Source organism: Mauremys mutica, chromosome 22, assembly GCF_020497125.1.
Source record: "Mauremys mutica isolate MM-2020 ecotype Southern chromosome 22, ASM2049712v1, whole genome shotgun sequence".
Lineage (NCBI taxonomy): Eukaryota > Metazoa > Chordata > Testudines > Geoemydidae > Mauremys > Mauremys mutica.
In genome coordinates this window covers 1,370,227-1,616,930 of record NC_059093.1, presented here as the reverse complement: position 1 = coordinate 1,616,930, position 246,704 = coordinate 1,370,227, and the positions used below count along the sequence as shown (strand labels likewise).

Sequence of the window (246,704 nt, the reverse complement as noted above, 5' to 3'; positions counted from 1 at the left end):
AGCTGCACCAGTGTTAGCAAGGAGGGGAAATGTCAGGGTGACAAGGTCAGCGTAGAAGGCCTGGCCTTCACCTACAACTAGGGTGACCGGACAGCAAGTGTGAAAAATCGGGAAGGGGGTGGGGGGTAATAGGAGCCTATGTAAGAAAATGCCCCAAATATCGGGACTGTCCCTATAAAATCGGGACAGCTGGTCACCCTACCTACAGCTTAGGTCAGCCTAGCTACACCGCTCAGAGCTGTGACCAATTTCAACCTCCCCCCAGCATAGTCACAGCTCGGTCAAGGAAAGAATTCTTCAGTCGATGCAGCTACAGTGGATTTACTAGAGTGACGGAGAAACCCTTCCTTCGCTGTAGGAAGCATCTACACTCTGGCTCTGCTGTTGTAGTGTCACATACCCTGAGGATTGGCCTCTCCCCCGCCCTCCTTGGAGGAGGAGAACTCGGCTCCCGGGCGGGGGGGTGTCCAAATTTGGAAAGAGAGTGAGTTCCCAGGTCCCTAGCAGGCTGCAGGGGAGAGGAGAGGATGTTGAAGAGGTAAGTGCCCCCCCTGGTGGAATTGTGTGGCTCTGACACAGATGATAAAACCCAGTATAGCCATTTAAATGCAGCTTCCACCTATGGGGATTTTTTTTCAAAAGACAATTCAAGCCGTCCACCCTGCAGTGCAGCCTGGTGGAGGGGATGACAATAGACATCTCAGCTTCCCCAAAACCACAGCTTCCAATGCTGGCTTTGTTCGCTTGGCTCTGTCCCTCCCAGGCAGATCATAAACCAGCTTCCAGGCTCTTTAACGTGGGGGGGTCTTTGGACAAGATTTTACAGACTGTGGCAGATTCTACAGGAGAAGGGGTTTATCCCAACACCCCCTTCCATTTGCTGTTTGGCCCTGTATGAATGTTACTGGAAATGGGCAAATATCAATTCAGGTTTGCAAGAGAAGTATAAATACCAAATGAAAATACAGGCTTGCTCTGAAATCCCACATCCAGCCGCGTGCGTGAAAGTGAGACAATGAGCAAAACAGTCAAACAAGCTCCTCTTTGGAGTAGATTGGCAATTCCAGCCTTGACACTCCTGAGTCCTAGACTGTCACAGGGACCAAAGCCAGAGCTGTCGCATATGGAAGAGGAGCCTCTTTACAGTTAATAAAACAACTGATGCATGTTAAATAACCCAGTGGAATTCCCCCTTCCTGAGGCTGAACCCCTGAACCCTGCCCTAGGGACAACGTCTACTGGATGCAGCGCTCTCCTCCCCCTGTGTGAGATCATTTTATCAGCACCAGATAAATGGATGCACTTTGGGGAAGCTTCATTTAAAGCATCAGCCAGGACATTTCACTCGTAGCTGGCTCAATGCTGTTCTCCAGTCTCACTTCTTTGGGTGGGAGGACACCCTGCTTCCATGGGCAGGGTTATTGGCAGCTGGAGCGAGGAGTCACTGAGGGTCTGATCTGATTAGGGTTGCCAAGTTTGGCTGGACGTATTCCTGCAGATTTCATCACCGGACATAATCTTTAATCAAAGATTAATCTTTAACTCCTGGAGGCTCCCGGACAATCCTGGAGGGTTGGCAATCCAAGATCGGGTGCTTATCCCCTTCCCCTGCCCTGCCCCAGGCGCCACAGGGCTGTCACTAGGGGATCCAGCTGAATCATGTGCATAGACAACAGGGACTTGAGGGGGCTAAAAACCAGAACGGATTTCGGGATTGCATTAGTAACTAAGGGAAACACTGTGCTTGGAACAGAAGTTCCTTTATCTCACTTTGTTCAAAATGAACAGATGTAATCTGGTACGAAGCTGCTCATTGCAGCACTATTCAGGAGCTATTGGTATATGAATTGTTTAACGCTAGCCCCCAAATCAAAAAAGTAGCTACACTTAGGGTGACCAGATGTCCCGATTTCGGGGTCTTTTTCTTATATAGGCTCCTATTACCCCCCGCCTCCTATCCTGATTTTTGACATTTGCTGCCTGGTCACCCTATCTACACCCCTATCCTATGCATGATCAGGGCCCAAGTTTGTGGCTTTTCTGCTCCTGGCCAGGAGCTGCCGCTCTGTTAGTCACAAATTCTACCACTAGAGGGAGAAGAGCCGCCATCTCCAGCTCATGCTGAACTTTCCGGCCGTTTTCTCATTCTGTAATCAGCCAGCAGGCCAGGAGATTGGGAAATGGACCCAGAGCCCTGCCCCACCACATCACAACTCAGCATTATAACTAGCTATTTATTTACTTCTGGCACGGGCCACCATACACTGGGTTCTTTAAAGGCAGAATCCTTGCTCCCAAGAGCGTGCTGTCTAGAGACAGACCGGCCGATAGACAGGCCTTGGGAAGGCATATATATGGTTATGGTAACAAATATGTCTGTGTATTTTCGAGCAGGTGCATAAAGTATTCTCAGGTCATTCCTCCAGCTTGTCATTCCTAGCAGCACATTGTGTGGAGGGTAGTAATGGCCTCTCCAGTGTGCACAGGGAGAACATTCTACTCCCAGGGGCAGCGTGGAAGGAGCCCAGAGATGTCGGGGTGAGAAGCTGACACATGGGCCGTGAGACAAAGATGGTTCCAAACCAGGCCTGCAGTGACTGAAAACCACCACACGGCTCCTTGGTGTCTGGTGAGAAATAAAACTGGTAGGTGCAGTGCAGTCCCTAGTGGCTTCCCTAACACAAAAGCACCATCACAGCTGGCACCCAGGCTGGCAGAGGGGCCTCAAGCAGTGTAAACCCAGCACCAAAGCCACAGAATTAGTGAGTTACTCGATTTAATTTTGTTCTGGGTCTGTTGGTTCCAGGCATGTTGCTCAGCTCCCCTTTACTGAGGTTTCTCTCTCGTACCTCACTCGTCACCACAGCACTTGAACACCTGTTTCTTTGTATTACTGTCCCTATTGTTGTTGATGTTTTGTTTTACAATAGCGCCAAGGGGCAGGAATCAAAGTGCTAGGCACTGTGCAAACCCCAAGCTTTGGCAGAGGCAGTCCCTGCCCTGAAGAGCTTACAGGCTATTTCATGCTCGTTGCACAAGGTGTCTTTGTCTGCTGCTGGCTGTTGCGTTTCTTGCAGCCTGTCTAGTGGTTATGTTTGTTGCCGTCACTTTGCTAAATTAACTGTAACATTTTGAACTTAACTCAGAAAATATTGTTTAAAAACGATGGGAGATTCTGAAAGCAAATCTGCTGGGGCCAGGTTGTGTGTGCTCCTCTCGCCAGGACACTCCCTGGGCTGGCCTGAGAGTCACCGAGGTGCTTGCAGCACCAGCAGCCCCCTCGTGTTCACAGTGACGCTCGGAAATGTAGGCATCTTGAGCCTCCGCACTTCCTGGCAGGGGGTTGTTTTATCATAGACATTTGCTGTCTCTCTGAGCCGCTTGCATGTTATGCTGGAAACAGTGAGTCTCCTCCGTGCGCCACTGAACCGATTGTTAGATGCAATTCTGGGAAACAATCCCAGGCCTCGTTCTCGTAAACAGAAACTTGAAAGTGCCTGGGTTCTTTCTTTTTGCAGAGCCAGACTGGGTGATGCCAATCTGATTGGGAAGGACAGAAGAGAGAGCGAGTTGGGGGAGCGCCAGGATGAAGCTAGAGGTGGCCCTGCCTGTTTTGGGGCTCCTGCTCTGCGTGGGTGAGTACAGCTGGTTAGAGACCCCCAAGGGTTCAGGCAAGGAGGGTATTGGCGTGTGCCGATGGACATCGCGATGCACCAGCAGCCAGGTGTTCTTAAACAGCCACAAAGACTTACAGTAAAACTGAAGTTGCCGTTTGCTGATGAGAACTGTACCCCGACTAGCAGTGACATGAGGGGCAGCGGAGCAGAAATCACACCTTGCAGAATCAGAGCAGTGGAGAGAGAGGGAATTGAGGCACTTCATTCCATATTCTTTTTTAAAAGAGAAGTCAGTTGCTGAGAAGATCCTTGTTATTTATCAGCAAATTCAGTAACCTCCAAAGCCCTCACCAATGGTCTGAACAGGCTGGTGAAGGGTACGGGACGGGCAGTGCTTTGGGCAGCAGAGTACTCTGGAATCTGGACTCCCCCATCCGACTGCTTGCTGTTACCTGAAATCACCGTGTGCTTTTGGGCCCGTCGCTTCACTCTCTAGATCTCAGCTTCACAATGGGTAAAGCAGGGATAATACCATCCCCTGAATGTTGTCAGGGTTAACTGATTAGTGTGTGCAAAGGCAACCAGATGAAAGGCAAAGCATGTGTAAGTGTTATCCCTAGATCGATATGTCCATAGAAAAACGGGCAAAAGAAATTTTAAAATAAACTCTGCAGCCACTCTGCCCGTGAGCGGCAAATGCCAGTTGCTGGCTTTGATGTGAACTGAAAGAGTTTGGGTTCTCTTTGGCCAGGGTCAGTTTCTGTTACTGCACCTATATTATTCCCTCTGTCTACAACAAAGTTCTGTGCGGGGATAGAACAGCCTATCACCTTGGGGACTGTTATAGGACTGGAAATATCCCCTATCAATTCACTGGGGCTGTTTACACTGACTTGAAAAATCAGCAAAAATGAATTATCAAGTAACCATTTTTAGTGCCATCCAAGCAGGATCGGGCACCCGCAGAGACTGGAGAGGCACGTGGAGAAACGGGATTGATCAGTGGTGTATGGCCAGCTAAAATAAACGGTGCCACCCTGCTGTTCTGACACTGTGATCTGGGGTACAAAGGGAACAGTGTAGGAACCAACTGACATTAGGGGAAAGAAAGAAAGTTTCCATTTTTGTTAAAAAATCAAAGACTGAGGGGCCACAAAGGACAGAAGTTTGATAACATGGGTTTAAAACATGACTGCTGTGGTGAGTGTTTTCCAATGTCTGCACGGCCCCCAGGCGCTTGGCTTTCAAAGCAGCATTATTATTGATTAGTGTTTTGTGTTTACTCCCTAGAGGCAGATTGTTAATAATACGGGGAAAGGATATTTTTAACAGATGAACCAAGCAGAGAGAGGTAGATTTGCTGATAGCTTTTCTTGTTTTCCTTTTCCAGCTGACACCATGGCAGAGCAGAACCGTAAGTTGATTTTTACCATCAATGTTTTTAACCATTCTAAACCTTTCAGAAGTGCTGCTGCTAAGATTGATCCTGCCATTTCTAACCGCTCAGAGGGAATCTAAAAACTGGGGCGTCTTTAACCACTGAGAGCGTATGCTCGTTTGTCTGAGCGCCCGTATGAGTGTGAGCGTGCAAGTGTGTGTCTGGGCCTAACCCAGAACCCACTGAAGTCAATGGGAGTCTTTCCATTGACTCCCGTGGGTGCTGAGCCAGCCTCTACCTGCGTGTCTGTCTCTCTGTGTGTTGGGTCATAGAGAATGTCTTTACTTCTTCTTTTTAAAAGTACAGATCTAGGAAACTTTATACCTGCAGACTGTGTTCCTCCTGGTTCCTTTGCAGTCAGTCGGGGAGTCTTATTATCAACAACAGTTACTGGGTTTCCCCACCTGTAACATGGGGATACTGATTCTGATCTGGGTAAAGCACTTTGAGAGCTACTGAGGAACGAGCTAGGTATCATATTATATAATAGTGGCATTGGGGTGGCACCCAGGCCATATTTAGGAGCAGGGTCGCAATTGGTTTGTGTTACTGCACCTGTATTTATTCCCTTTCTCTAAAACAACGTTCTGTGTGGGGATAAAGCAGCCGATCAGCTTCCCCTCCAATGAAAGCCTTTGTCTGTGGGATTTCATCTCCGTAGTTTTAGTGAGTGTGAGCTCAGCAAGTGCTGTCTAAGACCATACACCAGGGCAGGGTAATCACAGATGGGAACACAGATCTTTCCTTTATTAGCGTATGCACCTTTCTTTTGTCTGGTGTCTCTGGTACAGACTGTGGGTCTGATTCTGAGCCCCTCTCTAGCACTGTTTTAACGTGGCTGTAGCTTCGGGATTTCAGTGGAGTGCCGCATGCTCACACATTGCTCTACAGAGTTAAACAAAACCATTTCTAACCCCAGGCCCCGATCCTGCAGCAGGCAAAGCCATGGAACCACGCAGAGCCCCGCAGTTCTCGTGGCAGGGTCAGGGCCCAGGCCGCAGCAGGCTCTCTCTCTGCGCTGCACGGTAGCTGTGCTATTACATTTACACCTTGCAGTGAACCAGATCACAGCAAACCCAGGCACCTCATTTCCGTTTTGCACTTTGAAAAGGACAGCCGGGGGGACGGAGCGCCATTGTATTTACACCTTGCAATGAACCAGATCACAGCAAACCCAGGCACCTCATTTCCGTTTTGCACTTTGAAAAGGACAGCCGGGGGGACGGAGCGCCATTGTATTTACACCTTGCAATGAACCAGATCGTTTCTTTTCACAGCAAACCCAGGCACCTCATTTCCGTTTTGCACTTTGAAAAGGACAGCCGGGGGGACGGAGCTTTGCTTGAAAATAACGTTCCCTCGCTAATCTGCTCTAGCCACCTCCGCATTTCTAAAGCATCCCCCAAGAGTGGTGCGGTTCAAAAGCTCTCACAAGGGAGGGCTAACCTGCAAGGAGATGCATTTCAGTTTGGTGACTGTTATAGGACTGGAAATATCCCCTTTCAGTTCACTGGGGCTGTTTACACTGACTTGAAAAATCAGCAAAAATGAATTATCAAGTAACCATTTTTAGTGCCATCCAAGCAGGATCGGGCACCTGCAGAGACTGGAGAGGCACATGGAGAAAGGGGATTGATCAGTGGTATATGGCCAGCTAAAATAAACGGTGCCACCCTGGTGTTCTGACACTGTGATCTGGGGTACAAAGGGAACAGTGTAGGAACCACCTGACATTAGGGGAAAGAGAGAAAGTTTCCATTTTTGTTACAAAATCAAAGACCGGGGGGCCACAAAGGACAGAAGGAATTACAGACCTGGAGGCAGGGGCAGAGGGATTAGAACAAGTGCCCAGTCTTCAGAGTAGCTCCTCAGGTTTTGAAGGGTTTTTAGTCTCCAACACCGTTTCCTGCCTTCGTCCCCATCCCCTCTTTGTCTATGTTTCTAGGATTGGGAAGTTTGATAACATGGGTTTAAAACATGAATGCTGTGGTGAGTGTTTTCCAATGTCTGCACGGCACCCAGGCGCTTGGCTTTCAAAGCAGCATTATTATTGATTAGTGGTTTGTGTTTACTCCCTAGAGGCAGATTGTTAATAATAGGGGAAAGGATATTTTTAACAGATGAACCAAGCAGAGAGAGGTAGATTTGCTGATAGCTTTTCTTGTTTTCTTTTTGCAGAGCACATTTTGGAGTAGGACCGTAAACTGATTTTTACCATCAATGTTTTTAGCATAATAAACATTTCAGAAGTGCTGCTGCTAAGATTGATCCTGCCATTTCTAACCGCTCAGAGGGAATCTAAAAACTGGGGCGTCTTTAACCACTGAGAGCGTATGCCCATTTGTCTGAGCGCCCGTATGAGTGTGAGCGTGCAAGTGTGTGTCTGGGCCTAACCCAGACCCCACTGAAGCCAATGGGAGTCTTTCCATTGACTCCCGTGGGTGCTGACCCAGCCCCACCTGCGTGGCGGCCTCTCTGTGTGTTGGGTCATAGAGAATGTCTTTACTTCTTCTGTTTAAAAATACAGATCCAGAAAACTTTTTACCTGCACACGGTTCCACCTGGCTCCCTTTGCAGTCAGTAAGGGAGTCTTATTACTGTATTAACAACAGTTACTGGGTTTCCCCACCTGTAACATGGGGATACTGATTCTGATCTGGGTAAAGCACTTTGAGAGCGACGGGGAACGAGCTAGGTATCATATTATATAATATATGATATTTTCTGTCTTATTATCAATCCCTTTCTTAATGATTTCCAACATTCTGTTCGTTTTTTTGACTGCCTCTGCACATTGAGTGGATCTTTTCAGAGAACTGTCCACAATGACTCCTAGATCTCTTTCTTGAGTGGTAACAGCTAATTTAGACCCCATCATTTTATGCATATAGTTGGGATTATGTTTTTCAATGTGCATTACTTTGCATATATCAACATTGAATTTCATCTGCCATTTTGTTGCCCAGTCACCCAGTTTTGAGAGATCCCCTTGTCCACATGCTTGTTGACTCCCTCAAAGAATTGTAGTAGATTAGTGAGGCATGATTTCCCTTTACAAAAACCATGTTGACTATTGCCCAACAAATTATGTTCATCTATGTGTCTGACAATTTTGTTCTTTACTATAGTTTCAGCCAGTTTGCCCAGTACTGAAGTTAGGCTTACCCACCTGTAATTGCCAGGATCATCTCTGGAGCCCTTTTTAAAAACTGGCATCATATTAGCTATCCTCCAGTCATTTGGTACAGAAGGTGATTTAAATGATAGGCTACAGATGACAGTTAGTAGTCCTGCAATTTCACCTTCGAGTTCCTTCAGAACTCTTGGGCGAATACCATCTGATCCTGGTGATTTATTACTGTTTAGTTTATCAATTTGTTCCAAAACCTCCTCTGATGACACCTCAATCTGGGACAGTTCCTCAGATTTGTCACCTAAAAATAATGGCTCAGGTTTAGGAATCTCCCTCACATCCTCAACCGTGAAGACCGATGAAAATAATTAATTTAGTTTCTCCGCAATTGCCTTATCATCCCTGAGTGCTCCTTTAGCAGCTTGATCATCCAGTGGCCCCACTGGTTGTTTAGCAGCTTCCTGCTCCAGATGTACTTTAAAAAAATGGCTATTACTTTTTGAGTCTTTGGCTATCTGTTCTTTAAATTATTTTTTGGCCTTCCTAATTATATTTTTACACTTCATTTGCCAGAGTTTATGATCCTTTCTATTGTCCTCACTAGGATTTAACTTCCACTATTTGAAGGATGCCTTTTTGCCTCTCACTGCTTCTTTTACTTTGTTTTTTAGCCACGGTGGCTCTTTTTTGGTTCTCTTACTATGTTTTGTAATTTGGGGTGTACATTTAAGTTGAGCCTCTATTATGGTGTCTTTTAAAAAAGTTTCCATGCAGCTTGCAGGGATTTTAGTTTTGGTGCTGTACCTTTTAATTTCTGTTTAACTAACCTCCTCATTTTTGTGTAGCTCACCTTTCTGAAATTCAGTGCTACAGTGTTGGGCTGCTGTGGTGTTTTCCCAGCCACAGGGATGTTAAATTTAATTATATTGTGGTCACTATCACCAAGTCATCCAGCTATATTCACCTCTTTGACCTCTTAGTCCACTTCGGACTGAATCAAGAATTGCCTCTCCCCTTTTTGGTTCCAGGACTAGCTGCTCCAAGAAGCAGCCATTTAAGGTGTCAAGAAACTTCATCTCTTCATCCCGTTCTGAGATTGTATGTACCCAGTCAATATGGGGATAGTTGAAATCATCCATTATTATTATTGAGTTTTTTATTTTAATAGCTTCTCTACTCTCCCTGAGCATTTCACAGTCACTATCACCATCCTGGTCAGGTGGTCAGTAATATATCGCTACCGTTATATTCTTATTATTCGAGCATGGAAGTACTAACCACAGAGATTCTATGGTACAGTTTGGTTATGTTCATTTATGTGTCTGACAGTTTTGTTCTTTACTATAGTTTCAACCCGTTTGCCCAGTACTGAAGTCAGGCTTACCAGCTTGTAATTGCCAGGGACACCTCTGGAGCCCTTTTTAAAAATTGGTGTCACATTAGCTGTCCTCCAGTCATTTGGTACAGAAGCTGATTCCAGCAAGGTTTATTCAGTGCTTAAAGTGGTCTGAGAAAAGATTGGGGCATCTATCCCAATCCCAGACAAAATAAGTGTTCATGCACAAGAGAGACAATTCCCAGTTCAACTTTGTGAGTTCATTGATTACGTAATAATGGTGATCAATGTTTAGCTCCTGAAGCCATTTATAGCTACTTACCATTATTGCTTGTGAATGCGGAGAGCGTTATACACCACAACTCCCCCCGAACTGATAACTAGGTTAGAGATTTTACATTTAACCGAACAACCCCATTTCCAGAGTCCCTCCGAGAGGCAAGGCAGTGCTCAAACTGAGCCCCTCTGTGACACAGCTCCATTGTTAGTTATATTTTTGCTGCATCTGGGACCCCCTTGCCATGCCCATTTTAAGCACTGGTTTTACTGAATACCTGTGTTTCCATTGTTCTTTCTTCCCATTTTGCAGCATTCCAGGTGGTGATCTCCAAGACCAAGGTGACTATCACCTGCCCCATTGAGTCAGAGTCAGAGTCAGACATACAATGGAAGAAAGAACCGGAACAGGCAAAAAATGGCAAACAAGACTATGTGATTGAGGAGTACGACAGTTCCAAGGACGGGCTCTATACGTGTACGTCTGGGGGAAACTCCGCCAGACTTTACCTGAAGGCCAAAGGTAAATGGGAGAGAGCGCGCCTTCCATGGGAATATGCAGGAACATGAGATGTCATGGGAGGCTACAGAGGCTAGCGATTAACTCTGTGACCTTATTGCCCAGAAGATTCACGTGCCATAACGTACGCAGAGGCCTGATTTTCAGGGGCACTGCTGGGACTGACTTTGACACTCAGCTGCTCTGAGGTCCGGCCGGGCCCCCATGAGCACTGAGATTCCATGGGGCACTGTTCAAAAAAGTATGTGTTTGCCACGGGATGTGTGGCTCAGTTAGCCCTCTCTGCACTGTTGTGTGGCGTGCTTTGCCGTTGCTGTGTCCTCCACCCCAGAGGTGGCTGCATTTCAAAGGCGCTTTACACACCTACCTTGGGAGCTGCTTTGGGATGGGAGAGGGTTTATAAATGTGAGACTATTATCTCTCCCTGAGGCCAGTGACCTTTCATGAGCTTCAGAGAATCACGAATCTTCAGGCTCTTGGCAGGAGACTCCAGGTCTAGAGGCTTGGAGAGGGCACAGCCCGGCTTCCCCAGTCCCCCTTGGAAACTGAATCAATTCTCCTCCATTCCGACAAAGCCCTTGGCAGCCCATGCGCTCTCTCGGGTGTCAGGGGAGCTGCTCAGGGAGCCTGAGAATCCCTGTGCTCTTTCTGGCACAGACAGAAAGGCTGGGGGGTGGGTGGGGAGTATGGAACGAGCTGTTACAACCGAGGGATGTTTGCACCCTGCTGCCAAGGGCCATGCAGAAAAACCAGGGGACATTTCAGTCACTGACCGCTCCAGCCATCCCAGCGGTGTTGGCAGAGTGAGGCGTGTGAAGGGGGGAACAGAAAGGTCTCTCTCTTCCCCCTTCACTTCTCCGCTTACTGTTCTTGTCCCCCTCATGGCATGTGCGTCTCCATCCATGCAAAGCAAGTGGGTGAGGTCTGGGCAGACCAAACATGGGGCATTTACCCAGCAGTGTCTCTGGGCTGGGACTTGTGACTCCCACCTCCAGCTGTCCCCCTTTCCCCCCCTTTCCCCTTCTCCCTCTCGCTGAGCGCCCTGTCCCTTCCCACCGCAGTGTGCAGGAACTGTGAGGAGCTGGATGTCTTGACAGTGGCTGGGGTCATCATCGCAGATCTCCTCATCACCCTCGGGGTGCTGATCCTGGTCTACTACTTCAGTAAGAACCGGAAGGGGCGAGTGGGTGGCAGCGCCGGAGTTCATCCGAGAGGTAAGAGCCGGTTCGAATCTCTCCTGGGAATAAGTGGCTGAGCGCCCGCAACTGAGGGAAACGCTGGGGTCAAGCCCACCTCAGGCTCCTCCTGCCGCTTACCACACCCCGTGCCACCCTTCATGTGGGGAAGGTGCAGCTGCCATTTTGTGCTGAAAGCGCCCCAGCCACAGGAACCCATTGCCAGGCTATGGTGAAGCAGCCATGAGAGGGCAAAGGGAGGGTGGGGCTGGCTGGAAGGGCTGTACTGCTGCCTCCCCGGCGGTATCACAGCACAGCCGCCCTCAAGCATTCACACCACGAGTCAGCCCCTAACCTCAGGGAGTTGGCTTTAAAATCACGAGATTTTATTTAAATGAGAAATGGGGGGGGTTGTCTCTGCTCTCTGAGCCCATCAGTTGGGTCACATTTTTAGGCCTTTCTCTGCAACCAGGACAGCTGGAAACTGCCTTATTTTAAAATGGACGCTGAGATTCTTGTGCAGTCTCTTGATTCCCGCAGTTGGGGCACTAAGACAGACACCGACACTCCCAAGAGCTGACAGCACTGCATTTTGCACCCCGGCCAGAGCATCATTTGGTTCAGGGGCTGGAGGCCTGTGCCTCAGAGGACAGTCCTGCGTTCTGGGTGCTGCAAAGGCCAGGTGCTCAGGGCCGAGGTGTCTCACTTGGGTCCCCAAAATTGGTGGACATTTTGTGCCCTGTTTGTTCCTGAAACGTCCACGGAGAGGAGTCCCGCCTGCGAAGCTCTGTGTCTGCACTAAGAATGGTAGTATTCCGCCTGAACGTTCTCCCTGCTTTGCCTTCCAGGGCCGAAGATGGTGCGCCCCCCGCCTGTGCCAAACCCAGACTATGAGGTAACGGGAACCATGGGGGGGCGGGTTCCTTCTCATCTCTTGGCCTTTCCAGAACTATTGGGATTGGGGTCACAGCCTTCTTGGTGGATGATGAGAGCTGAGAAATTACAGCATTGGCCCCCTTCCACCAGGTGCTTGGTTCAGCTCCAGGCTTCATCTGGGTGGAGGGGAAGGAGTGACTGAGAGCAGGGCCATGTGGCTTCCTAGGGTAGTTATTTATCCATACGACAAGGAGTCATCAACAGAAAGATCATCACAGCATGCAGGGTACAGGGTGCATACCCAGAGCTGCACGCTCCCTGTGCCCACGTCACAGCTGGTGGTGGCACTGAGGTGCCCCAGCCCTGGCACAGAGCCCGGTTGTACCAAGTGCTGTCACTGTGCTAGGTTAACACAAGAGCCTGTTGCTCACATCTGCTCCTGTTCCCACAGCCCATCCGGAAGGGTCAGCGGGATGTGTACGCCGGGCTGCAGTCCAGGGGCTTCTGAATCGCCCTGCGGATGGCAGGGTGGACGAGAGCAGCTGAGAGTCCCCCAGCTTCTGTCCCACGTGATACAGATTCTCTGCAGTCCGTGCTGGGCAGCCGCGCATTCTGTGGACCAACCCAGCAGCTGCAATGGGAGACGCTGCCCCTCCTTGGACACCTCCTTCCTGCCTTTGATTTGACCCCAGGGAACAGATACTGACTAAAGAAAGAAGAAGAAAAGGTTTTCCCCATTAAATACTTGTAGCTTTCTCCTCTTCGGGCTCCTCCTAGGACGGCTGGGCTCTCCTGATCCCCCGTTCCAAACTCCTGGGGAAACCCTTTCACTCTTCAGTTTTATTTATTTCAGTCACATGCTTTGATTTCTCTCTCCAGCACCCTGCGCCATTGATCTCGCCCTGACACTCAGATGGCCTCTTCCCTGCCCAGGGCAAGGAGAGACATTCCCCAGTGTCCTGAGCACCAGCAACACCTGAGCTGTGACCCCAGCTCTGACACTGAGTCCTTCTGTGACCATGGCTGAGTCCCTCCCCCTCAGCTTTCCCATCTGTACCACATGGACAGAGACTGACCCGCTTCCCCGAGATGCGTTAAATAGCGCTAGTAAAGGGCAGACCCTCTCGGGGCACTGAGGCTTGGCTGGCTCTCTCCTATTCCTCTGGTTTTACATTAGATCCCGTTTCCCTGCCCAGGATAGTAACAACTCTGTCACCACGTTCCCTGGGGCTCGAAAGGCAGATGCGATGGTCACTATGGGCAGTAAAGGGTAGAAGTGGCCAAGTGCACATCCACCATATTCCTCCGTCAGCCCCATCCCTGTCCAGCTTGTGCTCTGCAGTGTTCTTCTGGCCACCACTAGTGTTCAGGGTGTAAGTCCCTGTGCTGCGAGCTCCAGGCCCCGGTGCGGTGTCAGTCGTGCTCACCTGGTCCTGTCTCAGCATTGACAGAGCAGTTAATTGAAAACACAGCTCTGGCTGCCCTTTCCAGCCACGCTCAGCACGCCTGTCCTTGCTGTGCGGTCACACACAGCCCCAACACCCCTTTCCGGAGACCTGCCTAGAGGAAAATGGGCTTGAGTCCTTTCTTGCATCGCTGGGATGGATAAAGATGGCCTGGAAGGAGAGGATTTAAATATCAGCGGTGGACATCTGGAGCCACCTGGTTTTGCTGGAGGACCCGGTGGTTCTCTCAGAAAGGTACCTAAATAGAAGGCTGGGCCTGTGGAGTCTTCAGCACGTGCCCCTTCTCCCCCAGGCCTCCTCTAGACATGGTAACAAAGCGTCATCTGTAAGCCCCCCCCGTAGGGCGCTTACGTGGCTGATAGAGTCTCTAACCCTTATTATTAAATTCCAGTAGCACGTGGGAGCCCTGGTCAAGATCCAGGCCCCGTTGGGCTGGGTTCTGCTGAGGAACCTAGTCCCTCCCCAGAGACGTCACTGTCTCAGGGGGACGTGACGCGGGAGAGAGGACTGGCACCATTTTCCAGATGGGAAACTGAGCTCAGGGCTCCTGACCCTCCAGGACTTCTCTGGAGAAGTCCTATAGAATTTAAGAGCAGCAAAACCCATAGGGCTGTGTAGAAATCAGCCCAAACCCTAGAGAACTGCAGACAGAATGAGACCCTTTCCATAGGTTTTTGTTGTTACTCAGCCTGTGGAATTCTATAGGAGGGACCCCCATTCCTGCTTCAGTTCCATAGCGTGGTCCAAAACCGCACCTAGAAATAGGAGCGTTTTCTAGTAATGGTGCGAGGACTTTCCCAGAAGAGTTATACAACCCCCTTGCTCTGAGTGAGTCTCCTCTGGCTCACCTCGCTCCAACCCCCTTCCTTGCTGTCCCACTCTCTCTCCTGTTCCATCTCTGGCTCTCAGGCTGCGTCCGGGCTCCATGGGGTCTGTTACCAAGATGGTGAGTTTGTCTGTACTGAGAAAGGCCTGCTTGAACGTGTATGATGCAAGTATTTCTAAAAGTGCATTATGCAGCCAATAAAGTGGGAGGGCTCTGCCCCTGGATCCGCATTGGAGGGCGTTTCCAATTCATTCTTTCTCCACACAACCGTTGCTCAGAGGACTCTGCGCAGGAAAGACCCGGGTCTGCAAAAGCTGCGGGGGTCACTGCTGAGGTGCACTGGTAGGGGGTGAGGGGCAGACAGCAAACAGTGGAGTGCAATGGCCAGGCTAGGGGAGAGATGTCATCAGCAGAGCTGGGGGCTGGGCTGGAATAGCTGGGGGGCTGCAGGTCAGGCCTGGGACAAGATAACAAGGTTGTGGTCACTTACACTCCATTTAACAAGCCATCTTCAAAAGCCAGTGGAGTTAAAATGACCCAGTTTCATGAAGATGGCAGGGCAGTCAATGTGGGGAGTGGGATTCCGACTTGTTTCCTTTTCCCGAGAGCCACATGGGCAGCTGGGAGCAGACACCAGCGTCTGGCTTAGCCCAGGGCTGAGCAGAGTCAGTTTTCTATTACTCAGAGGGGAGACGTCGCTCCGGAGAGGAAGCAGCAGTAACTGGGGTGGGCTGTGGTTTAGCCCTGGGGTCTCAGCACAGCGAGGAGTGAGCACCCAGCCAGTTTCGAGCCTCGGCTCAGTGTGCTTGGCCTGGAGGATGTGGTTACAGAGGCAGGCACAGCTGGGTTTACCTTGCAAGCCCTACATGTCAAGAGGAGAGAGTTTGCAAGCAAGAGCCAAACAGAACCACCCCCACACAGCCATGAAACCCCCAGGGCCAGGTTCACCGCTGGTCTAAATGGGTGTCACTCTACTGAAGTCAATGCAGTAGCGAAGTTATTGACCTCAGCCCCCTGGTGCAGCTGCATTGCCATGGCTGGGCTCAGACCAGGGCTGTGATTCATTGCACAGCCCAGCCAGGAACAGCTGCTCTGGATGTACAGTGGGTCAGGCCCTGCTTCCAGCCGTACCCATGTGCTCAAACTGCCTTCCCCAGGGCTGCCAGCATGAGTAACCATCATCTTCCCCACTTGTCAGCTCACTGCAGTGTCTCCACACAGCTATCTACAAACCTACACGGCCCTGTCTCCTCGCTTGGCTGCACGTGTGCCTACAAACCTCGTCTGGCCTCCTAAGGCCAGAATTGCACAGAGAAAACCACAGTGCCATAAAGAGGCCAATAAGGGAGCTGATCCTTTCAGAGCTGCCCGGTTTCTCCATGCCCCGCAGTACCAGGCTCACTCCTGGACGGAGTTACAGACACAGAGCAGGTCTGCAGTGGGTGAGCCAAGTCTCTTCCCAAAGCATGGGATGGTCTCAAGAGCTGTGATTTTGCCTCGACCATTTTTGCTCCTTCTCTGGCACAAGCAGGGCAGCTGAATGTGGCCCCCAACTTAGGGACCAATAACATTTGAATCCTGCCACTTACTAGTAAATCGCATCCACTTACCCCACAATAATAGCACTTCACTCCTGGCATTTTGGTCTCATGTCTGTCTCCTACACTAGCTCTAATGGCTCCATATAATTACCCACCTATCACTGTGTGGTAATTACATGAGCCGCTATGTGATCCTAGAACAGCCGAATTAACATAGGGGCATTTCCTCCATGTTAATACAGCTAGCAGCTCTCTGGTGCTCACCCAAATTCTTAGAAAGCCAGGAGGAGCCCACGACTCACAGGTGCCTGCGACCCGCACAGAGAGGGTGACCTGGTTTCTGAGGTTTTTAACTGCTTGCTGCTCCCATCTGTTACTTGCACCCATTCTGCCCAGACATTGAGACCTGCAATAACGGATGGTTCTATTCAGGGGTGGGGCCTTCGGATGGAGAGGACCCCAGGGAACTGGGGCAGTCAGAGCTGTTGCTGAGCAGCAGTGTTCCAGTAACTGTAGCCAACAGGAGAGATGGAAAAGGCTTCACAGGTTACATCCAATGCATCGCATGGCGGAGGCATGTCTGTCCGTCCAGACGCTGCGTTCTACGGGCATGCAGAAAACTAATCCCTGGGCCATTAAGGAGCCCTCCCATCAGATCCTGAGACACAGGCCTCCCAGACTTTCCTAGGAGGGCCAAGGAATCTGCCTATCCCTGCTTCATACCCCATCGGGTGCTTTTGGGAAGGAGGAGAAAGGCACTTATGAACCCTTAGCATTTCCCTGACCAGGCAGCACGATTCCCTCCCCTGCTCATGTCCTTTCCCCGCTGCATGTGTGGCAAGTGGGACAGGAACTGTCTGTGCTGATGGTTAAAGAGGCCCTGCTAACATGAGGCCTGTGTGTTCCAGGCTGCTTTCCAAAGGCCAACACGTACAGTCGTCACGGGAGTGCAGGTGCTGGGACTCAGCTGCTTTCTGCTCCATCACTCGGTACCTTTTGTTCTCTAGCCTCAGGCTCTCGACCCTTTGGCCAGAAGTCTGTAATCGTGTCACAAGAGCAATGAACCTTCCCCAAGAACAGGCAACTGGGAGGTTAAACAACTGCTCCAGGCAGGCAGGCAGGCAGGCATCCCTGCTGCACCTGCTCCTGGGATCCTAGAGAAATCCCCAAGACTCCGACTGGCTCCAACCCGGCAGGAGAGCTCTGAAGGGGGCACACTGCTCAGGAACCTAACTGCCCCAGCTGGGCCCCCAGACGGTGCTGGGGGAGGAGACAAACCAGCCAGGGGGTGTATCTAACGATGTGCACACAGGACGCTGACTCTGGACTCAGGCCAGTGCTGCTCGTCTCCTGCTCTGAGGAAGCACTGCGGTGGGTTCATGCTGCACTGACCAGCCCATCAGTCACCTCCGCTCGCTGACCAGACAAACCCCAGCCCATTCCGCCCCTTCACCACAGCCCACAAAGAGCGTCGGGCCAGAATGCAGGAAACAGGCCTCTGCTCAACCAGACGGGGCCCTGGGCAGGGGTGTCCCTGTGACTGATGCAGGGGAGGCAAACCTGGCTTCTGCTCTGACACCCCAGTGGCCTTGGCGTCAGCCCTCTACCCCTCAGTTTCCCTATCAGTAGAAGGGGGCTTACAGGCCGTGCCCAACTGAAGCACTGCACTATTATTTAGGGTCACAGAGGGCAGAACTCAGCCCCACCTCAGAAGAACCCCCCCCCCGCCCATCCCAGACTGACAACTGGGCCGCCACTCGTAATCATCCCCTGAGAGGCAGGGCTGGAGGGGGGGCAGCTCCACACCCCAAGAGCTTGAGTCTGCTTTGCGGCCTGTCCCTTTGGCAGTGCCCCTCTGGTCACAGAAACAAAAGGGCCTGGCTAGGGGTTACCCTCTGTGGGCAACGGGAGGAGCAGGCTGACCAGCAGCGGCCCCAGAGCCCCCTAAGGTGGAGGGGGGCTGAGCGGACTTGGCTTGCTTTGCGCCATCTGATGGCGAGTGCTCTGCCCTGCCCCCCTCGTGCACCATCAGCTCCTCTGCAGCTTGTTTTGCTCTGAGTTCTTGCTGTTTCCATTTCCTCCTCGGTCACAGCAGAGCCGTATCTGATCTTGGGGAGAGCTTGCGTCAGCCCCCTCCAGCAGCAGCAGCACGCCCAGCTCAAAGCATCTCCAGGTTTAGTGCTGATGGTTTGCCACCAAGCGATCAGGCCGGCTCGCAGCCTGGGTGTGTGCTGGGGGAAGGGACTGGCCGTCGGGGCCTTGGCGGCTTCAGGCGGAAGCAGAAACTTGCACGTGTAAAACCAAATCTATTTTGGTACAAACAACTCCCCCAGGCCCAGTCAGATCACAGGGGGTGGAGGGGCTGTCCTGGACATTGCAGCACTCTGATGGAAGACGCTGCAGGAGGCCCAGGTGTTACTGACACTCACAAGAGCTGTGCCAGGGCACGAGCAGGCCTAGGTGTATCATTAGGGGAGCAGCGTGGAACAAGCTGCTGCTGTGTGGTGGGTGCCGGGGGAAGGGGGGGTGATGATATTCTCCCCTCTCAGAGCATTTCTCTCTCTCCCCCCCGCCCAAGGATTTATGAAGATTAAACCCCCGCAAGGTGGATCAATATCATCAGCCCCCAACGCACAGAAACAAAAGGCAAATGACTTGCCCATGTTCTCCCAGTGCTAGGAATGGGAACCTGGGCTCTGGCTTCCAGCCTTTGATGAGCCACAATGCCACCCTTCCTGCCACAGGCAGTTTATATGGGTGTCTCTGCCCTCCCTGGCCTCAGTGTTTTCCTCCCACGCAATGTTAAAAACAACCAACCGCTAGCACGGCGCAGCTAGTCTCCACACCCAGCAGGGTGGGCTCAGGGCCAGGCAGAAGCCCCCCACCAGTTCGGCTTGTTGCACTCAGGAAGGGCCCATTACTGATCACATGGGGTCATGTCAGACAGGACCCTCCATCAGCTGCAGGCCTGCCTGCAATGGCGACCCTGGAACCAGGACAGCTAGGTAGGATTCTGCTCCTCTCACCAGCCTGGGCAAAGCCTCTTTATTGCCAAAGCAAAAGCATCACAAAGAGCAGAGAGCTCTACAAGCACCCTTGGCACTGCAGGGAGCCAGAGGGATTTCAGACAAGCAGGGCCCAGAATCACCTGCGAGCAGAGATCATCCATTTCTTAGACACATTAGTGAGATGCCCATCACCATGGTTTCTGGCACCAAGCTGCAGCGTGAAGGCTTTGTGGGCTGCTTCAAAGGTGGCAGGATTCCCCAGTATTGTTGGTTCCCATGTGGAAAGCGACAGGATAAGGGCCAAGGGTCCCAGGTGCACTCTGTTGTCATTTGCGGGTCCTGGTAACTCCGAGGCGGCTGTACTGCTCATTGTCCCGCTCACCAAGGGGCTAGGAGGAAGGGAGAAGGTAAGGCTGCTTTTTAAAGTGTTTCTCTGCTATTGAGGATCATACACTGCACCCACCACTGTGGTACTTGACCTCAGGAGCTGGGAGCCTGGGTTCTGATAGGATAAATGGGCACAGACAGCACCTCCCATATCCTCTGCATTCAAAGCTTCAGTATGAAACAGCAGCCTCAAAACAGAGGAGATGTTGCCTGCACCCACATATCACAACCCACACACTGAGTTCCCAGCGAGCAGGAGCTTCCGATGAGCAGAGTCACTGATCTCAGAACCAGCGGGGAGGAGGAGGCAGCCAGTGCTTGTTTCCCACCTTACCTGGGCGGCTCACCTCTCCATATGCTAGCTCATCTTACTGTTGCTGGCCTTTCCCTGCTCTCTCCTGCAGTGCTGGGGCAGAGTAGCGGGCACCAGTTTTGGGTTTGGGGCCGTGGGGGGGAAGCAAAATAAAATTATACAGGCATGTAAGTGTGCGGACTCACCCCTGCAGCGCCTCCTGCTGGTCTGTTCCAGGAATTAGCTCTCCAGCCTGCGGAGTACCCTCCGCTGCCTCGTGGCCCCCCGTGTCCCTCCCAGGACCCCAGTGCCCCTTTACCTGCGGTGCTGCCCCCCAGAAGTAACCCCTTTCTCTCAGGGTCTGCCCTCCCTGGGAAACCCCCACCCCTATCCCCACCTCGCCTCAGTATCAGGCTACTGCCAGTCATCATCTAGCCCCACGCCCTGGGGCAGGCTGCAGTATCAGCCTTTCCTCACTGGCAAGGAGGGTTTGGACCTGCTGCCTCGGCCTACCCCTGGGCTGCCCTCTGCAACCCCCAGTATCCGTTAGCCCAATGCTAGGCCGCAGCCTGGGGCTTTCCAGGCTGGAGCTCCCCAGCCTCTCCCCAGCCCTGCTCCCCTCAGGTACCCGGTCTCTAGCTCCCTGCAGCCAGGCCCTTCTCCCTCGACAGGCAGAGGGAGACTGCCTGGGCCTCTGGCTCACAGCTTTTTATAGGGGCCAGCTGGGCCTGATTGGGGCATGGCCCCAGCTGAGCCTGCTTTCCCCCAATCAGCCCAGGCATCTTGCCCCAGCCCCCTCCTGGGCTGTTTTAAGCCCTGAAGGGCAGGAGCAGGTAACCAACCTGGTACACGGCAAATTAATCAGCCTGTGCACCCCTGGGGCTCCGTGCCCTACATATGTCTGGGGGGAGCCTGTGCCTGGGTGTGTCTGTGATGCTCCTAGACAGGTACTTGGGAGCGTACTGCTGCTGTAGCCCTTCCTCCCCTCCTGCATTCACTGCCGCAGGCGCCCTGCACAGATCAGCCTACTTCCGTGAGAAGGCAGGTATTTAATCTCCGCATGAAAGTGAGAGAGTGAGGGAGGAGCGCCTGGGGCTCAACCCTCCGGAGGTTGTCACTGTGCGTAAGCAGCCAGCTAGGCACTCCCCGGGTATCGGGGAAATCCCCACGCAGCCAGCACTCTGTGGGGTGCTGGAACTAGGGGTGCAGCAGGACCCCCGGCTTGGCGGGGTTTCCCTCACACACAGGGTTTGCAGTCTGGTTCGATGGCTCTCAGCACCCCCACTGTAAAAACTGTTCCAACGCCGCTGGCGCCCTGTTCCAGCTGCAGGGCAGGAGGTGGGAAGGGGCACATCCACAGGGCGTCCCAGCTGCAGCGTGTGCACTGGGGCCAGCTGCTCCTTACACCGGGCAAAGTGGGGGTGCAGCAAGACCAAGTCAGGCCCCACACACTTCCAGTCACCCTGGGGGCAGCGTTCTACACCTGCTCTGTACAGATCTAAATCACTAGCAACGCCCGGGGCCTCTCCAGGCCCTGAGCGATCCCTCCATGCACCAGTCCGGATTTCCGAGCACTGAGTGATGGGAAAGGCTGGCCCAGCGACCACTCGTCACTCACCTGGTAGAGCTGCTCATTGGCGATCAGGTTCTGTCGGTCAGAAGCTAAAATAAATCAAGCAAAGGTCAGTGGGAAGCTCGGCGGGAGGGCAGCATTTTCAAATAACCCCAGTGGTGATTTTCTCTCCCCCACTCTGCAGCTTGTACCACCACTTACACCTGCACAGCACAGGGTCCTAGCATTTCACACCCACTCCACACTTCCTGTGCACGGGTGGTAACAGCGACACCAGGTGCAGGGCAGCGGGCCCAGGGCCCCTCTCTGCTCTCTATAGACAGCTGGGAACACATGTTGCTTTTGCTAAGCATAGAGCTTTGTTCACACTAGGCCTGTTCTGCTAAAATTTCACTTACTGCTGCCACTGGTTCAGCCCCGCCAGTGGGGGTGCTGTTGTCAAGAAGGAACCAACATCTACTGGTGTCACTGGGTCAATAACATGGTGCTTAAAATTCTGAGAGCTACAGGAGCCCCGTCTACACTAGGGCTCCCACAGTCCCGACTATTGGAGAACTAAGCTAGCAGTAGCAAAGGTGGGAAACTATATGCACAAAAGCCAAATGGAGGCATTCCCTTGAGGTTTACCCTGATGTCTCTGCCCAAAATTTCACCTCTCCCCAACTGCAATCTGTGCTGGCTGCTGCCCTTCACTCCAGGTATGGCTCTGTTCCCACGTGCTGCCTATGCAGTTTATAAAGTTATGTGAATTTGTGAGGAAGTTAGAGAGAATCAGCCCAGAGGTGGGTGTTCTACAAAATAGTGTCTCCTGCTGCTATCCTCTTGCTCAGGCAGATACCCACACACACAGATGACAGTCTCCCATAGCAACATGCAGACACACAATCACACATGCAGACACCCTCACACTCCCTCCCTCTGGGCTGACATGCAGTCCTTGAGTCATGCATGTAGGTGTCACGTAGGGGCTCCAGGCACCAACCCAGCATCATGTGGGTGAGTGTGATGGAAAGACCCCAGGGATACTGCACAGCGAGTCCTGTCCGACCAGCCATCCTTCATCCTGGTGTTAGTGGAGATGACCAGACACTCCCTGTCCCTGCACTGGGCAGCAGAGAAACTCCTCCCCTGAGCTGCACAGAGGGGCCTCCTCCGTCTCACCTCGTAAGTGACGGCCACTCTCCTGGCTGGTGATGCAGTACACGGCGATTGCCAGGAAGACCGTGGCGATGACATCAGCTACCACGATCCCCGAGATGGTGGCTGCATCCAGCTCGATGCAATTCTGGCACACTGCAAAGCCACAGACACAACACAGAGTACTGAGAATGGGGCACAACCTTCCATACCCACCCACCTCCTACACATCCAGCTCAGTGGCACAGGCAGCAAGCCAGCAGGAGAGCCCCGGAGGATTTCTTTGTTCCCCCTACAAAACCTCTTTGCTGCCCAGTTAGAAATATAACCCCCCTAACACACACCCACACACACACCTCCGCTCTCCCACCTCCAAGGCCCCACTCAGCCAAAGGCAACTGGACAGGACCCGTGAGGGAGCCTACCAACGCAACGCTGACCAAACAGAACGGTCACTGCTCAGCAACTGCCATTCCCCGACCAAGGCAGGGCTTGGCGCACCCAGCCCAGGGTGCCTGCTCAGAGCAACCGGTGGCGGGAGTGCAAAGTTGGGATAGGGCAGGGAGCAGGGTCTCGGGTGTGTCAGGGCAGAGCACTAGCTCCTCCTGAGCCACAGGGCCAGTCCAGAATGAGCTGCAAAATGGGTGTGGAGTGAGTCAGCTCAGCAGTCATGCATGTGTGCATGGCGATCCAGGAACCACCCATGCAAACAGGCACCTGCCCAAGCACAAGTGCACATCTTGGTGCCTGCTGCCCAGGGGCCAGTTTTGAACACCGGGGCCCCCGTGCCACTGCCAGTCCCAGTCTGAGAAGTGCTGAGATTTCTGGCTGAGCACTGAAAGTTAGAGTTCAGAGGTGGAAGAGCCCAAGCAGATCATCCAGCCTCCTCCCTCCCCTACTGGGCCAATGCAGGATGGTTCCTTACAAGACACGTGGCCTGTGGGGAAAATTTGGGGACAAAGAAACACACACATCTGCCACTGCTGCAGCTTTACAGAGAGCCAATGGAGAAATGGCAGGTGTGTTTCACAGAACATTTAAAAAACTTTAATTTCCAGAACAGGGCCATTTTTCATTTATAAAAAAAAAAGTTTAGAATTAAAAATTCGAACCAGCTCTAGTTTTATAGACCAGAGGCAAACTGACTGGTGAACGTACTTCGGAAATACACCTGTACAAGATTTCCACCAGTGCAGTTATAAACTCCTCTCGGGTCATCCGCTTCTGCACCCAAATTCAACTCTGTGCTGTTTTTCAATATAAGATTTCCATCTTTCCACCAGTCTGCGGCAGTTGTGTCGCACTTCAGGACCGCATCATGGCCACGGTTTCCCACAGTGAAAACTGCTGCAAAACAAAAATGAAGGCTGGGAGGTGACAGATACAAAGAAGCCCAGAGGCTGAGTTGTCATCAGTAACCGAGGTTCAGAACTCAGGTTTCTTACACAGGCACTTAGAAAGGAGCCATTTCCCAGTGAGACAGAGATAGAAACCCCTGAATAAAGGTGTTCCCACTGAGAAAATATCCGTGATAATACAGTGATAGGTATAATATTCAGGAATACAATTCAGTTTATAGCTAGCTAGATATAGATATCTATAACCGTTGATTATATTAATAATTAATCATGTTGTTATATTGTGTCAATTATTAGCAATAAATAACTCTGGGCCCGATTCTGCCAGCACAACTCCTGGGACAGTGCCTATTGCTGGGAGCAGTCCTATTCGCCCCTATGGAGCTAGTGATGGTCGGAATAAGCTGTACATCCATAAGAAGTGTTTGTAAGATCAGGTCCTTAATTAGCAGCATCTAATATAATTATATATTATATTAATATAATACTGCAACTGACATTTTATCAGGGAGATTTTCACTCTGGCACAGAATAATTGGGCCCAGAATCCTTTAACCTGCAGTAAATTCTGGCTGTGGATGTGAGGCCCTGATCCTGCACACTATACACAGGCTGAATGGTAAGTGAAAGGGTTTGCAGATTCCGGGCTATTAATAATTAGTGATGGCGGCTGGAATTTTGTAACAAGTTTTTTAAATAAAAATGGTGGGGAGATCAGCCAAATCAGTTAGCGAAAGATAGTTCTGTGGTCAGCTCTGTAACTGGTGAGCAAATTTAACTGAAAACTGATTACAATGAAAACTGTGTAAAATTCACAAAATGAGTTTCCCATGGGGGCAGGGTCGAGCCCATGGGGGTCACTCCCCAGCCTTCAGAACACAAAATAAAGATTGTTGTTGTTTGAGCACTGACAATGAGAGCAGTGCAGCTCATACTGCAAAGCCTCGGCAACACAGACACAGCTGAGAATTTGGATTACACCCCCCCTCAACTCACACACATCCCGTTTTTCAGTCACCTCCAGTCTAGGTGTCTAATTCCTGTACCTGTTTGGGTTTATAAATCAGGTAGTTCCGTGTCCGCTAGTTGCACACTCAATTGTCACCAGTTCAAAAACGCAGCCATAATTATTTGGAGGTGCAAAATCTTGACTGCACAAAGATAGGCTGGCTTGAGGTCTGTCCCTATATTTATATATGTATCATTAACCGCTTATATTAAGGTTGCAATTATATTCTAAATTATTATGAGAGAAATACATTTTATGCTAAAATAATTATTAATCAATAGCTGAATGGATATTAAACTGCCTGGGGTGGGGACTCTGTTCCCTTGTCTGTGCCCAGAAATCCATGCTTAAAGAAAATAATGATAATTCCATGTTTAAAAGAACTCAGAAAGAGGCTTTGAGGAACTACATGAACAATTAAAGCAAATATTGAATAACAACAATAAATTAACAAATAATTGCTACTAACAAAGCAATATCAAAAGGTAACTGCAAACTAGACATGCAGTTAAAGGGACAGCTTCAACTCAAGAATCTCACTTCTCTGTGGAGCTTTATTCACCTCAGTGACTGCAGCTGAAGAGAAAAGATATTTTCTCTCTCTGATTTTGAGTTTACAGTGTTTGAAGTCAATGAGGTCCTGTGTGAACGTAGCGGCTCATCGCAAGGTCGGATCCTTAATGGTCTGTTTTGCCTCTTCATGAGTCTTTCACGTGGCAACAGGGGCAGAACTGGCCCAAACAGCTTCATTCTGCAGTCCAGTGCTTTTCCCGTTAATTGCACTGATTACCACAATGTTGGGCCTGGTTCTGATTTCACCTGCATCAGTTTTGCCCTGGAGGAACTTTGCTGACTTCAGTGGTGCTATTACTGATCCGCACTGGGGCGATCAGGGATCAGAAGCGAGACCTTTACATTTGTCGTTGGACCAGTCTGGCCAATTGTCAGTTCTTGGTTTCCCCACTGGAGAGAACTGAGAGCGATTTGTCCATCAGCCTCATGGTGACACTTCACACGCTGGACTGGATTCCGAGGCCTCCTATCCTGTGAGTGAGGAACTGGCTCTTTTCCGTTATCTGCTTTTCCTGCTCTAAGCTGCTGCCTAGTATTGCCCCGCACCCACCTTCAGGGAGGCAGTTCTGAGAGTCATGGGCCCAATCCTGCTTCCAGCAAAGCCAACAAAAGTGATGCCATCAACGTCACTGGGGGCAGGATAGGGCCTAATGTGAATCGAGGTGCAGTCAGTCCTACTGCAAGGCAGGCTGGTCTTGTAACAGGCACTACACAGGCCAGTAAGTCACCGTAACGGGCTGACCTCATTGTACGTGTCTCTTATAATGAGCTTTCTTTCCCTGGGACATGAATCCATCCCCCACTATTCAAAACGATTACTACAGAAGTGAGCGTGCTGCACGGGTGGAAGGTACAATAGTGACCGTCCTAGAGACTGAAGCCTTGTGTTTCTCCCCAGAGCAAGCGGGGCATAAACAGTGACAACCTGTGCTCCCTCCAAGTCCCCCTCCCTCCCCAGTGACCTCTAATACAAACGCGGGATGCAGAGTCCTGGCTGCCACGGTTATCTGTGAAACAGCCACCCTCTGTGACCTTCAAGAGCAAAACGTCTCCTCCATCCAACCCTGACCAAAAAGGGCTTTAAATGAGCTCTGTAGGCGTTTTTACCTTTATCTGCAGAGACTTGTATGACCACACCTGAGGGGAAAAAGAAAAAATGTAATTTAGAAGTGCCACAAACCCTCCTGCTTCAAGGAATAACGACAGGACACAGGAAGAAACCGGCCAGTCTGAGAGAGAGGATACAGGGCGATCTGGGCCCCTGCTCAGACCAGGCCTGGCAAGTCCTATGTTCCTGATTCCGTTTAGTTATAAAGGCCAACATTTTCAAAAGTAGCCACAGATTTTCAGTGTCTGATTTGAGCTCCCTGGGGCCTGATTTGTAGCAGTGCTGAGTACCCACACTTCCAACTGAAATTAATGGGAGCTGTGGATACTAAATCAGGCTTAGGTTGGCTGAAACTGGGCACCCAAAAATTGAGTCACCCAAATGCATTGGCCGTGTTTTAAAATGTAGGCTTTAATGATTCTAGAACTCGCTACCCAATCGGTGCAATGGAGTTCAACTCCTTCATCATTGCGGCTAAAGGCTCAGCAATCCACTCAAACTTTTTTCCAGGGCTGGGTTTACTGGAAGGAGCATGCCAAGGTTTTTTGGAGTAGGGGAAATCTATTTATATGGTAATAAGGAACTATTTGTTTTTAATCTTTGTATGTGCACTTAGAGCTGGTCAAACATATCTATTCTATAAGTCAGATGAAATAAAATGCAGATGTCTCTTCAAACTCAAACATATAAACACACTGCACAAATCAAAGATACAAATATTAATTAATCTAATTAATTTGAAATCACCTTTAATCTTTACCTGCACTCAGCAGAGGTGCTAAATCTTAAAATTTCACCATCCTTTGGGATGCGTTCAGCAATCATGTCCCACGTTTAGAGCCATGAACAAGAACGGATAACACAAAAGGGCAAAACATACCCAACGCACACTCTGTGCAATTCCTCTGACTGGAATAGTGTGTCATTTAGGGCACAATGTGGCCCAGAGTTCCATTAACACCAACAAAACACATCACATACCTACTGAATACGTCTGAAGAGAAGTGAGGCTGCATTAGGCAAAAAACACATGGGGGAAAAGGATTGCTTCCCTTTGCTATATGTACGCACTGTCCAGTGAGCTCTACACACTATATAATATTAACACAGATTAAAACATTGTATGGCGTATTTGCCTAAAATGATCCAACGCAGTATGGTACAAGGCTGCTACGAACAATTATTCTTGGTCACAGTATTTGAGTTTGTCTCACAGAGTATTTAAAGCAATCACGTTTTAGTTACTTGCCAGACTGAACTATATCACCACATGGTCTTTCCCCCCCTTAAACTTTGTAAGTGAGCTTAATGTTCATGGAAAGTACAAACAGTAGAAATGGAAAAGACCCATTAGGTCTTCTTGAGTCCATCTCCCAGCCAAAAAACAACCTTCAAAACCAAATCTATATAAACCAGATAAGAATGTACCGGTATTTCTTAATAAGGAGCCAACAAGATGTGTGCCAGCCCTAACTCTCACAGCTTTGCCTGCCTGTCTGTCTATCTGGCTATACACTTTCCCCCTCCATTTATTTGTCTGTGTTTAGTCTAAACAGATTCTTAGCGCCTTATGGCAGGGACTGTCTTTACAGCACTGAACACATTTGGGGCATTATGGTAATAAAATAGTAATTAATTATTAATAATGCAGGATTGAATATCTTACCTTTGATGATAAATCCAACCATTATTAAACTGACCAGAATCCCATGTCTCCCCATGGTCCTTTTCCTTAACACTAAAATGCAACTGCAGTTATTTCCTCACTAGTGTAGGAAAAATTACGGTACTTCACCCAGTTAAAAAAATATATATATATAATATTAAAGCTCTCTTTTCTAAACAGCAGAGAGATGTGAAACCAGTATCAAGAGCCTTTTCAGATGTTGGCAACAGGAAGCCTAGGGGTGGAAGCCTCTGTCTTCTTTCCCCTAAGAACGTCAGCTTAAAGACGTCAGGGTTGGTTGTTTCGCGGTCACCAAAGTTGCTGCCAACACAGATCAGAATACAGTATTCAGTTGCATATAAAAGATTCTCCCACTAAAAACAAAGAAGGAAAATTAGCCATACTGCAGCTAACTTCTTTAGGTCCAAATCACACCCAACGGGCATTTTCTCAAGCATAGGATAAGCTGAATTACACAAGAGTACTGTAAAAAAACTGTGGCCAACTCGGACTTCAGGGTTAATACCCAGCCCAGCCACTCCAACTTTCTCATCTGTAGTAGGGATAGAGTTCAGGTCCTACTGCTCCAGAAGCACAGACTAGAAGGGAGCTAAAGGAGAACTGCTGTTAGAAGCAGGGGTATAACTTATGACAAGCAGGAGCAGTTGCTACTCTATCCAGCACCTGGGAATGGTGCAGATGCACACTAGCTAGCTCATACAATGTTTTGGTGGTATCTACACATGCACAGGATTAACTTGGTCCTTTGGCTTTAGGATTAATGTAGCCATTTCCCACCAAACGTGTTTGCTTTAATGTTATCATTGCCCACTTGTGTGTTCAGCAGTGATTCCCAAGAAAGCCCTTTGCAGGAATATCCATAGATTCATAGGCTAAATAGGATCACTGTGATCATCTACTCTGACCTCCTGTGTAACAGGCCAGAGAACTTCCCCCCCAAATAATGACTGTTTGAACTAGAATATATTTCAGAAAAACATCCAGTCTCAATTTTAAAATGGCCAGTGATGGAGAATCCACCACGATCCTTGGTAAGTTGCTCAAATAGTTAATTACCCTCACTATTCAAAATGTACATCTTATTTCCAGTCTGAATTTGTCTGGCTTCAACTTCCACTTGCTGGATCTTGTTATAACTTCGTCTCCTAGACTGAGCAGCCCATTATAAATATTTGCTCCCCGTGTGGGTACTTCCAGTCTGTGAGCAAGTCACCCCTTAATCTTCTCTTTGTTGAAATGAATAAACTGAGCTCTTTTACTCCATTAATATAAGGCAGGTTTTCTAATCTTTTAATCATTCCCGTGGTTTGTCTCTGACCCCTCTCCAATTCATCAACATCCTTCTTGAATTGTTGACACCAGAACTGGACACAGTACTCCAGCAGTGTCACACCAGTGCCAAATACAGAGGAAATAGTGTTTGTGACCAGCTTACCAAGAGATCCCAATTACTATGTATCTGTGACCTGTTCTCTTCATTATTTACCACTCCCCCATCGTTGTCTCATCTGAAAACTTTATCGGTGATTTTATGTTTTCGTTCAGGTCACTGATAAGAAACGATCCCTGCAGGACTCCAGTAGAAACATACAATATTGAAGGCCAGGTTCTTCTCACTGCTCCTGTGATTCCCAGGCGTCATGTCTGTGTCTCCAAATGAACAGAATACCTACTTCTTTGCAAACCACGCCAGTGTTTTATTAGAAATGATTTATGTTGAAACAGTTCCACCTCGTGGGGAATCATTTTTAAACCAGAGAGTGAGAACTCAGGGAAAGTCCCGTACAGTGCTTTCACACTGTCCTTTTCAGCTGCTACACAATTATTAAAAAAAAGAATCAGTTTGTGCAGGTGATCTCAGCTTTGACAAGCTAAAACAATCTGTGTGAGGTCAGTACTTTGAAGCAAGTCTGTTAAAGGAAAACCCATGTACTATAGAAAATCGGATTTGTGATTAGTTCTGTATGTGGTCTCTGAGACCTAAATACTTAAGAGAACCCACTGATCCAGCATAGTACTAGGAGATGCTGGGCTGAGTTTCTAAAACGAAGGACCAGATTTGCAAAGCTATTTAGGCACCTAAAAATGCAGCTAGTGAATCCTAGTGGGATTTTCAAAAGTGCCTAAGCACCTAATTTCCAATGGCTGCCTAAATACCTTTAAAAATCTAGCCCTAAGTGACAGGGACCTTACCACATGAGATTATTAGCGATACCTTGCCACACTGTAATGGTAACTGCTGTCCTTGTTGAAGTACAACTCAGGGTGCCTAGCGGTGTGTATAAGGGATCCATAACCAGACAGCTATACAGAGTTCACAAAGCCCTTTGGATGAAAAGTGATTTATAACTCGGGCCCTACCAAATTCACAGCCATGAAAAACACAAGCTTTCGGGATACACTGAACCTTTCTTCGGGAATGTTTCTGTCGCCACCTCCCCCAACATTCGCTATGCTGACACAGAGCAGGGTTTTGTCAGCAGGGGTGCGTTTTCCCACACCCGACTCTGGTAGCTAAGCCGAGGTACTGAGCGCAGCCCAAGCCCTGGAGAATGGGGCAGTGCTGCTCCGCGGAGGAAAACCCCGCCCTGGCCTCGGCTCTGCTCTGGCGTGCCCAGAAGCCTGGGGTGGCAAAGGCCTGTGACAGCTTTGGCGCCCACCCATGGCCGAGCTGGGGAGAGTGTCTCCCGGGGAAGGAGCGCCCGCCCCGGGACTGAGCGCCATCCGCTGCTTCGCCTGCCCAGGGGGCCTTCGGGACCTGCCCCTCCCGCACGCAGAGGCGGCAACCGAGCCCGTCAGCCGGAGCCGGGGCGCGCGTTACGGAGCGGAGGAGGGATGAGAAACTAGCGCCCGGCCCCCTCCGCCCCACACGTGGTGCCTACCCACGTGCTCCAGGCCTCCGGGCGCTTCCGGCGCTGGCCGGTGACGCGCGGCGCGGGGCAGTGACGTCTGCGGTTGCCCGCCTGAGGCTGAGCGAGAAGTGGAAGCGTCCGGGCCCCGGTAAGAAGGGGCCGCTCCGCCCCTCCCCCTCTGGCGGGCGGCCCGTGCGGCGCGGGCCTGGGGGGCGGGGGGACCCTGAGGCGGGGCTCCCAAGGGGCGGGCCTGGGGGCGGCCAGGCCAGGCCAGGCCGAGCCGGGGCTCGGCTCAGGGTCCCTCTCCGGCCCCGCAGCTGTGCGAGCCTGCGGAACTACCGGCCACGGGCTGCCCGGGGCCCGCCGGATACCGGGATCTAACAGGCCATTGGCCAGGCTGGGCGGGGATGCGCCCCTGGGCTGAGTGACCCCAGCTCCCCCTGGGTCAGACGGGCTGGGTCGCTTCACAATTGCCCGGGTCTGTTCGCTTCCCCGAGGCATCCGGCCCTGCCCCGTTGGAAGCCAGGATCCGGGGCTGGAAGGCTGGTTGGGCTGCCCCCGTGCGCCTGTCCTGACGGGCGGGAGCCCTGTCAGGGGTCACCGGAGAGGACCGGCCGGCTGTACTGCCACTCTGTGTGTGAGCGCACTTGCTTAGAGCGAAAGTTTGGGGGAACTAAAGTTTTCACCCAGTAACACTTGTCTCTTGGATAGAGATTTTCATCAGAGCTCAGAGGGCTTTCCAAAGGATATCAGTTGCTCATCGCATTCAAATACTGAATGACTGGACTGGAAGTGCTGGTGTTACGGTTTTTGGGAGCATGATGGGAATAGTTTACCCTGCACAAATGTCCCATCCTCAGGTTCTTTGAATTGGGGGGGGGGGCGTGAGGAAGAGAAGAACAGTGCAGGTGGAGAAAGTTACATGAGCCTCACCAAATCAGATGTGTGTTTGTGGATGTGGGTAAAGCCGTGATAGAGCCTTGAATTTCACCTGTTTTGTGTCCCTGCTGTCACAGGGGCCCTGCCGAACAAAGCTGACCACAGGAGCAGCTCTCAAAGACACTTAACTCAAATTTCCTTCCTGTGCTCCTATGGCACTCTGCTAAACTGCAGAAGTATATGTCATCCAACACTCTGGAGCCAGTACCAATGGCTATGCTAATCTGGAGGAAATAAGGAGGAGGGAGCCACAGAATAAGAACAAAACCAAGAAAGCCCAACAGTTAGAAGCAAAGAGGAGAAGGACAGAGAGTGCTGAGGTAGATATGGGCAGGAGAGAGAGAGAGGTCAGAAGGAAGATGCAGCTACCTGTGATGCATGGCATGGGGAGGGCATGCCAATCTCTTTCAAGGGAATTTACACCAGAAGAATGTTGGGTGTCACTTCTCTACAATATTGTGCTTCTGGGGTTTTCTTGGTTTTGCTCCATCTGCAAGTTGTGGCACTGGAGCTACTTTTTGGTTTGAATTAGAGCTGTTAGTCCCTCACCCCCGGTGTTGCTCTATCTGTTAGAGCAGTCATTTGAATGACATTTCACTATATAATAAATAAAACATTAGCATCTACTTTCATACATATAAACCTAAATGCTCAAATGTTTTCACTAGCTTGAATAATGTGATTTGATGCAGAACTCTGACTCCATTGAGGGGAAAGAAGGAACGCACTTAGTGCTATTGTGACTTTGAGTCCTTGAATTTTGCTGCAGGTATCAGCTGTGTAAACAGGCTGAGTAAGTTTGTCCTTTGGCTTTGCACTACATTGACTTGTGCACAGCTGCATTCCACAAGCTGATTCATGGTCTCTTGAAATGTCTAGAAGGGGATCAATATAAATTGCCCTTTCAGTCTGACGGATGTTGTAGTCCAGTATAGGAACAACCAAGGCTAGTTTCTTGGCTGTTCCTGATAAATGAAATACTGCCTCAGTTAAAAACCAAATCTGGCTTGCATGTGTTACAAATTAGGAAGTTATTCCATGGCAAACCAGCAAAACTCTAGGCTAAAAGTTAAGTTATTTTGCTTTCTATACTGCCTGTATTTCTGTAGGGAATGACAGGTGGAGTGGTTTGCCAAGTGTTGCATCTGATTATTTTAATGCTCTGATGCAGAATAAATAACTTTTAGAAGAAATAGTAAGGATCAACAAATGGACTGGGCTTCCTTTCCACCATTAGCTGGCCTCTTTGGGTATTCCTGCCCCGAGTTTCCTCTACAGAATCTCTCTCCATGGTACAGCTCCCATAGTGCTGACATGGTAGGAGTGCTAGCAGACACCAGCTCCCAGCATTCTTACCAGTGATAGCAGATCTAGACAACATTGCTGTAAAAACATGTGTGTCCTGTCTCCATTAGTGTTTCCATCATGGATGTGGTTTCCCAATTAATGCTAGTGTAGGCATGGCCTTTGTCTGCAGGACTGTTTCCATGTAAGGTCACTCACTGTAATAGGTGCCTTAAGTTACCTTAACAAGATATGAATTTTGTTAGGTACAGCTAATCATCCGTAACTGAATTCCCTTATTCTTTTCAGTTCAATGCTTAATTGTAATGTTAAAAGGTATCATTAAACACTGAAAAAATATATCAAGGTAGAGTGCTTGTGTACTCCTTCAATTTTAATAGCTGTGAAAGCAGGCATACTATTTTTAGTGATGGGTTCTTGGATGTGTAGTTAAATTGTCTTTAAATCTTGGATTCCTAGTTGAAAAAATCCTCCCCACCAAGACACGTCTGGTTTTATTTTTAAACTGTAAGAATTGTAGCTGCTGCTGCTGCTGTTAACCATTGCTTTGTGATTGTCGTACCTGTTCCTTCTTCAGCCCCTCTGCCCATGTCTGGATGGAGCACACTTTAAAGTGAAATGACAGACCAAGAGAATAACAACAGCATCTCAAGTAACCCTTTTGCAGCCCTCTTCAGCTCCCTAGCTGACGCCAAGCAGTTTGCAGCGATCCAAAAACAGCAGCTGAGGCAGCTCACTGGTAAGAGGAGGAGACCAAACAATGCAGCGCTAGTTGCAGAGGGTCTTCCCTAACAACATGTCTGTATGGTTATCATACTCTGGTATGTGTTCAGTTCAGTTCAGGTTCAGTATCATGGGCAGCTTTGGGACCATCCATAAACATGAATATTTTTCAAGCCTGGACACTTGTAGTATAGGAGCCAGGAGTCAGAATTGTCGGGTGGCCACGGTATTATTTGTGCATCTTACTTTGTGCACTTGAGGCCTGATCCAAAGCCCATTGAATTCACTGGGAGTCTTGCAGTTTATTTCAGTGAGCTTTGGATCAGGCCCTAAATTGTTGAGCCAACTTTTTTGTAGTCCACTAGAAAATCTTCTTAGGGGAGAAGTCTGATCTGAATTCAGGACTGGGAGCCAGAAACACCCGAGTTCTGATCCCAGACTGAACACTGACTCTTGCTTTGACCAGGTCACTTGTGCCTTGGTTTTTGGTTTCCCCCCCACCTCCCCTCGCAGATGTGCTGAGCACAGGGAGCTGTGGGTGCTTGGCATCAATCTTGTGCCTCCATTTGGGAATAACGATATCAACTATGTCACAGGCAGTCGTTACGAATTAATGTTCTAAAGATGGACATTAGTGTATAAGGACTAAATACTATTATTTAAAGCAATACTCTTGTCTTACCACATCCATATGGGAGTCTTTTGGGAGACAAGGAGAGAGAATGGGAACTGGTCTGTACACCACTGCAGAGGGCAAGGTGTAGAAGTGGCGAGAATGCTTGGGGAAGGGTGTGGATGTCTCCTTGGCCATTCACCAACCAGTCTGAATGGGCAGGGTGACTTGTTTCTTACCCAGAGAGTGTAGTACTCTATTTTATTGTGTTCTGACAGTAGGTCTACTTTGCTTTTCAGTAGCAATTTATCTGACGTGAAAGGTTTACGTTTTTTGTTCTAAGACTTGCGCTGTTTGACAGGTGCCTATGTTCACACAGAGTCTTTTCACAGATAAATATTTTTAAATGGCATTTTGTATTCTACAAAACAAAATGCCATTGCTTCCTTAATTCTTCAGCATGGCGTGCAGACAGTGTATGGGCCTGTAACTCTTCTCCATGGCAATGGCAGTGATGCTGGCAATCGATGAATATAGTGTGTAGACAGGATACAGGGTTCTTTATCAACTTGTTGTCCAACCCTCGTCTGAGCAGGGTGTTACAAAATGGTGTACATCACAGCCTACATCATCACTACCTTCAGCAGAACTGCACTATAGCCATAGTGATACAAGAACTAGGGGTCACCAGATGAAATTAATAGACAGCATGTTTAAAACAAATAAAAGGAAGTTCTTCTTCACGCAGCGCACAGTCAACTTGTGGAACTCCTTACCTGAGGAGGTTGTGAAGGCTAGGACTATAACAATGTTTAAAAGGGGACTGGATAAATTCATGGTGGCTACGTCCATAAATGGCTATTAGCCAGGATGGGTAAGAATGGTGTCCCTAGCCTTTGTTCGTCAGAGGATGGAGATGGATGGCAGGAGAGAGATCACTTGATCATTGCCTGTTAGGTTCACTCCCTCAGGGGCACCTGGCATTGGCCACTGTCGGTAGACAGATACTGGGCTGGATGGACCTTTGGTCTGACCCGGTACGGCCATTTTTATGTTCTTATGTTCTTATGTGCTTACTGCTGTGCTTGCCAGATAATGAATAATTCATGGTTTTGCATGTAGAAACCTAAGTGTAGGTGTTTGAAATCAGTGGTGGCACAAAGATGGGAAGGACTTGTGCATGTCACTGATAGTGCTCCCTTGGGTTAGTTCAGCCCTTTTTGTTCCCAGAGACACACTGCTTAGCAATGTTAATTTCTTCCTGGGCCAGGGACATGTTTATTTACTATCTTCTCTTTTCCAGCAGATGAAACCTCAGCCAGCCAAGATGACTCAGATAACAGTGTATCAGAGAGTCTGGATGACTGCGACTATTCTGTGGCTGAGATCAGCCGCTCTTTCCGCTCCCAGCAGGAGCTGTGTGAACAGCTCAACATCAATCACATGATCCAGAGGATCTTCCTCATCACCCTCGACAACAGTGAGTGGGCATGCAGTGAAGACTTGTGTTACCCACCAGACTCTGAGGGTTACAAGATTTACTTAGCAAGCACAGTAGCTCAGCCATGGGAGTAGTTATGATTGTGAGTTAGAGTCTAGGGCAATCTTGGGTCCTGAGGGTTGAGATTAAGTCTGAAGGCTAGTGTCAGATGTGTGTGACTGCAGTCATTATTATTTATTATTTGTATTACAGTAGCATCCAGACACTAATCAGGACCAGGGTTCCATTTTGCTAGTCTCTATACAAACACACAGGCAGACACGGTCTCTGCCCTGAACAGTTTAGAATCTAATGTTAATTTCTGTTGTTTGTTTGCAGTGTTGTGAAAAAATCTGAATAAAACTGTGTGAATGAAAATCAATATTTTTTTAAAATAAATAATCTTTTTAAAAAGTAATTATAAGTTTTCCTTTAAAATCAAATCTGAAATCTGAATGAAAATGAAATCTGAATTTAATACAAATATGTTAAGGCCTACATTTATTGTAAGCTCTTAAAAAAATTAAATAAACAATAAATATCTGAATCCATGAGCCTCTATCAAAAACCTTGAGTTAAAGGCTGCTTTTCCATATAAAGATAGATCCTCCTCCACCCGCCATTCTAACTTTGGATGTCAAGCTTTATAAATATGGCAAAGTAGGTCATATACTGTATTAAGGGCTTGATCCTGTGGGGGACTCGGTGATTGTGCTACTGGGCGTAAGACTGGCAAAGTTGTCACAGGCTTTGGGACCCGGCCCCTGACTTTAGCAGACACCATCATGTATCTCATCAGGATCATCCACTGAGCCCACCTCAGTGGTCTCGTACGTGTGTTGTAATGCTTCTCTCTACCTGAGAGCTGATTGAATGTGCTCAAATTATGAATTTTATGATTCTTCCCATCATTCTTCATTTTCTGACATACTTAAAATGTTAAATTAATAAGAACCTGAAAATATTAAGCTATATAGTTGCTTAAATATATGCTTATAGTTATAGTGTACCCTCCTAGGTAGCAAAAAGATGTAAAAAATGTAGTGTAAAGGCTCTATTTAGTTGTAAATCAACATGTTTTAATGGTTATATAAGCCAATGAGAATGCACCTTTCTTTAGAAAATAACTGAACTACACATGGAAAAGTTTGATTAAAATTGATAATTTAAATTGAGATTTTCCACTCGGTGATTTAAATCAATCCAGCCTGGAATAAATGTAAAGTGCTAAAATGGAGTTTGTATTATCCCCACTTGGCATGACCATGCAGCTAGGATATGGTTCACATCTTGCTTTCCTAAAGCCCAGTCGGTGTTGATGTGTTTGCCTCTTATTTGTAAAGTTCAGTTGTAGGGATTGGATGGGAAGTGATTTACTTGTTCATCAGGGTGATTTATTCAATGTTTCATAGAAATGTAAGACTGGAAAGGACCTTGAGAAGTAAAGTCCAGCCCCCTGTACTGTGGCAGGACCAAATAAATCTAGACCATCCCTCACAGGTGATTGTCCATCCTATTCTTAACCTGCTAGTTCCTTAAGTACTCTAGGAGGAATTTCATCAGGACCTGCTGACTTGAGTACATCTAACTTAGGTATATATTCTTTAACCTGTAATTTCCCTAGGTTGTTAACATTGCATTGAGTGACTGATCACCATTAACCTTTTCAGTGAAGTCTGAAGCAAAATAGGAATTCAACACCTCAGCCTTTTTGATGTCATTAATTATTAGCTCTCCTTCCCCATTAAGATGAGGACCTACAGTTTCCCTTCGTCTCTCTCTCACTCTTTATGTATTTAAATAATTTCTTATTGCTTTCTATGTCCCTTGCTATGTGCAACTCATTTTGTGCCTTAGCCTTTCTGATTTTTTGTCTCTATGTGCTTGTCCTATTCTTTTGTATGCCTCCTTAGCAATTTGTCCATGTTTCCATTTTGTGTAGGATTCTTTTTTGATTTTCAGCCCATTAAAGAGCTCCTGATGGAGCCATATTCTTTCCTATCTTTCCTTTGCATTGGAATAGTTGCAATTGTGCCTTTTAATATTGTCTCCTTGAGAAACTGCAAACTCTCCTAAACTCCTTTATCCCTTAGATTTTCTTCCAATGGGACCTTGTCTACCAGTTCTCTGAGTTTGTTAAAGATTGTTTTTTTGACGTCCTTATTCTGCTTCTCTCACTTCTTCCTTTCCTTAGAATCATGACATCTGTCATATCATGATCACTTTCACCCAAATGACCTTCCACCTTCAGATTTGCCGCGAGTTCTTCCCTGTTGGTCAGAATCAAGTCTAAAATGGCTGTTCCTCTGCTTACTACTTCTACTTTCTGAAACAAAAAGTTCTTCCCGAAGGCAGGAAAGAATTTTGCTTCTTTCTTGGTGTCATTTGGCTATGGGTGAAGAATGTGATAATTCCAGTGGAAACCAATTATAAATTGATTGACTGGCCTGGCATTAAAATACTTACTAGAGCACACTTTGTTCTTCCAAAGTGAGCTTCTGTATGTATGTGTAAATTGGGAAGTTCGCTGTCATGGGGCTTGCTTTAGTGAACATTGGGATATTACAATTAAAACAGATTTTTCCCAAGCTGATTCTTAAATAGGATTCTGGTGTGTACCTGTGTGTTGTGCAGTGGATGTTGTATTGTCGTTTGTGTACCTTTTAAAAGATAATTGGTATATCATGTTCTAGAGTCAAACCTGTTTTTACTTGCTCAGAAGAGAGAGCTTTTAACTAAAGGTTCAACAGAATTCTACAGGAAACCTTGTGGCGGGAGGATGGGAATATTTGCTAGTTGTTTACAGCAGTTAGCTCCCTATAGCAGGCAAGTTCCACAGTGCTGAACGTGCTGTCGGTAGGCACACATTTGTGGTGGTTTGTTTTAAGTGGATTTGATTTTCCCCAGGTGATCCCAGTATGAAGAGCGGCAATGGAATTCCTGCTCGCTGTGTGTACCTGGAGGAAATGGCTGCAGAACTGGATGAACAAGACTGGCTTGACATGGAAAACATTGAACAGGTATCACCACTTCTCTGTCAACTTGACTCTTTTTCAGGTTGGTGTCTGGCAGTGCTGAGCTGAAGAAGGTGCAGTAATTAATAAGTAGAGTATCTCCTCCAAAAGTCCAGTCCCAAATGGGTATTTAATGACTCCTATTTGAAGATCAGGTCTGCATAAAACATTAATGATCTGGGAGGAGAGCTTAACTCGTGCACATGTTACTGAGAAACCAGCGTGCTCAGCTGTTTTTTTGTTGTTTTTAGATGAGGCTAACAATAGATCTTTTGGTAGTCTGCTTTGGGAAGCAGCAGCCGTGGAGAGCCAAACTGGCTGCATTCTGGGTAGTGGGAAGGCACTGTGGGTTAGTGTATAGGTGGTTATTCCTCGCCAAATCGAGAAGGTGTCGTTCATTTCTGTTCACGGCTTTTGATAGCTGAAATTGAGATTTACTGGTGGGGATGGTTTAGTTCTTACAGTGCACAAAAAATCTGGCTCTCAGCTACTAAGAGTAACTTGAACTCTGCTCCTTCCCTGCGCAGCATATTAGGGTTTACCCTCAAGTGCAGACTTGTTCACTAATGGTCAAATGTGCTGCTGCCAGTGACAACTGGGCTGGAAGTGACTTCAGGCTTAGTGGCTGGGGGCTTTGGAGTGCTTATAGGGTGCTAATACTAGCTCCTCCTAGTGGCTGCAGAGATCTGCTGCCAATGTGGGAGACTGAATGGGAAGATACAGATTAGGAGTGTGGTGATGGAATGGATAAAATCCCAAGGCCTCTCCCACTCCTCCAGTTTAATTTGCTGTGTCCAGCTTCTGGAAGGTAAGAACGCCTTTGCTTATAACAAAGAACAGTGGGAGTTGGTGCTCCAGTACTCAGCTCTGCCACCACCCACCTCATCAAAACATTGTGAAGAGATCTGCTCCTCTAACAGGACTGTCATGCTAATGCTTGTCAGGTTTGTTTTCAAAGGCCAGGGTTACAGACGCCTATTAGTAAAACTGCTGTACGTTTTGCAGGTGAATGGAGAAGCTGTTGGCCTAGCAGACTGGGAAAAATCTGAGAACCCCTGGTCTAGCACTGAACGCTCTACGTTTCTCAGTGGGGAAGGAAAGCCTAATGGGCAAAAAGGAGCTGTGTTAGGATGACTTGGTGTGGGGTGTGTTTTGTGGGGGGGGAGGGTTGTGACTTTAGACACTTGGGATTGTGTGTTTATTTTCAGTGTATTTTTATTTTGTGTCTAGGCACTCTTCACCCGCTTGTTGCTCCAGGAACCAGGAAATCACCTGATTTACATGACCTGTGTCAGCACACAGAATCTTTCAGCAGACAGAGACGCAGGAGAGAAACAGATTCTTCGCTACTTATATGCCTGTTTCCAGAGAGCAAAGGAAGAGGTAGGTAGGCAGCCTTAAGAAGGGGAAGTAGCAGCATATGCGATCTGATTACTGACCTGAAATGAGCAAGTTGGCAGACTATCCACATATACCAGCACACTTCCGGGCACATCATTCCTTCTGTCTCAATTCCTCTTTCCATGCAGATAACCAAAGTGCCAGAGAACCTGTTGCCATTTGCAGTTCGCTGCAGGGATCTGACTGTGTCGAACACTCGCACTGTTCTTCTCACCTCAGAGATCTATGTCAACCAGAATGTCTATGAGCAGCTGGTGGACCTGCTGCTGGAGGCACTGAGAGGAGCACGTAGGTTTATAACTACGTCTCTTTCTCCTGGTGGGTTAGTAGTTATCCTCAGATGACCAAATATTGTTGCTTTTTCTTTCCACTTTATAACAAGAACATCAAACCCAACTCCTCTGCTACTTAAGGTCCAAGCTTGACATTCAGAATCAAGTGAGCCATGTAAGCAGTAGATAGTCTTAAAGAAATGCCTAAAGTAATAGGACAAGTTTGGTGGTCTTAGGACAACTCGAGGTCTTGTGTAAAACCAGTGAAAGTAAAACCAGTTGACGCTAACAAGACAAACTAACCCCACTAATAGAAAACTGTGATGAGTGCAATGCTGACTGAACCGTATTTTACCCTTTGAGGGTCTGGACATTTTGTTAACTCTTTGTCTTGTATATTCTCATAAACATATAATGGGTAAAATCCTGGTGCCCTTGAAATCAAAGGGAGTTTAGCTATTGACTTGAATGGGGCCAGGATTTCACCCCTGTATATAACAGATCTGATATAATGTACAAATTCAAATCCAAACTTATAAGTTACCCAAGGAGGGGCAAGGAATAAGAATAAGTTATTTAGACATCTTGGATCAGGAGCATCTGACCATGTCAGGAACCTTAACTAATAGGTCAATTCCTAGAGTTTAAAATAACCTTTGAACAGGAGTGAATAGATCCAGAAATGGGATGGAGCCTGTGAACAGCTCAGTTCTTTTCAACACAAAGTGTAGGGGAAATTGCCGTCTGCTTTCTTGGTTTTCTGTGTCACTAGAGAAGTTAACACTTCGGGCTAAAGGGCAGTCCATGGATATCAGTCACCCAAGGGCCCATCCTGGGGTCCACTGAATGTTTATGGGATTGGTGTTGGGAGGAGAACTGGTCTATGAGAGTCAGAGTCTCTCTCTCTCTCCCTCTCCAACAAAGTATTCTGCAGAATAAAATACTGAGACCCCCACCCCCCGTTTTTGTAAGGGATTTAAAATTGGAGGGGAAGTTCAAGTACGTTTAGTTAGTCCTTATCCCATCTGAAAATGCAACTATGTCCACTTGGCAGGAGGAAAATGTGTCTAGTGATAAGAATGTTTCTAATGTCCTTGTCAAGCACAATTGGTTCTGCTTAAAATGTGTTGGAAATTTTTCTCTTTATTTAATTTATCCCTAAGTAGTGAATATCTCAGGAGTCTCTAGATATGGACTTGGTAAAGCATGAGCTAACCCATGCAGACCCCCCAGAACTTGCTGTATGCGTGACCTGCTGTCCTGCTTTGGCTGGTATTTGACAATATGGTGTTACCTAATTGGCTGATGGTGAAGGATTATAACGAGATGAGCCTGAAGTGTTAATGGGCTGAAGTCACTAAAAAATACTTTGAATATTTCTGTTAAATGTTTTTCTACACCCGCCCTTTACTTCTTTTTATTAGACTTTGAAGATGTGACTGAGTTTCTTGAGGAGGTCATAGAAGCCTTGACGATGGATGAGGAAGTACGGACATTTGGGGAGGTCATGGTTCCTGTGTTTGATATTCTGTTGGGTAGAATCAAAGACCTGGATCTTTGTCAGATCCTGCTGTACACATATCTGGATATGCTCCTCTATTTCACCAGACAGAAAGATATAGCACAGGTAAGTGTGTGTTAGTGCTGGTGAGAAGTGCCAGCTGTCCACTGGAAAAGTGCTACATAGGTGGCAGCAGAGCAAATTCCCTCTACACTGTCCCACTAGTATGCCTCTGCCATTACCCAGGAAGACTACCTCTGCATAAGAAAGTAATTCACTTTCTGTGGCCCTTTGACACTTAGCCTTGCTGGTGAGCTTGCCAACAAGGAGAGAAACTGAGTAAGTCTACAGGCTGGTGGTCTGATGTAGATGTACCTTCCTGTGCAGTGGCTAATGGCTTTTGCTTTGGCTTTGTTACTAAATGACAGGTTGGATATGTGCAGGGCCCACATTCTGCTCTGGTGAATGTGCACTCTCAGTAAAGTGTGTTGCTGTGACCCATGTATTCCAGCTGTAGTAAAGGGATTGTGTATTGGCTGCATGCAGCATCCTACGTGATTCACAAATTATGTATTTATCTTCATCCTCTATGAGAGATGAAATAATGAGAAAGAGAATGAAATAATTTGTTCCCACATTCCTTCTCTAACAAGTTACTCCTACTGCTCTCTGACCACTCCCAAATCAACAGGTTCCCTTCATACTTTTATGAACAATAGCATGCACATCTTCTGTCTCTTTAGGTTTTTGTAGACTACATTCAACCAAAGGACCCCACCAATGGGCAGATGTATCAGAAGACCCTGCTAGGAGTCATCTTGAGCATCTCCTGCTTGCTAAAGACCCCAGGCGTAGTGGAGAACCATGGATACTTTCTGAATCCATCCCGATCCAGTCCACAAGAGATCAAAGTGCAGGAGTCCAACATTCATCAGGTTGAGCTGAAGTGCATCAGTGCCACTTTCTAATACTGAACCACAGTGTGTGTTCCTAAGGAAAGGAAGCCTTGTAATGGGGTTACAGCAAACAACTTGGGCTCAGAAGATCTGGGTTCTGTTCCAGGCTCTGCCACAGGGTGGCTGTATGACCTTGACAAGTCACTCCACCTCTGTGTGCTGTGATGCTGTTTTCCCCACCTGTACAGTGAGGATAGCACAGACCTCACAGGGTGGTGGGAGAATAACTCCATGGATGTGGGTAAAATGCTTTGGATTGCTCAGATGGAAGGTGCTGCAGAAGTGCAAAATCTTAAAGAACTTTTTAGACATTAATGAATGAAGCATCACAAACCTGGAAGATAGCTGTAATCCCTGTTCTTCAGGTGAGAAGACTCAAGCACAAAGGTTCCCCATAGAGAGCCTGGCAGATCCAGGAGCAGAACCCAGATCACCTGGCTCCCAGTCATGTGCCCTACCACAAGACCCTCTTTCCACCCAGTGACCTATAAAGAAGTTCAGTTTTACTTTCCATTGAAACAATTCATTATATCTCTTAAAGTGTCCTCCTTGCTTTTTGCTGTTCATCACATGTTGTCTCTGACAAGAGAGACTGGTAAGGGGGCGTGGGAGCTACACCTAAACACCTATGGGTATGTCTGCACTCCAGCTGGGAGCATGCTTCCCAGTATGGGGTCGACAGACTCGCACTAACTCCCCTTGAAGTAGCGCACTAAAAACAGTCACGTGAACTCTCAACTCAGGCTAGCCAACTGAGCTCGGACCCAGGGGCAGGCAGGTTTGGACTTGGGCTGCTAGCCCAAGTCACTGCCCAGGCAGCAATGTCCACACTGCTATTTTTAGCATGCTAGCTGGAGCAGAGCTCCCATGCGTCTGTCTAGCCAGGCTGGAAGGCAAGCTCCCAGAGGCAGGGTAGGCAGGCCCTAAGGGACTTTCCAGAAGACTAGGATGACTTGTGTACTCTCAGACCAACTTTGAAAAGTGCAGGTGAAATGAGTCTTTTTCAAAAATGCCTTCAATGATGGATTGGGTTTTTTATTTTATTTTTTGTAACAGTTTATGGCCCAGTTCCATGAGAAAATCTACCAGATGCTGAAGAACCTGTTACAGCTGTCTCCAGAGACCAAACACAGGATTCTGTCCTGGCTTGGAAACTGTCTCCATGCCAATGCAGGCCGTACCAAAATCTGGGCTAACCAGATGCCAGAGATCTTCTTCCAGATGTATGCCTCGGATGCCTTCTTTCTGAATCTAGGAGCTGCCCTCCTGAAACTGTGCCAGCCATTCTGTAAACCCAGATCTCCTAGGCTTCTCACCTTCGATCCCACCTACTGTGCCCTGAAAGAGCTGAATGAAGAGGAGAGGAGAAGTAAGAACGTGCATATGAAAGGTAGGTATGCTAGACATGTTATGCTTGCCTTGTGTTGCATTTGCTTCCATCTGGGCTCACAAGCACTTTGTCTCCCCTACAACACTATACCTCATGCCTCTCCAGGAGGAAAAGGAGGCAACAGATTAGATGGGTAGTGGGGAAGGAGTAAAGAAGCTGAAAAAAGTTAAAATATCACCCACACCAAGTCAGGTCTTTCTGACTGTGCTGAAGACCCCTTCCCAGACCCAGCGGGGCAGTGTTAACTCACTGGTGCTTTTAATTTATTTAAGGCTTGGAAAAAGAAACATGTTTGATTCCAGCTGTGACTGAGAAGGAGCCAGAGTTTGCCCACAGCTACAATCTGGTGACTGAGAATTTAGTCCTGACACAATACACCCTCCATTTAGGATTTCACAGGTAACTCCTCTGCTAGCCTTGTAAGCCCAGGAAGCGGTGGTTATAAACAGCATTGGTAACAGGGACGTGCCACACAAACCTTTATTTCTTATGGATGTATCTTAAACCAGGGTGTGTGCAGGCTTGTGGGAGAGATTTTTGCCTAGGCTCAGGTAACATCTGGTGTTCTCAAATAACAGAAGAATGCTAAAATCATAAGGGAAATGTGTGTTTTTAGTACCACTCTGTATTCATTCAATATTTAAAAAAAAAATAAAAAAATCACCAGCCAGAAATACTCTTGAACAGGGAGTATCCTCACAATATCTCAGAGGTCCAGTACTGTTATGCCTGTTTTTCTGACTGTGCTGATGACACCTGAGCTCCAGGCTATTGATAAAAATTCACCCTGGGGTTTATTTCACCTGTGCTCAAATAAAAGCTAACAAGCCCATGAACCAGGCGTTATCTTTGGGCCTACTGAAGAGTTGAACCCCTGGTTTGACTTTGATAATGTCTGATTCATGGGCTTGTTAGCTTTCATTATCATTTTCATTTAGCTGCTGATCTTTCCCCAGAAAAGAAAAGGCCCATGTCTCCTGTCCGTACTGGAGAGTGTCACTGTCTCAGGATACTTGTACTCTGTAGAATATTTGAACTGCTATTGAGTGGGTTTCATTTTAAGCAGGTTAGGAAGATAACTGGCTGCTCTTCTCAGGAAATGGTCTGCTGGACACTAAAATGTACTGTTCCCTTAGCCTTCCACTGTGGATTGTTGCCGGGATACTGTGAGGTCACCAATGATCCAAGCATACTCGCCTTCCGTGTGGTTTATTATCTAAATATAGAAATAGCCAAAAATTATGCAAATGGCTTTGTTGCTGGGAAACTGAAAATGTGTGCAAGGAAACATCACCACATTACCTAGAAAATCTCTGACTTTGGTAATCTGAGGATTTACAACTGCATAGGCCAAGCTAGCCATCTGGTGCAGTTAGCACTGGTGGATCACCAGATTTTGCATTCTGCAGACCAGTTTGTAAGAGAGCTCCTTTTCTGGAACTGCACCCTCCCAATCTCTCACTGTCTGATTCTGATAGTATTCGGCAGACCACCAGACAGTATTATTCATGGGGGATAATTTGAGGACGGTGGATTAAAATATCGCTCACTCAGTTACATCCTTCTTTCTGCTTATTCAGATGGAATGGAGCAGTTTCTACAGCTGGTACTGTGCCCTGCTTTTTGTGCCCTCTCAGCTGCTTCAGCCAGCTGCACAACACCACTCAGTATTACACAGGCAGGGTAAAAGTGGGTGCACATTTATGAGCTACGTGGGAAATCTGTACCAAATCTATTTTCATCTAGTCTCTGGTATTCTCATTTTTGTTTTATGGGCAGGTTGCATGATCAGATGGTAAAGATAAACCAAAGCCTTCACCGGCTGCAAGTAGCCTGGCGAGAGGCTCAACAAAGTTCCAGCCCTGCAACAGACAGTCTGCGGGAGCAGTTTGAACGCCTGATGACTGTCTATCTCTCCACCAAAACATCAGTGACTGAGCCACAGATGCTACAGAACTGCTTGAATTTGCAGGTGTCCATGGCAGTTCTCCTGGTCCAGCTGGCTATAGGAAACCAAGGGACTGAGCCTATAGACCTGACATTCCCTTTGCCCGAGGTGGAGCACAGTGCACTGGCTTACGTACCAGGTGAATGAGATGACTCAGGATCACTGCTTTTCATTAAGACAAACACACCTTTAAAGGGAGAGGGCCAAGCGACTTCTCACCTTAAAATTACTTTAGGATCCTTTTCAGTTTGCATTATGTATACAGTATATGGCCTGACTCTTTTGGAGGTGCTGAGCACCTGCATTTTGCAGGAACTCGACACCTTGCAAAATCAGGGCTGTAGGACCTGTCCAGAAACAATGTGAAGTTCTGCTCCAAAATTTCAAGAGTGAAGAGGACAAAGTGATGAGCATCATAGAAATGACTGAGAGCGTCAACTTGTGATTCTAAACAGATTGTGCAGGCCAAGCCAGGTTTGGGCTGGATGTGTGCTGGCATGGGAATTGTCCATGGAAATTCTGAATTTTCCCGGAAGTGATGTTATGTTGGTGATCCCGTAGATAGCGCTGTTCTTTGTCAGCTCAACCAACACCCCTCTTTGTTGACAAGGGTCACTGTACTGGTGGAAGTCCTGTCTTTCAGAGGAGACAAACTAAGGTCCTGGCCCCTTTTAAAAGTATCAGGCACTTTCTGTAGGAGCTGAAGTGCCCAATCCCAATGTCCTGCCAAATTCCGATTTAGGCAGAATGTAATTACTCATCTAACATTTCCCCTGCAGTTTCAATTGGATATGGATCCTTCAGCTGTGGTTTACTATTATGTACTGCTAAACAGCTACCAAGTTTCACCCCAAAGGTGACTTGCCTCCATGGTGGGGTGAAGTGATCTCTGTGTACCGTAAATTGTATCAGTTTGGGGATCCTTAAAATTGTATTTCTTTTTTTTTGTAAATACAAGTTGTTCCTGTTAGATCTAGGGATACAGTTTTTACGGGCTGTGCTGGCATCCTCACTAATTGCTTCATTTGATCATTGGCATTAAACAACCATGTTAATTTTAATCGCCATTAGAAGCACTGGGGGGAAACGTACAGGGAAGGATAGAAAAGAGTGCCTGAAGGAACTTCCTGAGGAGACACTAATACTTGTGACTTCTGTTCACAGAATTCTTTGCTGATAATTTGGGTGATTTCTTCATTTTCCTGCGGCGTTTTGCTGATGACATCTTGGAGACTTCTGCAGACTCTCTGGAGCATGTCTTTCACTTTGTTACTGTTTTCACGGGTGATGTAGAGAGGTAGATAAGTTTCCAGCCTTTTGTCCCTTTACATTTACTGCAAAGCATCCAGAGAGAGAAACAAACAAGTAAAAATCATAAGGGGTGTCTTGAGGTTTGATGTAAACGTTAATGACTCAGCTGATCTACCGGGGTGATAGCCAAGAATTCTACCCACGAGAGGCATAATAAGCAAAGAACTTTACCCCAAAGCACTTGGGCTTCATGTAAGGCACAAATGGGAGTTTAGCATTTATTTCCTTGTTAAAGCCAAATTAACTGTAATGTTGGGAGCCTTTCTAGTTACAACTGGTTGTTAGTGAACTTTGAGTAACAATGGAATGCCTGACACTTGCATTTATGTTAAATGTTGTTCCCCAGTCTTCCCCATACGTCCCCTGAAGGAGGAAGCTGAAGTGCGTCTCCCAAAATTGTTTTCACAATCAGGTGTTTTATATTTGTGTCAAAAAAAGAAAGGGATTTTCACAGCATTTACAGTTGTAGGGAAGAGTGCTGGGGCATCAGGAGGGGTAGTATGGTTTATCACCGCTGCAGAAGCAAGTGAATGTGTGTACAACAGTGTGTTTACATGTAACAGATGATGTCAGCACATCTCAATCTGTCTGAAAAGCACCTGAAAAATACTTCCTTTTATTGTTCTTCTACTACCAGGATGCCTCAAACAAGGAAACAAATTGGTATTGTGTGTGTAGAGCGGAACTTGGTCTTGGTGAGCACCACTTGTGATTGCTTGGCTATGGATCAAAAATTACTTTCCAGAATCCATTGGTGCTAATGTGTTTGCCCCTCATTTACACTGATCACTGGGGCTTTTGATTATAAGGGTCAGACTGGAAGAAATTTCAAACCAGACTTTTATTTCCAAAGACAGGAAATAATTTTGCACCTTTTTGTTGCTGTTCAGCTGCAGGTAAAGAACATTACAACTAAGGGCTAGGCCAGTTAGAGAGAGTTATAACCTTAGGCCTGGTCTACACTACGCGTTTAAACCGGTTTTAGGAGCGTAAAACCGATTTAACGCCACACCCGTCCACACTAAGAGGCCCTTTATATCGATATAAAGGGCTCTTTAAATCGATTTCTGTACCCCTCCCTAACGAGAGGAGTAGCGCTAGTATCGGAATTACCATATCGGATTAGGGTTAGTGTGGCCGCAGATCGATGGTATTGGCCTCCGGGTGGTATCCCACAGTGCACCACTGACCGCTCTGGACAGCAATCTGAACTCGGATGCAGTGGCCAGGTAGACAGGAAAAGCCCCGCGAACTTTTGAATATTTCCTGTTTGCCCAGCGTGGAGCTCCGATCAGCACATGTGGCGATGCAGTTAAAAATAAAAATAAAAAAAGAGCTCCAGCATGGACCATGCGGATGTGATCGCTGTAAGGGCAGGCAAATCTGTTCTATCAGCGCTCCGTTACAGAAGACGAAATTCAAAATCATTTTTAAAAATTCTCCAGACAGACGCCATAGCAGGGACTCAGCGCACTGCTGCGTGACAAGCATAACGGAAAGCCAAATAATCAAATGGACGCTCATGGACTGGAGGACTCAAGCAATCCCACAGTTCCTGCAGTCTCTGAAAAGCATTTGCATTCTTGGCTGAGCTCCAAATGCTTCTGGGTCAAACACAGTGTCCGTGGTGGTTCAGGGCATAGCTCGGCAATTTACGCCCCACCCCCAGAAGTGAAAGGGAAAACAATCCTCTCTTGACTCTTTTACATGTCACCCTATATTTACTGAATGCTGCAGATAGACGCGATGCTGCAGCAGTCAACACCAACATCCTTGCTTTCCCCCCCCCCCCCGCCATGGGTGGCTGATGGTGCAATATGGCTGATATCCACCGTCATCATCAGCCTTTTGGCACATGGGGCAGTGCAAAAGGACTGCTAATCATGCTGACTAGCATCCAGTGAGGTCGACCATGGGCGCCTGTGTAAAAAACTCCTGATTTTTCCTGGTAGATGGTGCAGTATGGCTGGTAACCGTCTTCATCATAGCAACAGGGGGCTGAGCTCCATCAGCCCCCGCCCTTCACGTGTAAAGAAAAGATTCAATTGTCCCTGGACTAGCAGCGGGATGCTGGGCTCCTCTTCCCCACACTACTTAATGTCCTGTCTGGACTATCATAGCAGCTGGAGGCTGCCTGCCACTCATTTCTCACTAACAAGTCACTGTGTCTTATTCCTGCATTCTTTATTACTTCATCACACAAGTGGGGGGACATTGCTACGGTAGCCCAGGAAGGCTGGGGGAAGAATGGAATCAACAGGTGGGGTTGTTGCAGGAGCACCCCCTGTGAATAGCATACAGCTCATAATTTCTGCGGGATCTGACACAGAGCAGCTGTGCTCTCTGGTTCTATGATACACTGGTTCTCTAGTACACTTGCCCCATAGTCTAGGCAAGACTGATTCTATTTTTAGATACCAAAAAGGAGGAATTGACTCAGGGAGTCATTCCCAATTTTGGCTTTTGCGCCCCCGGCTGATCTCAGCCAGGGGCACTTATGACAGCAGCAGATGGTGCAGGGCAAAAGGACTGGTAACCATGATCATCTTATTGCCAATTTATGGCATGGTAGATGGTACAGTATGGCTAGTAACCATCTCTGCTGTCATGCAAAAGCAAATGCATGCTGCTGTGTAGCGCTGCTGAATCGCCTCTGTCAGCGGCATCTAGTACACATACGGTGACAGTCACAAAAGGCAAAACAGGCTCCATGATTGCCATGCTATGGCGTCTGCCAGGGCAATCCAGGGAAAAAAGGCGCAAAATGCTTGTCTGCCGTTGCTTTCCCAGAGGAAGGAGTGACTGACGACATTTACCCAGAACCACCCGCGACAATGATTTTTGCCCCATCAGGCACTGGGATCTCAACCCGGAAATTCCAAGGAGTGGGGGGAGGCTGCGGGAACTATGGGATAGCTACCCACAGTGCAATGATCCAGAAATCGACGCTAGCCTCGGACCGTGGACGCACACCACCGATTTAATGTGTTTAGTGTGGCCGCGCGCACTCGATTTTATACAATCTGTTTTGCTAAACCGGTTTATGTAAATTCGGAATAATCCCGTAGTGTAGACGTACCCTTAGTGACCCGCTGTGGCACTAGGGAACAGATGTTCAGAAATGAGCACTTGCAATTCCAAGTTAAGTCACTGGGAGCTGCAAGTGCTCAGCACCTTTGAAAAACAGGCCCCACTTAACCCAGTAGAACTTGTGCTTTCTTTGAAAAATGGAGATTTTGCTTCATGTTCATGACTGATTTCAGAAGTTTCCTGTTTTATGCAATTGGATGTTTTGCTAATGATGAAAATATGGGTTGTCTAGATTGGTCTATTTTAGTTGTTTCTGAGACATCTGTTGCCTTGGTGCTTGTTGCCTAAGCACTGAACAAAATTATGAGCAGACTTATTGATCCTTGTGGTAAGATATCATTGTGTGCACTGTGTTCATGCTATTCATTTGTTAAGATTTGTGTGTGCATAATTATTTTCATGGCAACAACAGGAGCAGGTAAACTCCATCTTCTCCCTGGGGTGCTATTTGCAACTGCCCAGCATGGGAGTTGGGAGACGTGGGGTCTGTTCCCACTTCTTCACTGACTCTGCCGTTTTGGACAGGTCTCTAAAGCCCTGTGCCCCACCTCTATAATGGGGACAATAATGCTTACCCACCCCTGCTGAATGCTCTCAGATATATTAGTAAGAGCACTCTGTACGTTCAAAATACTACTTCTGTCCTGTAAGTAGGAGACAGAGGCATTAGACAGGTTCAGCGCATAGCTGATATAACAGAATGTTTGCCACCAAAACACACGTAGGCTAGGGCAGAAGAGCCGCAACTGATGAGCAAGCACGAATGTGCAGTAGTATGCATCACTGAGAGAGAGTTCTAGGAGGGATGAGGCCAAAAGCTTCACTCCCTTTGTAACCCCTCTGTCTGAGGTTTAACCACTAGTGACTGAGAACGACCATGGCATGCTGTTAGGAATGCAAGTGGTAAGTCAGGTGCTTTCAGTTATGTCAGAAGTTTGGCTGCACAAGTGTAGTGGTGTTAGCCAGCCCTTCCCCATGTGGATGGCCACAATCTTTGGGATTCTCTTTGGTCAGTCAAATTCCCCTTTTGCTCTAAACTGCCCTATTATGTCGGTTTTTCTTTTCAAGGATGAAGAATCCTCACCTGCGAGCCAAGCTGGCAGAAGTGTTGGAAGCAGTGATGCCTCACTTAGATCAGGTCCAGAACCCACTTGTCTCCAGCATGTTCCATCGCGAGCGAGTGTTCTGCTCCTACCGCCACGCTGCCCATCTTGCAGAGGCACTCATCAAGGTCTTTGTGGATATTGAGTTTACAGGTAAACAGGGAAGGGGAGGGATTTGTCTCGTAGCCTGAGAAGAATCTGTGGGAGGATGTCCGCAGGCTCTGACATGCCTTGTTCTATTGACAGTGGTGCACCAAACCTACTCTATTCAGGCTTGGTCAAATCCATTAGACCATATTAGACAGATGGCACTTTGGCAAAAATGCATCTATTTTGAATTGCTGATACAAGCAAAACTGCAACATATCAGGAAAATAGATGCTCTGGAAAGCTACATTTCATGGTCTAATCAGGTCTATTAACGTACTTATCTAGCCGTGCCCACTAGGGGTTCCATCCTGCTCCCATTAAAGACAGTAAAACTCACATTGATTTAAGCATGAGCCTGCTCAGCTGAGGGGGAAACAAGCACATTTCCACACTCGCAGACCTTCCATAGGTAGCTTTTCTCAGAGGTCCCCCCAGATACATTTGTATTCTCACCTCAATCCGAGAGGGAGAATCACTGTGGAGCAAGGAGAGGTGCTCCCTCTCCTCTCACGACTAGAGTGTAAGTATGCTGCCTCCACAGCATTTCTGGCCCCTGCTTCCTGGACTTGGGACTCTGCATTCGACTGGCCCTTGCACACTAATTTTATATCCTGACATTGTGCTCTAACATAATTATCGTTTATTCAGAGTCCTCATCCCTAAGAGGTATCCAGCAGCTCAGCAGACTGAATCAGCACTGCTTGCCTTACATGCTTAGTGGTTAATCCAGCTCCCACTGAAGTCAGTGATAGCCTTGCTACTGACGTGCATAGGAACAGGATTGAGCCCTTTGTCTGGTGTCGGGGGGGTTGATGCTGAGCTCTTCAACTTGGTTGCTTCCTGTGAGCTGATAGTCAGCACTTGTGCTATTGCAAACCACTGCCAGGGAAGTGGTTTCAAGAACACAAACACAGTGAACTCCCAAGATGCTGTTATTAACTGGTATGCTTATTCCAAGGGAAAGTGGAGCAAAAGCATTTGATGTACCAGTCACTTTTTTAAAGTCTCTTACTTTCAAAGGCACTAGTGTTGGCCTCTTATCTGTTTCTTTGAGGTAAAGAGGCCTCAAAATCAGGACAGTTTATCTCCCCTGTTAACTTTAACAACTCCTTTAAAATAGTACAGGAACCTCTCGGATGTCAGAGTCCTGTCATCTTCCCCAGACTCAGCCAGACTGGTTGCCTTAGTTGGGTAAAACTCTCCAAGTGCATGTAAAGTCTGTATTAAAAAAAAGTCCCTGGGCTCTGTGAAGCTTATACAATATTGGAGCTGCATAGCAAGAAAAGATAGCATTTAATTGGCTCTTGCTTCCTGACTTTGGCTGTGTTTCAGGAACCTGCTGTGAAAGTTATTCCTTGCTGAGCAGGGTGCACTGGGAAGTCAGCTTTTGAGTTTTCTCAAGGAAGTGAGCAAGTGTTGCTCTCCCCTGGCCTGATGCTAAGTGTGACCTGTGGAGAGGTTAAAAATAGAGTGCCGATTCTTGCTGCTGAATGGACACATCCTCTCCCTTTTGCTTTTATTTAGGGGATCCACATCAGTTTGAGCAGAAATTTAACTATCGTCGACCCATGTATCCCATTCTCAGGTACATGTGGGGGACAGAGTCATACCGGCAAAGTATAAAGGTAAACCAAGATAAGCACGTCAGTAATTTGTTTGCTTTGTACAATGCTGTATTAAGTGTTGAGTTATGTGTCCTTAAGTTTGAACTGTGGTGGAGCATTAACGCATCATTTCTATGTGTGATTTTTAGGGTCTGGCTGATTATGCCTCAGAAAACCTAGAGGCAATGAACCCTCCTCTCTTCCTACGCTTCCTTAACTTGCTCATGAACGATGCCATTTTCCTGTTGGATGAAGCCATACAGGTAGGGCTTGGAAGGCACTCTAACTGTGGCACCAGAAGCAGGCACAGCTCCTGTATTTGAGATAGCTGGTTAAAATACCAGACCTATATCACAAGTGAAATTAGGCTGATCCTCGCTCCTAGCGATGTGTGTCTACATCAGATGCTTTTCAAGCAGTTTGGCAGAGTTCAGCTAGATTGATAGCCTGCTCAGGAGAACCCCGGAGATGGAGTAGTGAGAGGTGCTGGCAGGCATTGAAGGACACTGGCCGAACTGTGTTGGGACCTGGGACTAGAACCCCAGGGCTCCTGCAGAGCAATTGGTGTGGCTGGAGGGAGGGAGGAAGCCAAAACAAAAGGAGGTTTTTCAGGTCAGGACTGAAGTACGTTGGCATAGTCGTGAGGACGTCTACCTGTTGCTTATCTGAGCTATAGCTGGCTCGTGAGTCGTCGTGCAGTTTGTGATTACCAAATCCCTGTGGCCTCCTTTGCAAATTCCTTGTTATCCTAACAGATGCTGCTGTCTCAAGACAGCCTTGTCCTTTGGGCTTACAAGGCATCAGACCCAGATGAACTTCTTTGTCCCCAGCGTGTGATTATTTTCTAACCACATCTTTTGGAGCTGCTTTTTGCTACTATAAAAAGGGCCCTTTGTTTGGAGAGCTCAGCTATATGTCCTGTGGTAGAAGTGTGGGCCTGGGGACTAGCAGATGAGCCAGGCAGCATAGATGTAACCCACCTGCTTGAATGGTCGTACGTTCTTCCGAATGTTGCTTGTGGTTTAAGTGAATGTTCTGTGTTTTTGTTTGTTAAACGTATGTGGCTGTGGGAGCCTTGTGTAAACTCAGAGAGAGGAGCTCCTGTCATTGACTTACCATTACCTGGAACTCTGCTATGTGAGGTTCACTACATCACCGGGAATGCAGAGAGATCCACAGTTGCGAAGAAACTTAAGTTACTTCCGTGTTATGGCTAAATCTTACTTAACCCCAAGAAATGAAATCCTTGATTAATCTGCTTCACTCTTTACTCAATCCTTCTCCACCCACCTACCAACCAGTTTTTCTCTCCTAGTTTCCCTGATCCTTTTTGAGCCCCATGTAATTGTTGCTGATCTCTTCTTTAGCTGCAGTGAACTAAACTCTCTTTGGAATCGATCAGTCAGCGCTTCTGCTGGTAGTTGGAAGCTCGTGAGAACTTGTGCTGACATGGCAGAGGAGAGGCCCAGTCTGTAAATTGGGTTCTGTTGTGCCTGGCACCGAGAACTTCAGCTGATACTCTGGGTTAATTTATTTCCTTTCTTGGTTTTGGTTTATTTGTGTAATTGGTGCTGGTGACAAATACCCAAATGAAAGTACTTAGACTTAAATCCTCTGTTTATCTACAAGCCACATTGATCACAGGCAGCAGCAGTTAAGACTTCCCCAAAACTGCTCTGTCAAGGGGCTTCAACCTACCCTCAGGGGAAGAGAGGAGTGCCTCCGTGGTCCAGTTCAACCCAGGCCCTCTTTCCTGAAGTTGCTAATTTTGTAGTGATGTTTCTCTGATGTGCACATCTGCCTTCTGTGAGACTTCCCGAGACCTACTGAACTCCTGGAATGATTTCCCATCTGAGTGGCAATGAAAGCATTCTGAGCTTGCCAGGTTTACTAAGTAGACCATTGTCACTTCCTCTGCTTTATCTTTACAGTACCTCAGTAAAATAAAAGTTCAGCAGATAGAGAAGGACCGTGGTGAGTGGGACAACCTGTCCCAGGAGGCTCGTCGGGAGAAGGAGTCCAGTCTGCAAATGTTTGGTCAGCTGGCTCGCTTCCACAACATCATGTCCAATGAAACCATCGGAACCCTGGCCTTTCTGACCTCGGGTATGGACAGCAAATCCTGCTGGCTGGGAATTGGAGAGTGGCAGTGGTTGGGAGAGCTTTGCCTGGTTTAAGGGGTTGGTGCAGAAGGGTTGATTTATTTTGATGCTCAGAGAGCTGTTGGCTTCTGTTGCAGAGATTAAGTCCCTGTTTGTGCACCCTTTCCTTGCTGAGCGCATCATCTCCATGCTGAACTACTTCCTGCAGCACCTGGTTGGTCCTAAAATGGGAGCGTTAAAAGTCAAGGATTTCAGCGAGTTTGACTTCAAACCTCAGCAGCTCGTTTCTGACATCTGTAACATCTACTTAAACCTTGGGTATGTGAGGGTGTGAGAAGTTGCAGTGGGGCAGCAGTCCTGGAGAAATAGGACCCCGCTACACAATGGATTCATGTTGCTGGGGTGGCAAAGAAAAATTATTTCTGGTATTTATCTGGTATTATTTATCCTGGTAATTCCATTAGCAGGATGCTGCTGAGGACCAAATTCTATCCTGAGTTAACTGCAGTCAGCATAAATCCAACCAGAAATTATTTTGGGTTCTAAAACTTGTTTTTAAACAACCACCCCTCATCTGAGCAAATAAATGTTTAAGACTTTAAAGAGGGACTCCGAATAATAGAGAGTCTTATTGGCCAGATTTCCCAGAGAGAAGTCTGCTATACTTAATATACAATGTATATTAAGTATAGCAGACTTCTCTCTGGGAAATCTGGCCAGTATAATGCCATTTCATGTGATATATGATATATGTAGTTCTGTTTACACTGGGAGCTGAACTCTGCTGGCTGTGATCATTTTTAAACATGGTGGTTAGCAGAGTTCTCTCACAATCCCCTGGCCAGTGTGTCGTGTGGTGATTTTGTATGTTGTGATTTGTTTATTCATTTTGTCTCTTTTTTTTAAATCATGGTAGTCAAGCTATGCTATACACTGGCTCCTTGTCCCTGGTAGGATATAACACATTTTATAATAGTGTTTTAAAACTCACCCCCACCCCCAAACCATCCACACTAGCCAGGGAAAACACCTACAACCCTGGCAGCAGTAGCAGAGTTTTTAAATATGGTTGTAGCTAGTGTAAAGCCTATCCCAGTGTGGAGACCAGCTAGAAGAAACGACTTAGCTGTTATGGTTGTTATTCTTTCACTTTGCCATCTCCTGTATATGTTCACTGAAGCAATTCAGCTGTTATAATAATAATAATAAGAGATATACCTATCTCCTAGAACTGGAAAGGACCTTGAAAGGTCATAGAGTCCAGCCCTCTGCCTTCACTAGCAGGACCAAGTACTGATTTTTGCCCCAGATCCCTAAGTGGCCCCCTCAAGGACTGAACACTCAACCCTGGGTTTAGCAGGCCAATGCTCAAACCACTGAGCTATCCCTCCCCCCTGTTGTGTTCTGGAGCCTAGCAAATCACTCCCCTTTTCACAAATGTCAACTCTTACATTCTCTTTCTTTTTGCAATTGTGGTTCAGCGATGAAGAGAATTTCTGTGCCACGGTGCCCAAGGATGGGCGCTCCTATTCGCCGACACTGTTTGCTCAGACAGTCAGAGTCCTAAAGAAAATCAATAAGCCTGGCAACATGATAGTGGCTTTCAGTCACCTGGCTGAGCGGATCAAGGTGAGAGGAGTAAGAGGGGAGGAGGACAGTGTTGGTGATTTCATCCATTTATCGATGGTCCCTCTAAGCAGAGTTCTCTATTAATATTTTACTATGAAAGTTCTTGAATGTGCCCCTCAGCTCCTTATCTGATTTATCTCTCTCCTTCTCCCCTTGCCTTCAATTGTGATTTCCCCCCACACCCATTTACGTCCTTCAGTCTCACTCTGGCTCCCTGCCCCAGTATAGCTCCCAGGGCTCCTCAGCCAGTCACAGGGTCGTTCTGTCCCGGGACTCCAGTTTGCAGTTTCTTTGCCCTGGCAGTCCCACTTCTCCCCACTCCTGTGCATCCTGGCTTCTTGTCAGATTGATCTCCTGGTTTCCCCCCTCCATTGGTTTCCAGTCCTCTTGCTCAGCCAGTCCTAGTCTCCTCCCACACCCTGACTCCCAGCTTCCCTCTCCCCTCCAGTCTGTCTCTCCATCCTCCTTGTGTCAGTCTGCTTCCCCCACCTCTACAGGGTCTATCTCTTGTCCCCCTTTGCATTCAGACTAAGCAGCTTCCTCTTGCTCACTGCCTGGGCAGCAGCAGCAGGGTCATTGAGGCTCTGTGTACAGGGATAAAAGGCACATGTCTGGCTGGAGTCAGCTGACCTAGGCTCGCAGACTTGAAAAATCATTGTGCAGACATTTGGGCTTGGGCTGGAGCCCAGGTTCTGACGGGGCCGCCCAGAGGATTCAGGTGGCCCAGGGCAAAGCAATTTCAGGGGGCCCCTTCCATTAAAAAAAAAAAAAGTTGTAATACTATAGAATACTGTATTCTCGTGGGGGGGCCTCTGCGGGGCCTGGGGCAAATCCCCCCTCCCCCCCCGGGCGGCCCTGGGTTCTGGGACCCAGTGAGCAGGAGGATCCCAGAGCTTGGGCTCCAGCCTGAGCCTCAGCATCTACATAGCAATTTTTAGCCCCACAGCCTGAGCCAGTTGACCCGGGCCGTCCATGCTGTGGGTCTTTTATTTCTGTGCAGATGTACCCTGTGTACACAGGAGAGGGAGACTCTCTCCTCTTCCTTCCCATGCCCAAACCTTGCACAGCCCGCAGCAGCCTAGAGCCGCAGTTTTGAGCAAATTCCTGCTCAGACCCAGGCTATAGCATGCCCAGTGCAGACAGAATCTTCTGGGAATTTAGTTGCTAATATCTAAGACATCTCTAATGAGCGTATATAAACTGCAGTTTTTTCCCGAGGCCGAATGTGAGCAGATTCTCACAAGGATGGCTAAAGGCACCTCCCTGATACACAGGCCAGCCCCTTGCCAAATTTCAGGTCCCCTCTCCAAAGTTTGGTTGTGCTTGAGCTTTTAAAAGAAACGTTTGCTGGAATATTTTAACGTGGGCATAACAACTTATTTTCTTAATCATTCTTGGAGATGGCTGAGCCATTTTGGCTGAAATTCTCCAAAATACATTAAGCCTGAGGCAGACACCTGCCATGTATAATTTCAGCCCAAACCGTTCAAGATTGGCAAAGTTATAAACAATGAAAACAGGGTCTTACTATGTGAACTGTTGGGCAACTTGAACAATAGGTTAAAAATACCATCCCTGCTTGTAATATGTGTACGTAGCTTTGTAAACATGCATGGTGTTTTACAAACCAATAAAAGATGATCCCTGATGCGAAGAGGTTAGTCTACCTAGACAAGACTGTATGCTGTAACAGCTTCTGGAAACCCCCTCAGAGCTAGGCACTCTCAGCTTCAGCACAGGTGGTGATGGAAAGTTACAACCATGATGCTGCGCAGTAGTGATAGCCATGCTCTTCCAACCATGATGCGGGTCAGTAGCGATAGCTATGCTCCTCCTAAAAGCTTCCATTCCCAATTTTGCCCTAAGAGGCTTCTGTCCAGCCAAGGGAAAGCTGGCAATTCCTGTCTTCCAATAGATAGTTATATTCTTGATGCTTTTGCTGTGTCTGAAACTGAAACCAGGAACTGATTTACATTCTGATGATACTTTAACAACTGTAACTATGCAAATTAAAGAACCATTAGACTTCAGGAGTTTGCAGAAGCAAAACTGTGTGCCCAGTGTTTATTTGCATGCCATAGCTGTGATGTATTTTCTGGGTTCCTGCAGTTTCTTAGCCATGCTGATATCTGAGCTCTGGATACAAACCAAAAGGTTTGGTAGAGCATCCAGTTACGTGCATGGACACATTCTGCCAGGTACTTTGCAAGTGAGAAGAAGTGCCTGACTTTCTGCATTGTTAGGCTCAACCCCTTTGTGAATGTGCGAATTTGAGCTGCTTGACAAAGCTTCACAAAACCTAGTGTTAATAGCTGTGCATGTATCTACCAGTCTCTTGCAGACCGACAGCAGCAGGAAGAGGAGACCTATGCAGATGCATGTGATGAATTCCTTGATCCTATCATGAGCACTTTAATGTCTGACCCTGTGATGCTGCCATCTTCCCGAGTCACCGTGGATAGGTCAACTATAGCCAGGCATCTCCTCAGGTATTAATTGTGTCTGATTGAGGAGTTAGTGATTCACTAAGGGTTTGGTGGGGAGGGGTTAGTGTTTTTGTTCTCAGAGATTCAGGCAAGACAGAGTGGACATCCCTATGCATGCAGACAGTCATTCTTTCCAAATTTCCCACAGTTGCTCCAGTCTAGGATCTTAGCGTTGTTAGATTTGGAACTGACTGTAATCCATCTGTCTCTCTAAAGTGCTAACCATTTATCTAGCTGTGTGCAGTTTGTGTGCCCTGGACCCTGTGGAATTCAGCTTTCTGAAACCTGCAAGTTGCATCCATGTCCAGATTTGCACAGACCAGATTGTTTCTCACGTTTTTAATGGAATAAAGCATATGAGAGGTGCTCAGATCTACAAATTGAAGGGGGTGGGATGGGGAGATTATTAAGACTTTTTCTTTTATTTAAAGGTGATTTCAACATTGGGAAAACTGCAGGTGTTTCTTCATCCTGGTTTATTCAAAAGTCAATGAATAGGTTGGACAGTTTAGTGAGTACAGATAAAATCCAGAAATGTCTTCCCATAAAGCATGAGTATAGGAGATTGCTTTTTTTCATCCAAATAGTAGCACATTTCAGTCTGTCTCTAAGTAATCATCTTCTTTGTGTTAAGAGTCAGAGGTTTGCTAACGGATCTGGGTTGTGGCTTAAGTTCTCTCTAAAGTACTGTTGTATAATCTGGTACTCAGGCTTATTGTGAACCTGTTCTGCTTTCCTTGAAATTTTAGCCTCAAATGTACCACTGAGAATGATGTGAGTGATGGTGTCGTTTCTGAAGTGTCAGTCTTCTGGGGGATGTTTGGGTGAAGCCTAATGATTACACCTAGTCAGGGGTGGCACCAGCGCAGCAAGCGCGTGCCTGGGGCAGCAAATCACGGCGGGGGCAGCCTGCCAGTCGCTGTGAGGGCGGTAGTCAGGCCGCCTCTGGCGGTGTTTCTGAGGGAGATCTGCTGGTCCCGCGGTTTCAGTGGCGGGTACGCTGAATGCGCAGGCCCGGCAGACCTCTTGCAGAACCGCAGCCGAATCCGCTTGAGCATGGCGGACCTCCCACAGAAATGCCGCCGAATCCGCTTGAGCATGGCGGACCTCCTGCAGAAATGCGGCCAAAGGCTCCCTTACTGCCGTGCTTGGGGCGGCAAAAAACATAGAGCCGCCCCTGCACCTAGGGGCTCATTGTCCACAGGCAGGTCTGATTCACTTGATGGAACAGAGGCTGTGCCTGTCTCTGGTCCCTGTTTCTTGGCTTCATAACATTTAGTTTTTAATCAAAGGACAGTACTGTTAGAGAATTAGTCTCCCTGACTTACTCTCTCTCTCTCTCTCTTATAGTGACCAGACAGATCCTTTTAATCGGAGCCCCCTCACTATGGACCAGATCAGACCAAACATGGAACTGAAAGAGAAGATCCAGCAGTGGCTTGCAGAGAGGAAAAAGCAGAAGGAGCAGCTGGAGGACACACTGAAATGAACAAATGAAAAAACATCCTGACACAAGTGAACAATAATTTGTTTGTAAGAGAGTGAAATCCCCTTGCAGAGATGATGGCTGGTGCTCCAGAGAACCTGTGAATCAGCGCCACCATATGCTCTGTACCCGAGATTGCATTTAGTGCATTGCCACTAGACCTGGAGCCTCTTCCTTAGGCCCTTCCTTTTATCCCCTTCTATTTTTTGTTTCCATTAAGATGTCTCAATAATATCAGAAACCTCAACTGCACTACAGCTTCTCAGCCCACGAATCCTAAGTCCCTTCTTGCTCTGTTGGCCACTGGTTAATTTTCCTGTGTTGTTTGTTCTTCACAGTGTTCACTGTTTCTAATGACTGTCATGTCACACATCTCAGTGGCTGTCAGCCACCACCAAAAAACTCTTCCTTGTGACTGAAGTTTTCGCTCTCTTACTGCTGCTTTGGCTCCAGACTTGTTTAAACTATGTAATGTTCTATCATATGATGTTTAATGTGAAAAGAAATGCCTTTGTCCACAGCAGCTCTTAAATTTGAGGCTTGCGAGGATGGAAGAGGTTCTCTTATGCAATTTTGTCTGTAAATATTGGTTGTGTTACAAGGGTTCGTGTTCAGCATGGTACATTGCAATGGGGCAGCACTGAAATCAAAACATTTAGAAGATCATATAGAAGTTGGATGTGAATCTCTTAGGGATAGTTGGACGATTTAGCCATTGCTATAACAAAACTCTCACTGGGACTAGGGAGGTCATGCTGGAAAAACATGATATTGGTTTTAGAAAAGCCTCTCACTTGACTGTTGGGGACAGCTAATGATCTGTTACCTGCTGTTTTGCTTAAGGGGCAACCATACAGGAACTCGACATATCCAGACACACAGGACAAGCTGTTCTCTAATCGGGGTTTGTTGAGTCTCCACATTTAAATTAACCTTAAGTAGTAATGACCATCTGCTAGGTTTGAGAGCCTGTTGGAAACGGCACTGTGCATAGACTGTGTACATATTCATACAGGTACACTATAAATCCTGCCTACATTTATACTGTACTTTGTGCATGTTAATATGTATCCAGTGTGTATATATACTTAGACACATGCTTTATCAATAAAAATGTCAGGCTTCAAGTTTCTTTGAAGTGCATATTTGGTCTTAAGATGAGCTTGTTCTGAATGGGGGATCTGGGGCAGGTATAACTCCTCTCTCAAGTGACACTTTCTCTGTTATCGTATACAACTACTAAGCTGAGTTTTCCCCAGCTGTGGTCATAACCATACCCTTCTACTGGGGATGTGTCTGCAACAAGGAGTGCAGAAACAGCAGACATTTTTATAATGAAAACTAAGAGTGAAGCTTGGGCTTACTGTGCAGGTTACATTAAAGAATCAGTTAAGATGAGCCTACTAGATAAGGCCTTAAAACATAAGGCTCCTTCGCTGAGGGTCGTATGTATGTGCACTCATGCAAACCTAGAAATGCCAGAATTTGAGCCTAAATAAATAGTTCAATATATATTTTATTCTTGAGGGGCAGGTGTGTGTCAGTTAGTTATACTTATGCATGACAAAGGCTTACTATTCAGCTTGTGGGAAGAGGGGGTTTTGTGCTGGGAGGAAGGGAGTACTACAGGAACAACTATCCAGGGCATCAGGCACAAGGCAGAAAAATAAGGAACATGATTTTTGTGGCAGCTCTCTCCAGCCCAGCAACAGTGTTCTAGTTCAGAGGACTTCACCAAGATGGTCACTGAGACATGCTATAATTTTTCTCTCCTAAAACAAAACATGGTGTAGTGTTTACCTAGCTATGGCTGTGATATAGTTTCATTACAAATGCCTTAGAGCCATTGAGAACACAAATGGGAAGAAACGGGGGAGTCTGAGAGTGCTAAATCATTCCAGTGGTAGGACTTAATCTTAAATTATTCAAGTACCCTTGAGAGGGGGACAAGTGTTTTGGAAGCTGCCTTGGTAGGAGGATCTAATCCCAAAGCTGTAACCCAACAAACAATCTTGTAGAAGTAGCATTTTTGGCAGTGCACAAGGCAGAGGATTTTCTTCCAATAGGTTTTGGCTTTGCTGACATGCACACAAATCATATCCCATGGGCCAGGGGTAGCCAGTTATTTTTTTGTCAAGGTCCAAATTTCTTGGTCAAGGTACAGACTCATCCAGAGAAGAAAATAAAGAATAGTTAAAAGATTTTGGGGGCCCGTCAAAAGCAGCTGGCAGTCCCGATTTGGCCTGTGGGCTGCCTATTGACTAGGCACATGGGGAAAATCCATTTTTGAAAGCTAACAGCAAGCCTCCTGCCAGCCCATTCTAAGGCCACGCGTGCAGTGTCCCAGAGAAGGTGCTGAGGTGTGACCAGGAGCCACCTCCCAGCGTTAGCTCGCTGGCCTGGCCGGCAGCCCAAACCTGCCGGCTGCAGCGCGCTTCGCACGGCCAGCACGTGGGCAGCGACAGGAACCGGCCACAGGAGGCTTCTGCGCGTGCGCCGCTTTGGCTCCCTCGAAGAGACCAGCTTGGCGTCGCGCGTGAGCAGCCGTTCGTGGCCGATAGGTGGCTTCGGCAGGCGCCTGATCAAAACGTTGGCTCTGCACGGGGCAGAAAACGCCCCCGCCCCTCCTCCCCCCCCCCCGCAGGGCTGGAGTGCGCACGGGCTGGCTGGGGGTGTGGCGAGCGGCGGCGGCGGCGTTAGGCGCTCCCGGGGCAGCCCTGGCGCAGGGGGCCTTAGGGGTCCTGCTGTAGGTGACATTCAGGCTCCGGCTCCTTCCTTTTCCTCAGGCGCTGCCGCTGCCCCGCGCCGGTCCCGCCATGGCCCAGGCCGCCCAGAGGCTGGTCCAGCGCGTCGCCACCCAGGGCCCGCAGCTAGTGAGCGGTGAGAGCGGGGCTCCGGGGGGCCTGCGCGGGGCTCCGGGGGGCGGCTCTCGGGCTCCGCCCGGCCCGGCCCGGCCCGGCCCTGCCCCGGGGAGCCGGCAGCGGCGCGGCCCGGGCTAGGCGGCCCGGTGCGGCGCCTCACACTTGCTGGCGGGGCTGCGGGCCGTGCCCGCCCCGGGCCCCAGACAGGGGCCTGGCCAGCACCGTGAGCCCTCGCGCCGCCAGTTGGTCAGGGTGACTGTGCCCCCCCCACCCCAACGCTGGGGCCCGGGGGTCCGGTCCGGCCCGGCAGCGATTCCGTACGTCGCTGAAGCTCTAACTCGGGGTGGTCAGTAGCTGGCCGGGGCCACGGGCCGCCAGGCGCGTTCGAGCGGACTCTGAAATCTTACTCGCTTATTACCTGTTTTGTTGTTGTTTTATCTGGGCCTGGACCTTGGCCAGGAAATGTGGGGCCTTGACTTAGTAATTCACGACCCAGGTGTAAGTTGTCTGTGTGGGATGGTGAGTGTGTCACCATGTGTTATTTCCATGGAAGGTTTGGCTGAATGGCCTTTGTCACTGGATTGTTCCGCCTATTCCAGTTGTCTTAGGGTCTGGGCCTCTGCCTCATTTTATGTTCTCCAATTGCAAGAAATGGATTTTTGTCATTGTCCAGGTGACTCACCCTCTTACTTGTTAGCTGAGCTTCTTTCTTTTTAAGTGAATGCTAAGTAGCTAGAGGCTATATCCTACTGTTCAGTGTCAGTGAAAAGGGGAAATTAAACTACTAAGCAACTTGGCTATTGCAAGATTCTGTAGGATTTCATTGATGACAGACTCTGAGTTTGCAGTAAGTAGAGTTACAAAATGCTAAGGGGTGGGGAAGAATAACCATAGACCAATTTAAGTTTATATTTACAGTAAAGAGAAATTGCCTTGTAATGAAGGAACACCCTTTTGAAGCACAACTCCCCTTCAAATTAATACTTCTCAGAGGGCTTTATAAAGGAAGGTATTTTTCCTATTTTAGTGATGGGAAAACTGAGGTACAGATATGAAGTGACTTCCAAAGGTCATGCAGCAGGGTCCATGTATCCTTTTCCAGTTCAATACTTTATCACACTGGCAAGTAAACAAAAATGGTGGAGAGAAAGAGAGCTTCTTACAAGCCTCCTGAACGTAAGGCCCATGTCTAACAAGGCATTCCAATTGTAATGGGAAAGGGGTTAGAGGCAATTGATCAGGAAGACACTTAATAGCCATATTTCCAGAGATACTGAGCACCTGTAAATCTCACTGAAGTCTGAGAGGAGTGAGTGCTTAATACTTTCAGAAATCAGGCCTTTCCACCATGAGAGAGATCCTCAAAACATCCTCCTTCTACCCAAAAGCAACCAATCCCAAATCACCTGAAATAAACCAATCTTAACCAAAACAGTAAATTAACAAAATTGATATATATTTTTTTAATTGGAACTTCCTCCCTCAAATGGGGAGATGCCAGAGATTCCAATAAGTCTGTGATGGATTTTGCTATTACCTGTTTTACATGTAAAGTGCACAGATGCTGTGGTGATGAGCAGTAGTATAAAACCAAATCAGAACTGCTTTTCCCCTGGCCCCGTACACTTGTATCTTTGAAGACAGATTGAGATGTACAGTGTGCACTAACTTGGGCTCTGATATTTGAAGTTAGGATGTAGTGATAAGGGAAATGCTGTGTGGTGCAGGATGTGGTGGACTGTGAGTGTAATGGATGTGACAAATATCTATGAAATAGGGAATCAGGATAGTGAGTTGCTAATAGCAAATGTATAAGCTTTATTTTTGCTAACAAGCTGTATCAGCTCTTAAGAATTCTGCTTGTTCCTCCTCTGTTTTTTTTTGTTCTGTGCTAGTCTTGCAATCCACTTTAACGTGTATTCTTGGCTCTTTCCACTTGTAGATATCTCAGCCGGTGAGAGCTTTGTAATTACAATGCAGCTTTGCCTACATTAGCTGAAATTCTTTTCCATATGAAATATATGGTCTGCTCTGTAATAGGTTTTCATTTAAAAATACTGCAATCTGCCTGTCCAGCTGGGGAGAATGTCTCTAACATCAAAATGAATTGTATTGATGAAGAATCAAAAATAGAAAAGGTATGACCTACTGAGGGTCTAGAAATATTAAGGGTATTAAATATGAGGTAGTCATTAACAAAACTTCTTTTACTTCTGTGAGTTTAAAATAAGTGGGTCTGTTGGCATAGTATCAAACTACTTCACAATATCAACAACTGAAAATGACTTAACTGTTGAAGGGTAAAGGGCATAAACTATATAGTCTAGGACCTAGGTTGAACATCTTTTGAGGTTTGAAGTCCTTAGCAATACTCTAAATCGTGCCACAAAACAACTACCATGGCAGTTGAAGAAAGTGTGGGATTTGGTGGAAGGGCTTTAAGTGGCACAAAGGGCCTTGACTTTGGAATTCACTTTCTCAGTTGGTCTAATAGACTGAATTTTTGAGCTTTGGAGTGGAATGCCAGGTGTTTGTTTTCACCTAAAAACCCTTAAAAGGTTTGGGACCTGGTTACTTGTGAGACTGCCTCTCTCCTTTGTGAGGTGCTGCCACAGTTGAGATCAGAAGAGGTGCTTGAGCTGGAGCTTCCTCAATATAAATGAGGGAGCTGCTGGCAGGGTATTCTGTGAGGGGTCTTTGATATTTGAAATCACCATCCCACACCTGGTCTGCCAGAGTCCAGATCTGTTAATCTTCTGAGCATGCAGCTAAATTCTTACTGGTGGGGGGGGATTGGTTGATGTACTTAGATCAACTTACCGTGGTGTCTTCACTGCGGTGAGTTGACTGCTGCTCTGCTCCCCCATTGACTCCACCTGTGCTTATATATAGGCAGTCCTTCATGTTCATGTTGTGATGGATTTGTTGGTTTTTTTAATTTATGGAATAGGCAGCCAGAGCACTGGATGGTTGCTTAGAGCTGTATTTATAAAAATTAAATAAATATCTGCTCATTACCAAGGAGCAGCTCTGACTCTTCACCAAACATGCACCCAGTCTGAAAGCAGTAAATGAATGTGTCGCATGAATAAATATTTGTGTCCGGCCCACCCATCTGTTTCTTTTAGCCTCCAGTGGATTCATCCTGGTTTTTTTCTCTTCCAGCTGCTGTGACCTACTCCAGGCCTCGTTTGGCCACATTTTGGCACTATGCCAAGGTTGAGCTGGTTCCTCCAACCCCTGCTGAGATCCCCAAGGCCATTGACAGCATGAAAGCTATGGTCAAAAGCTTTCAGTCTGGTCACCTCGCACAGCTCACAGTCAAGGTAACTGCAGGCTAAATAAGAACGCATGTGAATAATAGAAGTGTGTTTCCCTTGGGGTTTCTCCAGCCATGCTGATTAACACATTTGTAGCTGGGCTACATCTAGCAGCATAAAAAGCAGCCCAGAAAGTGACTTGTGCTTGCTATTTGGACAGAACAGTTAATTTGGTAGACAAATTGTTGGTAAAGCCAGGCTGAACTTGTGCTCTCAGTGAGCTTATTCTGTGACAAAAAAGTTTGGACAGATATCACTTCTGCCTTATGGTGGCTTTTTCTCTAGTGAGCTTTTATATACACTTTAGTATGGCCAGATGTTGATCTTTCCACTTAGTGTCTGCAGCTGCCTTACTGTCAAAGGGACTTCTGGATGCACTGTCACCCTTCTGATAGAAATATCAACATAGCCAGCACAGCGTGTAGTGTGGTATGAAGGGATATTGGATAATTGACTAGTTTGGAATTGCTGCTTAACCTTTGCAATAACAATCAAAAGCTTAAGGCTAGTTTTAAAACACTGCTACCTTCTACAGTGCAGTGAGGAGGGGTGGGGCTGTGTTCTGTTCCTGCTAAGGCAGTGGTTCCCAAACTATTGTACTGGTGACACCTTTCACACAGCAACCCTCTGAGTGTGACATCCCTTATAAATTAAAAACACTATGAAGGCTGGCAGCAAAGCGGGGTTTTGGGTGGAGGCTGACAGCTTGCAACTCCCTATGTAATAACTTCACGACCCCCTGGGAGGTCCCGACCCCCAGTTTGAGAACCCCTGTGCTAAGGGCTGTAACTCTCTTTTGGCTTAAGCTCATAGATGCATTTTTCCCCTCAAATATTCTATCCTTAATAGGAATGTGGGCATTGACAGGCTGGCCCAGACCAGTAGTTCTTCTAGTCCAGTATCCTGTCACTGATGGTGACAAATGCTAGATACTTAAAAGGAAGGTGCAAAAAACCTAGAGTTGGGTAGCTATGTGATGATCTGTCCCAAGGGAAGTTTCCTTCTAACTCTTAATTTTTAGAGATTGCCTTATTCCCTTCCCAACTCTTGCAAATATCTGTTGTATATTTGAATATTCATGTCATCGATGTAAATAGCTCTCTGTCTCAATCAGTTTTGAACTTGCTGCTTTTCAGTTTCATTGAATGTGCACAATGGGGTTAGCCTCCAGGCACTTCTACAATATAAATAATAAAGCAAGGTCCAACAAACCAGTAACTTCTAAGCCCTTTACCCAACTAGCATACCCCCTTCCTGATCTGTGAAGAGTAATTCAGTAACAGACTTCACTCCCTTGGGAATGGGAGTGCAAAATGAAGAATAGTTCTCTGAACTTATTACCTGCAGATCTGGTTCTTTAATTGACTAGTCCGGGTCTTCTGATGGATGCCCCTTGAACTCTTCACATTTAAATCTCTCTTCCTGAAGTTTCCTCAGCATTTTGAAAACTTTGTTCATTTATATGCTGTCAGTCTTCAAAATAACTTTTTAAAATAAAAATGGGTCGTCTTTGCTTCAGAATTAGCTAAAAAGTAGAGGTCTGATCTTATGATCCTGAAGCATCGCACTTCTGCTGCATGTTTCTCTAGAGTCTAGCAGATGCAGTTTAAGAGCTGCAGGTATTTTGTGTACAGGGTAATGTTTTCCAGGAACTTATAGAACCACTGGCATCCTAGCTTAAAAAGCTTGTGCCATGAAAACCAATAGAGCTGTTGTCGTCATTAAGGAGTGAAACACTTGGAGAACTTACAGGTTAAGAGTTGAAAAGCTAGTACATTAAAAATGCTATTCATTTCTTAATCCTACCACTTCTAGTAGAGTATAGATGTGCTTTTGGCAGCAGGCTTTTCTTCAACATCCATTCACGTGAATCAAATGTCAATAGGTACCAGATCTGCCCACCAGTACTGAACAGCTATTTCATAGGTCTAGTGTATTGCTTGGCACTAAAACTTGGATGGTCTTTTCAGTATTTCTGCTTTAAAGCATTCTCTTTGAAGGGCTCTGAAAGCTAAGCTGTACTTTAAGACTTGAGTGCACATTAGTATGTACCATGATTGCTTGGGTGGGGGCGAGTAAATCGTTATAGCATTCTTGGCTTTAGCTAAAGATGCTATTCTCATTAACTTGGGTGGCTTTCTTGCCATCACAACCAAACTTTGTGTATGGCTAACAAAACAAAGGGAGACGTTACTGCAATAGCAAACCTTCTAAATTGTGGCTTTCTTTCTTTCAGGAAGCTCTGAGGAACGGTTTGGTGGCCACAGAGGTGCTGATGTGGTTTTACATCGGTGAGATCATAGGCAGAGGAAGCCTGATTGGATACAATGTTTGAAGACTAATCTTTAGTCTTATGTTTCACTTCTTTGTCCCCTAAGTCTGTAACAGTATTTGACACAATAAAACCAGGAAATGATGTGGAATTTTGGTGGTCTGTGTTAGTGGTGTTTACAGTGTGAGCTTGTCCCCATCCTGTTAGCTTTGCCAGCTGTGAAGAAAGCATCAGTTAGTATCTAGCTGCCTGGAGGCCATCCCTCTTCAAGCATTACCACACATAAGGAAATAGTTATACCCCATCCTGTTTCCATAACACTTGAAAATGTGAATCTTTTACCAGAGCAGGTTAACTTGGATTGAAACTTTTTTTTTCTGGTCATTTAGGGCTAGTGCTTGGGAATATCTACTGGCTATGAAACCTTTTTGTTTGGTCTGCTAAAGTGTTTATAGCTGGGGATTGTGAACCTCAGATCTGCATCACACAAGCTGGATTTTTTACTTTGATTCTGACAGTTTTAGCAGCAGCTGTTATGGAAACCAGTAGAAGCCAGTGCTTTAAATCATGAGACCGCAACTTGGCATCCCAGATTTATCAAATGGTATAAAGCATTCTCTTTAATTCTACCAGGCTGAGTTAAAATGTGTCAGGTTTATGTAAAGAGCTGGAAGAAAGAAGGTTATCAGAATAATAATCCTACAATAATCGATAGTCTTGCTGTGTTCATCTGAGAGGCTTTCTGAGATACAAATACAAAAACTTCCTCACTGTGTGATCTTAACCCATTGGTTAACTTTTTTTAATAAAAAAAAGTGGGGGGGGAAAGGGACTTTTAATCAGGCAGAATGCTTGATAACTTTAAGCAGAAATGGCGCTATCTGTTTGATGGGACTTATTCTTTACTAATTATATTGCCATAGAAAATAGCTTCTATTAAAACAAATCACCTGATTTTCCATCTTACTTTTAGCAAGACTAGTAGTGGCCCAACTTAAAATCACCCATTAAGCCTTCTGCAACCAGGCCTGACTGCTAGTCAGATAGGTGACAAGTGTTTTTCTACATCGGGGTCCTCAATGCAGTGCCCACGTGCGCCATGGCACCCACTGGGGCATCTAAGTGCGCCCGTGTACTGGCCAGCGGATGAGCATCCGCCGCCACGGTCCTCCATGGCTCGTTGTCTGGCACCCGCCAGACGAAAAAGGTTGGGGACCACTGCTCTACATAATAACTTAATACATGGCTTCAGTAGACAAAATCCAGTCTCCTCCAAAGTAAAGATGTTGAGCAAAGCATAGCTTCTGTTCCTTTAGCAGGATCTCTAGGCCATGAAGTTACAGCATTGATAGAAAAACATGATTCATCTTAAGTTTGCTGGCTCCTCAGCTTAGCACCTGACCTGTGCATAAATAGAAGGTATTGGCTTACACTGCTAATAACTCCATGAGCACAAAAGTTCATTAGCAAGGACAGAGGGAACAAGCACTAAATTTCCAACAAACTTCTGCTGAAATGGGCATGTAATCTCCGCTACTTCATCACTAAAGAAAACAAAGTAGGGGCTCTTTTCTCTGTGTCCAACAACACTATGCTTGCTGTGAAACTAGGTATTACGTGTATTGGAAACTAGCGGTTTCATAGCTAGTGAGTTGGAGTCAAACATCTATGCTGGCTATTTTGATAGGGAATTACAATCTGCTACAATCCTCTCTTGGCTTGTCCTGTGATCTTCTGAGTCTTGCTTTCAGCTCCTTGGTGAGCCTCCAGTACTCTGGGCTCGGCTGCCCTTTGTGACATTAGAAATCTCTTGGAATACTAGGCTAATAGTATATCGATTACTCTAGTCTCTGTAGCAATAGCATATGCCTTTGTCAAAACACGTTTTTCAGTAGGAAGTCTTGCTTTTATCATGTAACATCCCCACTATGCTTTCTGAATAAATACCTAACTTCACCTGCCCCTGAACTATAGCCAGTTAGGAGGTGTAGTTGCTGCTGTTCTATTGCATCAACGTTTTGGATAGAAGGGAGAACATCCATTTGAAACAGGAAGTGTTGGAATTAGGCCAGGATACCACTGGTAACAAGCCTAGTCTTAAGTCCTTTGATATCTTAAATGACCAGAAGTTGTTTGGGTCTTGGCAGTTCCAGGAAGCAACTTTTTTGCTATTAGTTCACTAGTGAAAGCAGAGGAGGATGGAGAATGGCACTACTGAACTGATAGCAAAATACTCTGCTGTATTCTTATACTAAAACAATGAGTCCGATGGCACCTTAAAGACTAACAGATTTATTTGGGCATAAGCTTTCGTGGGTAAAAACCCACTTCTTCAGAATCTGTTAGTTTTTAAGGTAACATCAGACTCCTTGTCGTTTTTGTGGATACAGACTAATATGGCTACCCCCTGATATTCTTACATTAGTAACCAGTTTGTATCTAATAGGTGGTCTAACATTTGCCAGTCAGTGAATGACAATCTCAGCAGATCCCCTTCACAAAGATGTAGTAGCCACTACTTACCCACCACACATTCCACTTTTGATTTGATATTTTGCATTTCCAGTAACTAACTTGCTTCAGCGATGATACCAATTCCAGGCTCCTTACCAACCCTGCTTTTATACTATTCCTGCCCCTGTTCTCTAGAGATGGGAGCATAGGGCCCAGGTGCCTTTCTGTCTGTATTACTGAGTAAGCCTCCCATCAAATACGTTCATATTAATACGAAGAATTCCTGAGCCAAAAGGTAGGATACCTCACCATCTGGTTGAGCTCAGGCTTGATGGAATAAGCTGAGACCCCAGTAAAAGAGAGAGCAATCTATTCTGCTCTGTAACATGAGCCACTTAAAGCTTTATTCATCATATGCCAGCACTGCAGAAGTGTGCCTTTCACACTTTGAAAGCGTAACACAAATAGCAGGCTCACCATATACAGCTCTGATGATGGAACAGGCAACTCTATGAAGTACTAAGCAGGAGAGATGCTGACTTTTTCTTTTATGGAGCAAAAATGTCTTGCTCATAAACCACAGGTAATGAATCTTTACTGGTGTCTGGCTGACCTTGGGCACTGCTTTCAAAACAAGAGTAGGTAAAACAATGGAGTGCTTTTGTCACAGCTTCCTTCGGCAGTCTTGGAGTAATCTTTGAAGAACTAACTCTAGCTGCATCCTGGTAGTGCTCTTCCTTCTGATGGATTACTGAATTGGGGCACAAGCATAGTCTGCCAGCTTTCAGATGACAGATACAACTATGGCCCTGATTAGCTATGGCCATTAAAAAATGTATTAGTATTGCTGTAGCAGCTAGAGGCCCAAATAGAGATTGGGCCTCTGCTAGGCATTACACAATTAAAAAGATGTGCTCCTTGGCATGTTTGTTTTTTAACCCCAGAGTCCTGCTGAAAACTCTGGGACCAATTCAGTCCCCTATTAAGTGCCCTTCATGCTGCTCTAGAGACATAGAAAAGTTGCTGCATGTGGTTTTATGCCATTCCTGCTGTGTGGATGGAGTGCCTGACCATTCATCTTTTCAGTGCCTCAGAGCAGCTGGCAACTGAGGTTCCCCAGTGTAATTTAGAGTAGCTTACAAGTTGGCCTCTCAAGATCAGGTTGAGTGGCATAAAGGTGACTTAGTCACCTTTGCCCCCATCTCCTGGTTTGTGCCTCCTGAGGGCTGCAGCATAGAATCTGGCTCTTCTGCCTACTTTTCCTTGTTTGAAGTAATTTTTTGCTTCCTGGCCCAAACTGCTGGGTGGTGCTGTGTATACCAAGCTGGCTGGATCTTGGTGACTGCAACATCTGGGTTTCAAATGCTGCAGGGGAGGCTTGTGATGTGGAAGTGGGGGGGGGGGGGGAGACTTCCCAGTGGATTTAAAAAAAAAACAAAAAACTTGTGGCAATGTTTCCATTGCTGTTTGATTTGGACTTTGACTGCTCCTCAGAACAGGGACCTTTCTTGTTGTATATGTACAGCTCCTCACACTGTGGGGGCCCTACATGCTGCCACCTTTCAAATAATCTCTGCATGGTAATAGCCTTCTGTATGGTTGCACTGGAGGGAAAAGACAAGTAGTGGCAGTAGAGAACTCCACCTGCACTAGGACCCAGGAGCGTTTCTCCTCTCTCGAAGGCTAGGCAGGATCTGTAAGACACCCCAAAAGCTGCTGAACCAATCGTTCACAGCTGGGGCCAGTGATGGCAAGACTCCTATGGGTGGAGCTTGGGCTGCAGAGAGGCTTAGAGACTCAGTTCCCAGCTGCCTGGAGAATGACAGTATTGTGGAATTACGTCACCTGCAACGTCTCTCAGTAGCTGACTCAGAGTGGCTTTCATTGCTGATAAGAGCAAGTAACCCACCCTCCCAGCAAGCAAGGAGACTGCTGTGCAGCATCTGCATAATAGACAGGCTAAGCATGGATGGGAAATCCTGAGCTGCCTCTGGTATCCTAGTCCCTGCTTCTAGGAGTGGAGAAGTTTGTTGCCATATAACCTTGGGCTAGAGAGCAGGGTCTGTGCTGTCTGGCTGGAGCCTGCGGAAAGCAGATGAGAAGCTGTAGTTACTGTAGTGTCGCACCATTTTTTGCACAGGTTTTTCCTACGCTACCTTAGATGGATCTTCATGAGAAATGTTAGCTTCTGACTTTTAAGCAAACTGATGAATGAGATGCTGCTGGCTTCTACTGCCTCCTCTGCCCTAGCATTCAGGGTTAATTCAAACACCTTAGCACAGCTTTGAACTGTTCCTTGCCTATTAAAATCCGTACTCTTTTCCCAACAGACCCTGCGTTTCTGCTGCTGCCTGATGTCCTCCCCTTCCCTGCCTCCCACAGGGACACAGCAGCCCTAGCTCAGCAGCGCTCATGGCAGCGGAGATTTATAGCTATTCCCCCGTGTCTGAAAATCTTTTTAATGGGGAGTGAAGTACAAATGCCTTCCCACGTTTTAGGGGAAAGTCCCTCCTGCAGCGTGGGACAGAAAGAGGGCATTGAGTCAGCATGAGAGCTGCACCTGAAACCAGTGTTAAGTGCACACTGACAGTAGTTAGCAGTGACATTAGACTTAAAGAAGAGCTGTGTGTGGCTGGAAAGCTTGCCTCTTTCACCAACAGAAGTTGGTCCAATAAAAGACATTGCCTCACCCACCTTGTCTCTTTAAACTATGAGGTATTTAATATGGAAAGAGAAGGCACCTTTTCTTCCACAGCGTGTCTGTACCAGCTTGTGAAATGTGACAGGGCACAACACAAGTTAAGAAGCATTAGGCTCCAGCTTTATTTGGGTGGGACACATCCAAGCTGTGCTGTGAGAAGTGGGGTAAGTGGCTCAGAAGGGGGGGCTCTTGACAGTGTTGAAGTTTTTGCTCCAGTGTGGTGTTGGCATGCTGTGCTGCTGGAAGAGCTGGCATGCAGATGAGCTATTAAGCTGAGATCTTGGCAGTTTGTGGTTATTAAAGATCCCAGTATAGCTTTTGTAAGCAGAGGGTTGTTATGCTGGCTAAATTCTATCTCATAGAATTACACACTGCCTTCCTCCAAGTTTAAGTGAATATGAGACTCTACTGGTTACACTAAAACTTGTGTGTAGAGTTGTTGGGCATTGCTAAGCAGCTGGTGGATTCCACCCCAGAGGTGGTTGCATTTCAGTGGCGGGAGGAAATGGTCTCTGTTTGTAGCTTACATTTGCAACACGCTCTCAGTGTGAGGGTACTATGAGAAATGTCTCTATTATTAATGCTATATTTTTCTCTAGAGCTTCCTAGTTGAATACCTTTGCTAATGTCACTTTCTATATGTAGGATGCTGCTATTCATCCTTCCTTTAAGAGGGGCCCTCCCAGACTTTTCCTCGCTGGTTCTGTTCAAGACTTGAGGGATCATCACCCCATGCACTATGCCATGCTCAGTTGGCTTCCTATTTCAGTTTGTATTTGATACAACTCAATTGTGAAGCATTTTCTACACAAAATAAATCCCCAGATGTTTATATATGAAACACAGACCTTTATCAAGGCCCTTGGAGATGCAGCTGTTGAAAAGGAAAATCTTGTTGGCCAAACTGCCTGGGCAATTGAAATATACATAAAAGAGAATATTTGGTCCTTGTCTGTGTTTCCTTCATAATATTAATTCAGTTGTACAAGCAGGAAGCTGAGAGTTACCACTAGAGGCCATACTTCCTACCTGCCCCTTACAGCCCTGGTGTGTTGGTCTCTTGGAGAAGATATGCTTAGAACACTTACTCTTTTGTCAGCCTTTGGTAGGTCAAGATGTGCCTCAGCAGCTTGGCTTCTCTTTCCCCTAACAAATAGGGCCCTTGCAAAAGGCAAGGCAGTTAGATTTGCCTCCATAAGAACATAAAAGGTGACTAGTCCAACTCTCACAAAGAAAGATGCACTCTTCTCAATTGCTTTCAACCTGGACGTTGTTTGAAACTAATTAGGCCTTTTTAAAAATAAATTCTCTGCACAAGATGAGCAGTAGAGCCAGCGCACAAGCACCAAATGCAGACTGGCATAAGTAAATGGAGAGAAGGGTCATCACAAGTGTCAATGTCCAGCATTTTCTAGGCAAACTCCCCCTCTGGCAACATAAAAATCCAGCTGGGTACTCTCTGCCCTTCATGAATGCCAAGTAATTGAGCCTCCTGACCCCCTTGCAAGGTAGGTCGGTCACCTCCATTTTTGCAAGGTAGGTCAGTCACCTCCATTTTTGAGCTGGGGAAACAGAGGGAAAGAGAGAGTGAATTATTTTCCCAAGTTTGTGACAAGCAGGAATAGAAGTCAGGGCCTCACCCCCAGTCTTTAATGAGAGACATTAAAGTTAGTGTGTTTTTTAAAGCCAAACATTTGCATCTAACCTAATACTAGCCCTCAATATCCTGTGCTCTGAGTTTAGCAAGCAATTGGTACCTGTTCCCCCATTCCGTCTCCAATTACTCCACAGGAAAATGCAGAGAGATTAACCTCATTATGAATGAGAGGCTGTGCGTGTACTGAGCTCCAGACTTTCTTCAGAAGTCCATAATATAGCTGTGGCCTGCACATACAGTACTTTCTGTAGAGGCAACCTCGGATCTACTAACTCTCTCTCCCCCCCGCTCCCGCTCCCGCTCTTTTCTATGAACCTTTCTCCCAGCATGTCTGGCTCGGAGTTGGCCCTTTAAGTCTGGCAATGCCAAGCAGGTGTTGGCCAAAGTAGCCATTTTATAGCTGGCACTTGCTGACTACACCTCCTTCTTCCCTTGCTGGTAAGTGCCTGTTCTGTTTTTCCCTCTACCTGCTGAGGAGATGGCTCTTTTCACAAAGGGAGTCATCTAATCTGAGACAGCACTGAAGTATGCTGCTCTGTTGAGCGGAGATCTCAGTAAGTACTCTTCTTCGCTCTCCTCAATAAAGCCTATGCAGGCTGCATAGGGTCAAGTGTAAGTTCCTGGGGTTTGGCTTCATTGGTTCAACAGCAGCAGAATACAAATCTCACCCCACACTTGGCTGTTTATGGGCTTTCCTGCAGGGTGGTCTTGTCTTTGCTGCAGTTCTATCTGACCAGAGGTCCGCACCTGCATTTCCAGTGACCTAATGGAGTTAACCATGCTTTGCCAGCAGCTTTACTCAGCACTCTAACTTCTGTTAATGGGATGGGTCAGCATCCAAGCATGTGGCTGCAGGTCCTCCCATTCTATTCTAATCCCTCCAGGTAATCCAAGAATGGGGGGTTGGAAAACTTGTCCTTCTGAATTCAAACCTGATGGGGAAACATGCAACTTCATGTGGATACAAGGATTTTTTATTATTTATTTTGCTTCTTATCCTACGCTGTTCTGTAGCATTGCTGTGTGCTGTTAAACATCCTACCAGGTAAGACTATATGTCACTTGAGAACCAAATGAATCCTGTATATGGTTGTGTAGAATGAGTTTGAAAAGTGCTTTGAGGGTACTTGGTATGAAAGGTGCTTGACTAATGTATGATACCATTATTATATTGTGGGAGGGAATTGACCCTCTTTCTCCTTTGAGTGGCAGTGAAGGTGCCCTGGAACAGGAAGATATCTCTAGCAATTACGCATCTCCCACGTTTGTAACTTGTCACACAGTACCTAGCTGTGAAGGGAAGTTGTCAGACTCCTTAATGATGGGCTGCAGCACCACTACTTAATTAGAGAAAAAAGTTCTGTTTAGGATACAATTGTGATCTGGACTTCCAAAACAAGTGCACTGGCCCTAGGGCAAAAGAGCTACTTCCTGAAGGTAAGTCACCAAAGCTCTTGTTATAATTAACTCAGGCTTCCACTGCAAATGACCTCTCTATGCTGTTAATCCCCACCTACATTTACTGCTGTGTCCATGGATGAGAAGTTACTCCGGTTCAGACAAGTTTGATACAAGAAGGGTTTGTGATGCAGATAGCACATAAATGCCATATTGCAAAGGCTGCCAAACTCACTTCACTTTTGGACAGGAGATTAGACTTGACTAGTGCAGTGGCAGAGAGGACCTGGCAGCATTCCTTCCGATTCAGGGTGCAACCTATTTTAATGGACTTTAATTAAAAAAAAAGTCTTTATAAAAGTTTTAATGAAAAAACACCCTAATAATGCTCCCAAAGGAGGACTTCTTCAACATGACAAGTGTGAAATAAACAGATGACTTACCTACAAACTCAAAATGGGCTGGGCCAGTTATGCTGTATACTCTTTGCTACTACTGCAGATATTAGTGTTTGTTTAATGACTTTTCTCCCTTCTCATCCCCCTTTTCTTTGATTTGACAATGATGCCTTAGGGAAACCCAGTACATTATGTTCAAAATGTAGGTTTTATTTTTAAAATTAAAATTAATGGTATTTCTAATGTTTTTTTAATTAATGAAAACAGCAATTTGTTGGGATTTAAACTGTCTCCTGCAGCATTCCTAAAACAAGGTGTGCTTCTCAGATCATAAGCCAAAGCTCAGAGAGGGAGCTTGTTACTGAGAATATGTTACATCAGGTGTTGTACGGTATTTTTGAGGAAACAAGTCCTGATAGGACGTCTGAATTGGATGTCAAGCCAATTCTTCCATGATTGATAAATTGGGAGTTGGCAGCAGGTGGACTGTGATTTAGGGAGTGAAATCATAGAATGACTGTTCTTCAGTCAGGTCAAAGTACTTTTGATTGGATACTTACTATTTTTTGTTAATTATTTTTCTTCCAAGAATAAAGTTCTTGCTATTTTAGCCTGACTTTCTCTGCAGAATTTGCAATCAGAGTTCTATACTAGTGCAAGAGAACAGAAAGAGAAACGGATCAGAGTCTAGGCTATTTTCATTGTTCAAGGTGAATTAAGTATAAACAGTAAACAAACAGCACAATTGATGCCAAGTGAATTAGATAGTTTAATTAATGGGTGCAGAGTGTCATAAAGGTTTATATCCAACAGAGAACACTCCCTCCAAAACTGGGAATTGAAGTGAAGCACCCTGAATCCCTACTTTTATTTGCTGTTAGCAGACAGTTATGAAATCTACTGGCAACATGTGTCTCATCACCCTTTAGTGGCTGGTCCACATGGATAACTGTACACATGCTATCCTTACTGCATTGGCGAACGTGGTGGAGGTCTGTGCTGTGGATATAAAGGTGTGAACCCCGCTGATCACCAGAGTTGGGGGTCAATATAGTTCCACTTGATAGAATTTCTTAACAGTCTTTAATTACATGATCACATTCTATTTTTCCACAGGACTCCTGCCTCGTTCAATGCACAGGTTGGTTCTGCTCTGGAGGATGAATCAGGGTTATGTAGTGAAGGAGACTGTTGTCTGTAGGACTGCTACCTTGTGTGTTGCAGAAGTTGGAAGGTATGTAGTGAATGAAGCAGGGGATTGCAAGAAGAGAAAGGATGGTCTCATGGTTAAGACTGTATCATGAGGCATACGCATAAAGGAGCTGACTTAAGGTTGTACAGGCAACCTTAGAAGTTAGGAAAAGCCAGGATTTAAGTGCTTGAATTTACAACCTTAGCAATCTTTTAACTTGGAGTTTTGGATGTAACTTGACAATTTAAAAAAACAAACTGAAAAATCATAAATTCTGTCATGTGGAACAATATTGACCCACAACTTGAGTCATCAACAGAGTTTGGACCTTTAGATCATCAGCTTGACTTTGCATCCTCAACGTTTTAATGAAGGTGTTTGTTGTAATTATCCTAATTTTACAGATGGGGAACAGACACAGAATAATGGATTTGCCCAAGGTCATCCAGGGAGTCAGTGGCAGAGCTTGGAATTGAACCTCCCCCACCCCACTCCCATGTCCTAAGTCCCATTCTAGTTCCTTAGCCACCAGATCATACTTCCTCTCTGCAGCCGCATGGTAAGGAGCAGGAGACACGGGCAATTGATTTATGTTTCAACTGCAAGCCTGTCCTGAGTGAAAGCCCCACATTGGTAATAAATATTATGGCTGAACTCCCCTACCCTGGGAGCCAGAGCTGACCCTCAGGCACACCCTTCTTCCCTCTGCCCAGCTCTGGGGGCCAGCAGCAATGTCAGACATGGTCCTTATTGCTGTTCTCCCTTTGAGCTGAAAATGCAGCATCCAGCGAGGGCTCGGGAGGTGGGGCTCTGGGACCTCGGCGCTGGGAGAGTTTGGAAGAGAGAGGAAAATGCACCAGGAGGAAAAACAGGTGCATGTGCAGCAGCAGATGGGCGGGGAGTGGCACAGCGCAGCTCGGGAAGCAGTCATCACTTGCTGCTCTCCAGAGACGTGGCTGCCTGGCAGGCCTGGCTCCCCTCACTCGAAGAGACGGGGTGGATTCCAAGTAGCATCAAAACTGTCTTGTAACCTGCTCAGGGATCTTCCCTCCAAAGATTGGGAATGTTCCCTTGATGGCCATACTGTGTTTGTAGCTATCCCTACCCTGCTTCCCTTCGCTCTGGGAGCTGGGATTTCAGCAAGAGGAGGTATACTGGGACATGGGCTTGGCCTGGCCTCAGACAGCTCACTGAGGCAGGGTGGAGGGAGTGAAGACAATGGACTCTGCTGGCAGTTGAGCCTGAGCTAAGAGGAGGGCAGCTGCTGCGGCACCTGAAGTTGGAGAGAAGAGGACTGGAAGGGGCGGGGGGCATTAAAATATACCATGGAAGCATAAGGGGACAAAACAGACTGGGGGAAATGGATTGGTAGGCACCAGCAAGCTGAACAGGCCCAGGGGTCCATGTGGGCGACAGGAGGTTACAAATCTGACTTAGGGATTTCCAGGGGATAAATCAGAACGGGGGTGGGGGGGGGGAACACAGGTAGAGCAAAATAGATGGGGTATTACTGGGTGGGAAAGGAACTCTTGGAGTGAATGCTGTGAATGGGGGCAAAGATAGATTTGGTGGGAAGCTTCCCATCAGTTTCAGGATGGTCAGGGATGCAACCCCATGCTCTGGGGGTCCCTAGACTCTGACTGCCAGGATGACAGGTGATGGATCACTCAATAATTGCCCTGTTCTGTTCATTCCCCCTGAAGCATCTGGCACTGGCCACTGTTGAAAGATAAGATATTGGGATAGAAGCAGCACAGACATAAGCAGCTGTGGAGGGCATAGAAAAGGAGGTTACTTTCCCACCTGCTGATGTCCATCTGTGGAATGCAGTGCATGACAAAAGCTCAAAATGAGAGAGAGAGAGAGAGAGAGATTATTAATTCATGAAATAGAAAATACTGCAAGATGCCTTCCTTTAGTGTGACATTTTCTATAGCTTCAGTTTCAGGATTCTTTATTTCTGATGCAAATAATTCTCAACAAGGAAAGTGAAGGGGATGCTAAATGTCTGTGAAGTACAGGCAACTTGGGGACTAAAATTAGTGATGTCCTCTAAAATAAGGGGCATTTGAGAAGTATGAGAGAGAAATAGAAGGTTTCAGCTGGTGAAGAATAGGGGAGGGATCTAAGTGTCACAGTGGTTCATCAGTACATGTTTTGGAAGTTGACATGCTCCAGAATCTCAATTTTCATAAAAAACAAACAAACAAGAAAGCGTGTGTGTGTTCATTCTGCATTTAGCTCTGGACATAGTGAGACCCATGTGGGTTCATGGGGGATTGAGTTCCATGGTCTGGGTCCAGCTCCTATGGAAGTTCTGTGTTCCTCACACACGTGATCTGTGTGGAAGACAGCCACATGCAGTAGTCAGGGCAGGGTTGTGGCGCCTCACTAATTCTTGTGCAGTTTGGTTGGGTAGAATTTTCTATAAGTAGGTTTTGGAATTCATCAGTTGCTGCAAGTTTTCAGGCTTGCTCCATGGTGATGGTTTCTTCTTGGCTTCCAATAGGAAGGAAGCCACCTGTAGGAGGAAAGTTCTGCCCATAATGAGTCTGATACTGACAGCCATCTGGAGGCTCCAATCCAGGGCGTGGCTGACTGTGTAGGTTGATCTTGAGAGATTCCCTGTGAGAACCTGAAGGGAAAAGGGCTGGGTAAGGAAGTTTGGGATTGTTGTGGTCCATGTGGACCCTGAAGTCTCTCAAGATGATCAATCTTGTGAGCTCTATTCCTATCAGATTGTATGCATCTCTCGCTGTCCCTCGGGGAAGCCTTTGTTGCCTGGGGATCTCATCAGTAGGATGCCTGTATTCATTTTCTCTGGATTAAGTGGATGCATTGAAAGAATTGTACTGAGTGAACTTTCTCTGTGTCTTTGTGTAGAAGGGAATGGAATTGTGACTGTTACCAGGCAGTTGCTCCCTAGGCCAAATAGAGCAGGCAGGGAGGGGAGACTGGGGGGTCCTTCCAGTTACAGGGCTTGGGGTGGGGACCTGCCAGTGCTTGGCAGGGATGGGACAGAGAAGTGCGGACTGTGTATGGGATATGTGATCCAGCTATGGTTAGGGGTGTCTGTGTCTGTCTGTGTGTCTTGGCAGAGGAGGATCTGGCAGTGTATGGGGAGGTTCCTGACTGTGCAGGAGCTGATGGTATTGGGGAGCTGCCCTTTTATGGGGGGAACTGCCAGTGTATTGAGGGGTCCTATGTAGGAGGAGGGGGGACTGTCACTGAAGGGTGGGTTGTCAATGTATTGTGTGTGTGGGGGGGGGGGGCTGACAGTGAAGTGAGGGTTTCTCTGGAGGAGCTGTCAGTGTATGTGGGGTCCTGACTGGGAGAGCTGGCAGTGTGTGGGGGTCTTGGCTGGGGGGCATGCCTGTATAGGGGGAGGGGGCTGGCTGTGGGGGCTGTCAGTACAGGGGGGTCCGGGCTGGCAGGGCAGGGAGGGCTCTGGCTGGGGGGGAGCTGGGCTTTTTTTGGGGGGAGGGGGGCTCTGCCTGGGAGGCTGGCAGTAGAGAGGGGTACAGCTTGGCAGGGGGGAAGACTCTCTCTGAGGGAGCTGGCCAGGTTGAGGGGGCAGGCTGGCAGAGCAGGGGGGTTCTGGCCAGGGGAGCAGGCAGGGGGTGGGGGTGGGGGTCCTGGCTGTGTTTGGGGGGGCTCTGGCAGTAGAGGGGGCTCCAGCCTGGCAGGGGAGGGGGCTCTGGTGGGGGGGCGCTGGCTGGGGAGCTGGCCAGGGTGGGGGGCAGGCTGGCAGAGCAGGGGGGGCTCTGCCTGGGGGAGCTGGGCAGATGGGGGGGGCTTTGGGTGGCAGGGCAGGCAGGGGGTCCTGGCTGTGTATAGGGGGGAGGCTGGCAGTAGAGGGGGCTCCAGCCTGGCAGGGGAGGGGGCTCTGGTGGGGGGGGGCTGGCTGGGGAGCTGGCCAGGGTGGGGGGCAGGCTGGCAGAGCAGGGGGGCTCAGGCTGGGGGAGCTGGGCCGGGGGGGGGGCCGGGCTGTGGAGGGGGGGGAGGCTGGCAGTAGAGGGGGCTCCAGCCTGGCAGGGGAGGGGGCTCTCGTGGGTTGTGCGCTCGCTCGGGAGCAGGCCAGCGTGGGGGGCAGGCTGGCAGAGCAGGGGGGCTCAGGCTGGGGGAGCTGGGCAGAGGGGGGAGGCTGGCAGTGGAGGGGGCTCCAGCCTGGCAGAGCAGGGGGGGCTCAGGCTTGGGCAGGTGGGGGGGCTCTGGGTGGCAGGTGGGGGGGTCCTGGCTGTGTATGGGGGGGAGGCTGGCCGTAGAAGGGGCTCCAGCCTGGCCTGGGAGGGGGCTCTGGTGGGGCGTTGGCTGAGGAGCTGGCCAGGGTGGGGGGCAGGCTGGCAGAGCAAGGGGGCTCTGGGTGGCAGGGCAGGTGGGGGGTCCTGGCTGTGTACCGGGGGGAGGCTGGCAGTAGAGGGGGCTTTAGTGGGGGGGGGCGCTGGCTGAGGAGCTGGCCAGGGTGGGGGGCAGGCTGGCAGAGCAGGGGGACTCAGGCTGGGGGAGCTGGGCAGGTGGGGGGTCCTGGCTGTGTATGGGGGGGAGGCTGGCAGTAGAGGGGGCTCAAGCCTGGCAGGGGAGGGGGCTCTGGTGGTGGGGGCGCTCGCTGGGGAGCTGGCCAGGGTGGGGGGCAGGCTGGCAGAGCAGGGGGGCTCAGGCTGGGGGAGCTGGGCAGAGGGGGGCAGGCTGGCAGTGGAGGGGGCTCCAGCCTGGCAGAGCAGGGGGGGCTCAGGCTCGGGGAGCTGGGCAGGTGGGGGGGCTCTGGGTGGCGGGGGGGGTCCTGGCTGTGTATGGGGGGGAGGCTGGCAGTGGAGGGGGCTCCAGCCTGGCAGTGGAGGGGGCTCTGGTGGGGGGGCGCTCGCTGGGGAGCTGGGCAGGTGGGGGGGCTCTGGGTGGCGGGGGGGGGTTCCTGGCTGTGTATGGGGGGGAGGCTGGCAGTGGAGGGGGCTCCAGCCTGGCCGGGGAGGGGGCTCTGGTGGGGGGGCGCTCGCTGGGGAGCTGGGCAGGTGGGGGGGCTCTGGATGGCGGGGGGGGTCCTGGCTGTGTATGGGGGGGAGGCTGGCAGTGGAGGGGGCTCCAGCCTGGCCGGGGAGCTGGCAGACCCCGGGGGGGGGCTCCTCTCGCAGGGAGGAGGCGCCAGCAGCGCTCCCTGAGGGCCCGGCCCGCGCGCTCGGGGGGGCAGCGGGCCTACGGTGGGGCCCCGCAGCCCGTCCGTCGGGCGGGTTCGGCAGCGGCCGCACGGACTATCCGGGGCCCGGGGCCCGGGGCCCCGCGCCGGCCGGGGCAGGCAGCGGGCTCGTGCGCGGGCTGTGCCGCAGCGCGTGCCCGGGCCGCCCTGCCCTTCGGCCCCGACCCTGTGTAACGCTCGGCGTTATGCGCCCCCCGCCGGGGGGTTATGCCGCAGGCAGGGCCCGGGGACCGCGCCGCCGGGGCCCCGCGCCGGGCACGGGGCTCGGAGTTATACAGGGCCGCTATGGCCGAGTTACGCCGCATCCAGGCCCCGGAGCCGCGCTGGGGTTTCGCCGGCGCCCTGGATGCCGGCCCGCGTTATGCTGGGTGTCTATGGGCGACGTATGAATTATCCAGCGGCCCGGGCCAGCCCATGGCGGAGCCCCGCACTCTGTATGGCCGCGGCTGCTATGCAGCGCCCCTATCGGCGCGCGAGGCGTATCCAGGCCCCGGGGCTCGGCCCGGCCCCGCTCTCTGGCTCGTCGCCTCACAGTAAAGATGGCGCACAGCGGTCGGTGGCGCTTCCCTGCCCGGCCCGGCAGCGGCGGCTGGGGCCGCCGGGGGCTGGGAGGGTCCCGCCTGCGGGTCCCGGCCGTGCGGAACCTACGGGCCCCGGAGCCGCCGCCCCAGGCCGGGGCGGGCGAGGGGGAGCTGGGGGGCCCGGGCTCCAGCGGGGCGGCGGGAAGCGGGGGAGGCGGGGCAGCGCCGGGCTCCGGCGGCTCCGGGGGCCCCGCGGCCGGGGTAGGACCCGGCTTCGATGCGGCGCTGCAGGTCTCGGCCGCCATCGGCATCAACCTGCGGCGGTTCCGGGCGGCCTGCGGGTCCGAGGCGGGCAGCGGAGAGGTAAGGACGGGCCGGGGGAGGGGACGCCCTGGGGAGCCCCGCGCGGGGCTGAGCCCGGGGCTGCTTGCCCCGGAGAGCATCTCCCGCTCCGCCCTGGGGCCGGCGGGCACACCCCTTCCGTGCGCACACCCCGCGGGCGGAGCGGCCCGGCCCCGGCCCCGGCCCCGGCCCGCGAGCCGCCTCCCCGCGGGGAGCTCCGCGCTGCTCCGCGCCGCGCCCGGGGGTCCGGCTGCTGCCCCCCGCGCGGAGCCGCCGGCTGCTCCCCGCCCCTCCCCCGTGCCGGCGGGCACACCCCCTCCGCCCGCCCGCCCGCCTGCCTGGGGAGCCGTCCAGCCTCCTCCCGCGCGTGGTGCCCGGCGCAGGTGAGCTTCCTCCGCCAGCCTCCCCAGCCTGGCACCTGCCCACCCCCCTGCGGGGTGCCGGGAGGGAGAGAGGCCCTGCTCCCCTGAGCTGGATGTGGGAGAAGGAGGGGACGTGGTAGCAGAGTTTTGTAGAGCAGGAGATGCTCCTCCCATCCCATCCCCAGACGGAGCAGACACTCCCCACCGGCCCTACTCAGGGGCGAAGAGCAGCCGCCTGCCTCCCCTTCAGAGAGAGTGCTTCCCCCACAACTCAGACATCTTGTTATTGATCCTCTTCCTCAGTTCTTTCTCCATCATCCTTCTCCAGGAGGAAGGCGCCCTAGCAACTGCCTCTCATGGGAGGAAGGCTAGGAAGGAGGGGTGAGGGTGGGTGAAGAGCATGTGCTCCCCACCATCAGTAGCCGCAGAAGGATGTGGGTAAAAAGCTTCCCCCCATCATCAGCAGGTAGGGCTGATAAATGATATTTACTCTTCCCTCTCTGTTGTGAGCAAGTGACGGTGGGTAAAGCACATTTGCTCCTTCTCTTCTCTTGATCAGGAGAGGCTGGGTAAAAGGAACTTGCCCCGTCCCCTTTTATAAACAGGAGGTGATGGGGGTCCACGTCTGACGATGGATCTTTATTCCTTTCCTTCTAAAAGGGGAGTTATTCAGATAAATGCCTCTTCTGATATGTCCCGATATTAGAGTTTCTGCATTTGTTTCTTTAGGATTGAATGGGTAAAGGGATTTAAATAGGTAGGATTGGGGAGCATGAACAACAGCTGCTGGGGGCTGAGGAGGGGGAGGGGAGGGATGCTCTGAAGTGCGCTTGACTGAAACAGAAAGGGAAAGATGTCAACAACCAGCCGCCTCCTGTGTGCCCTGCTGTTGGTGCCACAAGCGCGTGCACACAAATCCTGCTCAACCCTTCTCCCTTTAACCACCCTCAGCGGCACCTGGACTTGGAGGGAGACCCTGGGGGCAGAAAAAATGGGGGAGAAAGCACCGTAATTGCAAAAAGGGGTTGGCATTTTTGTAGAGTTGTTCATCTTCCTGCCTTAATTTTTTTCAAAGCGTTTCTAAGGCAGCCAGATCAGGAGTCTGACAACAACCCGCCTTTTGACAGTGCTGGGAAGACATGATGGGGGCGTGTTACTTACTACTAGCTGCAGCATCCCCTTTTCTTGTTTCTCGCCTTTTTGAAGTACTACGATCACAGCCTTCCAAAGATAGAATTTTTTCCGGCAACATACCAGGGACATACTTACTTTTGAAGGGCCAATTCCATATCTTGATTTAAAAGAAAACTCTCAAAATCACACTCTTAAAAACCAACAGGATTGCTTTCTTATGTTAATAATATCCAAAGTTATTAAAAATGAAATAATTATAGAAAGCTAATTACTTCTCACAATTTTTACTGTTTACTTTTTGTATTGTACTCATCAAACCAGGCTGGTCAGTTTCAAATGTTGTTTATAGTATTTTTCACTTTCTGGGGCAGTATGCTAGCTGCTAGCACAATTCTACAGTATATGAATTTCATGCATTGCAAGGGGATTTTAATTACAAACTATCATAACAATTTCATGAAAACATTTCTTTTAATGTTACCTGAAAATGTTAACAAAAAATAAATATTTGTTTTAAACCACTCAAATTACGCAGGGGAAAACATCTCTTTACTCAATAACACAAACTCCCTTTGGCTGGTTATAATGATTACAAGATTAGGTTAAATTAAAGTTACTGTATCAACTTGAAGGAAGTTAGTATCTTATAAATATGAGTTGACTGGCAAAAAATGAAACCTGAACAGTCAGCCTACTGATCATAGAATTATTATTTTGAGGCATAGGAGGCAGGGGTTATGAAGAAAAGAGGCTTTATATATGGCAGTGGATTTTTGTCCTTTCATCCCCATATGTATTTTGGAATTTAGAGACAATTCTAATATGTATTAGAAAATATTTGTGCGTTTGAATCTAAGGACATCATATAAAGAAAGCAATGAGGACAAACTTGTCCTTTACTGTTAATGAAGAAAATATTTCTTGTCTTAGAGGTAAATGCATTTACTAAATGTTCAACTAGCAAATACTTTTTTAAGATAAGCAGAAGAGCGTATTTTATGGTAATTAACAACCTCTAATTACAACTCTGTATGAGAAAGAGCTTTGTTTGCTGGTAAGAATGGTTTATCTATTGGGCTATGACAAATGACCTTTTAATTTTTATTAAGCTGCTGAAAAACTCCTGTCTTCTAGTGTTATGGGATGGGGGAAAAATGAAGTTTCCCTGATAGCTTATTGTTTGTAGCCTGTGAGGAAGCATTAGTTGAATTTCAAATGACATCACAGAGACCAGTATGGAATAATACCAGAGCTCCTTTTCACGTTTATTTAAAATTACATTGTGAATGGTATTCTGAGACTCCACAGTAGCAAGACAGATACCCATACACACCTAAAAGTGCCAGACAACTTTAATAGATTCAGTATTTTTTCTCATAACTGGTAGAAACACATTGCTCCCTCCTGTGTTTTCAGTAGGTAGTGTTTCCTTAAGATCAGACTAGCTGTTAGTCTGTTGCTTTTCAAGGACTTGGTTATTTTAACAGATGATCTCTGAATATGGAGCTCAGAAGGTTGGGAGCATGTTCATAATAAAGATTACACTAATCTGAAGAAATGCTGCATATTACTCAAAATCCAGCTCAAAAGTTTAACTCGGTTCCCTGTTGAATGAGATGGAGTAGTATTAGGTTTACTATCTGGCCAGTAGGGTTCTAGCCCCTGATTGTGACAGGAATTAGGGGGCAGAGCTTCATCATCATCCTTACCTCCAAGAATCCAGTCTCCTTTTACCTGGGACTCATTGTACTTAAGTAGTGTCTTGTGAACAATTGTATAACATCTACATTGTTCGTGATTTCCATGAAGTCAAGGATTTTTCCTGAACTAAGCTGATCAAAACCTGCTGCTTACCTGCTCTAAAATGACTCATCCTGAGTTGAAATCTTAGTGATTATGTAATATTTTATAAGTCGGAATTGAGCTAAATATAATGTCCAGGAATCCTTGGAGATCAAAATAGCATGTAAGAAATTGTTGTATTATTGTGTAAATTTGTGTTATGGTTGGTACTATTTTTTAAGCAGTTTTTACTCTGGGCTGGTCTCTTTTATGCAACTACCAAAAATGTGGTATTAACATTGAATCTAATTTAATGCAACAAAATCAGAAAAACTCAGAGTTAAGTGTTGCACTCAAACTTTCACTCACCTCATTCTGCCACGGTCCAGAACATAGTCAATCTTACTTGTTATACTGCTTGTGATGCAAATCCTGGGCACAAAAGAGTCAAAGAAAAACAGAGCAGCTCCTTCAGATATGACTACTTGTTTCTGTCCATTCAGTGAAATTTTAACATTATTAACTTAGTTTTAATTTTCTTTGTTACTCAATCATAATTTAAGGGGTGAGGAAGGCCAATGGATCTCCTCCAATCCCCAGCCAATATTGATTTTGTGCGAGTCCTTTGCTTCTAGTACAGTTAAGTTTCTTTCACTGAGCTGCATTATCTTTTTTTAATCTTTAGAATGAAATACTAAAATGTTACGCTTTGACTTAGCAATAGATGGAGGGTTTTCACATAGTAGAACCAAAACAGATTGAAAAAATCTTGTTCACATCAAATCCTTTCTACTTGATCTGAGTGGAACCATTACCTTGAGTTTAATAATCAGGAGGATTTTGGATAGCATTTGTTTACTTATTCTCTAGACTATAATATGGAATTTTTGTATAGTATAAACCAGGAAAAGTACTTATGTACAACTGCTCTTTATCCGAGTTAAATGTTGGCCAGCTATGTTGTTTCAAATAATGTTTAATTGAAGCTTTATGTTTGTTAAAACTATACTTAGTTTCAACTTGATGCAAGTTAAAACAGTTACAGATCCCTGGAAAAGGAGTTTAAAATGAAAGTCAGATCTTAACAGTAATTGTAGTGGCACCGGTAGTGTTGCTGTAATTATAAATGGATCATAATCTTCTATGAGGCAAACATCAGAGCTTTAAAGGTTCACTAATGGCTGGCTTGTTTTGAAATTGCACTAGATACATGTGTTGGGAGGAGTGGCTTTCTATTACTGCCATAGTCATGCCTGAGCTGAATAGCACAGATAATTTCTTTCCTGCACTTGTATTAAAATTTTTTGTCTTATAACTTCCTCTCCTAATTTTATGTTAAAGGGTCATTGTAAAACTGTGTATGTGTTTAATTGCTGAAGTACATACAGTTACAGAGCTCTGCCTATTAGTGGTAGCTTATTAAGTATATGTGGCTGGAGAGATTTAGACTATAATTAGATATTTATGTAAAGGAAATCCTGACTGATTAAATGCATGTTGTAACCAGAGATATTGAACATTCCTGTTTTTTCACACCTGGCTTCCTGAACTGTTCTAGGCTCCTTCATAAGAAATACTAAAATTAAAGTATAAATTATAACCATACTAAACCAGGGTCCTGTTAGGGTTCTCTCAATGTTTCCTTACTTTGCTGAATGCTGGTTATATGCAGCTCTCAGAATACAAGTATGCTGGGTTGTAGATTATGAGAAAGTTGATTCTTTCTGAAGGAATGTTTTATGTCCAACTTTTCAAAGAAGGTGATGATTTATAATGTACTGTTGGGTTAGGGATGGTGGTGGTATCTTTTACTGTGTCTTGGCATGTTAACAGTATAAGCATCAGAACTCTTTGGCATCTTGGTTCTCTCAGCTATACTACTCCCAACACAATCCTTAAAATGTTTTATTGAATTAACATTGTGTTATCCCCTCCTCCCCCGCCTAGTTTTCAAGTGTAGGAGTCAAATTATTGAACGGTGGGTATTATCATACCACATCAGATTCAGTCCAAGGAATCAGAATGGATGGGGACAGTCGAGTAACCCGTTGTCTCCTTCAGGTAGCAGTTAATCTTTCAGCCATTCTTAATTTGGGGGAGAGGGTATAAAGAAGTTCTCTCTTCATCGTTAGGTTGCCTTTCCTCCCATACTGTTGCATGTGTTCCACACAAATGCAATGTTTTGCCATGTGTGTTCCATAACCACTTGTTACAAGGTGCAAAAGCAGTGCCCTCTCTTTTCCCTTTTGAAACTGTTTGTGATGGATATACATACATACATACGTGCTCCAGCATGTACTGCCTATAGCTAATGACTTGGCATTTCAAGGACCTTTTGATATGTCTTGTTCTGCTATTCCCTCTTATTTTATGTATTGAAGTCATAACAAGATGATTTTGGGACATGGTTGAGAGGAGGAATAGGGTATGCAACAGAGTTAAGATTAGGAACCTGGGCCATTCAGTCAGCATTTAAGTCAGACAGAAGATGTTTGTCCCCACCACATAATTTTTTGAGATTTGGTTTTGAAAATTTATCTAGCAAACTTTTCTTACTAGTTTAGAGTATATTTCTAAATTGATTCTTAGCCAGACCCTTTACTTGCCCGTTTCCAACACTGTAAACATCCAGACAAATGTTGTAGTGGGTGATCATAGGCATTGCAACTTTGTGGAAGCAATAGCCTGGGAGCTTCCATCCAAGGAGACTACAGTTATGGCCCCACATTATCTCTGAAACTTTACCCAAATTCTAGCTGCATGTAAGGACGGTAGCAGAAATGCCACTGATCTTTAAATTTGTTAAAACAATTCTCATTGGCTTGGGTACATAAATGCTGAGGACAGAAGGCATTTTGCTGGAGTGTTGTTTTGGGAAAGTTCATATTCATATAAAGAGAAAAATGTTACCTGCTTTAAGGGCGGGTATTTCAGTTAGAGGAACTACATTGTATTGGTATGGAAGGGACAAGCGAAAATCCCGGTCTTTTTATTCCCTTTCAATTCATCCTATAAAAAGCTTGGCTAGAACTTAGCCTGGACTTAGTAAAGGCATTCTCTCAAATCGAGAGCCAAATGGCTTTGTTGATGGCTCATCAGTATGAGACAGACAACGGTATCATTACTGAACCCTCGCCTCTGATTCCTGCTCTCACAGCCATTAAAATACTTGTCAGGATACAAAGAGGATCTGGAGATCTCTCTTATGAGGTTATTGAAAGATGCAGTTGGCCACTTCCCCTGGACTTTCTTTACAGATTGGTACAGCATCTTTAGAGTACAATTATATTTATGTCCAGAAGTATCTGAATTGTTTCAGTATTCTGCTTTGATGTGTCTGGGCAACTTTGACTTTTAAACATAAAACGGACATGAATGATTAACAAAAAATCTACAATTTTTTTATCTATTCTCAGTTGTCTCAGTTTATCCTAAGTATTGCTTTCTAAATGTTCGGCTTAAGAAACTGACAGGAGAAGAACTAGCTTAGCAAAAGTGGTGCATTGACAGGACTGTTCAGTTGCTCAAATTCCATCTGTTTTACTTTTCACTCACTGAGTGCAAGATACTGAGGTGATGCACAGTTTCTAGGATGTTGCCATCAGAACGAAACTGTTTCAGGTATTTCACATTGCAGAAAGCATTTCCTGTTCACTCAGAGTGAAAATTGTGACTAGAGATTATTCATATAGATTAATGAGAGCATGGGCAGGGTTGATAGAACACACATAGAGGTACACCATCAACTACCTGGAAAACCTTGGACCGATGAAATACTTTGTTAGAGTGTTTGTTTTAAGTCTAAAAGTTGTCTTTGTGGCTGCTGCTTGGGGTTTAGGTCATGGGGGTGGTCTTTGCATTCATCTTAACTCTGTAATAGCACTGGATGTTTTCTGAGTTACACGTAACAAATATTATCTGGCTTTAACAGATCAGACTAAGGCCTGGTCTACACTAAGAGGGGGGGTTCGAACTAAGGTACGCAAGTTCAGCTACGCGAATAGCGTAGCTGAACTCGAACTACCTTAGTTCGAACTACTTACCCGTCCTGACGGTGCGGGATCGAAGTCCGCGGCTCCCCCGTCGACTTCGCCACCGCCGTTCGCGGTGGTGGAGTTCCGGAGTCGACGGGAGCACGTTCGGAGTCGAACTCCGAGAAGTCGATCGCTACCCGCCGACCCAGACAGGTAGTATGGACGTACCCTAAGCCATATACTACTAATGCTCCTAGAATGTGCACTGTAGTAATGTGAGAATAGGCATGATGTTCAGTTTGATTTTCTAATTCTAAAATTAGTTGTCAATGGAGACTCTAGAAGCTGGAGTTCTGATTGTGTTTATGCTGCTCTTCCTGTAACTTAGAATTGCTAAGGATACAGGGAGCCAGTTAAAAATGTAGGGTTCATTTTGAAGCAGAATTTCTTCTATTCCTGTTGTACTCCTTTAGAGGAGCAACATAGTGAATAATTCTGCTGTGCTTTCTGAGAGGTCTTACAAGCTGATTTTGCTTAGTACCTCTATTTCTAGACTAAGTGCCGACAGATGTGACATTCTCATTCTCAGTTTCTGGACAGGCATTCACTTATAAGAATGTGGAAGTCAAATGAGCCCTCACTTTGCTAGGCTGGATATAACAAGAACTCCAAATGCTCTGATGCTTGTAAATGACAATGCATCTCATAGTAGTAATTTGGAAATTCAGGGATGTGCTTATTAGGGTAGCTTAAGGATCCAGTTATTTTGATCAGAAGGTGCACATCTAGCTTGATGCTGACATGGTAATTTGTTGCTTTGTCTTCTTTTCAATATGATGGGAGCGCATTAGATGTTGTGCCAGTAACTACTGGACAGTCTGCAGGGTTAGCGATGAAGACAGACTCTCGCTTGTCTTTCCAAGGAGAATAAGATACTGTAGAACTGGTAGACTTTTGAAGAATGAACGAAAAACCAGGGTGTAGGAGGTGAAGTAAAGTAAATCATTGTTCAAATACTTGTCTTTAAATTAAATATGCCCCCTTCCCATAAGTGCTGCCTGGAAAGTTGCCTTCTTATTTCTAGTCCTTCTGCCTGTCAGTTTTGATGACAAGAATGATTCCGTTTGCCTCTAAGAATCCATATCATGCTCCAAAACTGAGACACCACTGGAATCAGTATCTTCGGGAGAACTTTCCAATCGAAACCCATTTTAATGATCAGAATTCCTTGTTCTCTCCAAAGATTTAATAACTTTGGAAAATGTTGTAATGTTGCTCCAAAGTCTTATTAAAGTGGTCTGTTAATTCATCATCATAAAGATTTAAATATGATTTTCTCTCATTGAATTACACTGGTTGTAATGAAAAGATTTTGTCCATTGAGTAAGAACTGTAACCTATGAACTATCTAGATAGTCTGTGATATTTTGATAGGAGAGTTTCAATGTATTTCTGCCCTCTAGATCTAGGGGATGCTCCCTGTCTGCGACATTGGGCTTTTCGCTTCCTTGTCATACTGGAGGGACTAGCCTGTTCTCATCCTTTTATTTATTTTCCCAAGTGACCTTTTTGTGTTGCATTATGCTTTCTCCGGTAAATGAAGTCATGTTTAAAATCATCATGTTTTTAATCACCCTGTTATGCTTTATGGTAACTTACATTAAGATAACCAGAGCAATTGTGTTTGTGCTTCAGTCTCCTAGGATGGAATGTCAATACCTGTCGCATCTTTAACTCATTCAGCATTCCAGCCTTCCACATGCATGTTGGGATTTCAACAGCTGGCTTGGTACTTTCATCTTTGATCAGTTACCAAACTACCTCGATAGATCATTATTACTTCTTTCCCATCGGTGTTGTTATTGTCATGAACAGGCCACTTACAAGCATGATTGACAGGTGTGGCTACACCTCTTTCAAGTGCAAATGAAGCAGAAAGAATAATTTGTGAAGAGAACAGCCTTTTTATTGAAGGTACTCCAGCAGGCAGTTCTAGTAACTGCCTGGTATGAAATAAGAGAGAAATAATAATCTCCAGGATATTGGGTCAAATCCAGAAGTAGTTCATCCTTTTGGAGAGCTGGGTTAACAGAGCTCTCAATTTAAAAATAGTGTGAATCCCAATTCTGAATTGACTAGGGTGCGCAATTGTAGGAATTGTTCCAGTTTATTGATTTATGACATGCAGATTACAAAATCATCATAGAATGTCCATTAACAGAATGAATAAAAACATTCTGAATAGTCAAAGTTAATTGAATTATGGAGAGACAAAGTCATTCCATAGTTAAGGTTGCAACTGAGTTTTGTCACTCCTCCTCTTCCCCTCCAGTACCCTCAGAACAGTCACATCTGCTTCAAAATGATTGGTACAAAATATGAAGTAAATTGGACGAGTTCCTGAGTTATGGCATCCTAGAAACAGAGATGTTGATCAGAGTTAAAAACAACTGTCTGTTTGTAGTAAAATGTGTATAATATTCTAAAACCTAGTATGTAGAGCACTGGACTGGGTCCCAGGAGACCTGAGTTGTATTCCTGGCTCTGTTTTGGGTCTTCTGGATGACTTTGGGAAAAATCACAGTCCCTCAGTGCCTCAGTTTCTCCATCTGTAAAACTGGATAGTGATACATATCCACCTTGTAAAATGCTTTGAGATCTTCTGATGAAAAATGCTATATAAGAACTAGATGCTATTATAATATTCCAGTGGCTCAGATCTAGAGCACAGCAATTAAACACATACACGTATTTATCGGCGTATAACACGCACAGGCGTATAACACGCACCTTCATTTTAAGGGGGAAATTTCAGGAAAAAAACTTAAATTTCAAATAAAGGACTTTGAAGCAAAATAAGGGTAGCTCAGAACTTGTTTTATTAATATTATTACCACTTATAAGGATGGTAGTAAGGGGAATGTGAGTGTTTTTTAAATTTTGAACCTTAGTGTCCGGATTTAATGTCCCCTTTGGGAGGGGGGGGCGGCGGGCGGGCCGCGCCGGTGGGGGGGGTGGGGGGCTCGGGCCGGGCCGCTCGGGAGGGGGACGGGGGCTCGGGCCGGGTCGGGCCACGCCGCTCGGGAGGGGGGCAGGGGCTAGGGCCGCTCGGGGGGGAGGGGGGACGGGATCTCGGGCCGCTCGGGAGGGGGTCGGGGACTAAGGCCGCTCGGGGGCTCGGGCCGGGCCGGGCCGCGCCGCTCGGGAGGGGGGCGGGGGCTAGGGCCAGGGCCGCTCGGGGGAGGGAGGGAGGACGGGGTCTCGGTCCGCTCTGGAGGGGCGCGGGGGCTAAGGCAGCTCGGGGGCTCGGGCCGGGCCGCGCCGCTCGGGAGGGGGGCAGGGGCTAGGGCCGCTCGGGGGGGAGGGGGGACGGGATCTCGGGCCGCTCGGGAGGGGGTCGGGGACTAAGGCCGCTCGGGGGCTCGGGCCGGGCCGCGCCGCTCGGGAGGGGGGCGGGGGCTAGGGCCAGGGCCGCTCGGGGGAGGGAGGGAGGACGGGGTCTCGGGCCGCTCTGGAGGGGCGCGGGGGCTAAGGCAGCTCGGGCCGGGCCGCTCGGGAGGGGGCTAGGGCCGGGCCGCGCCGCTCGGGAGGTGGGGGCTCGCGCAGGCCGGGGCTCGGGGCTCAGGCCCCGCCGCTGGGGGGGGGGGAGAGGGCGGGGGCTCGGGCCGCTGGGGGGGGGGGCTAGGGCCGCGCTGCTCGGGAGTGGGGCAGGGGCTAGGGCGCCGCTCCGCGCCGCTGGGCGGGGGGCGGCGCTTTTCTTTTCTGCCTGGGGCAGAAATCCTAGAGCCGGCCCTGTTAAGGTTATATCGGCGTATAACACGCACACATCATTTGCCCCCTATTTTCAGGGGAAAAAAGTGCGTGTTATACGCCGATAAATACGGTAATTAATATCCAACTTAAAAAAAATTGGAACCATCACTAGGGATCATATACTTTGGTGGTATTGGTATAACATGTCAAATGACTGCTTGAAACTTATGCTTTCGTGTAAAAAACCACTTCTACCTGCTTCCCTTGCCTAGGCAGAATTCACTTGAAATACAAATTGTAAATAATAAAGTGGAAATCTATTTATTATTATGGAAGTTTGTCAATGGGAAAAACAAGAATTTGTCCACAAAAGATTGTCAAAGAAAGCTTCATTGTCTCTTATGACTCTCAAGAGGATGGAGGGAGGAGGACCAAAAAGCCTCCTGAGGCTCATTGAGTTGGAGGTTCTTGCCACTCCTGCAGCCCTGACAATGTTCACAGGAAGGGGAAGGAATGCCCCCCAATCACCTCGCCCTTTGTCAGCTAAGTTCTCGCTTAGTTACCCCCTTTCTTGAAATAGATGCTCTGATAGTCTTCTGTAGCCCCAAGAAAGGAATACCCTTTTAAAAACCCACAGGAAATTTCTCAGATGGAGAAGGTAAAAAAATTAGTTCTTTCCTCCTGCCCTATCTTTTCTTGCTACATTCCTGAGTGCTTCCTTCTCACTGTGACAGCTCTGTTCCTAATTGTCTCCTCATTCTCTTTATCAAGTCATCTGCTCCTTTCCTTGCATCCCTCTGTTAGAAATACAAAGAGTGAGGGGGATGTGTTCAGGAAGAGAACATAGGGGGAATATTTAATGCTTCTCTCCCTTTTCCATCTGACAGACTTCATGTGGACTGCAACAGTTGGGGTCCCTTCTAATGACTGACAGGAGATTCCCTTCTGTTGCAGACCATAGGGAGCCAAATTGAGAGGGGGCGCTCTAGGAGCCATTTGCCTTCTGCTACACTCTGAATTCCTCAGCTCTGCCTCCTCATTTGAACCACTACCTTCCTCGCTTTATTCCAGTATTCTCCAGCAAGGCACCTGTTCCCTCCATCCCCTCCCAAAATCTGCTCTACCTCATGCCCTTTTGAACCAGAAGCTCAGTGATGGAGAGAGGTGTGTTAGGATCTTAAGGAAGTGGGATAAGAAGATGAGGGAAAGCACTAAACTTTCTTCCCTGTTCCACTAAGTGTGCCTTCTCTGGTTTGTTACAGGAGGATTTCCTTTTGATGAGCCCCAGGAGGTTCTCAACTCCTTTACCTAGTCCTCTCCACTTCTTGCAGACTTCACCAAAAGCCCAACCCCCCTCAAGCACCTTATGTCCCCTTTTTCCCATATACCTCTCAAGCATTTAGGTGTTATGAGATGCTGCACAAGCATAAGGTTGGGGGTGGCGGTGTCTCTTAGTATTCAGAGAAATTGTGTGGGAGCCCTTGATGAGCCTCATCAGACTTACTAGGGAGTTGATGTATTTACCCAGGTGAAGCCCAACTCTTAAAGGTTGCAGGAGATGGGCTCCCCTTCTGCAGAACTGAGGGAAGGGGTTGGGAGAAGCTTCTCCCTTTCCTGATCTTAATTCTCTGCTAAATCCTATGTTAAGACTAGTAGGGAATTAAGGAAATTTACACACACACCCCTCTCTACCTTTAAGGTGAAGCAAAGGTTGCACATGTGGGTCATGGGTCTGAATACATGTTGCCTTTCAAAAACTTTAGGGTGGGTGGAACCTTCATACGTTAGAATCCCATTAAATGAGCAGTCGTTGCATTTCTCAGATAAGTCCTTAACTCAGCCTCATAAACAATGCTCTGAAAAAAAAAATAGGAAACATATTTTATTAATCTATAAAGTTTTTATTTTTTCTTTGATTTAAAAAATACCTGTAATGCCTTAATTTTAATTTTATGGTGGTTGGATTGCTTCTGGCTTTTTTTCATCATTCATACAAAAATTTTACAGTATTTTTTGTGCAGATAGCACAGATGCTGAAGGCAATCCTTCATTAAGGACCTTGATCCTGTAAGGTGCTGAGTGCATTCATTGCTTCACAAGATTTGGTTCTGTGATTATATGTGCCAGCCAGTTATCCAAGTATCATTAGACATAGAGCTAGCATGTCTCCATATGTAAATATTATATGCCTTGATCATCCCATTAGAACTCTTAAGTGAAAAGAACAAATGTTAGTATGGGGACAAATCATCACACTTAGTATTGGAAACATGTTTCCAGTAATAAAAAAAAATAATTATAAAATCAGTTTGCTGTGGTGTATGTTTTTGATACTCTACATGCAAAGAAGGGAATATGTTAGGCTGGTTTTCTACAGAGGCAGTTAAAGTAGTTTGTGTCTCTTGTTTGAGAAGTGCAGCCTTAACTTTGCATTTGCTGAGTTTCTAACATTAGAGGTGTTTCGTTAGCTAAAATTCATGAAAGGTAATATGTACTCAAGCCACTGATATGTGTCTGCAATCGTAACTTTATCCAGAAAAAACTGGAAGGTGAATATTATTGGAAATGACTTTCAAGACTAAACAAATACACCCATAGTGTGAAAGTAAATATGCAAATTATTTTTTAATCCAGGAATTCTGCTTTTTTTTCTTGTTTGGTTTCCTTTCAAACTTTGCACGTAATGTAAAGGATTGCCTTCTGAAAACTAGTCTTTTTCTCGTGAAGATAAATTGCCTGATATTTTTATTAAACTATGTTGTGGGCCCTCTGAATCTTTGGTCTCTGGATAAACATCTTTAAACATTGATATTGACCTTCTTCTCTACCAGAAAGAAGAGAACTCAGGTGTTTTAACAGGCATTTATAGTTCCTCTCTTCTTTTCTCTGAAGCCTCACCTTCAAAGTTTTCCAATATACAGAAAATAGAAGTGATCTTGCAAAGAGCCGAGCATTGGTCTAAATGTATGAGAACGTCATAGACTACTGTAAAGCAGAAATTTGCCTGCAACTGTGATCTTTTGAGTTGCAGAATAAATTCTTCAAGGCAGAGAATTGTTGTCTTCGTATTGTGATGCACAGGATACCCATGGATGTTTCTTAATACTGTTCTTAGTAGTTCTGGCCTTTAGATCAGTATAGCATGTCTTTGTTCTTTCTGGCCTCTTTCTATTGACAGGCGACATGACATCAACTCATAAAGAACACCCGCAACAAAGAATTGAGAAACAAAAAGCAGATTTGAACGTCAGTATATTTTGATGATTTGTCCTTGCTGGGTTGTATTATTTCAACTTCTCCCTTCTTTGTTAGAGTAGTTTTCTAGCAGGAATTAAGTGATTTAAGGGTCTGGTTGGTCTTCTGAAAATATGAGTTGAAATTACTTATTTTTAATGTCCAGGCTTAGGAATTCAGCAAAAGGGTGCTAATTATGGAATTGTAGCTGGTAAAAGGACAGTTTAATAATCCAAAATTGGTCATTCCTGCTCACCCCCCCAAAAAAGTTATATTTATTAAGGATTGCAGAGTATTTATATGTGCCTAAGGACTGCTTCATCCTCAGTTGAAATATAAATATAGTAGCCACTTTATGGTGGTCATACTGCACAATAACTTTTAAAAGGGGGAGGGGAAGCGAAGAGTAATGTATCCAATTAAAACTATACTAGGGAAACTTGGATAGGCGGAGTATAAAAATGAGAGTTGAATTTGGCCAAGTAGCACGCCACACAGCATCATAGTGGGGGCACCATTACACTACTGACCCTGGGAAGAGGGCTGCATATTGAGTCACTACAGCATTTCCTGTAGCTCTTGGGTTTTTCCTTGATGTCTTCTCCCAACTGCATGTTCCTTGGTCTTTAATACAGTTTAGCTTATGCAGTCTGAAATAGCCTAAAGTCATAACCAGATGCACAAAATTCTGCCCTTCGAGGTGAGTGCTGAAAAAGTATTAAAATTCTTTGTCATCTTAGTGACTCACAATCTACATCAGAACACGGAGGTTATTGGGTTTATGGTTGGCCTGTAACATGTATGCTGGATTCTTACAAGATATGATACTTGGCCCACTTTCAAGGAAGGAGCCAGTTAAGCAAATGGCCAAATAGGTCTCTGAACCAAAATGGAGGCTGGGAAATCTGACTTTATCACCTTGAAAGTGGCTGTTTTAAGAAGGGATACATGCAAAATCTGATTCAAAGGCAGTTTTTTATGGGATTTATTATGTGAAATTGGAAATCAACAGCTCTCACCTTTTCTGAATCAGAAAATAAGAAAAGGTATGAATCATTCATATGGTTCAGCACTAGGTGGGTGAAAGCATTTACTCCAGAGCAGTGTATTGTGTTACATTACATCTTGCCCTTAGTGATTTTTATGAATTATTTCCAATCATAGGCGTGAGAGCTTTAAATAAGTTAGTATCAAGGATGTTTCCATCAAGGATGGAATTTTGCAATGACTTTTAGTGGACAGAAACACCATTGAAACAAAAGGAGCTCTTCTAAAGTTATGAGTTGTGTCCAGCAGCATTTCTTGACTGGTAGGGTCTTGTATATTTTCATGGAGGCTGGATTTGTACAGTTTTGGCTTTTTCCTTCTCAGAACATTGCAGGAGTGTTTTATATGTTTATGATTAGATTTTTAATGTTATTTAAAAACAACATACAAATCAAGAGTGTTCCAACAACACAGTATTTAATGCTATTAGGTATCTCACCCTGTTTGGGACTTGTAATAGTCTACCAACAGAGAATGACTTTACATGCCATATATGCTACAATTGCCAGGCAGTTTTGGGTATGGTATAAGGTATTATTTTAGCTTAAACTCTGAATTTATTTGTCTTTGTGGTAGGGCATAGTCTTATGTTGAATAATGTAAATAAATTTTTGTACTCGTTGCTTTTTTTCTGCAAATACTTTTGTGCATTTATGTTGTGTTTTGTATTGTGGTATGCTTCTTGCATAGTTTCGTGATGGGCAAACCACACTGGATTATATCAGAGCAAAAGTCAGTAAGACCTCTCTCTTTAGCTTTAAAATAGCTCATTGGAAGTTGAGTCCTTGAAGTATAGCTATTATCATCAGTCTTAAAATATTATGTATCTTTAGCCCTGTCCACTGTATGGTTGAAACTGTGCTAGCAAGGACTATGTCCAGTTCTACTGTTTCTATATCAACAGTTCTTGAACTGTAGGCCATCAACTATTGTGTTCATAGACCTTCAAGGTATATTGCAGAATGAAGTATTGAGAATCAGTCAGTGGGAAGGTTGAGAGACTGCCTAGTGAGCTGTTGTTTTAAGTCTTAAAAAGTGGTCCTCAGGATCAAATATTTGGAGAGCTCCACTTCCATTATACCACTGTTATCACAGGGTTCTGCGTGGCATAGAGTTCTCCATAGATTGAAACCTGTCCAGTCTCCTTTCCTCAGGGCTTTGGTCCATTGTTGTTCCAGTCTCATTCTTTTTCTTCATCCTAGCATTATAACCTGGAGTTATTGGATAAGAAATTTGTTCCCACCCAGCAACTTGCAGCTGTGCACCTTCAGTTCCAAGACACAGCCTCTGTGCCTTCAATCCACAGTTTGTTGTTGTGGTACTTTACGGAAGGAGGGGTTCTACTGTAGGTGGCTGGGGTGGAAAAAGTAGGGGCAAATAGGACACAATTTGGATTGCTGAGGTGAGTGGGAGGTCGGAAATGACATAAAATAGTACTGGATCAAAGCTGTGGGCAGGGAATGTGGGGGATGGGGGCAGCAGTGGACCACTGCTATTGGGAGTCATTGCTAAACTAGCCTCAAGGGAAAGGAAGTGAGGCAACTGGAAGGGATAATGGGGATTTTGAGGTAGAAAGTGAAACTATATTGACATAGGAAGGGAAAGAAAGAAGGGACTTGTGGAAACATTGGAGGTCTGGAGGACTAGGGCTCTTATCTGAAATTGGAAAGGAATATAGACTAGTGTTCAGAGAAAAGGTTGGGAGTCTGGACACCTGGGTTCTGTTCTTGGATCTGGCAGAAACTTATTTTCATCTTGGGCATGTCACTTACCATCATGATGCCACAGTTTGCCTATCTGTAAAATGGATACATTACTTGCCTGTTTGTCAACAAATTTGATCTAAAGGACTCTGTAAATACTTTAAGGATTTGGGAGCTCTGGTCTGTAAAGAATAAGCATCAGTGTTTTCTTGCCTGTACGTAGTACTAGGCTACAGTTTGTTTGAAAATGCTGCGTGTCTGTTCTTGGCAGCCTTAAATCAAGGAAAATGTATTTGGGGCAAATGGCTCTTTGGGCTAGGTTTTGGAATGTAAGTGATCATATGTAGCTTGTGATTTTTCTGTGCTCTCTCTTGCCCCCTCTCTCACTCTCTGTTTGGAGAGCACAAACACATGCTAAAATATTTGATGGCGTTGAATATGTAGATTTTTAACACCCACTCCTTTTGTCAGTTTTGTATAACACTCCCCCCCGCCCCGCAAGTATTAATCCTTTCTAAGTCAGTTCTGTGTAACATTGTTTACATCTTGCAGTGAGCCCCACGTGTTCAAGGGGAGTGGCAAAAGAGACATGACAAGGCTCTTGCTCATTGCAGTGCTGTGTGCAAAATATGAGCCCTTGAGTGATGCACTTCTGCAGCATTCCTTTCACCGCTCTGCTCGGATTTCAGTTTCATTCTATTAATCTAAATTCTACCTTAAATTTAGACACAACCCCTGTTTTTCTCTTTCAGTAAAACAGTAACTAGATCTTTAAATAAATATTGTCTTTATATTTTTGAAAATGTATTTGATGTGTATTTGTAGAAGCAAGTGGTTAAAATTTATGTTGGTTTTTTTTACCAGTGTTTTTCCTTTTCCCCTTCCTTCCCCTGGCATCACTGCCACAGCACTGGAAAGAGAATGTGTAGTAGTGAAAAACCTAGCAATTTCTTTTCTCTTCCTTTTCCCCCCAACGAGTGTGAGTGAGTGTGTGTGTGTGTGTGTGTGTGTGCTTTAATATAAAATACAGAGAATTGTATTTCTATGTGGCAGTCTGGTATTCCAGTGCTACTTTGAGGCCTATACAGATATCATAAATAAATTTTAATGTCAGCATAATCAGAGCTAAACATATCTTTTTAGCATTGAGTCCATGTTTAGATACAAGAGATTTTTGAAACTAAGAAATCTAAATTTTGTGTTGGGCCTTCTCTTTCTGGATACAATTTGCATTATTTACAGTACCTGTCTTTGCAGCTCTTATTAGTATTGCAGTTCATGGATTTACCAGTGTGTCCCTGTATGTTTGTTGGTAAATTCCCAGAGGTCTGTGAAATGTGTAGATTGCCACCTTATTCCATGAGAACAACACAAAAAACAGAATGCAGTGACTTTTTTTTGTATTTAATTAGAGTACTGAAAACCAGAGGTAATTTTTGCCAGGCAGGAAAGAATGTCTCTACCTTTAAATATTCACGTAAATCTTAATTTATTCTAAGAGTAGCCAGTAGTAAGAATTTATACAAATTATATTCACCTGCATAATTTTTTTTTAAAGAGACAGCTCACTGGAACACATTTTTGTTCAAAATTTTGAATGGGCTTTTGTTCAGAAAATTGCATAGTATTCTGTAAACTGTCCAGTTCTTTACTACATTCTTATTACATTTATGAGATGGCCTTTAGTTGGACTGTTATTTGTCTTGCTGAAGGATGTTTCCGCTACTGAAGGAGTTAAAACACACAGACTCCAGAAACATTTTATCGAGTTAACCCCCACATGCCTTTCATGTCCTAACTTGTGTGAAGACTTGTAGGGAGAATTTTCCCATTGCAAACTATGTAACTGGGTAATAAATGGCAACTTAAAAATGTAATTTCTCGTGACTGTAGACAGGATACAGAAATCACTTAAACTTTCATTCTGATTTAGTTTTTTACAGAAGATTTTGAGAGATTATACATCTAGGCTGACTATGTTTAGTCAGAAGAGTTTCTTAAAATACTGTCGACAGTTCCCATCAAGAGCCTATAGCATAAAGCCTCTGACCTCAGCTCCTGGAATTATGTGATGACATCAGACTCAACTTCATTTGAAGAAGAAAAAACAAAACCTCTAGCTCTTATGGTTGTAAGTAGAAGCTTGTTAACATGAACTAAGTGCAACTGATCTAGTGATGTTCACACACAGCCTGAGAGAGTAACTGAGATGTTTGTGCTGCTGCATGCATCTCAGTATGGTGTTAAGGCTCAGATGCACTTTGTGGGAGGCCAGGCCAACACCACCATGGAACTGTAGGACTTGTATATGGCAGGAGAAAAGTATAGCAGGCCCAGTCAGCCATCTCAAGCAGGTACACGCCATGTTCTGGGCTAAGTACAGGGTCATGGCTGCCAACTCTACCTCTCCAGGAGGAAGAGGGGACTCCTGCCTTTACAGAATGTATAGGGGACTCCTGATGAGAGAAGGGAGCCCTGTGCTTCTGCCTCTCTAGAAGTGGGGTCCCTGCCACCACCACTTTTAGTGGGATGTGGCAAAGCCATGGGGAGCTCTGTGTTATGTTGTGCCTAGAGCCCTGGATTGTCTTAATTTACCCTGCCCCATTTCTGTGTCAAATAGATATAATCTGTAGTCTGCCTCTTGGAGTAAAAACATGTGTGTGTTGTGCCAATTTCTGACCTCAGATATGTATGCATCTCACATTCAAGTCATTTGATGTTATATGTTTGTGTCCAAGGGCAAAATTTGGACCTAAGAATATAGAGTAGAATGTATTTGTTACATTCAGCAATCGGTTTACATAGATTTTTCTCAAACATTTCCTACTGAGAATGACAGTTAAGCAGGTTAGGAGCATATGGTAGCTGTAAACAACTGGTTTGACAGCCTTTTAACAAAAAACTCACAGACATTGATGTCCATATGTGTGGTTTAAGTTCTTAAAAACAAACTCTTGATGCTTCAGTGATTGCAACTGGGTTTGTTGCCTACTTTGCAAAAAATGGAGATGGAAGGTGTTTTTCCTTCACATATAAGACACAAACTTAAAAAGGTTTTGTATCATTTTCAGGCAAAATATTGTACCATAGATGCAAGAAAAAAGCTTTGCTATTGGTTCATCTTGACTTCCTTGTCAAGCAAATTTGAAAATTAAGAGGTGGCCCAAGCTAATTCAGTGAATGGTACTAGTGGTGTACTGTATTGGCATTGTTAGAATTTTTCTTTTCTGTGATTGATTGGAGTTGCTACCTGTTATTTTTAATCACTTATGTTCTTGTAATACCTCTTACTCAGAAGAATCTCAGAGCTCTTTACAAACTTAAACTGTTATAGAAACTGTACAATGAGGGTCACTATAGCCATCTCTGAGGTGGAATATTACACCATACAACAGTACATAGTAGTTTAAGACAGGAAGTAGAGTGTGCCACATCAGTTGAAACTGTAGAGGGACTTTAGGGAGGGAAATGTAATTGCCCAAGTTGGAATTTGGCTAGGACACCTGGATCAACATGCTGCTCTTATGAAATGTACCATGAAATCTTTAATTACCCCAAGTGAATAGGGCTTTTGTTTAATAGGTTGTCCAAAAAGTCTGCCTTAGCAGCACAGTGCTCCAAGCCATGTTGGAGTATTGTTTTTGCATTTTTCAAAAAGGAAATACCATCTACTGAATCATTGACAGCCTTCCTTTCAGCATCTAGGTGTTTCTCAGTTGTCGCCCATCCAAATATGGATTTAGCCCAGCTCTGGTTAGCTTGTGATTTAGTCAGTTGCCCCTCCCCTCTTTTTTTTTCTGCTGCAGGTATGGAAAGGCTAGGCTAAAGAAATGTCATGCATTTTATTCTGAAGGCAGTGAGAGTTGTGGTCATTCTTTTAAAAACACTTACTGTTGATTTTTCAAGAAAAATACTAAAACAAAGACATCTCTGGAAAAAAGTTCTGTAATTTTGGGCCAGTTGCTGAGAAAACTCTGTCCTTTGTTTTCAGATGTCTTCTGCTTGAGGTTGACAGTTTCTTTGAAGTGTAACTGTTGATAGGGGTCTTGGTTGCTTAGCAAGTGGTGCTTCTGTACGGAACTTTGTCTATTGCTATGGAGGACCTTAAAGATGAGGACTGCTGTCCTGTAACTCGATGCCTTACAACAGTGGTTCTCAACCTATTTACCATTGTTGGCCGTATATACAGCTCTCTGTGTGTTAAGTGGGATGTATCCACACAATATATATACTACCTGTATGGCCCTGAGGATGTTACATGGGCCTCAGCTGTGTGCTGATTGCACCGTGGGTTAAGAATCACTGCCTTACAATAAATCAATCTGAGTGGAGCACTAGAGTGATGTGCTTTTCTATGGCTGATATCACTCAGGCGGCCTGGTGTTCTGTTCTGAACAAATCAGAGCTTTATTTGAGCTGCAGCACTCATTTCTGAGTAAGTAAGTTGCAGTAATCCAGTCTGGGAGTCACAAAGAGGTGGATTGGTATAGCCAGAATTTTTTTCTGACAACAGGGTACTACTACACCTCTACCCCGATATAACGCTGTCCTTGGGAGCCAAAAAATTTACCGTTATAGGTGAAACCGCGTTATATCGAACTTGCTTTGATCCGCCAGTGTGTGCAGCCCTGCCCCCCCAGAGCGCTGCTTTGCCGCATTATATCTGAATTCGTGTTATATCGGGTCGCATTATATCGGGGTAGAGGTGTATCTTCTTGTTGAAAGATGGTTTCAGCAGCTGTAGTTATTTCAATGTCTAGAAACAAGGATGAATCCAGAAGAACTTTGAGGCTGTGGACTGAGTTGCCTATTTGTGTCCATGCTTGCTCGAGGATGGGAAGGTATATGGTAGCTAGCTCTTCAGAGTGTTTAAGTCTTCCCACTGCTGATTGTTGACTTTAGTTTCCACCATCTGCTTTTCATCCATTTGCTGATCTCAAACAGTGACAAGAATCGTTAGGTGATAGGGCTAACCATGTCAGTGAGTAAAAGACCTGGGTATCATCTATATATTGATGTTTGTCATGATTTTCCCAAAGAAGTTTAATGGAGTTGTTGAACAGATTGGGTATTAATATGCAGGTCTAAAGGACTTGTAGGTGAGCACTCTGATAAGGGAGGATAAGTTGTCCATCACCACCCTCTAAGTGTGAGTTGTAAGAAGGGATTACTTACAACTCACTGTTTTCCTGGTAACCCCTGATGCCTCTTCAGGGTGGGTTGGTAGTACACCGTGGTCTACAGTGACAAGGAATCCAAAGATCTAATAATATAAGCATAGACACCCTCTTCTGTCATTGGACAAAAGATCATCCATAGCCACTTCTGTTTCATGTCCTGGCCTGAAACATGATTGGAATGGGTCCAGGATCTTGGCAGTGGGAGGGTATATCAGAGATGGCTTTTTGCTATTTTTTTTTTTCAATTTAGTTTACTCAGTTGGATACAGCAATGTTCATAAGGATCAGTGTTTGCTTCCTTGTTCGCTTTAGGGGTAAGTTCCGTTTTCATATGGGGGGGATAGTTGTCAGGAGGAGACTTGGACAAGCCTGAGGGTCTTTTACTAACCAAGAAGTGTCTGGGTCAGATTTGCATGGCTTCAAAACATTTCTTGTTACCCAAAGAAACTTATACATGAACTTATAAATTACCTAGTTTAAGGCACTGGTAATATAAGGGAATATGAGTCTATTTATCTATGAAGCGGATAGAGCAGAAAATCTGTACTGGAAAGGTTTTACTCTGTTTGGGAGTTCAGCTTTGATCCAGTCCTCCTTTGGTCTGAAAATTTAGACCTTGACTACACAGGAAAGTTTTTATATAACTTTATTTTTTCAGTATAAACTGCCTTGTGTCCCCACACACACATTTTTTTTTCTTGTGTCTTAACCTGCGTTAAGTAATCTGCTTAGGAAGGAACATACCTCTATCCCAGAATGAGGTATTACCGGTATAACATTTGTATGAATGCAACCCTGTTTTGGATTAATTATACTGCTTCTAGCAGTCTTCCAGTTGCTGTCCCATACTACTTTGTTTCATAACTAGATTGATTTGTTTGTTTACCTGTGGACCCTCTACAGCTCTGGGGTCATCTTGACTGGATGTTACCTTTTTCTATTTAAATATTGGCATGCAGCCAGGTGTACCCCTTTGTAATTCCAGCTCGTGGCATGTTAACACATCGAGTCACATACCCATTATAGCAGCCATGCTTCTGGATGATCCTATCAGGAGGCCCTGGACTTTCTTGACTTTTGGGGAGAGGAGCACATCCACGCCCATCTGAGCAGCAATCACCAGAACACCAAGATCTATTAGAGGCTGCCAGAACAAATGCAGGAAAAAGCAGTACTACTGGGACATAGCCCAGTGCTGTGTCAAAGCAAAGAAGCCTCCGACAAAGCTACAAGAATGCAATGGACTAAAACAGGTCTGCTTGTAATGCTCCCAGTAGTTCCCTGTACTAAGAGGAGCTGGACTGGATTTTTGCAAAGGAGAACACCACTGGGGTTTTGGACAGTTTGGAGTTGATCACAGAAGGCATCCAAGCGACCAGAAGGAGATTCTCCCAGACAGCCAAGGTCTCTTTGGCACACCCAACCCTGAGCAGAGGCCCAGGAACCAAAGATGCCACCCGAATCTCAAATGGGGCCCCAGCCTGAAACTGCTGAGAAATGGAGCTGTACCAGTAAGTATTATGTCCTGTATTGCAATACAACTGTAGAGGGGGATTTAAACAACTTTGTTCCAAGTCCAGGCTGACCATCACTGTGTTGGGAGGACATTCTCTGCCTGCTCAGCTCCCCTTCTTCTCTCTCTGCTCAAAATGGCATCTGTGCTGGAGCTTTCAAGCTCAGAAGAGTTTATTTCCCTTAACTAGCAACTCACACACCCACTAGTCAAATAGGTTGCCTCTCTAAACCCTTTTCCATGCTGTTTGATTCTCCCTATTCTTCATGGTGAACCATGCCCTCTTCCTCCATTCAAGATGGAAGCACTGTCAGGGTTAAAACCTCAAATACAATAAACGTGCCTCCCATACAACGTCAGAGCAGATATAGAAAGAGAAAAAGTAATAGAATAGTTACTTTGGCTCACAGTTTAATCAAGGCCTTGTGCTGCTAGCTACCTTTACATTGTATGAGGTAAATTGCCAAAATGAGGCTACAAGGGCATTTCAAAACGAGTAGTCATTTTTATTTTTCATTCAGCATTGTTAACTCTTTGGGTTCAAACCAATTACTGCATGAGTGTTTGTTTTGCAGTGCTCTCTGTGCTCATGTGCAGTTGTTATAAAACAGAATTGAAAGCAAAGAGAGTGTGCTATTTGGTATATACATTGCAAGACAATGCATCCTCCTTGGAGCTGCTCATATAGGTAGTGTGCTTCCCATCAATTCTTGTACCAGCTATGGGGGCATCATTTTGGTAAATAAAAGTGCTGCATATCTTCCTGGTTTGCTCACTTTCTTTTTGAACATGATCCTTCTCTGCCTCTTGGGAACATATCTTTGGGTAACATCCTTCAGAGTAAGCATAGCCTCCAGAGGTGCACGTGTAATTACTAACCTGCCCCCATTTGCTGCCCCAGCCCACCCCCCCACCATTGGTACAGGGGCCCTCTACAAGGGGGAAGTAAGGTAGAAACATCTTATCTCCAGGCTCACACCAGACTGGACAGAGCAGTTGGGAATAGCGTTCTAAAATTGTGAAAAAGCAACAGTTTATCATTTTGTATTAGGACAATAACTACTTGTGCTGTTTCTCTGTTTTTCTAGTGCCTGAAATGCTGTGGCCCTCACAGACAGGGGTCTTATCAGCTGCTGAATGCCTGGCATACCTCTGAAGGAAGTGAAAGAGGGCAAGGAAGGACAGGTTCACTGACCTCATGACTGCATCCTATCAGAGGGCCATAAAAGCAGAAGAGGGGAGGGCAGACTTCCTGCAACACAACAGTCTTAGGGGCTCTGAACAGACTGCATGGACAAGGACGTTCAGGAGGAGGGGATGCTGGACCTAAAGGAGAGGCAAACAGCTCTGCTGAAGAACATTGTGTTGCTATGTTCACAGCCACCACCCCAGCTTAGCCTGGCCCTGATCACTGAGGAGAACACAGGATACTGGAGAGCCCCTTTTTGCTTCTCCAGATGACAGGGCCTTCCCACACCATTCCACCCCAGGACAGCGAACAGTTTTTACTCTTCTACCTTTGCTTTTTGGTGGGCCCTTAAGCACAAACTTGTGTGCACTCAGCACTCTGGTCATGTTCTGCCACAGTTCCATTGGTTTTAAGTTTGCAGTATAATAATGAATCAATAAAGGTTTTTAATATATAAAACTCTGCTGAAAAATTTAATTGAGGTATTGCTTCTCCCTAATAATATCTTTACACAAACACCTTTCATTCATTTTCTTGGTTACAGTACACTACTTTTCCACAAGAACACCCTGGCCTGAAAGTTGGACAAAAACACATCCCTTACCCTGTTTCCTTGACTAGTTGGAGCACCTTGTGGAAAGGCAGCCTTTTTGGCTGTTCCTTATGTACAGAAGTCTCTCCACCTCCTTCTTCCACCCACTGGTGAGGATCTCTTGCTTGCTCTCTCAGATGATGAGAAAAACAGAGCAAAATGCACTTATCCCAATAGGCAAACATTGTTCAGAAACATCCAGCCTTGCCATGAGGCACTTCTACCATCCCTTCAGTCTTTCAAATACACCTTCCACTGTCATTCAGCAGCTCCTCAGGTATAATCAACAACTTCTGTCTCCTGTCTGATTGTCAAGTATAAGGCTTCCTAAGTCAGAGAACCAGAGAGTTAGCTGGGTCTCCCAGAATGACGGGAGGAATCACAGCACCATTAATGTCTGTAGATGTGGGAGAAATTTTTCCCTTTTTCAGTGCAGAAAAGAGGGCAGAGGTTTTAAATAGCCTGGTATCATGGATCTTTCCTAACCCCATCCCACATTACTACAGTGTCAGTAAACCTTGCACAAGGATCAACCAGGGCTTGCACCATGGAGAAATACCCCTTTCTGTTGACAAATTCTGAGGCTTGGTGTGGGGGGCAAAGAACATGGGCCAGGGTGGTTAAAAATGATGATTTAAAAAAAAAATACAGCTTTTTGTATTTAAATTGGAATTTTTCTTTTTAAAAATAAACTGTTTAAAAATAAATCTGAAATTGTCAACCTATGTTAAGGCCTAAGCTTATTATAATTTATTAAAATTATTTAAGTAGTGTGTGAGCCCTCCTCAAATTTTAATGACTTAAAGGGTACAGTTATATACAGAATTAGGGGGGAAATCATCTTTAACTTTAGAAGTCAACTCATGCTTTATAAATACTTGACAATGTCATGTCTGTTATTTTCAGTCTTTCAGTGGAGCAAGTGCTGGTATTTATATTTTTCCAAATGTGTAAATATTTTCAGTTTTTGTTGTGCAGGAAAGCTTTTGCCTTAGTTACTTTTGGATTCAATTTAGCAAGCAGATTCAGAAAGAATATTTTCTTCATTTGGACTAGTTAATTCAGAAACAAGGAGTTTGAAAATGCTAGAAAGCTTGTTTTCTTCTTTAAATCTATGAATAAAAAACAGATAGAGGAGGGGATGGGATCTACTAATTGGGAAAACTTGAAGGACATAGGCAAGCGTTTCAAAGTTATTTAGGCACTTAAACATGCAAATAGGTGCCTCGTGGTGATCTTCAAAAATGCCTACACCAGTTACGTGTCAAACTCCCATTGACTTCAATCTGTCAGTTCACTAACTACAGTTATGACTTCTTTTGTTTAATAAATCTATTAGTTTTAAATGCGAAACATGTTTTGATAAACTTACTTTTTTTGCTTATGTATCCAGCACATTTAAGGAAGCTTTATTTAACTAGTAAAAAACAATTTTAAAATGTTTTTTATACATTTTAATTGAATTCTACTTTCCATCCAAATGCAATGTGACACGGTTTCCAAATTTAAAAAAAAAAAGTCATTAATCACTTTCTTGCATAAAGTAAAAATTAAGTCTCTGAATAAATGTATTTTAAGCTATATTACTGCCTAAATAAATGTAAAGCTATAGTGTTACACTCAATTTGGTACCTTTTTGTTAATGGCTATATTTGGTTGCAAATGAACATATTTTAATGTTTAGTATGAACAGCCAATGAGAATGAACCTTTCTGTAGGAAAATAAGTAAGGTAAAATGCCAAACAAAATTAAGATCAATTATTTAAGTCCAGGTTTCCTGTTTGCTGATTTAAATCATGATTAAAATTTAGTGATTTAAATCACTGTGATTGAAATGGCCCCAATATAACTTGGGAATCCCAACCGTGCCAATCCATTAATAAACTTCTGTGCACTGGCAAACCTTATGACCCTGGGGTAGCAGCACACTCTCAATAGCATGATGACTGTCCTGACAGTTGGGTCTAGCAACACCAAACTGGTAAGCTACTGAGCAGCAGCAATTGGGGGTGGCGAGCGTCCAGATGGCAGTGTACATGTGCTTCTCCATGGTGAGGTGAACTCTCATGTTGGTGTTCTTCTATTGTGCCTCTGTGCTGAGCTCTGCACAGGTCTTTAGGAAAGTAGCTGTCTGCATCCTGAATTTCTGCCACTGTTGCTGGTCATCCTGCTTCTGCAGCACTGTCCTGTCCCACAGTCAGTGTTAGTTGGCCACACCCAGAAATGGTATTGTGTCACGTGAAGCTGTTCCAGGAAAACGTCCTACCAAAGTAACAGCTCAATTTTTTTCATACTTCTCCTCGTCTAGCTGTCTCACCGTGTCTGTCTCCCAACCCATCCAAAGTCATTCAGTAGTTTGAATGATGAAACATTTGGTGGAGCAGTTTGTTTGTGTTAATGATTCTCAGGATTGCGGTATTCAGTAGTGTTTCCTCGACTGCATTTTGAAAATAGTGCTGGCTTGCAAAAAACAGTGGAAATCATGGGATGACAGGAGAGGAATCATGGGACTTTAGTTTGAGCCCATGTCCTAGAATTTCAGTAGGTTCCAGTGGACCTTCCATAGTGCAGCGTGACAAAAATCCCAGATTGTGTAGGGTCTTGCAGCAGAACATTACACCATGGGATATTTGCCCAGAATGCTGTGTGGTTATTTTTCAAAAGCCCAGAGCTGTGTGGGCACAGTGATTCCGAAGAGAAATAGTGTAAGTTGGCATAAACAAAGTGGTGTGGACACATTCTTTCACTATAGTTATACTGGTATAATTGCAGTGGAAAAACTTATACTGAAAAAAACATTTCAATGCCAACAAGCCCTTAGGGTAAACTGTGTAATTCCTACGGGTTGGGTCTTTATCTCTAGTTTGTGGAGAAGAGTGTATTGTGTTGTACAAGGTACATTCTCATCCGAATGTGCTGTTTATTCCCCTCTCAACTCTTTTGAGCATGCTGTGGCTATCCCCCATGACTAGATACTATTTCCTTTTTAGCCACGGTTTGCTGAAGGAACAAGCATTGCTATAGAATAGATTTTCTTTCCTGGAATTTTTTGATGGTAGTTAAATTTTCTAAAGTTCATGCCCATGTCTTTAACTTTGAAAATCACTTTCATTGCAGGATGAGCAGTTCCTAGGTTTTGGCTCAGATGAAGAGGTCAAAGTACGAAGTCCCACCAAATCTCCCACAGGTATGTTTAGCTCATAGGGTTGGAAGTTGAGTTACGTATTTTCACTTTGCATGGTTTAGTCATGCCTCTCCCTGTTCATATTGCAATAGCTTATTTTAACGAGAGCTTGCTGGAAAACAATTGTAGGTCTTTTTGTCCTACTCTGAGTGGACCACTTAGAGAACTACTGTTCCTGAGAGGCTGTGCTTCATCCATATCTAGCCCAGGCTCTCCTACTTTAGGATCTGCTCTTTGGCAGGGTCCAGCACTCACCGTATAAAGCGCTTTTTAGTGTTTCGTCATAGTATAACAGGAGATGTGTCAAGAATTTTTTAATAGAAATAAGGCTGTGGATTTGATGTGGATTTGGAGTCCTTCACTTTCTCTTCACTCTCCAGTGAGTGTAATTAAAGTGAGAGGAGCCTTTTAACCCACTGGTCTTTTTTTATTAATGAGAGGAGGTGGTGAGCAATGACGAAGCAAGCAAAAATTAAAACAGACCAATTAAAATTAGACCTGCTTATATTCCTATTTGTTACAAACATTGTATCTTTTCACTTTGTCTTTTGAAATATAAGAGTTGGAGTCTTATTGAAGATATTAAATGACATTGGGCAGTCTTTATTAAATTTAGTTTCACAAAAAAAACTGAATTAAAGTGAACGTGGGTAGCTTTCTCTGTTGATCTTTTATTATATGGAGATATACCTATCTCATAGAACTGGAAGGGACCTTGAAAGGTCATCAAGTCCAGTCCCCTGCCTTCACAGCAGGACCAAGTACCATCCCTGACAAATTTTTGCCCCAGATCCCTAAATGGTCCCCTCAAGGATTGAACTCGCAACCCTGGGTTTAGCAGGCCAATGCTCAAACCTGAAAAATCATGGACTCATAGGTCTGGAAGGAAGCTTGAGAGGTCATCTAGTCCAGTCCCCTGCACTCATGGCAGGACTCAGTATTATGTTAGAAAATGGCAACAATCTGTTTATTCCCAGGAATACCAAGTGAGGATGGTGGAGAGCTCCCATTCTGCCTCAATTCCAGTTCTACATGCTGGGTATGCGACAGTGAGTGGAAGTGTGGGGAAAGGCGATAGAGATCCTGTGAAATTTATGCAGATGTCTAATACAGTAGCACTCACCTATTCCAGCTGATTGTACATCATATTATCTGTCTGGCATTAGTTTTATTGTGGAAAATCTCAACAGCCAATTGATCCCGGTACTAATGATAGTATTAACCTAATATTGTGGAAACTCCTCTGCAAACTATTGCTACTCAGTTGTATGTAGCAGCAGTTGCCCTAAAAAAAAAAAAAGAAGTTATAACCTTTTTTCGTCCCGTCTCATTACATTACATTTTTTTGGAGAGAATGGCCCTGAAATCATACGATTGAGCGCACACACAGTGCTCTTTAAACTATAGTAGTAGCGTCATCAAGATGTAATTTAAAGGAGTCTACAATTGCTTTTTCCAAGTACTAGTCTGGCATACGTAGGTTTCAGTTTATTTCTAAAAAACCTTAAGGACTTTGAGGGAGTGAGCTTCCTCTTTCATTAGGAGGATGTTTTGAAGAATTTTTGAATTTTAGTTTAACAGGAGATGACACTTGGAACCAGAGAAGCCATGAAAATTGGTCAGGTTCAAGTCCACTATGAAGATGACAAATCCTGTGCATGTTTTTTGGCTGGGAGTCCCTTTCTGATGGAATGAAATAATGGATTCACTATAGTTCCTTGTACTCCCCATTTCCATGCTACTTTGATACTATGACATGCTTCCTTTTGGAGACCTAGAGACAATTCCATCTTACCTAAAAGTTGTCTGTGTTTGTGGAACAACAAAATAAAACCCACATCCAGTCTTTTGATTCAAATCGGCAACTGTTTAGAACTGACTCTATCATGGTCTGTCTATCTGATCTGTCATGGAGCAGGGAAGTTTTGTGGGAAAGAGAGAGTGAAAGTGATATTAGAAGGTGAGACTAACATTTGAAGGGAGACTAACAAATGAAACGTGAGTAAATTTATGCCTTAACTGAAGGTGTGGTGAGGTGTCTTTTGCTAATGATGGTCTAATTTCATGAGTGTGTCCAACCCTGTGGTAGGCTTAAGTAGCCAAAGGGAGAGATGGGTGAACATAACTTGCCAATGAAGATATGATGCATTTCTCTGAAATGCTGACACAAAAGTAAGTCTTAATAAGGTAACCCTTCTGACATGCAGTCAACACTGCCTAATCTGGGTTTTTAACTCCATTTTGTTTAGTGTCTCTGATCTGATTTAGTGAGCCAATGGTACATCCTTGATATGAAACTATTCAACATTTGAATTTGTGTGAAACCAAAGATGGAGGGCTTGTGAGGAAAGGTGCAATAGCTAATTATACTTACTTTCAGCACTGGAGCCCTACGTTCAGATTTTGATTTGGTTGCAAGTGAATGAGTTTGATCATCTAACCTAGACTTGAATGGATAAATGTCCCCATTACAATATTCTACACAGCTTGGCCCAGACAACAATGTCTGCTAAGGAGAGACTTTGTACTGCAATCATGTGAATGTCTGCAGTAGTGGCTGACGTGCATTGGCAGAGCTGTGTGGGGACCCAGTGTGGATTATAGGTTGAGATTAAGGTGCATTGGCAGAAGTGGATAATGAAATCTTGCACAACACGTGCCTGACACAAGTTCCGAGTGTAGTCACAAGCACTAAATTTACTCCAAAATTAAAATCTTGAATTAGTAAAATATCAGTTTTGATTCACGCTTTTCCCAAATGCTATTCTTGGTGTGGTGGCCTTTGTATTAGCAGTGGGGGGTGGATGATAACCAAGAAAAATATATATTTTTAAAACGAACTAGTTTTGAACTTTTTTCATTCTTTGTATATGATGTTTCAAGAAAGTTAATCTTGGGAGTTACTGTTCCCTTCAAAAAGTTATTTTTGGTATTTGTTTTTATAAATGTAAGAGTTCTTTTGGTGGAAAGATATTTGTACTTAAAATATGTTTTGGTAAATAAGCTCTTTATTATAAGGGAAGTGTTTTGTTTGTCTGTGGCGGAACCCTTTTATGTACAGTTCTTATTAATAAGTTGTATTCTTAGTGGGTTGGTGGATCAAAATTATGGTAGCTTGTTCTATGCATGTAATGTGATTTATGATGAATAAAGTCAAATGTGACCTGGATAGTGTTGTAACAGTGTACAGAAAAGCCTAACATGTGCTCTGCATTCTCTGCTTCCCCCTCAGTGAAGTCTAGTCCACGAAAACCTCGTAGGAGACCCAGAAGCAGTCCTGATCGAAGTTCAGCTGCACATTCAGACTCTTCATCAGTGTGTTCCCCCCTGAGCAAATCTGAAACCATGTCCATGGAAAAAGTAAAGAAGAAGGAAATTAAAAGTGGGGAAAAGAGACGAGGAAGACCTCCAGCACTTAGTAGTGTGAAGTTCAAGTTATCACAAGTAAAGGACACATCAGATATTCATAAGGGGAGCAAAGAAGCAAAAGAGAATCTGAAGAAGATAAAAAGGGCACCGTCCACTACATTTCAGCATGCTGCAAAAATCAAGAAGTTACGAACTGGTAAACTCTCCCCACTGAAGTCTAAATTCAAAACTGGGGGGAAACTTCAGATTGGGAGGAAAGCAGTTCAGATTGTGCGCAGGAGAGGAAGGCCACCGTCTTCGGAACGTTTAAAGACTGCCTCAGCACTAGTTATTAATTCACAGCTGGAGAAACACCAGCGGGTAGGCCAGGAGAAAGACGGCACACCACCACTCACAAAAGAAGAGAAGACTGCTGTCAGACAGAGCCCCCGCAGGATTAAGCCTGTTAGGATTATTCCTTCTACCAAGAGGACAGATGCAACAATTGCTAAGCAACTCTTGCAGAGGGCTAAAAAGGGGGCACAAAAGAAGATTGAGAAAGAAGCAGCTAAACTGCAGGGTAGAAAGGGAAGAACTCAGCTCAAAAACATCCGGCAGTTCATCATGCCAGTTGTGAGTGCTATCTCCTCGCGGATCATTAAAACACCCAAGCGATTCATTGAAGATGAAGACTATGATCCTCCTATTAAAATAGCTCGCCTAGAGTCCACACCAAACAGCAGGTTTAGTGCTACATCCTGTGGGTCCAGTGAAAAATCAAGTGCAGCTTCTCAGCACTCATCTCAGATGTCTTCAGATTCCTCACGATCTAGTAGTCCTAGTGTAGATACATCTACCGACTCTCAGGCATCCGAGGAGATGCAGGCACTTTCCGAAGAGCGCAGCAATACTCCAGAAGTCCATACCCCTTTGCCTATTTCTCAGTCCCCTGAAAATGATAACGGTGATAGGAGAAGCAGGAGGTTTTCAATGTCAGAAAGGAGTTTCGGGCAAAGGGCAGCTAAAAAACTGTCAACTTTGCAAAGTGTGTCCCAGCAGCAGTCCTCTTCCTCTCCTCCTCCACCTCTGCTCACTCCTCCCCCACCGTTACAGCCTGCTACTGGCATCTCAGACCACACACCATGGCTTATGCCTCCAACAATACCGTTGGCTTCACCTTTTCTGCCCACCTCTGCTGCACCCATGCAAGAGAAACGGAAATCAATTCTACGAGAACCAACATTCAGGTGGACCTCTCTGAAGCATTCTAGGTCAGAACCACAGTACTTTTCCTCAGCAAAGTATGCCAAAGAAGGTCTCATCCGTAAACCAGTATTTGATAACTTTAGACCCCCACCACTGACTCCAGAGGATGTTGGCTTTGCATCTAGTTTTTCAACATCTGGTGCTACGGCTCCAGCTCGCTTGTTTTCTGCTCTTCATTCTGGAACAAGATTTGATATGCACAAAAGAAGCCCTCTGCTTCGAGCTCCAAGATTCACTCCAAGTGAGGCCCACTCCAGAATTTTTGAATCTGTAACCTTGCCTTCATCTGTTAGTCGAACCACTGCAGGAACTTCTGTGACAGGCATATCTTCTAGGAAACGAAAGAGAAGAGTGTTTAGCCCGATCCGATCAGAACCCAGATCTCCTTCGCACTCCATGAGGACAAGAAGTGGAAGACTTAGTACCTCTGACCTGACAACTCTCACCCCTCAGTCTTCTGTCTCTTCCTCACTAACTAGCATGTCTGTTAGTTCTCTTGCCACTAGTGCCTTAAACTCAACTTTTACATTTTCTTCTCATCCCCTGACCCAGTCTGGGGAATCAGCAGAGAGAAGCCAGAGACCAAGGAAGCAGATCAGCACTCCAGCTGAGCCTTTCTCATCCACTAATCCTACTCCTCTGTTTCCCTGGTTCACACCAAGTCCCCAGACAGAGAGAGGGAGAAATAAAGACAGGGCTACTGAGGAACTGTCCAAAGATAAAGACATTGACAAAAGTATGGAAAAGGACAAGAGCAGAGAGAGAGACCGAGAGAGAGAAAAAGAGAACAAACGTGAATCAAGAAAAGAGAAAAGGAAAAAAGGGTTAGAAATTCAGAGTAGCTCTGCTTTGTTTCCTGTAGGTAAAGTGTCCAAAGAAAAAGTTGTTAATGAAGATGTTGCAGCAGCATCTTCAGCTAAAAAAGCTGCGGGGCGGAAGAAGTCTACAGCAATAGATCCTGTAGCAGATGCTTCCTCTGTGGCTCTTGTAGATATGACAGCTGGCAAAACCAAAATGCCTAAGAAAGGTAGAGGGGGCTTAGAAAAATCAGATCTAGACCTAAGCCCCACTATTCCGCCCCTGGAGAAAGACAAAGCCCTACGCCTCTCTGCTCCTTCGGCAAGCACTGTTAAACATTCCACTTCCTCCATCAGCTCTATGTTGGCTCAAGCGGACAAACTTCCAATGACTGATAAGAGGGTGGCCAGTCTCCTAAAAAAGGCTAAAGCCCAGCTGTACAAGATTGAGAAGAGCAAATCCCTCAAGCAAGCAGATCAGCCAAAAGCACAGGTATTCTTTCAGACTTATTCATGAGAGGGCTTTACGGTGCATTTTGTTTTGTACTTGGATTGAAAATAGTTAATGTCATTCAGATGCTGAAAGAGAACAAATAGCATATTAATTTGAATAACTGTGAGAGCAACAGATGGTAACTAATGTGAAAATGAGAAGCACTGGGCAGAAGTTGAGGGGGAGATAAAGCTGCTGGAGTCAGTTCAGGATGGAGTTGCACACATTTTCTGAGAACAGTGCAGTGTAATTGCTTAGTAGATTTTTCTGGCTAAGTCTGATGGAGATGTTCATCTAGTGTATGTTGAGCTAATAAAGGCAAGGCTATGGCGAATCATATAGTCATCTCTGGTCCCTTGATTTATGTTTCTGGTACCCCACTTGCTTACAAAGCTGACATCCAAAAATGACAGTGTTCCTGATCTGATTTTTGGTTAAGGTGCGTATTGCCATGATCTCGGTCTCGTGGGATGGAAGTGAGATCCCATTGGATTTTGTGTCTAAAGGAATGGGACCTCACACATCCCTCCTTCTTGGCCCCAGTGTTCTGTCAAATGCTCTCACTGTAGTCCATTTTGGCTACTAAAAAAGTAGACATCATACAGACACATTTTCAGGTAATGGTTCCTATTTTTGGTTTAAACCAGAATTTGGCCTGCTGTCAGTGGTAACATTCAGGAATTGCAGAAAATAGATTTTTCAGTAGAAAACCTCCAAAGTTTTTCTCCCTGCCATCAAGTTCTGAACCTCCCACTTGTCTGCTCTATACCACTCCATGCACTGTTGGCCAGTTTCACATTAGGGAAAAATGACTTGTCCCTAAAATTCGGCTTTATGGGAGTACATTTGTTCATCAGAAATAGCCCTGAATCTTTGGGGGCAAATCCCGGGGAAAAAAATTAAATTACTGGATTTCTTTTAACAGCATGGATTAGAGGCTGGTTGTGCTGTAATTTCTAGAACCTTATAAGGGAGAATACGACCTTATTTTCATATATCCCACACAAGGCTTTCAAACAGCCTGATTCACTTCCCTGTCAGGGTAATTAGACTGCTAGGATGCTTTAGCCTCTTTTATCCTAATTGTCCGTGCCAGCGCTGATGTTTTGGTACTGATGCATTTTACATGATTATATAGTATTAAGAAATTCAGGTCCTTGAAGTAAGAGGTTAAAATTGGTTATGGAACTCTAGTAAACATAATAAGCGTTCTGCTTTACTGTTCTTTAAAGTACGTCTTCACTGGGAAGGAGGCTATGAAAACTATAGCTGACTCAAATTCTTATGTGACCTGGAGTTTGAGCATTTGGTTTTAACCAGTGCCTTTTTCTTTAAGTGTGCTTGTTGTATTTTCCAAGTACACTCAGAATGCCTTCTTCAGAAATGCGTATGTTCTTGCACACCTGAAACTTAGGGTCAAGAGAGTGATTCATCAGAGACTTCAGTGCGAGGACCACGAATAAAACATGTCTGCAGGAGAGCGGCTGTAGCACTAGGCCGTAAGCGGGCAGTGTTTCCTGATGACATGCCTACTCTGAGTGCCTTACCATGGGAAGAACGAGAGAAGATATTGTCTTCCATGGGAAATGATGGTAAATTCAAGATTTTTATCTTGGGGGTCTGTGGATTCATACAACGTTTTGATGCTGTTGCCCATTAGTTTAGTTTCTTGTGGGGCAATACTTATATGGTTGAATATATGTTTCTGTAGAATGGACAACATGCTGCATAAGATTATACAGGGGAAGGTCTGAGTTAAACAGATTTCAGATATTTTGAATAAACTTCCAGTCTAAAAGGTAATTCACTAATCCATTGGCATCTGTTCATTTGCTATTTCATGGCACAAAAGTTGTCAGTTTTTCTCATCTGAAATCTTATACTAGTTGAGTGTTTTTTTGTTTGACTCTGCGGATGACCTTACACTTTTGATGGGACGGATGATTTCTGAGTAAACTTGAGACTTCTGAAATGGCGTTGGTGGCCGCTGAATTCACAGCAGATTTTTTGGCAGATAAGTCATCAATAGCTGGCTCAGAAGAGGCTGAACCCCTTGCTCCACCTATCAAACCAATTAAGCCAGTTACCAGAAACAAGGCACCCCAAGAGCCTCCAGTGAAGAAAGGTCGGCGCTCACGGCGCTGTGGGCAGTGCCCAGGCTGCCAGGTTCCAGAGGACTGTGGTGTCTGTACTAACTGTCTAGACAAACCGAAGTTTGGTGGGCGCAACATAAAGAAACAGTGCTGCAAGTAAGTGTATATTTGACAAGCTGTTTAGCTAACCCTTGCGTTGAGAGAGGAAGCCCTGGGATTATAGGTGGAGATTTTCTCATTCGCTGTTTAGAAGCAGAGTTGACAGGCTTTGAAGGGAATCCCTTTTGTTCAGTCTTGGCTGGTGTTGGGTAGAGGTAGGTAAAGGACAAAAGAAAATAAAATTGCTGGAGTATTTTTGCTCTGAGTTGTGGACACCCCTTATTCTCTACTGCTCCCCCAGCCCTACTCCACTCCCCTAAAAAACTTGAGAGGGTTGTAAGGTATGTGATATAGCAAAATGCACTGATACTTTATAGGTCATTTAATAATTGCAGGCAAGATCAAAAATTATTTTCTCAGATAATATGTAAAGAAGTGGATTTCTTGCAGCATATGATGTTTATCCAGTGTGTATTTAACGTTCAGTGAAGGAAACTCCGGACATTGGCTGAAAATACCACTTTATTTTCTTGATCCTTTTTATCAGTTTATCTAAACATTTTTGTGTACAAACATCCCTGCATTTGGAATTTACCTTCCTCCTTTCTACAGTAACGGACTTGTTTTACCAGCCTGGATAATCAGTTTGAGAAGGCAGCAAGTGAAGTGGCATAAATAAAGATTGTTGTGATATGAAGGCTATTTATAAAGTATAGCGGTGAGAATTGCTGCATAGCATGCATCTGTGTGAAAACAGTCTGTCTCCAAGCAGCTTTGCCCTGGCCCTGGACAAGGTTTCAAAACCTGGGGTTCTGCTGCAAGAGCTAAAGGAGAAACAAACGCTAATTCAGTAGGCAACCGATATTGTATTCTTAATTTTACATGAAATCTAGGAATTTAAGTTATGGCAAGATAACAACTTGATGGCCTTGTCTCATCCCACTCTATATACATGCAGGGGCTGTTCCCATGTGGGAAGGATTCCTTTCTCATAAACCAAGTCCAAATGGTTCCTCCCCTCCCCCCCATTAGCCTTAATCAAAATTCAGAGAATTTGCAGTTGATGGATTTGACATTGTTTTCCAGACCTTTTAAATGTATCATGAGACTTCTATGCCTCTCAAATCCTAGTATATGAGAAAGGGAACTGATAGAGATATCACCATGCTGCTGACAGAGCCATTCCATTTCTTGTGGCACTATTCACATACCTTTGCATTGGATGATTGTAGTAATTATGAGCCAAAAGGAAACTCTAGGATTCCTCAGCCTTAACACTTTTGAAGAACAAATGAATGGTTCAAAAATGGTAATGGGAATATTGACTGGTGAAAAGGCTTTTTCAGCAGAAAACCCTGCTGAAGGGTGCTGCTGTCGTATATCAGTTTCTGATTGTTTCAACTTATCCCTTTCATCTCAGGATGAGGAAATGCCAGAATCTGCAATGGATGCCTTCAAAAGCTTATCTCCAGAAGCAAGCTAAAGGTATGCAGTGTGTATAATGGACCATCTTTTTGAGAAGTGGGTACTAAATTCATATCTGAAGGTTTTGTGGCTGCATTGAGCAATAGAGCCAAAGACACAAGATGCGTCTCAGACAAAATAATGCAGGGAGCATGATCCTGTTCCTGTTGAAGTCACATAAGAATTTTACCCTTGACTTGCAATAGGAACAGAAGCAGGGCCACAACTTCTAGAATCATGGTGCTATATAGCATTTTCCTTCTCCAAATCTCTAGATTGCCTTCCTTTTTGTGATTTTGGTTGCTATATTGAAACTTTGATACATTTTCCCTCCACTACATTTTTAACTCCCTGCATGCTAAACACTGAACTCTTAAAAGTATGTGTCTTGGCCACTGTGAGCTTCTCAAGCTAAGTTGCTGAACTCTTTGAACTTGCTGTGCAAAATTTCCATTTTTTCCCTACAGTTAAGGTAAGAAGGATCCATGTCATGCTACAGAAAGATTGGTCCATAAGAATACAGAACCAACTTACTAGAACAGTGGTTGCAGCATAGGAAATTGAACATGTCAATTTGACTGCCTATGTGCATTCCTTTTAGAGCACCGAGCCACTTTTTATGCCCAGGAACTCCAGTATGAGAGTTCTGAGAACAGACTATGTTTTGTTCCTTGTTTGTATACAATTGTAAAATGAGATGGGTGGCTTGAAATCACATAATTGCATCTGACTTTTATTTTTTTGTGTCTTTTCTTCATAGGAACATAGCTGCCATATTGGGTCAGTATCTGGGCAGGATACTGCCCAGTATCCTGTCTCTGACAGTGGCCCATACCAGAGCTTCAGGGGAGGGTACAGAACAGAGCAATTATGGAGTGATCCATTCATGTCTTCTGTCAGTCAGAGGTTTAGGGTCACCCTGAGTGTGGATTTGCGCCCATGACCATCTTGGCTAATAGTCATTGATGAACCTACTCTACGTGCACTTTATCCAGTTCTTTTTTGAATCTAGTCATGCTTTTGGCCATCACAACATCCCATGGCAATAAGCTATGTGAAAAAGTACTTCCTCTTCTTTGTATTAAACCTGCTGCCTATTAATTTCTTCAGGTGACCTCTGTTTTTTGTATTGTAGGAAAGGGTGTAAATAACACCTCTCTATTCATTCTTTTTGTTCCATTAATAATTTGAGAGACCTCTATTAGATCCCTCCACCCTTTTAGTCATCTCTCTTCCAAGCTGAACAGCTCTAATCATTTTAGTCTCTCCTCATATGGAAGCTGTTACATACCCTTGATCATCTTTGTTGCTCTTCTCTGAACCTTTCCCAATCCCCTGTGTCTTTTTTTTGAGATCAGGTGACCAGAACTGGACACTGTTGGAAATGTGGGCATGCCGTGGATTTATATAGTGTCATTATAATATTTTTCTCTTACTTTCTATCCCTGTCCTAATAGTTCCTAACATAGTGTTAGCCTTTTTGATTGCTGCTGCACATTGAGCTGTTTTCAAAGAACTATCCACAATGACTCCAAGATCTGTCGTGGCTTGTAACAGCTAATTTAGAACTCATCATTGTATATGTATATTTGGGATTATTTTTTCCAATGTGCATTACTTTGCACTTATCAGTGTTGAATTTCATTTGCCAATTTGTTACCCAGTTTTGTGAGATCCCTCTGTAATTCCTCACAATCAGCTTTGGATTTAACAATCTTGAATAATTATTTATTGCCTGCAGATTTTGTCAAATCACCATTCACCCCCTTTTCCAGACCATTAATGAATATGTTGAACATGACAGGTCCCAGTACAAATTCTTCAGGGACCCTGCTGTTCACTTCTCTTCATTGTGAAAACTGATAATTTACTTCCTATCTTTGTTTCGTAGTTGTGAAAAAGAAAGAGAAGAAATCCAAGACCAATGAAAAGAAAGAGAGCCATTCTGGGAAGAACCAAGTGGATTCTGGACAGAAGCCAGCTCCTCAGACTGTTTTAGCAAAAGAAGATAATGCCTTGAAGAAGAGCAGTGAACCTGCCCGAAAGCCAAGTGAGGAGAAGAATGAAGAGGGAAATACCTCTGTCCCAGTGTTGGAATCCAAACAGGTCACTGCTTCTGGTGCCAGAAAAACTGGCAAACAGGCACCCCAGCCATTGCAAGTTCCCTTTTCTCAGCCGCCTAGCTCAGGACCACTGAAAAAAGAAGTACCTAAAACCATCCCTAGTGAGCCCAAGAAAAAACAGACACCCCAACCAGAATTAGGTAAATGAACAAATGTAATGAAAATAATCAGTCACTTCTTCAAAAACAAACTAAAAACTAGATTATTATGTAACAACTGAGAGTGTTGTATATTGAATATTAAACATCATTGAACAGTATAAAACTGGAAAATATTTTATATACTGGCGGTATCACTCTAAAATGTTTTGGGAGATGTTTGTTATTTAAATTGGATTTCTTTATATTAAACTTAATGTGTGTGTGGGAAGGTATAAGGATGTCTTATCTGTATGTTTGAGTTTTCCATTCAAACCCTGGTAACCTTAAAACAGAGTTTTATGGTGTTTACTTAAACTTTTGTTATTCTCAATAGTTGCACATCATAGTAGAGTGAAAGTGCTAAACAAAGAAGAGAATCCCTACCTGAAAAAGTGTAGTCTAACAGATAGGGACTGTTACTATATGTGCAGTTTTGGGACAGTGTGTCAGTATTGCATGTCTTGTGCCCTGGGGAATCAAGTGGGTTTTCAGGAGTGTTTTGTGGGGAGTGCATGTTTGCTGTGTTTAGGAAGCTACTTAAAGCAGAAATGGTGGTGTTTAGTCACTAAAAGAGATAAGGGAGCAGTTGGGAGTAAAGATTGGGCAGATCAGGGAGCAAGGCCTAAAATATCTTCTCAAGTGTGTTATTTCTCTCCTGTTTTCTGGAAGTGGTTATTCATTCCAGGATCTAAACATGTGATTTTTCTTTCCTTCTCTAGGCATAGAGCAAAGCAAACAGAAGAAAGTTACTCCCCGTCCAAGTTTCCCTGTGAAACAGAAACCAAAAGAAAAGGTGAGATTGTTGGTTTTTTGGTTTTTTTTAACTACATATTCAGCAAATTACAAGAATTTCAAAATTAGTTTCTATTGTCAAATACCAGTGTGCAACCCTAACTTACCTTGTTGTGGGCTTTTCATGATTAGGTAAAGTTATGACTGTGAACAGCATTTTTAGAATTAAACCCAATCAGAATTAAATTCAGTTTCTTGCCCCTGGAATGTCAATCTAAAATAGACTTCAGTTTGATTTCTATCATGTTTCCAGATCCTTTTAGACACTTTGAAAGGAAGAAGTTTCCATTACTTGTCCCAAGGGCAGAGTTTGTAGTTTCTTACCCCTCTAGACAAGCCTTACAGATGTAAAAGGCTCCTCCTACCTCCATTGTACCAAGTCCCCAAATGACACAACATGCATTTAAGACATAATTGATGCATGTCAACCTTTTTTACTAAAAAATCTAAGTAACTGCAAAAACAAGTTCCATTTTAACTAACAAAATATGAACACTTTTAATTTAAAAAACAAATGTGATGTTTCCTTTGAAAAACAAACGAAACTGACTATTTTTTAATTCCATTTTTAAAAAATGGACAATTTGTATAGACATTGATTACTCACAGAGATGGCGCAACATAGTAAGTTAAATACCAGCTTTGTCTTGGATGACAATGTTGTGATTTTAGAATGCAATACAACAAGCATAATTCTGTGCATGAAGTGCTCTAAAAAGGGTTTGCAAAACTGATCTTCTGCTTCCACTTTCTGTAAGAACCTTATACAAAGAAGAATTCTTATACAAAGAAGCTGCACTCAGCTTCTTTGTATAAGAATTATCAAAGATTTGTTTACTCTGGTCAATCCTTTCGTAAAATAGCTATTTGGGGTTGGAATAAATGCAAATGTCTTTTCTTTACTCTTTAGGAAAAACCTCCTCCAATCAACAAGCCAGAGAACAGCACACTGAATTTGCTCAGTACTCTGTCAAATGGAAGCAGTTCCAAGCAAAAGGCACCTACAGATGGAGTTCACAGGATCAGAGTGGACTTCAAGGTAAGGGGTCAAATATCTTGGAAATATTTTGTGTAATTGGCTGTACAATAAACATTTGGAGCGGTTTTTCCCCTCAGGAATGCTTTTCTTGACTTTTTAAGTAAGTGATGTACTGTGGTATGCTCTATTCTAAGATGGTATCAATAGGAACCTCGGTATCTCTCTGAAAAGTCTTTCTGCTGTTGGAAGTTCTTCCATCTTCATTACAATATCAGTGTTGGATTAAGAGACTATTAGAACTTTAAACAGTAATTCTCAATATGAGAGCGAGAACGGATGAACAGGAGTTACATTGTCAAGGAAGTAATTTCATCAAGGTGGAACTGTAAAACCATGACAGCTACTTGAGTAAAGAGAATTTGGATATTCTATTAATCCTGTGTTGTTCACAGCAGCACTGGAATATGTTTGGGAGTTAAACAGTTGAATTTTGCATCTTTTTGTCACTTAAATATATAACATAATCAGTACTTTCCTAATCCATCATGGGAGTGGTAGTCTCTCTTCTCCAGCCCCTCAAGAAAAGTTTTAAAAGCAGAGGGTGTACTGAGGTCTTGTATTACTAAGACTTCATACTTTTATAAAAAATATTACAGTAAACTGTGAAGTATGATTAGACTAATCAAAACATAGAATTGTGAATATTAATGTATAAAGTACACCTTGTGATATGTTGTCCTTCTTATATTCGCTTACTAATACACAAACCTGTCAGTTACAGTGGGTCCACTCAGCAAGAATTAGTAAGATGTGATTTCTGTTTTTAATTTATATTATATGACTGGATCTAAGGTATGAGTTTTTAAATGTTTTGAAACTGAAGCTGCTTAGGTACGCTAACTAACAGCAGTGGTGCAAATGTTGTGTTATACTTTTTTCCCTAATGCTGCATTTCTCTTTTCTGCTTGCTGTACCCTTTTGTGCTTTCAGGAGGACTGTGAAGTGGAGAACGTTTGGGAGATGGGCGGGCTAGGCATTCTGACCTCGGTGCCTATCACTCCCAGGGTGGTCTGCTTTCTCTGTGCCAGCAGCGGACATGTGGAGGTAAAGCATCTTGTTCTGCTGTTGATCTTAGAATCTTTACAAGCACCAAAGTGTCCAGCAATTGTGTATGCGTTTCCTTTGTTGTTAAATCATGTTAAATAAGAGGAAATTCAGGCTGGAAGCTGTAACTCCATCCTTTGATAACCCTATTGTGTCCCACAGTACCTAAACACATGATATACAAAATCAGCTACTGTGTAAAGAGTTCTGTAGTTCTCCAAAAGAAGCAATCTGATCTGTGTTAGGTATTAGGGTAACATTTTTAAAAACACCGTAGTCCCATTTTCAAACATGACTTAGGAACACAAATCTCATTGAAAGTCAGTGAGATGTAGATGCTTTTGAAAATTTTGCCTCACATGTATCTCAGCCTGTTAAAGGTTGCATGCAGTAGGGGATGTTTGTCCCTGAAAAAAATACCTGTAGTGCTTTGTGACCACCTAGATAGAACAGGACACCAGTTGAAACTTCTGAGTAGGGCTGTTAAACGATTATAAAAATTAATCGTGTGATAATTCGTGCTGTTAAACAACAATAATAGAATACCATTTATTTAAATATTTTTGGATGTTTTCTACATTTTCAAATGTATTGATTTCAGTTACAACACAGAACACAAAGTATACAGTGCTCACTTTATATTTATTTTTGATTACAAGTATTTTCACTATACAAAAAGAATAGTATTTTTCAGTTCACCTTATACAAGTACTGTAATGCAATCTTTTTATCATGAAAGTTGAACTTACAAATGTAGAATTAATACTGTTTTATTTTTGAATGCAGTTTTTTTCTACAATGTAAAATTTTAGAGCCTGCAAGTCCACACAGTCCTACTTCTTGTTCAGCCAATCGCTCAGACAGACAAGTTAGTTTACATTTGCAGGAGATAATGCTGCCTGCTTCTTGTTTACAATGTCATCTGAAAGTGAGAACAGGCGTTTAGATGGCACTCTTGTAGCTGGCGTCACAAGATATTTACGTGCCAGATGCGCTAAAGATTCATATGTCCCTTCATGCTTCAACCACCATTCCAGGGGACATGCATCCATGCTGATGACGGGTTCTGCTCAATAACAATCCAAAGCAGTGCGGACCGACGCATGTTCATTTTCATTATTTGAGTCAGATGCCACCAGCAGAAGGTTGATTTTCTTTTTTGGTGGTTTGGGTTCTGTAGTTACTGCATTGGAGTGTTGCTCTTTTCAGACTTCTGAAAGCATGCTCCACACCTCGTCCCTCTCAGATTTTGGAAGGCACTTCAGATTCTTAAACCTTGGGTCGAGTGCTGTAGCTATCTTCAGAAATCTCACTTTGGTACCCTTCTTTGCCTTTTGTCAAATCTGCAGTGAAAGTGTTCTTAAAATGAACATATGCTGGGTCATCATCTGAGACTGCTATAACATGAAATATATGGCAGAATGTGGGTAAAACAGAGCAGGGGGCATACAGTTCTCCCCCAAGGAGTTCAGTCACAAATTTAATTAGCGCATTATGTTTTTAACGATCATCATCAACATGGAAACATGTCCTCTGGAATGGTGGCCGAAGCATGAAGGGGCATACGAATGTTTAGCATATCTGGTACGTAAATACCTTGCAATGCCGGCTACAAAATGCCATGCAAACGCCTGTTCTCACTTTCTCGTGACACTATAAATAAGAAGAGGGCAGCATTATCGCCTGCAAATGTAAACAAACTTGTTTGTATTGGCAATTGGCTGAACAAGAAGTGGAACTGAATGGACTTGTAGGCTCTAAAGTTTTACATTGTTTTGTTCTTGACTGCAGTTCTGTAACAAAACAAATCTACATTGGTAAGTTGCAGTTTCCTGACAAAGAAATTGCACCTACAGAACTTGTATGAGGTGAATTGAAAAATACTATTTATTTTTGTTTGTTTTTACAATACAAATATTTATAATAAAAATACACACTTTGATTTCAGTTACAACACAGAATACAATATATATGAAAATATAGAAAAATGTTCAAAATATTTAATATATTTCAGTTGGTATTCTGTTTAACAGTGTGATTAAAACTGCGACATGGGTGCTTAAAGTGGTTTATGTGTGTGAATTCCAGTGTAAAATATTTGAATGCAAATACTTGTTCTATGAATTCTAAACCAGAGTTAGAAACAGAATAGAGAGCAGTTGGGTTTGGTTGAGAAGTCAACAGTGTTTGACATGCTGATGTTTTTCCCCCTTGTAGTTCGTGTATTGTCAGGTCTGTTGTGAGCCCTTCCACAAGTTCTGTTTAGAAGAGAGTGAGCGCCCTCTGGAGGACCAGTTGGAAAACTGGTGCTGTCGTCGTTGCAAGTTCTGTCATGTATGTGGGAGACAGCACCAGGCAACAAAGGTACTAAGAATAACAAATGTGACCATTTTGAGAGTGCTGTTTTCTTTGTCCATCATAGAATCATAAAATCACAGATTATCAGGGTTGGAAGGGACCTCAGGAGGTCATCTAGTCCAACCCCCTGCTCAAAGCAGGACCAATTCCCAACTAAATCATCCCAGACAGGGCTTTGTCAGGCCTGACCGTAAAAACCTCTAAGGAAGGAGATTCCACCACCTCCCTAGGTAACCCATTCCAGTGCTTCACCACCCTCCTAGTGGAAAAGTTTTTTCCAAATATCCAACCTAAACCTCCCTCACTGCAACTTGAGACCATTACTCCTTGTTCTGTCATCAGGTACCACTGAGAACAGTCTAGATCCATCCTCTTTGGAACCCCTTTCAGGTAGTTGAAAGCAGCTATCATATCCCCCCCTCATTTTTCTCTTCTGCAGACTAAACAATCCTAGTTCCCTACTTCCAGGAATTGTTTAGTTTAATTTATCTAAATCATTTAACATAGGACTGGATGTTTTGTGCACGTGACAGCATAGTATTCTCATTCCGGTGAATTCAGATTGACTAATTTACATAGTGGCACACTGAAGATTGAATCTAGCGTAAAATGGATTTTTGCATTTCTGTAGCAGTTGTTGGAGTGTAATAAGTGCCGAAACAGCTATCACCCTGAGTGCCTGGGACCAAACTACCCAACAAAACCAACCAAGAAAAAGAAAGTTTGGGTGAGTTTGCTCTGCTTGACTTATGTTCTTTAGGAGATACCAGCCAAAGCTCAAGCTAGTCAGTCTGCAGATCTTTGATACATGATGGGATTTCTTAGACTATGACACAATTACAAATTCTATGTACAGCCTATTAAAGGATGATTACTGTTTTATAAGGTAAATTTGAAAAAGTTTTATCATTAAAGACTGGCTTTTGAATGCTCTCATGGTGAATGAACTCTCTAGCATTGTGTGAATGAAGAAGGGCAGGGATACAAGAGGAGACACCTGTATTGTAGCTTTATTATGAATCCTCCTGAGCAAACTGAGTGGACAGGGGCCAGGGAATTCCCTTATATTAGTAGGTAAACCCATAAGATTCCATTCTGACATTACTGTCAGTGGACATTGTTATGGTGATGGGTGTGAATGGGATTAGTGTGCTAGACTGTTCCTTGTATTTCAGGTTGTTAGCTCTTTGGGGAAGGGACTGTCTTCCTCTGTACAGTGGCTAGCACATTTTGTATACTACTGTAATATAAATAAGTGGTTTATGCTGCTATACCTATGGCTTTGTCAACTTTCTACATTAGCCCTGATCTAAAACAAGAGGTTGTACAGAATGTCTTAGGAATGTTGTCCTTGCCAATACCTTGTTTGTTTGTTTGTTTGTTTCCAAATTAAAGAAAGGTTTGAGATTAATTGTACCACAATTTCTAATGGCAAAAGTGCTAGACTGAAGCATATTTTCTGTTGCATGGTCAGCTTTTTACCATAAGGAGGGAAGCGTCTTCTCTGCTACCGAAGTTGTCTGAAGTGAGGGAAATGCCTAGCCATCCAACATGGGCCCAAAGATGCATATATATGGGATTTTCTCTCTTCTCTCTCTCACTCACACACACACACACACACACACACACACACACACACACACACACACACACACACACACACACACACACGTTAAATAATAAAAACTGTGAAATGGATCTTTAGAACCCTCAGAAGATAGCAAAGATGCTAACTCCTGTCAAATCTCTGTCCCCTTTTACAGATCTGTACCAAATGTGTTCGCTGCAAGAGCTGTGGTTCAACAACTCCAGGCAAAGGATGGGATGCACAGTGGTCTCATGACTTCTCACTGTGTCATGATTGTGCCAAACTCTTTGCTAAAGGTACAAAACAGTTGAGGTTGCAACGTTGTTTATGGTGAATGTAGTTTGAAGCTATTCTCAAGGCGATCACAACTATTGTAAGGAAATGTTATCACAGAATGAAGTGATGGCCTATGCGGCAGTTGAGCCGTGTTGCTCATTCCAAGCTATAATGCAACTCCAGTGTCATGGCCAAGAACCAGTGAAATCATAAACTATGGAAGCTTTTGGTATGTGAAATCAGGGAAAGTAGGGTTGCTTTTTACAGCGGTTAACAAAGAAAAGTCAACACTGCCTCTTAGTGAGAAAGTTTGGGACTTCCATATAATAAGCACTATAAATTGTTGCAGGGTTTATTTCAGAACAGTTGTCTAAAGATCCTTACCAGCAGTGGAGAAGAGGGTACAAAATTTAAGACAGGATCATGGCCTGATTTAGGCCATGTCTATATGTACAGCACCGCAGTGATGCAGCTGTACCGGTGCAGCTGTGCCAGGGCAATGCATGTGGTAAAGACGCTCTATGCCGACAGGAGAGACCTCTCCCGTTGTCATAAAAAAACTACCTCCATGAGCGGCATAAGCTATGTCAGTGGGAGACGCTCGCCTGCCAACATAGCGCTATACACGTGAGTGCTTATGCTGGTGTAATTTATGTCGCTCATGGGGGTGGAATATTCACACCTCTAAGCGACATAAATTTTGCTAGCATGGGCTGTAGTGTAGACATAGCCTAAAAAACAAATACTTTGGGTTAGGTGACCTCCTCCTCCTCCTCCTCAGTCTCCCATGTCAGTTCAGGATCTGAATCTAAGGGGTATGGATGATAAGGGGAGGGGTAAATGACTAGACTGTGGTAGGAAATTGAGTTTATCCCACTTGCCAGATTAGCAGGATAGGTTTTTCTGTCTTATACTTCTACAGGCAAAATATCTTTTTCTCTTTCTCACTTTTCCCTACAAAGCTATCTGGTCAGTTTTTTATTTTGTTACAAGTCTTGCAATAAAGGTAAAAATGAAGTGCCTCCTTATAGTGGAATTGTAAGACCCACATGGACTGTAGTTTATTTTTGTAGGCATTCTTATTTTTTCTGTGTGTTGTAAGGGTAGAAGTAGGAGCAGTTTGCATTTGGGCGGGAAGGTTTCAGTGGGTTTGCTTCTCAGAAATATAGTAAGCAGCCAGCCAGCCTTTGAGATGTGCATGCAGCATCTGGAATGATGATTGAAGCTCCTGGCTTATTTTCAGGAAACTTCTGCCCACTCTGTGACAAGTGCTATGATGACGATGACTACGAGAGTAAGATGATGCAGTGTGGGAAGTGTGATCGCTGGGTCCACTCCAAATGTGAAAATCTTTCAGGTGAGGCAAATTGTCTTTACTACTCAGCAGGCTCTCCTTGGCCCCTGGACCAATGATATGGCTGCATTAAAAATTTCCATGTACGGGTGTTGCCACTAGACTAAAGGGATCAAATTTTAGACATTCGTCACTACTAGAGTGTATGTTGGGTGGTATTTTAAAAAAAATACTGATCTTCCTACAGTTGGACACAGGTTTAATATTGACAGTTTTCTGCAAATTTTTATATCCTCCTTCACAAGCTACCTAACGTAATAGCACCATAGCTGAGTTCCACAGTTACCCTCTATGCAAAGATCATAGAATCGTAGAATATCAGGGTTGGAAGAGACCTCAGGAGGTCATCTGGTCCCACCCCCTGCTCAAAGCAGGACCAATCCCCAACTAAATCATCCCAGCCAGGGCTTTGTCAAACCTGACCTTAAAAACTTCTAAAGATGGAGGTTCCACCACCTCCTAGATAACCCGTTCCAGTGCTTCACCACCCTCCTAGTGAAATAGTGTTTCCTAATATCCAACCTAAACCTCCTCCACTGCAACTTGAGACCATTGCTCCTTGTTCTGTCATCTGGTTCCACTGAGAACAGACTAGCTCCATTGATTGTTGATGGGAAAGACTGGGGTATCGCTAGACAAAGCAAGTGTGGTATGTAGAGTGGTTCCTTTTTTGCCTCTCTCTTTTACCCCTCTTCTAGTTAAGCAGCTCAGGTTATGTTTGTTACTTTTTTTTGTCTCCAGATGAGATGTATGAAATCCTCTCTAACCTTCCTGAGAGTGTGGCATACACTTGCATTAACTGCACAGAGCAGCACCCTGCCGAATGGCGGCTGGCACTGGAAAAGGAGCTGCAAGTTTCTTTGAAGCAGGTTTTAACAGCCTTGTTAAATTCCAGGACTACTAGTCACTTACTACGTTACAGACAGGTGGGTTCACCTCTGCGTTGAGCACAATTTAATGAGTTGCCCATCTCTGGATTGAGTTCTGTCTACTGTTGCTAGATGTCTTCTTTTGGGAAGTTGATTCATTGTACTTGATAAATCAGAGTATATATAATTAAGTTTTTATTTTATATGGTAATCTACATAGGTAGACATGAAGGATATATGATCTTTAAATTAGTGTGGGACAAGTGGTGTTTTAGGGAGAGGGGAAATTTGGGACTTCAACAGTAACAATGTCTCTGACTGACATTGTGGAGACTTTATGGTTGTAAGAAGTTGTCAGACTTGTGGAAGTGAATTTGTGTTCCCACAGCTGATCACTCCCCTTTGCATGTGAACAAGCTGCTACTTGCGCCCATGCTAGGAAATGTAATAAATTGTAAAAATCCTTGCAGACATGCAGGAGAATTGCCCCTGTGTAGATCACAAAGCTGTTTTTTATGAATTGGGGCTTATTGCTGCTTAAATTCAGCGGTACTGAATGTATTCATTTTAAGCTCTGCTGCCGAATGATTTTGCTTTCCTGTCCAGGCATCATTATGCATACGTGTTTTTTGCCAAAGTTCTGGGATAGCCTCCCTTTTGTGCACAGTATGGTTTAATTGTAATAATGGGATAATAAAAAAATCAAAACTTCCCACATATGCTTAGCATTTCCTGTGTGAAGTGACACTGTGGAACTACATTATAGGGCAGTGGAAGTTTAGGTCTCTTGTTTTGTATTCCCTACTCTGCCACTGTGCAACCCAGGATAAGTCCCTTCCCCACTCTGCCTCATTTTATCCTTCTGTAAAATGGAGTATGTTTACTTACCGCACAGGATGGTGATAGGCTTTATTAATGTTTATAAATCACTTTGAGGAACAGCACTGTACAAGTACAAAGTATTCTGTGAAGGCAGTGGTGTTCTGCAGGCATGTATTTGTGTGGCTCCATTTCTGAATGGTCTGAAAGTTGGTCCAGAACTTTGGCAGCTTGCCAGAAAGTTATTTTGTACAGCACAATAGGTGAGCATGTTATTTTGGATAAAAATGATAGGTTCATGCCTTAAGGAGGAGTCTAAATTAAACACTAAACAGAAAGAGATAATAAACAGGAGGACGTGAGCGAGGGGAAAGAATAAAGACTATGACCATGAAATAGCAAAGGGAATTATTATTGTAGATTGCACAACATTTTAGTTCCACAGTGAATTATTTAATAGAATTTGGTGACCATGTCTGAATGAGGAGTAAGGGTAGAAGTCAGCAGTAGGAATCAGTTTAAAAAGAGAAACATTTTTCCCGTTTATTTTTTTTGAGGAGGAGTCAGAGCTTTGTCCATTGAGCCTACTGTTCTACTAACATGTGACTTTGTTTTGTCACTCTATCTTCATTTCTGCAGGAAAAAGTTAGTGTATGTAAGTGTGACTCTCACTCAGTAGAACGCTGGGTATAGAATGTTTGTCCTTTTCCTTTGAATGTTAACAGGCAGCCAAGCCACCGGATTTAAATCCTGAGACAGAAGAGAGTATCCCATCCAGAAGTTCTCCTGAAGGCCCAGACCCTCCTGTTCTAACAGAGGTCAGCAAGCAGGAGGAGCAGCAGCCTCTGGACCTAGAAGGAGTGAAAAGAAAAATGGATCAAGGAGGTTACACTTCTGTGGTATGTCAGAGTTAGGGGTAACGTCTCATTCTTGTTACAATGGCTCCGTTATAATAAATACCTTTTCTGGAGACTATAATGCCACCTTTGTGAAATAGCTCATAGAATGCCTACGTCCTATCTTTATTGAACAAGGAAACTTTTTAAAATATTAAATAATATTAAAGGGAAGCCTTTAAAATATTAAATTTACACCATTTTGTAACATGTTCTTTTACACTGAGAAGGCATTTGGTTACAACTATTACAGTTGCTGGTGAAAAGTCTTTGTGTGTTACTTCTAACTAAATATATATAGTCCAGTGACTTCATTGATTTTGCTTTCATCTGAGTTCTCTGGAAATTAATTATTCATATTTAGAAGGAAGAGAGTCTTGGGAGCAGTGTATGTAAAAATGCTAATATAACTGAATCAGCTTGCTATGTAAGGAACCGGCACTGAATAATGTGATAATCTTACCAATTTTATTTTTTTCAGAAGCTTTTTCATTTAAAGATAATCTTGCCTTTGAATGTATATTCTGTTTCCACTGCAACCACATGCTGTGTGTCTTTAAAATAACCGCAAAACTTAACCAAGACACTGTATAAAATGGCAGCTTAGTTACCTCATAAGATCCATTTTGACTTTGGTTTTGCTTCTCTCGGTATTGGGTGAGGGAAAATCATGTAAATATTCCACATCACTTAGAAGCAACCCCACCAGTCAATTCGCAAATCAGCATGCGACTTGAGGTGTAAAGCGGGGCAAGATCTGACCTTTTGAGGAGGAGCATCCCATTCAGTGGGGGCTTACCATGCGGACTAAGGATTTGGAGACAGCGCAGGTGTGCAGAAGAGGGTAACCTGCTGATATGAACTGTGTTTTCTTGTAGTTGGAATTTAGTGACGATATTGTGAAGATTATTCAAGCAGCCATTAATTCAGATGGAGGGCAACCAGAAGTTAAAAAAGCTAATAGCATGGTCAAGTCCTTCTTTATTCGGGTGAGGAATACAGTTTATTTTTAAATGCTGCTTTCTATGTAATTACCTCTTTGTTTTAAAATAAATAAATAAAGTTTGTCCTTTGATTCCCAAACTTCTAGATTAGCTGTTTGTGCTGCCACTGGAATTCAAAGAGTTCATCACATTCTGTGTACTTAGCATCTTTCTGGTTAAGCTATTGGTTGGTTGGCTGTCCTTGTGAAATAAGTTAGTACCTTGGCACAGTTCTCAACCTTAATGAAGTCGTCTTGACTGACCTGAGATCTGCACATTTGCTGTGGATCTTGGATGAATTTCTTGGATCTTTTCATTAATATTTTCTTGTTCTAATTTAGCATTGTTTTTATTTCAGCAAATGGAGCGTGTTTTTCCATGGTTCAGTGTAAAAAAATCCAGGTTTTGGGAGCCAAATAAAGTAACAAGCAAGTAAGTAACTGTTCTGCATCCAGGAGCAGCACCCTGCAGTTTGTCACATGTCAAAGCAAAAAAGAACAAGACATGCTGTTACTTAGTAGTAAAAAAAAAAAAAAAAAAAAAAAAGTCAAATTCCCAGATGGGTTTATTGTATGCATTTTGTACTTCTGAAACTGAGAGACTAAAAGCATGATAGAGAGCCTGGTTTCGTGTGAGCTGCCCTCTGTCTAGCATCGCCTTCGTTCTGTGTTTATATCATCCCTGAAGGAAACAGACGACAGCAACACAAATGTTGAAATGTAACTGATTGGTAGTAGTGATTAGTTGGGAGCATATACAGGTTTTAAGTATTGAAAGGAACTGTAGTTGGATACAGACTATGGGTTGTTTACAGTGTCCAAGTCATTGGTAGAGCCAGGTCTGACCGTTGACTCCTTTTTACATTTTCAGCAGTGGGATGTTGCCGAATGCAGTGCTGCCTCCTTCACTTGACCATAATTATGCTCAGTGGCAGGAGCGTGAAGAGAATAACCACACTGAACAGCCCCCTTTGATGAAGAAAATCATTCCAGCTCCAAAACCCAAAGGGCCTGGAGAACCAGATTCACCAACTCCGCTGCATCCACCAACACCACCTATCTCTAGTAAGAAACCAGATCCCTGTAGAGATGACCCAAACCATGATGTGCCCATTCTTCTCCAAACTCTTGAGAGCCAAGGGGCAGACTGCATTAGCTCCACACAGGGGCTTGTACATGCTCATTCTTTGAGAGAACTCTTGGGTGCATTGGAATAATCTCTGAATGGTTTCATGATCTCTTGCTAGTTCAAACCTTATCAAGCAATGAGCATATTTGCTGTTTGACAGAGCTGATTGAGGCACATCCAGGATCCTGGTAGCTCCACTCAAATAAACTGGGCACAAGGGCCGGCTGTAGTGAGATGAGAAGCGGGCAGCAAGACATAGGCTGCTGGGGTGGGAGGCAGAGAGGAGAGTGTCGGGGACATGATACAGAAGGCAACATGAAGTTGCAGAGCAGTGCCAGGGGCAGAAGAAGAGTGGCTCCATTAAGGACACCAGGAGCTGCAAGGGTAGACACCACAAGTGAGATCAAAGGAGGCTCCAGTTGGTCATGGGAGCAGCCCTGTAGCATGGGACTATTGCCCTTGGGGTGGTGGCTGTCTTTTCTTCATCCTTTTTTCTCTCCCTGCCCATGAGGAGGGGGAGGTCAGGGGACTAGGTGTGAGACCTGACATTCTACTGGTCCCTCTACCTGTCTTCTGGGCCAGGAAGAGACAACTACATAGACGTGCCTGGCCTGAAAGGAGGCTACGAAGGAACACCTTAAAATATCTTAACCTGAACAGTTGTCTGGGATTCCTCTGCTGAGCCATAGCCAGTATCATGTTCATTTCTCCCCAGAAAGTGGCCCTGTAGCCCCTGAGGTCTGCCTTACTGACCCTGCTCTCTGGTTTAAAACACTCAGGCTAATAATGAATGCTGCATATGCTGCTATTTGACTCGTCTACATTTGTGCACTTAAAACTCTTAAACTGACATGTTTTCTAAACAAGTATTTCCCTCCCCCACTCTCTCTTTAAGAACCAGTTGCCAAGAATAAACATTCTTTCTTTTTGCTGTAAGGCTCTGATAGAAGCCGGGAGGATAGCCCTGAACTTAATCCACCTCCTGATGTGGAAGACAATAGGCAGTGTGCACTCTGTCTGAAATATGGTGATGATAGTGCTAACGTAAGTACCTGCACACCACTCTCTCTATAATAGTGACAGACTGTGACAATAGATTGTCCTTTTGAGCTGCCATTGATAACAGGATAGATGCTTACTGATTTCTCTGTTCATAGTTAATATTAAAATAGTATTGCTGCATTAGGCCAAAAAAAACTTTTTCTTTAAGCCTGGTTCTGATCAGGAAGTGTGGTTTGGTTTTAATTCCAAATTTTAATTATTATTATTATTTGTTTTTGGCATTTTAAGAGTCACTCTTTTGATACAAGTTCACCAAATAATGCATAGAGGGAAATTATGAGCTGCATTTATTTCCAATGAAATTTCTGATTCTGGGACACAGACAGAAAATTCGTAGAAACAAAAGTTTAATTTTTCAGCTTCCCATAGCACATTGAGTTCTATGGAGCATGTAACAGGTTAAAATTGGAGCTTAACTACTATTTAGGCTGTCCTTTTTTTAAACTGACATTACTGCTAATTTGCTCAACTTCCTTTTTGGGTGGATTGAAATCCAGTGCAAGTGGAAGTTTGCTAGGATCTTTATGCATTGCTGTACTTTAGGACAGTGGTTTTCAATCTTCGTTGAAATGTCTAAGATTTTGAAAGGAGTGCACACCTCCCATCAAAATTTTTAGGGGTCTGCAAATGAAAAAAGATTGAAAACCACTGTCCTAAGGCATCTTTGAAAAACGATGTATTACATGGTTTTTCTTTAGGATGCAGGACGTCTCCTGTACATTGGCCAGAATGAATGGACACATGTAAACTGTGCTTTATGGTCAGCAGAAGTTTTTGAGGATGATGATGGGTCTCTGAAAAATGTACACATGGCTGTGATCAGAGGGAAGCAGTTGGTGAGTATAAGCAAATGTGGCTTGGTTAAGGTTGAGACTGGAGGAATTCTTGTGGGGTTTTTCCCTCCTCTCCCTTCCTATTATTAATCTGATTTCTGATTTTAAGTTTTACCATTGTCTGTAACATAGAGTATGTTCCCTAACTAGTCCTTAGGCTGGCATTTGAAAACCTACTTTTCCTCCTGATGCAGTGTGAACTCCTGGTATAGAAAAATGTTGGAGACCAAAGGGTTAATTTGCTTGTAATAGGAGGGCAATGCTTTATGGACTCAGAATTTTACAGGGGAATCTCCCATGAACAAATTCTTTGTGAGTTCAGCCCCAGGCCCCAGCAAGTCTAACACCAGCCTTGGCAACCCCATTAAAATGGGTTTGCAACCCACTTTGGGGTCCTGACCCACAGTTTGAGAACTGTTGCTATATATAGTTAGGTCTTTCTGGTTCATCTCTGTCTTCATTTGCCTTGATTCTAGTGAGGCTTGGGTAAGAGAGAGACACTATTCCTAGATCAAAATTCTAGGATAACAGGGCTAAAGAGTGTTAGTTCAAAATAAGATATTGACTGAGCCAAAATGGCTGCTTGACATTTGAGGATGTTCATAAAATCCAGTATAGGTGCATGCATCCGACGAAGTGGGTATTCACCCACGAAAGCTCATGCTCCAAAACGTCTGTTAGTCTATAAGGTGCCACAAGACTCTTTGCTGCTTTTACAGTATAGGTTGGTTACTTTTTAGAGATCTCGCTTACAGAGAGAGACATCATAATAAACTCTGCAAAAGGTTTTTCTAAATTCTGACCAGACTTGGAAAATGAACTAACCTTCTTATTGTGACACAGTGGCTGCTTTCCTTCTAGAAGAAAGGAAATGGAGCTGAAGGCAATTGCACAAATCAAATTGAAGTAATCTGGCCAAATCTTGTTACTGCATCATTTCCCCCTAAACAATGGTTTTCATATTAAAACTTCAAAAATAGCGATAAATTGTGCCTGTTATTTGGCCAGCAGCCAGGAGCGGCTCTAGGATTTGCACTGCCCCAAGCAGGGTGGCACGCCACGGGGGGCGCTCTGGCGTTCGCCGGTCCCGCGGCTCCGGTGGACCTCCTGCAGACAGAGCCGCGGGACCAGCGGACCCTCCGCAGGCATGCCTGCGGGAGGTCCACTGGAGCCGCCTGCTGTCCTCCCGCGGGACGCCGCCCCAAGCACGTGCTTGGGGCGCTGGGGTCTGGAGCCGGCCCTGCCAGCAGCAAGGCCCACAGGAGGGAGTAGTTGCCGTTTCTAGGTCAGGGCTGCACATGCACAATTGTGCAGGCTTCATCCAAGAATACCTGCGTGGTTCTTGTCCTGAAGGGTCAGCAGGATAACCTCTCTGGATTTTGAGGGACCCAAAGTTTAGGTGGAAAATAGTATGGTCTTCAGGGAATTTTCTTCTTTCTCCAGTGCAAACACAACGCCCCCCCCTTCCCTCCTCCCCGCACATGTGCGCTGTCTCCTGTGGATGGGTTTTTGGGTGTGAGCCTATGCAGAATAACTCATTTGTATAATTTTTAACTTTGATTAACATAAGCTCATTCAAAGTCTAAACCCCTTTTTCAGTCTGTGAAAGAAACAAATGATAGTGACATGAAGATTTGTTCAAAAAGACGTCTTTGTAATTTTGCCATGCTTTGGCTTTGTAGAGATGCGAGTTCTGCCAAAAGTCAGGCGCCACAGTAGGCTGCTGCCTTACTTCCTGCACTAGCAACTATCACTTCATGTGCTCCCGAGCCAAGAACTGTGTCTTTCTGGATGATAAGAAAGTGTACTGCCAGCGGCATCGTGACTTGATCAAAGGAGAGGTGAGATCCCACTCATACCCCTTTTTGTCCAAGGCTTGGGAGAACTGTAGCAATAAGCATTTTTATTTCTTAAAAGGCTTAGGTGAATGTGCTCTTCATGAAAGTAAGGACCTGACACACTAGTAGGAAAGAGAGGTTAGTGATGTGACTAATAGCTCTGGATACATGTGGCAAGTGCTGTAGAAGTCTCCACACAGCCCCATCTGAGAGACCAAATCAAGTATCCATTGAGTGAGGTTGGGTGAAACATGCGTGTTTCCTTTAAAATTAATGTGTTGCTTGGGGGGTTCTTGCTCTAGGTGGTACCAGAGAATGGGTTTGAAGTTCTTAGAAGAGTTTTTGTGGACTTTGAAGGGATCAGTTTGAGAAGAAAATTTCTTAGTGGCCTGGAGCCAGAAAACATCCACATGATGATTGGTAAGGCCTGTGTCTCTTAGCGTTTGTTCTGTCTTTTGGTGCTGGAATCTGATCTCCTTTCTCTTCTAGAACTCTTCTTGTCCTCTTTCTGGTTTAGGTTCAATGACTATAGACTGCTTAGGAATTCTGAATGATCTGTCAGACTGTGAAGACAAGCTGTTCCCCATTGGTTATCAGTAAGTATAAACTGTTTCATCATTAGGTAGATCTTACTGTATTAGACTCTTATCAGTCATGGGCTCGATCGATAGGTCTTTATTCAGGGAAATTTCCATTGAAGCTGATTGTAGCTTGCTTGAGTAAAAACTGCTCAAGAACCTTGGGATTTGGCTGGGATGATTCCAGATAGTACAGGAAGCATATAGCCTCCATAGTTTTGAGAAGATGAAAACTGAAGACAGGAATGTGGAGGTCTCTCTCTACATTAGTGACACAATTTATTTTACTTTCTAAATATTTTCCAGGTGTTCCAGGGTGTACTGGAGCACAACAGATGCTCGGAAGCGCTGTGTGTATACTTGTAAGATCATGGAATGTCGACCTCCTATCATAGAGCCAGATATCAATAGCACTGTAGAGCATGATGAGAACAGGACAATTGCTCATAGTCCAGCACCCCCAACAGGCAAGTCTCTTAAGATACTTTTCTAGTGGCAAATCCTCTGTATATTTTTTTCCTCAACCATATGGCTCATGATTTTTAGTAAGCAGGTGAGAGAGATTCCAAAAAGTGAATTTTGTGTCCTGTGTGTTCTTGGACATAGAACTTGACACAAAATACCCTCTGTGCTGCAGAAGTGTGCTCCAGTATCTTATGATTTTATTTAAAAAAAATTGTTTCTAGGACTCATGGTTGCATAGGTAGTCTTGGAAACTTGAACCTAAGCTGATGCAGCATTGCCTTCCAGTCTTCAGATAGCCTGACACAATAGCTCTGAGAGTTGTGAACTGACCCATTTGTCACAGGGGTGTTAACTCTGAAACCAAAAATTATGCTTTAAATGTCAATATTGGTAAATATTTCACTGCTGTTAGTTTTAGCAAAATCCGCTAACTGCTATGCCTGTTCCATAATTCCAGACTGCTTCCTACTCTTCCACAGATGCTGACAGCCTCAGTTACCTCCTTCCAAGCTGTCAAAACCTCCAGCTTCACTTCCAGACAACTTCTACAATGCAGTTATGCGTTGTCTGTACAAAAACCTGCAGTATATTAAAAACATACACAAAAGAGTATCTGTCTTATTATTTTAGGCACCTCTGACAAAAATAAAAAACAACCTGAAACAGCTAAATGCACCAGCAATCTCCAATAAAATTCCTCTCCTCTTCAAGCCCTACATCCCCAAAAGCCTGAGTATTCAGATGAGCCTTGTATTGGCCCTTGAAGATCAGCTGAACCTAGCTGTTCTGACCTAGAGTAAGGATAGCTCCCAAAGCAATGAATCTCTCTGAAAATATTCTGTCACCTTGGGGCTCCAGTTCATCACAACTGTGGCAGTATTGCACAAGAAGAGACTGTTTCTCAGGTAGGCAGGTCCTAGGCCATTTAGATCAAAACCGAATTATTTAAATCCTCTATTTTTCATTTAACTACAGTTGCCACAAAATTTCAAGTTTGCTGCCCCACGACTGCTGCAACAGAATCCTTTGAGCCTTGCTGTAGAATTGAAATCAATCTTGCTGAAGAGTACATGAGGACTTTGACTGTAGTGCAAGTCTGTGGATAGAAGGGGAGAGTAAGGGTTTGTCTACACACTGTGGCAGTGTGCACTAGACTGGTGTAAATTGCAGAATGATCGAAAGCGTTGCTCTCTAACTGCCCCGTGTAGACACTGCCAATGCTTTCTAAGAGGTTCCTAGTGCATGTTAACATAGTAGTGTTTCAGAAAGAACTACATCAGTGGGCACTGGACACCTTTTAGAGTGTGTCAGTAGGTCTACGTGGAGCAGTTGGGGCACACCAGAATATACATCCCTCTTGTACGCATTGCTTCACTGAGTACCTAAGTAGGTAGTTATAGCCAAGGCTTGGGAATCAGGAGACTTTCTTATTACTGTAGTGGCAAAGGTGTTCATGGGGCTTTATTGACATGTAAAAAGACAAGGTCATTACCCCAGGACAAAGTGTTAGTGAAGCTGCCACATGGGTGGGTCATAAATTAGTTTTACATTGTATTTTTTGTTTAAGTGTTTCAGCTGAAAAAATTTATTTCGGAGCGAGAAATTAGACTATTACTTCCTGAGGATCTAATATAAGATGTCAGTGGTTTTATGTTTTGTTTAAAAAATGTATCTTGACTTCTCTGAGTTAAACTTGTCAGCAACAGATGGTCCAGGGTTTTAGTTTTTAATGTCTGAATTTTTATTACTCTTACTCTGCAGCAGAAACCCTATCCAAAGAGATTCAAAATACACCAGAAATGGTAAACCCTCCATCTCCAGATCGTCCTCTGCATTCTCAGACCTCCAGTTCCTGTTACTATCCTCTGATCTCAAAAGGTCCCAGGGTCAGGACACCAATCTATTCACTAACACAGCGGTCTCCTGGGTCTAGGCCTTTGCCCTCTGCAGGTATTGTGCTGCTTTTCTTTCGTTGTTTTTGTGTCTCTCTCATGCTTTGTTTCTCAGAAGTTCTGCTCACTTTAGATACTCAGTTTGCTTGTTGTGGAAATGATAGTGCAAAATGGAGCATGAGGGAAGAAGAGAGAGTCTGGGGGACATGCAGGAGAGATTATTTGTCAAGGACTGCATACTCAAAACAAAAATATGCCCAGGAAAAGGCTCTAGAATTGTCATAGCTCTCAGCAGTGGTCATAGTTTTGGCTTATTAAGGTCCCAAAAACTTTAAATGGCACTTTTTAGTGAGACTCAAAGTTTCAGTATCTTGGGTGATCTACTTCTTTTGTGTGGTGATCATGTGTTGTTTTAAAAAGCATTTGTAGGATCTTTTATAAAAAGCTTTGAAATCTTTTGGATGAAAGATATATAAAAGTTCAGTTTTAGTCAAAAAGAGGGCATACTTACTGAATTATTTCCAAAGTGTGTTGAAAACCTACATTAAGCATCAGTTCAAATTTACTTTTAAAGACAAGATAGTAATCCTCTTCAGTTATCCTGAAACTAGTATGCGCTGACATTAACATGTGTAATGTTGCCAGCAGTGAGGGGTAGCAAGTAAAATAATACTTCAGAGTTATTTTGAATTCATTTGTTTAACTTTTATGATGTCTTTGTAAATCAGAATTAGTTCTTGCATTTCAGAGACTTGAAATTGTATAGCATTGAACCCTACAGGATATAATTCAGAAATTATCAACTTTTAGCTTCAAAAGATGCAGAGCTGACAATATTGGATATTTACCAAGAGACTGATTTTTGGGGAATACGTATCTTCAGTCTTATTTCTTCATTTTTAATTTGACAGTTTTTCTAAAATATGTTTTGTTTGTGGAATTTCTTAGGTATGTGCATCGTTTGTATAATCAAATTGCATGTATGTGTTGGCTATGTGATACCCATATTGTTTCACTGTATTTTTTTTTCCTGCTTTTCCTCTTCAGGAAGTCCTACGCCAATGACCCATGAAATAGTAACAGTGGGAGATCCTTTATTATCGTCTGGACTTAGAAGCATTGGCTCTAGGAGACACAGTACCTCCTCTTTGTCACAACAGCAGTCAAAACTCCAAATGATTTTTCCCACCAGAGTTGGGAACACTTACTCCAGACACACTGTGCCTGGAGTATCTAGTATTGGATCCTCTTCAGAGCATGAATCAAGCTCAAAAAATATAGACAACTTCAAAGGGTCAGTGAATTTAAGTACTCCAAGTGCTTTAGCTCAAAATAGCCCTAACTCTTCAAGCTCTCCAAGAACGGTAGCTAAAAATGGAAGTAAAATTTGTCATTTGGGTGGATCTCAGTCTTCAGAAATAAAACACTCTACCAGTTCAGAGTTGATGACCAAAATCACATCTTCAAAGGGAGAGAAGACAAAATTGTTGAGCTCAAAGGACTCAGATTCTTCAGCTCATAGCTTTGCTTCATCTGGGAATACTAAAATGTCCACCCAAGTGCTTAGTACATCAGGCATAGAATTAAACATTAATAAAAAGGGAACTTTTCAAGAACCTTCTTCTGCAACACTTTCTTCCAAAGATACAATGCCCTTTCCATCTTTCCATCAGAGAGGCCCAAGGAAAGAGAGAGACCTACATATGGACCTCATACAACCAGAAAAAATCCCTTCTGTTGAAGACATAGATGGAAAGAACTTAAAGCCTGCTGGAATAAGTAGCAGATCTTCTGCAGCAAGTGACCATGTGGTTTCTGCTTGCAGAGACAGGCGACAGAAAGGAAAAAAGTTAACAAAAGACACTTTCAAAGAGAAACATTCTGTAAAAACTTTTACAGACTCGAGTCAATTGACAGCCTGTGATGAAGGAAGCTTAAAACCAGAATTCATCAATCAGGTTTTGGCAACTGAACAGATTAGTCAGAGGTTGTGTAGTAATGTTTCTGCTGAGAAAACGGGGGATAAGTCTCCACCTGCACAAGGGGCATCTAAAGCTCCATTGGTGCAAGTTGAAGTGGCCTCAAAGGAAGCACAGGCTCCTAGAAAACGCACAGTTAAAGTAACCCTGACTCCTCTCAAGATGGAAAGTGAAAGCCAATCTAAAAATGCACAGAAAGAAAGTGATGCCGAATCGCAGAGTAAGGGTGCAGAACCAACTGCTTTGACAGAGCTGTCTTCAACTTCTGAAAGCCAAGGAGATGGTTCTGTTGTCCAGGGAAGTCCAAGTGATACTCCTACCCAGGAATCTCAAAATAATTCTTATCCGAATCTGCCTGTTGAAGACAGAAACTTGATGCTTCAGGATGGAACTAAAGCTCAGGAAGATGGTTCCTACAAGCGGAGGTATCCCCGGCGAAGTGCTCGGGCAAGATCTAACATGTTCTTTGGATTAACTCCTTTGTATGGTGTGAGATCTTATGGAGAGGAAGACATTCCATTTTACAGCAACTCAACTGGGAAGAAGCGAGGAAAGAGGTCTGCAGAAGGACAAGTAGATGGTGCAGATGACTTAAGTACTTCGGATGAAGATGACTTGTACTACTACAATTTCACCAGGACAGTGGTTTCCTCAAGTGCAGAAGACAGGCTTGGATCCCATAATTTATTCAAGGAGGAGGAGCAGTGCAATCTTCCCAAAATCTCCCAGTTAGATGGTGTGGATGATGGAACAGAAAGTGATACAAGTGTTACAGCAACAACAAGAAAAGTAAATCAGGTAACCAAAAGAAGTGGCAAAGAAAATGGGACTGAAAACTTAAAGCTTGATCGAGCTGAAGAAGCTGGAGAGAAAGTACAGGTCACCAAGAGCTCTACTGGCCATAAGACTGACCCAAAGATTGATAACTGCCATTCTGTAAGCAGGGTTAAAACACAGGGTCAGGATTCCTTGGAAGCTCAGCTGAGTTCCTTGGACACAGGCCGTAGAGCTCATGCTAGCACACCCTCAGATAAGAACTTATTGGATACTTTTAACACAGAACTGCTAAAATCCGACTCTGACAATAACAATAGCGATGATTGTGGAAACATTCTCCCTTCGGACATCATGGACTTTGTACTAAAGAATACACCATCGATGCAGGCTTTAGGAGAGAGCCCGGAGTCCTCTTCATCTGAACTTCTAACACTGGGGGAAGGGCTAGGTCTTGATAGTAATCGTGGCAAGGACATGGGTTTGTTTGAAGTGTTTTCTCAACAGCTGCCAACTGCTGAACCAGTGGATAGTAGTGTTTCTTCCTCTATATCAGCAGAGGAGCAGTTTGAGTTGCCTTTAGAACTTCCATCAGATCTCTCCGTTCTAACTACTCGTAGTCCTACTGTGCCCAGCCAAAATCGCAACAGGCTTGCTGTAATTTCAGAGTCTTCACTCTCATCTTCAGGAGAGAGGTCTATACTGGCTTTACCTTCCACAGAATCTGGAGAGAAGAGAGTTACAGTCACAGAAAAATCTGCCTCCGGTGAAGGGGATGCAACTCTTTTAAGCCCAGGGGTAGACCCAAGCCCTGAAGGACATATGACTCCTGAGCATTTCATCCAGGGTCACATAGATGCAGAGCACATAGCCAGCCCACCTTGCGCCTCAGTAGAGCAAGGACATGGCAGCAACCAGGATTTAACTAGGAACAGTGGTACCCCTGGACTCCAAGTGCCAGTATCACCTACTGTTCCTCTTCAAAACCAAAAATATGTTCCAAACTCCACTGACAGTTCTGGTCCATCTCAGATTTCTAATGCTGCAGTACAGACAACCCCGCCCCACCTAAAACCAGCCACTGAAAAACTTCTGGTAGTCAATCAGAATATGCAGCCTCTCTATGTCCTCCAGACTCTTCCCAATGGTGTTACACAAAAAATACAGCTGACTCCTGGTAGTTCTGCACAGAGCGTAATGGAGACCAATACTTCAGTACTAGGGCCCATGGGAAGTGCACTTACTTTGACTACGGAATTGAACCCAAGCCTGCCATCATCTCAGTCTTTATTCCCCCCCACTAGCAAAGGACTGCTGCCTATGTCCCATCACCAGCATTTGCATACCTTTCCCACAGCTACTCAGAGTGGTTTCCCACCAAATATTGGCAGTCCTGCGTCAGGTCTCCTTATTGGTGTACAACCACCTCCTGATCCTCAGCTTTTAGTGTCTGAAGCAAGCCAGAGGACAGACCTTGGCACTACAGTTACCACCCCAACCTCTGGCCTTGTGAAGAAACGGCCAATATCCCGACTGCAGTCACGGAAGAATAAAAAGCTAGCTCCGTCTGCAGCTCCTTCAGATATGGTTTCTAACATGACTTTGATTAATTTTGCTCCCTCCCAACTTTCCAACAGCCCATTAGATTTGGGGACCCTTGGGAATTCGACATCCCATAGAACTGTTCCCAATATTATTAAAAGGTCTAAGTCTGGAGTCATGTATTTTGAGCAAGCGTCTTTGCTGCCCCAAGGTGTGGGAGCAGCCCCTGCTGCAGCAGTTGGCACTTCACCCAGCATTATTGGACCAGATGCCGGCCACCTCACGACAGGGCCAGTGTCAGGACTAGCATCAAATTCATCCGTGCTGAATGTAGTATCCATGCAGGCCACAGCAGCACCTAGCACTGGTGGGTCAGTACCTGGCCATGTTTTGGGACAGGGTTCTGTAACATTAACTAGCCCTGGATTGTTGGGAGACCTTGGCTCAATAAGCAATCTCTTGATCAAAGCCAGTCAGCAAAGCCTTGGTCTTCAAGAACAGCACATGACTTTGCCACCAGGTTCTGGGATGTTTTCACAACTGGGGACATCGCAAACTCCAGCTACAGCAGCAATGACAGCTGCATCAAGCGTATGTGTATTGCCTTCAGCACAGACTATGGGCATGACAGTTGCTCAATCATCCACTGACCCAGAAGGTCCTTATCAGCTTCAGCATATGACACAACTTTTAGCCATCAAAAATGCTTCTTCCCAGCTGGACCTTGCCACTGCTTCAGCACCTCAGTTGTCAAGCTTTCCTCAGCTAGTGGACATTCCTAACAACACAGGACTCGAGCAAAGCAAGGTTTCCTCAACTGTAATGCATGCCAGTTCAGCTTCGCCTGGAGGCTCCCCGTCATCTGGCCAACAGTCTGCAAGTAGCTCAGTGCTTGGTCCCACAAAAATGAAGCCAAAAATTAAACGAATTCAATCGCCTTTAGACAAAGCGAATGGAAAGAAGCATAAAACTTCTCACATGTGGACCAGTCCCCCTGAAGTACACATTCCAGACAGAGGGGCCAATGCTGTATCCCAGGTCTCAGCTGCAGGGTAAGAGAAACACATTTGCTTTTGTGTATCCCTGAGGTTTTGTAACAGTGGTAAAAATTGGCTCTTGTTGCACTTGTCCCTACATCAAATTTCCTTTTTATCTTCTCATAGTGAATCCTTTAGTAGAAAATTCTAGAGTAGCATTCACTGCCATCAGTGGACATCTGGACAGGGAAAGCAGATTTCTAAAGAAGTCAACACACAATCTTTGCCTTCATTCATGGTTGACAGCCCTGTCAGATTGTTGGTAACCATTTATTTGGGGGAGCAGAGTTGTTTGCGAACGCGGTACCTCTAGCTGTGCTATAATTTAGTTGGTGGTTAGCTATCATGTTGATAGAAACTTTGGATCTATCAATATATACTTGTTATCTTAAAATCTGGCAGCATTTGGCCTGATTAGAACTTGGATTGGAACGCTGCAAGGAAAACATGGTGGTTACAGGAAATGGTGGTGGTCTGAGGAAGTTGCACTCTTCCAAGTCATTACCAAGAGAGTGCTCTAGTATGTTCCTATGGAAGTACTATGATGCTCACAATACCAGCTTTTTAGGTAGAACTTAAAACTGAGCCTCTGACCAGTTGTCATTTGACGATCCCATGGTACTTTTTGCAAGAGGAGAGTTAGTCCTAACATCCTAGCCAAATTTCTAATTGGATTATTACACTCTGCCTTCCCAAGTAACCCTGCTATTTCAAGTGGCAATGGGATTCTGCACACCCTGATTGTTGTGTGGTGGTGCTGTGTGCTGGAAAACAAGTGTCCTCTTTCACTTTTAGAAATGTCTATATTTTAGTGGCTGGGGAAGTGGTATCCCTACTTACAGTTCATAAATTGTTTTGAATTCATTCTGCCCTATATTTTGCCCTCTCATTTCTCTTCTTTCTTGAACGACATGGTACGATTTTAAAATGTCACAGGAGTAGAATACTCTCCGTTAAATGTTGTTAATAGCATGTTAACGCTGCTGAGATTTAATTATATGGTTAATTGTGTGTAAATGCTTCTGGAGCCTTGGATAGATGTCTTTTTAGTTGTTGAATTAATGAAAGGGTTAAAGTGGTATGTCAGTAATCACACTGCATTTTCATCATGCAACAGGGTTTTCTCTTTCCTTTGGAAGGAGGACTCACATGTTATAGGGAATGTTTATGGAATTTAAAGCCAGAAGGGATAATTAGATAATTTAGTCAGATCTATATATATATTACAGGCAAAAGAATTTCACCCCATTACTCCTGTACTGAGCCCAATAGCTTGTGTTTGCTTTTCATGAAGATGTTTTAGTCAGTCTGCATTTGAAGAGAGTTTACCACTTTCCTTGGTAGCTTGTTCTGATGGTTAAATGCCCCCACTTTTTAAATGTTTGTTTTCTAACTTGAATTTGTCTGGTTTTAACTTCCAGCCAATGGTTCTTGGTCTTCGGGAACAGCACGTGACTTTGCCACCAGGTTCTGGGATGTTTTCACAACTGCCAATTAACATCAGTTTATAGAATTTAAACTATTTTAAAGAGCAGTTCAGTACTTGGTATATTCTCTCAGTGAAGTACTTATACACTGTAATCAGGTCAACTCTCAATCTTCTTGGGTCCTTTCCAGTCCTACATTTATATCATTCTTTGATTTGTTTTGATAAACTAAACAGACTGGGCTCAAGTGTCTCACTGTATGGCAATTTCTTTCCAGTCTTTGAATTGAAGTAGCATTTGTCTTGGTGATTTTACTTGAGGTGCAAATCTGTAGGAAGAAGGGAGAATAAGGACTGTGGACCTGGGTGCTGGATGTGACACTTAACGTTTTTGTTCAGAAAGTCCTCCAAATGTCCTCGCTATGTGACATTGCCAGCAGTCCATATGATAAGGGATTTGACCAAGGGCAACCCAGCAATCCACTGCGGTTCCTGCAGGGCAAGGGACCTGCCCAAAAGTACTAGGCGGGTACCTTGACCTTTTACTCTGGTTAGTTGGGTCATATGACTCAGTTCTACAGTTCCTTGATGTTTTTTAACTCAGTGCTGGTAAGTCTGTTTTGAAAAGCAATTGATCCACAATCTTTTAGACATAATTGGTCTTCTATTTTGTAAATATTCTAGGCTATTTTTTTCCCAGCATACCATCCTTTATGGATTGTCCCCGTGGCTCCATGCTTATGGTTATCCAGAAACATCCTTGTAAAGATCCTAGAGTACTCCATTCCTTTGAAGTGCAAGTCTTGAATCTGACCTAAAGCACTATCAATTTGATTTACTTTCTGTCCTCTGGCTTCACAGTAGCATTTGTTCCTAATTTTATAGTTTGCTGAAATGCTGAATCACTTACGGCAGTCCCATTAATTCTTGGTCACAGGAAATTCTTATTTGTACAGTCTTCTGAATTATCCCAAATCTTTCTGTTCCAGGACTCCCGTGGTGAAGGCAGACATTCAAGATACAAGTATAGATCAGCTACCACAAAAGCCATCTGGGCAACCTGCAGGGTAAGTATTAAAACAAACCTTCCCCGTCAGGTTTTGCAGGTTTATATTCAGTACCTTATAAACAAAATAAAACTCTGTTCTTCCTTCCTTGTATTAAAATACCCCAGTAGCTTTCAGTCTGGAATGTATGTCACTTGTCAGCCACAATATTAAATCCTTATTTAATCTAGTAGAACAAGATTCACCGTAATAACATAATCAGAGCACATGCCACAGTGGTAAATGTCTCAGAAATAAATGTTAATCTATAAGAATATTTTCATTTTCAGTTGAAACCAGCTGGTTTCAGAATATTTGATTCAGGAGTAAATGCGTGGAAATAGTTGCATACTTGTGGCTTGTTTGTAAAAAATTTTTTTTTTAGGGCTGGTAAAAGCTACCAGATTAGCAGCCCTACAGGTCAAAATCCTATATCCACAGAATGGATACAGTAGTGCAAGCTTTCCCTAGGCAGCCAGTTTTCTTCAGTTTGTTGCTTTGCTTCTTTCTAGAGATGCGTTCCAGACTGCCATCCAGGGGCCAGTTTGTGATGGATTTTGTCAGGGGGACTGTTTCCCCTGGAGATTGACTACCTCTTTTTAAAAATCTACGCTCAGTTCTTTAGTGGAAAGGTTTGATAGTTGTCAGTTTCCTGGTAGTGATTGAGTCTTAAAAGAAGACACTTAAACTGCACTATTAAAGAACAGTACTAATCTTCAAAAATAGATCTACTTAAGCGGACACTGTCAAGTTGAAAACCATATTTCTGTCTGAAAACTTTGGGGCCTGATTAACTGCTGCTATTATTCCAGATTTAAATCAGCATAAGGGGTTGTCTTCACTCGCAAGTTAGCCTGAGGGATAGCTCCAGGTGTTCGTATTACCTCAAACCCCTTATGCACACCCACAGAAACACACCCCCACCCACCTGTCACTCATGCGATCATAGAATATCAGGGTTGGAAGGGACCTCAGGAGGTCATCTGGTCCAACCCCCTGCTCAAAGCAGGACCAATCCCCAACTAAATCATCCCAGCAGGGCTTTGTCAAGCCTGACCTTAAAAATCTCTAAGGAAGGAGATTCCACCACCTCCGTAGGGAACCCGTCAGTGCTTCACCACCCTCCTAGTGAAAAAGTTTTTCCTAATATTCAACCTAAACCTCCCCCACTGCAACGTGAGACCATTACTCCTTGTTCTGTCATCTGCCACCACTGAGAACAGTCTAGATTCATCCTCTTTGGAACCCCTTTCGGGTAGTTGAAAGCAGCTATCCAATCCCTCCTCATTCTTCTTTTTTGCAGACTAAATAATCCCAGTTTCCTCCGCCTCTCGTCATACATTATGTGCTCTAGTCCCTAATCATTTTTGTTGCCCTCTGCTGGACTCTTTTTCCAGTTTCTCCACATTCTGCTTATAGTGTGGGGCCCAAAACTGGACACAGTACCCCAGGTGAGGCCTCACCAATGCAGAATAGAGGGGAACGATCATGTCCCTCGATCTGCTGGCAATGCTCCTACTAATACAGCCCAAAATGCCGTTAGCCTTCTTGGCAACAAGGGCGCACTGTAGACTCGTATCCAGCTTCTCATCCACTGTAACCCCTAGGTCCTTTTCTGCAGAACTGCTGCCTAGCCACTCGATCCTTAGTCTGTAGCAGTGCATGGGATTCTTCCGTCCTAAGTGCAGGACTTTGCGCTTGTCCTTGTTGAACCTCATCGGATTTCTTTTGGCCCAATTCTCTGATTTGTCTAGGTCCCTCTGTATCCTATCCCTACCCTCCAGCGGATCTATCACTCCTCCCAGTTTAGTGTCATCTGCAAACTTGCTGAGGGTGCAGTACACGCCATTCTCCAGATCGTTAATGAAGATGTTGAACAAAACCAGTCCCAGGACCGACCGTTGGGGCACTCCATTTGATACCGGCTGCCAACTAGACATCGAGCCATTGATGATTACCCGTTGAGCCTGACGATCTAGCCAGCTTTCTATCCACCTTATAGTCCAATCATCCAGCCCATACTACTTTAACTTGCTGGCAAGAATACTGTGGGAGACCGTATCAAAAGCTTTGCTAAAGTCAAAGAAGAACATGTCCAATGCTTTCCCCTCATCCACAGACCCAGTTATCTCCTCATAGAAGGCAATCAGGTTAGTCAGGCATGACTTGTCCTTCGTGAATCCATGCTGACTGTTCCTGGTCACTTTCCTCTCCTCGAAGTGCTTCAAAATGGATTCCTTGAGGACCTGCTCCATGATTTTTCCAGGGACTGAGGTGAGGCTGACTGGGCTGTAGTTCCCCAGATCCTCCTCCTTCCCTTTTTTAAAGATGGGAACTACAGTAGCCTTTTTCCAGTCATCCGGGACCTTGCCCGATTGCCATGAGTTTTCAAAGATAATGGCCAATGGCTCTGCAATCACATCTGCCAACTCCTTTGGCACCCTTGTATGCAGCGCATCCGGCCCCATGGACTTGTGCTCATCCAGCTTTTCTAAATAGTCCCAAACCACTTACTACTTTCTCCACAGAGGGCCGGTCACCTCCTCCCCATACTGTGCTGCGCACTGCAGCAGTCTGGGAGCTGACCTTGTTTGTGAAGACAGAGGTGAAAAAAGCATCGAGTACATTAGCTTTTTCCACATTCTCTGTCACTAGGTTGCCTCCCCCATTCAGTAAGGGGCTCACACTTTCTCTGACCACCTTCTTGTTGCTAATGTACCTGTAGAACCCCTTCTTGTTACCCTTCACATCCCTTGCTAGCAACAACTCCAAGTGTGATTTGGCCTTCCTGATTTCACTCCTGCATGCCTGGGCAATATTTTTATACTCCTCCCTGGTCATTTGTCCAATTTTCCACATCTTGTAAGCTGATTTTTTGAGTTTAAGATCAGCAAGGATTTCACTGTTACGCCAAGCTGGTCGCCTGCCATATTTACTCTTCTTCCTACACATCGGGATGGTTTGTTCCTGCTGCCTCAATAGGGATTCTTTAAAATACAGCCAGCTCTCCTGGACTCCTTTCCCCCTTTCCTCCCAGGGGATCCTGCCCATCAGCTCCCTGAGGGAGTCAAAGTCTGCTTTTCTGAAGTCCAGGGTCCGTATTCTGCTGCTCTCCTTTCTTCCTTGTGTCAGGCTCCTGAACTTGACCATCTCACGGTCACTGCCTCCCAGGTTCCCATCCACTTTTGCTTCCCCTACTAATTCATCCCTGTTTGTGAGCAGCAGGTCGAGAAGAGCTCTGCCCCTAGTTGGTTCCTCCAGCACTTGCACCGGGAAATGGTCCCCTACGCTTTAGAAAAACTTCCTGAATTGTCTGTGCACCACTGTATTGCTCTCCCAGCAGATATCGGGGTGATTGAAGTCTCCCATGAGAAGCAGGGCCTGTGATCTAGTAACTTCTGTTAGTTGCCTGAAGAAAGCCACGTCCGCCTCGTCCCCGTCGTCTGGTGGTCTGTAGCAGACTCCCACCACGACATCACCCTTGTTGCTCACACTTCTAAACTTAATCCAGAGACTCTCGGGTTCTTCTGCAGTTTCATACCGGAGCTCTGAGCAGTCATATTGCTCTCTTACATACAATGGAACTCCCCCACCTTTTCTGCCCTGCCTGTCCTTCCTGAACAGTTTATATCCATCCATGACAGTACTGCAGTCATGTGAGTTATCCCACCAAGTCTCTGTTGTTCCAATCACATCATAATTCCTTAACTGTGCCAGGACTTCCAGTTCTCTGCTTGTTTCCCAGGCATCCTGCTTTCTCAGTATGAGGCAGGAATCCTCCCGTCTTGTGCTCTCCTGCTCGTGCTTCCTCCTGGTATCCCACTTCCCCGCTTACCTCAGGGCTTTGGTCTCCTTCCCCTGGTGAACCTAGTTTAAAGCCCTCCTCACCAGATTAGCCAGCCTGCTAGAGAAGATGCTCTTCCCTCTCTTCGTTAGGTGGAGCCCATCTCTGCCTAGCACTCCTCCTTCTTGGAACACCATCCCGTGGTCAGAGAATCCAAAGCCGCCTCTCTGACACCACCTGCGTAGCCATTCATTGACTTCCACGATTCAACGGTCTCTACCTGGGCCTTTTCCTTCCACAGGGAGGATGGATGAGAACCCCACTTGAGCCTCAAAGTCCTTTATCCTTCTTCCCAGAGCCACGTAGTCTGCAGTGATCCGCTCAAGGTCATTCTTGGCAGTATCATTGGTGCTCACGTGGAGAAGCAGGAAGGGGTAGCAATCTGAGGGCTTGAAGAATCTTGTCGGTTTCTCTGTCACATCGTGAATCCTAGTTCCTGGCAAGCAGCACACTACTTGGTTTTCCCAGTCAGGACGGCAGATAGATGACTCAGTCCCACTTAGGAGGGAGTCCCCGACCACCACCACCACCACCACCCGCCTCCTTCCCTTGGGAGTGGTGGTCGTGGAACCCCCATCCTTAGGACAGTGCATCTCATGTCTTCCATGATGACCTGTGTGTGGTGTAAGCTGTAAAACAAGTTAGCTGTCATGACTTGGGGTAATGGGACAGACCTTGAGCTTCCCTCAAGAACCACTAACTCCAACTATCTATAATGTGGCCACAGGCCAGTGTCATAGCACGACAGTTGAGAGCCTAGGATTGCCAGGTGTCTGGTTTTCGACTGGAATGCCCGGTCAAAAAGGGACTCTTAACGGCCTGGTCAGCACTGCTGACCAGAGCCACCAAAGTCCTGTTGGCAGTGCAGGCAGGCTAACCGGATCTGCGTGGCTTCCGGGAAGCTGCTGGCATCTCCTCCTGAGCCCTAGGTGGAGGGACAGCCATGGGGGGTTCTGAGTGCTGCTCCCGCCCCCAGCACCAGCTCAGCAGCTCTCATTGGCCAGGAACCGCGGCCAATGGGAGCTGAGGGGGCAGCGCCTGCGGGCAATATGCAGAGCCACATGGTCGCGCTTCCACCTAGGAGCTGGAGGGAGATGTTGCTGCTTCCCAGGAACCGCCTGAGGTAAGCGCCACCCAGAGCCCACACCCCCTCCTGTGCCCCAGCCCTGAGACCCCTCCTGCACCCCAAATCCTGACCCCACTCCAGAGCCTGCACCCCCAGCCAGAGTCTTTACCCCTCTCGCACCCCCAGCCAGGAGTCCCCTCCTACACTCCAAATCCCTCATCCCTGGCTGCACCCTAGAGCCACACCCTCAGGCGGAGCCCTCACCCCGTCCTGCGCCCCACCCCGGAGCCTCTCCAGCACCCCAAACCCCTCATCTCTGTCCCCACTCCAGAACCCGCAGCTGGAGCCCTCACCCCCTCTTGCACTCCAACCCCCAGCCTGGTGAAAATGAGCGAGAGTGATGTCAGGGGGATGGAGTGAGCAGGGGGCAAGGCCTCGGAGACAATGGGGGTGGGGCAAGGGTGTATGGTTTTCTGCAACCCTGTGAGGGTCATCAGTCCTCCAATACCCACCCACAATCCTTTGTGGCTACTACCATATGGCCTTTTCTTGCTATCTATTTCCTGTTTCCTGACCAGAAGTCCCTTGCCACTACATCTAGGCTTGCTGAGCCTTCGTTCTCCACAGTCACACTCAGCTGCCAGTACCAGCAACTGCACTGATCTATCTTTGGCATAAAGCTCAATTTTTTTTTAGAATGGCCTCCAGGAAGACATTATCTCAATGTACTGCCAGTTGCTTGGATGGTGCTTCTCACACAACTCCGGGAGTGTGGCCCACTCTTAGTGGTCTCATGGCTGCTTGGTGATGTAGTCTCATCACTCAGTGCTTAAGGGCCTGATCCAGAACCGCCAATCAACTGTCTCCTATTTTCCAGCTGTGCATGTAGCTTTTTGCTCTCCTTAAGAAAGCATACCATCACTTCTGCATGGTGACAAGCTGCTGCCTCCCCCTCCCCCATGCCATATGCCCTGTTTCTTCCTCCTGCCAAAATGAGAGTTGTACTAGTGCCAACAATTGCTATAGATTGGTTTTTTTTCTGAGTTGGATCCATGCCTTGCCTCCAAGTTGGAATGAAGGTAATGGACAGAAATGTTGAGTGCTCCAAGCCGGAACTGATTTACTTTAATGAGTTGTCAGGTTCATACTATTTCTGCCCAGGATAGGTTCTCTCTCCAGACACCAAAAACATAGAGTTGCACGGTGGTGCTATGAACCATGGGATGTATCCCAGGAAGTCTTAGTGCTACACACAAGTGAGTAAAATGCCAGTGTGGATAAAGGTCACGATAGCCTTTCTGCTCCCCCAAGCTTGGCTGCTGTTCTCTAGTGAAGCCACTCTCCTTTGTGACATTCAGGCACGAGGGAAATAACTTGAGGGTGGATCACACAAGTTAATTCTGTAGTGTGAATGCATGCTAAGCGTTACAACAGCATAAAGCTGAAATTATTCAATGGTGCATCTGGCCCCTTGTACCTGTACCTACTGTAGTCACAGGTAACACTAAGATTTCTATACTGAAATAATCTAAAAACTAGTTTGTTTGTTTTTTTCCTTTTCCAGCTTGTATTCTTTGTGCATGGATTCATAGGCTATGTTTACACTGACAATTAAACGACAAAAGTTTTTTCTTTCAGAGGTGTTAACACTCCCCCCCCCTCCCCCCCAAAAAAGACAGAAATTTTGCCGTGACAAGTGCCGGTATGAACAGCACGCGGTCGGTAGGAGCGCTCTCCTGCCAACAACGCAAATGCCGCTCATTGGGGGTGGAAGTTTTTTGTCGGCAGGAGAGCTGAGAAACAGCAGCTACACTGCGAGACTTTTAGCGGCACGGCTTTTAGTGTAGACAAGCCCGTAGATTTCAAGGCCAGAAGAAACCACTGTGTGACCTCCTATATAATACAGGCCATAGAACGCCCCCAAAATAAGTCCTAGAGCAGATCTTTTTTTTTTTTTTTTTTTTTTTTTAAAAGTCCAATCTTGATTTAAAAATTCTCAATGATGGAGAATCTACCATGACCCCTGCTAAATTGTTCCACTTGTTAATTACTCTCACTGTTAAAAATGTACACCTTATTTCCAGTCTGAATTTGTCTACCTTCAGCTTCCAGACGTTGGCTTGTTAGACCTTTCTCTCCTAGATTGAAGATCCCATTATTGAGTATTTATTCCTCATGTGGATACTTATAGACTGTAATCAAGTCACTTCTTAACCTTGCCTTTGAGCTCCTTGAGTCTGTCAGTATAAGGCATTTTGAAGTTCTGGGGCGCAATCAACTTTTGTCTAGTTAGGGCTGTGTGGTTTGTGATTTATGGATTACATACATTTCACCATGATATTATTGACCAGTGAGTGATTAGTTTTCCAATATAACTTTCAAGGCATATTTTGTACAGAGATGATTACAGTAATGTGCAGGGTGTGAATACTGAGGTGCTTTTGGTCACAGGCATGCAGGTTCACTGTTCTCTTGCACAGTCAGTTTCTCCCTTTCTGAAAGGATCCTTATAAACAGCTACTGGAGAACTGAAAAACTCATATAAACATATTTGGAATAAGAGTATTATTTAAACTACGCTCTATTAGAAACTAGAAATTTTTATATTTAATCAATTTAAAAATATTCAAGTTGACATTGTCTCTGTGAAACACAAACAACCCCAACTGGTTAGATGGCTCAGCCATAGAAAAAAAACAGGAGTTGCCTTCTGTGGGGTGGTTTATTGCCAAGCATTTATATTTCATTTTTTTCCCTTTTCCCCAAGGCAAATGGCAGTTCTTACAGAGCCACAGTCAGTGCAGAACACAGCAAATGAGCAAGAAAATACAGGTATGTCACGTCTTCCAAAAATGCAGTTTCTTGGCAGTCTTTGGTGTTGAACTATGTAGTCACTTTCATGTTTGACCGCTTTAAAGAACTCTTAGTAGCCACTGTATTGTTTTCTGCTAGTTTTGGAGGGAGCTATGTTCCAGTCACAGTAATATGAATTGCATGTGTGGTTGTAGGTGTAGAAACTTGCAACTTTGATTTTTATGTTCTCATGTTGCGGTGTAATCTGGCTTTCACTTTTTAAATGAATTTAAAGTCCATGCTCAGGACCTCAGTTCTTGATTAGGAAATGAGAGCTCCAGAATAGCTCCAGACTTTAGAAAGTCCCGTTCCAGACTTTAGAATGCCCATATACAGAGAACAGAATTAAAATTGTGGTGGTAAAGCTGTTGTCCCATTAACTGCAGTTTTCTTTCTGTTCATCATCACCAGAAATTGATATTCCTGTTGTAGCTCCCCTAGAGTATGGTTCATGGAGAGACCTGTCTTTGTTTTCCCATTTTATAATTCCCGTTGCCACTGGTGATGGCAGGCGGTTCAGCAGGTAGTCCATTATTGTGGAACTTGAACAAGTCACTTAATATCATTAGCAGAATTGTTCTGGCTGAGTCCACATGCCTGCATGTGGACATGGATTCTGCTGAAACTGTACAGCTGATTACTATAGTGTATGTTGTTCTCCATGCCGAGTTAGATGTTAAATTGCCTTACAGATTCTACAGGTTGTATTAACCTCTAAAGCAACCAGGAGTTCGTTTGCATGAAAAGGATCTCAAAACTAGGGAGTAACCCAGGCACACTGATAAGGGAGGCACCTCCTACTAAGAATGATACTTAAATTTTGATGGCTTCTTAGAAATAATCATCCATTGTTCAAATCAGGGACAAATTCTTTTCACCATTAAGTATCTGTTTGTTTGGTGGTGGGAGGTACAATAAAGCTTCATTCTGCCCAGGTGTATCTTCATATTGGTCTGTCTGTCTGTCTGTCTTCCAGGATCCAAAGCTCCTGAGGAGGAGGAAGGCACTTTCAGCTCCCCACTCATGTTTTGGCTGCAGCAAGAACAGAAGAGGAAAGAAAGCCTTGGTGAGAAGAAGCCAAAGAAAGGACTAGTGTTCGAGATCTCAAGTGATGATGGGTTTCAGATCTGTGCAGAAAGTATTGAAGGTGAGGACAATGATTTCTGATTGCAACTTTCTCTGAGCTTTGTTCCCAGAGGTTAAAAACAAAAGATGCTTTTTGAGAAATTGTGCTCTCTGTATCAGGCTTCTTCAGAATAGACTTGTCTTCTCTTAGACATAAAGCTTTGGAACAAAATCCTATGCCAGAGTGCCTGGTTTGTGTTACATGTCTGCATTGCCCCACTTTGTCTTGAATGCACTGCCCAACAGTGTTGTTGGTATATAAAGGAGTGCTGGGACAAAACAGAGCATTAACACAGACCAAGCATTAGGTCATCTAAATTTTGTTTCAAATGTCATTGCTAAAGCAACTTATTTGCCTGTGCACCAATAAGTTTTTTTGGAGAGGGTGAAAACTGTATAACTACAGGAGAAGTGATGAGTTTATGGCCACTGATTGCACTTCTCTTTATATTTGCCACATGGCTTAGTCGCACTCTGCCACAAATGTTTTGCTAGATACTGATAGGTGCTGTGTGCATACGCATACACGCACACCCTCTGGACTTGGATACATTACTGCAGACCTCGCTGAATGAGAAGACAATCAAGAGATGTACTGAGCAGCTGTTCCAGTTACTCCTGATGTCCGATAGATGCAAAACTTCTTTTATTGTTTTGTCTTCCATTTCCTAATCACAGATGCCTGGAAATCACTGACTGATAAAGTTCAAGAAGCTCGTTCCAATGCCCGTCTGAAGCAGCTATCATTTGCAGGTAATACCAAGCACTGAGGTTGTTTCCTTTTTGCCAGCAAGTGTATTTTAAGAGCAGATAAACCAATGTCATGAGGAAATTGTCAAACAAGAGTAGAGTCTTTAGAAGAAAAAGGTCAATTGCTTATAGACAGCTCACTTCTTTAAAGGAGAAACATTTTCGGCAGTAAATATTTTGATTTAAGAGGGCAAAACTCCTCAAGGTTTGCATAAATCAAAAGCTCCAATATTGCAGCAACAGTAACTTTTAAATGAGAATGATCCGGCCAGTGATTTTCTCGCTTATTACCTGATGTGTTACTTTGTGTCAGGGTTTGTGTTTGATCACTGAGCAAGCTACATTTGCTGTGAAATGTTGGGCTTTTATTGTACAAAGCTTAGGCAATTTCGCTACTTTTTCAAATAAGAAAATTATGCTACTTCTCTTAATGTATGGTGGCTGGCCACCTGAGCCTATTTGACCTTTTTATTCTGTGTTAGTGGCACAAATGGCACTAATTTAGATGTGTCCTGGAGTTCTGCCATGAAGTTGTTTAACAACATGGTATGAACAGAAATCTCCTCGCTTCAGGTCAGACCGCCTACCATGGCATGTAGCCGATCTAGCTACGATGCTAGCGTCAAATACCTCCGACGGCCAGCGATGGGACACTAGAGGGGGGAGGGCTGTGAGTTACTCCAGAGAATTCTTTCCAGGTGACTGGCCAGTGGGTCTTACCCACATGCTCAGGGTCTATATGATCCACATATTTGGGGTCAGGAAGGAATTTCCCCCTGGGTCAGATTGGCAGAGATCCTGGGGGGGGTTTATCTTCCTCTGCAGCATGGAGCACTAGTCACTTGGAGGTTTAAACTAGTGTAAGTGTTGGATTTTCTGTAACTTGAAGTCTTTAAACCATGATTTGAGGGCTTCAGTAACTCAGCCAGAAGTTAGGGGTCTATTATAGGAGTGGGTGAGTGAGGGTCTGTGGCCTGCGTGTGCAGGAGGTCAGACTAGATTATCAGAATAGGCCCGTCTGACCTTAAAGTCTATGAAGCACTAATGTGACTGCATAGCATACAAGTGGAATGCCCAGAGTTATCCTATAAGCTCCAGTGTGGGGTTTTTATTAGTTTATACGCCTGCTATAGGAGTTCGCATTCTGACCAACTTAATCACTATCTAAACGCCACTGTCCTAGATGGGATCTGGCAGGAGCTTCCACTGGTTTCTAATGAGCCAGTTTATTTTCCAGGCTGCCGGTCTTCACTGACTCATGGTTTCTTACCCTTTCCTTTTGTCCTTGTTCTAGGTGTGAATGGTTTGAGGATGCTGGGGATTCTCCATGATGCTGTTGTGTTCCTGATTGAGCAGCTTTATGGAGCAAAGCATTGCCACAATTACAAATTTAGGTTCCACAAACCAGAGGAGACCAATGAACCCCCGCTGAATCCACATGGCTCTGCTCGGGCTGAAGTCCACCTCAGGTAAGTGTGAGCTTTCTGATGGGCGGGACTTGACCAGTCTACTAGCCAGAGTAAGAGACTTTCCCTGGCAAGTGAGGGGGCATAAACTGTAAACTTCTACAAAATTTAAGCTTTAAACTAAAAACAAGATTATAGGTTTAATGGTATCTTCCAAATGTAAACTGATGGCCTGTATATTCCTGAGCCTTCATGCAGCTCTAGTACTTCTTCTGTTGCTCTTAGCTTTGCCAAGCAGTAGGAAATGGAAATTAATAAGACCGCTCACTTTACCACTTCCATTCACAATCCTAAAGAATATGTTTATTTGATGTTGCTGCCTTACAGAGCTTTGATCAGCACCTGAGGTGAGCATGAATCACTGAGAAGGAAATGAAAGTTAGGCCAGAGAAGCGATAGAGTAGCAGACGCACATAGCCCTTGCAGCAGCCAAGATATTGTTGAAAACTAACTTTGCCAGTAATACACATGTTCTTTGCCCTCCAGGAAGTCAGCATTTGATATGTTCAATTTCCTGGCTTCTAAACACCGACAGCCACCAGAATACAACCCCAATGATGAGGAAGAGGAGGAAGTGCAGCTGAAGTCTGCTCGGTATGCAACTGGATTTATGTCTCCAACAAGGAAAAGGGGAGGGTACTAAGAAGAAAAGCCAAATATTTTGGTCTTGTCTATTGCACCTGGAGGTGTGGTGTTACAACTTTAAATGTACAAAACACTAGAAAATAGATTGTAGAGGACAGTCCTGCATTAGCAGGGGAGCTGGCTCCTGAACATGGCCAGCCCCTCTCTAATCTGTTTTCATGCTACTGCAGGATGTTCTGATCAGAATTCTGGGAGAATAAGGCAAAAAAGTTTACTTATATTAAATGTGCAGAAGAGGAGAGCTGGTTAGCAGTAAGGAGTTTGTCTGAGATCTGAGGTTGAATTAAGAACAGCTTTATAATATAAGATTTATAGAAAAATACACTGTATTAATCTTGGTTGCTTTCTCAGTGGGCATTGGGCTGCAGTGTCACAGTGACTAAATGTTAATATTTTTGAAACTATACCGACTAATGCTTGGCATGGGCTCTCGAATAAAGGTGATCACTTAGCAGTGTCTCTTTGTTCTAGGAGGGCAACTAGTATGGATCTGCCAATGCCCATGCGATTCCGACACTTGAAGAAGACCTCCAAGGAGGCAGTTGGTGTCTACAGGTATGGTTTTACTCTGGTGCTTTAACTCTGTCTAGGGCAGAAGGAGATTAAAAATTGAAATCCCTTTCTAAAGTCCGACTGGAATGTTGAAGGGAAAGAGTTCTCTCTCTCCCTTCATCTCTTCTCTTTCCTTGTTTTCAAGTCAAATCTTTAAAAAGCTGATCCTCAGTACAAACCACTTATTCCTGCCAGCTCACCTTGGTGATAGCTCAGGCATTTATTTTTGGGGTGGGAAGGGAAGCTAAAAATGTGTAGGTTACTTGCATGTGATAAAAACACAGTGAGGAGAGTCAAACTCTTCACCCCTTGGATGAAGAGTTAGCCTGTGTGCTAAGGTTTTCTGATCTTCAGTTGATACAACATGGTCCAGTTGCGTTGGTTGATATATTCTCTTACCTTGTTTCTTTTTACTAGGTCTCCCATCCATGGCCGGGGCCTATTCTGCAAAAGGAACATTGATGCAGGTGAGATGGTGATTGAATATTCAGGCAATGTCATTCGCTCCATCCTCACTGACAAACGAGAGAAGTACTATGATAGCAAGGTGAGTTCTGTGGCTTTCATCAGCATTTGTAAAAGGCACAATTAAACCCATTCACAGCACTTTTCTCTGGTTGGCGAGCTGAAGGGAGCATTCCCAAAAGGAAACAGATAATTGTCTTTCACAGCGGTTATGGAACTGAAACCCTGTGTAACTATGGAAAAAATATACGCCCTAATGTGTGGAGTCTTATAAAATATTAGCACTTACATAGTACTCCTAATCTTCAGTGTACTGTACAAACAGCTGACCCTCACAGCCTTCTGTGGGGTAAGGAGTATAGATGGGGAAACGAAGGCAGAGGAGCTAAGCTGTTTGCCCCAGTTCAGAGAGGGGATTGGTGTCATAGCCAAGATGAGAACAGAAGAGTTTCTGGCTGCTATTCCTGTGCTCAAACCACTAGATAATTCATCTGACAACATAAATTGTAGAGGCCAAACAGATTTTACATTCTGATGTGTGTTTGCTTTGGAGAAGGCCTGAATTAAATGCCCATTGTTGGCAACTTCTCCTATACATATCAGCAATTTCTTCTTGAAGACTCTTTTCTGTTTGTGTTGACGTAGGCATTTGCAGAATAATGTTGAACTGAAAATAATTATGAAAAGGAGGGAAGTATCACATTTGTGACGTCCCAAGTGCTTTCGGACAGAGCTAAAACATGTTTGTGGTGAAGTCACTAGTTTTAAAGTCCAGTTGCAATGCAGTGTTATGACCTCCAGCAGCAGTTTGTAGAGAATGGGCCCTGATCCTGGCCAGACTTGGTCTGGGGGGATTGCAAAGGTGGGTTAAAGGGAGTCAAGTAAATGTATAGTGCAAACTTCAATAGGTGTGAAAATTGCACCTGAACTCTGTAGTTTGGGGTTCTAGACTTCCCAGTTTTTCCAGCACTGACTAGAGCTCTAGCAGCACTTCCTTTGCTTCCTCCAAAGGCTTAGGAAATATTTGAGCCCTGCATCAGCACTTCGGATTCAAAGGGTCTGAGAATAAAATGGCTCAAGCAAGTACCTTATAACTGAAGAATGGCTGCAGGATTCTAAAGAGATCATGGTTCCACACCGACTACATTTTGATTTCTCTTGTTTAGTTATGGTAATAAACAATCTCCTGAAACTCCAGGCAGGGGAGAGGGACTCTTGGCTTCCCTAAACTCTAAATGCTTTTCTTTCCTCCACGTCCAGGGGATTGGCTGCTACATGTTCCGCATTGATGACTCCGAAGTGGTAGATGCCACTATGCATGGAAATGCAGCCCGCTTCATCAACCACTCATGTGAGCCCAACTGTTACTCCCGTGTCATCAACATTGATGGCCAGAAACACATTGTCATCTTCGCCATGCGCAAAATCTACCGCGGGGAGGAACTCACTTATGACTACAAATTCCCCATTGAAGACGCCAGCAACAAACTGCCTTGTAACTGTGGCGCCAAGAAGTGCAGGAAATTCTTAAACTAAAACTTTCATGAGCTGTGAGTGAGCCCTGAATGGCCTGGGGCAAACCAAAGTTACAATGCATTTCCTTCCCGCCACTGGGGAGGGAGAGGGGAGGACAGAGACGGAAATGAAGATTGACTGGGGCTCAGGGACGTAAGTGATGGCTGCGCTTCTCCGTCGGAGTCCACATCTTCATGTCTCACATGCGCACACTTATCCTTGTGAAAGACACGGATGATCAGAGAAGATCCTCAATATGATTGTTATACTTTTTCCACTGCCCCCCCGCCCCCTTTTTTCCCCCCCTCCAGTATTTGTCTGTCATTGTGGGATAGTGAGCGGGAGAGGGGAAGGGTGGATGGATGAGGCAAAACAGACCAAAACCCATATATGGGTAGATGCCTCAGATTTTGTCCTTCTTTGTTGTTTCTGGTTTGTCAGGACTCCGTGACCAGCTTTGCCAGGAACGGCAATGTGGGGTTTTCAGTTTCCTTCGCTTGCGGTGTCATAATTTTAAAAAGCCCAGTACTTGACTGAGCTTTTCTCCAGGAGAGAGACTGTATCCCATCAACCAGCTCAGTGAAGGACGTTCTGAGTGTCTGGTTCCTTCCACCATGCATTTCCAAAACACTATTTGTGAGCAGGCTGGGTCTTATCAGACTTCTTAGAGCAGCTGTAGGTGGCCCAGTGCATTTATCTTGGTTGGTCTGTCCTTTATTGGGGCCTGGGAAGATTAAATAAGGCTAGGGTAACCTACAGCACCCTGTAAGTGAACCGAAAAGGGTTTCAGTAGCATTTTCCTCTGAAATTCCTGTTTTTGTGTAAGAGAATTCCTGGCTATCTTTAGTAAAGGAAGGGGCTGTGTTGGGTTTATACCAACTGATTACAGTGATTCACTCTTCAGGATTTACAGCCCAAAGTGGAAATCCTTGGTAGCAAAGGCCTTGTTTCAGTAATTAAGTCCTTTGTAGAGTAGAAACAACTCTTCTCCCATGTTTCTGCCATCAGAAATGGTCACTCTTCTTTGGTCTAGTGAGCTGAAGGGTTTTCCAGCCACATAGAGATCTGCCTCCCTGCCTCTGAGTCTGTCCAAGCAATGGAAATCCATGAGCGGAGTAGCAGGACCTGCAGCTGTCAGAAATGGAGAGCAGTTCTAGTACTCCCAAACAGAAACTAGCAAGGGCGATTTGCTGAGATGTCAGCTGGAGAAGCTCTGCTCAGATGGTTTAAATAATGTAGTAGGATAAATGAATCAGGCAAATGAGTGAGTTCTCTAAGCACATCCCTCTCTCTAGATCCATTTCTAGGTTACGGTTACGTCAATCTTCCTTGTAAGACATAGGAATAGGCACCAAAAGGGGAGTATAAAGGCTCAGTAGACATGCAAGGCCAAACACTAACAGTCTGAGCATACTCCTTGTAGCATTTAAACGTGTTCAGGAAACCTGTTTGCAACTGCCACAATTAAACCCACCTGAGTGAAATAGTAAATCCATTTTAAAAGCATAACAGAATGACACTAGTCCTAGTTCAAACGGGATAATTCCCCACCCCCACCCCCCTTTTGGATCAAAATAAAAAAAAAAAGCCCCAACCCTGTTAAATTAAGTGATTGGATTTTACTCTGTTCTGTTTACAGTGTAGTATTTAAGGTTTTATAAATGTAAATATATTTTGTATATTTTTCTATGAGAAGCACTTCATAGGGAAAAGCACTTATGACAAGGCTATTTTTAAACAGTGGTATTATCCTAATTTAAGATAATCTGTGTTTATTTTCATAGGATGGTTATAGGAAATATCTGGCTGGACATAGTCTGATCCTTCCTCCAGAGAGAGGGATACTTTTATTTTTATTTTACTTTTAATCTTGTTCTGCCTTGTTGACTTAAGTAACTGTTTCCTGGAAGCTTTGGCTGGACCTTAATTATCTTGATTTGTCAAGGGAGAGAGGGCATGGGGAACAATCACCCAACTCAGGAGGAGTTTGACTCAGTGGAACTTTATTTGAACGTCTGTGTTAACATTTTTTGGTACAGTTTTCTTACCGCTGGGCAGGAAGAGGCATGATTCTGCCTTGACACATGCCACTGTTCCATGTATAGAAAGGTGAAGGAGAGGGGGTAACAATTGCTAATTAGTTTGTTCAGAGCTCAGAATTAGGAATATGGCAGGAAATACGAATTTTTCCACCTTGCTCTTTCCACTTAAATCTTGCAGAGCAGATGTGTCCTCCTCAGTAATTCACTGATTCTGCCAGGATACTTACTAGTGAGTGGTCCCTCCATCTCTGGAGAGATCACTTTAACTTTAGCCCAGGACTGTGATTGGTAGCAGGGACAGCCAGCTTCCTATCACTCACTACTGTGCTTCTAAAGCAGCTTCACTGGATAAAGAGCCAGAGTGGGTTTTCATTCTTGGAAAATTCTCAACTCTTCAACCAGAGAAACTTGGTCCTGTGGAAATTGAGCAAAGCAATAGAACCCCAGCCCTGCCTTTGTTCACCATCATTGTTAGGAACAGGTGTAGGATTTGTACCCACCAATGCACTTCTCAGCCCCGAGTGCCTCTCACTTGGAAACATATGAATTTTTCCTTTGAATAGTAAAATTATAATGTACACCCACTCCTCTCATGTGTCCCTGTGGACAGGCCATCTACAAATTGCTGAATTAGCAAATTGAAAGGCTGCTGTGAAACAGCATCAGCAGCCACCTATGGAAATTGGACAGCATTGACTAATAACTCCTTAGCGCTCACCGCCTAGCACTATGTATCTGTGCCATTCAACCCCAGAGACCTCTTCCTCTGACCTGAGAATGAAATGCAGCACTCAGAAGGGTCAGGAATTGCTGTTTCCTTTTTTTATTGCACTGTGTGATTATTATTTTGTAAAACTTTTTTTAAAGGAAAAATCAAAGTCAAAGCTGCACGTGTTACTGAAATGATTTGATGCACTGACAGTTTGGGAATGCGCACACACTGAGAGGCCAGAAAGCATGTCTGGGGAAATCTCAGCTCAGCATCCCTAGAGACAGCTCTTCATGGCAGTGCTGGGGGACAGTTCCAGTGCTGGACGCACCAGTGAATTTTAACTTCAGAATGGTCTAGTTCAATCATTTTTCCCTTCTCCCTCCTGCTGATATCCCTTAATCTGGCAGAGAATCAGCCTCTGCAGCTGACAACAATCCCATTCTTGTCTCTTGCCAAAAATCTGTGTAGCTATCAGCTATTTGATAAGCAAAATTGAGTCCTCACCAGAAATCCACACTAAGAGCAAGCTCTGATCAGGAAACACTGCTCCCACAAACCCCCTTAGGAAAAAAACACAAGAAGAGGGGGGGAAAAATAAGTGAAGGAGAAAACAGAAGAGAGATACCACCTGAGTCCCTCTGAGAACCGGGCACTAGAAATTTCCTCTACTGTGAGGACTGAGAGCGCAAATGGATCAGGCTAGAATGTGGTAGAAGATCCAGCTCACTGAATGCTTTGCTGCTATACCTGTTGTGGCTGCCTTACCTAGCAGCCACTGTGGCCAGTGAAACTGTCTGTAAACCAGAGAAGCTGAATTGTGCTGACCTACAGGCCGGGTCGGGATCCCCATGGCTCTCCACTTCCATTGTTCTCACCAGTCTATCTCCAGCACAGAGGTTTCCAGTCACTTACAGGTTTAAACAAATAAAAGGAAGGTGGGGAGAAGCCTTGGCAGCTAGTATTTAAGTTTTCAATGATTCATCGGTAAGACACATGCCTATGTGCCCTTTACCCCTGTCCTGCCCAGGCTAATAGTGAGCACAATGCAGCTTCCTCGTATATGAATGTATATTTTATAAGGACTGACATAGATCATGATATCTGAAAATACTAAAAGTCAAACCTTACGGCGTTTATTTTTATTTGTACAAACCAATTTTTTTAAAGGAAAAGCGGGTCATTGCAAAGGGCTGGGTATAATCTTTTTCTTTCATTTTCTTTCATTTCCAAGCAATACCAGGTTCTTCAGCAAGATGGTCTTTGTGCAGAATCATGCCATTCAAACCCATACTACTGGTCCATACTCAACACACTTGCGAGTTTTTTTTATAACTATAAATATGATATATATATAGGAACTAATATAGTAATGCACCGTGTAATGAAGCCTAGTTCAGTATCGGTCCATGGCTTTTAATTCTCTTAACACTATAGATAAGGATTGTGTTACAGTTGTTAACAAAGGCAGGAAAAATAATCAAGCTGTGTACTTCTGGGTTAACAAATGTAAACCGAAGGGGGCTTGCTTGGCACTAGTGCAGAACATCTCAGCCTGAAGAGTGACAGCATTCACATTCAGGAGCTTGCTGCAGCAATGAAATACTTAGCCCACAGGTTCCCTGCTTGAGGATTTTTCTGACCTTCAATGTTACCAGTCAGTACTTGTACAACTTGTTTTTGGGTTGGTTTTTTTTTTTCTGGATTTTTTTTTTATTTTATTTTGGTTATGAATGTTGGAGTACCACCTGCATATAGAGAAAATGTGTTCTGTGCTTTCCTGGTATCTTTTTAACAAGGTACTGTAGCTTTGTCTATCAACCAAGAACTATACTTGTGGTGTTTCTTTTATTAAACTTAACAGTCTCTTTAGTAAATACAGGTAGGTGAATAATTGTTCAAAAAAAAAAAAAGCTCTACAATGGCAAGGTTATGTTCTAGAAATAATACATTTCTCGACAACTTATCATGTATAACAGATCTTTTTATTTCTTTTTTTCTTGTGTTCTTCCAAGCTTCTGGTTTTAAAAAAAAAGGAAAAAAAAAAGAAAAAAGGAAATGTCTAAAGTACATCAGTGTTAACTCCCTGTCACAGGGACGAAGGAATTACTTTAATAGTTAAAAAACAATGCTGAAAGCTCTGCGAAAGACTGAATGTAAAAATAAAAAAGTGTATATAATTGTAAAAAACAAAAAGGAGTTTTTAAACATGTTTATTTTCTATGCACTTTTTTTTATTTAAGTGATAGTTTAATTAATAAACATGTCAAGTTTATTGCTGCAGAGGGTGACTCTTGATTTGCTTTATTTTTAAAAAGCTGGAGAGAAGGCGCTCAGCCTCATCATGTGAATCACCCTTTCTTCAGAAAAGACACATTGGTATTGTGGCTTCATTATTACTATTTGTGTTGTAGTGCCATAGATGTGACTGTTGCACTGCGAAAGAAATGAGTCCCTGCCTCAAAAGGGGATGGTTCTTGACAGGTAACCTTGAAACATAAGGGCATGCAGTGATGTCATGAAAGAAAAGTTAGACGGTACAGACAGGGGAGAAAACTGTGCTTGGGAGGTTTGAGAATGGGTGGTGTGGAATTCGAGCTCCCTTTACCTTTACCAGGAGCTGAAGAGGAGTCTCCTGCAGTAGTGTGGCTAACGCTGTATGAAGGGATACAAGCGGCTGGGGTAAAAGGTATGTAGAGAGGGAAGAAGCTAAAAACAAGGCAATTTTGAATTGGCTTCTGAAAGCTCTGGGATATTGAGCAGAGTTGCTTATGGAGATGATGGTGCAGGCAGCAGTAACCCTCCCAAGTCCTTGATCCCTCCTGGTCACAGAACAAGTGAAACACCATTTGTAAAAATCACCCCGGTGTTAAGCAGACCCTGTGCCAAGACTGTGTGTGTACTTTGTGACTTGTGTGTGGGATTTTACTGTGGCATTGGGCATCCATGTTCTAAGCTCTTCAGGAAACAGAAACATTCACATCTATTCAGCATCTCCCTATCATCTTGGCCTGTGGTACAGAATTAGTTCAAAGCATTATGGAACTCAATGGCAGGAAAGTTAACGACATGAGTGTAGTCAATATTTATATGCTGGTAGAGCCCAAAGGCCTCCGCTGGGGTTGGGGCTGCATTGCAGGGCACTGTACAGCCAGCCAACAGCCACGGATACACCGAGGGGATGCGGATACGACAAACAGTCCAATGCATCGGGAGGCATTGGCCCTGCTGGGTTAGTATGGTGGATGGCTGGTTTCAGTTGAGGGCGAAGGAAAGAAGGGGAAGAACAGGCCCTGCTGGTCGCCTGTCCAGCAATGCCCTTTGCTGTGGTGCCTGGAGAACCATCCAGAGGGGCATTCTGAGGCGGACAAGACAGTGACAGTGGGGATTTTATCAGGGGTTTTCCTCAGGCATGGAGCCAGCATGGAGGTGTCTGAGGGAGAAACGGCCTTGCGGCAATGAAGACTGGGAACACTGGCAAAGCGAACACAGGTTGACATCACCATAGGTAAGTAGGTCACCAAGTGGAGTGGGGCAACATTATGAACTGCCTTGAAGGTAAAGACAAGTATCTTTTATTCGATATACAGGTGAAGGAGGAGCTGGCAGAGGGACTTGAGGCCTGACATCAGAATCCCAAGAATAAGGTCTTGGCAGAAGCATGGTGAAGACACAAGGGGAGTAAGAGTGCAGGAGTCCAGGCCAGATGAGAGGGTTCTTTAGCCAAGACATTCAGGGATCCGGGCTTGGACAACAAATTTGGCTGTGTATGCAGAGGGGAAAGTCCAATGCCAGAGGAGGCGTGTAAGAAAACTGTCAAGATTTAGCAATGACCTGAATGTGCGTCCAGTTTATTTCCATGTCTGTGCAATAGAAACTGGTAGTGCTTTGGGTGGGGCTAGAATCCCTTTCCCTGCCCTCTCCCACACACGTCCTGTTACTGACCTCAACGCCTGCGATGGTTTTAGTGAGTTCAGCTCATATTTGACATTTTGAATGTCTGGACCCTGCAATTCCACTGCTGTCCTTGCCTGCAGTTAACAGCCAGCAGGCCCTCTGGAGGCTTTATCTGCCTCTAGCCTTCTGCCCCGGCCAAAGGGCCATGTGAACATTAACTTCCCTGCTGCTCTGCAGTGCGGTGCCCCCGGCTCCTCCCCCACTCCTATTGGCTGCGTTTAGGCCAGTTCCCCACTTGTGTCTCCAGACCTCATTCCTGGCTTGCTAGAGGTGCCTTTTCCTGCCTCTCTCCCTGTGCTGCTAAACATGGCGACAGCCAAGGACAGAGCGGTTCTGCAAACGATCTTTAACCCCAATACTCCTTTTGGGGATATCCCCGGGTTAGATGAGGAAGAGGAGGCAGCGACAATCCAAGGGGAAGGTGAGGTTTGATTCAGCAGCAGTTGTACCTCTGGGGCCTCAGATTCTTGCTGGTAACAATGTCTGTGCAGTAGCTGTGATTTACCCTTCCCAGTGGCGGACTTTGCCACTGAGGAGGTGTGCGCTGGCACTGGTTAATGAAGGGAAGAACTGTCTTCATTGTGAATAATGGCACTGCTGTAATCCAAGAGAAGTCAGTGGAGCTACACCAGGGAAGAACTAGTCGCAGGGATGTTGTGGAATGATCCAGTGTTCCCCTGGCAGTAACTGATGGGGCCTTGGAAGCTAGGGCAGAGCTCGCTAAGGGCTGCAAGGAGAGCATGACATGCCAGTTGGACTAACTGAACCCTAATGGGACTGAAAGCTCTTCTCAGCCCTGGAGGGGAAATCTCTACAATGCAGACAAAGTGAGGCACGAGAGCTGCCTGCTTGCCTCTTGCTATGCCGCATGTCTGTCACTTAGATGAGAAGAGAACAGCAGGTCCCTGCATCTATTATTCCTTACCAGATAATGGTGCAGCTGGGAATTGGGGGAGGGCCCACAGAGCAGGGCCACAATTACAGAAGCTGGAAGCAAATACCTGCCTGATCACCTCAGCCTACTTTCCACATTCGGCCAGTTACTGCAGCATCCTTGGGCCTGGCAGACTGTCCTGCCATGAGCACCAATACAGCTGGTTTGAGTGGTGCCTGTGCAGGCATCTCAGGGCCATGTCGCCTTCCCCCAGACTCACAAAATAGTTACAAATAACCAAGGAGTCTGGCCTGGATCAGGGGGCTGAGTGGATCCCAGCGGACCCACCCCTGGGCCAAGCAGCCCTGTGGAAAGGGATCACGCAGGAGACAGGAAAGTTCCTCTTCCAATTCATTGGGGAGCAGCTTGGACACTTTGGCCTTGGGGCCAGGACCCACGCACTTTGCAGTGAGGTTCCTGGTCTCTCTCTGCGGCAGCAGGGTCAGGTGAATCTGAATGTGTGTGTGGAAATTAAACTGCATGTTGGATTTAAATGCAGCCTGCTGCCCAGTCTGCATACCTGCCTGAGTAAAGGTGTCCAACGGGGATCCACTGTCACAGCAACCCATGACATGCCTGGGCACCTCTCTCAACCCTTGGTGGATCAGGAAAGCAGAGCCCCCATATTAACCCCTGGTCCAGTGGGCTCTTCTGTCCCATGCCTGGTGGTGGTGAGACTCTCTCCCCTCACTGTGCCCTGGTCTGGCACAGGGGATCACCCCCCTTTACCACCACCCCCCAAGCTCGGTGTCTGCCCAAAGCGCTGCATAAATGAGGCTTTTCCTTTATGCGTGTCACAGATGGAGCTTTCGCCTCAGAGCTGCTGGAGCAAGTCAAAGACCTGGAGCTGCAGGGGGTTTTGGCGGCTGAATCGGGAGATGTGAACACAGCCCTTGAGAGATTCAGCCAGGCCATTCGGCTCCTTCCAGAACGAGCCTCGTGCTACAACAACCGTGCTCAGGCCCTTCGTCTCCGAGGGGATGTGGCAGGTAGATGAGGGGAGTCGTGGTGGGTTGGCAGTGACGTTGGGAAGGGCTGCAAACAGATGGTCTGACTGGTTCTAGGAGGGACTGGGCCAGGCGTGGGGTCTGATGGGCAGCAGTGCAGTCACAGCACATGTGAATAGCACACGGTAGAGAAGTAGGTTATAAGCTCAGCACTGAGCCAGGAACTCCTAGGTTCAATCCTGACTTGGTACCCAATTTTTCATGTGATGTCCCTGTGACCCAGGACTTTCCTTTGTGGGTCCTGAAATGCCCCTGTTTTTTTGGTCCTATTGTTTGTTCCAATGTGTAGTAACACTGGGTAGAATTTGCTCTGTATTTACCAGGAACACGCTTTCAGGGTGATGAACGGGGTTTGGAGTGGAGTAGGATGAGTAGAGACACTACTGGAGGTGCACTGGGGCTCACGGTCAATGTTCATGATTCTTGGTCAGTGTTCCATAATAGATACATTCAGAACAAGTGACTGTGAAAATCTCTCCCCTCTGAGAACCTGCCCATGTTGTGGATGGGTCAGGAGCTGGTGCACAGCATAGAAAATAGGCACTTTTTTGTCTATTGAATGAACATTTCATGACCCTAAAACAAGTCCTCACAAAAGGACCCTGTTGTTTTATTTTGAAAATGGTGTTCCAGCATCTCAGCTCTGAGACCCCCTCCGAGGATGGCTCTGGTCACTCTCCTGTGCCCCATCTGTACGAGAGGGATAATACTTCGCTCTTCCAGCAGAAGGCAATGGAAAGTATCTAGTGCTGTGCCTAGTAATCATGGATCTGAACCCCCAGGAGCCCACAGCTGAGTTCCAGCACATTACACTGACCAAGGGCAGGCAGAGTTCACCCTTCTTCCTTTCTGCCTTCTGTCTCCCCACAGGTGCCCTGCAGGACCTGGACACAGCCCTGCACCTCAGCGGGGGCACAGGGCGTGTGGCATGCCAGTGCTTCGTACAGCGAGGGCTCATCAATGTGCTGCAGGGGCATGAAGATAATGCCAGGCAGGATTTTGAGCAGGGAGCCAGACTGGGTAGCGCCTTCGCTCGGCACCAGCTGGTCCTGATGAACCCCTATTCAGCGCTCTGCAACCAGATGCTGTTGGAGATGATGAGGAAGCTGCAGAACCCAGACATCCAGGGAAGCAACTAGAGCCCATCTGTCCAGGCAAGGGGTCAGCTGGGATTGTTCCGGGGGAGAGGGTTGCTAATGAATCATTCTGCTGGGCCAGGCAGACAGGATGCCCTCCACCTACCCCACATAGAATCCTGAGCTCTCCACTGGGCCAAGGGGAGCCCAGATCAGGGGTTCTCAGCCATTTTCTTTGAGGTCCTCCCCCCTCCCCCCCAAAATAAAAACTCCACGGTCCAACTGTGCCAGCACAACTTTCTCTGCATATAAAAGCCGGGGCTGGCATTAGCGGGTAGCAAACAGGGCAATTGTCCATGGCCCTGCGCCACAGGGGGCCCTGCAAAGCTAAGTTGCTCAGGCTTCAGCCACAGGTGGTGGGGCTCGGACCCTGGGCTGCAGTCCTGTGCGGCCAGGCTTTGGTTTTCTGCCCTGGGCCCTAGAAATTCTAACGCCAAACCTGCTTGCAGCCCTGTGGGTGAGAACCACTGGCCTAGATCGGTGCATCCTGAGCAACGCCCAGATGTTTGTGGGGAAGTTTGTCTTTTGCAGAGCCTGAGGCATCTCAGTCCAGGCAGCCTCCGCTGGCCTGGCACAGAGCATGATCTGCAGTGTCTTTATCACAGGCTGGTTCCCAGATGAGGCCTCCAGGCAGGTGAGGCACCTGGCAGGGACTCCCCAGGAGCTGGGCACTGTGTACAAACCAGCACAAGCCCCTTCCTCCCCAGAAGCATTTGTCGTTTCTGGTAAAGCTTTAGAACTTCCTGAGTGGATCGGCTGGATCAGAATTGCACCGTATTCCGGACAGGCCTCCCCTGCGGCCGTTTCTCACGCTTGCCTGCTCCAGAGAAGAGCTGACGCTGCTTCACCTTGGGCATTGTTCTTCCCTATCCCAAATAAACTCTCTAGTTTGACTGGTGCTTGGCTCCAGTTGTCCTGGTGTAATTCATGCTCTTTTCACTTTTAGATGTAAGTAGTAATGAAAGAGTGCTCAGAAAACCCCCGCCCCTTCCGGTGTCCCTAGCAAATATAGCCATTGGGTTCTTCTGTTCCCCAGGTCCTTGTTCACATGTCACTCAGCTCAGCTGGGGCCTGAACTAGACTGGCCTATGCTCAGTAACAGTAGCTCACTAGACAGTGCACTGGACTGGGTCTTTGGAAACAGGATTCGTTTCCCTGCTCTGGCCCGGACTCACTGTGGGATCACGGGCCAGTCACTTACTCTTTGTGCCTTGGTTCCTTCATTGGTTGGGCTTGTCTTTTTAAAGGGTGGTTATTTCTGAGGCAGGGACTCTCTCCATGTGCACATTCAGCACGTCACACGATGGGGCCTTGATCCTGATTGGGCCTCTCTCTGCTCCTATTAGAGTGCGGTTTGTGTACTGATTGCTTTCCCCCTGCTTTCACTGGATTGCACTCCCTCTCCGGGCTCAGCATGATGCTGCTGTGTTTAGGGCTCCAGTGCTGACCCCCAGGGCCTGTCTAACTCCTAACATTTCCCACTTGAAATCATGGCCAACACCCCTCTTGACACGGGGGTTTTTAACCCTCTTTTCATTTTGTTTCCGAATGTAACTTCTAGTTCTAAGCTAGGTCAGAATCAGGTACGGGCTGCAGCATCCTGGCCTGCAGCAGGGCTCTAGGGTGTGCGGTAAAAATCACAGTAGAACCAGTTCATCCGAACTAAGCGTTCACACGAGCCCGCGGCCCCCGGCGGCGAAGGGAGCCGGTGCGGATTGGTGCTCAGGTCGGGCCCTTTGGCTCCACCCTCCAGCCAATGGGGTTCGCAGCCACGCTGCAGCGCCGGCCCCAAGCGAGGCTGGGACTGCAGCGGCCGGGCGCGGAGCCAGGGCCGGGCCGGGCCGGGGGGCCGCGCGCTCTACACCCCGCTGCCGGGATGGGCGGCGCGCTGCCCGCGGCCCCTGCAGCGCCCCCAGGTAACCGGCCGCCGCCGGCAGGGCTGGGGGGTCCCCGGCAGGGGCCGGGCCATCGGCTGCAGCCCGCGCGCACCCCGGGCTCCTCTGCGCCAGGTGTCCTGTGGGCCCCCAAGCCCCGTGTGTGTGTGTGTGCCCCCCGTGTGTGTGCGGCCTGCCTGTGTGTTCCGTGTGTCCCCTGTGTGTGAGCCCTGCCCATGTGCCCCCTATATGCCTGTGTGCGCCCTGCCTTTGTGTCCCCTGAGTGTGAGCCCCCTGCATGCCTGTGTGAGCCCTGCATGCGTGCCCACTGTGTGTGTGCCCCCTGCATGCGTGTGCCCCCAGTGTGTGAGCCTTGCCCGTGTGCCCCCTGCATGCACATGTGCCCCCGTGTGTGAGCCCTGCCCGTGTGTGTGCCCTGGATGCATGTGCCCGTGTGTGAGTCCTGCATGTATATGCCCTGCCCATGTGCCCCCTGCCTGTGGGCCCCCAAGCCCAGTGTGTGTGTCCCCCCGTGTGTGTGCCCCCTGTGTGTGAGCCCTGCATGCATGTGCCCCCATATGCCTGTGTGCGCCCTGCCTTTGTGTCCCCTGAGTGTGAGCCCTGTCCGTGTGCTCCCTGCATGCCTGTGTGAGCCCTGCATGCGTGCCCACTGTGTGTGTGCCCCCTGCATGCGTGTGCCCTGCCCATGTGCCGCCTGTGTGCCCCCAGTGTGTGAGCCTTGCCCGTGTGCCCCCTGCATGCACATGTGCCCCCGTGTGTGAGCCCTGCCCGTGTGTGTGCCCTGGATGCATGTGCCCGTGTGTGAGTCCTGCATGTATATGCCCTGCCCATGTGCCCCCTGCCTGTGGGCCCCCAAGCCCAGTGTGTGTGTACCCCCTGCATGCGTGTGTGTCCCCCCCGTGTGTGTGCACCCTGCCCATGTGCCCCCGTGTCCCGTGTGCCCCATGTGTGTGAGCCCTGCAAGCATGTGCTATGCGTGTGCCCTGCCCATGTGCCGCCAGTGTGTGAGCCTTGCCCGTGTGCCCCCTGCATGCACGTGCCCCCTGTGTGTAAGCCCTGGCCATGTGCCCCGTGTGTGTGCCCCCAAGACCTGCCTGTGTGTGAGCCCTGCCCATGTGCCCCTGTGTGTGAGCCTTGCCCGTGTGCCCCCTGCATGCATGTGCCCCCGTGTGTGAGCCCTGGCCATGTGCCACCTGCCCATGTGTGTGAGTCCTGCATGTATGTGCCCTGCCCGTGTGCCCCCTGCCTGTGGGCCCCCAAGCCCAGTGTGTGTGTACCCCCTGCATGCGTGTGTGCCCGTGTGTGTGCCCCCTGCCCGTGTGCCCCCTGCATGCATGTGTGCCCCCAAGCCCTGCCCATGTGCCCCCTGCATGCATGTGCCCGTGTGTGAGCCCTGCCTGTGTGCCCCCTGCATGTGTGTGCATGGGCAGACGCGCTGTACTGTTCACCTGGCTAACACCTGGGGCAGTGATCACCCCCTCGCTTGGCCACGCAGGCAACAGACCCAAGTTCAGGGAGGATTCCCTCAGAGCCCATTTGAGGAGCGGCATTCCCACTCCACTCTCTCCATGGCACTCAGGTACCATCTGACTCTCTCCTAGCGCTGGGGCACTGGTGAAACTGGGGACCCAACTGGAGCACAGATGGGGCTCACCAGGAACCTGGCCGGCTGTGGTGCCGCCCTCTCCCACGTGCTGCTGCTGCTGCTTCACATTGAGGCGCTGGTGCATTCAGGTAAGGCCCTTGCGTGGAGGAGAGTCCCCATGCCCTGTAGGGTGCTGGGCAGGCCTGGGCCCTGTGCATGGAGCGTCCATGCAATTCTGGGACTGGACTTGCCCCCTGCCTCCATCCCAGCTTGAGGGGCCCCCTGAAACTGAGGGCTGGTCTACACTAAGGGGAAAAATCGATATAAGATACGCAACTTCAGCTACGTGAATAACGTAGCTGAAGTCGAAGTATCTTATATCGATAACTTACCCGTCCTCACGGCGCGGGATCGATCTCCGGGGCTCTCCATATCGACGCCGCCACCGCCGTTCGCGGTGGTGGAGTTCCGGAATCGATATAAGCGCGTTCGGGGATCGATATATCGCGTCTAGATGAGACGCGATATATCGATCCCTGAAAAATCGATCGCTACCCGCCGATACGGCGGGTAGTGTAGACGTAGCCTGAGTGAACAGGCGCCCAACTAGCCCTCTGCCTTGGCTGTGAGGCAGGAGGCTCCTGGCGCCCATGCCTACCAAGACTCCCTCACCTGGTCTGCTGGTGTCCTGTGCCCCCAGGCTGGCCCAGCTCCCCAGCGGCTGCCTCAGCCAGCTCAAAGCAGCCCCGCTTAGATTCAGAGCCGCCAGGGACTTGTTCCAGCCGCCTAGAGCCTGTTTCTGTGTTGGTGAAATGGATCCCTGGAGTGTATGGAGTGGGAGGGGGGTCATAGGATGAGCTCCTGGCTCAAGTGTGCTGCTTTGATGGCTTTTCCTCCTGATTCCCTGGCAGGGCTGGGGGAACCAGATCCCAAGATTAACGGGCAGTCACTCTTGGTGAGCACCATGCAGGAGGATGAGCGCCAGGACTTCACCTGCCAGGTGGACAGCTGGCAGGCCGTGCCCATGCTCACCTGGTACCTGAATGGCAAGAAGCAGGAGACCAATGGTTCCACACTGTTGACCACCTTGGCTGAGGCCTTTGAGCAGAGCTCCAGCACTTTCACAGTGACGGCGCAGCGCGCAGACAGGGAACTGAACTGCTCACTGACTGACCCGGCTTCTGGCAAGACCTCCAACGCCTCAGTGCTCCTCAACGTGCAGTGTAAGGGCTGGCTCCTTGGGCTTTGCCCGGGCTCCTGCTCCGTGCGGGCCAGGTCCTTTGTCCGGAGAACTCATTAGGGGAGAGACCAAGGGGCACCCCTCCCCACAACACACACCTTGCAGCCCCTCTGCTATTCTAGCCGTGCCCCCTTTCCCTCTACAGCTCTGCTAATACCCCTTGATTCCAAGCCATGGCCCCTGGCTAGTCCAGCCCTGCCCCTTCTCTCCTCCCAAACTCTGCCTGTGCCCCTCAATCCTGACCCCACTATTCCAGCCCTTCCACTTTGCCCCCAGCTTTGCTGCTGCTCCTCAGTCCTGACTCGCACCCCAAGCAAAGGCAGCTGGTCATACAGAGCTCTGAGGTGGACCCAGCACCCTGGGCTCCACCAAATGTATTTCGCTGGAGATCTGAACAGAGAAGCTAACAAGGCCCCTCCTGCACTTCCTCCAGCCAAGTCCCAGGCAGTTAGACATGATGGAATGGGAGAGGCTTCCTTCCCCCCATGCTTGTGTGTCTGGCCCAAGGAGGCAGCCAGAGCAGGGGCTGGACTGGAAGGGGTTAATTGTGCAGTGCCCTGGATGCCCTGGCCAGTTGCAGGGAGGCTGTCTCTCATTAGCAGCTAATTTGGGCCCTCAGGAGCTCTGTGCTGCCAGCACCTGAGGGATTTGAGCCCTGCACCTTGTAGTCAGATGTGCAGAGAACACAGGACACTGACCTGAATCTGGCACTAATCATAACGAAGCCTCCTCATTAAAGTGCTCCACAAACATGAAATTATGGGTTTTCCCTCCCATCGCTGAGACGAGACCAAATTCAACTCTGGCAGAGGAACCCTGCCCCTCAGCTCGCAAGCCCCTGCTCCCAGCCCACAGCTGTGAGCCGTGACCCCCAGATCCCTGCTCTAAACACTAGACCCCACTCCCTGTCCCCAGCTCTAACTACTAGACTCTGCTGCCTCTCCAGAGTCAGCGTTCGCTAGGTTCAAGACCAGGGGCCAGCTTTGTCTTACATACATTGTGGTTTGTGTCCCTTCTTGCCTAGTTAAACCGGAGATCGTGACGATGAACGCCAAGTACCAGGAGGCCAAGGACCCAGGTCTCTTCATGGTTCTCTTCGTCCTGGTGCGGGCCAACCCCCCAGCCAGCATCACCTGGATAGACCAGGATGGGCACGTGATGGTGAATACGTCCGACTTCCTCATCCTGGACACCAAGAGCTACCCCTGGCTGACCAACCACACTGTGCAGGTGCAGCTCAGCAGCGTGGCCAAGAACTTCTCTTTCACTGCTGCCAACAACGTGGGCATAACCAACTCCTCCATCCTGCCACCGGGTAGGTGGGACCCTCTGGGCGTTGGGCACTGGGGTGGAGAGCGTTGCAGAATCAGGGCCCTTCCCCCACATCTCGTCTTGGTCTGTGGCGATCCACAAATCCAGCAAGGGTGAGAGAGGCTGCAGCCTGTGCAAGCAGGGCTGTGGGGCAAGTGCCTGAGTGAGGGGATGTCCATGGGGAAACTGGATGTTCTGAGAGCTAGTGGGGATGGACACATCTTTCCTATTACTGCCCTGTAGAGGAGCTGATACCTCCTTTGTCTCCCCAATATACACACCCCTGCCCTGGGGCAGGATTAGAGCCAGTGCCTCCTGGAGGGGAAAGCCCTGTATCCTACTCCCCCCCAGAAAGCATCTCTGTTTTGTGAGAACAATTTTACAGAGGAGCCCAGCTGTGCTTGACGCTCCCAGCTCCATGTTGGGGGAACTGGGTAGTGAATGTAGAGACTCATGTTATCCTTCTGAAGTGCAACGTCCCAAAGCTGAGAGCAATTATGAGCCAAATCAGCTGAGAGGAAGAGAAAATGTGAATGATAGTTGGGAAGACGTTAACACCTTACTAGATGCCTAGAAGCCCACAAGGAAGAACACCGTGTAGGTTAAGAAACCGACCTGGTTTAAACCAGGTTTTTTAACCTGATAACCTTAAAACCAGGTTTTTTAACCAACATGGTGTTCTTCCTTGTGGGCTTTTAGGCACATATATAAAACAAATGGAAGAAAGGGGAAGTTAATAATAATGAATATAAATCAGAAGTTAAGAATTGTAGAAAATTAATAAGGGAAGCAAAAGGACATAACTCTGCTGGCCACAGATTTCTCCTTAGGGACTTTTAAAAATGTATTAGGAATAAAAAGAATCCTAACAATTGTATCAATCCACTGATATATGGAAATAGTAAAATTATCAGTAATAATGCAGATAAGGCAGAAGTGTTCAATAAATATTTCTGTTCTGTATTTGGGGGAAAAACAGATGATATAATCTCATCACATGGTGATGGTAACACTTTCCATTCCACTAATATCTCTGGAGAATGTTAAACAGAAGCTAGACATTTTTAAATAATCAGGTCCAGATAACCTGCATCCAAAAATTTTTAGTAAGCTGGCTGAGGCAATCACTGAACTATTTTTGTTTATTTCCAATAAGGCTTGGAGCACTGGGGAAGTTCCAGAAGACTATGAGAAAGCTAATGTACCAATTTTTAAAAAAGATTAAATGGGACAACCCAGGTGATTGTAAGCCTGTCAACCTGACATCGATCCTGGGCAGGACAATGCAGTGGCTAATATGGGACTTGGTTAATAAAGATTTAAAGAAGGATGTAATTAATGCAAATCAACATGGGTATATGGAAAATAGATCCTGTCAAATCACTATCTTTTTTCGATGAGATTACAGATTTGGTTGATAAACGTAATAGTATTGATGAAATAGACTTCTGGAAGGCATTTAACTTGGTACTGCATGACATTTTGATTAAAAAAAGAATAATATAAAATGAACACAGCACACAGTAAATGGATTAAAAACTGGCTAACTGATCGGTCTCAAAATGTAATTGTAAATGGGGAATCATCATCAACAATGTTTGTTTCCAGTGGGGTCCCGCAGGGACTGGTTCTTGGCCCTACGCTGTTTAACACTTTTATCAATGACCTGGAAGAAAACATAAAATCACTGATAAAGTTTGCAGGTGCCCTAAATATTGGGGGAGTGGTAAACAGTGAAAAGGACCGGTTATTGATTCAGAGCGATCTGGGTTGCTTGGTAAACTGGGTGCAAGCAAACAAAATATACATTTTAATATGGCTAAATGTAAATGTATCCATCTAGAAGCAAAGAGTGCAGCCTTACTTACTTACAGGATGGGGGACTCTAGCCTGGGAAGCAGTGACTCTGAAAAACACTTGGGAGTCATGGTAGATAATCAGCTGAACATGAGCTACTAGTGTGATGCTGTGGCCAAAAATGGTAATGAGATCTTGGCGTGCGTAAATAGGGGAGTCTCGAGTAGGAGTAGAGATTGGTTAACCTTTGTGTTTGGCTCTGGTGCGACTACTGCTGGAATCCTGTGTCCAGTTCTGGTGTCCACAATTCAAGGGGGATATTGATAAATTGGAAAGTGGTCAGGGAAGAACCATCAGAAGGATTGATTAAAGGATTAGAAAATGTGCTTTATAGCGATAGCCTCAAAGAGCATAATTTATTTAGCTTAACAAAGAGACGGTTAAGGGGTGACTTGATTGCAGCCTATGATATGTACATAGGGAGCATATATTTAATAATGGGCCCTTCAATCTACCAGAGAGAGGTAGAACAAGATCCAAGGGCTGGAAGTTGAAGCTAGACAAATTCAGACTGGAAATAAGATGTCCATGTTTACCGGGGAGTGTAATTAAGCACTGGAACAATGTAGCAGGGGTTGTGGTGGACTCTCCATCACTGCTCTGGGAATTATTTGGGGCAAGTTCCCTGGCCTGTGTTATAAAGTCAGACTAGATGATTGCAGTGGCCACTCCTGGCCTTGGAATCTGTGAACCTGTGATGGGGGAGCCATAGATGCCATATGGGAATGGCCGGCGAGCGCAGCCCAGGGGAGGTGTAGGCCTGTGCGTCTAGAGGTCTCTAATGCAGGTGACTGGCTCTGGTGCAGGTCTCCTGGATACCCGTGTGGAGCTGCCCCTCCTGGCCATCATTGTTGGAGGAGCCTTGGCACTGGGGACTCTCCTCTGCCTAAACACCCTCATCATCTGTGTCGTCTGCAGGAAGGGGAAGGTGGCATCAGGTGAGAGGGACGTGTCCTTGCACGGCCAGTGCCCTGGACACCAGAGCTGTTCTTTGGGCCTGGGAGTGCTCCCTCTCCCCCCCCCCCGGGCTTGGGTCACGGGCCCCGCTGCCCCTGCCGTGCCCAGCTCTGTGGAAAGGCCAGGATGCCAACTTTGGCCCTAACACTCTCTCTTCTTTGGCAGGGCTCTCTGGACCTACGCCACTGCCGCCGAGGTAACCCACCCCTGCCCCTCGCTTTGGGGTCTCTGTTCTGACAGGACTTGGTGCAGGGGTAAAAGTGCCTTATTTATCCCCCTCCCCGAACAGCCTGAAGCCTGTGCCTGCCTCTTTAACCCCTCCACTGCTTTGGCATGTGCAGTCTTTGGGAGGGTCTGGGGTCACTAGGAGCACGTGGAGATTGGCTCAGCTCCATGGGGCGGCCCCTGGGGCTGGGGTAAGTTTGGCGTTGTTGCAAGGTGCCAGATTCACAGTACTGGAGATAGGAGTCTTCTATCCCCAGAGCAGGGGCAGCCTGGGCACCCACACCTGCTGCCTTGGAGAGACCCTGTGTAGGGCCCGAGGAGAGTCCTGTGCAGCCAGCTGGGGCTGACTGTAGTTTGGGCCTTTGGGGAGCTAGACTGACTCCTGCCAACTCACTGCACAGAGGGGCCCCAGCTGCTGTCTGGGGACAGGCGGGCAGGGCTCCCTAGCCCAACCTCCCCCCTCGAGCAGCGCTGGTTCCATGGGACACGGATGTAGCAACAGCAGGGGCTGAGGGCCAGCCCAGCTGTGTGTTCCAAGGCCCTGCCAACCCACCCGGCATGAGCCAAATCTACCGCCACGTAGGTATGAACGAGGGGCAGGGCCTCTGGGCAGGAGGCCTGCACAGCAGTATGTGCTGTGCCACTGCAGGGGGCTCTTGCAGCCATTCAGTCTTCGTTCTTGTTGCAGCGATTCCAACAACCTGAAGCTGAACAGCGTACGACTGCCACGAGAACACATGTCCCTCCCCTCCAACCTGCAGCTCAATGACCTCACGCAGGAGGCCAAAGGTGTGTTCCTTACCAGAACCGGGCAGTTCAGAGGGATGGCCCTTCTGAGCTGGGCGCAGCTGCCCATAGCAGATGGGGTGGGATTTCTCATTGACCCAGTGTGAGCCTTTCCCCCGGACTCCTCTCCTGCACCGGTCTGGGGCAGCGGCTTCCCCTTTGATTGTAGGTCTGTACTCTGTGCTGGGACTGGACCAGTATCCCCAGCTCGGGGAGTCCCAGCTCTGATGGGGGCAGTACAGACGTGGACACGACGTGTGTGATTCCTCCTCACTCCAAACACCTTCCCCTGACAGCCAGCCAAGGAGACGCAGGAATCCAGACTGAGCGGAAGGACGATGCCCTGTCAGAGCCAGAGAACAGCCTGGGCCTTGGTAACAGAGGTAACGAGTCTGGGCAGCCCTCTAGGGGCAGGGAGTGGATCTGGGAAAGGTGGTTCCATCCTGTGATGGACTAGTGCAAATGGCTCATTACTGGGTGCAGTGTCAGCTCATCATTCTGGGATGTACTAGCAGGAGTGTTGTAAGCAAGACACAGGAAGTAATATTTCCGCTCTGCTCTGTGCTGATTAGGCCTCAACTGGAGTATTGTATCCATTTCTGGGCACCAATTTCAGGCAAGATTTGGAGAAAGTCCAGAGAAAAGTAACAAAAATGATTAAAGGTCTAGAAAACATGACCTATGAAGGAAGACTGAAAAAAATTGGGTTTGTTTAGTCTGGAGAAGAGAAGACAGAGGGGACATAATAGTTTTCAAATACATAAAAGGTTGTTACATGGAGGAGGGAGAAAAATTGTTGTTCTTGTCCTATCCTCAGAGGTTAAGAAGCAATGGGCTTAAATTGCAGCAAGGAAGGTTTAGGTTGGACATTAGGAAAAACTTCCTAACTGTCAGGGTGGTTAAAGCATTGGAATAAATTGCCCAGGGAGGTTGTGGAATCGCCATCATTGGGGATTTTTAAGAGCAGGTTGACAAACACCTGTCAGGGATGGTCTAGATAATACTTAGTCCTGAGAGGTCCGGACTAGATGACCTCTCAAGAACCTTTCCAGTTCTATGATTCTATAATGCAAGAACTAGGGGTCACCAAATGAAATAAATAGGCAGCAGGTTTAAAACAAACTAAAGAAAGTATTTCTTCACACAACGCACAGTCAACCTGTAGAACTCTTTGCCAGAGGATGTTGTGAAGGCGAAGACTAGATAAATTCATGGAGGATAGGTCCATCAATGGCTATTAGGCAGGATGGGCATGGAGGGTGTCTCTAGCCTCCATTTGCCAGAAGCTGGGAATGGGCAACAGGGAATGGATCACTTGATGATTCCCTGTTCTGTTCATTCCTTCTGGGGCAGCTGGCATTGGCCGCTGTCGGAAGACGGGATACTGGCTAGATGGCCCCCTGTTGTGTCTCCTCCACCTAGCATGCCCTGCCCCTTCCTGCCCTTGCGTCTCCCACTTCCTGGTGATCAGCAGGCACTGGGCGGTGGAGGGGGGGTGATTGGTGGGGCTGCTGAGCACCCATTTTTTTCCCAGGGGTCTCCAGTCCTGGAGCACCCAGAGAGTGGGTGCCTGTAGGTCTGACCCCGTATGGCTGGTCTTATGTTCTTAATATTATTTTATTTACATGTTTAGACCTTTGCAAAGATTGTCATTAATCAAGCCTATTTAACTTAAATATTAAAATGGGCTGAAAGTGGAGGGGCAGGTAGGCAACTTGCATGGATATGCTTTGAAATGACCGGAGTGTTGGGGCTTTAGCGAGCTTGGGAATCGCGTATCACCTGCATCCAGAAGCTTAATTGAGCTGCATTTGCTGACCCACAACCTGGGCTGACAGTGCAGCAGGGCCCTTGTAATGGGGTTTCTTTTGTCCTCCAGATTTCGTCCGGTTCCCGATGGTTGGGCACATTTACAAAGTGTCCAGCATGAGCAGTGATGAGATATGGCTATGAATGTGTAGGCAGGACCCTCCTGTGGGGTCCAGGTTATCCCTCAGTCTCTTGGGATGAGTCCACTGATCCATCTGTACTGCAGACCCATCCAGGAGCTGCCATTCTCCCCAGAATCCCAGAGTGCAGCAGCCAACTCAGAACAAGCTCTCTGGGTAACCACCACCAGAGCTCCAGGTGAGAAAATTGCAATGTCACTAAGTTCCTGTGACTGCAGGTCTTCCACACCATCCTGTCCCAAGGATCTCTGGGGTCTTCAGCTCTTGCACTTGAGTAGGTTAGCTAGTCTCATCAAAAACATCATGGAGTCTGATTTTTAAGAACTCTCCAGTGTGCTGGGGGGCAGGTGGAGCATCAAGAGTGGGAAAGGCCTGTTCGCCTGCCCAGGAGCAAGAGAAATTCATACATGTAACAGCCATGGTCATTTCATCTCCACTCAGCCATGGCAGCATCCAGCTATGTCCATCTCTGAATGGATCAGGGCTGCGTTCTGGAGCTCCTGTGAGGAGTCTGAAACTGCTGGGAGTGGAAGAGGGTGAGCTAATGTCAGTATCTTAGGGGAGCATGGGAGTGATTGGCAGGAAGCCTGGCTTGCCCAAACTCCAATCTCAGTTAGTCACACATTCTGTCTCAGGCCTGGCCAAGTACCTAAGCCCAGTGGCTCCTGCTCTGCTGGTTGGGCAGTAGGAAACCCAGAAGATCAGGCTCTAGGTGTTCCAAACTAGGCTTCAAGAATTAGGGACCGCTTTGGAAAACGTGGCCTGTCCTGTGTGCGTTGAGTGTTGTATCATACAGTGGGAGATGGAACAGACTTACCTTCCCATGGGGCTGGGAGGGGAGGAGCACTCCAGGAATGGTATAGTACTAAAACCTAGAATAGCAAGCACTGCGGCCATTATTTGTGAGCTGCTCTAGTTCTGTGAACTCACTCTGCTAGGGAAAAGTAAACCTTACCAGTTTGGGATGAAAGCGAAAAAAGAGCGTGAGTACCCCTTGGGGCTTCTCAGCCTCAGGTTCACTCCAGCCCTATATTGGGAGAGCAGTGATGGGCTGCTTCTGGGTATCCCATAATCAACCTCTTTGTGAAACAGAACATGGGGTAGTTTCTGCTTGGAGCCCACAGCTGTCTCCTGGAGAAGAACTAGAGTGATTAAGGGAAGTTCTTACTCTTTGAAAAGAACATTTAGGAGAGATGTGTCCCTGCTGTGCCCTCATTTACACTCATGCAATTCTGCTGCGGACAGGAGACAGGTATGGGTATGCCAGAGGGTAGTTATCACTCTAATTCTTCACCCCTCTGAACCTAGACACTGCAGCACACAGAGGACCTTTCTATGTGAAAACCCACTGCAGACCCTAACCATCCATTGCAATAACTGCTGTGTAATTCCTACAGTCTAGAGGTGCTGCAGCACCTGGGCACTAGGTATGGCTCTGAGGTTTGTTAGCCTTTGCTTTGTTAGTGTCTTGCTATGGCAACTGTGTCTCTCCATCAATGTGCATCTGGAAAGAGCAATTCTTTCCTGGGAGACTCCCGTTTGTGACCCGTCTCTCATGTCAAGAAGGGGACTTGGCATGGGTGCCAGTGAATAAGCACAAATAGAGGTGCTGGTGGAAATAAATACATGGGGCCATGTAGGCTGACCAGCCCCTGAGTAATATATTAAGCTATGCATCAAATGATCTAGCAGCTGTTAGTTGTTGTAAGATGCTGCATTGTTAGCTGAGGCATGTCTTTCTGTAACTTAAGCACTTTTAACAATAAAATGGTATAATCAAAGTGTAATGCAGAGCTCTTTCTAAATTGACTGATGCTCTGCCGAGTTGAGTGCTGCTCTGTCTCTGGTAGGAGTTTGTGGGATGGAGGGACCTATTGTGTCTTAGCTGCTGTAATGAGGGAGCCATAACTGGTCCTCACCCCAAGGATCTTGTTCAGAGCACTGACAACAGTGTCAGGCAAATTCTTCCAACAGCAGTAAACCAAATAATTGTCTGTAGTGGTGGCTGGTTATTTCTGGTGATCTGTCTGCTTCTCCTAAAATGCAGTCCACTAGTGGGCCCAACTCTGCTGGAAGTTACAAGTGTGAAGTAGGTGTACCTGTTGGATTTACAATAGGCTAACCTGGCTCAGAGCTAGTGCCCTCCTCTCTACCCAGAGGCTGATGAAGGGGACATGCCATGCCATGATAGTACCTACAGGAATCAAGGGGGAAACAGACTCCCCTGTGCCTTGATATGAAGGCACTACCACCCTCCCCCTCCTGTCAATCCCCTGAGTTTTCTCTCTAGAGTGGCTGCTAATGGGCTCCTGACACAGAGCAAAGGTCCATCCACAGCACCACCTCCTCCCCTTCAATTGCTTCCAGTGACAGCTCTTCCCCCTTACAGCACAGGTGTACACGAGCCCATGATGTGTGCTGAATACATCACTTCTTTGGAGAAGCCCACGCTGAAGCCTACCTCCAGGTGAATGCCATGGTTGTGTCCCTCAGTGCTGGTCATCTCTCCAATTAGTGGCTGAATCTTGTACTCATCTCATAATGGAAACAACTGCAGAGAAGCGAATCAAAGCCCATTCCTGCAGTGAACTCCTGGCTCCCTAGCAATGCAGGCTGGGTCTCTGGGCTACAGTCCTTTAAATATTTGCTTGGGGGAAAGGGTCACAGCTGATCCTTAGACCCAACTCTGCAGCTGAGCAGGCTGCAGAGCCACATGGTTTAGCAGTCTAGGGAATGGCTATAAAAGGAGTCTCGAAGCTGGGGGGGCAAGCTAGAAACCTCTGTTAATTGGTGGGGCCCTTGTCAGCGGGTGGGGCTACCATGCAGGCCAGGGCTTTATAGCGTAGTGCGCAAGCGACCAGGGGCTGCTAACAGGGAGTTTCGCACGGGAGTTTGGAAAGGGAGGGTGAAAGGGCCACGGCCCCCTCCCATCCATTTCCTTTAACACAAGAGCCTATGCTACACGCACAACATCTTGATTCAAACAAGGCCCTGCCATTAACAAGGAGACCATGCAGGCCACAGCTCTGCATCAGAGTGGGGGCTCTCCAGTCAAGTATGCTGAGTGCATCAGGGTCGATTACCAGCCCTGTGGGCAGGTGACACATATGTGCAAGGAGCTCCTGGCCCTCAGAGACCACATACAGGCTTTGGAGGCCAGGGTGGCAGAACTGGAGGAGCTAAGACTGGCAGAGAGGTCTGTTGATGAGGCTTTCCAGGACACTATGGAATCATCCTACCTTCAGTCAGACAGCCCCTGCACTACTGACAAGGATGAAATGCCCAGGGGAGCAGAGCAGTCAACGGGAGCAAAGGGAAACCTTGCCATAGTTGGGACCCTCCTTCCAGACAACGATGAGGGATCCTCTCACACTGCAGTTACCTCCCCAGGGGAGGGAACTCTAGTCCTTAGGAAAAGGCCAGTGTTAGTAATGGGAGATTCAGTCATTAGATACACATAGATAGCTGGGTTTGTGATGACCAGGAGAACCATATGGTGACTTGCCTGCCTGGTGCGAAGGTTGCAGATCTCTCGAGGCATCTGGATAGACATCTCTGTACTGCTGGGGAGGAGCCCACAGTTGTGGTACATGTAGGTACCAATGACATAGGGAAGGGTAGGAGAGACATCCTGGAGGCCAAACTTTGGCTGCTAGGGAAGAGACTGAAATCCAGGACCTCTATGGTGGCATTCTCAGAAATGCTCCCAGTTCCACACACAGGGCCAGGTAGGCAGGCAGAGCTTCAGAGTCTCAATGCGTGGATGAGACAATAGTGTAGAGAGGAGGGGCTTAGATTTATCAGGAATTGGGCAAACTTTTCAGAAGGGAGGAGCCTATACAGGACAGATGGGCTCCACCTAAACCAAAGCGGAACCAGACTGCTGGCACTAAACATTCAAAAGGTTGCAGAGCACTCTTTAAACTAGGAGATAGGGGAAAGCCGACAGCTGCAGAGGAGCATGTGGATCAGACACAGACCTCGCTTTGAGGACAGTCTATTGATAGACATTCTCTAGGTTATACTCAGGAGCAGACTATAGAAGAGGATAATGTAAGGGCCAGATCAGACACATCAGAAAAGGCCAGACAAATAAACAATGACAAGTTTTTAAAGTGCTTGTACACAAATGCTAGAAGTCTAAAGAATAAGATGAGTGAACTAGAGTGCCTCATGATAACAGAGGATATTGATGTAATAGGCATCACAGAAACCTGGTGGACTGAGAGCAATCAATGGCACACAATCATTCCGGGGTACAAAATATATTGGAAGGACAGACCAGGTCGTGCAAGGAGGAAGTGGCACTATATGTGAAAGAAAATGTCAAATCAAGTGAAGTAAAAATCCAAAGTGAATCCACATGTTCCACAGAATCTCTATGGATAGTAATTCCATGCTCTAATAAGAATATAACATTAGGGATCTATTATCAACCACCTGACCAGGACAGTGATAGTGATGATGAAATGCTAAGGGAAATTAGAGAGGCTATCAAAATTAAGAACTCAGTAATAGTGGAGGATTTCAATTATCCCCATATTGACTGGGAACGTGTCTCTGCATTTCATCCCAAGGTGACATCAGTTCTCAATACTTTAAATGGCTGCTTCTTGGAACAGCTGGCATAGGAACCCACAAGGGGAGAGGCAACTCGAGATTGAGTCCTGCGTGGGGCGCAGGAGCTGGTCCAAGAGGTCGCTATAACAGGACCGCTTGGAAATACTGACCAATATAACATATAACATCCCTTCATGGTGGAAATAACATCAACAGCCCAACACTGTGGCATTTAATTTCAAAAGGGGGAACTATGCAAAAATGAGGGGATTAAGCAGCCATTAAAAGGTACAGTGACTAAAGTGAAATCCCTGCAAGCTGCATGGGCGCTTTTTAAAGACACCATAATAGAGACCAACTCCAATGTCTACCCCAAATTAAAAAACACAGTAAAAGAACTAAAAGAGTCACCGTGGTTTAACAACTATGTAAAAGAAGCAGTGAGAGATGAAAAAGACTTCTTTTACAAAGTGGAAGTCAGATCCTAGCGAGGTAAATAGAAAGGAGCATAAACACTACCAAATTAAGTGCAAGAGTGTAATAAGAAAGGCCAAAGAGGAGTTTATGGCTAGCCGTTCTTCAAACTCCAAAGGTAATAAAATGTTTTTAAGTACATCAGAAGCAGGAAGCCTGCTAAACAACCAGTGGGGCCCCTTGGTGATAGAGATACAAAAGGAGCGCTTAAAGACGATAAAGTCATTGCGGAGAAACCAAATGGATTCTTTGCTTCGGTCTTCACGGCTGAGGATGTTAGGGAGATTCCCAATCTTGAGCCGCCTTTTGTAGGTGACAAATCTGAGGAACTGGCACAGATTGAAGTGTCACTAGAGCAGGTTTTGGAATTAATCGATAAACTCAACATTAACAAGTCACCAGGACCAGATGGCATTCACCCAAGAGTTCTCAAAGAACTCAAATGTGAAGTTGCGGAACTATTAACCAAGGTTTGTAACCTGTCCTTTAAATCGGCTTCTGTACCCAACGACTGGAAGATAGCTAATGTGACGCCAATTTTTAAAAACAGCTTTAGAGGTGATCCCGGCAATTACAGACCGGTAAGTAACATCCATACCTGGCAAATTGGTCCAAACAATAGTTAAAAATAAGATTGTCAGACACGTAGAACTTAAATTGTTGGCCAAAAGTCAACATGGTTTCTGTAAAGGGAAATCGTGTCTTACTAATCTATTAGTGTTCTTTCAAGGGGTCAGCAAACATGTGGACAAAGGGGATCCAGTGGAGGTAGCATACTTAGCTTTCCAGAAAGCCTCTGACAAGGTCCCTCACCAAAGGCTCTTACGTAAATTAAGTTGTTGTAGGATAAAAGGGAAGGCCCTTTTATAGATTGAGAACCAATTAAACGACAGGGAACAAAGGGTAGGAATTAATGGTAAATTCTCATAATGGAGAGGGGTAACTGGCAGTGTTCCCCAAGGGTCAGTCCTAGGACCAATCCTATTCAATTTATTCATAAATGATCTATAGAAAGGGTAAAAAGCAAGGAGGCAAAGTTTGCAGATGATACTAAACTGCTCAAGATAGTGAAGACCAAAGCAGACTGTGAAGAACTTCAAAAAAGATCTCTCAAAACTATGTGATTGGGCAACAGAATGGCGAATGAAATTTAATGTGCATAAATGTAAAGTAATGCACATTGGAATAAATAACCCCAACTATACATAACATATGATGGGGGCGAATTTAGCTACAACGAATCGGGAAAAAGATCTTGGAGTCATTGTGGATACTTCTCTGAAGACGTCCACATGGTGTGCGGAGGCGGTCAAAAAAGCAAACAGGAGGTTAGGAGTCATTAAAAAAGGGGATACAGAATAAGAAGGAGAATAAATTATTGCCCTTATATAAATCCATGTTGTGCCCACATCTCAAATACTGTGTACAGATGTGGTCTCCTCATCTCAAAAAAGATATACTGGCGCTAGAAAAGGTTCAGAGAAGGGCAACTACAATGATTAGGGGTTTAGAGAGGGTCCCACATGAGAGATTAAAGAAGCTAGGACTTTTCAGCTTGGATAAGGGGAGATATGATAGAGGTATATAAAATCATGAGTGATGTGGAGAAAGTGGATAAGGAAAAGTTATTTACTTATTCCCATAATACAAGAACTAGAGGTCACCCAATGAAATTAATGGGCAGCAGGTTTAAAACAAATACAAGAAAGTTCTTCTTCACACAGCGCACAGTCAGCTTGTGGAACTCCTCGCCTGAGGAGGTTGTGAAGGCTAGGACTGTAAGAGCGTTTAAAAGAGAACTGGATAAATTCATGGTGTTTGTCAGTGAGTGGAGATGGATGGCAGGAGAGAGATCACTTGATCATTACCTGTTAGGTTCACTCCCTCTGGGGCACCTGGCATTGGCCACTGTCAGTAGACAGGATACTGGGCTAGATGGATCTTTGGTCTGACCCGGTACAGCTGTTATTATGAGTCCAGACAGCTGCATGGGCAGTGTGAGGGTTATGTCATTAAGGAGATGCTCTGCCCAAGCTGATTTCAGGTACCAAAGACATTGTTACCCTTGCTGAGGTACTCCCACTCACAAGCACTTGTTTAATGCTGAATCCTCTGGGAATGAGCCAAAGAAAGAGGGTCATGCAGCATTTACAATTAAACACCACGAGCTAAATTCTAACCTCTACTAATTCATCTGAGTCGTATGCTGTCCAGCTGCCAGTACATACAGAAAGATGGAGGTTTCAATACTGCTTTGCCTTGCTCTGCTGATTGGCTTAGGCGAAGGCTCTGCTCCTAGGTGCAGGCCCCAGCTCATGAAGAAAGGGTCTTTTCCTCAGCTGAAGCTTAACACTTCTGTCTCTCCTGCTTGTGAGGGTGGATTTGATGGAAGACTCCCTACCTTTCTCCCTTCAGCCAGGGCTTTGAAATGCTGTGGGGAAAGGAGACTGTGTTAGTGCAGTGACTTGCTCTGGTCACTAAACACACACAACCAGCTGTTGAGAGAGAATCTATTGAGACCACCAAATGAAAAACAACTCCCAAAAACCATCAGAATTCCACTATGATAACACTGTAAGTGTGAGGCATTCTTTCAACCCACCCCCACAAAAAGGCATACCTCTAAGTAGAGTATTGATGCAATTTGAAAAGCTACTCAACTACATTCATGAAACAAAGGCTTCCTTTCCACTCTACATAAAATAATCTGTTATTTAGAGGAAGCAACTACACTGATAGAAAGATAAAGCTGATGTAGGAGGAAAGGGGTCCCCACACCTCCACAAACACATTAATACAAAATGAAAAGTACGTTCACATTCATCAGTGGAATCTAAGTCCCCTTAAAATTAAGTGAATTTATGGTACAGGGATTGGCAAATGCTGGAGAGAATGTAAGGGAAGGATTTCTCCATACATAGCAAATGCATCCATAAATTAAAGACATTTTGGAAAGTCCTTGGAGACTTAAGAAGGGAAATAACAGGGCACAGTATTTTATTGAAATGTCCTGCAAACTGCTTTTTATAAGAGCCCTTAAAAATTGATCATTCTTTCTCCAGCTGCTAGTTGAAGTACCACAGCATTTGATGGAAGAGGAGTGACTCCCCTCAAACTAGTGACTGAGATCAAGAAGTGTGGGAAATTCTGGTACTAGAAAAAGTAATGTCAGCATTCTACAGCAGAGCTGGAATAGCTATATATTGAAAGGGGGGAAGTGGGTTGGAGTTTGCTGGAAGAGGGTCACTATATGCAAGTGTTGGATGAAGGAATCCTTCTGAGTCATGGGAAGCCTGTGAGGTGAAAAATGCATTACAGCTAAAATTGTTAGGAAAGAATGGTAACACTTCAGAAAGCGATGTTGTCATGGGCTCTTCAGCAGTGCAGGGGAGCTATTGTAAATTTCAGGACAAGTGGCTTAACACTGCCTCTCCTCCTCCCACCTTTGAGCATTTTAACAGTGATAGCCTGGAAGGTGGTGGACACTGGAGTCACCTACCTGTGAGTTCTTGAACTCTGAATACAGCGAGAAGAGGACATGCAGGGACTGGACCCGATTCTTATAGACAGGAATGTCCAGAATAGCTAGGACAAAACAACGTAAGGATTCTAAGTACAACACTGCTGCCTGGATGTTGGCCCTCTCCAAGTAGCAATACCCTCTGCGCATCCACAGTGCTTTGGGGCTTTACGCACACAGTTCTTTCTCCCAACTGCAGTCACCAGGAGATGCATCAGCTTAGGTCAGGGCTGAACTTGTCTCCAGGTGTCTCTTGCTTTTCCTAACTGTAGTTCCATCTCTAGTGCTCCTAGGCTACTGTGCAGTCAGGGGGTGAGCAGTGAATGGTGAACAGGCCAGAGCCTGCCCCGAATATCCAGAGGGAACAGACACATTTAGAAATATGGGACCCAACTGTTTCGCCGCACAAGGACATGATACTGGGAGCACAACACCCATCTCCAGGAAAAACAAGTTTTGAAATGAAAGCTCTAGGTCAGGGTCATTCACCTTGATGCCATGTGGAACAGCTACAGGTTCCGAAGGGATCGCCTATCAGCCCACCCACACCCGGGGCATGGTGACAAAAGACTCAGCTTGCATGGGAGGGGAATGCAACTAATGCACCTGCAATGCTTCCTCCACAGAGCCTGAGAGCACTGCTGCCGGGAGGACGTGCTGCCTGCTCAAACACCCCCTGAGGCACAGAACACTTCACAGAATCATAGAATATCAGGGTTGGAAGGGACCTCGGGAGGTCATCTAGTCCAACTCCCTGCTCAAGGCAGAACCAATCCCCAGATCCCGAAGTGGCCCCCTCAAGGATTGAACTCACAACCCTGGATTTAGCAGGAACAATGCTCAAACCACTGAGCTATCCCTCCCCCCCACAGTTTGCGCATGGTGGTGCTTGGAGGATGGAGAGAAGCTAGCACTCTGCTCTCTCTGAGAAGATGATGAGAGTGAGACATACAGGTCCTTTGCTTACCACATATCATGTCAATATACTCAGCCAGGCCACAGTTGATGTCTGCCGTTGGAAGGGTTACCTAGAAGGGACATGGAAAGAGTGACTCATGATCCAGCTCTTTTTCAGTGCCCATACAGCGAGACTCGCACTAGTGTCACCCCAGCACAGAGCAGGCCTGGCCTGCTTTATATGGAGGGAAGCCTCTGAGGCCCGTTCATCACTTGGTGTCTCTACCAACATGGGGGACAATAAGTACCAATGGTGTTGTTGCCGGCTGTGATGTGGATGCCTGTTCACTAGGAATTGGGCTGTAACTCACCCATTTCACACAGGCATCATAGGGTGGCAGCTTTCAAGCACCACTCACTGACTTTGAGGCTTGATCTAGAACATACCAAACTGCCTAGTCACTGGTTGCACAGTGGTTTTCCTTCATATTGATACACGAAACCCAAACAGCTCTGAGCCAGCCTGCGTTAATGAGGGATAACACAGAGTAGGCAAATAGCAAACAAGCCCAGATTATGCTTCTAATACACAGCTGGGGTAGCTGTTAGGCAGGCTGACAACATACCTTCCCCAAGAGCTCCTCAAATTCTGGGGACCATTCCTGCATCAGAGTCTCGATATCAGGCATTGGCCTGCAAGGGGAGAAAAACAACCCTGCATGTAAAAACACAGTATGCCAGCATTAATTTTGCTGGATGTGGAGCTTCCTGATAGTGCACTGACAACAGACTGGTGTGACTGGGGAGAGCGTGACACAGCAACTGCACTCTTGTCCTCACAGAGGGAGAAAACAGACACACATTTGCACCTATGAGCACACACAACTGTGGTCCTGATTAAGCAGCTTTCACAGTAGTCAGAACAAGGTGCCAACTCCATATTGCAAGAGACAAGAGCAAGTCATCCACGATTTCACTACACCTGATATAGAATGAGAGTTAATGTACTAGACTTCACCTCTGGAGGTCTGGGATCAAGTCTGGTTTGGATCACATGGGAAAATGAGTTTGATGGTCTCAGATTAATCCACACATCTGGACATCACAATCTATATACGGTACAAATCTCTTCACAGGAGAGGCTTGTGGGATAGCAGGGGGGCTGCTGGCTGGGACAAGATTTTTGGCAGGTGTGTGCCGTGAGCTCAGGCCTGGAAAAGCAGGGAGTATGCGAGGCAGGATACTGGCAAAGCAGGGTGAAAAAGCTTTTCTAATAATACCACCTTCCTCAAAACGCTTTGCAAAGGTACTCAGGATCATTATCCCTGTGCAAACTATACCTGGCCCAAGTGAGTGTCATTCATCATACTTGCTTTAGTGGGGACCAAACTCACTTGGAAAGTTAAAGACACAAACAGCTGTATGTTTCAAAATCAAGGCAGAGTTTTGCTGAGGAGTTTTGAATCAATAGGAATTTCAGTTAAGACTGGATGAGCCAAGTAAAGGTAACATGGAGAGAGTGCACACAATAATTCTTAACTGTTGCCTGTGTCAAAGATTTTGACTTGTACACACAATCCATAGCTGTAACCATTTACCAAGTGTCTGATGAGACATCAATTCCTTCTTCAGAGTCATGGCAAGAATAACTCTGATGAGGTGATGTTTTTATCTTCTCTAAATAAACCATTAGTCTAACTCTGTATCTGCATTTCTAAAACCCCTATCACTGCAGTGCAACATACTGTAGGTCAACAAAGTTCCTCCTCTCTCCTGATTGCATTTTGAAAAGAGTCAACTATAGTTCTTCGCTGTCATACAGAGCCTTTCATCCCAGGGTATCTAAGCACTTCGCAAACATTAGACTCATAGACTAAGGTCAGAAAGGACCATTATGGTCATCTAGTCTGACCTCCTGCACAATGCAGACCACAGAATCTCACCCACCCACTCCTGTAACAAACCCCTAACCTATGTCTGAGTTATTAAAGTCCTCAAATTGTGGTTTGAAGACCTCAAGCTGCAGAGAATCCTCCAGCAACTGACCCGTGCCCCATGCTGCAGAGGAAGGTGAATAACCTCCAGAGCCTCTGCCAATCTGCCCTGGAGGAAAATTCCTTCCTGACCCCAAATATGGCGATCAGTTAAACCCTGAGCACGTGGACAAGACTCACTGGCCAGCACCCAGGAAAAAATTCTCTGCAGTAACTCAGATCCCACCCCATCTAACATCCCATCACAGACCACTGGGCCTATTTACCTGCTGATAAGCAAAGATCAATTGTCAAATTAATTGCCAAATTTAGGCTATACCATCCCCTCCATAAACTTATCGAGCTTAGTCTTGAAGCCAGATATGTCTTTTGCCCCCACTACTCCCCTTGGAAGGCTGTTCCAGAACTTCATTCCTCTAATGGTTAAAAACCTTCGTCTAATTTCAAGTCTAAACTTCCTAGAGTCCAGTTTATATCCATTTGTTTTTGTGTCCACATTGGTATTAAGCTTAAATAATTCCTCTCCCTCCCTAATATTTATCCCTCTGATATATTTATAAAGAGCAATCATATCCCCCCTCAACCTTCTTTTGCTTAGGCTAAACATGCCAAGCTCTTTGAGTCTCCTTTCATAAGTGGGACCGCTAAACACTGAGGATGGAGTGGAGGTTAAGGATAATCTAGGCATGGCCCAATATCTAAACAAATACTTTGCCTCAGTCTTTAATGAGGTTAATGAGGATCTTAGGAATAATGGTAGGATGGCAAGTGGGAATGAGGATATGGAGGTAGCTATTACCAAGTCCGAGGTAGAAGCCAAACTTAAACAGCTTAATGGGACAAAATTGGAGGGCCCAGATAATCTTCATGCAATAATATTAAAGCAACTAGCACATTAGAGAAGCCCCTCAGTCCTACTCTCAGGTAAGTCAGTATTACTATCCTCATATGACAGGTGGGGAAACTGAAATACAGAGTAAGTGACTTGTCCAAACATCAAACCGGTCAGTGGCAGGGGGAAAATAGAACCCAGGAGTCCTGACTCTTAGTCCCCCACTCAAGCTACTTACTCATGCACCCCTTCTACAAGGGCAAACTAGAGCTATCTGAATTACACAAAGTCAGCAGGAGAGAAATTCCATTAATTAAAGGATATCAAACTACATACAAGACAAGCGGTAAGGAGTAAGCAGAATAAAATACAAATGCAGGAGGGTACAGAGAGCTCACCTGGTGTAGTGAACAGTAGCAGGAGGTTTGAAGCGATGTAACTCGCTGATGCTCTCGATCCAGTTATCAATGGCTTTGGGATTCTTCTCTGCATTCTCCAAGCTCTTCACTTTTATTTGCTGCTGAGAACAGAAATGCGAATCTGGAGACAGACTTTCCAAGGCTGGTGGGTCCCTGCAAACCCTATGCTTCATTCCTGGCTGGGCTGTGTGGTTCTGTTCTCTTTCCCAGCTGCGCTATACCGTCCAGTGTCTGCATACAGGAGCAGAAGAGCATCTGGGAAAGAACACAGTGACCCAAACCAGACAGCAACAACCACAGGGGAACGAAGCTCTGACCCAAGGAAACAAACGGATCCAAAGTCTGTTTATGAAGACGTGTGTGTGAATGAGAGCAGACACACTGTAGTCTAAAGATGTGGGTGGGAAAGATGTTTTCCTGTTCATGAGAACTTAGTCAAATCCTCCCTGTGCTGTAACCATGGTAGTGGTACAGCCACACGGGTTAGAACAAGACTCCCATCTTTCTACCAAGCTTAGTGGGGGGTAACCAGCTCTTTTCCCTTCATAACTTACTGCAACATTGTGCTGTTTGGAGTTTTCCGTTAACCAGAGCGAGAGCACTGTGGAATCTGACTGTTTCGTGGATGGCTCATCCAGTACCAACAGGCCCAGGTTATCTGGCTTCCCATCGGGACGTGGAACCTGCAGATCAACAAAGAGGAGCTGAATTTTTTTCCCTTCTATATTCAAAACAGGAGTTTGAAGGATGTTTAAAATGAGCCTCTCTAAATTGCTGACTTGCAAGATCAAGTCACTGTGCTACAGACTGACCTTAGAGATAGAGGTGAGAGAGAGAGTTGCAGAGCTGCATGGCACTTCTGGAGCAGAAAGAGAGCTGCAGCTTAAATGGGATGCTACAGAAAACAGAGCAAGAAGCAATATCAGAATTAAGGGACTGCCGGAAACCACTGAAGGAGGATGTACATTGCAAAATTGTTAAAGCTGAGCTCACCGGAAGAGCTGAAAGTGGAGAGAGCAAATTAAGCTCTGCTCTGGCCAGTTAGGTCTCATAATAGACTCAGAGATCTGATGTGAAATTTCATCGTTATCAGCAGAAAGATTTAATTATAAAAAAACAGAGAACATTCAGAGCGTTTATTCAAACGCCTCAGTTTTTCCATAACCTCTGTGCCCTGACTTGAAAAGAGAAGAGAGCTGGGGGAAATTACAGCAGCACTCAGGAGGCCAGATATTAACTATAGACAGGGATCCCATTTAGACTCTCACACAGCTTCCAATATCAGTAATATGATACAGTAAGAGACTGTAAATAAGATAAACCAATACACTCCAGTCACTCAGGATAGAAATCCAAATCTCAGACATACTGGAGGATAAGCCAGAGATATAACTAAGGATGAAATTCTGAAGAAAGCCTTGGTAGATGGTGAAATCCAAGATAAGGAGGATAGGAAAATACAAGACAAAAGACTCCTGAATGTACTGAAATAGCATAAGTGAAGCTGAACAAGAGGACTTGGATCCCTGAGGGACACTCGATAAACACTTGAAAAGTAACTACGTTAATGTTGTAAGAAACAGTACTAAATTTGCTTTAATTGGGGTGATCATAACTCTGATAACCGTGTTCTGTATTTTAACAAGTAGACAAAATAAAGGACAATAAGGGGAGTATATAGGGGGGCATGGACAGAAGAGATTGGAGCAAACTGAGAGCGGATGGGGAGGAGCCCTTAGGGGTACTGTATTAATCCCCCCCATGTAACTCAAATGACCAGATGATAATCTATCCCTATGATAGAGGATTAAGAGCCCATAGGAGGAGAATATACCCGCTTTGGATTGCAAGAGAAGCAGTCAAAGTTCATAGGGAGAGTACAAGGGTTTAGGGTTCAGCAAAGCACAGTTGTTTGGAGACTGATTTATACACCATGTTGGTATTTTATTTTTGGATTTAAAGTAAGGAGAATGCAGGAGAGGGGAGGGAACCAGGGAGGCAGTGGGGAATTAATACAAAAAAAAATACTATGGAAGTTCACAAACAGAATTCAAGTCATATACAGGCACACAATTGTGAATACAATGCAATTAGAAATGAGAGAGACAATCTCCACACAAGGACTCATGCCTTCAAATAGCTAAAGCATCATAATAATTTCAAGTTTTTCAATAAGCCATTCTTATGACCCCACATGTGGCAATCAATTAGACCCTGAGCATGTGAGCAAGAACCAGCCAGCCAAGCACCTGAGAGAGAGGATGCTCAGTGCCACTCAGGGCCGTAGGCTTCCCTGTCCAATGTCTCCAGCTGTGGCCACCCCTGATGCTTGAGAGGAAGGAGATAAAAAACAAAACAGAGTACATGGGAGAGCATCCCTTCCTGACCCCGGCTGATGGTCAAAAGAAACACTGAAGGCTGAGCTTTTAGGAACATAAGACGTAAACTGGAAGTGAGTCCTGGGGCTGCTGAGCCTTGCCCCCTACCATCACAACCAACCTTGACACACAATCAGACTCATAAAATTGTCCATCTCTCTCTAAAACTAATTGAGTTGTTTGCCACCACAACTTGAGTTCCAGAACCTCACCCCTCTGATAGTTAGGAACTGTCTTCTAATTCCCAACCTTAATTTTGTTCATGGCCAGTTTTCACCCAAATACTGCAACATTTTGGAGACCGGGAAATTATATTTGGAGAAGACTTCAAATGCACAAATACTCCTTACTGGGGCAGACTGGATAAAAGAGACAAAATAGACAGGGAAGCAGGTGCAGAATTGACTTCTCTATGCCAACAATTCAATCTCTCAGATTGCTAGAGAGAATTGCACACTGGGGAACAAACTCTCACATTTTATTTCATACCCTCATAATTTATATACTAGAATAGATTTAATGTTAATCACTAAATCCTTAGTGAAGCAGACTAGTGCTATGGAAATTGGCACCATTACATGGTCAGGTCATGCCTCACTGAAAGTAATATTTGCTAGCATCATCCTAAGATCACTTTTTTGGAAAATGAACTGCCTGCTTCTGCAGGACAAAAATCAGGTTGCAGTAATTAAAGAGGACATTGTTCAATACTTTAAAATAAATGATAAGACAATATAAAAAGAGGTCTTCTCTGAGAGGCAGGTAAAGCAGTATTTAGGGGCCAGGTGATAAGCAGAGCCTCTAAATAGAAAAAAGAGAGCAGCACTTAAGAAAAATAAAACCAGAACTGCAGATAAATATGCTGTGACATTCATAAAAACACGGGTTCAAAAAAGTATATCAACAATTAACTAATATCAGGGGAAACTGAACGTGCTGATGGCAGAAAGGAATTAGAGAGGAATATACTATTCCACCAATTAAAAACAATCAGCAAAAGACAGTTACACAATGCAGTGAAACATGCTACTTTTGTTCCTTATTATACAAAACCCTAAACTTCAGAGTTTGACATATCTGCGGTAATTCAAAAATATTTGGAATTAGCAGGCTTGCCAAAGATAAACAAAACTGACAAAGAAACTTTAGATAAAGAAATAACAGAAGAAGAAATCTCAAAGGCAAGAGCAAGTGTAAAGAAATAAAACTCTAGCACCTCACTGTTTTCCAGCTAAATTTCACATAGTAGTTAAGGAGTTATTAAAGCTCATGCTCCCAAACGTCTGTTAGTCTATAAGGTGCCACAAGACTCTTTGCTGCTTTTAAGGAGTTATTAGTGGGTCCCTGAAGGGTATCTTCAGTGTCATTCTGCTATGGGAGGGACTTCCACAACCTATGAAAGAAGCTACTGCTGGTCTCCCTAAAGTTGGAAAAGACTTTACTTTAAGCAGTTCCTATTGGCTCAGATCACTGATGCATCACAGCAAAGATTTAAAAAAAAAAAAAAATTTACTAGTTAGCTGTCTGCCATCCATGCTCTCAGTTTATATAAACCCAGCTCGAACTTGACTCATTAAGGACAGACAATGTCAGACAATATTTGGAGAGTACTTTCAATCATTCATAATGCCAGTTTTAGCAAAATTAATTCATTTTTTTAATCACTTGACCCAGAGAAAACTTTTGATAGACTAGAGCAGAACTTGCAGTTTCAAGTCCTGTCCCATACATACAACGCTGGCCCACAGTTCCTTAATTGGATAAATGCTCTTTACATCAGCAGCTGTGTGAATTAATGGGGCTTAATCTCCCCTGTTTGAATTATACAGAGGGACTAGGCTGCGATGTCCATTGTCTCTTACTTTTTGCATTGGCCATGGTGCCTTTGCATTGAGGATAAGGAATAATGAATTTATCACAGAAATAAAACTTGTAGGAACACAACAGAAAATAACTTTTCAAGCTGATGATGTAATATTTTTTATCTAACCCAAACATTTTCCTAAAATCAGTATCTAAAAAAATCCATGATTTTGGAAAGCATCTAAATTTAACAAAATGACAACAATTCTGATATGTTAGCTATGAATTTGCTGGACTCTGATAAGTCATTCCTCCAGAAAACATTTGGGTACAAATGGGCAACAAATTATATAGGGTAGCTAGGAATTCAAATCTCAAACAACCCAGAAGAGTTATATGATTAAAATGTCAAACCACCAAATGTTAGCAAATGAAAAGAGATCTGGAGTGTCGGGGTAAGTATTCCATTTCTTGACTGGGAAGTAGAGCCACAGTCAAAACGCCATGGATATCTTTCTTGTTTCAAAATCTTTTGTAACCACCCCAGATAAAAATCCTAGCAGGAATATAAAAGAGGATGTTAGACTTTACATGGAATATGAAAAGACAAAGTGAGTGCAGATACTTCACTCAGACCCATTAAATGGGTTGGACTAGCTGTTTCAAATATTACAAGGTATTGTCAAGCCAGCCAGCTCAAAACAGTAGCAGATTGGGAGCATTCTAACCCAGTCACACACTGGGTCTTTATTGAAAAAGAGAACTATGGCTGGGTAATGTGGAAGTAGAGAAAAAACTGACAGGGATTTGAAGGGATTTTTAATGCAGGACAGTCTCTGTTAGCAAGAGTCAGGCTAGCTGTAACCCTACTAACGCAAGATTTTTAGAAGCAAGGATTCTGTGAGGCGAATGGGAAAGAACTGTGTGAAGTCGTTGCGACCTTGTGTAGATAAGATAGAATGTGGACTAGAGTCAAGAGAAGTGAGAAAAATAAGTTATCAGGATGACCAATGGATAAACAAAATGCAGCTGTTGCTTATTATTGTATGTAACAAAAGGTTTTTGTTTACCTGTAGAGAGACCTGCCTAGGAGGGGGAAACCCTGTATCCTAGCGCACTCCTTCCCTCTATGCAATTGCTTGAGAATAAATAAAGTATCTGACTTTGCTGCACCCAACCAAAGAGTGAGAACTGAGTTTTTCTCCGACAGTAAATATTGCTAGGCTACCAAGGATTAATAAAAAAAAAAATCTATAAATTTATACAAATCCTTTAGCAAAGGCTATTCTATGGGCCTGTGAAAGAACTAGGTAAAAAACTTATCTTCTGACACTCTGACGGGGTGCACCAAACCCACACTGGTCCAGCAGGGGTTATGGGCCGAGGAGGCTAAGTCCCCATAAGTGGGTTTGGGCCCTTAGTTTGGCACCCTGTGTGCTGAAATTGCTCCTCTTCCAACAAAGAGAAACGCAAATGCTGCTTCTCTCAGTAAATTAATATTGTTTTCATGGGCGAGAGCAGTGTTCGATCCTGCACAACGGAGTTACAGGGGAGGGTCTGAAAGCCGGGTACCTTTAAGAAGGCATCAATGTCCCCAACAGCTGGAATGAAGTCTGGAATGAAAGGCTGCAGTTTTTGTTCAAGCTCTATCAATTGTGGAGTGTACCTGAGAATTACACGGGGAAATTATCGTCCAGAAAAGAAGCATTTCCTTCTGTAAACATTTCACCCCCCAGAAGGACATCCCAATGCAGACTAGTGCTCCTTCTACTCACCTCCTTATATACTGGAAGAGCTCTTTAATCTCTGCAGACACTGGTAGATACTCGTAATCTGCAGGGTTGTAGGCACTAGAGAAAAGAAGAGATATTCAAGACCAATGGAGTCATGCAGATTAACTTTCTGGGGTACTTATATCTGATTATCTGTGGGTGTGTTAGAGGAGGACAAGGTCTTGGATGCCTTCCCCAGCTTAGCACACCCATACTGGGGGATGGATCTGGCTACAGAACAAATTTACAGAAGAGATCAAGAGAATCCATTTTCTGACATCTTTAGGAAATGCTGCAAATTCTTCCTCTTTGAAGACGTGTTTCCATCGTAAGAACACCACTCACAACACTGACACCCCCTTTTACCAGATACTCCCTTTTTTTGATTGGAGTTTAAATAATAATACCATGGTGATGGGCAGCAGACCAGACTTTCAACAAAGTTATATTACAATAAGTGTAATGATATAACCATTATTGCCATTGGGGCAGTCTGGTTTGCATGCTACACATCTGTATGTAAATTGTGGAAATGAATTGTCTGCAAAAAGGCAGTAAACGTACTCTGTCTTTGTGCAGCACAATGCATTGAGCATATTAATGGGCCTACTAATGTATTAATTAATTAGCCCTCTATTAGTGCTAGTTTATTATACTAAGTCTCAGTTTATTTCAGGCTACCTGGGTACCCCCTACACTACCTCAAAGAGGCTGACTGCATTGGTTATAAAGTTCATGAGTAGGTATTTGTAGGAAGAAAACTGGGCAGCAGTATTTGTAATCTAAGAATCCTATCTGTGTCAATGAACAATTCAGAATCTTGCTTAGGAATCCAATTTCCAAGCTCTCTGAGAACAGTTCTATTATATGAACAGTGCATCTTTTCTGATGCTTTTCAAACCCCAGTGACACTCTTCTTGTCCACATCCACATGGTCAATGAAATTCCTCCTCCCCACTTAATATAGCTATAGCCTTCTATCTTCATTTTCAGGGCTGATACTCTGGAAGCAGCTCTCCCAAACCTTGGATTCAGACTTACAGTTCCCATTGCAGCACTCAAACCGCAGTACCACTGAGCTGTTTGAGGATACTTGCACCTGCACATAATCTACCTCAGCTTTTAAACCCCTCATTCCCATAATATCTAACCTAAAGATATATCTGCACAGTGTTGCTAGAATGTAACATTATTCAACTGGCTTGTTAGGAGTCTTCTCTCAGAATGGAGACCCTGACTTTAATTCACATGGCTAGTCTCAGTGTTATTAGGAATTAATAATCCCTCATACCCCTCCAGAGGGGCTCCATGCTCCTCTTCATCATCGTCATCATCCGAGTCAGTTTCAGACGAATCGTCTTCATCCTCCCCATCCTCATTCTCACTAAATCCTCGCTGCGGGGCCAACTGGGCTGCCTTCTTCTCCTGGGTCAATGTTAAAACCAGAGTTATGGTGCTGTAGCAAGAGGAGGCCCTGAAACATAAACCCTTGGTTTCATTGGCCTGGTATGAGGCCTAAGGCCAGAACTAAAGTCATGGTCAAGACTTTGCTAACATAAAGCAAAGTTAAGCTGTGAGCCAGAGGCAGCCCCTGCTCACAGAAGCTGGCAAGGAAAGGGCTGATGTTGCACAAAGACACATACCTAAAAGGTACTGGACACGAGAGATACCAGAACACTCCAATACTTGCACATTCCACACAGACAAGGACAGGGACAAAAGGGGAATATGATGGATAGAGTTGTTTTGTCCGAACCAACACGTACAAGGTGAGAGGCGGCACTTTACTGCGTAGAGGGGTTGTACCTTGCTATGTAGAGGGGTTGCACCTCAAAACGTCAGGAGTGATGTGTAAGTTGTTTGTACCTGTGTATAATGCACCCGAGTGGATATCTTTGTCCGGTCTAGGGGGCAGTGGAAAGTGCTGCCACTGACTGAGCCGGTCCATTGCCAGGGAGCACATATGTACTAGCACAGGGGTTGACAAACTATGGCACGCGTGCCAAAGACGGCACGCGAGCCAATTTTTAATGGCACCCTGCTGCCTGTCAGGACTCTGCCATTAAAAATTCTGCCCAGCCTGGCCCGCTCTTCTCTACCCAGCCCTCTGCCCTGAGCCCTGCAGCCCCGCACACACCCAGGCCCCTGCCCTGAGCCCTGCAGCCCCGCACACACCCCAGCCCTCTGTCCTGAGCCCTGCAGCCCCGCACACACCCCAGGCCCCTGCCCTGAGCCTCACACACACCCCAGGCCCCTGCCCTGAGTCCTGCAGCTTCGCACACACCCCAGGCCCCTGCCCTGAGTCCTGCAGCCCCGCACACACCCCAGCCCTCTGCCCTGAGTCCTGCAGCCCCGCACACACCCCAGGCCCCTGCCCTGAGTCCTGCAGCCCCGCACACACCCCAGGCCCCTGCCCTGAGTCCTGCAGCCCCGCACACACCCCAGGCCCCTGCCCTGAGTCCTGCAGCCCCACACACACCCAGGCCCCTGCCCTGAGTCCTGCAGCCCCGCACACACCCCAGGCCCCTGCCCTGAGTCCTGCAGCCCCGCACACACCCCAGGCCCCTGCCCTGAGTCCTGCAGCCCCGCACACACCCCAGGCCCCTGCCCTGAGCCCTGCAGCCCCGCACACACCCCAGCCCTCTGTCCTGAGCCCTGCAGCCCCACACACACCCCAGGCCCCTGCCCTGAGCCCTGTGCCTCGCACACACCCCAGGCCCCTGCCCTGAGTCCTGCAGCCCCGCACACACCCCAGGCCCCTGCCCTGAGTCCTGCAGCCCCGCACACACCCCAGGCCCCTGCCCTGAGTCCTGCAGCCCCGCACACACCCCAGGCCCCTGCCCTGAGTCCTGCAGCCCCGCACACACCCCAGGCCCCTGCCCTGAGCCCTGCAGCCCCGCACACACCCCAGGCCCCTGCCCTGAGCCCTGCAGCCCCGCACACACCCCAGGCCCCTGCCCTGAGCCCTGCAGCCCCGCACACACCCCAGGCCCCTGCCCTGAGTCCTGCAGCCTCGCACACACCCCAGGCCCCTGCCCTGAGTCCTGCAGCCCCGCACACACCCCAGCCCTCTGCCCTGAGTCCTGCAGCCCCGCACACACCCCAGCCCTCTGCCCTGAGTCCTGCAGCCCCGCACACACCCCAGGCCCCTGCCCTGAGTCCTGCAGCCCCGCACACACCCCAGCCCTCTGCCCTGAGTCCTGCAGCCCCACACACACCCCAGGCCCCTGCCCTGAGTCCTGCAGCCTCGCACACACCCCAGGCCCCTGCCCTGAGTCCTGCAGCCCCGCACACACCCCCGGCCCCTGCCCTGAGTCCTGCAGCCCCGCACACACCCCAGGCCCCTGCCCTGAGTCCTGCAGCCTCGCACACACCCCAGGCCCCTGCCCTGAGCCCTGCAGCCCCGCACACACCCCAGGCCCCTGCCCTGAGTCCTGCAGCCTCGCACACACCCCAGGCCCCTGCCCTGAGTCCTGCAGCCTCGCACACACCCCAGGCCCCTGCCCTGAGTCCTGCAGCCTCGCACACACCCCAGGCCCCTGCCCTGAGTCCTGCAGCCTCGCACACACCCCAGGCCCCTGCCCTGAGTCCTGCAGCCTCGCACACACCCCAGGCCCCTGCCCTGAGTCCTGCAGCCTCGCACACACCCCAGGCCCCTGCCCTGAGTCCTGCAGCCTCGCACACACCCCAGGCCCCTGCCCTGAGCCCTGTGCCTCGCACACACCCCAGGCCCCTGCCCTGAGCCCTGTGCCTCGCACACACCCCAGGCCCCTGCCCTGAGCCCTGCAGCCCCGCACACACCCCAGGCCCCTGCCCTGAGTCCTGCAGCCCTGCACACACCCCAGCCCTCTGTCCTGAGCCCTGCAGCCCCGCACACACCCCAGGCCCCTGCCCTGAGTCCTGCAGCCCCGCACACACCCAGGCCCCGGCCCAGAGTCCTGCAGCCTCGCACACACCCCAGGCCCTGCCCTGAGTCCTGCAGCCCCGCACACACCCCAGGCCCCTGCCCTGAGTCCTGCAGCCCCGCACACACACCCCAGGCCCCTGCCCTGAGTCCTGCAGCCTCGCACACACCCAGGCCCCTGCCCTGAGCCCTGCAGCCCGCACACCCCCGGCCCCTGCCCTGAGTCCTGCAGCCTCGCACACACCCCAGGCCCCTGCCCTGAGTCCTGCAGCCTCGCACACACCCCAGGCCCCTGCCCTGAGTCCTGCAGCCTCGCACACACCCCAGGCCCCTGCCCTGAGACCTGCAGCCACGCACCCACCCCACGCCCCTGCCCTGAGTCCTGCAGCCTCGCACACACCCAGGCCCCTGCCCTGAGTCCTGCAGCCTCGCACACACCCCAGGCCCCTGGCCTGAGTCCTGCATCCCCGCTCACTACCCAGGCCCCTGCCCTGAGTCCTGCAGCCTCGCACACACCCCAGGCCCCTGCCCTGAGTCCTGCAGCCTCGCACACACCCCAGGCCCCTGCCCTGAGCCCTGTGCCTCGCACACACCCCAGGCCCCTGCCCTGAGCCCTGCAGCCCCGCACACACCCCAGCCCTCTGTCCTGAGCCCAGCAGCCCCGCACACACCCCAGGCCCCTGCCCTGAGCGCTGCAGCCCCGCACACCCCAGGCCCCTGCCCTGAGCCCTGCAGCCCCGCACACACCCCAGGCCCCTGCCCTGAGCCCTGCAGCCTCGCACACACCCCAGGCCCCTGCCCTGAGCTCTGCAGCCCCGCACACACCCCAGGCCCCTGCCCTGAGCCGGGCACCCACCCCAGCCCACAGTCCTGAGTCCTGCAGCCCCGCACACACCCCAGCCCTCTGCCCTGAGCCCTGCAGCCTCGCACACACCCCAGGCCCCTGCCCTGAGTCCTGCAGCCCCGCACACACCCCAGCCCTCTGCCCTGAGCCCTGCAGCCCCGCACACACCCCAGGCCCCTGCCCTGAGCCCTGCAGCCTCGCACACACCCCAGGCCCCTGCCCTGAGTCCTGCAGCCCCGCACACACCCCAGGCCCCTGCCCTGAGTCCTGCAGCCCCGCACACACCCCAGGCCCCTGCCCTGAGTCCTGCAGCCTCGCACACACCCCAGGCCCCTGCCCTGAGCCCTGCAGCCCCGCACACACCCAGGCCCCTGCCCTGAGTCCTGCAGCCTCGCACACACCCCAGGCCCCTGCCCTGAGTCCTGCAGCCTCGCACACACCCAAGGCCCCTGCCCTGAGACCTGCAGCCTCGCACACACCCCAGGCCCCTGCCCTGAGTCCTGCAGCCGCGCACACACCCCAGGCCCCTGCCCTGAGTCCTGCAGCCGCGCACACAGGCCCCTGCCCTGAGTCCTGCAGCCTCGCACACACCCCAGGCCCCTGCCCTGAGTCCTGCAGCCTCGCACACACCCCAGGCCCCTGCCCTGAGCCCTGTGCCTCGCACACACCCCAGGCCCCTGCCCTGAGCCCTGTGCCTCGCACACACCCCAGGCCCCTGCCCTGAGCCCTGCAGCCCCGCACACACCCCAGGCCCCTGCCCTGAGTCCTGCAGCCCTGCACACACCCCAGCCCTCTGTCCTGAGCCCTGCAGCCCCGCACACACCCCAGGCCCCTGCCCTGAGTCCTGCAGCCCCGCACACACCCCAGGCCCCTGCCCTGAGTCCTGCAGCCCCGCACACACCCCAGGCCCCTGCCCTGAGTCCTGCAGCCCCGCACACACCCCAGGCCCCTGCCCTGAGTCCTGCAGCCCCGCACACACCCCAGGCCCCTGCCCTGAGTCCTGCAGCCTCGCACACACCCCAGGCCCCTGCCCTGAGCCCTGCAGCCCCGCACACACCCCAGGCCCCTGCCCTGAGTCCTGCAGCCTCGCACACACCCCAGGCCCCTGCCCTGAGTCCTGCAGCCTCGCACACACCCAGGCCCCTGCCCTGAGTCCTGCAGCCTCGCACACACCCAGGCCCTGCCCTGAGTCCTGCAGCCTCGCACACACCCCAGGCCCCTGCCCTGAGGCCTGCAGCCCTGCACACCCCAGGCCCCTGCCCTGAGTCCTGCAGCCTCGCACACACCCCAGGCCCCTGCCCTGAGTCCTGCAGCCTCGCACACACCCCAGGCCCCTGCCCTGAGTCCTGCAGCCTCGCACACACCCCAGGCCCCTGCCCTGAGCCCTGTGCCTCGCACACACCCCAGGCCCCTGCCCTGAGCCCTGCAGCCCCGCACACACCCCAGCCCTCTGTCCTGAGCCCTGCAGCCCCGCACACACCCCAGGCCCCTGCCCTGAGCTCTGCAGCCCCGCACACAACCCTGGCCCCTTTCCTGAGCACTGGAGCCCCGCACACACCCCAGGCCCCTGCCCTGAGCCCTGCAGCCTCGCACACACCCCAGGCCCCTGCCCTGAGCTCTGCAGCCCCGCACACACCCCAGGCCCCTGCCCTGAGCCAAGCACACACCCCAGCCCTCTGTCCTGAGTCCTGCAGCCCCGCACACACCCCAGCCCTCTGCCCTGAGCCCTGCAGCCTCGCACACACCCCAGGCCCCTGCCCTGAGACCTGCAGCCCCGCACACACCCCAGCCCACTTCCCTGAGGCCTGCAGCCACCCACACACCCCCGCCCACTGCCCAGAGTCCTGCAGCCCCGCACACACCCCAGCCCTCTGTCCTGAGCCCTGCAGCCCCGCACACACCCCAGGCCCCTGCCCTGAGCTCTGCAGCCCCGCACACACCCCAGGCCCCTGCCCTGAGCCCTGCAGCCCCGCACACACCCCAGGCCCCTGCCCTGAGCCCTGCAGCCTCGCACACACCCCAGGCCCCTGCCCTGAGCTCTGCAGCCCCGCACACACCCCAGGCCCCGGCCCTGAGCCTCACACACACCCCAGCCCTCTGTCCTGAGTCCTGCAGCCCCGCACACACCCCAGCCCTCTGCCCTGAGCCCTGCAGCCTCGCACACACCCCAGGCCCCTGCCCTGAGTCCTGCAGCCCCGCACACACCCCAGCCCTCTGCCCTGAGTCCTGCAGCCCCACACACACCCCAGGCCCCTGCCCTGAGTCCTGCAGCCTCGCACACACCCCAGGCCCCTGCCCTGAGTCCTGCAGCCCCGCACACACCCCAGGCCCCTGCCCTGAGTCCTGCAGCCCCGCACACACCCCAGGCCCCTGCCCTGAGTCCTGCAGCCTCGCACACACCCCAGGCCCCTGCCCTGAGCCCTGCAGCCCCGCACACACCCCAGGCCCCTGCCCTGAGTCCTGCAGCCTCGCACACACCCCAGGCCCCTGCCCTGAGTCCTGCAGCCTCGCACACACCCCAGGCCCCTGCCCTGAGTCCTGCAGCCTCGCACACACCCCAGGCCCCTGCCCTGAGTCCTGCAGCCTCGCACACACCCCAGGCCCCTGCCCTGAGTCCTGCAGCCTCGCACACACCCCAGGCCCCTGCCCTGAGTCCTGCAGCCTCGCACACACCCCAGGCCCCTGCCCTGAGTCCTGCAGCCTCGCACACACCCCAGCCCTCTGCCCTGAGTCCTGCAGCCCCACACACACCCCAGGCCCCTGCCCTGAGTCCTGCAGCCTCGCACACACCCCAGGCCCCTGCCCTGAGCCCTGCAGCCCCGCACACACCCCAGGCCCCTGCCCTGAGCCCTGCAGCCCCGCACACACCCCAGGCCCCTGCCCTGAGCCTCACACACACCCCAGCCCTCTGTCCTGAGTCCTGCAGCCCCGCACACACCCCAGCCCTCTGCCCTGAGCCCTGCAGCCTCGCACACACCCCAGGCCCCTGCCCTGAGTCCTGCAGCCCCACACACACCCCAGCCCTCTGTCCTGAGCCCTGTGCCTCGCACACACCCCAGCCCTCTGTCCTGAGCCCTGTGCCTCGCACACACCCCAGGCCCCTGCCCTGAGCCCTGCAGCCCCACACACACCCCAGCCCCCTGTCCTGAGCCCTGTGCCTCGCACACACCCCAGGCCCCTGCCCTGAGCCTCACACACACCCCAGGCCCCTGCCCTGAGCCTCACACACACCCCAGGCCCCTGCCCTGAGCCTCACACACACCCCAGGCCCCTGCCCTGAGCCTCACACACACCCCAGGCCCCTGCCCTGAGCCCTGCAGCCTCGCACACACCCAGGCCCCTGCCCTGAGTCCTGCAGCCCCGCACACACCCCAGGTCCCTGCCCTGAGTCCTGCAGCCCCGCACACACCCCAGGCCCCTGCCCTGAGCCCTGCAGCCCCACACACACACCAGGCCCCTGCCCTGAGTCCTGTGCCTCGCACACACCCCAGGCCCCTGCCCTGAGTCCTGTGCCTCGCACACACCCCAGGCCCCTGCCCTGAGGACTGTACCCCCCTCATACACACCCAGCCCTCTGCTTGACTCCTTCACACCCCCCACACAACCCCAGCCCTCACTCTGGCAGCCCCACACATACCCAGCCCCCCCGCCCTGACACCTGCATTCCCCCCCACATATCCAGACCACCTACATCCCATGCACCTCCCACGTCATGACTCTTGCACCCCCCACATCCCCACCCCCACCCTGAGCACCAAATGGGAGCTCCTGCACACCCCCACACACATTCCCACCTGCACCCCTCGCACCAAATGGGAGCTGCACCCGTAAATGCCCCACACCCAGACCTCCTGCCCCAACCCTGAGCCCCCTCCCTCATTCTAGCTCCTGGCCAGACCCTTCAGCCCCAGCCCTGTGCTCAGTGCACTCCCACCCTCAGCTCAGTGCAGACAGAGGAAGAGAATGGGCCAGAACCAGGGAGAAGGTAGGTACCCACTGTATGTGGGCAGGCCCGGGCTCCCAGCCGCCGGCCCCGCACAGCCCGCCGCCGGCCCGGGCTCCCGGCCGCCGGCCCCGCACAGCCCGCCGCCGGCCCGGGCTCCCGGCCGCCGGCCCCGCACAGCCCGCCGCCGGCCCGGGCTCCCGGCCGCCGGCCCCGCACAGCCCGCCGCCGGCCTCGGTGAACAGAACCCCAGAACAGCAGCAGTGCTGAGCAGGCCGGCGATGTAAGATCAACATTTTAATTTAATTTTAAATGAAGCTTCTTAAACATTTTGAAAACTAATGTCTATGGCAATGAGATGGCTCAAACAGCACGCCACCATACTGGCCGGACAGGTACTGGGAAAAACCGGGGAAGTAGAAGAGGCAACCCAGCAGTCAAGCACTGGAAAAACCAAGCTCTTTTAGCAGGGCAATAGGCGGTCCAGACTCACGATATGCTCGAGCAAATAAACCAGGAGAACAAAACATTGGACACAGCTGCAAGGAACCTACAAAAAATACCTGTGCCGTCTCCTGTTATAAACACTGGTGGTGAACAGCAGGCTTCAGGTAGCTCCCCTGTGCCTGAAGAATGGGGACAGAAATGGAAAAAGGGGGCCCTAGCAAAATGAAAAGATGAAATGGGGTCCACTGCATTGCAACCACCACCTTATGATAAAAGCCAGGTTCTGGTAAAACCTAAACCAGGACCTAGACTGGTGCCCGTCAGAACGGGACAAGTAAGTGCACAGAAGGAAACAGTAGCAACCAAAACTTTCACAGAATTGGTCAATCGGATGAAGGAAAATATGGAACAGTTCACCGAGCACATCAGGAGACAGGAGCTGCAACTCGATCGCAGGGGAGTGAATAAAGAAGAATTTCAAAGTAAAAAACCAAAATTAAGCGGGTTAACACCTATAATTAATACATTAACACACGGAGCTGCCCAAAAACAGTTAACTGCAGCAAAAAAGTGCACTCCTGCAATCCACTTGGCATGCACACAAAAGCAACAAACATTGGGGGAACAAATACAGGTTTTACAAGAGCAGGTAACTATCCCCACTATCCTCTCGGAGCCAGGATAAAAAACAGGGGCGCGGTTCCCAACTGCTTTGACCCACGGAACCACACTCCGCGCTCATATCTGAAAATAGAACCTTCTTTCTCAAATATTTTTACATACCGGTTAAGTTTTGTCCATTATATGCTTTCTCAAATTTGCTAAACTTGCTGCTGCTGCCTGTACTTTCAAATACCTTGATAGAGTTAACCTCTCTTGTATGGGCTTTGAAGGCCAGGGTGGCGGAACTGGAGGAGCTAAGAGAGACAGAGAGGTATGTTGATGAGGCTTTCTGGGACACTGTAGAATTGTCCCACCTCCGGTCAGACCGCCCCTGCGCTGTTGAGGAGTATGAAAGGCCCAGGGAAGCAGAGCAGTCAATGGGAGCAGAGGGAAACCTTGCCATAGTTGGGACACTCCTTCCAGATGGTGCTGGGGTTGCCTCTCACACGGAGATAGCCTCTCCAGGAGAGGGAACTCCAATTGCTAGGAAAAGGCCGGTGTTAGTAATGGGAGATTCGATCATTAGAAACATAGATAGCTGGGTTTGTGATGACCGGGAGAACCGTATGGTGACTTGTCTGCCTGGTGCGAATGTTGCGGATCTCTCGAGGCATCTAGGCAAACTTATGTGTAGTGCTGGGGAGGAGCCGGTGGTCATGGTACATGTAGGTACCAATGTACCAATGACATAGGGAAGGGTAGGAGAGACGTCCTGGAGGCCAAGTTTAGGCTGCTAGGGAAGAGACTGAAATCCAGGACCTCTATGGTGGCATTCTCAGAAATGCTCCCAGTTCCACGCGCAGGGCCAGGTAGGCAGGCAGAGCTTCAGAGTCTCAATGCGCGGATGAGACAATAGTGTAGAGAGGAGGGGTTTACATTCATTAGGAACTAGGGAAACTTTTCGGATGGGGGGAGCCTATACAGGAGAGATGGGCTCCACCTAAACCAAAGCGGAACCAGACTGCTGGCAATAAACATTCAAAAGGTTGCAGAGCAGTTTTTAAACTAGGAGATGGGGGAAAGCCGACTGCTGCAGAGGAGCATGTGGATCGGACACAGACTTCTCTTAGGGGAGAGACTATTGATAGAGAATCTCCAGGTTATAGTCAGGAGCAGACTATGGAAGAGGATAATGTAAGGGCCAGATCAGATGATAAATATTCACATAAAATAAGAATCTACACATCAGAAAAGGGCAGACAAATAAACAGTGACAAATTTTTAAAGTGCTTGTACACAAATGCTAGAAGTCTAAAGAATAAGATGAGTGAACTAGAGTGCCTCGTGATAAAGAAGGATATTGATGTAATAGGCATCACAGAAACCTGGTGGACTGAGAGCAATCAATAGCACACAATCATTCCGGGGTACAAAATATATCGGAAGGACAGACCAGATCGTGCGGGGGGAAGTGGCACTATATGTGAAAGAAAACATAGAATCAAATGAAGTAAAAATCTTAAGCGAATCCACATGTTCCACAGAATTTCTATGGATAATAATTCCATGCTCTAATAAGAATATAACATTAGGGATCTATCATCGACCACCTGACCAGGACAGTGATAGTGATGATGAAATACTAAGGGAAATTAGAGAGGCTATCAAAATTAAGAACTCAATAATAGTGGGGGATTTCAATCATCCCCATATTAACTGGGAACAATTCACTTCACGACAAAATGCAGAGATAAAATTTCTCGATACTTTAAATGACTGCTTCATGGAGCAGCTGGTACGGGAACCCACAAGGGGAGAGGCAACTCTAGATTTAATCCCGAGTGGGGCGCAAGAGCAAACAAAAAGAATTCTCTTTTATCAATCGCTGGTTTTTTTAGTTTTTATTTGTTGTTCAAAGGAAAAATGTAAGGGGAAACCTCAACATTAAGGTAAAGACAATATTAACAAATGTTAATTTCTTGTTTGGGCTTTTTATAAACTTGTTTGCACTTTTAAATATAGTTATAAGAATGTCATAACCAAAATGTTTTAAACAACAATTTATGCATAAAGCTAACCACACTATTTCAACAGGTTTCCACCTTTGGCACCCAAACATAAAGCATCATGAAAGTTTAATACCCTCAAAGTATCTGCATGGACCTGTATTTAAAATTTATTTTGGTTTAATTTTATAGTTGGTTTATGTTAATGGGAAGCAATGGTTGTTAAAGTTTGTGTTTCTAAACAGTTAACAAGAGTGAAGTTGCTATCACAAGCAAATTAACTCTAAAAAGCTTGTTAAAATTATGTTACTAACTCTTTTGCTGAAACGAAGTGTTCAGCAAGGGAAAGCAATACACCTTTTCATGGAAGATTGTGAGCATCTATTTTAGCCATTAAGCATTATATTTAGTATAAAATATTAGTAATGCATCTCAAATGAAAATGAATGTCTATACAACAATTGCAAAAGTATAGCTTGTGTTATAAAAGACTTGGTCCCTATTACATAGTTTGTTTACAATGTAATAGGAACAAAGTTAAACTTTGTATTAAGTTTGGGTTACTGAAAACAAAAAACAGAAAAGGAAAATAAACAAAAAACGTTACTATGTTAACTAACAGAAGTTGTTTAAGTTGCATCCCACAGACCAAAGACACCAGAAAATATCACACCCTGAAGACCCAGATGATATCAGTATACAGTGAAGAAACCCCCAAGCATCAAGAAAAGAAAAATGAAGTTCTTTATAAATAAGAGACTGGTCAAATACACCTCTAGCTACCATATATGGACAATTAATCAGCTAAAAACCACTAGCTGGACCAGGATAAACTGTCATTTAATTTCAACTCGGTTACTGTGTAAAAACAACTGTATTATTCCTGTACTACTGTATTATCATTGCACTGCTGTATTGTATTATTGCTGTACAACATGTACAATGTGCATAACCTTGCTAAACTGTTTAACCAACACACAGGTAAAAACCAACAAACAAATGGCAGCAAACAACATGAAGGCAAGGAGAAACAAATTGGTTTTAAAAAAATAAATAAATAAAAATTGTCACCCAGTAACTACAAATTAGATATATAAATTCCCTGTTAGTACTGGTCACAATTTGGGATCAGTAACACTGCATCCTAACTGAGGCACATGTTATTCAAAACAATTTTGTTCAGTGTCTGGGTACCAATACTAAATCCTGACACAGCAATATTTTAATAAATTGGTTACTGTCCATTCAGTAGGTTATCTGGAAGACAGCATCCATAGAAAACAACTGGATCTACATCAACTACTGGTGTATCACAGAGCAGTTCAACCAATGGAACAGAGAAGCTAGCCACTTCTGTTTCATGCCCAGTGAAGCTTACCAGAGGCTGACAACCACCAGTAAGGGTAATCTATAACATGAATGGACAGTACTGTGTAGTAACTAATTACAATAGATTTAGATATAAAGGCCACAGTGGTAGTGTCACTACTCCACATTTCTGTTTTACTTCTCATATACATAGCCCTGTGGGACACATTATCACAATCCCTATCCCAGTATTTCAAAACACTCAGCCGACTATTAGTAATGAGAGAGATAGTCACTGTAATTGCCCTAATAAAAGTGGGTTGCTATCTGCAGTACCACAAGGGCCAAACTACAACAACAGATTGGAAAAGAATTGTTCTGCTTGGATATGAAGTGCTGTTCTATGTACACATACATACTATACATATATGCCCATATACCCTACAAATATATATGCCATATCCATATTATTCATATATATTATATGGGAGTGCCTCTAAGGCTCAATCATAATACTACATTCCACAGTCACGGTCCTGGGCCTAACATTCCCAGGCCCACCATAAGGGACTAAAAAATAATTGGATAATATCTGTCTATCAGTCGTACGTGGGAATGTGCAGACTACAAAGATGGATGGGGCATGAATGTATGGATAGTAAAATGAGGTAACCACATAACAGTGTTTAGCCCACTGGGTTATCTTTAGTCCATGCATTATGCTTTTCCGGGACGATAGGTAAACATCTTCCCCATAAAAAGACAAAAAGTGGGGGAATGTAGTAAGATGAGGCCCTGAAACATAAACCCTTGGTTTCAGAGGCCTGGTATGAGGCCTAAGGCCAGAACTAAAGTAATGGTCAAGACTTTGCTAACATAAAGCAAAGTTAAGCTGTGAGCCAGAGGCAGCCCCTGCTCACAGAAGCTGGCAAGGAAAGGGCTGATGTTGCACAAAGACACATACCTAAAAGGTACTGGACACGAGAGATACCAGAACACTCCAATACTTGCACATTCCACACAGACAAGGACAGGGACAAAAGGGGAATATGATGGATAGAGTTGTTTTGTTCGAACCAACACGTACTAAGTGAGAGGCAGCACTTTACTGCGTAGAGGGGTTGTACCTTGCTATGTAGAGGGGTTGCACCTCAATACGTCAGCAGTGATGTGTAACTTGTTTGTACCTTTCAGAGTAGCAGCCGTGTTAGTCTGTATCCGCAAAAAGAACAGGAGTACTTGTGGCACCTTAGAGACTAACGAATTTATTTGAGCATAAGCTTTCGTGGGCTACAGCCCACTTCTTTGGATGCATAGAATGGAACATATATTAAGGAGATATATACACACATACAGAGAGCATGTAAAGGTGGGAGTTGTCTTACCAACTCTGAGAGGCCAATTAAGTAAGAGAAAAAAACTTTTGAAGTGATAATCAAGATAGCCCAGTACAGACAGTTTGATAAGAAGTGTGAAAATACTTACAAGGGGAGATAGATTCAATGTTTGTATCTTTACTGCTCTCAGCCATTCCCAGTGTATAAGAATGTATACATTCATAAGAATGTATACATCGGGGGTTGGCAACCTTTCAGAAGTGGTGTGCTGAGTCTTTATTTATTCACTCTAATTTAAGGTTTCACGTGCCAGTAATACATTTTCATGTTTTTAGAAGGTCTCTTTCTAGAAGTCTATAATATATAACTAAACTATTGTTGTATTGTAAAATAAACAAGGTTTTAAAAATGTTTAAGAAGCTTCATTTAAAATTAAATTAAAATGCAGAGCCTCCCGGACCGGTGGCCAGGCCCCAGGCAGTGAGAGTGCCACTGAAAATCAGTTTGCGTGCCACAGGTTGCCTACCCTGGTATACATTCTTATACACAGTGTACCTGTGTATAAGAATGCATCCCTGAGTGGCTATTGATACCAGACACCTCTGTGTTCTTGGGGAACCAGGGTGCAGTATCCAGCCTGACTCATGAAAGACACCCCCGCCCCCCAGCCCCGCTTAAACCAAAACCCATCAGAGGAAAAAACTTGCAGAGAGCAGTAAAGGGCGTTGGAAGACACAACTAGACCCCTCCTGACAAGGGTGACAAGATTAAGACATCTCCATTAGCATACAGAATGGAGAGCAGAGACAACTTCCCATGCCTCATCTGCATGAAAGATGTGACAGGAAGACATCTCAATTTGCATACAAAATGGAGAACAGAGAACCGCAATGAACTCTGGGACCAGAAATAGCAGGGAAGTACTGCATCATGGGAATCTCTGCTCCAGATGCTAATAAACCTGTGTCTGCATACACCCAGCTCAGCAATTATCAGACCAATTTTAGTAATGAATCCTTAATTGGTATTCAAATACTGAAGCAGCCTAGTTGCATTGTGAGCTCCCCGAAAGAAAACACCACCCATAGCCAAGAGTAATCAGCTCCTATTGTTTAGCCTTAAGAACACCCTTGAGTCATCAGCTTACCTATAAACAAATCTAGTGTTCTCCCTTCAACCATTGTAATTTCTCTACAAAAATCCCTACTCACCCTCCAGTCAGTGTTTTGATGCTTAGATCCAAACTATGCATCAGTTCCACTGGGACTCCATATTCTCCTGACTAATCGTGCTGGGGACTATGCCTGTCTCCTGCTCTCAGGACCCTCAGATACCATCATCATCTGGGAACCCTGACCAGTTCAAGCTTCAGGGAGCCGTGAGATTCCCTTCTTTTTTTCTCTCTCTCTCTTTCTTTTTCTTTCTACCTTAGGTATTAACCTGTAATAATGTATGTTACGTTGGTTTAGCCCTCCTTGTGTAGTTATCACTATTATTCAATAAATAACTGTTATGGTTAAGTTGGTTGCTTCTCTTTTTCTTGATGAACTTTATTCTTTTGTGTTTTTAGCTTCCCCCATTTACTCTACAGCAACGCTTCTTTTACCTAAGCTACAGATCCCTGCAGTGCCCAAAATACGGTGGGGTTTGGTCATCAAGTAGGTTACTGCCAGTACAATTGTGTTGTGAGAGTGGGGATAGGGACGTGCTGAATCTGGGACACATAAGGGTAACAGCTTGAAAGTGCTGCTTGACCCAGTCCATGGAGCCCAGGGGCATATAAGGAAAGTCAGCTTGAAAGTGCTGCTTCATCCAGCCCAGTGAGTCCAGAGACATATAAGGGGACAGCTTGACAGTGCTGATGGACCCGGTCCACTCAGACTTGCTCTGTTAATATGTGTGTGCACGCGCGCATCCGGTTTGGGGGCTGAAGAAACCCAGCCCTAGGAAACCAAGGTCCTGCAGGACAGCTCCATTGGGAGGGGACTTGCAGAAGTGAGAAGTAGAGCTCCATATGAAAACATAAGTAACACAAGCAGTACATTGATAAAATTACAGAATCCCCGTCCCCAGAAATGTAACCCAAATAAATGAGCATACCCCCAAAGTAATGGGCAAATCTGGTAACAGTATCTTTGTCCGGCCTAGGGGGCAGTGGAAAGTCCCGCCACTGACTGAGCTGGTCCATTGCCAGGGACCACAGATGTACTAGCAGAACCGTAGATATCTAATCTGGGGAGCTAGAGACTGTGTTCCTCTTTGACAATAAACCTGGACGGGTGCCTTCATACCTTACTAGAGTCTGTGGTCATTGGGGGTTCTCTCAGGGGTCTGCTGTGTCAGCTATCTGTGCAGAGCCAGGGCAGCATACAGAGGGAACACGCACGCAGCCGACTGTTATCAACATTGAAGCCAGCAGAGCACCACACCGATAGCGTCGGACGATAGGTGCAACATACATTTCCAGCAGTCCCATTTCCCAGCTCTATCATCTTTCATTCTAAACAGAAAACATCCTCTGTCCAAACCTGCCACATATGGGTGGGGCACAGCAGTGTACCAAAAACCTTCCTCTAGTGGCATGGAAAAGGAATGCCAGCACATGCATTTAATCTTAGTCTGACTCAAATGGTTTTCAGTGGTGGGGAGAATGTTCAGTTCTATTAAATAATAATTTATCCTTCTCTTAGAAGATTTCAAAATGCTTTACAAACATTACTCCATCCTCTCCCAAGTCCGTGCGAGGTAGCTGGTAGTATGACTCTACTTTACAGCCAGAGAAACTGAAATACTGATGAGGGGAACTGGCTCACCCAAAGTCATACAACTAATTGGTGGCAGAGCTGGAAACAGAACCCAGGAGTCCTGACCCAGAGTCAACTTATCTTCTCTAACCTGTAAAAAACACTCCCTGCCTTTACAGCCAAATGTGGGTGTAAGCCCTTGATTTTTCACATCCCTCTTTTTATCCCACTTCAACCACTGAGTGACAATGGGCCTGGTATTCATTACAGCCACACTGGATGGTGTCAGCTGCCATGATGTGAAAATCCCCTTCCAGATCTATTTTCCCTAGTAGGCTTAAATTGTTCCATCTGTTCTAATTGAGGGAAAGAGCAATCTGACCCCTTCTAGTACAAATAATGTGTCTTGCCAAAAGATACTGCAACGACATTTCTTTCTACCCAAAATGGGCCCAAAAAAAAAAAATCACAAAACTTTCCAAGCTGCTTTGCCACAATTTCCGCAGTAGGACTCAACATGCAGATAATGAGGCCCCAGTAGATGGGGCTACAAAATGCTGTGATCAAGCGTAACAGCAGAGGAGAACATCGGCAACCTCCTACCTTGTTTATTTCTTCATCGTACTCATCACTGCTGTTATCAGCCATGTTTTTGAGCTGTGGGCGTGTGGACCTAGGACCTGTTGAAGAGATCACCAAGAAAGTATGTTACCCAAGTTTGGGTTGTGGGATTGCACCACAGATTGTCACATTAAAGCACTTACAAACGAAGCCCTATCTACACAGGCCGTACACCCAAATTTAACAATCAGGCTTACTCACAATTTCAACTTGCTTTGGCTGAACTAGAATATAATGCAGGGGCTGGCCCTGGTGGAGAAGCTCAAATCCATGTTAAACCAACCATGTTCCTAGATGCAGACCTAGATTTCAGTGACAATTGCCATTACCACATCTGATCTCACTAGCTTTTTTGCAACGAGCACATCACATTAATAAAAATGTGCGAATGTATTATATTTTACCAATGAATCTGCTCGTGCTCCAATTTTATGGAGAAGACTTAAATCCCATCAGAGTATCTTTAAGAAAATATAACAACCAAAATCAAGTTGCCAATAGCATACCTGAGATTGCTCAGCACTTTAATTTTAAGGAAAGAGAGAAGCTGTTTTAGTAGGAAAGACAGAAGCAGGATGTGAAGTTAGGCTTTCCCCTACCTAGCTGCCGTGGAGTTGGTGTGTAGATACTGGCAACCTCTTCTGAGTCGTTAATCTCTAGACTCTCATCGTAGGGCTGGTTCTCAACTATTTTGGTCTAAGAACAAACACACACACACACACACGTTCGGAGGAGGCGGTTTCCGGGGAAGAACACTTTCTCTCCCATGTTACTGAGTACGGGCTCTCCCTAGTGAATGACCGCAAAGCGCTTTAAAGATGAAAAGCCTCTTAACTGCTGCCAGTGTTGAGGGTCAGGTCTCCCGCTGGGGGTGCCTCCAGAGCCGGTCCCAGGGCTGCACGTGGGGCATTTAGGGCCCCAGAGGCCCTGCTCGGCCAGGCCCCCACACCCCACTGGAGGGTGGCTCCGCAGGCCCGGGGCTGGCCACCCGCGACTCTGTCACTCCCCACGCGCCCGCCTGCGGCAGCCTCAGGTCCCCGCTCCAGGCACCTTGCGCGGCGCTGACGCGGCCGAGGGCCTCTCCCCAGCGCTGCCGGGCTCCCTCCCCCACACGCTGGCGCTCGGTCACCTGCAGGGCCTCCGCCATGTCCCGGCCTTTCAGGGCGCTGCCCGCCGCCTGGACGCCATCTTCGCCTGGCCCAGCCTGTTACCGTCACCATGGAGATTGGAGAGTCACTCTCGCGAGAACTTGCAGCCCCAGCTCACCGGCTTTCCGGTGACCGGATCGACCCACCCAGAACCACGTCAATAAGTCCCCCCCCCCCGTGTCTATGGTTATGGGAAAGCTTTGAGCAGCGGCCCCTAGTGGTCGAACTGCTTCACGGCAAGAAAAGAGTTGCCGGCACGTGGGGTTTGACTTGGCCAGCCCCACGCACAGCTCCGAGGCAGGCTGGCATGACTCGAGTTCGGGTCGGACTGGCCCCTCCCAACGCAGGATGCAAAGGGCCGAGCGGTTCGCGTTCCAGCTAGATTGGTTTACAGCCCTGCAAACTCCCACCCTCTCAACGCGGGGAGGATAGGAAATGGGCTGCATTGATCTAACATGCCCTAGACGGACTCAGGGCAAAGCAAACCCTTCTAACTCCTCTAGGACTACACGGCAAGGGAGGGGGGGTCTTTCTAGTCTGTCATAACGTGCCGAGTGAACGTCAAACCCTCCATCAGCCTGCCTGAGAAGGAACGTGCTGCAGCGGTGCGAGGGGCAGGGTATTGGAACAAGAGGGTGGGCCAGGTAACATCTTTTACCGAACTAACTTCAGCTGGCGAGCGAGTCCAGCTCTCGGGGTTACGCGGAGCTCTTCTTCAGGCCACCAAGAGCGCCGTGTAAGCTCAAAGCTGGTCTCTCTTACCAACAGCAGTTGGTTCAATAAAAAAAAATATTCCCTCACCCAGCGCGTCTCTGTGGGAAGGCAAAGGCGGGGATCAGGTTTGCTCTAGGTCGGTAGTTTTCAATCCGAGGTCCATGGACGGAGAAAGCAGGGGCAGGACAGACACTCGGGGCAGAAACTCTCTTACCATGCGCAGTCTTCAGACGGACAAGGCCCGGACTGGTCTGTGCTCTAGCTCAAGCTAAACCAAGCTCCCTCCAGCTTCAGTCTGGGGGCACGGAGAAGCCCTCGCTCACTCCCTGGCCTTGGCCACGCACCGCGCCCCGTGGGGCTCGGCTCGCCTGCTGTGGGGCATCTCCCAGACCGGCCGGGGGCCGCGTAAAGACACGTGCTGGACCGCCCCCAGCCCCCAGCGCAGGGGGTAGAAGCAGGTCAGAGAGCGGCCCGAGGCGGGGCCCCACGCGGGGCAGGCAGCGCGAGTCTCCCCGCCTAGGGACACGGCGCTCCGCGGGGCAAGACCTGCGCCCCCTACCGAGGCGGGGGAAGAGCAGGACGCTCCCGCCCCTTGCGTGGCGCCGCTTCCGGCTGGGGACGTGGCTCGGCGCCGCCATCTTGTGGGGCAGCTGGAGGGAGACGCGGCGGCCGCTGCTGGAGCAGCGAGAGACTGAGCGCGCCGGGCCGCACACACGCTCCGCCGCCATGGTAAGGAGCAGGCCGCGTCCCCAGCCTGGCCTCCTGGGTAGCGGGCACTCGGCGTGGCTGGAGCCGGCCGGAGGAGGCTGGGCCGGGGGACACGGGGGGGAGGAGCAGGGCCCAGCCCCGAAATAAAGGGGCACCAGGCCTCTTCGTGCCCTTTCCTAGCGCCTTGCCGCGGGGGCCGCTCCGTGGAAACAGGCCGGGCCCCTCACCCGAGGCCCCGCGCCTCCCCGGCCCGGGAGCCTCCCTACCGGCTTGTCTCGCTGTCGCCGCAGCCGTGGTTCTCAGACCCTCGCATGGGGCCTGGCCCGCCCTGCACCCCGGCAGCGGTGGGTGCCCTTCCCCGGTACAGACCGCGATCTCTACGTGTTCTTTGCACGGATCCGGGACATGCTGCCGTGCTTGCACCTGGGGCTGGTCCTCAGAGGAAAACGGGGCCTAGGTACACCTGTGCCCCCTTGCAAAGCAGCCTTCTCCTGCAGGGTTCCCAGACCTTCCTGGGACCAGCCCCACTGGAACAGAGTGTCTTGGGGGCACTTTGCCTCCTGTTCTGCATTGTGCAGACCTCCACTCCCATTCTTCATCACATAAGACCTCTGCAGCAACGACAGCAGCTGCTTACAAGGAAAATGAAACTAGTATGGTTTGGACCTCAGTCTAATTTGACAGCTGAAACAAGGGGAACCAGTGACCAGCAAGTGCCTGTGGCCTGGAGTTTGACAACTTCTGGTTGGAGCACAGGGTTTGGAGTCAGGACCTTTGTAGTCTTCTTCCTATTGCTGTCTCTCAGAGTGAACGTTGGCATTCTATTTTGCCTCTATATGTTTGTTTCCCCATCTATAATCCGGGACTAATGATACTGATATGAGAGAACTGAATATTGAGTAAAGCAGTTAGCACTTTTCAACTATGAAATCTATAGAAATGCAAAATATTGCACCCTGCAATACATGAGACAAATGGAATGTGTGTATATATGCATGTATAAGATCATGACTGTACATACATTTGATTAAAATTGGCTGTTTGAATTACAGTATTATCATATATGCTTTTTTTTAAAGTACTGTACAGGCAATAGCAACCCTGTGATGTAGATGATATCTCAGTTTTAGGTTGGTAAGTAGTTAAGTGGTTTGCACAAAATCACATGAATCAATGATAGGTCTGGGAAAATAATTCATTTGTCCTTACAATCCTGTTCTGACCTCAGATCCCCATCCTTATAGAAAATGCACTTATGTTGGTTTCTTTATATAGTCCATGGCCAAGGTTTTCAAAACTAAACACTGACTTTGAGTGCCCAACTGGGGGTACCTTATTTTCAGAGAGTGGTTATTTCGCACTTTCTGAAAATCAGGTTCCTTTAAGCCATGGCAAATTGGGCATGCAGAATTACTAGTCCCTTAGTTTAATGTTAATCCAGAGTTTGTACAAACATGTAAGAAGAGCTATATGATCTATACACGAACATCGATCTATACAAATTGTTATCCATCTTGCTTCATGCAGGGGATTTGAAACTGATATGCAATTATTTTATTCTCTTTTTATGAACTCAGGTATTGTAGTTCTTTGTATTGTAAAGAGGTTAGCTTGGCTCCTAATTGCAGTAAATTACTTTTAACTCTCCTTCCTTTGTAGTAGCATGACTTGTACACAGTTTCAAGCATGTGGTTTTTGGGGCCAAAGATAGTGTAATTTGCTTACATTGCTCAATAAATTAGTAAATGGATTTAAAACAGCGTCATACCCTATTGGAGGTGGTGAAACAACTTGGATTTGATCAGAGAAAATTTTTTTAATTACAACCTGTTAAGTGAACTAGAGGAAAATTTGACAAGTCATGACAATCTAGCAAGCAAAGTGCAGTATGAGATAATGTACACAAAAGGACAGCTTAATTTAAAAGGAGTAACTTTTGGGATTGCTCCTTTGAATAACTGTTCTTCCCTCAAGCTATTTTTGTGATCTTTGAATTTAGTGGGGAAAAATATTTGTACTAAGGGCAAAAAAAAATTGAAGTAATTTGAACCTTTTCTTAGTAAGCAAAATGTGTATTGCATCAAAATCAAGTGCTGTATAACTTAATCCCTGTTTTAGGTTCATAGATAGTATCAGATCCTTTCTACTCAAATATCGGGTAGTGACTGAGTATTAGTTTGATATAATTTTTCACTATTCACGTTTCACAGTTCCTGCTACAAGGAGTTGCTTTGCTATCACCTTTTATTGCTGGAAAAATGCTGTACTTAATTTAGTGAAGCTAAGAACAATGTACTTCTAAAACAAAAGTTGCAAACCAAGAATACCTAGTTTAACTTTTGTCCTCTATCCAAAGGAGTTAATTGTTTGCATAGCACAATAGGGATTTTAAGTACCTTTAAAAAGGCTTATCCCTTGCTTTCACAAATTAATAGTCTGAAAAGAATTGTTATGGCGGGTTAAAAAATTCTTACTTTTTTTAATGTGGTGTGTGTGTAATGTGCTCTCTCCACCCAGAAGATACTGTCCTCTCAGTAACAAAATTGTCAATTAATAAATGGACCCATCCTTTTAAAACCTAGTTGAATATTCAAGTGGCACATTTGCAGTATTAGTTAAATCTAATCAAAGAAATCCAAACAACTGAATCTGAGGTTTGCTAATGTATTCTGTCTTTAAGTTACAAACAAGATTTGCAAGCTGCCATATGTAGCTTTGCTTATAGATAGGAATTTCTTGAAATACTTTATCTAGTAGCCTTAGATTACTCAGATCACTGGGACATTTAATATTGTAAAACAGTATTTTCATACTCTGGATCCTTGCAGAGTAGAGACTGAGGATGCTGTTAACTTTTCTGAATCTCCTCTCTTGACACGCTTATCAAAGTACTAGCTGCATCAAATCAACACTAACAGGCCAATGTCCAAAGCCACATGGTGTGACTGATCAGTGGAATATGCTCAAACCTGACACGTGCCATTTTTACTGTCCTATAAGCTGTTCTGTTTGGGTTGTCAGTGATTGGGATGAAGCAATGACACATCATCAGTCTTTGCTTCCAAAGTGGTAGCTCTTGAGTCAGAGGCATAGTGTCAGTTACAGGATCTGTGGTACCTTATAAGCATGGAATAACCTGTGACTACTCCCTTAGGTAAACTTATGTTAAATGCCTGTACAGTTTAAAGGCCTGTTACGAATATTAAGGCTGTCTTATTTAGTGTAACCTCATGATTTCTTTTGTGTGTGTGTTTACTGTCTCATTCAAGTGATAGTCAGTCAGACTTGGCCATCCTAGGAAGGTTGAATGCTGTAAAAGTTTCGTTATTACAATCCTGTTCTTGCTTTCCATTCACAATCCTTTGCTTCATCTGATGGGAGCTCCCATCTCCACAAAGGCTGCCAGTCCCTCATACAGAAGTGCCCCTTTAAAGAGGGGCATTACCTGTGAGTGATGCAGTAAGTATGCTTGGTGCAGCTGGACTGTCCAGCACCATGCTCTGAGTCCCTACTAGGCAATGGTTGGAGCCTGAGGCTCACTTCTAACCTGTCCATACCATGGACTTGCATTACTCTCTGAGTTGTTGGACTAATGTAAGGACATTGCTGTCTGGATGGCATATAATCGGTTTAATCAAGGCATCCAAGCATTATGTCCACTATGAGTGGCTTGTACAATGTGTGGTTATGAGCATATTTTGGCAAAGGGTCTTAAATTTCTGTATTGGATAATTGCAGTATTTGCTTAACTAACAAAGAGCTCGAAATAAAGAAGCAATGGTTGAGTCTTTATGAGACTTCAACAGAATCTGCCTTGTATGGCCAAACAATTCAATTAAGAAGTTACGGTAATCTTTTTCCAGTAGAAAAAAATTATTTGATAGGAAGTTGCAGGAGACTGATAGAACTATAAGAGATAAATTTGCATCTGTCTCACTACTTTTGAATTTCAGTAGTGTGATAACATCTCTGAAAAGCCCAAGAGATGCTCAATGAACAGTAATTAATATGTTTAATATTTTATTAGCATAAATATGTTATCAATTGACTTTTTAAAGGGGTACTGTGAAAAGAAAAATTAAATTTAAAAGCATTCCCTCATTTGTTCTTAATGTTTATATTAAAATAGAATTTAAAACAATTCTACCTTACTTTTCAGTATCTTTGCCTTTGGATTACTTTTTGCGCGTTGCTCAGTTTGGACAATAAAACTTGGCTTGTCAGTTTCATGATACCATTCAGAGCTCTGTGTTTGTTCTACTACAACTACACAATGTTCAGGTGTGAATTTCCAGTACAACCTGGGAATATCATTTAAAAAAAAATCAAGTTTGATGAAAAGAATCTTCAAAAGAAATCTCATTAAATCCTTTCTGTTGATAGTAGATATGGTAAAAAATATTATAATTTTCCTCAAAGGCTAAATTTTGGGCCTAAACTCCATAACCGTCCCTTTTAAACAAGCTTATCTATGAAACAGGTAGCAGCATTTTAATAATGGCCAAAGCACTTTGAAGGCATTGCAAGAGGTTAATGTTTTAGTAGCTGTGTTCTGACACTTGCCCTTCCCATTGGCAAGTGATCTTTTGGTGTGACTGAACTATTAGTAACCTCACTGAAGAAAATGTTAATGAAGTATGTAACTTACTTTGTTACTCTAGCAAGTAGCATTTGAGATCCTTTTTTGTGTGCTTATGCTTTATTAAGTCAATCTGAAAGATTTGTTCAGAACACTTCTGCGATTTTACTGTACCCTACCTCTGTGTTAAAACTAGTCTGTGAATTCAGGTTAGTTAGCTATGTCAGCTCTGAACAGAGTGACATGAATTAGTTGGATTTGGGGGATGGGAGCAGCATCAAAAACAGAAATGGGTCTCCCCTACAAGAGTTCTGTTCTCCATGCTAAGAGGAAGCATGGATGAAAAATGTACATGTTCATGTAAATGTTTTTTATTTATCACTAATTATGCTAGGCACTATACAGATGAGCATGAATATATGGTCTCTGACCAAAGAGTTTCACCTACATAGACAATTAACATTATCTCAAAGGTTTTGTGAGACTGTCTAGTCTCAGAAAATCTGTTTGCTTGATGAATGAAACTAACCACTGCTTGTATTCCCCATAGGTGCTCTTGGCGGCAGCCGTCTGCACAAAGGCAGGGAAGGCCATAGTTTCTCGGCAGTTCGTGGAGATGACTCGAACCCGCATTGAGGGGCTGCTGGCAGCCTTCCCCAAACTTATGAACACTGGGAAACAACACACATTTGTGGAGACAGAGAGTGTGCGATATGTATATCAGCCAATGGAGAAGCTGTATATGGTATTGATCACCACCAAAAACAGCAATATCCTGGAAGACCTAGAAACACTCCGGCTATTCTCTAGAGTGGTAAGACTTTATTCCAAGCTTAGTTAATACAAAATTCAGATGATCTTGTCCCGAAACAGTGATGTTACAAAGTGCTGTATTGGAGAGCTATTACTGCTGTATCTACTGCCTCATAACAGAATCTGATTTCCTATGGTCCATTAGTGACCTGGAAGTAGTCATTGAGTCTCATCCCATAAGCTTCTGCGCTATTCCTTGACTGAGGCCCATATTGATTTGAGTTACTGAGATTTAAACCAAAACAGCCCAATCCTTCAGTAAATTGACTATTTGTTAACAATTATGTAGTGCTGTAAACAAAACCTTAGTACCAGTTGTACAAAATAAATAAGTAGAGTGGATTTAATTCACTGTATGCAATTGCTATAGTAGTAATCCTACTGTAAAAATCTATCTGCATATGTATTCATAGTATTGTCTATATAAAGCTTTGTCTGTCAGCCAAAAACAGTCAGGGGAACTCCTGGAAATCACAGCTTGGTATCTGCTGCCAGTTCAGCCTTTTATTGTTAAAACGTAGCTCAAATAGAATATTATATTTAAAGTTAGTCTTAAAAATGCATGCTTTAATAGTGACACTCAATCTGCCTATTAAGCATGGGAAAAAACGACTGGTTAATGGCTTTAAATAGATAGCATTGGGGTGGCATTTTGGGGCCAAGTGAGGCTTGGAGGATCACAGAAGTGATACCTTTGGTTGAAATTAACCCCAGTGAAGATCCTACACGAGGCCTCAGCACCTCTTAAGTCTCACACCATCAAAATAGAATGTAAGTAGTGCATAGGCCTTCTGCTAAATCTCTGCACAAGGGTGAATTCACCCTGTACGTGTGGTAGGAGGGTTAGCTGAGGTAGTCATCTTCTCTTCCTCTGCAGAGACTCTTCTTTAATTATTCTCCCTAACCAGATTCCCGAATATTGCCGAGCTCTGGAGGAGAACGAGATCTCTGAGCACTGCTTTGACCTGATTTTTGCCTTTGATGAAATTGTTGCCCTGGGCTACCGTGAGAACGTAAACCTGGCACAAATTCGGACCTTCACAGAGATGGACTCACATGAAGAGAAGGTGTTCCGAGCAGTCAGAGAGGTGAGGCAGAGCCATTCCATGTCTTAGTTGTTGGAAACGAAATAGTCTGTCGTGTATCCAGGAATTACTGCTTTTTGTACTGTGAAGTTGCTGTTTGTTCCAAGTTTGATCATAACCCTTAATTCTTCAGTGATCAAATTTATTTTAACATTTTGTAAACAACCTGTCCTGCCTTCATCTCCTCTTTCTCTCATTGATTAATGCATGGAATAGATCCAAGTCTTAAAGGTCTAGTCAGTCTCTGATCTTTTTCCTCTAGACTCAAGAGCGTGAGGCAAAGGCTGAAATGCGCCGTAAAGCCAAGGAGTTGCAGCAGGCCCGAAGGGATGCAGAGAGACAGGGCAAAAAAGCACCAGGCTTTGGTGGATTTGGCAGCTCGGCTGTGTCTGGGGGTACAACTGCGGCCATGATCACAGAGACCATTATTGAAACAGAGAAGCCCAAAGTGGCACCAGCACCAGCCAGGTATGAGACCGGTTCAGGTACACTAGAGCCCTGCCCGGGACTAGTGTAGATCCCTGCAGCAGGACTGGGGTCCTGCAGTATCCGTCGCTGTAATAGCAGAAGCGGGATTTAAATGGTCCGGTGCAGGGCTCTAAGATAGACCATGTCCATCAGCAAGGGAAAAGATATTGTGGACTGTTTGTTAAAATGAAAGAGTCCAGTTTTAGGTTGTCCTGCTGATTAACTGCTTTGCTAGACAAGTGAAATTAAATGATATAGAGGGATGTTAAAAAAATGCACCTAATGTGTAAGTAAGGTACCCGTGGACAGTGTGTGTGTGCTAGTGCTCTCTACTACCTCGTACATATGTCAGTTTCTTCTTCTAGCTAAGTTAGAGCTTTTCTACCAGCTATTGTGTATTTTGGATGTTTTGAGCTTTCACTTTACCTCATGATTCTGCATGTTTGCAGCTTTCTAGTAATCATGGTGCTTCTATGCATGCGGCTGCTGAGTGGAATAAAGATGCTGGAGACTCCCACTGGGTTGTTTTAAAACAGTACTGATAATTTTCGTAAAGCAGAAACCTCTCTTCTGAACTTGAGTGGATCTGTACTTGTTGTTCTTCTAACAGCCTAAATTGCTGCCCATGCCTGTCGCAGCCATCACATGCTCTCTAGACGGCCCTTTTTATTTATAGGAGTTGTTGTGGCACTCACCACTACAGTATCTAAGTGCCTCATATACATTAAAGAATCTAACCAGACAGATAGATCTGTGAGGCAGGACAGTATGATTTATCCCCAGTTTACAGATGAGGAACTGAGGTCTGGATTAAATGACTTGCCTAAGGTCACAGAGCAATTGGCAGTGCTGGGAACAGAATCCAGATTTCCTAAGTCCCAGTTCAGTACCTTACTCACAAGACTATCCTTTCTCTTAACGTGTCTTGAAAAGGGCTCAAAAAGTAAAAGCTGCGATGCTGGAATGGTCTAATTGTAATAATGTGAAAAAACTGTGGAAAGATTGTATCTGCTACCATAGTTGTTGGATAGATGCTTACATCTTATTTTTGTTCTTTAGACCATCAGGTCCCAGTAAGGCTTTGAAGCTTGGAGCTAAAGGGAAGGAGGTGGACAACTTTGTGGACAAGCTGAAATCAGAAGGAGAAAATATCATGACCTCTTCTGTAGGCAAGCGCTCCTCAGAGGCAGCCAAGGTTCTCGCTCCACCCATTAACATGGAGAGGTGGGTATTGTCCTGGGCTGTAAGAGGATGCTCTTTTCAGTGTGACTGCAGACTCCAGTGATGGCTTCTAGCTCCGTCAGAGCTCTTCACTTTATTTTATAACATGGATTTCTTCCCACCATTCGGTTCTTACACGCTGGCCTTTAGCTCTTGTGTAAGATTTTCAAGCGGCTCTGAATTCATTTAGGCAAAGTCCCATTTTCAAAAGTGACTTCGGTGGTTAGGAGCCTAAATCTCATTGAAAGCTATCGGGACTCATGCTCTTAAGTCATTTAGGTGATTTGGAAATTTTACCCCTCTGCTTCTGAATTTTTATTTCAAATATTCAGCCTAATTTTTCCCTTTCTCCCAATACTCTTATTTCCTGGTGTCTGCATCCTTCAGATACTTTGAGACAGCTATCTTCCCACCTTCCCCATCTGCTGTTAGTCAAGCTATACAGAGTTTTTAATAGTTCTTCATACTTCCATTCCTCTGACTCTTTAACTATTTTTGTTGCTTTTGTCTGGGACTTTTCAGTTTGTCAGCAGATACCAAGTATTGAGGTGGCTGGATCAGAAATCTGCTTTCCCTGCTCTGAGTGTTGGTGCAGTCTTGAAGAGTTCCTGACTAATTGCCAGTTAGAGTACATGTATGCAAATTTCCAGTTTTCCGTGCTGGAGCACAGAGCCATCTGCTCCCATTAGAGACAACATTATACCAGTTTTATGAGGTTAAGTGAAAAATATGACCAGGGCTGCCCTCCTTTCTAGACAAGTTTTCATATTGCCTACATGTTTTCTATTCTGTACTGAATAGAATAGCTTGGCAGAGCCGTACATAAACTCACTTAGTGTCTTTTGAAGCACCAAAGGTGTCCATTTGTTTTTAAGGTAAAATGTAGAATTCCTCCCACTGCTTAGCTCTTTCTTTTGAAAACTGCCTGAGCTTTCTGCAGAAGAAGAGCCAGGGTTCTGTATTTGGGCTCTCATCTGTTCAAGACTTATACCACACTCAGGTGATTCTAGTGTCTTCTGTGTGAATCTGTTTCGAGCAGAAGAGTATGTTTCCATAATTCTATTCTGCACCACTCTGAGTCATTCTTTTTATGACAACATCCTCTTGGGCACCCTTTTAAAAACTTAGTTTGTCCCTGTCAGATCTTAAAAGGAGGAAACAACTATCTTGCCTGTCAAACCAGGCATTTGGTGTGTATTGGGCTTTCTTTTCTGTGCAGTGTGCATATGAAAATCGAGGAGAAGATTTCCTTGACTTGTGGCCGTGATGGTGGGTTACAGAACATGGAGCTGCACGGCATGATCATGCTGAGGATCTTAGATGAAAAGTTTGCCCGGATTCGGCTCCATGTAGAAAATGAAGACAAGAAGGGGGTACAGCTACAGGTAAGGCCGGCTGATGGTCCTGGCTTCCGTACATGCTTCTGTCATGGATGGTAGCAGCACTGTAATGTATATTTTTATCCAAGTTCTCCCAATAGATATAGTGGAAAATAGTGCACAGTTACAGTAAATATTAGTGCAGCACAAATAAAGGGCTAAATCTCATGCTCAAAAGACTCAAGTTAACTTGAAAATACAGTTTCTTACACTTATCATGCTCCCACAACCTTATCTATCCCATGATGAACATTGACGCACACTTGATTTCACTTGGACTTTGCAACAGTCCCACTGTGTTGCTTGACACTAGTTATACCATGAGAGCTTCCTTTGTAAGGAAGAGAATGTTTATAGCCAGTTACTCTCAGCCAATGAAGAAAGATTTAATCAACGAGAAAACTGCTTATTCTCCCAGTTACTTTTGCTGTTGTCATTGCTCTTAATATCAGAGACAGTCTCTAGAACCACGGCTTTTGGGTTATAGTCAGTACTGTAAACTCAGACTGTCACATGTTCGACCTTTCCTCTCTCCATGTGATTCCATGTGCTTGCTGAGCCCTGAAGATTTCCCCACTTTATATGCCCTGTGTCATGGCCACCATTACAACGCCTACAAACTAGGTAGTGCTGCTGCTTAATTGGTCAGAGGGCCTTGTGTTTAGTGATGGAAGTCCTTATCACTTTCCCAGGGGCTGAGAATTCTTCCTAAACACTCCAGCACCTGCTGCTCCAGGAAGAGTCAGGTGGCAGTGTCAGCTTCTCTCTCTCCAATACAACTTAGATGCCAATCACCAAAAAATGGCTTTGCTGAAATAGCTGCTCACATCTGTTGCTGTAATATAATAAATTCATTCTTTATAATCCAAGTGTTAATTTTCCCTATTTAGATGGTTTAACTTTTGCATTTATCTGAATTTGGTCAGGAAAACAGTTTCACTGGTTTCTAGTCTGTTCCAAGTTGCAGAAGACTGCAAACACGGCAGGGGGCTGTTCTTTTGTTTGTGAAAAATAAATTCAAATTGAAACTTATTTTTAAGTGGAAATATTCCTGCAGATCTCAAGCTTCATTAAAACTTATTTTTAAAAACCTAAATGTCAGCCCCAGTTTATCTGCCAGAATCCCTTTTAAACAGAAAGCATTGGAGGAACGGAGAAATAGGCCAAATGAAACTTTTTGGTAAACTGGTCTTCTCTTTCTTGGAGCGAACTCTGGATTGCCAAGCAACCGTAATCCTGTAGCACTTTGAAGTCAGCAGTTTTCCCTGGCAAAGGTATTCATGTGTGGTCAGGAGCACCTCACAAGAAACAGTATTACCTAGACACATTTGTGCTGTCTATTGAGTTAAAACTAAAACAATGAACAGTTTACCCAGTCTGTGTCTTCCCGTCTCCTTCATTTCAGACTCACCCAAATGTGGACAAGAAACTTTTTACTGCTGAATCTCTGATTGGCTTGAAGAACCCAGAGAAATCATTCCCTATTAACAGTGATGTTGGGGTGCTGAAATGGAGGTTGCAGACCACAGAAGAGTCTTTCATTCCACTGACAAGTGAGTGCAAACATGCATGTGGCATTCTTCAGGTAGGATACTGGAGCCTGGGCTGAAGAAGCTGTGACTGGTCTTGGATAGGAAATGACAGCCCATCTGCTACAGCAGGCTCTGCCTTCAGCAGAATGTTTTACTCTTTGATCTTATCCAAGGGAAGAAACGATTTTAGTGCCTCTTCCCTCTGTAACAATCACTTTAGCCAGTCAATAGCTATTTTCAGTAATGCTAGATAATACTGAGTGTCTTGCTCTGGAACTCACTCAAGTGGGCTGGCATCTCTTGGGTGAGATTGTTATTGATGACTATTCCTCCTTCATTCAGTGCCCTCCTGCATTTTTCTAAGTATGTCTTTCTCAGAGGCCTGTTCTGTAAAACAAAGTAACATGATCCAATGTGCGCTTTTTTGCCCTTAGTTAACTGCTGGCCATCGGAAAGTGGGAATGGTTGTGACGTTAACATTGAATATGAGCTGCAAGAGGAGAGCCTAGAACTGAATGATGTGGTCATCACAATCCCATTGCCGTAAGTAGGATTTGGGGATGGGGATGGGGTCAGCAAGTACCTGTAAATATCCTGTAGGTTATTTCCCTTTCCAGCAATCATGGAGGTAGCATAGGAGGGGGCAGCATTCATGTGAAATGCATGTGTCTGCTGTAAATCCAGTGCTGTCTTGTTCCCCCACCTGAGGAGCTGAGACTGCCTCTCTTACACTTTGCGGACTGACTGTTCTCCCTCCCTCACCCATGATTAGGGCCCTACCAAATTCATGGTTCATTTTGGTCAATTTCACAGTCATAGGATTTAAAAAATGGTAAATGTCATGATTTCAGCTATTTAAATCTGAAATTTCACAGTGTTGTAATTGTAAGGATCCTGAGTTGTAGGGGGAGTGGTCACAAGGTTATTGTAGAGGGGTGTTGCGGTACTGCTACCCTTACTTCTGCGCTGCTGCTAGCAGCAGCACTGCGTTCAGAGCTGGGCAGATGCAGAGCAGTAGCTGTTGACCAGGTGCCCAGATATGAAGGCAGAGCTGCCACCAGCAGCAACACAGAAATAAGGGTGGCATGGTGTGGTATTGCCACCTTTACTTCTGCGCTGCTGGAAGAGGCACTGCCTTCAGAGCTGGGTGCCCGGCCAACAGCTGCCACACTCTGGCCACCCAGCTCTAAAGTCAGCACAGAAGTAAGGGTGGCAATACTGTGACCCCCTAAAATAACCTTGTGAACTCCCTTTTGGGTCAGGACCCCCAAATTGAGAAACGCTGGTTTCCCCCATGAAATCTGTATAGTATAGGGTAAAAGCGCACACAAAACAATGATTTCACGGGGGGAGATCAGATTTCATGGTCCGTGATGCGTTTTTCATGGCCGTGAATTTGGTGGGGCTCTACCCGTGGCTCTTGGAGGGCTTTTAGGAGGTGAGCTGTCCTCTTTGGGGCTGTTACAAGTGTGTCTTTAACCTGTGTTCAAATGAGGTAATGAGCAGCTCCTTATTGCCCTGCTGTAGGTCCAGTGTTGGCGCCCCAGTGATTGGAGAGATTGATGGGGAGTATCGCCATGACAGCCGGAGGAATCTCCTTGAATGGTGCCTGCCAGTGATAGATGCCAAAAACAAGAGTGGCAGCCTGGAGTTCAGCATAGCCGGGCAGCCCAATGACTTCTTCCCGGTGCAAGTCTCCTTCATCTCCAAAAAGAATTACTGCAACATACAGGTATGGTCACCCCCAACTTCTTATGGGTCCTGGTGCAGAGCTTGAGAGGTTCTGCCTAGAAGCCCAATGCACTGCAGTCCTCGGAATGAACAGGCACACTAATTGTTTTGTGGATAGGTGCCCGGCTCTGCATTCGTAGCGCCCACTCAGCTGTGTCACTGATACTCCTGGAGACTGTCCAGCCCTGGCTTCCCTTTGCTCTGCCACACGCTCTGTGTCACCATCCTCTTCTCAGATAGTTTCTCTTCTTAATCTTTTTCTGCTGGATCTTCCCCAAGAGCAGCCTCTTCATTTTATATTGCTGCAGTTCCCACTCTCACCTTGCAAGTTGCATGGAGAATACCCTTCCTTCAGCCCAGTGCATTATTCCCACCTGGCGCTGCTGAAAGAGTAGGCAGCAGTAATGAGGATGGCTTGTGCTGGGATTTCTCAGATCTCTCAAGCTAGGGAGGTGTGGCTAGATTAGTACTAAATGGGAATCGTCCATGAAATGGTTAAGCACTGCCTGAAGTGGTTGTGGTGAATCTACACCATTTGCACTGCTGCAATAGATGCGAGTGTAAATTTAGCAGGTGTGGTGAAGACACACTAAATCAATGAGAGAGCACTCTCCCATCAATTTGTGTACGTAAGGGAAGTTGATGGGAGATGCTCTCCTGTCGACACAGTGCAGTGTAGCTACCATGGTAAGTGGATCTAACTATGTCGACTTCAGTTATGTTGTTCACGTAACTGAAGTTGTGTAAGTTAGATCGATTTACCGCAGTAGTGTAGACCAGCCCTCTGTAAGTGCACACAGCCTGATGCTAGGGGCATTATGCTGCCATCTCCTTCAGAAGAGACAAAGTTCCTAGGCACCTGTGTTAAAGCTGTTTTTCATGAGCTGGGGCATTAATGCTCGTATCCTGGCTAAATTCCATCTCAGATAATTCCACTCAGCTTTTCTAAAACTTGCCCTGCAATTTCAGTTGGATCTGAATTTCTTCCTCAGTGCCTCTCATAAGCATTAGTCACACTTGTCCTCATGAGATGGTGGCAAAAGCAATCCATCTATCTCAGTGTTTGAGAAGTGTTCTGGGGTGGAAGGCGAAGGATGATAGATCAGCTGAAGCAAATGAAAATTCCCTTTGTCTTAGTGTGAAGACTTGTTTGGGTGGGGTAAACAGCCACAGGATGGGGAACCGAAGGCTACTTATCCACCTGCCTGGTCAAAATGAGCAGCAGCAGTGTGACCTTTCTCCACCTTGAACCTTAACCAGAAGCCACAGTTCAGTTCAGTTCTCTCCAGGGTGCTCTGAGCAGAAACCCAGTTGTTACCGTAAATGAAGTAACTGGATTGTTGTCCTCTAGGGACAGCTGAGAACTAAACTCTTCTTACTTAGGCTCTCAAGCTGAAGTTGACCTTGTGGCTCAGAGATGATGTGCTCAGCTACCCCAATCCCTTTGTTGTCCTGGTTTGAATTGAAAAATCTCTGTTTAATTGTGTTTTGGAAGTAGAATATCAAATGCTGAACTAACTGTGTGTATTATCTCCACAGGTTACCAAAGTGACCCAGGTAGATGGGAACAGCCCTGTAAGGTTTTCCACTGAGACCACGTTCTTGGTGGACAAATACGAAATCCTGTAACGCCAGAAGCAGGGAATAACAAATGAATTTTTTAAATTAAAAGAAAAAAAGGCTGAAGTTTATTCTGAATGTCTGGAACGCCGCAGCCCTCTCTCTGCTAGGACACACGGTTCTGTCTGCCCAGCTGCAGTGTTTCTGGATCACGGGCATTCTTTGGCAGAGAATTGACATGATCATATGGGGGAAAGGCTGCTAATTTCTTTGGCAGATTTTACCGGCCAGCAGTAAAGCAGGATCTCCATTGAGAAACCCTGGCTTTGATACCTCCCCTTCCTCTCTCCCACAAAGCTGGCTACTTAGCTCAGTCCCACAATGAAACTACACCTCATTCTCTTCCTTTTTAGTATATCAAGAGTTCTCTTTCTTTTGTTTTGATTGTTGCCATTTTAACTTATCCCCTGCCTCCAGCCCTTGTTTCCATGGATTCAAATATGCATTAAAATATTCTATACATGGGCATTATGCCTTCTGGATCCCTTTCTCTTGGGAATGGAATAAGCTGATCGGACTAGACCTCAGTTTTAAAGCTGAGATTTTGGGTGGTTGTAGTAAACCTGTTCCTCTCCTTTGCCTGTACTCCTGACTTGCCGCCTGTTCAGCTCTGCTTCTCAGTGATGGACCTGCACTTGGGCCAGCTCCCACAGTGAGCCCATGTGCCCTTGGTGTGAGTTAGAGCAGAGTTGTCTCCCAGCTGGCAGAGAGAATGCAGCCTCTGAATTGACTGGTTCCAACTGCAGGAGGGGGAGCACCTGGAAGTACTCACTTTTGCTGGAATTTCCTGTCACTGTTTGGTGTAGCCCCTAGGCCAGATTTATACAATTATTTTGCCTGGTTTAAGTTAACAATCTTTGGAGCCTTTCTTGATCCATTTGAATCTCCCCCAGTAAATTGAGCCCTCATACCTGCCAGTATACATCTTAGCCCTTCCTAGCTGCAGCTTGTAAAAGGGTATGGAACCTGCCTTGTTCAGCCCCATAAACAGATCTGAATTACTCTGACACATTCATGCTTGCATAAGCCTGCATGGGCCTGCATAAGAGCAGAGGAGATTGATCCTGTTGGCACTTATTGATGGAGTAGGAGAAAGGAAGCCTGGGTTGCAGCACAGAGATTTCAGGTAAAAGTCAAATGTACTGTAGTGCTTCTAAGTTTGCCCTGTGGTGTGAGGGCTGCACACAGCCACACTCCCTTGCACCACAGAAAAGGTGTTTCCTTTCTGACTAGGCTGGAATAGCATTGCCTACCGCATCCTCACTTAAAACACTTCTCTCTTACTTTCTTTAGAACCATTTTTTATGACATTGGGTGGTGGTCTCAGCCTGACTGCATCTGAGCTGTGCCTGGCTGATCACACAACTTCAACAAGGAACCTTGCTAACAACCATTGTAGCAAGGCCTCATGGTTCTGTCCAAACATAACTATTTCGCTGGTTTGTGGGTGACAGGAAATGAAGTTTCTTGCTCATGGAAGTCCCAGAAACTTGTGCACTGTGCTCCAACGGGAGAACACCTGTTTGAGACTAAGTGCACACCAGTGCTTGTAGGGTCATCTGCCAAAGAAGTTAGCTGTCTCTCCCCTGTTCCCTGAAATGCATCAGTGAGGAAGCGTAACTCCAGTTCTTTCCATGTGAGGGTGATATGTTCTGGGGGAGTGGAAGCAAATCCTGTCCTGTAGTTAAGTAGACTATGAATCTTAATTCAGTTGTGTTCAAGAGTTGCTTGTCTGTATGATTTTAAAATGGAGTCAAGTTTAGTTTCAAACATCAAAGGAGCATTTTTCTTAAATTACTTTGGGGGTAATATTTAAAAAAAAAAATTTTGTAACCCTGTATAATAATGACTTAGGGAATAGAACACATTCCAGTGTACACAAAGAATACAAATTCTTTAATCAAATAAAGAGTATTATAAAAAGCAATCAGCCGAGGCTTTGGCCTATTCATGTGCTGGAATGGCACAGCTTTGATTTGTTCACAACACACTATGGGAGGCAGGGGGAGCCAATAATATCAGAAATAGTGACCACAGCTCCATGGAGTTCATTGGAATAATCAGGATTGGGACAGCTCATGGGCAAGAGTTGTCTGTCGTCTTTTAAAAAAAACCAGTAAAAATGACTGAAACTTCCTGAAGGATTTTTGCGCTCATTAAATCTTTCCAGGTTGCATTTTGCTGGATGACCACTTCCCTGTAACAAACACTTTCCAGACTGTTTCTTGCCATATGTTATGTGCAGAATCACATCCAGCAGTGTCTGCTAGCTCTACTATGTAGGTATGACCTGGATGACTTGAGAGAGGCCATGGCAATTACTCTGTGTAGGTCTTGAGCCTCTTATTCCAATCAAGAAGTACTAAACCTGGAAAGGGGGCTGGGAGAGTATTTGTTAGTGAATACATTTACAGTACGACTGAAATAAATTAAGAGGACTCAGGTATTTTAATGTTGGGTTAAGCGGATATGGAGACCCTTTAGCAGGTGCCTAACAGCTCTAGCAACAGTTACGTTGCCTTCCAGCTAAGCCTTGGTCTCCTGTAGGCATGGAGCCCCCCTGCCCTAAAAACCTGTAGCTGAATATTTTTAAAACACAGCGTCTCCGTAGACTCCAGTAACAAAGGCAGCCCATGACCAATGGCTGCAGGTTGGGGGCGGAGGGTGGGGAAGAGCACTTGCCTCACTGGAATCTGCTACAGGTGTCTGCATGTTATCTAGATTCCTTAAAGGGAAAATAAGTAAAATAGTCCAAGGGTGAAGGCTACTGTCTCCTCCTCCTTCCCCCTCGCACTGGTGTATTATGTGAAGAGTGGGTAATATGGCAGAGTAGTCTGGAATGGTGAGGTGGAGAGTTAGAGAATTTTGAAAGTGTGTTAAAGAACAAACTCTGATAAAAGATGAAGTTGCCCCTAGTGGAGCCCTGTGCAGGATTGTTTTTTAATCCCCCTCTCACTATTGTGAGATCCCAGCCCTACTGCAGGTCTCTACGCTAGTCCTGCGCAGAGCTCTAGCCCAGAGAATGTGGTGGTGTTCTCCTAGCCCCTTCCATTCCCATCTCAAAGCTCTTCTTCACTAATAGTAATGAATTACATTTCACCATGCTCCTCTGCCACAAGGAAGCATTATCCCAGTTTACTTGGAAGAGCTTTGGAATGGAACCTAGGTTTCTTGGCTCCCAGTGCTGCTCTTTAAAAAGGACTTGGGGAGATGGAAAGAATCGGGCTTGTTCTTTTTTTTTTGCTTGTCGCTGAAAGGTTTTTGTCAGTGTTTTCTGCTTGTTCTTTTATATTAGTGCTTCAGATCTTGTCTAGGGAGATTCTGTGGTGACTAGAGAATGAGTGA

At 46.1% G+C, this 246,704-nt stretch overlaps 9 protein-coding genes across 22 annotated transcripts; 7 read left to right on the top strand and 2 right to left on the bottom strand.

Annotated features, from left to right (window-relative positions):
* Positions 1–2,508: 2,508 nt before the first annotated feature.
* CD3E (CD3e molecule) lies at positions 2,509–14,894 on the top strand. Of its 3 annotated transcripts, none has more exons than XM_044997389.1 (7): positions 2,509–2,645; positions 3,519–3,635; positions 5,008–5,031; positions 10,114–10,323; positions 11,382–11,534; positions 12,344–12,390; positions 12,823–14,894. In XM_044997389.1, exons 2-7 carry the CDS (start codon positions 3,587–3,589, stop codon positions 12,877–12,879), a joined length of 540 nt encoding a protein of 179 aa, XP_044853324.1. In that variant the 5' UTR covers positions 2,509–2,645; positions 3,519–3,586; the 3' UTR covers positions 12,880–14,894. The 3 variants fall into 3 exon arrangements, with proteins under 3 accessions (XP_044853324.1, XP_044853323.1, XP_044853322.1); XM_044997388.1 differs by lacking the exon at positions 2,509–2,645 and adding an exon at positions 2,663–2,762; XM_044997387.1 differs by lacking the exon at positions 2,509–2,645 and adding an exon at positions 3,299–3,402.
* Positions 14,895–19,221: 4,327 nt separating this feature from the next.
* On the bottom strand, positions 19,222–31,148 carry LOC123354790 (T-cell surface glycoprotein CD3 delta chain-like). 3 transcript variants are annotated; one of them, XM_044997023.1, is made up of 6 exons: positions 30,997–31,148; positions 26,649–26,678; positions 23,760–23,948; positions 22,626–22,757; positions 21,510–21,553; positions 19,222–19,601 (listed from the first exon to the last, which is right to left on the bottom strand). In XM_044997023.1, the coding sequence occupies exons 1-6, from the start codon at positions 31,058–31,060 to the stop codon at positions 19,539–19,541; spliced, it is 522 nt and encodes a 173-aa protein (XP_044852958.1). In that variant the 5' UTR covers positions 31,061–31,148; the 3' UTR covers positions 19,222–19,538. The 3 variants fall into 3 exon arrangements, with proteins under 3 accessions (XP_044852958.1, XP_044852959.1, XP_044852960.1); XM_044997024.1 differs by lacking the exon at positions 30,997–31,148 and adding an exon at positions 28,316–28,539; XM_044997025.1 differs by lacking the exon at positions 30,997–31,148 and adding an exon at positions 28,316–28,539 and having other exon boundaries at positions 23,760–23,945.
* Positions 31,149–31,236: 88 nt separating this feature from the next.
* Positions 31,237–62,823, top strand: UBE4A (ubiquitination factor E4A). 5 transcript variants are annotated; one of them, XM_044997019.1, is made up of 20 exons: positions 31,237–31,336; positions 34,010–34,171; positions 36,072–36,248; positions 39,156–39,268; positions 40,493–40,645; positions 40,792–40,951; positions 42,360–42,562; positions 43,180–43,371; positions 44,449–44,782; positions 45,055–45,181; positions 46,562–46,869; positions 47,895–48,027; positions 52,200–52,387; positions 53,909–54,009; positions 54,138–54,251; positions 55,920–56,094; positions 56,228–56,408; positions 57,572–57,719; positions 60,051–60,208; positions 61,556–62,823. In XM_044997019.1, the coding sequence occupies exons 2-20, from the start codon at positions 34,051–34,053 to the stop codon at positions 61,692–61,694; spliced, it is 3,225 nt and encodes a 1,074-aa protein (XP_044852954.1). In that variant the 5' UTR covers positions 31,237–31,336; positions 34,010–34,050; the 3' UTR covers positions 61,695–62,823. The 5 variants fall into 5 exon arrangements, with proteins under 5 accessions (XP_044852954.1, XP_044852955.1, XP_044852956.1 ...); XM_044997020.1 differs by lacking the exon at positions 31,237–31,336 and adding an exon at positions 31,671–31,825; XM_044997021.1 differs by lacking the exon at positions 31,237–31,336 and adding an exon at positions 31,676–31,821.
* Positions 62,824–64,416: 1,593 nt separating this feature from the next.
* On the top strand, positions 64,417–70,295 carry ATP5MG (ATP synthase membrane subunit g). Its single transcript, XM_044996794.1, has 3 exons — positions 64,417–64,571; positions 67,718–67,878; positions 70,109–70,295. Exons 1-3 carry the CDS (start codon positions 64,508–64,510, stop codon positions 70,205–70,207), a joined length of 324 nt encoding a protein of 107 aa, XP_044852729.1. The 5' UTR covers positions 64,417–64,507; the 3' UTR covers positions 70,208–70,295.
* A 15,376-nt stretch (positions 70,296–85,671) lies between these two features.
* On the top strand, positions 85,672–173,399 carry KMT2A (lysine methyltransferase 2A). Its single transcript, XM_044996714.1, is given in 38 exon segments — positions 85,672–86,016; positions 114,577–114,646; positions 117,876–118,354; positions 118,356–118,518; positions 118,521–120,547; positions 121,962–122,139; positions 122,562–122,796; positions 124,160–124,224; positions 126,095–126,466; positions 127,186–127,259; positions 128,169–128,297; positions 129,228–129,341; positions 131,559–131,705; positions 132,331–132,426; positions 133,463–133,583; positions 134,807–134,920; positions 135,659–135,843; positions 137,331–137,504; positions 138,380–138,490; positions 138,843–138,916; positions 139,355–139,548; positions 140,550–140,656; positions 141,373–141,510; positions 143,190–143,348; positions 143,648–143,765; positions 143,863–143,941; positions 144,230–144,390; positions 146,153–146,338; positions 147,328–151,627; positions 154,028–154,105; positions 161,762–161,826; positions 162,824–162,994; positions 163,651–163,725; positions 165,017–165,191; positions 165,675–165,782; positions 166,305–166,388; positions 166,803–166,932; positions 168,111–173,399. Coding segments are annotated over 38 exon segments (11,877 nt in total). The 3' UTR covers positions 168,387–173,399.
* A 1,908-nt stretch (positions 173,400–175,307) lies between these two features.
* On the top strand, positions 175,308–179,048 carry TTC36 (tetratricopeptide repeat domain 36). Of its 2 annotated transcripts, none has more exons than XM_044996925.1 (4): positions 175,308–175,494; positions 176,808–176,996; positions 177,885–178,175; positions 178,756–179,048. In XM_044996925.1, the coding sequence occupies exons 1-3, from the start codon at positions 175,380–175,382 to the stop codon at positions 178,151–178,153; spliced, it is 573 nt and encodes a 190-aa protein (XP_044852860.1). In that variant the 5' UTR covers positions 175,308–175,379; the 3' UTR covers positions 178,154–178,175; positions 178,756–179,048. The 2 variants fall into 2 exon arrangements, with proteins under 2 accessions (XP_044852860.1, XP_044852859.1); XM_044996924.1 differs by having other exon boundaries at positions 175,311–175,494; positions 177,885–178,168.
* Positions 179,049–179,944: 896 nt separating this feature from the next.
* TMEM25 (transmembrane protein 25) lies at positions 179,945–201,085 on the top strand. Of its 4 annotated transcripts, XM_044997240.1 has the most exons (10): positions 179,945–180,066; positions 181,647–181,779; positions 182,542–182,853; positions 183,895–184,185; positions 186,845–186,976; positions 187,161–187,191; positions 187,909–188,389; positions 189,886–190,133; positions 192,345–192,422; positions 199,136–201,085. In XM_044997240.1, exons 2-7 carry the CDS (start codon positions 181,689–181,691, stop codon positions 188,111–188,113), a joined length of 1,062 nt encoding a protein of 353 aa, XP_044853175.1. In that variant the 5' UTR covers positions 179,945–180,066; positions 181,647–181,688; the 3' UTR covers positions 188,114–188,389; positions 189,886–190,133; positions 192,345–192,422; positions 199,136–201,085. The 4 variants fall into 4 exon arrangements, with proteins under 4 accessions (XP_044853175.1, XP_044853174.1, XP_044853176.1 ...); XM_044997239.1 differs by lacking the exon at positions 192,345–192,422; XM_044997241.1 differs by lacking the exons at positions 192,345–192,422; positions 199,136–201,085 and having other exon boundaries at positions 187,161–187,186; positions 187,907–188,389; positions 189,886–192,291.
* IFT46 (intraflagellar transport 46) lies at positions 197,324–228,753 on the bottom strand. 2 transcript variants are annotated; one of them, XM_044997235.1, is made up of 13 exons: positions 228,438–228,753; positions 227,491–227,565; positions 226,961–227,057; positions 226,344–226,420; positions 209,896–210,029; positions 208,608–208,682; positions 208,405–208,498; positions 203,206–203,334; positions 202,631–202,752; positions 200,033–200,099; positions 199,477–199,537; positions 198,489–198,574; positions 197,324–197,420 (listed from the first exon to the last, which is right to left on the bottom strand). In XM_044997235.1, the coding sequence occupies exons 1-13, from the start codon at positions 228,438–228,440 to the stop codon at positions 197,325–197,327; spliced, it is 1,116 nt and encodes a 371-aa protein (XP_044853170.1). In that variant the 5' UTR covers positions 228,441–228,753; the 3' UTR covers position 197,324. The 2 variants fall into 2 exon arrangements, with proteins under 2 accessions (XP_044853170.1, XP_044853171.1); XM_044997236.1 differs by having other exon boundaries at positions 202,631–202,749.
* A 55-nt stretch (positions 228,754–228,808) lies between these two features.
* ARCN1 (archain 1) lies at positions 228,809–245,286 on the top strand. The gene is made up of 10 exons (XM_044997234.1): positions 228,809–228,952; positions 234,061–234,324; positions 235,232–235,411; positions 235,671–235,876; positions 236,936–237,100; positions 238,317–238,482; positions 239,882–240,029; positions 240,443–240,551; positions 241,536–241,740; positions 243,279–245,286. The coding sequence occupies exons 1-10, from the start codon at positions 228,950–228,952 to the stop codon at positions 243,366–243,368; spliced, it is 1,536 nt and encodes a 511-aa protein (XP_044853169.1). The 5' UTR covers positions 228,809–228,949; the 3' UTR covers positions 243,369–245,286.
* The last annotated feature ends 1,418 nt before the right edge of the window (positions 245,287–246,704 follow it).

What these genes read in the sequence shown, in the direction of transcription:
- ARCN1 (XM_044997234.1), top strand. An exon ending in TGTTCCGAGCAGTCAGAGAG is followed by an intron (nt 235,412 to 235,670) that starts GTGAGGCAGAGC and finishes TTTTTCCTCTAG; the next exon opens with ACTCAAGAGCGTGAGGCAAA. An exon ending in GTCATCACAATCCCATTGCC is followed by an intron (nt 240,552 to 241,535) that starts GTAAGTAGGATT and finishes GCCCTGCTGTAG; the next exon opens with GTCCAGTGTTGGCGCCCCAG.
- LOC123354790 (XM_044997023.1), bottom strand. Translation starts at nt 31,060, where the DNA reads ATGGCGCTCAGTCCCGGGGCGGGCGCTCCTTCCCCGGGAGACACTCTC. An exon ending in TCTCCCCAGCTCGGCCATGG is followed by an intron (nt 26,679 to 30,996) that starts GTGGGCGCCAAA and finishes TTTTCCCCTCAG; the next exon opens with GTGTGGTCATACAAGTCTCT. An exon ending in ACAAGTCTCTGCAGATAAAG is followed by an intron (nt 23,949 to 26,648) that starts GTAAAAACGCCT and finishes TTTGTTTTGCAG; the next exon opens with CAGTTTTCACTGTGGGAAAC.
- UBE4A (XM_044997019.1), top strand. Translation starts at nt 34,051, where the DNA reads ATGACAGACCAAGAGAATAACAACAGCATCTCAAGTAACCCTTTTGCA. An exon ending in ACATGGAAAACATTGAACAG is followed by an intron (nt 39,269 to 40,492) that starts GTATCACCACTT and finishes TTTTGTGTCTAG; the next exon opens with GCACTCTTCACCCGCTTGTT. An exon ending in AGGAGTCCAACATTCATCAG is followed by an intron (nt 43,372 to 44,448) that starts GTTGAGCTGAAG and finishes TTTTTGTAACAG; the next exon opens with TTTATGGCCCAGTTCCATGA.
- IFT46 (XM_044997235.1), bottom strand. An exon ending in ACCAACTCCACGGCAGCTAG is followed by an intron (nt 226,421 to 226,960) that starts GTAGGGGAAAGC and finishes TCTCTTCAACAG; the next exon opens with GTCCTAGGTCCACACGCCCA. An exon ending in GCTACTGTTCACTACACCAG is followed by an intron (nt 200,100 to 202,630) that starts GTGAGCTCTCTG and finishes CTCCCCTTGCAG; the next exon opens with GCCAATGCCTGATATCGAGA.
- TTC36 (XM_044996925.1), top strand. Translation starts at nt 175,380, where the DNA reads ATGGCGACAGCCAAGGACAGAGCGGTTCTGCAAACGATCTTTAACCCC. An exon ending in AGCGACAATCCAAGGGGAAG is followed by an intron (nt 175,495 to 176,807) that starts GTGAGGTTTGAT and finishes TGCGTGTCACAG; the next exon opens with ATGGAGCTTTCGCCTCAGAG. An exon ending in TCTCCGAGGGGATGTGGCAG is followed by an intron (nt 176,997 to 177,884) that starts GTAGATGAGGGG and finishes GTCTCCCCACAG; the next exon opens with GTGCCCTGCAGGACCTGGAC.
- CD3E (XM_044997389.1), top strand. Translation starts at nt 3,587, where the DNA reads ATGAAGCTAGAGGTGGCCCTGCCTGTTTTGGGGCTCCTGCTCTGCGTG. An exon ending in GGGGCTCCTGCTCTGCGTGG is followed by an intron (nt 3,636 to 5,007) that starts GTGAGTACAGCT and finishes TTCCTTTTCCAG; the next exon opens with CTGACACCATGGCAGAGCAG. An exon ending in CGCCGGAGTTCATCCGAGAG is followed by an intron (nt 11,535 to 12,343) that starts GTAAGAGCCGGT and finishes TTTGCCTTCCAG; the next exon opens with GGCCGAAGATGGTGCGCCCC.
- ATP5MG (XM_044996794.1), top strand. Translation starts at nt 64,508, where the DNA reads ATGGCCCAGGCCGCCCAGAGGCTGGTCCAGCGCGTCGCCACCCAGGGC. An exon ending in GGGCCCGCAGCTAGTGAGCG is followed by an intron (nt 64,572 to 67,717) that starts GTGAGAGCGGGG and finishes TTTCTCTTCCAG; the next exon opens with CTGCTGTGACCTACTCCAGG. An exon ending in TCGCACAGCTCACAGTCAAG is followed by an intron (nt 67,879 to 70,108) that starts GTAACTGCAGGC and finishes TCTTTCTTTCAG; the next exon opens with GAAGCTCTGAGGAACGGTTT.
- TMEM25 (XM_044997239.1), top strand. Translation starts at nt 181,689, where the DNA reads ATGGGGCTCACCAGGAACCTGGCCGGCTGTGGTGCCGCCCTCTCCCAC. An exon ending in AGTGCTCCTCAACGTGCAGT is followed by an intron (nt 182,854 to 183,894) that starts GTAAGGGCTGGC and finishes CTTCTTGCCTAG; the next exon opens with TTAAACCGGAGATCGTGACG. An exon ending in CTCCTCCATCCTGCCACCGG is followed by an intron (nt 184,186 to 186,844) that starts GTAGGTGGGACC and finishes GCTCTGGTGCAG; the next exon opens with GTCTCCTGGATACCCGTGTG.